This window comes from Vulpes lagopus, chromosome 17, assembly GCF_018345385.1.
Source record: "Vulpes lagopus strain Blue_001 chromosome 17, ASM1834538v1, whole genome shotgun sequence".
Taxonomy (NCBI): domain Eukaryota; kingdom Metazoa; phylum Chordata; class Mammalia; order Carnivora; family Canidae; genus Vulpes; species Vulpes lagopus.
Genome location: NC_054840.1, coordinates 6,958,458 through 7,246,815, shown reverse-complemented (window position 1 = coordinate 7,246,815; position 288,358 = coordinate 6,958,458). Strand labels below are relative to the sequence as shown.

At 42.4% G+C, this 288,358-nt stretch overlaps 3 protein-coding genes and 1 non-coding gene across 8 annotated transcripts; 2 read left to right on the top strand and 2 right to left on the bottom strand.

The window, feature by feature from the left end:
* Positions 1-7,611: 7,611 nt before the first annotated feature.
* SKIL (SKI like proto-oncogene) lies at positions 7,612-36,032 on the top strand. 5 transcript variants are annotated; one of them, XM_041731852.1, is made up of 7 exons: positions 7,612-7,875; positions 9,735-11,465; positions 25,004-25,101; positions 26,587-26,819; positions 30,210-30,451; positions 30,741-30,896; positions 31,626-36,032. In XM_041731852.1, the coding sequence occupies exons 2-7, from the start codon at positions 10,365-10,367 to the stop codon at positions 31,782-31,784; spliced, it is 1,989 nt and encodes a 662-aa protein (XP_041587786.1). In that variant the 5' UTR covers positions 7,612-7,875; positions 9,735-10,364; the 3' UTR covers positions 31,785-36,032. The 5 variants fall into 5 exon arrangements, with proteins under 5 accessions (XP_041587786.1, XP_041587781.1, XP_041587785.1 ...); XM_041731847.1 differs by having other exon boundaries at positions 7,614-7,875; positions 30,741-30,965; XM_041731851.1 differs by having other exon boundaries at positions 7,614-7,875; positions 9,662-11,465; positions 30,741-30,965.
* A 14,591-nt stretch (positions 36,033-50,623) lies between these two features.
* CLDN11 (claudin 11) lies at positions 50,624-68,357 on the top strand. The gene is made up of 3 exons (XM_041731471.1): positions 50,624-50,959; positions 55,355-55,519; positions 67,116-68,357. The coding sequence occupies exons 1-3, from the start codon at positions 50,734-50,736 to the stop codon at positions 67,346-67,348; spliced, it is 624 nt and encodes a 207-aa protein (XP_041587405.1). The 5' UTR covers positions 50,624-50,733; the 3' UTR covers positions 67,349-68,357.
* Positions 68,358-91,963: 23,606 nt separating this feature from the next.
* SLC7A14 (solute carrier family 7 member 14) lies at positions 91,964-203,899 on the bottom strand. Its single transcript, XM_041731440.1, has 8 exons — positions 203,725-203,899; positions 149,710-150,166; positions 129,135-129,371; positions 127,214-127,431; positions 118,609-118,755; positions 115,885-116,093; positions 112,871-113,748; positions 91,964-98,938 (listed from the first exon to the last, which is right to left on the bottom strand). The coding sequence occupies exons 2-8, from the start codon at positions 150,011-150,013 to the stop codon at positions 98,616-98,618; spliced, it is 2,316 nt and encodes a 771-aa protein (XP_041587374.1). The 5' UTR covers positions 150,014-150,166; positions 203,725-203,899; the 3' UTR covers positions 91,964-98,615.
* Positions 203,900-234,244: 30,345 nt separating this feature from the next.
* On the bottom strand, positions 234,245-234,349 carry LOC121477638. The gene has a single exon (XR_005984309.1). It is a non-coding gene; the product is annotated as a U6 spliceosomal RNA (small nuclear RNA).
* Positions 234,350-288,358: the final 54,009 nt, after the last annotated feature.

Genomic DNA, 288,358 nt, shown 5'->3' with positions numbered 1-288,358 from the left:
TGCTAGCCAGGCACCCCAAATCTGGATGCATCTTGAAGAAGAAATTGAACTCCTTTTCCCCAGCACTTCCCTAATAGGAATGCTGCTGGCCCTTGGTTTCTCTTGCTATCCATCCTTTTAAATTAACTCATGTGTCTCACCATCTTCTACTCCTAACCTCTCTAGTTCCCCTGTTCTTATTGGCCCAGGCCAGAATCCACTGAGGGGCTCCAGAGTTTCTCCTGATTCTGCATGAGAAATTAATATTTTGAGGACAAGTCTCTGGGACAGGTGAGGGATTGTGCAAGGAGGCCATCTGGGTGTCTGCCAGGGGGGATAGACCCAGTTGACATTATCTGGGTTAATTAGGACCTAGTTCTTTGCCTTGATGGTTCAGGCACTTGATTTTGTCAACAGACAAGATTGGATCTGGTTTGTGAGCAAGCTCTATTTATTTATTTATTTATTTATTTATTTATTTATTTATTTATTTATTTATTTATGCAAGTTCCCTTTAACCCAACTCACAGGATCTGCTGCACACAATCAGCCCGGCATGCATTTGTTTACAGCTAGAAAGGAACTGGACATTTGCATTGACACAGACCTCTCCACATTCCAGGGGTTTGGGAAGCTCCATTACAATCAGGAATTTGCTTCAGAATAAGGAAGGCGAAATACTCCATTTGCTTTCTGGATCCCTCAAGGCTGATGCATTCATACTCCATAATTGAGATAGCCTTGCTAATCTTGCTGGCCAGTTATGCCCTCTGAGGGAGAGGCTTATTTTGTAGGTTTGTTAATGCAATCAGGTAAAAAAATATTTTTGAAGATTTTAATTTTAAGTAACCCCTGCTCTTAAGGTGGGGCTCAAAGTCACAACCCCATATCAAGAATCACATGCTCTACCGACTGAGCCAGCCCAGTGCCCCTGCCATCGGGTAAATTTTATTCTGACCAGAGAACTATTTTATTTTATTTGTTATTTTGTGTTTATTTTTTATTTCTTTAAAGATTTTATTTATTTATTAGAGAGAGAGAGTGGAGAGGGGCAGAGGGGAAAGGAGAGGAAGAAGGAGAAAGAACCTAAAGCAGACTCTGCACTGAGCCCAGTGGAGGCTCGATCCCAGGACAGCAAGATCACCACCCGAGCCAAAACCAAGAGTCTGATGCTTAACCAACGGAGGCACCCAGGAGCCCCCAGAGAACCATTCTGTGTCTTCAAAGCATTTTTGCTTCTCTCGCTTTCCTCCTTCCTTTCTTCCCTTTTTTGGTTCCTTTCTTTCTTTTTGTCTGTTTCACAGGTTAATTCCTATTAGCCTTTTCCATCTTCTTATGGGTTGGGAGGTGGGGATGTGGTTTACAGTGACTGAGTCAGGCATTTCACAGTTGTTCCTGGGTGTTTCTGCACTATTTCTGCACTACTTCCAGTTTTCTTTTGATTCTCATCTGACCCTGCAAATCAACTGTACTATTTGTATTTTGTCACAGAAGAAAATCTATTTTTAATTACTGTGAGAGTCACTGGCCACATACGGTGGCTATTTAAACTTACACGTATTAAAGTGAAACTAAAAATTCTTTATCTTCCTCGATTAGCCCCATTTTCAGTATGCAACAGCCACATGTAGCTATGGGCTTCTGATTGGACAATGTAGATAAAGGATATATCCATCACTGCAGAAATTTCTCTCGGACAACACTGGCCTGGAGACCCCTATATGTAAAAGAAGCAAGAAGTTCTTTTAAATATTTTATATGCCAAAGGCAAAAAAGATGGGATGCTTTAATAGTTGTTTTTTCTTTTCTTTTTTTTTTTTTTTTTTGATTTTTGTTTTTGCTTGAGGAATCTAAATTTAGTGAGATTTGGTAGTTAAAACTAAGCCCAGTGATATGCAGAACTAGAGTGGGCTGGTGTTCCTGCCACTATCCCATCCTTCCACTTCTTTCTGACTCTTTTGGCTCAAGCAAAAAAGGGGATTCTGTTCAAGGTTGCAGGAGCATCCAAGGGCAGGAGTACAGCTCCGCATGGGAACACCCTGGAGCCTACGACTTGAGTCTTACCAGCACTCTATCAGCCCTTCTCTTTACACCTGCCTCATTTTGGTTTCTCCCGGCCTACCGGCTTACACCGCTTTTCCATGATACAGCAAGCATGACCCCCAAGAGTTCTGAAGGTTATTATTTTCTCCATTCAATACACCAGGCAGGCTAAGGCCAGACTCTTTTAGTGCCCATTCCAAACACCTCTGGGAAGTGCTCGTTGGCCCAGCTTGGCTCAGGTGCCTATTGCTGGTCCAGCTGGCTATGATTGCGTGGAAGGTCAACCGTAGCTTCAGAAGCCCTGCTGTTGTGGCCATGTGGTTCAGAGAGCGGGATAGGAGCCAGGAAAAGACACAATGCTGGGCAGCCAACTCTATGGGAAGCCACTATAATTCTCACTCTACCATTTGGTGGCCCAGAACTCCCTGCTTTGGTCCTTTACCAGAGTTTTCAAACCTCCCTGAGCTATATACACGAATGCATTCTATTTCTACATCCTCCTCTGATCAAAGTTTCCTTATCCATGTGCACCATTATAATAGGATTCCGCTAGGTGAACGATGAATCCGATATAGACAGCAAACCATAGTAAAGATTTCAGATAAAGCCAAAATACCAGTTTTCTCATCTGATAAGTGGGGGTAATGTTACCTAACTTGAGACATTGTTGTGAGATTAATAATTATATAATAATAGAGATTAATCATAATAATATGCAATACATTTTCAGTTAAACCTGGATATTAGTAAAATAAATATCATGGCAATCTCAAACACTATATCAGAGAGGCAGTGGGGGTGATACAATACTTTGTGACCCTCGAATCAGAGAACATAAACCTTAATCCTATTTTTTTACATACAGATTGATCTTACATACAATTCAGATTTGAAAATCATGTGTATAATATTTTTCACAATTTGAGGGGAAGGATCTACCTGGCTATATGATCTTGAGCACAACTCTGTGCCAGTTTCTTCATCTGTAATAGCTACTATTTTATCGGGTGTTTTTTTTTTTTTTTAAAGATTTTATTTATTCATGAGGGACAGAGAGAGAGAGAGAGGTGGGACTCGATCCCAGGACTCCAGGATCATGCCCTGGGCAGAAGGCAGGCACTAAACTGCTGAGCCACCCGGGCTGCCCTTATTGGGTGGTTTTGAGGGTTCAATGAGTTATACATAAAATGCTTAGAACAGAGCCTAGCAATAGTAAACATTACATAAATGTTAACATCGGTTATTATTCTTTAATGCATTGTTTCTTAAATTGTGGGTTGCATGCATTAGTGGTGACATGAAATATAAAGAAACAGAATAGAGAGTAGACTATCAGAGAGCAATGCTTCCTAGTACCGGTAAGTATTACTGTGGGTTCTGATAAATAGTCCCCGAGCATTGGTACAATGGTACCTACCTATAAGTTTTAATATTTGCTCTTTTTTGGCTAATTTGAATCAGTCCTTATAGCTTATGGGACTGAGCACCAAGAAGAGTGAGAAAATGAAGAATGGAAACTCCAGTGATATGGGTCAAATGCATGTCATACTGACCCCTGTTCCGCCGCTGATCAGCATAGTGGGTTTGGCCCGTAACCTAGACTGTGCCTCAACTTCTCTTTTATTAAAAAGGGAATTTCTTGTATATTTCTCATAGGAAAGTGTGAAGCATTTTGAACTACTTATAGTCAAGCACTACAATTAGACAACACCTCTTGCCTCGCAGGTTTTGAATCATAGCTTGGCAATATAGGGCTAATTATGACTTTTTTTTTTTTCCCTGAAAAAGAGAAAAGGCCTGATTCGCAGTAAGTCAAACTTTGCCACACTTTCTAACCACTCATGGAATTCCTAGAATTGACCATGAAATCCACTTTGTGGGTCTGTTACATTGATTTTAGAGTTTGTTCCAATTTAAGGACTGAAAATTCACACTTCGAATATGATTTTCTCTGTTTTACCCTCTCTGGTTATTATTCCTTTTTGCTTTCTTCCTCATACTTCCTTTCCGATTTCACAGAGCCTAAGTTAAAACCTGAAAAAAAAAAAAAAAAAAGTGCTGCGTGACACTATTCAGGAAGAGGAGGTTAATAGTTTTTAAGCATCTGGTTTTCATCTTATTTAAGGCATGAAAATGGGGATTAGGATCTTGTAGATATAGTATCGATTTGGCAGATAAGAGGAGGAAGCCTAGTCAATGAGGGGAAGACACTTTGCACCAGCAGGGACAGTAGCATTAAACTAATATGAGGCTTAATGTGCACTGGGAGGTGGGGGTAAGGGCGGGAGGGGTGGGGCGGGGGGGGGGGTAGGTAGGACAAAGATTAAAGTGCTGGGAGGAAGTTAAAGAGCATCAGCTGCGTCATAATTCAGACAAGTTGAAATAAATGAAACGCTACAGAAAAAAATGAAGTGGAAAAGGAAATAGTTGAGATTCTTTTGTGAAATTGAAGGACCTTGTAGCATCTGATTTGCTGATAGAAAATATGTCAAACAAGCTTTTTTGTTGTTGAAGATCAAGGAAGAGGGGAGAAGAGGCACTAGAATCATCAAGCTACAACTGGTTTTTCTTCCTTGGAAAAGAGCACAAGGGGGTGTAAACAAAAACACAAGCCTGTGTTTGTGTGCTCTCTTAACATTTATTTGACCTTTCTTCTTCCCCCTCCTTCATGAAAATAAAATTAATTTACCTTGAGTGTTTGCACTTTACCCCCCATCCTTCTCATTTTCATATTCTTCATAATTAATAGTGGTAGGTCATTACCAATAGATAGGGAAATGGAGACAAGAGGAGAGCATGGGCCCCAAACCACTTATCAGGTCACAGGTCAGGAGTCTTTGAATTCATAACCTCTAAATTCTTGGTTTCTCTTACTACCAGAGCGGCATAACTAACGAAGAAGAAATTCTAGACCCTCTAGTACCAGTTAGTTTGGACCTCGGAGCTGTACTGCTTAGTGGAAGACGAGACAATGGGGAGGCTCCTCCTCCCCTCCGATCATTTGGATTTCTTATTTGCACACAGGCACACACTTAGAGGGGTCTTGCTCAGCTCCTGCTGGCAGCCAACAAGATGAGGCAGGAGGCCACCCGAAACCTACCTAATAGCTATTTACTAACCAGTATTGAGTTGACTTTTCAACACTGGCGAAGGCTTGTCAGTATATGGGAATTAAAATATTCATTACCTTACAGTGCTTACTTTTTTCGAAGGATTGTATTCTGTGTCCATTTAATTCTGAGATAAAGAACCATTATCATCTGCTTCAGTGTTCTTTATTTCATAGTATACAATCGATTTTGCTGATAATCGCTGACAAGCTTTACGCAGGCCTGCAAAAAATCCGGCTTAGAATGAGCCTCCCCATCTGCCTCAGACCTATGTAAATGTACCCTGCTTAGTTTCACTTGTGTTCAAACCTGTACCTTTGAGGCTGAGACCTTGGGAATTCAAGGGCAAAGTGAATTTTAATTCGGTACGTTTTGTACTTTGATGAATAATGGGGGAAAAAAAAATGCCCTCCAAGCTTGATTGGTTCTAGCTACATTTGCCTGTCACTATTTCTCAAACCATTGTACATAAAATAACCGGCACAAAAGATCCTTCCCTCAAAAAAACAGATTCCTGGGGAAAGCAAATCAAAAGAACAGTAGAGGGGATAATGCGTTTGATTTCTCAGAAGTCTATTTACTGTCCAATTTATTTCGGTCCTTAGGCCTTTGGACATGCTAGCAAGTAGTCATTTTTGTGGCTGGTAGAATGAGCACTAAACATTTATCATTAATTGCAGTTTGGAATCACTTTAAAAAAAAAAAAAGAGATGTCATTTTGGTTCCCCCCAAATTGTTTCTTCTGGAGGGACACGAGCCAGGTGCCAAGAGCCGACAGGACGCCAGGCCTCGGGACTGTCCGGTCCTCCACTGGGGATGTGCAGCCGGGCCTTCTGGATGTATTCTCGCGGTTAGAAAAATCTATCCCCCAGACTCACAGATGCTGTTCTCCCCCCACTGGTTCTGCACAGAACATCATTATCTTTGCCGAGCTTCTGTCTCTATGGCAATAACAGATGGGAAGTGCTGCGGAATTATTCATGTTCTGCAAAGGAGGCAGTCAGCAGGGAGGGGAAGGTGGGGGGTGGGCGAGGGGGCACGACCCGGGAGCACGACGCTGGGGGCGGGAGGCAGGGGACGTGGGAGGTTTGCGAGCCTCGGGGGAGGAGAAAGGCCTCGGAGCCCAGGGCGCTCGCAGCCGGCTGGCTCCACCCGCGGACCCCGCAGAAGCGACCTCGAAGCGGTCAAACCAGGAGACATTGGACAAAAATGGGCGAAAAGGGGGGGGGGGAACAAGAAAAAAAGAAACAAGCCCCCGAGACGAAGCCCGAGTCCTCTGAATTCTGTGCAGTGCAACTCGGGGGCCTATTTCGGTTCCTGATCTTGCGGTGGGGGTGGAGGAAAGGGGATTTCTCGGTGTTTCGACACGGGACGGGGCCCGTCGGCAGGGCTCAGCGGGCGGCTCGGCCACCGGGGCGCACCCACCCGGCCCTCGGCTCGCCCGGGCGCCCCGCGCACTCGCCCCGGCCGCGCCTGCCCCGCGTTCCGTGTCCCCCTCGAAAGCCCTCCGCGGGCGGCGGGGAGCCTGGGGGGGGGCCCGGGGAGCAGGGGGGGGCCCGGGGAGCCCGGGGGGGGAGCCCGGGGGGGTTGGCCCGGGGAGCCCGGGGGGGGAGCCCGGGGGGTTGGCCCGGGGAGCCCGGGGGGGGGTCCCGGGGGGTGCCCCGGGGGGGTCCCGGGGGGCACCCCGGGGGCGCGGGGGGTCCCGGGGGGGCCGAGGGGGGCGCGGGGGGCAGACGCGCCCGCTCCGGGTCCCGCCGGAACCCCGGGCGGCGCAGGGCGCAGGGCGCAGGGCGGAGGGAGGTCAGGCCGGGGAAGGCGTCCGGGCGGGGGCCGCCGGGGCGGGGCGGGGCGGGGCGGGCAGCTGGCGGGAGGCCCCGCGGGGGGGGGGCGGGGCGCGGGGCCCCCGGCGGGGCGCTGCAGGGCGGCCGCCACCCGGCTGCCTCCGGGGCGGGGCGGCCCAGCTGCGGCCTCGCGGGGGGAGGGTCGCCCGTGCCTGACCTCGGGCGGCGGCGCCTCCGCCCCGCCGGCTGCTGGGGTCGCGCACAGTGCACGGCGCGGCCGCCCCGCCCCCCCGCCCCCCCCGCGCGCCCCCCTCCCCCCCCGCGTCCCCCTCCCCCCCCCCCCCCGCGGCAGCCGAGCGGCCGGGGCGCCCCCGGGTCTGGCCGTCAGCGCGGAGCAGCGGGCGGGGCGGCGGCGGCCCCAGACAGCCGGCTGGGCGACTCGAGGAAGGAAGGAGGGCGGGCGGCGGGCGAGGGCGGCGGGCGGCGGGCGAGGGCGCGGGCGGGGCGGGGCGGGGAGGGCACATCCTGTCTGCGCCGGGTGCACCGCAGACAGCGCCGCGCGCCAGCCGCCCAGACGGCGCGCGAGGCCGGGGCGCGGGGGCGCGCCTGGGGCGGGGGCGGGGGCGGGGCGGGCGGCGCGGGGGGCGGGGCGGGGCGGGCGGCGCGGGGGCCCCGGTAGCCAGACGGCGCGCGCCCGGGGTGGGGGCGGGGGGCGGGGCGGCGCGGCGCGGCGGGGGCGCGCGCGCGGGGCCGCCGCCGGCTCGGCTCGCGTCCCCTCCCCCCTGCCCGCCCCCGGGCGGCCGGAGACGGCGGCGGCGTCTGCGGGAAGCCGAGTGTCTCCGCAGTGACGTGGGCGGGCCGAGGGCTCGGTGACGTCAGAGGGCTGTGTGTAGCGATGTGTGGGGTTCGGAGCGGCGCCGGCACAGCCGAGGGGAGCGGGCGAGCGGCGGCGGCGGGCACAGGTGCGGCCCGGGTCGCGGGGGACGCGGCGGCGGGGGGCAGCGGGCGGGGGCGGGGGCCGGGGCAGGGCTCGGCGGGCGGCGCGGGGCAGGGGCGCGGGGCAGGGCGGGGGGCGCGGGTCCCGGTCCCGGGTGCGGTCGGGGCGGGGGTCCCGCGGCGGGTCGGGCTCGCGGACCCCGGGCGGACCCCGGGCGGACCCGGGGCGGCGGGCGGGGGCGCGGGGAGGGCGCGGGGAGGCCGCTGCACTTGACCCGGGCGGTCGGGACCCCGAGCCCCGGACGCGCGGCGCTCCCCCCCCGACCGTCTGCGCTCCTCGGGGATGCCCCGGGCGGCGGGCTCGGGCGGCGCGGGGATCCCGGCTCGCGCCCCGGCCGCCCGCAGACCCGCCGCCCCGTGGCCCCGGCGCCCGGCGGTGCAGCCCGAGGGTGCGGGGGAAGCGCCCGGCAACTTCCCGCGGCCGGGGCGCGCGGGGCTCTCCGCAGCGGGGCAGCGCCGGGAGGGCGCGCGGGGTCGCCCCGGGACTGGCCCCCCCCCCGGCGTGCACAGCCCGAGGCGTCCCGGCCCGCCCGGCTCCCGGCGCCCCGTCCGGCCCCGCGCAGGGTGGGCGGGCGCGGGCCGAGGATCTCGGGGCTCGGGCCCCCGCAGGTCGGGCCCCCCGCGCTCGGGCCCCCGCCCCGCCCCCGCCCCGCCCCCCTGCCCGCGGAGGGGATCCGCGCCCTGCCCTGTGGCCTTGCGCCGCCAGCCTCCGGGTCCCTCCTAAGGGGAACTGCCGCGACTTGGGGAGGCAGAAATTTCCATTGATTGGATTTCTCTCGGATTCTGCTCAAGAAGGAAGTGGAAGAAGCAGCTTTTCTCTTTCCCTCTTCCTCCATTTGCATTCTTTGTGAGGTCTGTGTGCCCGTGTGTGTCTGTGTGTGTGTGTGTCTGTGTGTGTGGTTTTTTTTTTTTTTTTTTTTTTGTCCGGGATTAGTCTGGCTAAGGATGGAGATTCCCAGGAGTGGAGTCCGGGAGCTTTTGGCTTCCATGAAGCACATTCACTAACCTTTTAAAGGGAAAGTTAATTTTTGCCTACAGTCATTTCAGAAAAAAAATAGCATATGTGGACGAGGTGAATCCATGCACTTAAGATCGTAACTTAGTTCCATGTGGTAGATATCTTAACTGCTATCTGATTTTTTTTTGGGGGGGGAGGGGTGATGAAATTGATATATATATATATGCATATATTTTTTTTTAATTAAGAGATGAAGTAATGGATTATTGTAAAGTGGCACACCTGAGAAAGCCTCTGGCACTGAGTTTTGGGTGAGATGATCTCTCTAAAGACTCTTCCTATTCTGGGTTGGAGTAGCCCTCCCTCTCCCTTTGGAGGAAGACTATTGCTCCCTTTACCCATTCTCCAGATTGCTTTCCTGTTTATTTTTTTTTCTTTTTTAATTTTTATTTATTTATGATAGTCACAGAGAGAGAGAGAGAGAGGCAGAGACACAGGCAGAGGGAGAAGCAGGCTCCATGCACCGGGAGCCCGATGTGGGATTCGATCCCGGGTCTCCAGGATCGCGCCCTGGGCCAAAGGCAGGCGCCAAACCGCTGCGCCACCCAGGGATCCCTGCTTTCCTGTTTAAATGAAGCTCTTCTACTTAACTGGTGTTAAATTTAAAGAAGTCGCTCACGTCACCTTTGGTAAAGTGAACTCAGTATAAGATTAAGAAACTAGTTTCACGCTGACCCTTTGGCCCCTGGAGCAAATTCAAATATATAACTCTCCCCCACCCCTTTCTCTTCCAGATTAATTAAAAGAAGAATGAACGGTAATCCATGAAGATAACTGGGCAATTCTTTCTTTTCTTTTTTTATTTAGGTATCATTTTTGACTGTAGGAGTTCAAGTGGAGTCAAAAGCTCTTCCCACTGATGTGAGGATTTATACAAACCTTCAGCTTATCAACACAGACCAACAGATCATCACTTTTAGAGAAGACACTTCTTTCCCCCCTTCTTCCTTTTTTGGTGTCCTCGGTGCCAAACACTAATTTCGGGAGCGACATTTTGATTTGTGTTTGTGTCCAGGTTTTGTGACACAAGTAATCGCACAAACTTTTCACATGTTTTGCCTGAAACCAAACCAAACCACTGCATTGATTCTGGACCTCTTGAATTGAGAGAATTGATGAGTGTACTTTAATGCATACATTGGAAGAATTAAGAAAAAAGGCTTCTTCATAGGTGTGCCTCTCAAAATTATATTCTCTATTAATAGCGACAAAAGACAAAAGTTTATAGCACTGGCAGTGAAATTATAGTAGAGTAGAAGCAGAACCAGATCAAGTTGCAAAATCTATTGAGTAAGGGGATTTCTCTGAACATTGAGATTTTCTGAGAGAGTAAGTTGCCCCAAGTATTGACACATACTGCTTTTCTCTCTTCCAATGAGTGACTAAAAGAACAATGCGCATTTCAGACTTACTTATTTAACACGACAGTTTTCAGCCATGGCAAGCCTGCAGACAAGTTTTTCCCTGGTTCAGGGCTCCAGTAAAAAACTGAATGGGATGGGAGACGATGGCGGCCCTCCAGTGAAAAAAATGATGACAGACATTCACGCAAACGGGAAAATGATGATCAACAGCAAGATGCCAACCGTGAAGAAGGAACACTTGGATGACTATGAAGTGCCAATGGAAACTGATGGGGAACATGTCAAGCGAACCTGTGCCTCTGTGCCTGAACCTTTACATTTAAACCCCAGTTTGAAACACACTTTGGCCCAGTTCCATTTGAGCAGTCAGAGCTCTCTGGGTGGCCCAGCAGCGTTTTCTGCTCGGTATTCCCAAGAAAGCATGTCCCCTACCGTGTTTCTGCCTCTTCCGTCTCCTCAGGTTCTTCCTGGCCCACTGCTCATCCCTTCGGATAGCTCCACGGAGCTCACCCAGACTGTGCTGGAAGGGGAGTCCATTTCTTGTTTTCAGGTTGGAGGAGAAAAGAGACTCTGTTTGCCCCAAGTCTTAAATTCGGTTCTCCGAGAATTTTCGCTCCAGCAGATAAATACCGTGTGTGACGAATTGTACATCTATTGTTCACGGTGTACTTCAGACCAGCTTCACATCCTAAAGGTCCTGGGAATACTGCCATTCAATGCCCCATCCTGCGGACTGATCACGTTAACTGACGCACAGAGACTATGTAATGCTTTATTGCGGCCACGCACTTTTCCCCAAAACGGTAGCGTACTTCCTGCGAAAAACTCGTTGGCCCAGTTAAAGGAAACTGGCAGTGCCTTTGAAGTGGAACATGAATGTTTGGGCAAGTGTCAGGGTCTCTTTGCACCCCAGTTTTACGTTCAGCCTGATGCTCCATGCATTCAGTGCCTGGAGTGCTGTGGAATGTTTGCACCCCAGACATTTGTGATGCATTCTCACAGATCACCTGACAAAAGGACTTGCCACTGGGGCTTCGAGTCCGCCAAATGGCATTGCTATCTCCATGTGAACCAGAAGTACTTGGGGACACCCGAAGAAAAGAAACTGAAGATAATTTTAGAAGAAATGAAGGAGAAATTTAGCCTGAGAAACGGAAAGAGAACCCAATCCAAGGCAAGTTTTGTTTTGTTCTGTTTAAATAGTAATTTTGAATAATGGCAGAGGTTCACTTTGAAATCAAGGCTATATTTAGACTATTGCTTAACCTGTGCATTAAGAAGCTGTTGCTGCTCACACAACACAACAAAAAATACTGGTCTCCGTAATGTGTTATGTTTGTGTTACACATTTTAGGCTATAAAGTGCTTTCCTGTGTGTGTGTGTGTGTGTGTGTGTGTGTGTATGTGCTCGTTTGATCTTCCAAACAACCTAGTGCAAGAAGTAGGATTATTCCCATTCTACAGATAAAGAGAATGAGGCTCAGAGAGATCAAGTGGCTTTCCTAAGATTATACAGCCAGGGAGTGGAGGATCTGGGGCTGCTTTCTCAAGTCATGTTCTCTTTCTTTTTCACACATCCTGCTTTTTGATGACTAGATCTGTTGTTGTCCTAGGACTTGAGATAATTTACACTTTGGTGTTATTTCCATTTGCAAATGGTATAATAGCTAGCCAAAACAATCCTGGTTGTAGGCTTCAAACAGCATTTTTCAAAGGTAGATCTTGGATTTCTAACACTGTTTCTGTACCTGGTATTTAGGCTTGATCGGTATTGGAAATAAATGGAAAAGGTAGATTTTATCTGAAGAATCTGTGATTCCAGTAAGCAAGTTTTTTTTTTTTTTTAAAGAAATAACTTTAAAAGAATATGATAGCTTTAGAATAAAAAGATTTTTTTTAGACTAAATATTATATAAAAGTCTGTCAGCATGGAGATCGTAAACATGTTTCCACCACATTATCTGGTATCTGAAGATCTTCATTCTAAGAGTTTGAATGCCCGGGTAAAACAAGATTTGGGTTATTAAATATCCAGTTTGTTGATCTGGTTTTTACGTATACTTTTCTACTTGATTAAAATCCATATACGAGCTAGCGCTATTTAATAACACTTACAATGTGGCAAATGTTCTTGAGCGGTTTTACGTGTATAATTTTATTTGATTCATACAACAAAAGATTGGCCATGTTTCATTTTAAGAATCTAATTTTTCCACTCTTAGTTTTTATTTCTCGAAAGAATCTCTGCCTTTTCTACTTCACGGAAGAAATGAATGAGGCGTATTAAATGACGGAGGCTTATTCACAGCAGCATTAGAACTTGGGCTAGAGCCTAAGATTTGGTGTCATGTGCTTTATTATGGTACCTTTAAGGTTTTGAGGGAAATTTAGTTACAGTTTAGTTTTAGAACTATGATTTGCTTTTGAAGCTCAAGAGGGTAATTTTAGACTCGAATTCAGGATAGTTTGCTACTTGCCATTTCCAAAGGGTCAGCACTTTGAGATTCCTTGCCTGTGGCTACTAGATAAGTGTATATTGTTCATGTGCAGTTATTGACTGATTTTAAAGCAGGATTGACTTCAGGCCAGTTCCCAAATTGCAGGACTTGCTTACAGCTGGATTGGTCCCACGCTGAAGTTTGTGCTTGGAAATTATCTACATTCTCAAAACGTGGCATGCTCCTTTTGATATTTATGGTATCTTGCCCTAAGTCAATTAGGGGCCCTACTCTTACATGCCCATAGGTGACCACATTACTTGCCAGATGTTCTTGCTCCAATAATCTTCATTGCTCTAACATAAGCATTTTGGGGATAAACTACTTTGCTTGATATTCCTGCTCTGCGTTTGTGAGAAAAAGCATCTGAGAGCCAATGATAAAGGTTAGAAAGAAAAAGATGATGAATTTACTTAACTGAAACTGAATGTGCCAGGATTTGGGTAAAATTGAAACCATTCTTCATCTGGATGTAGTCCTTTATTGTCTCAGAAATTACTTATTTGAATTCATTTTTTTATTTGGGAAGGTCCGAGATTTTTTTCCTTCACCTTTTGGCTATGTTATCTTTTTGCAGATTTATTTCAGTGTTTTGGCGTATTTTGTTAGTATTTCCAATTTTATGTGAGTTTTCAGCAATTTAAGGAAATTTAGGAAAATTTCTAGTAATCAAATCTTTAGGAAAGAAAACTTTTGACTTCATGTGTATGTGTATATATGTGTGTGTATATATATACGCACACACACATATATATACACACATACATATGTATATACTTGAGTGGTTTATTATGCTTGCCACTTCATAGTTTGAAAGTTTACTCCTTAAAACTTTGTGAGGTAGATCTTTCTTGAAGGTCTGTGAACAAGGCTTCTCAGATGAGATACCAGCCCCAGATGGGTCACATGTTCCAGGTTGTATAACTAGTGGGTGGTGGAGTCAGGAGTCGAATGCAGTTCTTCTGACTTGACGTCTAGTAATTTTCACAGCTTTTCCCTAAAGCAAACTTAGTAGTAGAAACTGAATTTTGAGAAACAGTAACTTTTCCTATCAATTTCCCTAAGTATACTGGTTCATAAACACTGTATTAACTTGAATTATAAACTAAGGTATATAACTGGGAGGGGGGCGGCTAGGAGATATCCTTGACTGGGGAACATGTTTTATTATCTTCTGTGAGTCAGTGAGTCGGTTGCCAAACAAACCAAGTACACCCAGAGGAAACTCATTTGAAAAAGTCAAGACAGGCTTTCTTTCTCTCTCTCTCTCTCTCTCTTTTTTTTTTTTTAAGTACAAGAGTATACTAAATATATTAATCTCTTATGTAAAGTACCTTATGCTTACTGTGAATGCTAATGTAATTCAATATATTTTGATAATTCAGTATGTTTATATAGTTAACATAGTCAAAGTATTGTCTTAGATTGAAAAAACAAAATTATGAAACTCAATAGGCAGTTGATTGAAATGTAGCAACTGTTAAACTATTTCCAAGGGTGGAAATTATATTAGTAATGATCACCAAACTATTTGCATGACTAATAGCTACATTTAATTTGCATAGTTAGTAGCTATATTTAGATGGGAGAAATAAGTGGTATAAGGTCAGTGTTCTAAGTGAGGAACTGGCTCTATGTAGAAACCAAAGGTATATTTTGAACTCTTTCTAACTCAGGTCACGACAAGAAACACATTTGATTTTAGATCTGCCTAGGTGGCTTTGCAAAATGGTGTTCTTAAACTATTTATTTCTTCATATCACCAGAGCTTTTTGTGCTTTTTGTTAGAAATATGGTTATTGTATTTTACCATGTGTGAATCTATGCAAGAATGCCCTATGTCTTTTCCAGTCTTCAGTGGGTATTATTTATTTGATTTAATTCTGATTTTGTTGATCTTACATTTTTGTCTATGGATAAAAGGTTGCTAAGCAAGTTGATCATTTTGAAAAAAATATTTTATTTATTTATTCATGAGAGACACACACAGAGAGAGGCAGAGACACAGGCAGAGAGTGAAGCAGGCTCCATCCAGGGAGCCCGATGTGGGACTCGATCCCGGGACCCCAGGATCACACCTTGGGGCTGAAGGCAGCCGCCCAACCGCTGAGCCACCCAGGCGTCCCAAGTTGATTTTTTTTTTTTTTTAATTTATTGAGAGAGAGAGAGAGAGTGACACGTGTGAGTGGGCAGAGGGGGAATCTTAAGAGGAATCCCAAGCAAACTCCATGCCAAGCCCGGAGCCTGGTGCTGGGCTTGATCCCATGACCCCGAGATCATGGCCTGAGCCGAAATCAGGAGTGAGATGCTTAGCCAACTGAGCCACCTAGGTACCCTGCAAACTGATCATTTGTAAATAAAATTTGGAGGGTAATATTTACTTAAGATTATTTCCAAGCAAGTTAGAAAAGCCCCCTTGTAGTCATAGGTGGTTCTTTACTATTACAGAATGTGTCTGACAATCTTTAAAGTAAAGATGGTGTATATGCTCTTATGTATTTTTTTAAAGATTTATTTATTTATTTTCAAGAGAGGAAGAAGTGCGAGTGCACGCATGAGCGCAAGTGCACCTGTGTTCAGAAGTGGGGGGAGAGGCAGAGGGAGTGTATCCCAGACCCCTTGCTGAGCGGGAAGTCCAATAGGGGCTCCGTCCCTACAACCCATGAGATCATCACGACCTGAGCCAAAACCATGAGTCAGTCACTTAACCTAGTTGGTTTGAACCACTCAAGTGCCCCATGCCTTGATATTTTTTTAAAAGAGTAAAATTTAGATTTCTAACATTCAGACTTGATTACTCTTATGTAAGTAAAATATTATGGTTTTTACTCAGGAGAAGAAAAAAAACCCTATAGATTATCTACAATGCAAACAAGATGATGTAAAGATATCAACTAAAACTTTTTTTTAAAGCCCATTATATGTTTTGCTGTTTTTAGTTTTGCATTTTCTTTTCAGTTCATCATTTTTGCAGAGGTCACTGGAATAATAGTACTAAAAAATTTTCCCATCTTGTAAATGGTTTTCTTTTGTTTAGGAAGTGCATTTCTTAGTCCAAACCTAAATGAGGTAAGGAAATAAACTAGAGAAAATGGGCAACTACAAACAGTAGTGTTGAGACAAAATGTGTTCCAGTAACAGTTGGGGCACATTTGGTGGTAATGTGTTATATCAGAGATAATAGTTTGCATTTTGTTATTAGCATAAGTTTTGATCAAGTGGGGATAAAGTTAGAATCAGATTAAGTGTTTGTGCTCATATGGAGGACTAGTATGAATATTTTTGTCTAACTTTTAAAATTAATAATTAACTTCATGAGTTTAGAGACTTTTTCTTATTTTTCCAGAATGTAAGTTTAGTGCTTGGCACCTCAAAGGCACTCAGTGAAATCCTTTTTTTAGTTGCATAAATTTTTGAAAAGCAACACTGCATTATATTTTAGAATATTTGGAGTTTTTTAGAAAAATGATGGTTCTATCTGGAAATAAACACATATGTAATTTGCAGATAAACTGTTGAATGAGATAACTGACCCAAATAAGAGAATAGAAGTGAAGGCATTTTTGTAGGTTAAGAGTCTAGAAGTGTAGGGTGATGCTTCAAACTGTTATTGAAATATTGAATATATATTTGGGGACTTTTCCTTCCCCCAAACCATCTTCTTGACTTAATCTAGAATTATGTGAAGATATTTCTAATACAAATAAAGTAACTGAGTATTGGGTTAAAATGTACTCACTCTTAATTATTTGCACTCATTAATTATACTGGTTGGATATTTACTTACTGAAATGAAGTTATGCAAGAAGAAAAGTCTGAAACAGGTCTATTATAAGAATTATGTTTGTAAGGACAAATTATGTTTTAGAAGGATGGTCAATGAAGTCTTAGAACGGCTTTGGGAATAGTGCCCCCTTATGGTTTAAAAATTACAGAGCCTGTATTCGTTTTTTTACCATTAAAAAATGATAAAACATTTATAAATGTTAACACTTTTTTAAAAAGCTTATGATGAACTTAGAAATTTATTCTTTTTGGTCTGAGAAATGGGGAAAAATTAAACTTCAAGGAAGAAGATAAAGGGTAGACCTGAATCAATGTGTAGGCAGCCAATAGTGTTCTCATAGCTATATATGTATTAAAATTTATGCCACTGGGAGAACAAGGAAGTAATCAAGAATTGGGTTAACTTTAATCTCTTTAGAATTCTGGAGAGGAAAGTGTGGAGCTGGAACTCAATTTGTTTAAGAGGTAGAACTAGTTTGGGAATAGCTTTAGTAATGGCTAGAACCTTTATCTTGTCCACATGCAGAATTTTGTTCTAATGAAGGATCATAACATAAAATAACTTAAAAATCTTATTAGATTGCAAAAGCAAAAAAAAATATATCATTAAATTCTAAACCTTTTCTTAAGGTGTAGTTTGCCTCAATCACTAGATAAAGTATTACAGCACTATGCAAGGCAGAAAAAGGAATGAATAGGAAAAACAAAATTACTTTAACTCATTTTGATTTCTAGACTTAAAAGTGGGTCACAGAAATATGTACATAAAAATGAAACCCAGGCCCCCTAGGGCAGGAATTTATCTTCTAGTTTCTGAATCTAGAATGTGGTAGATGTTTAATAAAGGTTTAAATAACTGAATGAAAATTCTTTCTAGCCCCATAAAGTTACCAGTGATTTTCGAGGATAAAAACAGTTTTAATTTTAAAGTGAAGTGGCATTTTTTAAAAAATTTATGGTATTGAATTTATTTTGAGATTTTAAATAGCACTATAAGTGCATATTTTGTTTATGTTATGGGGACAAGGAATACAAAAGTTTAGGAAACTCACTAAAGACCATTTTGGTAACAGTAGAACTTTTATTCCATGTCAAAAAGTTATTTTTGGTGCGATTATGAAAGCAATATAGGCATTGTAGTAAATCCTAAAGAAGCCCAAAGAAGAAAACAAAATTTCGTAATTTGTAATTGTAACATAGAGTGATAATTCCTTTACATATGTAATACTTTGTAAATCGGTGCAAAAACACTGGCACAGTACACAGGTGTTCTTAATACAGGACCAGCTGTTGAAATAATACTTTTGGACCAGTTTTAAGACAGTTCATTTGGAGCAACGTTTTTCTAATTGCAATTTGTCGTTCATGTAATAGGCTTTTTCATCTGGGCTTCCATGAAAGGAGAATTAAGCCCTACAGAAAATGACCTGAGTGATGGTTTCATCAGTTCTCCTAAAGATGGTATATAGTACCATTCTAAATGCTTTAGAGTGAAGTTAATTCGTTGCATAAAATGGATGCTTGGGGCATTTGGGCTTGTCTCTTGAGAACCCCCGTTGAGAAGGGCCAGGAGGGTTATGAAATCAATTTAGAGGGTCACCAGCATTCAAACAAAATGAAATAGAGTAAAGTAAAAAATAGACTACATTGCACATAATAAAATTAATCTACATTTTGATATTGTCAATATCCATTAATTGAAGGCGAAAATGATCTGAGATCATAATTTTTTTAAAAAAGCATATGTGCTGAAATGGGATAGAAAAGCAAAACGTTAGATTTATACAGATATTTTAGTGAAAAGACATATATGACAGGAAGGTTGCCAAGTTATTGTAATATTAAATGGATTGGACACTGTAGAATTCCAGTATAGAAAATTTTATTTTTAGGGGCATCTGGCTGGCTCAGTTGAAGGAGCATGTGACTCTTGATCTTGGTGTTGTTAGTTCTGGGCCCACCCACATTGGGTATAGAGATTAACTTCAATAAATAAATAAACCTAAAAAAATTATTTTTAAAAGTACCTGGAATTTATTAACAGGACTTATCAGTTTTGCTCCTTTTCCTTCACATTGTAAAGGGAGTGATAACATGCTACTGATTTCACATGGTTTTGTTTCCATAAAGGATTTCAAATAATAGTGTACCTTATAAAAATATGAGCCTTTGCTTTTCCTGTGAGCATAGTTAAGCACTTTAAACTTAAAATTGGTTTTGCGAGATAGGTGGTATCTTTCAGTGTGGGGGAGCAGCAGACGTTGCTGTAACTCCTGAAGATCTGTCTTTGGTAAGTTAGTGGAGGTGCTTACTTAGATCATATTGTTTCAGTTTTGCATTGTGTTGATTAATCTAATAATTACAATGAAGCAAGGCACAAGGCTAAGTCTTAAAGTCTCTTAAGTAGTTTTTTGCTACCTTGCAACACTATTCCTATTTCAGTTGAAACACTCATTCACAACATGTTGGAAGTATTGAGGAAACTTGATCCTTTAGTGAGAGATTCAGTTTCTTTCAGTAGGAGTTGTTGGCAGCTGTGTAGTTAGGGTGTCTTTGTGTCCTTCTAAAATCATTTATTGGCCACTTGAATGTCTTGGTATTATAATAACACAGTACAAAGATCCCGACAAGTCTATTCACTATATACCTAAGAAGCTATTGCTTAGCTATGTATTCAGTTATGTGTTTAGTAAGGTTGCTAATGATTTATGTTGGGCTTGTACAAAGTAATGTATACTTAATATTTAATATGTATTATATTTTGCTTCTTATGTAAGTACATCAGAGGGGTAGTCTGTTAAATTTACCAGTCTGCTAGTCCTTTGTACGCTTACTGTCTCATGAATACCACAATTTAAAGATTTATCTTTTATATAGCTCTTTCTAAATTCTGTTTTAGAAAATAATTTTTCCACATATTTAAAAAAATTTAATTTTGATTTTTGGTGAGATTTTGGCAGTCCCATCATTATGTTGAAGTATTACCTTGATTTCTTTAGTTCATTAATGTTTGTAATTCATTAAAGGTAATATTAGTCTCATAATTGCAATTAAAAACTAGAGTGCCGCCTAAAAGCAGTTTATTATTGGAGGTAAGTCTAAGAATTGTAAAGGATATTTATTTATTTATGTAAGTACAAATTGGAATGTTTATATATGAATAATGCTGAATAATGCTGAGTGAGTGGGATTGCTTTTGTATCTATAAAATGGCAACTAAAATTTTTTTTTTTCTAAATGAAATCAAGTTCTCTAAATTATTTGTCATTGTAAGACTAATAAGCATTGTGCCACCAAAATACAATAGTTCTTTATGAGGACATCTGATTATCAAAGGATCATGTGTATATAGTAAGTCGAAATTTAGAGGAACTTTCATAAAGCATTTCCTGATGTTTTCTTATTTAAGATGAACTTTTCTATACATTTTGGAATTGTTTAAATTTTGCTTTCATAGACATTATTTGTCGTTTAGTGACTTAGAGAAAGAACCTTTGGAATGAAATAATATGTCTGAAAATTTTCCTATGTGTTTCAGATGAGGATGCCATCTGTTCATTTTGTGGTAGATAATGGTGGGGGAAGTTGGGCATAAAAGAATTTTAAGATGTTTAAGGCTCTAACTTAAGATACTAAGTGATCTATTTCTCTCCTTTGCCAAGTAATGTATTCTATTTTAATTTTAACTACACAAAGTGAGTAAGTTATTCATTCCTACATTGAAAGGTAAGATAAGAGGTGATAGATGCTCATATCTTGGTATCTGATTTTTATTCCTGATCAGTAGTAGCATTACTGCTGTGCCATTTAATTATATTGTTCTTTTTTTTAAAGACCTAATTTGTATGTTGACTAAATGCAGAATAGATGAGAAAATCTGGCATGCCTGTGAATTTTCTGTTGTATAATATGTGCTTTTCTTAATTGTTTTTAACACACAGGGTAAGTTGTTATAAATGTGTTTATGGCTTACCACATGTTGGGTAAAATTAAATCCCAACATCTTATCATGGTTAGTGTTATATATTTCCCCATCATTTATATTATTTAATTTGTAGATCTGATTTCTAAAAATACGCCCCAGAGACTGTTGGGCTTCTTTGGTACTTCATGGAGTAGAAGGATATTGAATGTGAAAGAGCCTGTCTTCTCAGTTTCACGGTAGCAGAGTAACCTGATAAAAGGCCACTGTGGGAATTAATGAGCTAAGCCGTCATTCAGAATTTATTCAACAAATAGTTATTAGTTCCTGCTATATTCCAGGCATGGTGCTAGGTACTGGAAATACAAAAGTAAGGAAGATGGTCCTTGACCTCAGGCTACTGTTGAAGTGGGGGCTGGATAGCCACTTGTCAGGGATTTTGAATGAGGAATACAGACATTGGCTAGCGGACTGCACGAAGGATCTTTAAGGAAGGTTTCTTTAGAACCTGAAGACTGTGATTTTATTAGGTTGGTGTGAGATTAGAAAATAAAGGACAGAAATTAGGGATGGATGTTTAAAATGCTAGCAATTATTTATGGTGGCACCTGAAGTTTAGAGACCTAGAAATAAAGATGCACTGAGTTTGGATCGTGAATAAAAGTAAAACTTAACACAAATCAAGCTGTAGAGTTTTGGAATGAATGTGATCAAAATTGAGTCCGAGATTTTTTTTTTTAAACTGAGTCAGATTTCAGGTCAAGATCTTTGGGTGAGGAAGTTTAGAACTTGCTATTTTAAAGATTTGAGATTCCAGATATAATAGAAAAAAAACTTTTGAATATATAAGTCAATTTTAGTAAATTGAACTTTAAAAATCTGGGAACAGTTGATATCTTGGGCAGTACATCCAGAATTATTTTAGATATGAAACTGATTTAAAGTGGAACTTGCTTTATTTTTTAAATAATGAGCTTAACAAAGGATTTCTAGAAAAAAAATTCTCATTTAATTCAGGCTGATGTCCTATCTCATTGATTTGTTAGAGTGAGCTTATCCATGCTTATTAACACCTCTTGTCATACAGTGTTGGGGTGAAAAATGTTCTGCCTAAGTGAATTTTCTGGATGATGAAGCTACTCTTTTTAGCAGTGTGTTTTTTTTAAACTTAAACCTTTTTCATGAATTCTAAAATGTATTAGTTTTCAGTCTAAGTGGTAGGTATATAGTTAATGGTTTATATTGTTTATAATTATTTGTATACAGTATAGTATTTATATCTGGTATATATATTGAATATAACTATGTCACGTTAACTCAAGACTTCTTAAACATCAGTTACTGTACTGTGTTGTGATGAAGGGAGAGAACAATGGAGATATTTTAAATTATTTGCCCTTGGCTTATGATAAAGCTCTCCTATTGTCTTGCTTTTTGAATCAGTTTTTGTATCTGCACCTTGTAATTCTCCTCTCTTTAGGCTATCAGCTGTCACCTGTTATCTATCATTTAGTATCTATTGCTGGCATTACCTTTTCTAATTTACTGGTAGAACTGAGCTATAGGTCGAGAAACTGTGTCAGCAAGTGATTGGCTTATTTTATAAATAAGAGTTTGATTTTGCCTCAGATTCGGAACTTCTTTAGAATATTTGATCTGGACTGTGAGTTGTTTTTTTTTTTTTTTTAAGATGGTATTTGTTTATCAGAGAGCATGCACGCACAAGCGGAGGGTGGAGGGGTGGGCAGGGGGAGGGAGAAGCAGACTCCCCACTGACCAGAGCGCCCGATGTGGGGCTCAGTCCCAGGACCCCAGGATCTTGACCTGATTAAGCCACCTAGGTGGCCCAAGTTTGTTTTTGTTTTTGTTTTGTTTTTTTAATTGTATAGAGCCTAGAGGCCCTTATGGAATACTGAACTCTTAAATCCTTTGAAAATACCATTATGTTCCCTAATCTGATGGTCTTGTCAGTTTTTCAAATTCCTGTTCATTCTTTTTTTTTTTTTTTTTTTTTTAATTTTTTTTTTTTTTTTTATTTTATTTATGATAGTCACAGAGAGAGAGAGAGAGAGAGAGGCAGAGACACAGGCGGAGGGAGAAGCAGGCTCCATGCACCGGGAGCCCGATGTGGGATTCGATCCCGGGTCTCCAGGATCGCGCCCTGGGCCAAAGGCAGGCGCCAAACCACTGCGCCACCCAGGGATCCCAAATTCCTGTTCATTCTTAACCAAAATGTTGATCTTCCGCCAATAGAAGTTACCATATTTTTATTTTTTGCTTTTCATTGGTCTTAAATTGTCTCCTGATTGGTCACATTTTGTAATGTTTGCTCCAAAAGTGGTTTCCTTTTCATTTTCAACCCATTTTGTTTTGGCTGTGGGTTGTCCGATTTCTCTGGAGTTTCTTCATTCTAATTGTTTTCCTCCATTAGCAGGAACTCCCCCAATCAAACCATGGACAGTTTATGAATAGATTTTGCTTCAATCACAATTGCTTACATCCGTAGATCTGTTTCTGTTCCATTTTAGTAGTTTCTTGGTTCTAAACTGGAATGTTAGGACATCAGACAAAATAGTTTTCCTAATTTCTTAGTATTTGGTGGCTGTCCTCTAAGCACTGAATTATTGGGTGAGGATGTCATTTCCCACACACCTTACCTAGTTGAAGAAGGGAGTGGAGACTTTCGGAGGAATATCCAGCACTCCTTTTTGTCTCAGTTTTTCATTATCTCATTCTCCATTCTATCCTCTCTTATTCCATTGGGGTTGTCCATTAGCCTCCTGTCTTTATTGCTCTCCCCAAACCTTGTCTCCTTTCAGCTCCCTCCTCTACTACATGAGTCTTGTTCCCCCTTTAAGAAAACTATTTTCCCAAGAGGGCAGGGTAGTTGCTGTGATTTGAAATAGGATGGTGGTAGTGGGGAGGCCATATAGGACCAAAATAAAGGAGAAGTTCATTGTCATGGGTTGTTTTTTTTCTTAGTTTCTGAACTTCAGTTTTCTAATCTATAAAATGGAGGTCATGATACCTACTTAAGTACATGTTAGAAGTAAGTAGGATGTATAAAGTTATTAGGTAGATAGATGTTCATTAAGTAGCCAGTTACCTCCTCCTTTTCCTTTATTCACATATATGGTTTGAGGAAATATGGTTTACGATAAGTGTTAGCAAACACAATAGTTTTGAGTTTAGCCTGTTTTTTTTTTTTTTTTTTTTTCCCCCCCCCCCTGGTGTGTAAGATGTTTCTTAGGGATCAATTGCCTGGTAAAGGAAGGGAGTGGAGGCAGGATTGTGTGGAGGGAAGGTAAAAATGTGCGCTGCCGTCCGTCCCATCGGTGTTTTGGCCAAGCTGTAGAGTGAATAATGCCCATTTGAGTTGTACCATGTTAGGCTAAAATGGCTGTTCCTTTGGACCCCTCCCTCCCTCATATCAGGCACCATATCAGCTGCCTAGAGAAAGACACAAGCCAGCTTTGAGGAGTTTGCTCACAGGCTGTGCTGCTCAGGTCCAAGCCGACTTCTTGAGGCAGACCCTCTGTAGATCTGTAGAGTTCTCTCTGGGCAGCTTTCCCTTCCCGAAGGCTCTATCAGCCTTGGTCTTTCTGGACGTGCTGTCCCGTCTCCTCCACTCAAGGTTACTCTGTGAGGCTCTACCTGGGTTCCCTTGTCTTTTTAATTATTGTTTTTCCTTTTTTTTAACATTTCACTGTACTTTTTTTTTAAATTATACATCTACCTATTCATCCGTCTATCCACCTTTTTTTACTTCTAGTTTTATTGAGAAATAATCAACATACATTACTGTGTAAGTGTGAGGCATACAGCACGATAGTCTGATTTGCAGATATTGTGAAGTGATTACCACAGTAGGTTCAGCTAACATCTATGCTTGTAACACAGTCTGTCTTGGTCTCTGAGGTGCAGTGGGGTGTTTTAGCCTCACCGCTTCCATCCTCCCATTTTATAAGATGCTCTCAGTGTGTCTTGTTCTTGAATAGGGGTTCGTTTTTCTTGTGAGGGGGAACAAAGTCAAGAACAACCTATGTTGCCATCTTAGTGACATCACTCCCCTGGCAAAGTATTTATTGATAGAGACTGTTATCTAATCCACTAACATATACTGTAGGGAAGGGGTATATGCTCTCTGATTGTGGCAGCAAGAAGAATCTGAACTTACCAGAGCTGTTGTACATTTGCAAGGTGTACTATTTAAAATGGATTTTAAAAATAGATTCCTTAGTACGAAATTTTATGAAATTCTTTCTGGTTATCCATGTTTCCATGCATACTGAAATTGTTTCTGTGATGGGACAGTTCACGTGGTTTTGAGTGACAAGATTTGGTACTTTAAGGGAAAGCTGCCTTATTAGAAGAGGACTCTCAAGTAACGTGACTCTTATTAGTCAGGGTTCTCCAGACGTATCCAGTGGCCCTGTCAAGTTGACACATAAAATTAACCATCATGTATTTCTTCAATGAACTTTTCCTTTCTGCATTTTTCTACAGATAGATACACCATCAGGAATGGAATTACAGTCATGGTACCCTGTTATAAAGCAGGAAGGTGACCATGTTTCTCAGACACATTCATTTTTACACCCCAGGTGAGTGGGTATTGGCTCATTTGTTAATTCATTCATTTGTTCATTCATTCATTCATTCAACATCTGTGTGTCAGGTACTGTTCTAGTTCCTGGGAAGTCATTATTTAGTTTCAGGCTTGTTAATGAAATGAGTCATAAATTGTGTTGAATTTTTGAGATAACCGTTTTTTGGTGTTTTTATGTTCTTTCTAGGAATTTGTTATTTCCCTTTCACCCTAAAGTAAAAATTGGAAGTTTTTCTTTAATTTCCTTACTTCTCTTTAAGAGGTAAACCAACTCTACAAGGGTTTGGTATGCAACTTTGATATTTTACAAAGAAATGTTTTGAAACTCAGAAGCTTTCATAGTAACCACGTCCTTCAAAATCCAGCTCATGTTTTCAATAAAAATGCACCTTGGATTATAAACTTTTTATTTATTCCTAGATTTTTATTGCTGTAGACACATATTCTCCCCAAACATGGTAATGAAGCATCTCAGTCTTATTTACATTTGCAGAGTTCCTACCCTACCTATTGTGTTTGAAATAAGTCTTTGGGCAATATTAAATCTGTCAGTTTTCTTAGCAGAATACTGAGTTTTCATCCTCAGAATTCATGTAATTAGTAAAGAAGAACAGAGATTACTGTATAAAAAAATGAGATGTAATGACTTAGAGTTTAGGGAATGAAGTAGTACATCAGTAAGTGGTTGCATCTTTTGGCTAAAGGTTATACAGATTACAGTTAATATAGTACTTCAGTATCTAGCTCAAATTTGTTCTATGGGTCTCTCAAATAATCTGAACAATTTTATGTTTTATGTGAGCTTTGAGCAAAATTGGTAGTTCTCCCTTCAATCTTAGTTTTGTACAACTTATTGAGGTTTTATCAAATTAAGAAGTACTAAAGTATTTCAGAAAAATTGCTCTGTGGGGTTTGAAACAAGTAGGACTGCCCAGCCTCAGTAGCTTCGTGGTATTCAAAGTGCTATACAAGAAGGGCCCTGGGAGCTCCTCATCAGGCCTGTGGTGAATCATGAATCAGGCCATAGCCTTCTGGTGTGGGAATGAATCAGCCTGTATAAAAAAAAGGAGCAAGGATTCCTTTCTTTGGACCTGTAGCAGGCAAGAAAATGGTAGTGCCTGGTCTTTTTTTTTTGTAGCATAAGCCTTACCTATTCAGGGCTATTAAACAGCTCTAAAGTGCTTCATGCTTTTAGTTCTCAGGTGGTTTTAAGGGAAGGAGATGAGACTAATTTTCTTTCCCAGTGTCTCTCTAGTGTTTAGAAATTACTTTTTGCAAAATAACAAAAATTACTCATAATTTTGCACTTACTCTCTAAAGTACTGAAATTTTAAAGAATTCTTTTCTATGATCCTTATTTTCTGAGTTGTTATGTTGTCTGTGTTAGTATAAAGTTTTTTAACCATAGAAATAGATTTAACATATTTTGTTTTTTACCCAAACATAATATGTGTCTTATTTTGCCTTTCTGTGTTTTTAGCTACTACTTATACATGTGTGATAAAGTGGTTGCCCCAAATGTGTCGCTTACTTCTACTGTATCCCAGACTAAAGAGGTTACAAAGACAGAGGCAAGTAGGTCCATACCAAGACAGTCAGAGAAGCCTCATAGTAGTGGGAAACATCAAAAGATGGTGTCTTACCCAGATGTCTCACTGGAGGAACAGGAGAAAATGGATTTAAAAACAAGTAGAGAATTATGTAGCCGTTTAGGTAAGTATTCAGAAATTATTTTTTTAAAAATCATATATCTAATAACTATGTTTATTCATCATTTTTAAAGAGGATTTCTATTTAAGAGCATGTTCCAGATAATTGAAGCTTTTATCTTAAAAAAAAATGTACCTTTTAAAATTCTGAGTGACTACTTAGAACCTCAGTTCTTACCCCTTTTTTTAGAACAGTTATAGCTATAGAGGCTAACGATATGTGTATGTAGGCTACATAGTTTCATACTGCAAGTGATTTTTACGTGATTGTTTTTTCCTTTTCCTGCCCTTTTTTGCTGTCAGTTTTCTTCAGAAGGTCCTTTCTAATTTGCTGTGAACTGCGAAGCCATTTTATAATGCTAAGAAGTATATTGGAGCACCTGGCTGGGTCAGTTGGTAGAGCATTGGAACTCTTGGTCTCAGGGTTGTGAATTCAAGCCTCACGCTGAGTGTAGAGCTTAAAAAAAAAAAAAAAAAAGAATAAATATCTTAAAAAAAGAAATAATGCTAAGAAGTACATAAGAATAGTTAGGTATAGGACTCAGGGAAACTTAGCCATGTGATAAGCCAGAATTGAAGAATTGAAAACTCATAGCTCTAGGAGCCAGGCAGATGGCATAAAAGCAGAATGCTGGCTAGACATCTTTCAAAAAAAAAAAAAAAAAAAAAAAAGAAAAAGCTGCCTAGTTACAGTGTCTTTTAAAATACTGTGGACCAAATGAGACATGTCTGTTCAAAGGCTGCCTATTTTACTACCTATATAGCAGCAGAGCTTTGCTTACAGCTTAGACAAGTGTAACAGCTATTTCAGCTTTCTTAGAGTAGTTCAAGAGCCCGTTAATCATTAACTGTTTTAATAGGTAATTGAGATTCTTTGGGGGGTTTCTGTATTTTAATTATGAGATTTTTAAAATTCAACTTTCTTTGGATTTAAATATGGCAAACTATAATTAGAATGTACTATTATGTCATATTTGTGTTATATTTTATTTCCCAATCTAATTCTAGTGACTTTTAAAAAATTGTTGGTAGAGTTCATATACTATAAAATATACCCTTTTAATTAAGTGTGCAATTTAGTGACTTTCAGTAAGTTCACAAAGTTCAATAATCACAACTGTTTAATTTCAAGACATTTTCATCATCTCAGAAACCCTGTAATCCATTAGAAGTTATTCTCTATTTTTCTCTTTCCCCAGCCTCTATTTATTTTTTGTCTTTATAGATTTGTCTATTCTGGATATATATGAAAAATATTATGTAATATGTGACCTTTTATTGTCTGGCATTTCACTTGGCATAATATTTTTTTAGTCCATGATTTAGCTAGCATATTTTAGTACTTGTTTTCTTTATATAGTTTAATAACATTCTGTTATTGTATAGATAAATATACTACATTTTGTTTATCTACTCATCAGTTGATGGACATTAAATTGTGTCCACTTTAAGAACAAATAGGCTCCATGCCAAACATTGGGCTTGAACTCATGACCCCAGGATTAAGGAGTCCAATGCTCTACAAGTGAGTCAGCTGGGTCTTCCGAATTGTGTCTACTTTTTGGCTGTAATGAATACAGTTGCTGTGAACACTTATGCACATGTTTTAATGTAGACATGTTTTCATTACTTTTGGATATGCATTTAGGAGTGAAAGTCTGGGTCATGTTTAACATCCTGAGGGGCTGCCAAACTGTTTTTTAAAGCAGCTGTACCATTTTCCTTTCTACTAGCAGTTTATGAGGGTTCCAATTTCTTAGATCTTTGTCAACACTTGTTATTGTCTCTCTTTTGATTATAGCCATCCTAATGGTTGCAAAGTGGTATCCATGGTTTTGATTTGCAATTTTCCAATGACTAATGATATTTGGTGCCTTTCTATGTTTTATTGGATCTAGTCAGATCTTTTGCCAATTTTTAAATTGGGTTGTCTCTTTACTATTGAATTATAAGTTCTTTATATTTTCTGGATAGTAGACCCATATCAGATATATGATTGCCATTCTATCAGTTGTCTTTTCATTTTATTGTTGGTATTTTCTGAAGCACAAAAGTTTTATTTATTTTTTATTTATTTTAGAGAGAGTATGCATAAGTGGAGTGGGAAGAGGAGAAGGAGGGAGAGAGAGAATCTTAAGTAGGCTTCATGGTCAGTGCAGAGCTGGAGTTGGGGGGCTCAGTCTCACAGCCCTGAGATTGTGACCTGAGCTAAAATCAAGAGTCAGAGGCTTAACCAACTGAGCCATGTAGTTACCTCAAAACACAAAAATTTAAAAAAATTTATTTTTTCTTTGGTTGCTTATGTAGGTGTTGTTTAAGAAACCATTGCCTAATACAAGGTCACAGATTTACATATAAGGGTTGTAGCTCTTACATTTAGGTCTTTAATCCATTTTGAGTTAATTTTTATATACAGCGTGAGGTTCAGTCTCACTCTTTGTATGTGGATGCAGTTGTCCCAACATTATTTGTTGAAAAGACAATTTTCTCCTGATTGAGTTGTTTTGGTGCCCTTGTTGGATACCGTTTGCCCATAAAAGTGTGGATTTATTTCTGGACTTAGTATTTATGCTAATACTACACATAGCCTCGATTTCTGTAGCTTTGTAATAAGCTTTGAAATTGGACAGTGTCAGTCGTAATAGTTTATTACTCTTTTTCACGATTGTTTTGGCTATTTTGGATTCCTTGCTTTTTCATATGAATTTCGGCATCAGATTGTCAATTTCTGCCACAAAGTCAGCTGGGGTTTTGATAGGAATTGCATTGAAAAGGTAGATCAATTTGGGGAATATTACTGTCTATCTTAGTCTGTTCAGGCAGCTATAACAAAAATACCATAAACCGGGTGGCTTACACCACAAACATTTACTTTTTACAGTTCTGGAGGCTGGGAAGTCCAACATCAAGGCACCAGCAGGTTTGGTGTCTGGCAGAGGCCTGCTACCTGGTTCATAAATGTTTGTGTTCTCTTCAGACACATGATGGAAGTCCTCAGGGCAAAGATCCTATCATGAAGGCTCCACCCCCATAATCTAATTATCTCCCAAAGGCCCACCTCCTAATACCATTATTTGGGGCATTAGGATTTCAACAAATGAATTTTGGGGTCACTAACATTCAGTTAATGATACCATCTGAACAATATTAAATCTTCCAATCCTTGAACGTTGGATGCCTTTTCATTTATTTAGGTCTTTAATTTTTTAAACGATGTTTTATAGTTTTCATTGTATAGGTCTTGTACTACTTTTCTTAAATTTATTCTTAAGTATTTCATTATTTTTTATTTCATATGTAAATGGAGTTTTTTCCCCTTTTCATTTGTGAGTTGATTTAATGACTTTTTAACAGTGATATTCATCTTTTGTTACTTCATTTTTGCCTCTCAAAGATCCATCAATCTCAAGTAATTCTACAAGTAAAAAGAAACCTGAGTCTACCACTTGCAATTTCACCAGAGACACAAGCAAGGCAGGAATAGACCATGATACCGCGGCTTCATCTCCACTTCTTGTCAAAGATATCATTTGCGAGGATGACAAGGGAAAGATCATGGAAGAAGTAATGAGAACTTATGTAAAACAACAGGAAAAACTGAACTCAATTTTGCAAAAGAAGCAACAACTTCAGATGGTAAAATTGTTATCTAAAAGATAATCTATTATGAAAAGATACTTTTTGCATATTCTCAAGAAAAGTCAAGAGAGGTATTATAGATGTGTTTAAGATTTAGAGTTCTACACTCATAAGCAGGGTTTTTTTTTTTAATTTTAGAGAAAATAGTTTTCAAGATAATTACTTTTATATAAAACTGATATGACAGCTGAACTTTAGATGTTTTCTGTCCTGTTTTTTTCTGTATTGAAATTTTTAGCATGATGGAAGAAAAATAAAAGTTGTATTGTGATTCTTTATATTACAGGAAGTTGAAATGTTGAGCAGTTCAAAAGCCATGAAGGAACTCACTGACGAACAGCAGAATTTGCAAAAAGAGCTTGAATCTTTGCAGAATGAACATGCTCATAGAATGGAAGAATTTTATATTGAACAGAAAGACTTAGAGAAAAAATTAGAGCAGGTAATGAAGCAAAAATGTACGTGTGATTCAAATTTAGAAAAAGACAAAGAGGCTGAATATGCAGCACAGGTAAGAATTACTCAGTTTGTATAATGTTGCCCTTTCAGTGTGGAAATTGAAGGTGTTACCTTCTCTATTAAATTACTTTTTGTCAAGCTCATTTCATTGGGCAAGATTTCAAAATAGGTAATTCTGTTAAACACAAGTTTATGGCATATCATCCAAGATGATTTTTTTATTGTGATTGCTTTATTAAACTTTCCTTAGGTTTCTGTAGCTTAGTTGCCCAAATTGCTAATCTCTAGCTGTCTGAATATCAAATGTTGTATTATCTTAATGTAGTAAATGGGCTTTCAGATCAACAAATTAACAGACATAAACTGTTACCCACTATGTTCAAAAGCACTTGAGCAAAAAGGAATAACACCTCACAACTTGGGGAAGATGAACAAATCACCCTTAACTTGATCAGGCTGTGTGAGGGGTACACTAAAGTGTAGGACACGGTGACAGTGGTTTAGTGTTAGTTCTCTTGACCCTTTGTTTTTCCCTCAATACAATGTTATGTCAAAGTTGGATGAGTATTATTAGATATTTAAGAGATTGTAATATGCACGAAACAGTTCATTTTGTAAAAAGTAATTTGAAAGTGGGTCTTTGCCATGGTGTGAGGATTAAATGGAAAAACAAAACTGAATGAGAACTAACACAGTCTTTTAAACCCCTCAGTTGGCTGAACTGAGACAGAGATTGGACCATGCTGAGGCCGATAGGCAAGAACTCCAAGATGAACTCCGGCAGGAACGGGAGGCAAGACAGAAGTTAGAGATGATGATCAAAGAGCTGAAGCTGCAAATTTTGAAATCATCTAAGACTGCTAAGGAATAGAAACCTTTATAGAGATTCATCTGTGTATTCCCAACAGGGTTTATTTTTGTTTGTTTATTTGCTTTGGTTATTGAATTCTGAATAACTTGTCTGCATGAAGATAACTAGGCATCCTATCCATTTGTAGATCAGAGAAAGTGAAGAGATTATATATTAGTACATAAATTTTTACATTTTCCAAATGAATGAAAATGTATGTTTCTTTGTACTTTTTTTCAACAGTACTATATGGTTTCAACTATTAGATAATCTGCCTATATTTCTAATGCAAATTTAGCAGTTGTATACTTTTTAAAAGCTGCATTGTGTGATGGATAGTTGTGGTCAGTTTTGTTACCCATATTTCGGGCTCAATTTTACATATGATGGTGGCTTCATATTTCAAAAATACGGAGCTACTGAAGGAATTGAATCTATTTTTTTCATTAACACAGCCTCCTTTCTAAATTGATACAGTACGCTCATTATTACACGTAAAATTTGCTTTTATTTTGTTCATATTATAGAACGAATTTCCACCAGTTCTCTTTTTTTTTAATGTCTCCTAAGAGACATTCTGTCAAAAGAGGAATTTCATTGATGAGGTTATAGCACACCCCATAGGCATACTGAGGAAGTATAACATACTCTGTTATACACTGCTATTAAATACAAGAAGCAGTTGTAATCTGTTTTTTGCTTTAAATGTGGTTATATTTAGAATTTCTTTTTAATGCAGCAACTTCAGAAGAGGGAATAAAATGTAATTTTTGAACTTTTGTTTATGTTGTTAATAGAGGTGTGAAAATATTAATGTTGAGAAAAAACTGATAACCATTGATGTACATCAGTTTGTATACAATCCATAACCCTCCTGTACAGTTTTTATATGTAGTTATGGGTCTTACTGAAATTTATATAATGGATTTGTTTTCTGTAATGGGTTTGTTTTTCCTTAAAATGTAAAATATTAAACACCTTGAAGGTTATTTTGGATTTTTGTATGTTTAAATGTTAAGTCTTATCAATATTTGCACGAATGGACCATTGTCAATTACTACTTAATATCAAAATCAGGAATTTACAGTCAGCTGATAGTGTATGATAGGTTAATATAGGGAAGTTTAGTTACCTGCCACTAAAAGGTTTTTAGATAATTTTTAGAAGATAAAGGAATTCCATAGTTTGGGGGAGGGGCAAATCTTCTGCACTTTTTTTTTGCACAGAAAAGTCTGTCATTCTTTAATGGCAAATTTCATATTCGTTAATTCTTGGCTTAAAAAATACTAGGTAAAATTCTTAGTATGCATTTATTAAAGGAAGTTTCCTGAAGCTACCATTAATTGACATTATTATTCCAGGAATTTTCTGTTTGTGTTCTCATGTAGAGTACTGTATGAAATTACTTGAGAGCTAAATTTATTTTTTAAATAAATCAGCTAGAGTTAAGGTTATATACTATTCCTGGTATAGACGACAGATGCTCTACTGATACAGAACTTCAAAAATCAGTAGTAGGTTATCATTTAGTCAGTTATTTTCATATTTTGCTTAATGGTACTTACATATCCTAAAAGAATTTTTGTACTTTTCAAAGTATAGTTTCTTTACTAGAGTGTGATGTAAATGTGTATTTTCTATCTTCCATTTAAATTTTTACTATATTAACCCTGCAATTTAATTTGTTGTTTCTTGGACTCCTCAGGGAGGAACAAATGTTTAAAAATGATATACCCTCCTAATACCTTTTATTTAGATCTGGAGAAAGAAAAATCACAAAGACAGTTTATGATAGTGTTCATTTTAGTTGTGTCAGTTAAGCTTTTTGGGAGATAAACTCAAGCCCCTATAATTTCATTTTTCTAATTTACTAAAAAACTTTATGCTTTATATTACTTAATAAATGACAAGCTTACTTAAGTTTCAACCCAAAACCTCTACAATAAGTTGCTTAATCTTTGAAGTATTTTATTTTAAAATTCTAAACAGTGCTTAAACATCTTTAAAATACATAAACTCTTAATTTAGAATTGAGTAAAAAAATACTTTTTCTAATCCTTCGCATTAGAAAAACCTGCCACGTGAAATTGTATAGTCTTCATTTTCCAGAAGATACATTGATGTGCCATAGGTTTCTGTTTAACTTCCTTGAAAATAGAGCTTTTAGTCAATTGTAAATATTATACCTATTCTAGTTAAAAGTAATTTTAAGTTAAACTGCACCACATAGGTTGAAAATAGAGAGATTTTGTAATACTTTAAAAGTGGCCTCTGCTGAAATATCCATATAAACTTATTCTTCTATTCTTTGCATGCTCATTTTGTGTGTTGGTTGCTAGCTTAAAGTTTGTTTTGGTGTTAGTTTTTGTGTGCCAGTTTATTAGGCAAGCAGATTTTTCCTCAGACTTTGTAATATTATTCTTTTTAGGAAAAATATTAAAATATTTACTTTAAAAAGCTGCATTAAAGGAACGGCCTATCAAAAGTGCTAGAGCATCTTAAGGAAGAAAAGATAGAGTATTAGCTTACTGGGTGATGGGTGATGTTTAATTTGGGTGATGATAGTTTCTATACTTTAAACATTGTGAGTAAAGGGTACCAAATCTATAAAGGCAGTAAATGTAAAACCTGCTGTCATTGAGGAAGCTCTAAACCAGCCTGATTTCACAAATGCAACTTGTAACACTATGAAAGGATTTGACCAACAACATAAGTTTGGCTTGTGCTTTAGTTTTGTAAAGCATATTCTTTTGCTTGAATTTCTGTGTCCATGAGAGTCAGGATGTTTTATGCTTCTTGAACTAATTTTATAACATATTTAATATATTACCAGTTGAGATATAAAATCATTTGTACATATTGAATTAAAAACCAGTTACTAAAGTAGGTGAAATAGACTGAGTACAATGATATTTGCAGGTTATCCATAGGTTTTGGAAGTCATGACCAAACAACCAGTTTATTTGCACATCTGTGGCTTCTGTTTGAAGGAAAGTAGAATGATGAGGAAACTCGAGTAGTAAGAAGCATGTTCAAGGTATTTCCCTAAAATTAATTGTCAAGCTGGTGCTGAAAGTTTTTGATCAGCTTCTAAAATTTTCTTCTCAGTGAGTTACATTTTGATTGCTTAGGGGAAAAATCCTCATTTTCATTTGCTCTTATGCTTTTAATCCGCACGACAGGACATTAAAAATCAATATAATGAAAAGTTGTGCTCATACTGTACATCTGTTTCTGTGCTTAGAACTACTTGTTAATTTTTATCGAAGCTGTCAGCAATAAGGGACACATTACTGCTGTATTATACATTGTGGGATTGAATAAACAGCTTAAATTTTTTTCTAGTATAGGATACTGACGCATTTCTATTATTGGAAGAAATTTGTATGGGTATTCTATATTGCATCTTGTTTAAAAGGACAGGTTTTTTTTTGTTTGTTTTATTTTGTAAAATCTTTACATTTTAGATGGCTTCTAAAACTGTAATGCAATCTGGAGCCTGTTTCTTTAGTAATAGAATTAAATGTCTTACATAGTGCTACTGTTTTTGAATTAGCGATCAAATGTAAAAACTGAAATTTAAAAATTAAGCCCAGAAAACAAAATAGTGTATTAAGTTAGCTGAATGTAAAAGAAATTTATAAGACTTTTTTCCTTCAATATAGATACCTCACTTGAAAATAAAGCACAGCATACTTAAAGTAGTTCTAGTAAAAAGAAAAAAGTCCCACAAAAGAATTGCTTAATCTAGGACAACTTTGGGGGAATTATAGTTTGGGAGAAATAAAATATACTTGCTTTTAACCATCCTGTTAGAAGTATTTGCTTATCCTGATAATTTTAAGCCAACACAGTAGTCTTAAATTATTTCTGAATTTCTAACCTGTGAAGGCAGTAAGTGAAATATCTGTTCTGCAACTGTTGAAACAAGTTGTTGACTATATTGGTCATAAATCAATTTAAAATTTTGCCAATGATGTACAGTTTTATGGTTAAAATTGCTGTGGTTGGTTGCATCACATGACACACAAAACTGTCCTCTACCTCACGTGAAATAAATATTTTATATGGTTTTACTATAAAAACAAGACTCATCTATCTGGTCACTTAGTTTACAAATTTTGAATTATATTTATTGAAACATGACATACTGTGCTCTCAGCTTATACCTCAATCGTATTTTGTGCTGTTTTCCATTTTCATGCCTTGTAAATAACTTGTATAGATTGTGGATTAAATTCCGAATAAAAACTTTTAATGCCAATGAAACTGAAGTCATTTTAGTATCCTGTGTGAGCTCAACTTTCTCGTTCCTTAAGGTTGACATTTTCTCCTTTTGTTTCTTTGAAGCCTATTAGTCATTACACACTAAACGATTAAGTTGAGAAATCTTTTTTAAAATGATAAAATATGAAACTTCATGTGGTATTTCAGGTATAGAACATACCAGCATTTTGTGATAATTTCTTTCATGATGCATGATCTCTTGCTTTCACCTCTTTCCCTTACTCCTCTACTCTCACCTCTGGTATTATTACTTATTACAGCATAACAAAGTACTCCCAAATTTAGCTGCTTCAAATGGCCTATCTCACACAGTACCTGAGGGTCAGAAACCCAAAGGCAGATTAGCTGAGAGTGATGGTTCAGCAGCTCTTTCTTAGAAGTGTGCAATTACTATGTTACTTGGGGCTGAAACCATTTGGAAGCTTGACGGCTGGAGGATCTGCTTTCAAGTGCATTCACGGGACTGTTGACAGGTGCTCAGGTCCCTACTCTGCAGACCTGTCCATGGAGCTCTTCACAGTATGGTAGATGGCTTTCCCCAAATGAATGATCCAAAAGAGAGAAAGAATGATGGCAGTTTCCTTTGTTACTTAGACTCCCTAATTGAGTCACAAGTCTAGACCATATGCAGTTGGAAGCTATTACACAAGGGTATATAATACCCAGGAGGCAGGGATTATGGAGGACCATCCTAGAGTCTGGCTACCATATCCCAATTTTTTTATGGCAAAATATGCATAGCAAAAATTTATTTTATTTAAAAATTTTTAAGAGTAATTTTTAGAATATTTTGATTATTTTTATTTTTTATTTTTTTATTTTTTTTGATTATTTTTATTTTAAAGAATAATTCAGTGGCATTAGCTACATTCACAATGCTCAACCATCATCACTATATTCAGAACTTCTTCATTATCCCAGAGAGCAACTCTGTATCTATTAAACAATAACTCCTTTTCCCCACCACTCTGAGCTCTTGGTACTCTATTCCATGTTCTGTCTCTTGTTCTTAATTGCCCTGATGAGAAGGTTTTATTATTTTTTTATTTTTTTTTAAATTTTTATTTATTATAGTCACAGAGAGAGAGAGAGAGAGAGAGGCAGGCAGAGACAGGCAGAGGGAGAAGCAGGCTCCATGCACCAGGAGCCCGATGTGGGATTTGATCCCAGGTCTCCAGGATCGCGCCCTGGGCCAAAGGCAAGCGCCAAACCACTGCGCCACCCAGGGATCCCTGATGAGAAGGTTTTAAATTTGAATCTTGTCAAATGCTTTTTTGCAACACTTGAGATGATCATGTGATTTTTTTCTTTCCTTCTATTACTGTGATGTATTAACATTGCTTGGATTTTGTACGTTGAACTCTTGCATCCCAAGAATAAATCCCATTGTTCATGGTAAATAATCCTTTTAATATGTTGTTATTTATTTATTTAGTTATTTAAGTGAAATATACTTGACAAACAACATGTAAATTTGAGGCGTTCACCATGTTAGTTTGATACACTCGTATATTTTTCAGTTTGCTCAGATTCTGTTGAGGCTTTTTGCATCAATACTCATAAAGGATATTGGTCTGTAGTTTGGTTTTTTTCTTTTTCTTTTTCTTTTTTTTCTATTTCTGTAGTGTCTTTGGTCCTGGTATTAGGATAACCCTGGCCTCATAGAATGAGTTAGGAAGTGTTCTCTGTGTTTTGATTTTTGGAAGAGTTTGAGAAAAAGTGGTGTTAATTCTTCTTTCAGTGTTTGATAGAACTCACCAGTGAAGCCCTGGGCTTTTCTTTGTTGGGAGGTTTTGATTAGTGATTTAATCTTAGTTATAGGTTTATTCAAATTTTCTACTTTCTGAGTTGTTTTTGGTAGATTGTGTGTTTCTAGGAAAATGGCCTTTTCATGTAGGCTTTTTTGATGGTATATAATTGTTCATAGTATTCTTTAAAAACACTTTATAGTTTTGTAAAATAAATAGAAATGTTTCTATTTTCCTTTTTTTTTAATTTTTTTTTTTTATTTATGATAGTTACAGAGAGAGAGAGAGAGAGAGGCAGAGACACAGGCAGAGGGAGAAGCAGGCTCCATGCACTGGGAGCCCGACGTGGGATTCGATCCCGGGTCTCCAGGATCGCGCCCTGGGCCAAAGACAGGCGCCAAACCGCTGCGCCACCCAGGGATCCTGAAATGTTTCTATTTTCATTTCTCATCTTAGGAATTTGTGTTGTCTTTCTCCTTAGTCAATCTAGCTAAAGACTTGTCAATTTTGTTGATCTTTTCAAAGAACCAACTTTTGATTTTATTGATGTTCTCTTCCTTATTCCACTCTAATCTTTATTATTTCCTTCTAGCTTTGAGTTTAGTTTGCTCTTCTTTTTTTAGTTCCTCAGGACTTACAGTTTGGTTATTGATTTTAGATCTTCTGTTTTTTAAAAAAGATTTATTTATTTATTTATTTATTTATTTATTTATTTATTTATTTATTTATGAGAACGAATAGGAAGGGGGAGAAGCAGACTCACCACTGAGCAGGAAGCCCAATACCAGGCTCAATCCCAGGATCCTGGGATCATGACCTGAGCTGAAGGTACGTGCTTAACTGACTGAGCCACCCAGGCATCTGTCTTTCTTCTGTTTTAATGGATGATTTTACAGCTATAAATTTCTATTCCAAAATAGAAGATAGAAATTAGCATCTCATAAGTTCTGGTATGTTTTGTTTTTATTTTCATTTGTCTCAAGGTATTTTCTAACTTCCCTTGTGATTTCTTCTTTGACTCCTTTTTGTATATTTGCTTTTTTAGAGAGAGAGAGAGAACATGAACATGGTAAGAGGTGGAAGAAGGATAGATAGAAACTTAAACAGGCTGTACCCTCAGCACAGAGCCCATCATGGGATTCAATCTCACAACCCTGAGTTCATGACCTGAACCAAAATCAAAAGTTGGTCACTTAACCAACTGAGCCACCCAGCTACCCCTCCTTAGTTGTTTAAGATTGAGTTATTTAATTTCCAATTTGTGAATTTTCCTCTTTTTTCTTCTGTTATTGATTTGTAGTTTCATTCAGTTGTGATTAGAAAAGATACTTTGGGGGCACCTGGGTGGCTCAGTGGTTGAACGTCTGCCTTCGGCTCAGGTCGTGATCCCAGGGTCCTGGGATCGAGTCCAGTATTGGGCTCCCCACAGGGAGCCTGCTTCTCCCTCTGACTATGTCTCTGCCTCTCTGTGTTTCTCATGAATAAATAAAATCCTTAACAAAAAAGAAAGAAAAGATACTTTGTATGATTTAAATCTTTTTAAATTTATTAAGACTTGTTTTATGGCTTAACATGTGTTCTATCGTGGAGAATTCCATGTGTAATTGAAGAGAATTTGTACTCTGATGTTATTGAGTGGAATGTTCTGTATGTATCTATTAGGTCTAATGTGTTCAAATACTGTTTCCCTATTGATTTTCTGTCTGGTAATTTTATCCATTATTGAAAGCAGGGTATTAAAGTCTCCAACTATTATTGTAGAACTATTTCTCCCTTCAGTTCTGTCAATATTTGCTTCATATATTTTGGGCACTGTTTTTTGGTACATATGTGTTTGAATTGACCCTTTTATCAACATGTAATATCCTTTGTTTCTTGTAACAGCTTTTGATTTAAAGTCTGTTTCATCTGCTATCAGCACAGTTACCTCAGCTCTCTTTTGGTTACTATTTGCACAGAATACAGGCATACCTTGTTTTATTGCATCTTGCTTTATTGCATTTCACAAATATTACATTTTTTATGAGTTGAAGATTTGTGGCAACCCTGCATCAAACAAGTCTACTGGTGCCATTTTTTCTAACATTTGATCACTTCATGTCTCTGTGTCATATTTTGGTAATTCTTGCAATATTTCAAACTTTATTATTACATTTGTTGTAGTGATATGTGATCAGTGATTATGACTCACTGAAAGCTCAGATTATGATTTGCACTTTTTAGCAATGAAATTTTTTTTAAAGATTTTATTTATTTGAGACAGAGAGAGGGAGGGAGAGAATGAGCTGGGGAAAGGGAAGAGGGAGAGGGGGAAGCAGACTCCCCACTGAACAGGGAACCTGATGCATGGTTTGGTCCTAGGATCATGACCTGAGCTGAAGGAAGTTGCTTAACCAACTGAGCCACCCAGGCACCCCTGAAGTGGTTTGTGTGTGTGTGTGTGTGTGTGTGTGTGTGTGTGTGTTAAGGTATAGACATTGTTTCCTCCAGACATAATGGGATTGCACGCTTAATTAACTATAATATAGTGTAAACATAACTTTTACATGTATTAGGAAACCAAAAGATTCATTTGACTCACTTTATTGTGATATTTGCTTCATTTGAGTGATCTGGACCTAAACCCACATATCTCTGACGTATTCCTGTATCTTTTCCCATCCTTTCACTTTCAACCTGTTTATGTTTTTAGTTTTGAAGTGTCTTGTACACAGCATATAGTTGGGTCTTAAAAAAGAAAAAATCCATTGTGCCAATCTCAGTCTTTAGAGTTTAATCCATTTATATTCAAAGTAATTACAGATAAAAAAGGCCTTACTATGGCCATGTTACTATTTGTTTTCTTCTTCATTTTTTTCTTTTTGCTGTTTTTTGTAAGGTCTATTTTATTTTTCCCTTATTTCCTTCATTACTGCCTTGATTTGTGTTTAGTTGTATTTTGTAACGACATATTTTGATTCCCTTTTCATTTTCTTTTGTGCATATTCTATAGACATTTTCTTTATGGTTACCATGAGGCTTATGTTCAACATCCTAAACTTATAACAATCTAATTAATTTGAATTGATACCAACTTAACTTCACCTGCATTTAAAACCTCTGCTCCTATGCCACTACACTACCCCCGCTTTATTATTATTAATGTAACAAATTACATCTTTATACATTGTGTGCCTAATGACATAGATTTACTATTTTTTTTAAAAGATGTTATTTATTCATGAGACACATCGGGAGAGAGAGGCAGAGACACAGTAGAGGGAGAAGCAGGCTCCATGCAGGGAGCCTGAAGTGGGACTCGAACCTGGGACTCCAGGATCAGGCCCTGGACTGAAGGCGGCACTAAACCGCTGAGTCACCCGGTCTGCCCGATTTACTATTTTTTAATGCAATTGTTTTTTATAATCATGTAGAACTAAAAGTGTAAGCAATCACAAAACCAAAATTACAATAATCTTTGCTTTTATATTTGTCCAAGTATTCACCTTTATTGGAGATCTTTTTTTCCCCCAATTTTATTTATTTATTTATTTACTTATTTATTTATATTTATTTATTTTATTTTTTTTATTAGAGTTCAATTTGCCAACATATAGCATAACACCCAGTGCTCATCCCGCCACATCAGTGCCCCCCTCAGTGCCCATCACCCAGGAGATCTTTATTTCTTACAGCTTCAAGTTACCATAAAGTGTCCTTTGGTTTCAGTCTGAAGGATTCTCTTCAGTACTTCTTGTAGGATAGGTCTAGTGGCAATGAATTTCCACAGTTTTTGTTTATCTGGGAATATCTCAATTTCTCTCTCATTTTGGAAGGACAGTTTTGCCAAATACAAATTTCTTGGTTGATTTTCCACACTATTTTGCAAAGACTTTCTTATTTTGTGTGGTCATTGAAGTATCTGTTCCTTTAGTTCATGTTCAGCTAATGTTTTTGAATGAGTTCCTTGAATGCCAAGAGCTAAACAGACAAAAACAAAAACTCACAAAAAATATATAAAGAGAAGAAAAATAGACAAAAAAGTACAACTATTTCTCCTGATCTTTCCAATCTGACTCTGTTTTGGAGCACTCCTTCAACAGTTAGCCAGGGCTTCTCTCATCCTAAGAATCATCCCAAAGTTTAAGGCCTTCTTGGGTCTTTTCTAGGCCTGCATCTTTGCCTGGCATGTATTTGGCTTTCTAAATTCCCCCACATACAGAGCTGCTTTTGAAATTCCTAATTTCCCAAGGAATCTTATCCTGGCTTCGCCTTTAGTCCTCAGTCTGTCGATCATTTCTACCCTGTTATGTCTTGTCCCAGGCATCTGTGAATCTGTAGCTCACCTTGCATTGTTTATAAGCAGTCCCTGCTGCTTTTTCCACTTAAGTTCCAAGTTAGGCAAATTGAAGATGAGAATCTCTGTCAGTAGTTCAAGTATCCCCAGACAAGTCAGAACAGATGTACACGACGATTTTCATTTTTTAAAAAAGGTTTTTATTTATTTATTTGAGAGAGAGAAAGAAAGAGAGCACAAGTGGTGAAGAGGCAGAGGGAGCAAGGGAAACGGAGTGATGAGCAGGAAGTCCGATGTGGGGCTTGATCCCAGGACCCTCAGATCATGACCTGAACCAAAATCAAGAGTTGGATGCTTAACTGACTGAGCCACCCAGGCACCCCCTGAAAAAATTTTAATAACACCAAACTAATCTATATATATATTCTAACCCCAATCTGTTCAGTAGTGGTTACCTCTGCACTGGGGAGGGGAGGAAGGCCAGACAAAACATCCCCAAACACTCCTATCATTCTAGAAGATGGCTTTTTTGACTGGGTATTTGCTTGGTTGCTATAAGCCTTTGATTATTTTCCAGAGCACTGACAAAGTTAATCCTGCCAGTTACTTTTTTAAATGTTTCTGTGGAAGGACGAGAGCTTAGACGTTCTTTGTTGGGCTTACCATGTCCTGTGTAGCCACAGACCTTTGATAAGCTGATCTTGCAAGTGATAGAGCATGACTTCTGTCCTATGCCATTGTTCATGCAGACTCGCCCTGGAACAATGCGGAGGGCACTACACAAGAGCGACTACCAGGAGCAGGGATCACTGGGGGTTGTCTTAGAGGTTGCTTCCCACAGGATAGGACCAAAATTTTCCTCCAAAATAATCTTAGTTGAAACCACAGAGATGAATATACATCGTAGCTAGAATTTTGATTTGGAAAGCTTTAAGGGAAGGTGTTTAGCTCAAATAGCAAGGCTTACTGTTGGCCCTGGCCTGACGCAGATCCTGGACGTGTCAGCACGAGTCAGGTGTAGTTTCTGGCTTTGGGAAACTCTCCCAGACACCTGCACAGATCATTTCAAAGCCGCATGGCTAAGTTCCATACAGAGGGTTAGGGCAACGTGAGGAGTATACCTTACTTACCTTGAAAGGTGAGGAGTGTTCCTGTTCCAAACGATACCTGAACAGAACCGTGAGAGATGTGAGCTGGGGCAGGAGGAGCCGCAGCTGTGTTGGGAGGCCTTCTAGGCAGGAGGCTCGCCGTTCGGATGGCTGGAGGCTAGTAGTGAATACAGTGCTGTTACTTTACTAAAAAACAAGTCATACAGGTAATTCAAAACTTGACAGTATACTATTGGTAATTTCTGTTTTGATGTAAGCATGCACAAGGTGATACGGGAACACTTCAGAACTTCATAGGAAAAGGCAGGCAAGTCCTACCATAGGAAGTTCTTGGGCTAATTTTGGGTGACTGGGAAGTAGCTGGGTGGAGAAGGCCATTTCCTTCAGGATGAAGGGCAGGTGTAAAGCATAGGGGATGAGAAAGCGTGGCATTCTTCTATGAGGAACTTCCAGAAAGTTCATTATAACTGGTATGGATGCTGCTTGGGGTAGGGGGTTGTACAGAAGAGGGGAGAGGTTGCCGAAAGGGTTGTTCACAAAGGGCCTGTAGTGATCTCGCACTCTAAAGGGTTCGAACTGTGTTCTGAAGGTGAAAAGGACTGCCCGTGAGCTAGTGACATAGTCATTAGGATGGTCACATACTGTATAGGGACATGAGTGCTCTTTATAGACCCTTATAATCATGGACATTTGAACATATTGAAAACATTTTTAAAAACTGAAGATTTCTGATTTTAACATCGACTCATATTCATTATGGAAGATTGGAAAATGCCTCATAAAGAACAAGAGAAAAGGAAAGAATCCTCAGTCTCCCTGCCCGAAGGAACTGCTTGTTAACATTTCAGTGTTGATTTTCCAAATATATTTGTGTGCATTTGAAAACCGATTTCCAACTGTAGATATTTTGAAATGAAATTTAACAATTTGCATTTTGAAATTCATATTTTATATTTCTTTTTTTTTTTTTTAAACCTAGGCTCTACATTCAATACAGGGCTTGCACTCATGACCCCAAGATCAAAAATCATACGCTGTAGGGACACCTGGGTGGCTCAGTGGTTGAGTGTCTGCCTTCCACTCAGTCGTGATCCTGGAGACCCGGGATCGAGTCCCGCATTGGGCTTCTTGCAGGGAGCCTGCTTCTCTCTCTGCCTATGTCTCTGCCTCTCTCTTTGTCTCTCATGAATACATAAATAAAATCTTAAAAAAAAAAAAGAATCCTATGCTGTATTGACTGCACCACCCAGGCGCCCCAATATATTTGCTTCTTAACTGAATACTTAATTGAAATGTAAATTGAAAAATGCGGAGGAGGGAGCACCTGGATACCTCAGCTGGTTAAGTGTCTGCCTCCACTCAGGTCCTGATCCCAGAGTCCTGGGATAGGGCTCTCTGCTCAGTGGGGAGTCTGCTTCTCTCTCCCTCTGTCCCTCCTCCCTGTTCGTGCTCTCTCTACCTCAAATAAATAAATAAAATCTTTAAAAAAGAAAAGAAAAAACCGAATTGAATACTTTCATAATACTTAGGTAGACTTTTAGAAGCTGGATCAAAGAATATACATATTTAAATCCTTTGGCTATGTATTGCTGAATTTTGTTAAAGGGTATATTATTTGTTTTATTAGTATTTTCGTAATGTTCCTTCTTTCTGTTATTCTTACCAAATCACTTTATATAGCGTTCACGAGAGACTATGAGAGCCCTCCAGTGGCCAAGCTAATTTCTGCAAAAATATTACCAACAGTAGAATTAAAAAGGAATTGTATCTCGTTTAAATCTTAATGGCAATAAGAGCGAAGTGCTAGAAAGTGCTACAAACATCTTGGCTGTCGAAAAGGCCTTATCCTTTAGTTAGATAAGAGAGATAGAGATAGAGATAGATGGCTAGAGATGCCGTTAGATAAGTTAGAGAAGAGATGCCATTTGCTTTTCTTTCGAATTCTTATTCATCTGCTACCAGATTATGAAATGTTTTGAATTTCACTGCCATGTAATATGAAGATTATGTTGGTTTCAAACAGGTTTAAAACCAACTGGCTAACTACTTATAAAAGATAGTATTTATTGAATACTTACATGTGTCAGGCACTGCTCCAAGCATTTTACATATCATAGCGCAAATAATTCTCATGGCTATTGTAAAATAATTACTATTTTAAATACCGTTTTACTGGCAGGAAATAGAATGTTAGTTACTAAACAGAATAACTTAACAGATGGGTTCAATAACTTGCTCAACTAGTTAAATAACTAGTAAGTGATGGAGCTAGGATTCCAACACAGTGGAAGGAAGGGGAATTTGGGATAAAATGGCTTCTGCAGGAATGGTTTTTTCTTTTTCTTTTTTTTTATAAATTTATTTTTTATTGGTGTTCAATTTAACAACATATAGAATAACACCCAGTGCTCATCCCATCAAGTGTCCCCCTCAGTGCCCATCACCCAGTCACCCCCACCCCCTCCGCCCACCTCCCTTTCTACCACCCCTAGTTTGTTTCCCAGAGTTAGGAGTCTTAGGAGTCTCTCATGTCCTGTCTCCCTTTCTGATATTTCAGGAATGGTTTTTTCATTGCATCATGCAGGTCAAGAAATGGGACCCTGAAAAGGCAATGTTTTCCCCAGTAGTTGAGGTTGAAATTGTAGATGGGAGTAATTTGTGAAAGTGCTGCTCTGCTCTCAGTGGAGATACCCTGACTGAGCCAGGTATCTCTAGGTAATCAGAGACGTTCCTGCTTGCGACCCGAGCGGCACACATTCCTTACTGGAGAAGGCTCCTCTTTACCAAGGACAGCAGGTGGGTAGTGAGACCGAAAAGAGCCTTCATTCTGCCTCTTGCTGACTCTCAGACCAGTTCTAATTCCTACCTCCTGATTTCTCCTTCTTCAGATTCCAGCTGCTATGGGCTAAATATTTGTGTCCTCCCCCAATCACTGGTTAAACCTAATCCTTTGGGAGATGATTAGGTCATGAGAGTGTAGGCCTCATAAATGGGATTAGGGCCCCTGTAAGAGTGATCCCAGAGAACTCCCTTGACGCTTCTATCATGTAAGGACACAGCAAAAAGACTGCTGTCTAGGAACCAAGAGGAGGATTCTCACCAGACACGGAATCTGCTGGTTGCTCTTGTACTTCTAGCCTCCAGAACTGTGAGAAATGTTTCTGTTGTCTATAAATCACCCAGCATCCCAGTGAAACTTTGGGGGCTTGCAAATGCAGGCTCTCTTTATTTTTTCTGGGGGGGGGGCGACATTTCAATTCAGCCCCATTCGAAAGATATTTACAGAGTGCCTTTAGGCCTGCCAGACACTGTGCCACACTCAGACTTTAGAGGTCCACAAAATAGACAACCCCCCCCAACTCACAGGGCATTTCATTTAAAGCCTATGTTTGGATACATTTGTCTGCACTACGAATTTGTACCACAATGCTTCTAAGAATGTGTGTGTATTTGGAGCTTTGTATCACCAAATATTAAAAGCCACCAGAGGAATTTATACTTTAAAAGAGGGTCTTCCTAGAAATATTTTAAACAAATAATCTCACCTAAGTGGTATCACATATGACCTATGTTTTCACATTTGGTTTTCTAAAGAAATGCACATTTCTTAGTATATGAGAAAAACTTTTTTTAAAAAAAAGATTTTAGGGATCCCCGGGTGGCGCAGCGGTTTGGCGCCTGCCTTTGGCCCAGGGCGCGATCCTGGAGACCCGGGATCGAATCCCACGTCGGGCTCCCGGTGCATGGAGCCTGCTTCTCCCTCTGCCTGTGTCTCTGCTTCTCTCTCTCTCTCTCTGTGACTATCATAAATAAATTAAAAAAAAATAAAATAAAAAAAGATTTTATTTTTAGGTAATCTCTACATCCAACATGGGGCTTGAACTTACCACCCTGAGACCAAGGGTTGCATGCTCTACCAACTGAGCCAGCCAGGCCTCCCTAGGAGGGAAACTTTTTAGAGAGAAGTGTACATTCCATTTGGGGCTAATGATCACACATTTGGAATGTGGGAAGTTGGGTTTTTACCAACCATGCGATGATACAAGAGAACCACTAGTAGGCGCCGCGAGCCCACTCCTTTGGCCCAAGTTCTGCTTTCTCTGTGGGCTTTTGCTGCTCGTCAGCAGACACACTTGCCAGTGCCACGTGCATTAGTGCTCTAACGGAATCGCAGGCTTATGTGTCTGTGTTGAGGTGTAAATGGTAGAAGAACAGCGAACCAGGCCATCTTCCTTGTTCAGTACCCAGGTGGGGTTTAGGTCTGTGACTGTCCTTCTCATGCTCTTCTTTACCTATTTTTGAATAAGACAAAGGAAGGAAAGACCCTTCTTACACTTTCAATAATGGAAAGCACATTGGACTTAGGATCACAAGACCTGGAATCAGAGTTCAGCTTCATGTTACTAGGCCTGTTGTATACTGTAGAAATGCGAAGAGATGGTGAGGCAAGGTTTTCGGGGAGAAAATCAACTGGAAAGACCTTGTCTGGGAGTACTGGGGACCCACTGTTGCCAATTATCCGGGGTGACTGGACTCTGAGACACTGACTTTTGCAACTAGAAGGCTACCCGGGTCTGTGGTAGAGCAGGAATGCCAGCTTATTAAGTCATGCTACGTGGGGAGTCATGTTCTAACCACAGGGAAGGCTTGAGGCGTAGAGTCACCACAGCTAAGGCATGTGGACGATCTTAGGAAAAGGCCCTTCAGCCAAAGCAGCGTCAGGGACTTCCCTGCTTTACAGAGAGCCTTGCCAAAGGGACCAGGTCCTCGGACGCTGGAGAGCCGGGGACTCTTCCAGTACCCAACGTTTCCATGGCTGCCCGACTTCCTTTCCGAGGGACGTACTCTCTGTTTATGGCTCATCTCTTCACACAGGTCACATTTTGCTGGTCGTCCTTCAGTGGCCTTTGGCACATCTGTGTTGTGACTGTTTAGACATCCTCGGATTTCTCTTAATAGACAGTGGTAATTACAGTGTCGTTATGTCAGCTTCAGTCTCTATCAGAAGCAATTCGTGTTTTCAACTGATCCATTTTGCCTATGAATATACTAACAGTAGCTAACATTTATGAGTCCCCATTCATAATATATATGCGTATATACACATAATTAAAACATATATAGATTTTAATATATGTTAAAAGTACATATATGTTATATGTGTGTGTATATATATATATATATATATATAACTCTGTAAAGTCATCTCACTTAACCCTCAACAATAACCCTGTGGGGCATCTGCTATTCTCACTTAATAGATGAAGAACCTGAGAGTTATGTAAGTTAAGGAACAACCCATGTGATAAAGTTGGGATATAAACTCAGGAGGTTCCATTCCAAGCTCTTAGCCTGACAACTCTTTCTACCGTTTTGGGTCTGAGTTCTGAAATCTGGCGCTACAAATGCCTCTGTGTGTGTGACCTGAGCATTGGTGAATTCTGATTGCTGGATTCCTTATGGTTGGAATGTCAAATGCCAATGGAGTCACAAGAGGGAAGGTTTCACAGTTGCTTTCTCAAAGAATTGATGTTGCATGGATTTTATAGTTTATATTGTACTTAATACAAAAGCTCCCGCTTCTCTTTTTTATTTTATTTATTTATTTATTTATTTTATTTTATTTTTTAAAAAGATTTTATTTATTTATTCATGAGACACACAGAGAGGCAGAGACACAGGCAGAGGGAGAAGCAAGCTCCATGCGGGGAGCCTGACATGGGACTGGATCCGAGGTCTCCAGGATCACACCCCAGGCTGCAAGCAGCACTAAACTGCTGCGCCACTGGGGCTGCCCCCCCCTTTTAAATGTTATGAGGAGATATCTGAAAACATCCAGGTGATGAAATGCCCCCAAACACAACAGCTCCCTCAAAAACTGGACATAATCCTACACAGGAGTCTCTACAAATCAAACTTGTCTGAATGCAGGGAGAACATAAGAGTGCAAACGCAAGAGCTCTGAATCGTCATTCCGGCTTATCGAGCTTTGTACCAGACATTGTGTTAAGCTCTGAATGTGTATCAACTCACATAGTAATCAAGAAACCTATGGGGTAGGCACTATTTCCATCCTCATTTTACAAATAAAGAAACTGAGGCCCAGAGTGGCGTCACAGTTAGTAAGGTGTAGAGCCAAGATGTGAAGCCAGGGAGCCCAGGCTGCACTGTCAAGCACTGTGCTCTCCAGGGCCATTGTTGTGGGCTCTCCTGCTTGACACCCTGTCATCTGTAGAGCCTTTTCTGTCGGTGCCCTTGATGTCTTTGGGGTTTCCGCAAGCCTCGTGTTCCCTAGGAGATACGGTGATTTGCCCTGACACTCAGCATGGATACGGGGAGGCTTAGTCGCTGTGACATACAGATCCATATCTTAGAGTATTTCCAGGAGGAAGTTCTGTGTTTGCTAAAACCCCCTTCATCTTTAAATCTCATGAATGTCGAGAGAGGGATGTGCTAAGATAAGCCAAATGTATCAAAGGGGATTGACACGGCTTGGTGTGAACACAGCCCAAGGAGGACTCTCCACTCGATGAAAAAGTGCAGATAATGGGTCTTCTTTGAGTGCGCAGAGAGAAGGAGGCATAACGACGGTGGTGGGGCCGATAGGTACCCTCCGCGGAGCGCAGGTGCTAACTTACCGCCCCGCAGAGCAGTCAGCCTACCTGTCCCTGTGCCAAAACGGGGGAACTCGGGGAACTCGGGCGCTTTGGGAGTTCTCAGGAAGGGATTTCCAGGCCTGGCTAACGAGGCAAGGTGAGCCAAGGTGCGCCGGGCCCGCGGGCCCTCCCCCTTCCCAGCTGAGCGACGCCGGGCAGTTTAACCTCGCAGCTGTGTCTCCACGCGGACGACACCTGAGCAACTGTCCCTACCACGGAGGCTTAGAGAACCAGGTGGCAGGTGCACCGCAGAGCGCGCACAGGTGCGAGTCGCTACTGTTCCTGGCCCCGTCCCGGTGGCCGCGGCCGCGTCCGGTGGCTGTCACCCACAGGAAAGGGTCATTTGCTGTCCAGGAGTAAGGATGGGCAGCAGGATGCTCCGGGCGCTTCTCAGCTCCCCCGGGGTGCTGCCCGCGCGGTGCGGGCTCGGGAGGCCCGCGGCCCCTGCAGTCCCCGGGAGGGCGGGGGAGCGAGGGGCAGGGATGGAGCGGGGCGGGGACGCAGCCACAGGCCGCCGCGGGGCCGCCAGGGGACCGCGCGCCTGCGGGGGGGGGGGGGCTCACCGCTCTCCGCGTCGCGGGCCTGGAGCCAGGTATTTCCCTTTCCCACCTGGACGGTGCGACGCGGGGCTGGGCGCGGAGGCCGCATCGCCGCGCGTCCCTAACCCTGCCCCCCCGCCCCCCCGCCCCCCTGCACCCGGGCCCCGCCCCGCGGTTGGCCTGCGGGCCGGGGCCGTCGCCGATTGGCGCTCGCGGGCCGGGTCCCCGGGGTTTAAAGAGGGGGCGGGGGCGCCCTGCCCAGCCGTCGCGCCCTGAGCCGGCCGCAGCCTCCACGTCCGCCGTCGCGAGCGCAGCTGCTGGGGCGAGCCCCGGGGACGCCGGGGTGGCGGCCGCGATGGTGGCCACGTGCCTGCAGGTAGTGGGCTTCGTCACGAGCTTCGTGGGCTGGATCGGCATCATCGTCACCACGTCCACCAACGACTGGGTGGTCACCTGCGGCTACACCATCCCCACCTGCCGCAAGCTGGACGAACTGGGCTCCAAGGGGCTGTGGGCCGACTGCGTCATGGCCACGGGGCTGTACCACTGCAAGCCCCTGGTGGACATCCTCATCCTGCCGGGTAAGGGCCTCGCCTCGGGCCGCTGCCCTGCCCCAGGACCCTGCGCTCGGCGGGGGCCTCCGTCCGCCTCGCTGTGAAGGGGTCCGGCGGCCCCGCCCCCGACCTCGCCCCGCCGCAGTTTTCTGTCTGGACTTCGGGGCCGCAGCGGTGGGCGCGGCCGAGGCACCCCGAGAAGTCCGCGAGCCGAGCCGTGGGCCGGGCTGGGGACGCTGGGCGCGCGGGTGGCCGCCCCGCCGTGTGCCCCACCTTCCCGCCGTCCGTGGTCCCGAAGCCCCGGGGACGGGGGGGGCGGGCGTCCCGCCGGGGGAGGGTCCTCTGGGCCCCCAGGTCGTCCCGTTCCCGCACCCCCTGCCCCCGCCGCGGCCCGCGGTGACCCCTTCCCTGCCTCGGCACCTCTCGGTCCCATATAAACCCCCCCCGGCCCCCGCCGGTGCGATAGGGAAGACTTGACCCCCCGCCCCCCTTCTGGTCCGATAGGGAAGACTTGACCCCCCGCCCCCCTTCTGGTCCGATAGGGAAGACTTGACCCCCCTCCCCCCTTCTGGTCCGATAGGGAAGACTTGACCCCCCTCCCCCCCTTCTGGTCCGATAGGGAAGACTTGACCCCCCTCCCCCCCTTCTGGTCCGATAGGGAAGACTTGACCCCCTGTCCCCCCCTTCTGGTCCGATAGGGAAGACTTGACCCCCCGCCCCCCTTCTGGTCCGATAGGGAAGAGTTGACCCCCTTGTCCCCCCCTTCTGGTCCGATAGGGAAGACTTGACCCCCCGCCCCCCTTCTGGTCCGATAGGGAAGAGTTGACCCCCTTGTCCCCCCCTTCTGGTCCGATAGGGAAGACTTGACCCCCCTCCCCCCCTTCTGGTCCGATAGGGAAGAGTTGACCCCTTGTCCCCCCCTTCTGGTCCGATAGGGAAGACTTGACCCCCCGCCCCCCCTTCTGGTCCGATAGGGAAGACTTGACCCCCCTCCCCCCCTTCTGGTCCGATAGGGAAGACTTGACCCCCTGTCCCCCTTCTGGTCCGATAGGGAAGAGTTGACCCCTTGTCCCCCCCTTCTGGTCCGATAGGGAAGACTTGACCCCCCGCCCCCTGCCGGCTGGTCCGATAGGGAAGAGTTGACCCCCGCCCCCCTTCTGGTCCGATAGGGAAGACTTGACCCCCCTGCCCCCCTTCTGGTCCGATAGGGAAGACTTGAGCCCCCGCCCCCCTTCTGGTCCCATAGGGAAGACTTGAGCCCCCCCCCCCCCCCCGTGTGATGGGACGAGTGTCCCCCCAAGCGAGAAGGCGAGCCGCCCCCAGCTGTGTCCCGCACGCGAGGGGAGAGAACTGTCCCCGTCCGGCTCTTCCGACGCCAGCCCCCCCGCCCCCCATCCTCGCGGGCTCCCCCGTCGAAAGATTCTGGGCACCAGTTTCAATTGGGACGGGAACGTGGAGCCAGCTGGGTGAGAGGCCGGCCGCGGGCCCCGCCCCGGGGTGGGTGGGGGTGGGGTGGGGTGGGGGTGGGCCCTTCTCCGCCCCCTCCCCCCGCGGGGTGGCCGCCCCGGCCCCCGCCCCCATCTTCAGTCCCGCTGGGCTTGGGGTGGCGCCGCTGGAGGCCTGTCCTGGTTCCCTAACCAGCGCCCAGCTCGGCTTCAAGGCCAGTCCGGGAGCCCCTGGCTTGGGGCCATCTCCTGGGGGAGCCTTTAGCTCCCTGCGGACTCTGCTCCCCCCTCCCCACAAGCCCCCCCCCCCAAGTGTCCAGCCCTTGTACTTGGAGTCAATCCCCCCTTCCTCCTTGCTGCTCTGGTATTTCACTTTTATCACCATCAGGGCACATTTAGACTTTTTTTGTTCACTGTTCAAGTCTTTCTACCTTTTCATGTTAAATTCCTCCAAGATACAGGAGGCGTCCTCCTCTCTTTGCATCTCCTGCACCAGGAATTGCTGCCCGAGGCGGCTGGTGCGCCCCATGCGTGGCAGTCCTGCCAAGCGCTACCTTCTCCATTTAAAAAAAAAAAAAAAAAAAGTTACTTAATGAATCCTTACACCCAATGTAGAGCTTGAACTCTCCACCCCAAGATCGGGAGTAGCTCACTCTTCTGACTGAGCCAGCCAGGCACCCTCCTCTACTCCATCCATGTTGAACTTTCAGAATGACAGGGGTCCCGGGAACCCAGAAGATCTGCACTCACCTGCACTTAGTGGCAGCCTTGGTAGACCTGGGAGGGACTCTGGGCTCCAGTGCTCGTAATCTGGGTAATTTAGGACAATTTACTAGTCTTTGCGAACACCGGTCCTCTTCCTTTAAAAATCGAAATCAAACCAACCCACCTCCCTTTCAGTCTTGTTTTGGGGGATTAAATGAGACATGCAAACCTCCTTTGATGCAGTAGAGGTTTCAGAAATTGTTGCTATAATTTTTATTAAAAGCTGGGTATGATATTTGTAGGAATCTGAGTGAAGCATAAAATCTCTTTTCTCTTTCTTCTTTCTTTCTTTCTTTCTTTCTTTCTTTCTTTCTTTCTTTCTTTCTTTCTTTCTTTCTTTCTTTCTTTCTTTCTTTCTTTCTTTCTTTCTTTCTTTCTCTTTCTTTCTTTCCTTCCTTCCTTCCTTCCTTTCTTTCTTCTTTCCATTTCCTTCCTTCCTTCCTTCCTTCCTTCCTTCCTTCCTTCCTTCCTTCCTTCCTTCCCTCCCTCCCTCCTTCCCTCCTTTTTTCTTCCTTTCCCCTGAAATTAAGTTTACTGAGCATTTAGAGCCAAGTGGTTTATTTTCAGAGAACAGACCATCCTACAGATGGAGTTCACTTCAGGGAGGGCCTCATCCTTCCTGCGGTCTCCCTCCCTCACACTTGGATGGGCACAGGAACAGATCTCAGTCTCCATCTTTTGATTTTTCAGTCATGGCCTTGGCCTCAGGCGCATGGACAGCCTGCACCATGAATTTCAGACCCTCAGCTGCTAGTTGACTGTGCCTGTGGTGTCCAGCCTGGCTCTCCTACTAGCTGCGGGGACACAGGACTTTGCTCAGAGGTCCGGCCTCAGAATCCTGTGGCTCTTCTCGGGTGGGGGGGGGGGGCGGTTCTTCAGGTCAACAGATAGTTGATTGATTGTTTACCCTTCGTTTTGAAAAAGCTGATGTGGGCAGTGGCTGGAAGAGTGCCCATGGGGTCTGAGTTCTGGGGGAGCAGATCCTGCTTAGAGACAGTGCTGTAGTTGGCTCTTGGTGCACAGGCCAGACACAGGTTTGTGAGGCAGACACTGAGGCTCATTTTTGGCTTTGTCTTTAACTCTGCCTCTCCCCAAGCCACTAAGCAGACAAAGGAGAGTAATAAATACAACCCCCTCCTTTATTTTTGGAGGAAGGAGAGTGTATTAATGAGAAACAGTACATCTACGCCTGCCATATTCTGCTGGTATCTTGTCAGAGTTATTTTACATGAATATCGCACATATTGTAATCTTTTTTCCTAATGAAATTGTTACCTGGCATTTTGATTTGACAGCATGAAGTTCAGTTGGTTTTGCTCCACTCTTATTATTTAACTTCTTATTCCTTCATTCCTAATTGTACGTTTACATCAGCTGCCGTGGGCCCGGTATTAACTCCGTGAAGACAGGTGTCTGCCCTCTAGGAATCCTTGGGGCTGAAGAGATGCATTTAGAGCCACACCAGACCGTTGTGGAAGCATGCCCAGGAGCCTGGGTGAGGCGGGACATGGACCCTGAGCGTGGGTCACGTGCTGCACCATCGATAGGGGTCAGGAGTCACGAGCGCAGCATCCTCTGGGGAAATACCAAGCCGAAGCCTTAGATTGTCTAGTTAGGACCACAGACTATATACCACGGGAATAAAAGCATATGGTTGGGGACAAAATCACCTAGTGCACCTGGAGATAAAATGCACTGACACAGAGTAATAACACCAGTAATAACAGCTCATCTTTCTGGAGTATTCCGTATGTGCCAGGCGCCGTTCTCAGCACTGCATGAGTCCGCTAATTTAATCTCGGCTGAATTCTCTTAGAGAGCTCTAGGCACTATTATCATTTTCACCTTAGAGATGAGGCGAGTGGCATCTGAGATCACAGGAGGCATCTGAGAAGGTTTGAGTTTTAGTCTGACTCTTTCAGAAGGTGATGTCGTGGCGTAATTGGACTCAGGTCCCTGCATCCTGGAAGCTTCGACAAGTGGTCTAACCCGGGGATCTCCGTTCAGCCTCTCCAGCCTCCAACCTCCTTTTTTTTGGTCCTGGAGTCACTTTAAAAGTTGAACATGTGATCTTCGGCAGCATGTACCATGTTCCAAGTCCTGGGATGGGGCCGGAGGAAGGCAGGTGGTGCAGAGCTCCCTGGGGCCGGAGTTCAGGATCCTGGGGGTGGGAGCCCTGCTCTAACGCCGCTGCGTGTTCTCTTGTGTCCAGGCTATGTGCAGGCCTGCCGAGCCCTGATGATCGCAGCCTCGGTCCTGGGGCTGCCGGCCATTCTCCTGCTGCTGACGGTTCTCCCCTGCATTCGAATGGGCCATGAGCCCGGTGTGGCCAAGTACAGGCGGGCCCAGCTGGCTGGCGTCATGCTCATTCTGCTGGGTAAGACCGCTTTCTATCTAGCACCCCGACTTCGAGTGAACCTGATGAATCGCAGATCTTGCCTGCTTCATGGGGTTCAAGAGGCATGTGAAAGGAAGCCAAAGGTATCTCCCCGGGAAAAGCTCCCCATGATATGTATCCCTTTCTGTTTCATGGGTATTTGATGCAGAAGGACAGGTACTGTCTGTGGCTGGGTGGTGGGGGAGGTGTCACTGAACATGAAAACAAATTAAAAAGGAAAAGGCAGAAAGGATTATATGGGTATACTTAAGACAGAGACCCGGGGACAGGAGAGAGCGACACAGCAGCTCTCCACTCAGGCTTCCCAGTGGAATCCCTTTTGTGGGAATACCTATGCCCAGATCCCAGCATCTGGAATTCCTGGGCATCAGGCCAAGCAAAGATATTTTTTGAAAGCTTCTAAGTGATTCTTATGCATAGCCACAGTTGAGAGCTTCATTTAATATATAAAGAAAGAGTACAGAAAGAGGAGGGCAAGAGAAAAGCAAGATCTTGAGGCTGGTAGATCTCCAGGGATGATTCAGTATTTCATTTTAATTTTTCTTAAGATTTTATTTTATTTTATTATTTTTTTAAAAGATTCTGGGCAGCCCCGGTGGCTCAGCGGTTTAGCGCCGCCTTCAGCCCAGGGCATGATCCTGGAGACCCAGGATCAAGTCCCGTGTCGGGCTCCCTTCATGGAGCCTGCTTCTCCCTCTGCCTCTCTCTCTCTCTCTGTCTCTCATAAATAAATAAATAAAAATCTTTTAAAAAATTTTATTTGTTTGAGAGAGAGAGAGGGCACATGAGCTGGGGAAGGGGGGAGGGGAGGGGTAGAGGGGCAGACGGACTCCCTGCTGAGCAGGGAATCCAACTTGGGGCTCGATCCCAGGATCCTAAGATCTGACCTGAGCCAAAGTCAGATGCTCAACTGACTGAACCACCCAGGCACCCCTTAAGATTTTAAGTAATCTCTGTACCCATCACAGGGCTCAAACTCACAACCCCGAGGTTAAGAGTCGCATGCTCCACCGACTGAGCCAGCCAGGGGCCCCTTAATCTTGTATTCAGTAAGGATTCATTGAGCATCTGCTGAGTGCCAGGCACCGTGGTCGGCACACACACAGGAAGGGGCCCAAGCCAGACCGGAGGAGTTTCCCAGAGCAGAGGATCCCAGGGATGAGTTTTTGAGAATTGAAGAGAAGGTGTTGAGACCACGGATGGGGGAGGGGGGGTGGCCAGCCCAGGCCAAGGAAATGGCACATGCTCCTTCAGTTTTCCTGGTTACACCTGCACACAGAGGGTTTGATTTAACGACCTAGCGAGGATCCTTCTAGCTCTGCTCCCTTCAGTGATTTCATTTCTCTCTACTTTTTTTCCTGAATGCTAATTCCACCAGCACATTCTAAATCCTAATAGAAGACATGAATTTCAAGAACAGCGGCTCTTGCTGCAAAGTGCCCTGATGTATTGGTGAGCAGCAACTGGTCTGCATATGGGTTAGACATAAAGTCAGGTTCTCCTGAGACAAGGAATTCCCATCCCCAAACTGGTATCAGACTATATGCTTGAAGGGTAAGGGTCAGGGTTCTTTTTTTTTTTTATTTTAAAGATTTTATTCATTTATTCATGAGAGACACAGAGAGCGAGGCAGAGACACAGGCAGAGGGAGAAGCAGGCTCCCTGCAGGGAGCCCGATGTGGGACTTGATCCTGGGACCCTGTGATCACGACCGGAGCTGAAGGGAGATGCTCGACCCCTGAGCCATCTGGGTGCTCCAAGGGTCAGGGTTTATATGGGTCAGTGCGGGGAGTAAGTGGGCATGTGAGGTAGGTGTGCCATTCCATAAGATTGCAAAGGGCTGGAGGTTTCCAGAGACCTGTGAAGCCACAGAGAACGCAGAGGAGGGGCTTGTGTGGGTGTGTGTTGGGGGGGCAGGTGTTGGGTGACGGGACTGCAAAGACCGGAGGGCCACTGTCATTTCCAGAGAGCAATCTTGGCGTGGACATTTTGGTTCCAGCCACAAAGCATTTGTGTGGGGTGCCACGTGGAACGCACAGTGGCAGGCGATCCCTCTAACTGCCCGGGTCCTCTGTCGCAGTGCTTTTTGGAGGTCAGATCTTTACATTCAAATCCCCACAGTTAGACCAAAGCTCCGCAGGTAAATTGGTTTGTGGGATCCAGGTGGAAACGCTTCTCGTCCTGGGCAGTTGGCACTGTGACTTGCATCACATTCTTAGAGAAGCTCCAGAAGGCTCTCTCGGGCTCCGAGGATGCCAGAGCCAACGGGTGAGTCTGTTGTGTTAGGTGTTCATTTTTAGAAATTCTGGCCTTCCATGTGAGAATCACAGAGTACCCACTAAGAGAGTGCCTGAAGGAAAAAAAAAATCCAAACCCTGTGGAAAACAGAGACATAAAAGTACATATAGACCAATTGGTATTTCTTTAAAAAACAAACCCTAAAAACACCTGAATTGTCCAGGTGAGTAACAAGGTTATTAAAAAACAAACAAACCCAGCAACCATTATTTGAAATTTCCTAGCTGAATTAAAGCTTTCCTTTATCCTTTTCAAGTGGGTTGCTTGGTGGATGTGGACAGAATTGTAGAGAGGGACGTGGGGTGCGGCTGGTAGTGGTGTGGGGTCCTCAGTCCCTCATCACTGTGGGGTGAAAACACGGAAGCCCATTGAGTGAACTGACTCTCAGAGTGGCTGCACCTTCCCAGCCATTTGCTATCAGGTTGGGGTGAGGACGCCACCCCTTGCCCTCTTGTGGCTTTGAATTTCCAGGGTTACCTGTTGCCTCTTTGGGGTTCCATTGGATTTCTTTCTCAGTGGGTTGTCACTTGCCTTCAGGTTGGGTGTTGTTTGGACTGGAAAGAGCTAGCTCTGGACATGCAGTGCTCATTGTCTCAGCTGTGGCACCTGCTGGTCGCCTCTGGGTCTTCTCTGGAGCCCAGTGCCTCGGTTCCCCTGTTGGCATGGATGGGAGGAGCTCGAGGGAGTGAAGGCTCCCTTTGTGTTGCTCTGGATTGACTTCTGACGCTCTCCCCGGAGAAGCCAGTGCTGGGCTCCTGCAGGTCACCAGTGATGCTCCAGCCGAGGTGTGGTCGCTGACCAAAGGGCACCAGGCAGCTCTGGGGTCTGGGGGCCCAGGAACTGGAAACAATACTGAAGGTGATTTGGATATGGAGACTGTGAGCACGATTACTTAAAATCAGCTTTTCCTGACCCTGAACATTTCCATTTTTCCAAAGGCTTAAAAATACGTCTGTTGAACAATAGTGTTACCTTCTCTGTGGTCTCAAGTTTAATGGTGTGAGAATTCAGTCCAGCTTTGGGGGTAGGAATGGGGGCCTGATATAGCCGACTCCTCAGATCGAGGATGGATCCAGGTGCACCTCAGAGCCCTTACCCAGGCAGGAGGTGCCTATGCCCTGAGCTGCTTTGTCTTATCACTGGGGGGTCAGACCACCAGTCCGAGATCTGAGTCTCGGATCTCCCACTTTCCACCTGTGTGATCTGGGCCAGTTACTTAATGTCTCTGAGCCTTTATATGAAACGAGGCGATAATGCTTATGTCTGAGGTTGGTAAGAACAGTAAAAGGAGGTTCGCAAGTTGTTTAGCCTGGTGTCCGGCACATAGTAAGTGCTCAGCAAATGGTTGCTGTTCTCATTGCTGTTGTTGGTTGGAGGAAATAGAGAGCTAACCCAGAGGGCAGTCGGGTATTCTTTGGATCATGTCTCATTCCTGCGGGGCAATCTCCACACATGGCATTGGTCAAGAGAGACAGTGAGCTCTTCCTGGAAATGCCAGGTCACATCCTGGTCTAATGGAGACATTTCCATTGTTTACTTTGTAAAAACCAGAGTGTAGATCAATAAGTAGTTGGAGGTTGGTTTTTTGTTTTTTTGTTTTTTGTTTTTTTGTTTTTGCTTATTCCATTATAAGAAGCCACGTTAAACTACCCAACTAAAACTACTCAAGCTTAGTTCTGATTTGATCTCATTCTTACTTCACTGTAACTTAGGAAATACTTGATTTGGGTGTTTCTTAGGAAATACTTGATTTGGGTGGGGAGATGGGGTAGGGAATGGAAGGAGAAGTGCATATTCCTTCCTTAGTGGGATCCTCTCATTTTCTCTCCTCTTATTTAAAAATATGGCCCCAGGAATTGTATTTGTATTGGAAGGAAGTAGTTTCAATTTGGACCTTACCGGTAATAATGGAATTGCAGTAAAATAAAGGGTGTGTGCAACTGTGGGACAGATTGAGCTTGTCATGCACGCAGAATCAGATGTCCTAGGAAGGGTCACCCTTGGGTGTGGAGTCAACAGTGATGCCCTTAATCCTGGGGTCTCAAGAGAATAGATGGAAAATGTTTTCTTCTAAACTCATCAACTTTATACAAACGAGCTCATAATGTAAATCAACTTTCATATGGGTAGTGGAAAGGTTGTGGGATCTTTAGTATGGTCATTTCTTTCTTTTTTTTTTTTTTTTTTATTTATCTACGATAGTCACAGAGAGAGAGAGAGAGAAAGAGAGAGAGGCAGGGACACAGGCAGAGGGAGAAGCAGGCTCCATGCACCAGGAGCCCGATGTGGGATTCGATCCCGGGTCTCTAGGATCACGCCCCGGGCCAAAGGCAGGCACCAAACCGCTGCGCCACCCAGGGATCCCAGTGTGGTCGTCTCTTAAAATGACCTTATTGGTAAAATTGTAGGAATTAAATGCTTTGTGAAGTCTCTCCTATTTCTAAGCTCTGTGATTAAAAAAATAGATTAACAAATAACCATGAGGCTTTTAAAAAAAGTTATGGGGGAAAAAAAGGATAATGATGTGTGAAATAGATATAAAAGGGAAAAATGTTGAAAGCGAGCCAGGAAAAAAATGCAGTCAAATATTCCACTGACTTGATGATTATTTTACATATTAGGTCTTCATAAAAGTCATTGTAAGAGGAGTATGTCCTTTGGCAGCTATGTTTTCTTAAGTCAAAATTTAGAGAATCACAAATAAAAAAAAAGAGAAAAACTAAGATTTTTCTAGATTCAGATTATAAGGAAATAACATGTATGACTCCAACCAACAGCTTGTTAGAAATCTCATTACTTGTTGCCTTGAGTTAATTGGTACAAAGCTAAAGTTAGTTGCTATTTAGAACATATGTTATAGTAGCATCAATTGTAGAAGGCAGCACTCAGTGCACTCTAAAATGTTTAAATGGAAGGAGATTTAAGAAATAGTTTTTTTTTTAAGAAATAGTTTTTATTGTGGAAAATATCATACATACATAAAAGTAGAAAAAATAGTATAACTCAAACTCATTCTTAATAATGATAAATTCGAGGCCAGTCTGTTTCACCAATTTACTTCTTTTCTTCCAGTCCTCAGAATTTTTTTGAAGCAAATCTCAGATATAACATCAAGGAAAAATTTCCCCCCATATTACTTATATCACTCAGAGTAATTTATGTGATTTTAGCGGAAATATTGCTTTGTGCCAGAAATAATGCTTTTAAAGTCCTGTCAGTTCTTAGTTCTGAAAACGAGGAAGCCTGAAAACAGAGGTGTTCATTGGAGGAAGGAAGAAATGTCAGAGTCTGGTGCTTTTCTGCCTTTCTGGGCCTCTTTGTCAGTCTTTCCCTCTCTTTCTAAATTGGTACCTTCAAAGTCACACACACATGTGCTCATTTTATTTAACTTCATCACATTTATTTAACTCCATATATTACCATGTATCATCTAATCCCTAAAAAAATTAAAAGCTGTGTGTACATTGCTCTAGAATTGCCTTTCCTACTATTTTCTGTGTTTGGCTACATCAGGATCATTGTTAACTTTAAATAAGGCTAAAGAACACATTGTATTACATTATTTGAAACTTAGCAAGGGAGGCAAATTTTATTCCATGAAGAGCAGGGAGTTCTGTTTGCGAGAGCACCAAGTCCAGGTGAATCTGGATCTGTGCAGTGAAGCCATCTTGCCTGCCCTCCTCCTCTTCCTCTTCTTTCTCTTCTTTCTTTTCTTTTCTTTTCTTTTCTTTTCTTTCTTTTCTTTTCTTTTCTTTTCTTTTCTTTTCTTTTTTCTTTCTTTTCCTTTCCTTTTCTCTTTCTCTTTCTTTTCTTCTTTCTTTCTTTCTTTCTTTCTTTCTTTCTTTCTTTCTTTCTTTCTTTCTTTCTTTCTTTCTTTCTTTCTTTCTTTCTTTCTTTCTTTCTTTCTTCCAGCTAAGTATGTCCCCAGTTTTCACTTTCTGTTCCCTTCCAAATGACAGATTCCCCTCCCCCCGCCTTGTGCAGTTAACTATTGCATCTTTGGAAAGTAGAAGAGGAGAAATTGGAAGATCTGACCATTAGAATTTTTCTGTTAGAGACTTACTTTATTGTTTATTTATTTTTAAGATTTTATTTATTCATGAGACACACACAGAGAGGCAGAGCCACAGGCAGAGGGAGAAGCAGGCTCCATGCAGGGAGCCCAATATGGGACTCGATCCCAAGACCCTGGGATCATGCCCTGGGCCGAAGGCAGATGCTCAACCACTGAGCCACCCAGGCGTCCCAAGACTTCCTTTAAAAATGCATTCTGGTGACATGACAAACAAAGCAATGAAAATTCTCTTTATCTTTCTTCAATTTTTCTTTACCTTATGGGTAACCGTGACTTTTTTAGAGAAGTATTCTATTTTCTCTGAGTAACTGGGAGAACCATTATGAACTGTGTGTGTGTGTGTCTACAAATAGAAGTAAATCTAGCGGGCCTCCTCCGTCATTAAGAAAGCCAAAATTTTTTGCTAGTTTTATTAATATTTCACATCTTTTAGTTAAGTAATGATTTAACTCTTGGATTTCGACTTAACTGATTAAAACATCCCCCTTTCCCTTCAAACCATGTTGAAATTGAGTACGTTCTTCTTTTTTAGTTTCTAAACATTCTTCATTCTGAGTTCAATTGCAGGTCACTGTTTCCAGTGAACCTCTCATTTCCCTTCATGTTGTGTGGCGGCCTGTCATCTTTTAGTGGTTTTGATGTGGTTCATCTTTGAGAGCCACAGGAATTCCACCCAGAGTTCATTCATCTACTAGGAAATAAAGTAACCCCGCTGGCGCTTGTTCGCCTTGTTTTGTGGCGGTTATAAAAGAAGGAAATCTTTAACGAGGTAAATCATGAGCTTGTAAGTTCAAGTGTGTTAAAGTCACATTACAGTTTCAGGATTTTGGAAGTCAGTTTTGGTGGGTTTGAAGTGGAAAGGAGACTTGAAATGAGACTGTCTCTCACCCATCCATCCCTCGTTCATTCACCCGGTCTGGTATGTTCATTATTTAAATGTTTAGACACGTCCCTGATGTTTCCTTTTTCTAGTGAATTATGTTGGAATAAAATCTAGCAAAATCCCCAAAACAGTCAAAATCAAGGCTGATTATTTTTTTGGAAATATTGAGCCTGATTCTTTCCCCATGTGAAGATGCTCTTATTCTCTTGTTTAGGAAAAGGGGAAGAACTAGGCAATTTCTTATCTATCTATCTATCTATCTATCTATCTATCTATCTATCATCTATCTATCTATCTATCTATCTATCTATCTATCTATCTATCTATTATGTATATCTTTATTTTATAAAATCCACACCAAATCTGCATTCAAGTCAGGTTTACATGAAGTCTGGGGAATACTTGGGAGTGTGTGTGTGTCGTATGTATAAATATAAAATAACTGAAAAATATAAATTTGAACCGTATACTGTTTTGAAATCAGGCTAATTGTTTATGGAAACGATAGATTGAATTGAACCAAATCAGTTGTTTGGGAATCAAAATTGTTTTTCTCCCCGTGGAATTCAGCTATTTCCTCCCTACCTTTTCCTTCTAATCAAGCTTGGTTATTTGGAAGCCCTTGGTAGATTGCTGTTTGACTCAAGCAGAATGAGCGCTCCCTTTGGGGGGCTCGGGGTAAGCAGCTGGATTGTATGAAAAATCTAGAGCAGTTTTCTCTGCCTGAAACACTCTAGAAGAGTCTGTTTCTTGTCCTGACACCAAAAAAGACTCTTTTTCTTATTTCTCGGTGTCTTGCTGAGGGTATGACTCCGACAATAGCCACGCTGTACTTGGTGAGTGCTGCATTTGGAATGTGTGGCTGGCGGAAGAGAGAAAAAAGACTTTTTCCCCTGTATGTCAGGTGTTCGAGGCCCTGGGCTGGAAAGGGAAGAGTCAATTGACACTGGTTTTCTTGAAACACTATTCACAGAAGGAAAATACATCGTCTCATGGTATCGCATACAAACATATTACAGAAGCTGGCGTGATTGTTCTTACTCTAGGAAAAAAATGAAGACATGAGCATATGGACAGATTTTAGCTTCTTAGGTAATCTATACAAACTCCTGAAATATGTGAATGGTTCACATTAATGGAGAGAATTTAGGCTATTATAATGGCAATTTGAACAACTAAAACCCCCCAAATTAATTCTTCCCTCTGACTTCTACTAGAGATCTATGCTTTTTTATAATAGGAATCCCATTTACTCATGTGTATCTATACCCAGCTCGTGGGGCTGGGTTTAGTCTGTTGTTTAACAAGAACCCATTACAAGCTACACAAAATGCAGTGAGGTGGCTTAAGAGGTCTTTTTTTTTTTTTTTAAATATTTTTAAAAGATTTATTTATTCATGAGACACACACACACACACACACACACAGAGAGAGGCAGAGGGAGAAGCAGGCTCCCTGTGGGGAGCCCAATGTGGGACTCGATCCCCAGACTCCAGGATCACGCCCTGGGCCACAGGCAGTGCTAAACCGCTGAGCCACCCAGGGATCCCCCTTAAGAGGTCTTTCAAAGTGGGTAAGACTTAAATCTTTTCTTCAGTTTAGAACTAATGTATGAGACTGTTAGATTTGGGTGCTTCTGTTTAATGAAAAATTCTATATCTTCTCTGTGGGCATTGAGGTTAAGTCAGAAAATCACTCAGGGTGAGTAGAAATCAGAAATCCTGAGTTGAAAGTGACAAGGAGACTCCAGGTAGCAAACATCACAGTACCTTGAATTTATCGAAGGCTAATAAATGGCTAATGATTGAAAACCTCATTGTGATTATTTTCCTGATCTGTCAGCTTTAATGTGTGATCCCAATGTAAAGCTTCAACCAAAATTCTTTCCTGCTGTAGTTGTGAGAAATCAGGTGACACCAAGGGAAGTTATGGAGTTACTTTGTTGGGGGTTGTGTTCAGTGCATTAGCCACTAGCCACATGTGGTTATTTAAATTTTAATTAATTAAAATGCAAAACATAGTTTTTTGGTCTCACTAGCCTCTTGAGAAACCTTTAAAAGCCCCTGTAGATTGTGACCACCCTATTTGACAATGCCCGTGTAGAGGTTTACAGCATTTTTAAAAGTTTTCGTAGGCTCTTGCCTGCCGTGTTTTGCTACTTTGCTTAGGAGTAGAGGAAGAACTAAATGATACAGGAGCTGTTTCTTATCTTCCTCTTTAAAATCTAAACCACGTCTGAAAGTTAGACTGGTTGCTGGAAGACCATAAAATACTACCACTGTGACTCAGATATCATCACCGTGGAACCCTTGCATGGGTAGATTCTTTGACTCAGCATTGCTTATTGGTGTATTGAGATTTTGTGATCGTGAACAGCATACCACAGACTCAGGCTCTTAGCCAGCACTGCGCTGATGTCTAGCGACATCCACCACAGCAAGAGAATTCTCCGCGCTTCTTCAGTCTTCGTCATGTGAATTGGCCAAATTGTAATGGGAGTTTTCCAACTGACCATTGGAAAGATGAAGTGGGCATCATTTTCTTTCTTTCTTTCTTTCTTTCTTTCTTTCTTTCTTTCTTTCTTTCTTTCAGATTTTATCCATTTATTCATGAGAGACACACACGGGGGGAGAGAGAGAGAGAGAGAGAGAGAGAGAGAGAGAGAGAGGAGAGAGGAGAGAGAGAGAGAGGCAGCGACACAGGCAGAGGGAGAAGCAGGTTCCCTGCAGGGATCCCGATGTGGGACTCGATCCCAGGACCCTGGGATTACGCCCTGAGCTGAAGGCAGATGCTCAACCATTGAACCACCCAGCATCCCATCATTTTGTTTCTCATTTTCGAACATGTCAGATCATCTAATCATCCACTTGGTACACACTGAACACATACTATGTGCCCCAGAGTGAGTTAAACACTGACTTTACAAACATAAGTGGGACTTGGTCCCTGCCTTCCAGGAACTCAGAACTTGGGATGGGAAATAGACACGTAAAGAGATCATTATAATACATTTAGGTAAGTGTAATAGAATTCTAAGTATAGATATATGGGATTCTGGGTATGGATATATGGGATTCTAAGTATGGATGTATGGAATTCTAAGTATGGATATATGGGATTCTAAGTATGGATGTATGGGATTCTAAGTATGGATGTATAGGATTCTAAGTATGGATAGATGGGATTCTAAGTATGGGTATATGGGATTCTAAGTATGGATGTATAGGATTCTAAGTATGGATATACGGGATTCTAAGTATGGATGTATAGGATTCTAAGTATGGATAGATGGGTTTCTAAGTATGGATGTATAGGATTCTAAGTATGGATATACGGGATTCTAAGTATGGATGTATAGGATTCTAAGTATGGATAGATGGGATTCTAAGTATGGATGTATGGGATTCTAAGTATGGATATATGGGATTCTAAGTATGGATGTATGGGATTCTAAGTATGGATGTATAGGATTCTAAGTATGGATAGATGGGATTCTAAGTATGGATAGATGGGATTCTAAGTATGGGTATATGGGATTCTAAGTATGGATGTATAGGATTCTAAGTATGGATATATGGGATTCTAAGTATGGATGTATAGGATTCTAAGTATGGATAGATGGGATTCTAAGTATGGATGTATAGGATTCTAAGTATGGATAGATGGGATTCTAAGTATGGGTATATGGGATTCTAAGTATGGATGTATAGGATTCTAAGTATGGATATATGGGATTCTAAGTATGGATGTATAGGATTCTAAGTATGGATAGATGGGTTTCTAAGTATGGATGTATAGGATTCTAAGTATGGATAGATGGGATTCTAAGTATGGATGTATAGGATTCTAAGTATGGATAGATGGGTTTCTAAGTATGGATGTATAGGATTCTAAGTATGGATAGATGGGATTCTAAGTATGGATGTATAGGATTCTAAGTATGGATAGATGGGATTCTAAGTATGGATGTATAGGATTCTAAGTATGGGTATATGGGATTCTAAGTATGGATAGATGGGATTCTAAGTATGGATAGATGGGATTCTAAGTATGGATAGATGGGATTCTCAGTATAGATGTATGAAGATAGATAAGTGAACACAAATACCCATTTTGTGGCTCAAATGACTTATTCCTGGGCTTTTGCCTTGGCCTTCTTTGGTCCCTGGCACCTGTTGCAAAAACCAAGGCCCGGTGGTCTGACCCAGCTGGGCCGGGCGGGAGCCCCGGGGCGGGGGAGCCAGGGGAGTGAGGGCAGCGTACCCGCTGTGCAGGGGTGCGCTGGGCGTGCCGGTCACAGGTGTCTCTCGTCTCCGCAGCTCTCTGTGCCATCGTGGCGACCATCTGGTTCCCGGTGTGTGCCCACCGTGAGACCACCATCGTGAGCTTCGGCTACTCCCTGTACGCAGGCTGGATTGGGGCTGTGCTGTGCCTCGTGGGCGGCTGTGTCATCGTCTGCTGCGCCGGGGACGCCCAGGCCTTTGGTGAAAACCGTTTCTACTACTCCTCGGGCTCCAGCTCGCCCACTCATGCCAAGAGTGCCCACGTATAGAGGGCTCCGGCCTGACCGCGGAGCTGCTGCGGGTCCCGGGCCCGTGGCCCTAGAGCCGCTGCCCGGCCCGGGGAGGCCTCTGGGCTGCCAGGCTCCAAAGCCAAAGTTCTAGAAAAGCATCCGGTCTGGCATGTTTTAGTCTTGATACCCCTCTCTGCATTTGTTGCCTTAAAAGGAATCTTTAGCTCAGAAAATGCCCTTTTCTCATAGTTTTGCCCATTATTAGCTTTTTTCTTGGGCATTCCTTTGTTGTTCCCCAGGATATATATGTATAGATATATATATCCCCTACCCCCGTTTAAATTTTAAATATCTTGCAAACATTGCTGAGTTGGGTGTGCGGAGAGGAATAAAAGACCCTTTTCAAACTGTTACAGATGAAAATGGGAGCCTCATAAAGATGCCTCTCTGTTCGCTCCCTCCTCTTCGGCTCCAAGGTCACCTAGTGATAAGCCATAGAAAAAACTAGAACTGGGGACGTGGGGTGGGGAGGGAGGGGACTGGGGAACTTCCCCTTTTGTAAGCTGAGGGCAAGGGGTGGGGATATTTTTTAGTTTGTGATTTTACATTTATCTGTACATACTTTTTCGAGGTTGATCATTTTTGTAACCATGGTTTTCCTGAAATTCTCAACTCCTCTGTATGAAGGAAATGAACCAAATAGACTTCAATGATACGATAAGTAACAATACATGTGCATATAACTCTAATCGACACGCCGCCAAATATTTTTGATTTCCAGGTTTGTATGATATGGTTCTTAATCCTACACTCGCGTATGCTTCAACGTAACGCGTCTTTAAAGCTTTCCGCCCTCTCTCTGTTGTCATTTTGTTAAGCCATCTTGAAGCGATGTTGTTTAACATAAATCGTGCTGTTGAATTTGGCTTTACGGGTGTAAACACTGATGGTGTATCAGAATCTGAGGCCCCAAACTCTCCAAACATTGATGGTGCATTTTGTTCTTTAAGTGAAACCCATGCAATAAAATAACAGACTGTATGCAAAAGTGGCCTTCAATATTTTCTCGTGTCCAGAGGTGCCATCTATAGATTTTCAAGGATTTCATTCATCTCTACTAGTAATTTATAGAGAACCTGGTCGGGCACTCAAGAACAAGTCATTCTGCACTGCCCTGAAAAATGAAAACATTCTATTTTATTCACTGTATCACGGTGGTCATGTGTGGTCATAAGAGCGCAGCCTTGATGCTCTGCAGGTTTCTTGGGTGGAGTGATGTTCTAGCATCTTTAAGTCACGTCTAAGTGGGTGGCAATCAGAAACCAAGTCCCCAGCACAGATAAACTCCTTCATCTATTTTGGACACTTAGTAAAGAAATTGGCTGTAGGCAAAAGGGAAGTATAACACAAACACCCTATATTGGATATTTTGGTAATAATATCTAAATGCAGTTTCCTCAAACATGTGTGCATAGATACTTGGAAATTTTGGACAAAGATAGACACATTGAGTTGATTTTTGTTTGTTTTCTGTTCCAGAAGCTCTGTCAAGTAATGAGTCTGCTCGTAAAAACACAGATTACAATCTGTTTTGGCAGTATTTTTCCGAAAATACTAATTTCATTAGTTGATAATATAACAGGCAAACATTTCCTCTTTGGAAATATCCACTTGGGCTAGTCATTTTGGTAGATATTCGTGTACATGAGGAGATTATAGCTATTTCTAAATTCCTTATGTGGAAGAGACAGTCTTCATGTTGACCAAAATATTTGCTTAGTTATAATAAGGTTTTATACGGACACAAGTCAAGTAATTTTATTAGAGGACTCTCTCTAACTAATAAAAACCTGTTAGGGTGTAATGACTGTGAGCCTGGATGGAGCAAAAGACATCCATCCAGCAGGTGTGGACAAGTGAGGTCCCCACGTAGCCTCTCCTTAGCGCTGCTGGCTTGAGGCTGGCGTTTCACCTGGTTCTCTCCTCATCACGATGTATGTACTCACTCCGCAGCCTCCTTCCCTGGGGCTGCTGCTTGCTTGCTCACCCGAGAGGGCCTGCTACATGGGCCCACTTTTCCCAGTGGCAAGAGAAGAGACACCCCATATCTCTCCTAGCTAGCTCATTGCCTGCCTAGTTAGGAAATCCCACTTTTTTTTTCTTTAAAAGATTTTATGTATTTATCCATGAGAGACACACAGAGAGGCAGAGACACAGGCAGAGGGAGAAGCAGGCTCCATGCAGGGAGCCTGATGCGGGACTCGATCCCAGGATCCCGGGATCACGCCCTGGGCTGAAGGCAGATGCTCAACCGCTGAGCCACCCAGGCGTCCCAGGAAATCCCATTTTGTAGGCCATAACAATAGGACTGGGTTTTATTATCAGGGCTAGGGAGTGAGGGGGGTGGGGATAGCTGTTCCTCCAGAACAGTACTGTCTGGCTGAAATATAATAGAGCCACACATGACACTTAAAATTTTCTAGAAGCCACATTAAAAAGCTAAAAATGAGCAAGTGAAATTAATTTTGATATATTCGATTTAATCCAACATATCCAGAATATTCTCATTTCAATAGGCAATGAGTTACGAATGGGATGTTTTATGACCTGCTTTTTGGCATCCAGTTTTTTGGATCCCAGTGTGTATGTTACACTTCGAGCACATCCCCGTTTGTGCTAGTCACACCTTCAGTGCTCAGTGGCCCCCCGGGGTTGTGGCTATTGGATTGCTCATGACATCACAAGCTGGGAGCTATAGAGCAACAGCTTCTGCTTCAGTAATCATCAACAGGGACTCAGTCTTGATGATTTTGTCTGTTCTCAGTAGGGCTGCATTGGAACCTGGCGATACAGTGACTTTAATTGTCCCCCAGGGGGAAACAGGGGCCCCCCTCTCCCCCAATCACAGGTAAAATAGCAGACCCAAAGTGCTCGACCTGAATAACAGGGAAAAGGGAATTCACGCTCTCGGGACCTGTTTGTATCACACTTCACACTTTGAATCCTCCCCCAGGGCCCAGTGTGTAGAGTGAAACATGAGATGTAGAGTTCGGGTTATTCGTGAAGTTCAAACAGCCACTAGAGAGGAGTAGAATTGGATTTAGGTCTACCGAATTCTGAAGCCCTCCTAGCCTCGTATAAGTATCACTCCTAGGAAATCAGGTAAAAGGCAGATTTGTTCTTCTCACCCCCAAGGGCCCCTCGGAATTCACCCAGGAATCTGCAGTTCTATTGCACTCCCGTTGATTCTGATGAGATGGTCCTTATGCCACACTTTGAGCAACAGTGGAGGGAAGGGGCTCTTCACGCCTTTCGGGATGCAGCTAACTCCCAGCACCCATCTTGCTTGGATGGTCCTTGGAGGAGAGATGGCTTTGAGACTTACACCCAGCTTTCTCCCCTTTTTGGCCTTTTCCGAAGAGCCCACATGTGGGGGATCTTTGGGTTGAAATGAACCGGTTCTGTTCATGCTTTCCAAGAATTTGATAGCAACCGAATTACAGAAAGAACGTTTCAAGGAAATCTCTGCATCTGGGGATGCTCGTTACAACAGCAACAAAAAAGAAGATTGTGTACTTAAAGAATACAAGTTACATATTTGTGCTGAATTGGTGGTTTGGAATAACAATAGAACAAGGTTCGGTTGTATCCTGCCCTGTGTGTGTGTGTGTGTGTGTTTTTTTTTTTAATTTCCAATCTGCCTGTCAGTGTTTCTCTATACAATGTACACAATGTGAACTGCAACATCTTAAATGTTTGGCAGGACATTCATGCTCATGACATCACATGCTGGGAGGACAGGGAGGCCACTGTAGGGCTGGCCTTGGGGAGAGGCAGCATCAGTGCTGCCATTGAGATCTCCCCACAAAAGAGTGTGTGACAGCCAGATGTGCAGCTTAATGGAGACTGAACCAGAATTGTGGGGGGGACATTGGCACATGCTGCTTAATGGCTTGAATAGCAGCTCTTGAGGAATCTATGTTTCTCTCCCTCATGCAGAATCTCAGAGCTCAGGCTTTGTGGCCCTGTGGCCGGGGGAGGGAATGGAGATGGAGGGACTTGTCACTGCTCCATGCCCCATTGTTGAAATGAAAAAAATGTGGAAATGTTAAGCCATTTCTAGAAAATTTTGCATTTTGCAAGATAAGAATTGCTTATGCTCTGCCTCAGAATTAGCTTCCGAATAAATAGCAAAGGGCACCCAGGTGTCACAGCCCAGGGCTTTCTTTATTTAAAACAGTTCTTTCTCTCATGTTGAGTTCGGTAGGCCTTTGCTTTTCTGACTATAATGTGAATACAGATCATGGGGGAAAGGTGAGGGGGAGTCCTGTAAAAATGCAGATTCTGAGTCAGCAGGTGTGGGGTTGGGCCTGGGATCCTGCATTTCTAACAAGCTCTCAGGCAATGCCGATGCTGTGGGTATAGACTCTCGCCTGGAGCAATCTATACTCGTTAAAGAACGCTTACATGTTGTAGAAAAATGAAGTAAGAAAAAAAAATTTACCCATCGTTTCATCATTAGAGCAATTTCTTTTGTATGTATTCTTGGTCATTGTTTTATTGTAAAACAAAACCCTCTAATATCCTATACGTATAGTGTGTAATCTATTTTTTAAAAAAGTTAATATAGGGAGAACATTTTCTTGTATCAGTAAATGTTTTTCTAAGACAAAAATTGTGATATCTTCATAACCTTCCATTGTTTGGATGTACCATAACTTACTCAAGGAGTTCTCAAGAATATCTTGGTTATGTCGGTTCTTTTCTAATTCTTCAAAGCAATTTTGCCGTGAACATCCTTATAGGCCAAGAATTGCACATCCACATGATGATCCCTGTAAGATAAATCCCTAGAAAAAGGAGTTGCTGGATCACTACTCCAGACAGTGTTTTAGGAACAATTTATTTTCTTGACCAAGGGGGTGCTTCGCTTCCCCCAGCTTTTATGATAGGTTGCAGTGTATCAGTTTAATATGCTGTTTTAGATAAATTATTTGAAATATTTAACATTTCACCTATGATGATATGGAATTATATAAGATGTACTTGTAATAAATAGTCAACGGAAAAATTCCAGATCACGATAGGAGGAAAGGCATGAGAGGGGAGGCTGGGGGTCTGAAGTTCTGCTTGCTGTACATTACAATTCTGCTTCAGTTGACTCTGGTCTACAGGGGGTCCAAACGTGAGCATTTCTCTTCAGGAGCCCTTGTGTTGGGAACGCTCGATCCCAACAGCTCTGGTTAGGAGGGGGAAGCTCTGGGAGCATTGCTAGCTGAATCATTATTTTTTTATTTATTTGCCACCCCCGTCCCCCACCCCCATAACCTATTAAGCATGAGACAAAAAACAAAATGAATCACGTGCCCCACACCTTCTAAATGTTAATCCTGTGCATATGCTAGGGAGAGAATTTACTCGGGTTCTCTTGCCCACTGCGCTTGTTTATGTTTCAATATAGGGTCAGAAAAAATGCACATCAAGGGGAGCTTCTAGAGGCATGAAAAGGCCCAGGACTGTTGGGGATGAAGGCAGCCAGGGACCTTTGGGTGTTTCCCTTGGGAAACAGAACCTTCTATGAACAGAACAGAACCTTCTCCGCACACAGTTAGGAGGCCTTGCTTGCATATTCCGGCCCACAGCTGACCTGGGGATGCTGCTCTTTCCTTCAATTAATTCTGGGCTATGCCAAACCCTTCCCTTCTCACGTTGGTCTTTCCTGAACCAGAACATAGCTCGTATTTGCCTACATCACAAACTATCTAAGCAAGGATCTCAAACCATCCCATTCATTATTCCTTAAGGTATGGCATGGGCACCACCAGCGTAAGACTCATTCAGTAAATGCAGATTGGTGAGCCCTATCTCAGACCTACAGAGACAGTGGCTGGGGCTGGGCCTGGGAATATGCATTTTATTTTTTGAATGTTACTATTATGTGTTTAAGACTTTATTTTCAAGTAATCACTGTATGCGGGGCTTGAACTTACAACCCTGAGATCAAGAGTTGCATGCTCTACTCACTGAGCCAGCCAGGGGCCTCCTGGGAATCTGGATTTTAAATGACTCCTGAAGTGATTCTGGTGTACTCCGAAGTTTGAGAACCACTGAAATAGGTTCAATAAATGTAAGTTCTAGAAGAATACCTGGTTGGATGAAGAAAACAGAAGCCAGAAAGGTTGGTGATTTACCCAAGGCCATATTCTAGTGAGTCATTTCTCAATTCCTAGGACTGTAAAACAGTGGAGTTGTGGTTTGGGGGATCTGCTTTTTTTTTTTTTTTTTTTTTTTAGGACTTATTTATTTGAGAAAGAGTGTGTCAGGGGAGGGGCAGGGGGGAGATCTTCAAGCAGACCCTCCACTGAGGCAAGGCCCGATATGGGGCTTGATCTCCTGATGCTGAGATCATGACTTGAGCCAAAATTAAGAGTCAGACGCTTAACCCACTGAGCCATCCAGGGCCCCAGGACTATTCCTTCTTTGAATTATCCATCCCATCAGAATGAATTCTTCCCTTGTCTTACCTGACCCTTCTTCCCCGGCCTTGGAGCAGGCCCCTGACTTGGGGGTGGCCTGTCCAAAGCTGGGGTCCATCCTCCATTGGATCTGTGGGTCAGAGCACATTCCTCTCTGACAGCCAGACTGGGAAGACGTGAGGCTGGACGTTCTTAGAGCTGTGGTTCCAGCATGGCTGGAAAAGGGAACCTGGGAAAACGAGGCCAGTGGCAGAGGGGAGCAGAGGGAGAAGAACGGAGAGCATGAGGGAGCCTGGTTCCATCGTTTCCGAGGCCAGCTTTACCAATGCTCTCTGGTTACACCAATATTCACCCCTTTACTTTTCTTGATTGAAATCTGACAGTTGCAAGCAGAAGAATTCTGACCAGGCCGAGGCTGTAGTTCTAGGCCAGTTCCCACCACGTCCGTGCTCCTCTACCCCTGGGCGCTGGGCCCTTTCGTTCGCTAGCTGCGTGGTCTGAACGGGACTCCTCTGCCACAATGAAAGGTCCAGAAGATGGATGCGTGACCTAAGTCAGGCCAATCAAGTTCCCAATTCCCTCCAAGAATCTTTCAAAACGGAAACTAAAGGAGGAGATCTTTCTTCTCCACCTAGGAGAGTTTCCAGTCTCCACGGCGTCCGTCCACTTTGTGAAGCACCTTATCTGTGGGAGTGGAGAGAAGGAGCAGGAGTGGAAGATGGGGGCAGACCCAGCAACGTGCAGGTGTCTACTTCCAGGCGACCTGGGGGCCACCTCCATCAATTTGGTTAAAGCTAATCTGAGCTAGCGTGCTGTCACTTGTAATCCAAAAGTCCTCTCTAGTAGAGGGGCCCATGAGTGGTTTGACTAGGCCTGGAGCCCGAGGCAGTCTCACGTGTGGGCTGCTGTTTATGTAGGGTGAGGGCTGGGGTTTTGTCGCTAGTGTTTATCCTGAGACCCACAGACACCCTCCTCGCAGCCACCACCATTCTCTACCACCCCACACTAGCTGCTAAGTCCTAGTTTAGGAAAACAGAAATCACCTTAGGGTTACAAATGGATTGTAATACAGGGAATTGGTTGTGGATATGGAACAGCTGGGAAGCCCAAACAGACTTGGCGGTAGAAGGAAGCCACTGGCAGGGGATGGAGAAGCCATGGGAGGAGGCCATGTGACCAGAACCCAGACGCTGGGGCCATCTAGTTAGGGCTGGGACCATGATGGGTACCTGATGAGGGCTGAGACAGAGGGGGGGCTGTCCTGTGGGATCGGGGGCAATGGAGGAGACTCAGCCCTTGCCCAAGGAGCCACTGAAGCAAAGTGAAAGAAAATACTCTGATTTCCCCCCCACCCCCCGCTACCCTCCAGGCTTCCGACAGTGCCTCTTTTGGGCAGAACTACCAGAAGTCAGCAGAGGTCAAGGATCCTGGGAAATGTACAGAGAAGAGTGAGAGAAGGGCAGGAAATGGTCCTCAGAGCACATGGGCAGTGGGGTCTGAACTTGGCGGAGCAGGTCCGAGGGTTAAGGAACCTCAAACTGCTGAGGGCGAAGCAGGTGCAGGGGGTGGGTGGATAGGCACCCCCGGGAGGCCACCTGTAAGTACCTCACAAACAGGTACTTCTAGCTTTGTTTAAAATACCGATTCGAAACTGATTCCCAAATCTACCTTCCCCACTGGAAGCAGTTATGCTTTTGACAGCACTCAGATGTCCTACAGTTCTGCTCAGGGTCAGAGACAAAATTGCTGCTCTCACAGTGCTTCCTGGAACCAGAACCAGAACTGGGGTTCTTTCCCACTGATGCTAGATTGGCTGTACCTCCGGGGGGCCCTTCCACCTGTCCACTCTCAGCATCCGATCGGGGTACAGTCCCAGGTGTCAGGTACCTCACGGCTAGTGGCACAGTCTGGCTCATCGTGGATGAGGCCGCTGTTAGCTCCATAGCACTGGCATCTTTAGTCTTCTTTGGAAAGTTACGCCCTAAATGAAAAGGGGAAAATAAAATGCCAACGGAAGCACATTAGTGCAGATTATAGACACGAGTTAACCGGATATCTGATCTATAAAGGCGTACGAATGAGGTCTTCTCTCAACCTTGTACCTTTTTTTAATGGGGCCGAAAATCAGCCAATCCCTTAATTGCATCAAGTCCATTGATTTCATTATGAGCAGAACAGCGAGGCCTTCCCCAGGTCTCGGCACCAGGCCCCGCAGAGACCTTCTGCAGAGGAGAACACTGTTCCTTCTTAGGGTGAAAAATTAGTGGGAAGTGTCAATCTTTGCTTGTCTTACTGATTCTAAAACTGCCTCTTTAGGTGTCAGGACTCAGTTTGCCTTGTGATGGGTACAATAACGACAGCGGCGTCGGCTGGCGGGGACGCATACATGGGAGTGTGACCAGGGGCGGGTTCCAGAGTCGAGGAGGGACACTGACCTCCAGGCTGGAAGCTGTAGGTGGTGTGAGGGGGCTGAACTGTTCCTCCTCCAGAAATACACAGAATAAGGACTCTTTTCAGAGTTGATTAAAAAACAGAATAACAAAACCCAAAGCTAAGCACTACCGAGTGACAAATGCGGATAGATGCCACCACGAGTCATTTCGTGAACCGTGAGAGTCTGGCAAGACCCAGTCTTGGCCTGGGACACCAGGTCTTCCTCCCGGAGCCCCCAGGGGCCCTGGCTCCTTCCAACACCTGCTTCATCAGTCCTAGCGGTGGCCCTTGGACACCTGCTCCAGGACGTCAGCATCTACACTGCAGGTGGAAACAGGATCGGAGGAAATGAGTGGAGGCCCATGCCCACCACGTCCTAGGGCAGTTCCCCGAAGCTGCCACAGGGGTCTGGCTGGCTGTAGGAAGTCACACGGCCACATCCAGCTGCAGGAGATGCTGGGACATAGAATCTTCCTCAGGGCCCCCTACGTCCTTTGCAGTGCCCTGCATAAAATGACGATGTGGGACTCTTTTTAGAAAAAGCAGGAAAAAAAAAAAAAAAAAAAAAAAAGAAAAAAAAGAAAAAAAAAAAAAGAAAAAAAAAAGAAAAAGCAGGAAAAAAGTGTGAAAACAAAGCATGGAATTTTTTTCCTTTTCCTGTGGTCTCTCTTTTGACTTGTCATGAGGGTTTTTTGTTGTTGTTCTTATTTTTGCTATTTAATGCTGTTCTAGGTCAAGGAAAACTCAAATTTTAAATTACTCGTATGAATTTTACTTTTTTTTAAGAAAGATTATTTATTCATTTATTTGAGAGAGAGAGAGAGAGAGCACAAATGGTGGAGGGGCATAGGGAGAGGTTGAGCCTGATGCAGGGCTCCACCCCAGGACCCTGAGATCTTGATGTAGGTCAAAGACAGCCACCCAGGTCCCCCTTACTGTTCTTTGTATTGTGCAATGTCTGTTTTAAATGCAAATGTAAGAACGTTTCACTTTTATGCAGGAATCCCAAAGGTCCACAATTTGTATTTGATAGCTCATGCACTGTATTAGTATTTAATTCTTATGAGAACTGTGGAAACACTGCACAAAGCTAACTCAGTTGTCTTTTCTTTCACTTGTTGGTATGCACACAGTCGACCAACACTCTCTACCTCTAGCTGCTTGATGAGTAAGGAAGGGCTGAGATGAGAAGGAACAATAAGTTGCCCTATTTTTCCCCTTCCTTCTCTGGCATCATTTTCAGTGTAAAGCGGTTGGTGAATCCAGGGAACTAACACAAGGATATGATAGAGTTCCCTGGTCGTTTATGTTTCTTAGAACTCCATTGCCTGCTTGCTTGCTTTCTTTCTTTCTCAAATATTTTATTTATTTATTCATGAGAGACGTGCAGAGAGAGGCAGAGACACAGGCAGAGGGAGAAGCAGGCTCCTCCCAGGGAACCCGATGTGGGACTCGATCCCAGGACCCCGGGATCATGCTCCAAGCCGAAGGCAGACACTCAAATGCTGAGCCACCCAGACATCCCATCCATTGTCTTCTTTCTATTTGAAGTGAGTCATAGTTTGAATAGTAATTGTGGCCTCTGGAGACTGGCTGTGCACCTGCATCCTCAGTATCTTAGTCTATTCAGGCTGCTATAACAAAATACCACAGACTGGGTGGATTAGAAACAACAGAAATTTATTTCTCACCGTTTGGAAGGCTGGAAGCTCAAGATAAAGGCATTAACATGGGGTCCTTCTGGTAGGGACCCTCCTCCTGGTTCACAGTGGGTGCCCTCTTGCTGCATCTCATATGGTGGAAGGTGAGGAAGCTCCCTGAGTCCTCCTTTATAAAAGCTGTATTCCCGTGAAAACTCTAGCCCCAGGACTTAAGTACCTCCCAGAGACTCCACCTCCTAATACCATCATTTGTGGAGCTTAGGATTTCAACATATGAATTTTTGGGGCCCACAACCATTCAGATCATGGCACTCAATCATAGACATAGCACACTCTCACCTTTGAGCTTGCTTTGGATCTTGCTGAATTCCCACACACCATGGATCCACTTGAATGGTGTGCTCATGGGGTGTCATGATGCTATCTGAAAATATGGTGGCAAGAAATGATGGACACGTGTATTGCACATATTTTCTCTGCTCACTTGCATGCTCCATTGTCTTATTAGACTTCAGTTATGAAACACAAGTTCAATGGTAAAGTCATCAAGAATTTCAAGACGGTGGCAGCAGAGAATTGAACCAAGCATAGTATCCTCCTGCTTTCAGGGCCTGTGAGACTACACAGGTCATGTGTCCATGAAGCTGACCTTGCCCTTTATTCTAGCTGGCTATGTGCCCAGCTAATTTTTTTAATTAAGTTTGTAAGAAGAAAATGGATTTTGAGGGAAACCTATGTCATATCTTTTAACAATTCTATGAGAAGGGTATCTGGTATCTGTCTTAGTTGAGACTGCTATCATGAAAACACCATAGACTCAGTGGGTTAAATAATAAACACTAATTTCTTACAGCTCTGGAAGCTGAGAAGTCTAAGATCAAGGTGCCAGCAGATCTAGTGTCTGGTGAGGACTCTCTTCCTGGTTTGTGGACGGCTGCTTTCTTGCTGTTCCCTCATGGGGTAGGAAGAGAGAGTGAGCAAGCAAGGGAGCTCTAGACTTTCCCTCTTCTTTTTCTTTCTTTCTTTCTTTTTTTTAAAAGATTTGTTTATTTATTTATATTTATTTTATTTTTTTAGAGAGAGAGAGTGTGAGAAGAGGGGCAGAGGGAGAGAATCTTTAAGCAGACTCCCTGCTGAGTGGGGAGGCCAACCTAAAGGTCAATATCATGACCCATGAGATCATGACCTGAGCTTAAACCAAGAGTTGGTTGCTCAACTGATTGAGCCACCCAGGCATCCCTACACTTGCCTTCTTCTTATAGAAGCACAAATTCCATCATGGGGCTCCGCTGTCATAACCTCATCTAGGTTAATTACCTCTGAAAGGCACCCCATCCAAACATCGTCACATTGGGGGTTAGGGCTTCAACAAATGAAATTGTGGGGCACACAGATATTCAGTTTATTTAACAATCAGATGGGATGAGCACTGGGTGTTATACTATATGTTGGCAAATCGAACTCCAATAAAAAAAATATACAAAAAACCCCCCAACAGCAACCAATCAGTATCGTCCCCTTTCTCCCATGGAAAAAAACAGAGCACAGGGGGATGAAGTAATGAGCCAAGGCTACAGAGTGAGTAAGCATCAAGATTTTAACTCAGCTGTTCTAAAGCTAAAGCCAGTCCTCATATTGCTACAGCCTCCTTGGAGCTTATGAAATGAAGTTATTTAACAACATGAAGCAGGATCAAAATGCCCCAAACAGGACATTAAAGAGAAGTATACATTTTACTAAAGATAGTAACAGAGTGCACCATAGATGTTTTGTTCATTTATTTTATTTATTTTTTAAAAATATTTCACTTATTTATTCATGAGAGACACAGAGACAGAGAGAGAGGCAGAGACACAGGCAGAGGGAGAAGCAGGCTCCATGCAGGGAGCCCGACATGGGACTGGATCCCAGGTCTCCAGGATCATGCCCCGGGCCGAAGGCGGCACCAAACCTCTGAGCCACCAGGGCTGCCCTGTTTTGTTCATTTAATTCTTTGAATAATGCCATGAGTTGGGGGCTCTCATATACTCATTTTACAGATAAGAAAACAGAGGCACAGAGAGCTTAAGTAAATTGCCTCAGGTTGCACAGCCAAGATCATAACCTTTCAGTCTGACTGTAAAGCCTGAAGTGTTAGCCACTGGTCTAGCCCTCAAGAGGAATTTACCTCCTCCAAAGTGGGGTGAATTACTATGGAAAGCCACCGGTCAAAAGGACAGATTCAAAATTAGCATAAGGTTCTTTAACATAAATACTCTCCTTATTAAAGATGTTAGTCTTAGAATAGAGTTAAATTCTGGACCTGTTTTCAAAACACATATTTTAGAAAGGGATTGTGTTTCTGTAGCCAATTGGGAAATAAAGGGAACTCTGTGGTGTAAGGGCTGTTGAATATTTGTATCTCTGGAAAGAGGAAAGGTAGCCTCATATTCCCCACCGCACCACACATGGGTTTTCAGGAAATAAGGGGAATTAGCTACCGAGGGGAGTAAACTCTCTTGTTGGCTTTGAAGTCCTAATGAATGGCAGATCATAATCTATACGTGGAAGGTAAAGTCACACGGGAGCGCCTTTTGCTGGTGTGGGCCACTATGGTCACTTGTCAGCAGGGGGTGGGGCGGATGGGGGCATGGGGAGGTGGGGGAGGGGATATGGACAGCGTTCAGGCTATGGGTTTGGTTTGTGAACAAATACCAACATGAGGGTGTGCACTCTGTTTTTAGCAAAGAAATCATTGGGCTGGAAAGCCCTCAAAATACCCATCACTCAATAAGACCTCCTTAGGAAAACAATAAGATTTTTGTTCAGAAGTTAACAAGTTTGGGCTTAAAATTTGAAAATAAAAGAAGAGAGCACTGTAGGTCAGGAGGTCATTCTGAGCTACGTCCAATCCAGCAAGACCCCTAAAAGGGAAGTAGGGCCTTGCTTTTGGTAAAAAAAAAAAAAAAATTGGTTTTAGGATGGCAGAGAGGGCTGGGGCAATGATTCCTTAGTCCTGAACTTCTCCTCCTAGCCCCAGGAGGGTGGGCAATGCCAAGACCAGGAGACCATCAAAGACTCCCTCTGTGTGTTCGGATTTGGAATTTATCTCTGATGTCATGCTAAGAACAAAAGAATCCGGCTGAGTGTCAGGCTGGAGTGGCTGCAGTGCCCCTGAAGGAGAGGAGTGGGGTTTGTGTCCTCCTTGAGGTCCATCTCCAAGCCCTGGAGCTTTCCCTGAGCAAACCTAACTTTCCTTTAATTACCCCTTAGAGGGCTACTCTCCATGAATGTGTCTGAACCCTCCTTGAACCCGTTTCTGCCTCAGCTAGTGCTGTTACTTAGAGTTAATGTGTTCCATATGGTTGCCACCCATGGGGAGAGTAGTCAGTCCTCTTATCTGTCCTCAGATTGTCTCCTGGAAGAGGGGACCCCCCCCGCCACCATCGGACTGCCAAATTCTCCGGTTTGCCCTGGGATATTATAGCAAATTAGTTGTATGATTAATGAAAATAAAACACACCTTGTGGCAAAAAAAAGGGGGGGATCCCTGGGTGGCTCAGTGGTTTGGCCGCTGCCTTCGACCCAGGGCGTGATCCTGGAGTCCTGGGATCGAGTCCCACGCTGGGCTCCCTGCGTGGGGCCTGCCTTCTCCCTCTCCTCCTCTCTCTGTGTCTCTCATGAATAAATCAATAAAATCTAAAAAAACAAAAAACAAAAAACCAGCTTCTCCTGGAAGCTGGTTGCTTTGTCTCATCCATACAGGAGTTCAGTGGTTCCCGCCTGAGTTACTCACCCTGTCTCCTGGCTCAATAAACTGTTCTCAGTGCCTGAGAAGGAGCCGTTTTTGAGATGCACGTTTTGCACAAGAAGGTTGGTAAACAATCTGCAGCAGCTGAAAATGTGGGGAGAGCCACAGAGAATTAGCTTCTAATGCATCCAAGTTCTAATCTGTTAAATGGAAACAAAAGGTTCCCAGAATTTGGGAGAAGAAAACTAAATATGTTTCCATCTCATTTTCAAAAGCACCATATTGCTCTGTAACGAAAAGTGATAAAGATGCCTCTAATTTCCCTCTATGTTCTTTTCACTAACTGGCTGGGCATTTTCAGGAAACAGAGAATTTCATCATATTCATGAATTCAAATTAGCAGGGTTCTTAGGAAAGATACTGGAATGTGCCTTTGTTTGGTCAAGTGAATTTAATGATTGTATTTTGAGAGTTTGCCAGAAAATGCCACTACTTTTCAATATTTAATTGCTCTCTAAAACGTTTTCATAGCTGGATATATAATTCCACATTATTATCTTTTACTCAGTGGTATAGCTTAAATTCTAGGACAGCAGCAAAATTTTTAGAGACGATTTCTGTTCCTTTGATTACTACAAAATAAACAGACCCTGGCTTACCTAAAAGCCCCGCTCCTTTGTGTATTCCTTCACATTTTATGCACAGGATTCATGGGCGCTTTTCATGTCCTGCTATTAAGTCTTAAAAGAAGATTTTTATTCTGCAAAATTTGTTAACCATCTCCTCTGTTTCTAGATGTACATGGGTTTATTCATCTTTCTAGATGAATGATTGTATTAGGTATTATATGTAGTATAAAATGTACACAAAAATATTAAAAGAATGGGAAAAATTAAATAACATTTTAATTTTATCTCATATTACTCATTAATGATACAAACTCTTTTTCTTCTCTTCAAATTAGTAATAATAATAATATAGGGGAGCAATGAGTTTGAAGCTACTCCATTATTTAATACTGGGATAAAAATATTCAAAAGTCTGATTCTTAATGCAGTTGATTTTACTGTTTGATTTTAATAGCTGCTTTGGCTGGAAAATATACCTCGTATGAGGACACAGAATAATATAGGAAAAGCATATCATTGACTGTCTTCCTCATTCAATAATTATACTCTTGTGTCAACCTCCTGCATCAATTTTGCAAAGATTCGTATTAAAAGTTGGCAGTTTTCCATCTTCCTTGATGCATTTCAGTTGTTTTTTCGAACTAATGAGATAGGTTGCATTTCTGTATTTCTAAGAAATTGTTTGAAACCCATAGAGCTTCTTCATTTGTAAGATTTCCGAATTGGATTAAAAATTTTAAGTTGTCTATATGTACAGTAATACCATTTTAATAGTTGATAACGTATTATTTTCAGTAATAAAACCACATACATGTCCAAATAGCTCTTTTCAAAACAGTCTCTCCATTGCACTAATTTTCTTCAAAAGCAGTTGTTCTTCGTGAGTTGTTATGAAAGAGTAACAACGTTTATTTTGTTTTTATTTTTTATTTTTTAAAGATTTTACTTATTTATTTAAGAGAGAGAGAGAGAAAGAGAGAGAGAGAGAGAGAGGGCACGAGCACACACATAAGCAGGGGAGAGGGGCACAGGGAGAGGGGAAAGCAGGGAGCTGGAGGATGTGCTGCGGGGCTCTATCCCAGGACGCTGGGGTCATGACCTGAGCCAAAGGCAGCCGCTTAACTGGCTGAGCAACCGGGACACCCCTGTTTATTTTGTTTTTAAATTCTTGTTAGATAGCAAACTTTGGTACTTTTGGTTTCATTGCTTTTGCTGCAATTGGCTATTTTATGGTTTCTTTGTAGGAATCTTTTTAAATGACTAGCTCTTTTTGTGGGGTCAGTTTAATAAACACAGATAGTGCAGTCTATAAATCCACCTCAATGGGTATTTGCAATATATAAAATATCATAACCTGAATGAAATGGTGAAGATGGAGAGGGCGGTACTGTCTACCCCTCCTCAGTGCAGAGGATCCTCTGTCCTTAGGAGCTTCTTAGGGACCCAGATAATTATTAGACCCTCAGAGGGATGGTCTGATGAATATGTGGCCCAAAACAATCCGTAGTTAGCCACCTAATACAATATAACACAAATAAAATTAAACCTTATATTCCACACATTGCACATATTATTATTGTATGTCAGTATATTATGATCATATTATAATATACATTATTATATAATATTATCATATTGAATATAAAGCTGAATTTTGTTCTTATTTTTTAGATTAAAATTCTTGGAAAATAGTTCTAACATTTCTTTTTTTATATTTTTTGAATGCTTCCCATCTATAGCAGGAAAGACACATCAACAAGTAACTGTATTCAATGGGTAAAATGGTATACACACTAAGAAAAAAAGAACATGTGGTTAGGGGAGGTTAAGTTCCAGAAATTCAGAAAGGGGATACACTTGAGAGTAACTTGAAGGATGAATGGGAGTTTGCCGAGTGGACCAGGGGGCCAAGGACATTCAGGAAGACACAAGAGGGTGAGAGAATGTTCCCAGAACACGATCAGGAGTCTCTTGGGGTCAGAATGCAGGACCCTTGGGGGAGGGTTGGACAAGAGGCCGGAGATAGGGATGGGCTACAGCCTGGGAAGGGCTGCATTCTATCGGCAAATGGGAGCCGGTGGAGAGTTTAAGTAGAGGAATGACCTTATGGAAGGATACGTTTCATTCATAAGTCATGAACAATATGTACGTTTTGGAAACAATTCTATTTTCGGCAGGGTGTGGATGAAATTCTGTTCGATAGAGTTTAACAAATAATTATTGATCACTTTCTGTGCGGCGGGCAGTATCCCCAAGGCAACATAAAGTTATATTGGCACACATTTCACTTGGTAAAAGGATTAAACTGAATATTTACCACTTAAATTCACAAATTTATCCTGCATTTATCCTTCAAAATTGTGATGTCTTTTAATATTCTTGACATCTGGAACCAATTAGCCCTATTGCTTAATTCTTAACAATTTATATGTATCCAAGCTAATGAACTCTACTTGAGTATGACTCCCCTCTGCTGAAGACATACACGCTTTATTATTTATTTATTTATTTATTTATTTATTTATTTATTTATTTATAAAGATTTTATTTATTCATGAGAGACACAGAGAGAGAGGCAGAGACACAGGCAGAGGGAGAAGCAGGCTCCATGCAGAGAGCCCAATGTGGGACTCGATCCCAGGACCCGGGGATCACGCCCTGGGCCAAAGGTAGATGCTCAACCACTGAGCCACCCAGGGGTCCTGCATCCTCAATTTGTATGTAACAATGCAGAGAGAGAAATGCCTATGGCATGGCATTAAGAGGACAGCTTCTATTATTTGTGTCGTTGCTTGGGAGAGCTGTCAGGGTACTTTCTTGGTTTGTCATTTAGGACATGGCAAATATTTGGAAAAGCTCTCATAGGAAATAAAGTTTATTTCTGCAAATAAAAGTAAAATAGGTTTCAAAGAGCATTTGGAAAAAAGGCAGAGGAAGTGTAGGAAAGAAGATACAAAATTACCCCAAATCAGACTTCTCCGAGGGAACAATGGTTAGCATTTTATATAATCTCCTGCATCTTCTGCTATGCATGTATAAAATACATATATTTTTGAAACTGAAGACATACTACATATAACCTCTGCAGCCTCCTTTTAGAATTTAACAATTAACGAAGATTCTCATGTCATGAAGCATTCTGAAGACGTTTTTAGTTGGCTGTACAGTCCTAGGTTCTACAGTCACACCCTAATTTATTGAAACAACTTCCTGTTGGGGACATTAGGTTGACTTCAATTTTTTGATATCCTCCCCCCTGGAATTATAGATCTATTCTTTGGCGTAAACCTTTGACCATATCTCTGATTATTTATCTTCTTAGAATCCATTTCTTAAAAAGTTGAGTTAAAGGATCTGAAATCTGTCAGAGAGGTGAACTGTCAAATATTTAAATAGAGAGATTGGAATTGTTCTCCACTTTGGCAAAAGTGAAGGGAGGGCCTCTGGAGGCTGAAAGAAAACTCAACTTCTATTCATTCATTCCTTCAACAAATATTCTTTGAATGCCTCCTGCATCCCAGGCTCCACACCAGGTGCCAAGGTGCTGCAGGAAGCATGGGAGGTGTGTTCCCTGCCCTCGTGGCAGGATCTGGAAAGTAGAAATCACGGGTCAACTTCTTGTTTACAGATGAGGAAACAGAGTGCAGAGCCAGCTACAGAGGGCCAGGACTGGGGTACGGTCTGTGTCAGGCAGTCCAAGCCTCTTTGCACCCCACCTACCATCTGTCCCCCCAGAGTGATCTTGGGGGCATCCGTTCAGGGCAGGTTTATGATATCTTCTGCCCTGGATGTGTTCATTTTTTAATTTTTTAAAAAAGATTTTATTTATTTATTCATGAGAGACACAGAGAGAGGCAGAGACACAGGCAGAGGGAGAAGCAAAGCTCCCTGCAGGGGATGTGGGACTGGATCCCAGGACCCCAAGATCATGATCTAAGCCGAACACAGCCGCTCAGCCGCTGAGCCACCCAGGTGCCCCCCTTCATGTGTTTAGATCTAGCCTTCAGCAAGGCTGTGAGGTGAATGGGACCAATGGTGTCTTTGGGACCGTGGTCTCTTCCTTTTGGGCCATTTCACCTCTTGGCATCTCCCAACTCCCTGTCAGGCACCCAGTGGTCCCCTAATCTTTTCTCATGACTTAGTGAAAATCCACTCTCTGAGAAAGAACTGATATTAGCCATTCGTATCTCAAGGTGATTGAGTTAAGCCACTATGTCCCTTCTCCTAAGGGGGAGTTAACTGTGAATGCGTTTAAAGATCTCTTTCTTATTGAGGGACGTCACACTTTGTCTCCAGGGGAGGCATTTGGGCATCAGGGAGCAGCTAGGGCAGGGGTGCCCTCCCTCAAGACTCACATCCTCTTTCCCATGCCCTTCCCTGTGGGTTTGGTCAGCCCAATCTCCACCTCTTGCACGGGACTCACAAGGCTGGGGGAGAAGGATGAGGACATTGTGTCCATACCTTGAACCATTTCCAGTACATTCAAGGGGTTGCTTTGGACACAGAGCTTCATTGAACAGGGAAACCCCATTACTAGGAAACCCCCTTCCCCTGCCCCACCCTGCCCTGTGAGGAGTGTCTCTGCTAGGAAGGAAATTCAATTACAGTCTTCCAGCCACCAGAATTGAATTTAGATGGACTATTTCCTCTTTAGATTCTGTGCCAAATTGTATTCCTGCTGCTGGGTTTGAAGTTAATTAGAGTCACAAATCATTTGTATTTCCCTTCTCTGAAGGAAAGCCTGCCACTGTACTTATCTCAGCCAGTTAATGGACTTACGGGGAGGGCTCATCCCTTTCTGAAAACACTCCAGACGACTCTGATGGGTAAACATCAGTCTTGAAGAATTCAAATTTCTAGGTCATAGAAATGGTGTGTGTGTGTGTGTGTGTGTGTGTGTGTGTGTGTGTGGTTGTCTCTGGTTGTCTCTCTGAGCCTCATAACTTAGAGGTTTCCTTGATTTGATTGAAGCCAGTGTGAGAATGGAAAAAAACAAAAACAAAAACCTATCCTCAGGTAGGGGCAGGGGCACTTGTGGGCAAAGGAGAGGAAGGGAGCTTGACACAGAAAGGTCTCTCACTGAAGGGCACTGAACTGCTAATAGTTGGAAATAAAATGTAGAAGAGCTGTCAATTTGATGTTTGGGGTATGGGGATCCCTAACATTTCAAATGGGGATTTAGCTTTTAAAATGGTTTTGAGTTGTGGTCTAAGGAGAAAATGCCTATAAAATGGCTTTGCTATTCTGAGTAACCTTTGAATTTTTTTCAATTTTAAAAATTGTGGTAAAATACACATGACATCACATGTATCATCTTAACTGTTTTTAATTGTATAGGTCAGTAGTACTAATACATATTGTTGCACAGCCATCACTCCATCCTCTTGTGAACTCCTTTTCCTTAAAAAGAGAGAGGGAAAGAGCAGGAGGAGGGGCAGAGGCAGAGGGAGAGGGAAAGAATCTCAAGCAGGCTCCCTGATGACGGCAGAGAACGATGCTGGGCACAATCTCATGACCCAGGGATCACGACCTGAGCTGAAATCAGGAGTGCAACACTTAACCGACTGAGCCACCCAGCTGCCCCATTTTGTGAATGCTTATATCTTGCAAAACTGAAATTTTATACCCATTAAATAATAACCACCCACTCCCCCTGCCAGCCCCTGGCAACCACTGCTCTTTTTGTGTGTGTGTGTGTGTATTTTTTTTTATTGGAGTTTGATTTGCCAACATATAGCATAACACCCAGTGCTCATCCCATCAAGTGCCCCCCTCAGTGCCCGTCACCCTGTCACCTCATCCCCCGCCCACTTCCCCTTCTACCACCCCTTGTTCGTTTCCCAGAGTTAGGGGTCTCTCATGGTTTGTCTTCCTCTCTGATTTTTCCCACTCATTTTCTCTCCTTTCCCTTTATTCCCTTTCACTGTTTTTTATATTCCCTGAATGAATGAGACCATATAATGTTTGTCCTTCTCCGATTGACTTACTTCACTCAGCATCATACCCTCCAGTTCCATCCACGTCGAAGCAAATGGTGGGTATTCGTCATTTCTAATGGCTGAGTAACATTCCATTGTATACATAGACCACAGCTTCTTTATCCATCATCTGTCGATGGACACCGAGGCTCCTCCCACAGTCGGGCTATTGTGGACATTGCTGCTAGAAACATCGGGGTGCAGGTGTCCTGGCCTTTCACTGCATCTGTATCTTTGGGATAAATCCCCAGCAGGGCAATTGCTGGGTCATAGGGCAGATCTATTTTTAACTCTTTGAGGAACCTCCACACAGTTTCCAGAGTGGCTGCACCAGTTCACATTCCCACCAACAGGGCAGGAGGGTTCCCCTTTCTCCACATCCTCTCCAACATGTGTTGTTTCCTGTCTTGTTAATTTTCCCCATTCTCACTGGTGTGAGGTGGGATCTCATTGTGGTTTTGATTTGTATTTCCCTGATGGCAAGTGATGCGGAGCATTTTCTCATGTGCGTGTTGGCCATGTCTATGTCTTCCTCTGTGAGGTTTCTCTTCATGTCATCTGCCCATTTCATGATTGGATTGTTTGTTTTTTTGCTGTTGAGTTTAATAAGTTCTTTGTAGTTCTTGGATACTAGCCCTTTATCTGATATGTCATTTGCAGATATCTTCTCCCATTCTGTAGGCTATCTTTTAGTTTTGTTGACTGTTTTCTTAGCCGTGCAGAAGCTTTTTATCTTAGGTCCCAATAGTTCATTTTTGCTTTTGTTTCCCTTGCCTTCATGGATTTATCTTGCAAGAAGTTGCTGTGGCCAAGTTCAAAAAGGGTGTTGCCTGTGTTCTTTAGGATTTTGATGGAATCTTGTCTCACATTTAGATCTTTCATCCATTTTGAGTTTATCTTTGTGTCTGGTATAAGAGAATGGTCTAGTTTCATCCTTCTGCATGTGGATGTCCAATTTTCCCAGCATCATTTATTGAAGAGACGGTCCTTTTTCCAGTGGATAGTCTTTCCTGCTTTGTTGAATATTAGTTGACCATAGAGTTGAGGGCCCATTTCTGGGTTCTTTATTCTGTTCCATTGATTTATAACCACTGCTCTTCTTACAACTTTTGTGATTTTGTTACTCTAAGTACCCCATGTGAGTGGAGTCATAGAATCTTTTGTCTTTTTGTCATTGCCTTACTTAACATAATGTCCTCAAACTTCATCCATGATATAGCATTTGTTAGGATTTCCTTCCTTTCTTTTTAAATTAAAGATTTCTATTTGTGAGAGAGTGAAAGTGAGTGAGTATATGAGTCAGAGGAGGGACAGAGGGACAAGCAGACTCTACACTGAGCAGGGATCCCAATACAGTCCTTGAACCCAGAACCCTGAGACCATGACCTGAGCTGAAGTCAGATGCTTAACTGACTGAGCCACCCAGGTGTCCAGGATTTCCTTCCTTTTTACAATTAAAAAGAATCAAATAGACAATTAAGTAGAATCATATTCTATTGTATTTATACACCACGTTTTCTTTATCCATTCATTCACTGATGGACACTTTGGTTGCTTTCAAGTTTTAGACCCCATGAGTAATGCTGCTATGAGCAAATGCCTTTGAGACCCTGCTTTCAATTCTTTTGGATATATACCCACAAGTGGAATTGTTGGGTCATATGATAATTCTGTTTTTATCTATTTATTTATTTATTTATTTATTTGAGGAATAGCCACACTTTCCCACAGTGGCTGCACCATTTTACATTCCCACAAATAGCGTATAAGGGTTTCAATTTCTCCACATCTTCCCTAACTCCTGTTATTAAGTCACCTTTCAACATGAGGACCTATGTAATGAGATTATATTTTGGAATATGCATCCAATTACTTTCAATCCTGGTAATGTTCCAAGTTGTTCCATGACTCCTCTTGGGTACCATTTGTCAATAGGCAAATGGACAATTCTTCTACCAGTAAGAATGAATTACAAGGTGCATAGCCCTCGAGAAGTAGGTAATAGGGAGAATCTTTTTCAGACTGAAAGAAGAGTGGAAAGCCAGCCCCTGCTGGTCCTGCTGGATGGTGTGGAGAGGAAGAGAAATTGAGGTAGGATTCCTCATGGGAATACTTGTCCAGGCTTTCCCCCCCTCTGTAGGTGGGGGTGTGTTAGGAGTGAGGATGTCTGAAAACACTGGATGGATTAGTAGCTAGAAAGGACAGAAGCAGTGGTGTGCTTATAAATGTTTAACAGGCAGCTCTCTGGAAACAAACCAACCAATCCCAATTTTTGTAGCCTTTGCCAATTTGCATGGTGTGAACACTCCCACCATGGCTGATTTCAAGCTACCAGTGTGAACTCACTGAATATAAAGCTGGAAAGAGATGTGCAATGGCCCATGATTATGTAGTGTTCCCCATACAGATATAATGCTTGTAAATAATCTCAAGAACATAGATGACAGTGAAATGTAGTCATTAGTTTTGAGTATTTCTACCTTTGTTTTCAGTGTAATTCATTGTAAGTTTACAAAAGTTAAGTTTTAATAATGATGTCTTTAGCAACTAACTCACAACGATTATGAAAAGTCAACAGGGTTGTTCTTGGGACGAGCCTGCAGCCACCACAGGCTATAAGCTGCAACCGTGGGCTCTATGCATCAATGAGCAGGGTCCCGAAATGATGGTGTATCATTAGCGAAGGAAGTGGCTGGATTCTTGCCCGAGGTGATGCTCCTGGTTCCCCAGGTCTCGGTGGGGATGCAGTGGGTTCTCAAGTGGAAGTGCTGAGGGCTTGGTGGACCAGCAGAAGTCTGGAATCATACGAAGGAGTGTCTGTGGGCAAGGACCTTCACAACTGGGGTTACATGCCAGACTTGTGGGTTTTGGAAGTGAGTGTTATCATGAAACCCACATGGCTGAATGAGGCAGTTCTTTGTCAGTGGTCACCTGTGCAGGGAGCAGCCCATGTAGCCATTCTGCAGCAGCAAAGGGTCCGGAGCACCCTAGTTCTCGTCTGCTCCCCTAGCCTTTCCTGTCCCCCCAACTTCTTTGAGATCATATAGGATCTTTCCCAGATGCAATTTGGAGAGAAACAAGGGAGGGTGGGTGGGAATCCAAAAGACTGAGTGTTTATCCCACAGAGACTCAATCATCTAAAAAGAGACTAAACTGGATGTCATCTGTGATTCTGCAGATTAATACATTTAAAGTTTGTTTTTTCTCTCCCTGCTACTCAGGCAGGTAGACCTTTGCAAAGGAGAGCAATGCATTGTAGGAAATAAAGACATGGAGGGTCCTTTGTAGTTCATGCGGTGTGACACTATGTGACCCTGCTGTACCACTTTGCCTTTTCTCCAGATGTCACTACTCTAGTGTCAAAAAATAAATGCTATCTGTGGGCAGGTAATGTTCCTTCACCTTGTCCTTAAAACGAATGGGGGCAATGAACGGGAATGCTTGTTGGTGCTGAGCGGGGAGGGTGGAGTGTGGCTGCGGGTAGGAGTTGGGACTGGGACTGGGGTCATTTGGGAGGCAGCCGGGGTGGGGGGGTGTGGGGGTCCCAGATAGAGTCCAGCACCGTGTTAGAAGAAAATGGTCAAAGGGAGATTGGGTCACTTGCTGTTCTCCCAAGAATCCACTAAGGAAGAACTTCTGTTCTCTACATGGAAATAAAGAATTTAAAAAGGTAGGATGGCACTGACTTTCTTCAAACTTCAATTGTAATAGTCGATTAGCTGTAATTTTTAAAATATTTTTATTCCGAAAACGAATTTTCCACAATAATGCAATTAGTTCAAAAAAAAAAAAATGAGCTCATTTATCTGGCTTTTCTACAAAGGATAATTGAAACATTTAAGGCATGATTCACTTATTCATCTCCATTCTAGAGTGGAAAGAAAGTATCAGACTTCAGGTACTGGTTAAGGTTAACAAAATATGGGAAAGCTCCTTTTCCTTTTCTTTTTCTTTTTTTCTTTTGGTAGTCTTCCGTGTAACAGCTTTACATTACTATGGATATTTGACAGTAAGACACTTTGTTTCTGACTTTCTTTAGAACTCATTTTTAAATTTAAAGGCACACAATAAAGCTTTATGCATTTATTAAAATATACACATTTTGGTAAATTTAGAATTTTCCCTTAATATCTCGAGAAATCAATATATCGTCAACACCACAGTCGTTTGAAAATAAAACACACTCCAGAACATATCTACATATTATTTCGTTCTCGATGATACACTACAACACCCCATTGTACAGTGCACCAATGGGAATTAAGAACCACAAAACGAACAGACTTTTAACAAACACAGCAGTTTCATACCAAAGGAAAAAATAGCAGAGAAAGACACGATAAATTACCATCCGCAAAAAGCAAGTCGTACTTCTCAAGGACCAAACAAAAATGAAACAAGTTAGTAAAATTTACAAGCTGTATTTATAACTTTGGATACGGATTAAACAGTAACGTTTCTTTTCCACAGTGAGAAAAGCTAGAAAGTCCTGTTGTTAGATGGTGTAACTACATTGGATGAGGACAACACCTGCTCTCTTGAAACCCGCAGCCCCTCTATCAGTCCGGACAGTTGAGGTATTTGTGCGCTATCATAGCATTAACATAGCACGTCTTTGCTTTGGGGGAATTGATGATTTCTGCTGTAGATTCTCACCTTTTGGGAGCACAAGTGAGACCAGTGGACTGACGACTGCCAATACCAGTCACAAGGAGACGGGCAGGGAGCACTCTCCTCAGCTCACTACCCAAGTGAACACAATCCTTCAAAGTCTGCACCTTCCCGGGATGCTCACCTGACCCCCAATTCTCTGTAGCCAATGTCACCGATGTCAATGTTAAGAAAGCATCATAGAAAAAAAAAAAAAGAAAAAAGCTCAGAGGGGAATCCCTAATGAAAAAAAATCCAGGCTGCCTCTGGATTCTTCCTGATTCTCATACAAAGCCATTTTCTCTCCTTGTTTTGCCAAAATGTACTAAATGCTCTCCTAGGGTAAGCTGTTACAGCCCCCTGCTTTCAGAAGACTTCAAGCCCAAAGCTGACCTTGTGAAAGTTCTCTATGAAGGTCAGAAGTCCATGCATGTAGAACACTGTTTAGTGGTTTCTAACACTATTTTAGTTGATCCTGCAGAGTAAATGTTCACCTTTGATGGGCTTCAAAACTTCCACTAATCCCTTTTGGGCTTTAAGTCCTAAAAGAAAAAAAAACCACACACAACATCTTCTTAGAGAATTTTGACAAGAGCAACTGCTTAGGTGTTTTCAGAATGATGCACGGATCAGTCAAGCCGAGCAAGGAGAGGAAAACATTTTAGAAAGTGGTAGCTCCCAGAGAGGAAAAGAAATTACAATCGCTTCTCCTCTGAGGTCTTAGAGAAAAAATCGGACACAGGACTAACAGTTATGTACATGAAAGGGCCTTTCTGCTACCCATCACCATTCCAATTGAGAAACACAAAGTCCACTCTTTGATGAACAACACCCGGCCCCCTGCTTGCTGTGGGGCCTGTGGGTTGGGAGGCTGTTTCGGGGTTTGCCCGCTGTCTCATTACGCATATTGGCTCTTGCGTGGCCAGGCCGTCAGTGGTTATCAGCTGGTGCCTCTCTCTCTCTCTCTCAGGGACTTCAAAAGGCCCTTGTGGACAAATGGGTCCTCAGTGTCAGGGAGATACAAGCATGCAGAAGAAACCCAGGCTCCATGAAAATTTTGGTTAGAAACACCTTCTTTGACTAGTCTTGTTGCAAATGACGTAAGAACGGAGAGCTGTCTTGCAGCCTTAGTGGCAAACTCTGGAGAGTGTGTTCCCTTCGCCCCCTCTCCCTGCCAACATAAGAAATTAAGGCTGTCTCTGGATTGTTCCCTAACCTGAACGCTTGCAACCAAGAGGGGGCCATTAACTCTACCTGGATTCAGTGAGCTGCTCCCAGCCCTGGCTTTGGACACACTCCCTCCCTGACTTCTGACTTCTTCACTCCGAGATACAAAATTAGGTGAACCTGTGGCTGACCCTCCACGGGCTTCCACGGACATGTCACCAGCGGTAAAAGCTGGGGGAGAGGGGACAGCCATTTCTTTTAGTCTTGGAGGCCGATTCTGAAAGTCCTGTAGCTTCTATTTATTATATAGAGAAAAGGTAGCCCCTTGTAGACTTCCTACAAGTGCGATGTACAGGAGGTCACGTTTATCAATACTTTTCAGGAGAATAGGGGAAAGACATTGCTTGCAAGGAGCTCGTGTTTTGTGTCCCAGTAATTGCTGGGTTTATATCTACACAAATGCACTGTTAAATTCAACGACTTTCCCCCCTGTTTATCTGACAGGCTCATCACGACCATTATGTAGACAACTGATTAGCTGTCAGTTTGTTACTAAGAAGTAGAATCGGGTTCTTAACTTAATTCTATCGTCTGATTCCTTTCACCAGTTCAATGTGGCCCTGAGCTCAAGCTGAGTAAAATCTGGAATTGAGATTTTTGCTTTCTAGATTAGTTAGGTAGAAAAAAAGCTGTAAGGTTTTGTTGGTCAAGCTTACTGTTGAAAACTTTAAAGGGGCTGTGAAGAACTTGGTGGTGTCTGTCTACGTGTTAAATGACTATCCTTCTCCTAGGTTAATGATGAAGTCAGCCAGGATTCAAAAAGAAGAACCAATCATACGTTGCTTAAATTTGGGTATTTTTTCCCTTTAACATATTAAATCAATTTGAAATGTGTATGAGATCTGTTAGCTCCTTACACAGATGGATGAAGCCACTGCCCCAGCTTCTGAAAGTCAGGGACAGCTGTCAGCCGTCTCCACCTGACGCGTGCGGATTCTCCACTTGGCAAGCCTTCCCCCCATTCCTACCTGGCAAAGTTCTGCACGTTCCATAGGGCTCAACACAAGGACTGCATTCTCTATCATTTTCCCCAACAGAAGGAAGTCTTTTCCATACTGGAAGTCCCATTGGACGTGGTAACTACCTCATCTCTTACGTCCCCTCACTATGGTTTTTATTTATGTATCTTATATATCCTGTTTCCCCCATGTCTTATGCCATAGCACAGGTACAGCATAGCACACTCCATGAAAAAATGTTAAATAAATGATATTTCACTTCCCATTAATCCATCTATTCATCCATCCATCCGATCATCCGATATTTATTACGTGCCTGGCTACTATGTGCTGAGCACACGTAGCTGGCAAAGTAAGTCTGAAGCTTCTATGTGGCTTTCAGTGATCTATGCCATTCTCTGGCCTCATGGGGAAAGATTTGTTCTTATCATGTGGGGGTATTTCTTCTTGTCATTACCAACATTTCCATTATTTTCCATTATTATTATTTTTCAAGTTGCCCCTTCATTGAGAAATTTAGCAACACATCTCAAGATTGTGCATTTGTGCACTGAACACACTTCTAGCTTTGTCTTCTCCTATTTCTGTCTTTATTTACCCAAGCTCCTCACTTATTTTTACATTATATGGATTTTAATAGCCACTTTGAAATCCTTGTGAAAGGAAGCAAAGTACCGATAAATAGAATACAATTACAAAACAATCAAGTAATTGGCTCCACACCACTAATTCACACGATGAAACCTCCCTGGAGGAGCTCTTGCAGGAGAGAAGAATTCAATAAAATGTAGGTCTTCCTTGGACTCCATTCAAGAAGGCTACGTTTCTACGGTAATTATAGGTGATCTTACTTTTAATGTGATTCCACCAATGCGGTCTTGAGGAAATTGCTAGGAAACACTAATATGATCATTCTAGTCAATGATGGTATTTGAGACTGCATTGTGAAATCTGGGACCACTTCCCAGAGGCTGGGACACGTGAACAAGAACATGTCAATTTACCTTACAAGATCTTTTTCTATCATACTGATTTTTTTTTTTTAAACCAAGACTGCTACGGAGATGACTAACGACAGAGAAAGAAAGAGACCAAGATTATAAAAAGAAGGAGATAAGACTTGGGAGAAATGCCTCCAGTAAAAAAAGTGCCATTCATTGGGTCTTCACGAAACTAATACCAGCGGTGTTTACTATGTGTCCTCTCTCCCCATGCTCCAGAAATTTCATACATCTGCCACCAAACTATTGTTACCTTAATACTTAACCCTTGCTAATAAAAGGGGGTTCTTTCATCCACCTTAAGACTGTGTTAGTTTACATCCATATTTCTTTTTGACCATTTTTAATGCATATAGCCTCGCCCCATCTATCTGGATATCTCAGTCTTAACACCTCCTATTTAGTTTAGGCAGATTTGTTGAGTCTTGAAACTAGATCAAAACTTTGTATTCACAAAAACTACTGATAATTAGTCTACAGTTCATCCCCAGGGATATATTTCACAGGCCAGGCACTGTATCTTTAGGGCTAAGTTTAGAGAGGAGAAAACACGGCTTTGCCATGCATCACGTTAAAAATGACAAAATGGCCCCAGGAAACCAGAATTCTAAACAATTAATACAGAAGAATGAAAAAGAAGCTCTAGAAAATAGAAGTTCCTTGAATTTACTGGCTTTCATTGGCCATGGGTGTGATACACAATTTGCTTCAAAGCATGTTTAAAAAATATTAGCTTCAATTGACCTTTTATTTTACTCTATGTTAAAAGCCCAGTGCATCAACCAGGAGGATTTGTCAGTCTTGGTTGTTTTATCTGCATTTGTCAGGCTCTAGTGCTTCCCATTCCCTGAACTGGGAGACCCCGAGAACAGAACGTTACATTTTTTTTCTATTTCCAGTGCTTAGCATTTGGTTCAATCTCAATCAGTGTTCACGGAGTGAAAAAAGTGGACTTTTGTCTTTTCTCCATAATCCTAAAGCCTGCCAAGATGGCATGACCTCAACCTTTAAGAAAGAATATACTTCACAGTAGTTGATGTATTTTGGAAAACTTTTGGCATAATGCTAGGTCCGGGAGAGAGAGGGCAAGAAATTTGCTATTTTGCCCCCCTTTCAGGAAACTCCCACAAAGGATTGTAGCTTGATTGAAACTGTGCCTGCTGGTTCACAGGGCACATCTCAGCGCAGCCCAGGAATCCCTGGGACCCAAGAGTAGAATTTATGGGCCATGTGTTTTTTTCCTGCTGTGCCTTCTCTCATCTAGGTTATTTCTGAGAAAAGTCCTTTAAGAGCCCCTCTTCTGGCCCGATTGAGACCTTACCAGGTAGGTATTTCTTTGGGCTTCGGGAAATAACAGACAAAATGCAGGTAGAAGAGCAGAGCGAGCTACTCAAGGTTCAGAAGTGAAACGTGATCTCTTGGAATGCGGTTACCTAAGTAGTTGAGCTTCAGCATTTTTGTTTTCTGAGGAGCCCCCACCAATCAGGGGGCGGCAAATCTAAAAAAAAAACCTACACAATTTATAATTTTGGAAATTTAAAATAGAATTTGCAATGTGATCTCAGTGGCGGGGTCACTTCACCTTGTAAAGATTTTTATCCGATTATAAAACAAACGGCCTACTTCTTCAAGGCATATCAATGCCATGAAATCATGCTCCAACTTTGCCCCCTTTCATTATATCAGCAGGAGCTGAAAAGCTGGCAAAAGGAAAGGTGTGGCAGAGAGTTAAGTCCTGCCAATGCCCTTCTGGCCTTCACTGCAAGAGGTGAAGAATTAATTTTTTTTTCTGGGCATTTAAGGAGCGCTTTGATGGTGCTTCTTACCATATCGTTTGGGTCTGCAAGGCTGCTTTATGGTAAGTCCGAAACCTCTGGGGAAATGGTCTCAGCATCCCTAACTTTTGCTGGGTCCTAAAGCTAGAGTTTGGAGACTGTGACAGGCTTGGTGAATGGAAAGAAGCGTGTGTCTGCTCCATGAGTTCGTCTTTGTGAGGTTTCAGGACCAAGTGTTGCTTGCTGAGGAAGCGCCAAGGCCCACCTGCCCTCGACCTCTGGGAGCAGCTCTCAGCGGGGTGTGCCCGGAGGATCTTTGCCCTTGTCATCCTGGGGGCTGAGATGCGGCCTTGTGCCCACACCCACCTGCTTTGGCACATCTCCAGGAGGAGCTGTAGCCTCAGTGTGGCCCAAGAAGTTAGCCCCATGCTTCTGGGGTCTCAGTAAGAAGCAAAAAGGTTCAACCAGCAAAGCAAAGGCCTGGGAAACATTTGCCGCTATCAGCTCTGATGGTTGCACCTAAGAGAGAATTTCTTTGTAGCCTCTTGTTAATTTTTTTTTTTTTTTAATAAGGGGATCGATCAGTGATGGAACCCAGGTTAAACTCTTCGACAGAACTATCCAGAAGGGCAAAAGTAGCAAATGACAGGCTATGGCCGGGGACTGACTCTGGGGGAAGGCTGGACTTTTGAAATGAGAGCCAAGAATGTTTTCACCCTCTAGCCCACAGGTTAAGTTACTGAAAAGAAACCACCACCGTTTCTACACGTTTCTTGTGTGGTTACTCCTACTCTGGAGAGTAATCTAACTCGTCATTTGCAATCAGGGCCTCTGAGTTCTGTTTGTGTTTGCTTTTGCTCTTCGCTTTGCTACTCGTCCGGGTGTTTGCCTTAGCATCTGACATCTGTTGGTAATAGAAGCCTTTGTCTTCGGCCGGCCCGCCCCAGTTCTCCTGGCTCTCGCCTTCGGTGGCGTAGGAGAAACCCTCCTCCACCGAGAAGGGGTCATCCACGTCGTAGCGCTGGTACGTGCTCTGGTGCAGGGCCTCTTCGCGGGCACTGATTTCCAGGGTGCTGTTCCAGATGCCGTACCCAAAATAAATGAGCATACCTGCAGGGAGGGAAAGGCACGGGCGAGTGAGCTTTGGGATCCATGGGGCTAGTGGGGAGAGACTCAGTGGTGCAAGCAGAGCTGGCCGTGGATGTGTTTTCTTTGGTCTAAAGAGTGTCTTGAAGAGACTCGAATTAGATGTCATTTAAGAATTGGGACACCTTGCATTAAGCAACCCATATCTACAGCCTCCCCTCCAGAAGCCGGGGCGGTCTGACATCACTACTCCCACATTCCTACGTGACGGTTGTGGCTGGAGGTGAGCACTAGCTGCCTCCTTAGACAGATCGGGGGCTCTCTGGTCACCTCTGTCCTCACCCCATTGTTCACTACTGTCGTGTAGGTGCCAACTGGGAATTTGCATTTTCCACCCTGGCTTAAGTTTTTGTGAGTCACCCACAGTAGGTCCCTACCCTTCTTACAGTATTTTATTTTATTTTTATTTTTATTTTTTTTCTTACAGTATTTTATTATCTCTCACCTCCAGTTAGGGACTCCATCTTTCGTTTCACCCCTGAGCGGTGTGCGTATAATGCCCTGTGGTTTACTTTGCCTTTTTTCATTCACCAAAGGAGTATCGTATGGACTGCGGCCACTCAGAGCTGTTCACTTTCTTCTGTGGGCTCTTGGGGTGTCTGGTGCCTGCCACTAAGGCCCTAAGAACATCTACTGTGTGATTATCTGCACAAGGAGGTTCCATTTCATAGACTCTGCAGAAGACTGGCACTTAATGAATGCTTGTTGAGTGAATGAATGAGAACTCCTGAGGAGCATGACATTTCCAGTGCAACCTCCTTATTTGATGACATTGCAAGCAGGAGGAAGACATTGCTTGCCTAGTTAATGTGTAGCATTAAATAAGGGCTAATATTTCATTTCTATTATAATTTTTTTGAAATTACATATAAGAATAACTTGAGGGGTGCTTGGGTGGTGCAGTCGGTTAAGCATCTGACCCTTGGTTTTGGCTCAGGTGGTGATCTCAGGGTCCTGAGGTTGAGCCCTGCAATCAGGCATGCTCAATGAGGAGTCTGCTTGGGATTCTTTTTTTTTTTTTTTTTTTTAAGACTTTTAAAATTTTAATCATGAGATACACAGAGAGGGAGGCAGAGACACAGGCTGATGCGGGACTCGATTCCAGGACCCCAAGATCACGACCCGAGCTAAAGGCAAATGCTCAACTGCTGAGCAACCCAGGTGTTCCTGCTTGAATTCTCTCTGCCTCTGCCCCTCTTGCTCATGCTCCCTCTCTCTTAAAATAAATAAATACATAAATAAATAAGTAACTCTTAAAAAATAGTTTGAGAAATCCCATTTTCTTTATTTTTAAGGTTTTATTTATTCATGGGAGAGAGGCAGAGACACAGGCAGAGGGAGAAGCAGGCTCCCTATGGGGAGCCTGATGTAGGACTCGATCCCAGGACCCTGGGATCACAACCTGAGCCGAAGGCAGACTCTGAACCACTGAGCCACCCAGGTGGCCCAAGAAACCCCATTTTCTATCTTGAAAAGCTCATGAAAGCTCAGGGCTTGGAATAGCTGAGAACCATAGCCTTGGGGGGTAATAGGACATGGTGATGAAGAGTGTGAGCCCTGGGTTCAAATCCTGCCCCCATCACTGTTAGCTGGCTTACCCTGGACCAGTCACTTCACGTCTTTGTGTCTCCGTTTTCTCTTCATGATAGAAAGACCGTACCTATAACCTGGGATTGCCATGAGGCTGAAATGAGATCAGACCCCAGAGGGTCACCTGGGGAGGTTTTGAACTGCCCTCTCGCCCAAGCCCCAGCCCTAGAGATTCTGATTTAATCGGTCTGCAGTGTGATCAAAGCATAGGTATGTTTTAAAGCTTCACGGGTGAGTCCAATGGTCAGCCAAGACTGGGAACCCCTTAGATCAGGACCATAAAGCTCCTGAGGCCTGTACTCCGTTGTGAACACCGGCCATATTAGGGCTCGGCCACTGGATGCCACTCGATTATGCAACCCCCTTCCAGACCCCAGGCACCCTCTTTGGAGTGGCACTAGTCCGTTTCACTTTGCTAACCCTGCAGGCATCTACAGCTGTTTGCTTAGAACCGCAAGGTCAAGTTCTGCTTTCCTCTTTGGTGCTTGAGAAACCTTGCTCCTTTTGAATTTGAAGTGTGTCTTTTTAAGCTTGGATTTCTCCCTCCTTGTCTCAAATGACTTTCTCCTCACCCCCTACCCCAACCCCCAGTGAAATCAACTTTCCAGGAGCCAAAGTAAGCAGAGATTTATAGTCCTAATTGGTAATAAATCCCAGAGTTAATCATTTGCAGATGGAGCTACTCTCAAATAGTGACTTCATTTTTCTGAACATGGCTCTTTACTCCTTCTTGTTGGGGGGTGGGGAGTAGCCGTGGGGGATAGTTATTACCCTTGTGGAGGACAAGGCATCAAGTTAAGACCCCTTCTAAAAGGGCCAGTATGCTGCTTCTTGGAGAATGCCTCCAGTGGAAGCATGCTTGAGACTTGAGAATAAATTTCGGGAGACCGGGTGGAGTCAATAGGCACACACCTCTTTTTGCTCATTTTTGCCTTTTTGCTCTCTTTTTCTCTTAGACGTCAAAGCGGGTGTCAAATCTTGCCTCCTATTCCTGCTTGAAATCTATTATATCAATTCTTTCCATCTGATCCCCTTCTCCGACCCTCTCTAAGGAAGTCATTGCCCGACTGAACTTAATACCATTTCTTTTCCTTTTCCCTTTGCCCCTAAGTTCTCTGCTCTGACATCACACACAGGTCATCATTCAAGCACCGGTTTGACATGTGTTCTGACGGACCTTTCCCTGCCCCACCAGGTGGGGTGGGGTCAGCTAGACTGATTTATGGGAATTCTTGAAAAGCCTCATAGAATCCTAAATATTTAGAGCTGGAAAGAGTCTATAGATCTGTTTGGGCACCTTTATTTTACAGAAAAAGGAAACAGGCTGGGAGACAGGCCAAGACAGCATTCCACATGGATAGAGAGAAGGCTCTTGAATATTCGGACCTTCACACCTGCCCTCTGCAGGCTGGTTTATAGACCATTCTTATCACAGTATATACCGAGTAAGAGGTTATGTCTACATTTGTTCTTTGGGAATGGCTGTGTCTGAAGGAACCTGTGTGCACACAAATGCATCGACTATGATTACTTTGAGAAAGCAACTCATGGAAATCTGCCCTGTAAATGTTGATGGGCCTTTTGATGTTTGCTCTGAACCCCCTGTCATTTTGATGGTGTGTTATTTTGTCTTCAAAAATATATTTTGGGGTGCCTGGGTGGCACAGTCGGTTGAGTGTCTGACTCGTGGTTTCAGCTCAGGTTGTGATGTCAAGGTTGTGTGACGGGGCCCCATGCCAGGCTTGGGGCTCAGCAGAGTCTGCTTGAGACTCTCTCTCTCTTTCTCTTGATCTGCCCCTCCCTGCCATGCTCTTTCTCTTTCTCTCTCTCAAATAAATTAATAAAATATTTCAAATATGAGTGCTCTCAACCAACAAGTGACCATGGACATGCAGCCTGATAGAATGAATGGTCAGCCTGGACAAAGGTCTGGCCCTTGTTGCTGGCACTTGAGTAAGCTCAAGAAAAGTGGTCTAAGGCACCAGGGATTGGAGAAAAGGCAAAATAGAGGGGGACAAAGAAACAGAGGGGAACAAATGAAGTGAGGGAGGGAGGGTAGAAGGGAGGTAGAGAGAGAGAAGAGGAGCATGTACTACCATCTGTCACGCATAAACAAAGGCTTTGTGTCGGAGGAGTAAACAGAGCTGCTAAAAGCCTCCTGTGTAGAAGCAGGGTGTTTTGTTTCTGCTCCTTTTTTCAGTTGGCTTAGAAAACTAAGCATGAGGTAGTTTCTGAAAAGTCTGCTGGGATTCTGGGAATTCTGAATCATCTAAACTGAACTTCACACAACACTTCTGGGTGCTGAGGTCCTCATGATGCATTATTTATGTTGTACCTTTCTCCCAGGGGGTTCAAATGTTATACATATATTATCTTGTTTAGATTCCTTCTAGGCTGTTTGGGAATGTCTGTGAGTGTGAGTGTCAGTGTGAGTGTGAGTGAGAGAGTGTATGTGGCCGGGCGGGGGTGGGGGGGCGGGCGGCGGGTGGTAGGGAATGGGAAGGTTATGATTATGTGCATCTCACAGACAGGATACTGGGGCATAGGACAAAATAAGAGATTTTCCACAGGAACACTGTTAGTGGTCAGACTGTGAATCCTTCAGGGGCTCTCCATGTCCTGACCCAGAGTGCCTCTATCTGTTACTTCTCTCACCTACCAAGGGTTGGCCATGGGGTATAGACTGATTGAAACACTTTTTGCTTAGCTTTTTAGTTTGAAGAATTGCAAACATATACCAAAGCAGAGAGAATAGTATAAAGAACCTCATGTACTTGGCACTAGCTCCCTCCTGACACCCACCTCCTTGTGCCCTTGTCTTCAGATTATTTTGAAACAAATCCCTTCCTCCCTATGCTTCACCTGTAAATGATTAACTATGTATCTTTAAAACAGACTTCTTGAAAAAACCTGGTATCATAATCAATCACATCTGAAAACTAATAATAATTCCTTAATATCATCTGATATCCAGAAGTATTAAAATCTCCCTGAGTTACTAAGCTGGTTGGGAAAAACTCTTCACCTGATGAGGCTAAAGACTCCGATGGTGCTATTACTGCTTGATACAGTTTTTGGGCACTGTTACTTGTCATTGGGACTGCTGTCCTATTCTTTGTAAATCTTTACAGATGGCAAAGTTTTATCTTTTGAGAGAGGATTTGCTTTCGGCATAAGCTGGAAGTCATTTGGAACCAAGCCTCAAGAATAAGATCTCATCTCATCAAGAATGAGATGGCTAATGGATGCTTGCGATTTAATCCTGCTATTCTTTAAAAACTTAGATCCATTGCTTTGTAGTTACACATTTTCTATTTTTAATAAATGAAAGGCAGGTGTGATGTTAAAACTCAGAAGGGAATTATCTTCTTTTGTTGCATCAGGGTCTTGGAGACCCTCCTGCTGGGCTGGAGTTACTTCTTTTCCGTTGACAGATCTTTGAGAGGGGAGACACTTAGGGCAGCGGCTAGTGAGCAACAGGCACAGAAGTGTATCAGTGTTTTAAAAACAGGCATGGCTGTACCTGGGCACACGGGCTGGATGCCAGCCCTGCTCGTAGGTAATGGCAATGCGTCCCGCGAAAGGCCATTTACAGCCAAGGGAAATATTTGAAAGGAGACACTGGCTCTTCTTCCAGACAGAAATTCCCTGGTGGAGAATGTGCCCAAGAGAGGTTGAGGCTAGACAAGATGAAGAATTATGTCTTGGGCAATTTAATGGGCCTTCTCTTTGTGGTAGGACACTTTGTGATCGTAAAACCCTTGTAAAAAAGTCCTTTCTCGTCCATCATCCCAGAGAGGTTAGGAACTGTTTAATAAATCAGTGATTAAAATGGCCCTGGAAGAGTTCACAAAACTAAAAGACAACCTACAGAATGGGAGGAGATATTTGCAAATGACCTATCAGATAAAGGGCCAGTATCCAAGATCTATAAAGACCTTATTAAACTCAACACCCAAGAAACAAACAATCCAATCATGAAATGGGCAGAAGACATGAAGAGACATTTCTCCAACGAAGACCTACACATGGCCAACAAGCACATGAGAAAATGCTCCGCATCACTGGCCATCAGGGAAATACAAATCAAAACCACAATGAGATCCCACCTCACACCAGTGAGAATAGGGAAAATTGACAAGACAGGAAACCACAAATGTTGGAGAGGATGCGGAGAAAAGGGAACCCTCTTACACTGTTGGTGGGAATGTGAACTGGTGCAGCCACTCTGGAAAACTGTGTGGAGGTTCCTCAAAGAGGTAAAAATAGACCTGCCCTACAGCCCAGCAATTGCCCTGCTGGGGATTTACCCCAAAGATACAGATGCAGTGAAACGCTGGGACACCTGCACCCCGATGTTTATACCAGCAATTTCCACAATAGCCAGACTGTGGAAAGAGCCATGAGTCTTTCGACAGAGGAATGGATAAAGAAGCTGTGGTCTATGTATACAATGGAATATCATTCAGCCATCAGAAAAGACAAATACCCACCATTTGGTTCTATGTGGATGGAACTGGAGGGTATTATGCTGAGTGAAATAAGTTAATCGGAGGACAGTCATCAAGTGGTTTCACTCATATGCGGAATATAAGAAATAATGAAAGGGATTATAGGGTAAAGGAGGGGAAGTGAGTGGGGAAAAATTAGAGAGGCAGACAAATCATGAGAGACTCCTAACTCTGGGAAACACACAAAGGGTTGAGGAAGGGGAGGGGGGTTGGGGGATGGGGTAATTGGGTGACAGGCATCCAATGGGATGAGCACTGGTATTATACTATATGTTGGCAAATCGAACTTCAATAAAAATAAAACAAAACCAAAAAAGAAATGGCCCTGGAATTTATAAATATTGAGTCTAAACTGATGGCTGTTTCCATCTCACTCAGGCACCTGCAGGGGAGGTTGAGAAATGCCAGGCTTGCTTTCAGATGCTGGGACACCTGAGCATCAGTGGCCAAAACACCAATTTACTCTCCTTGTGTTGATCCATCTGTGCAAATTAAGTAAATGATCCCAAACCTACAGGTGAGAGAGGTGGCAGGAGGGGGCAGGGGTCTCTGGGGCATATTAGGGAAAAACCTCAAACAAAAACTCAACTCTGAGAAGAGCCTGGGTGACCTGGAGATGGTAACAGCAGATTTCTAACCCCACTAGCACGCCGAGGGGCTGCCGCTGGATCTCTAGAGTCCCCTGGGAGCCTCCTGTCCTCTGTCGGCAGTACCAGGCTCTGGGCCAGAGGAGGTGGGCCACCTGACCCCAGGCTGGGTGGAGCTACCTCTTCCTGGGGCTCACTTTCCAGCAGGAAGCCCTGCCTGCCGCAGATAACTGAGGCACTTTGTTATGCCCAGAGGCTTTTTTATTTTTACTACCCTAGGATCAACTTTCCAAAACAGACATTTGCCAACGCAGAGAGGAAGGCTGGATGGTAATGAGAAGGTGTCCTCCCCACCCACTTCAATCCCTACCAACTCCCACTTCACTGGTTAGTTTTTAAAATACCACCGCAAGCCCTGTTGATTATAACGACAATAAGGTTTGTTTAATATGGTGTGGCCAGGAAGAGCAGGGTCAGGTAGAGTGGGGCGGTTGGGGGGGCTGGTGGAGATTCTCTCCCTGGCTCTGCAACTAATCAAACATAAAGTCACATTACCCTATACCTCAGTTTCCCATCTGCAAAATGGAACCGGGAGCCCTTATTTTATTTGAGGAGTATAATGGCCATGAGCCAGAATGCAATCTTGTAAAGGAATATTTTTTTTAAAAATGCAATAATCCAAGCCAGGAGTTCTACTTCTAACTCAACAGAAACCCCAGGGAAATGTGTCCATGTGTCCACCAAACAACACGTGCAGGAATGTTCATAGCAGCTCTATTTGTAATGGCTCCAGATTGGAAGCCATCAAATAGTCTGTGGGCACTAGAATGGATACAGGCCCGTGGGCACCAGGATAGATACAGGCCCGTGGGCACCAGGATGGATACAGGCCCGTGGGCACCAGGATGGATACTGGTCCATGGGCACTAGAGTGGATGCAAGCCTGTGGGCACCAGGATGGATACAGGCCTGTGGGCACCAGGATGGATACTGATACATGGGCACTAGAGTGGATGAAGGCCCGTGGGCACCAGGATGGATACAGGCCTGTGGGCACCAGGATGGATACTGATCCATGGGCACTAGAGTGGATGCAGGCCCGTGGGCACTGGGATGGATACAGGCCCGTGGGCACTGGGATGGATGCAGGCCCGTGGGCACTGGGATGGATGCTGGCCCATGGGCACCAGAGCCGCATGTTATTATCACAGCGGAAGGCTGGCTGGCCAAGGAGAATGAACAAACTAAAACCACGAGCAACAACACGGATGAATCTTACAAATGCAGTGTTGAGGGAAGGCCGCTCAGGGCTCACTGTGTTTTGACCCTAAGTGGGTTCTAGGTTCTGTGGGCACCTACTCCAGGGCTTTTTGTCCCTGCCATGACCCCCCCCCGGCCCCCCCCCGTCCCTTTCTTCTGTGGTCTCAAAGGAGAGCCAACACTGCAGCTACTGCCCGCGTAGAGGCATAGACCGGGGGGTCAATCCCAGGCCCTCTTCCCCACACATACCCCATCCAGGACCGTCCCTCTGCCCACTGGCAGCCTCAACTGTCAGCGGGATCCTCTCCACACTCCCTCCTTGGAATCGCACTGGCCCTGCTGCCATCCTCATCCTGGCCTTCATGATTTTTTTTTCTTTTTTTTTTTGCCCTTTTTAGCATGATTTAGTTCATGAAGTTGCCAATTGTTTTCTCCTCTGTCTACAAGGAGAATTTCAAGCTTGTTTATGGGACGTATGCTCAGGAATTGATTTATCTTGATGCCCTCACTGCCTCCAGTTCATGGCCCCCTTCCTCCTCTCCTCTCCCCTTCATGACAAGAGCTGCTTTGAGTCCATTACCCAAAGGGTTTTCAAATAATGGCTCAGGTAAAGACCATAGGTGTGTCTTCTCTTTGTAAGTTATGTTTTAGTACAGGGTTTATGGAGTTTGTGGCCACATCACTGTCTGTTCTAAGTCTTTAGATAAGAATGTGTTTTCTCAGAGGGGCTGAAAAGATTCCAGGTGAGAACTTGGCAGCACTTGGGGGGCGGGGACCCACAGGCTGGTCGACCAGATGACTACTTTATAATGAAGTCCCACAACAGTCCTGAAGCTGGTCGACCAGATGACTACCTTATAATGAAGTCCCAAAACAGTCCTGAAGCTGGCCGACCAGATGACTACCTTATAATGAAGTCCCACAACAGTCCTGAAGTCCACAACAGTAGACCTGGAGAGTGCCACCGAATAGCGTCATCACTGGTCACTGCTAGTTTCAGGCTCCCTGAGACTCTGTCCACCCCCCTGATGTGTTCTTTTACAAACTCACCTCATCTAAGAGAAAAGGGAAAAACCAAGGCTGCTCTGTGCTCATTTTGTTCGGATTATCAAACGTTTGCTATGTGTGTTATTTCTCTGAAGGAAAAGAAACAGGCGCTGAGTAATCTTGTTGGGACTTGTGCCTTATTTTACTCCATGAGTCGTGCTCATCTGAAGGTCAAAAGCTTAGCAAAAACATTGTTAGAAAAATGCTGTAATTAAGATTCATTTCGAGAAGCCTGGGTAAAAAGAAGTGCCTAAGAAGATTATCGAGTTATGACTCAGCCTAACCACGTAATTCTTCTTTTTAAAAAGTAGCTGATGTTTCATAAGAAGCTCCATTTAAAAATATCTCTACTGCTCTCCCCAGGAAAGTTATATTATGAATAGAGAAATTAAGAAGAAAAATCTGACATTTTGGAGACTCAGAAGGTTAGAGGTAGGATACTAGATCTTTGAAAATTAGATCTCTATTAGATCTATTAGATCTTTGAAAATTTTATAGGCCAATTTGGGGTTGTGGGATAGATGTATTTTACACACGTAAAAATTTATTTTTGAAAAACAGGGAGTTTTTGTAATTAAATTATCTGCCCTGCTTACTAATGATCTTCTTATTTTTCTCTCTAGGTCCGTGGTTCTCACATTTAAGCATGCATCAGAATAATCTGTAGGGTTTGCTAAAACCCAAATTGCTCTCAGAGATTCTGACTTGCTAGGTCTGGGGTAGAAAATCACATTTCTAACTAGTTCCCATGTAATATTGATGCTGCCGGCCTGGGACCACTCTTTGAGAACCCCTGTTCTAGATCATTGTAAACCTGACCGCATGTTAAAATTACCTGGAGAGGTCTAAAAAGATACCCAGTTCTTGGCCACACCAGGCCAACTTAATAAAGAAATCTCTGAGGAGGGGATCCTGGGCCCAGGATAGTTCAGTGGCAGTCGGGTGATTCTGCTGTGTAGTCAAGGTTGAGAATCTTTGTTCTAGGCAAAGCTACTCAGGTGCCAGGCTTCAAAGACCATGATGCTAGAGCAGTTAGTGGCTAGCAGCTGGGTGCTTGCTGAGCTGCAAGCTCCTGTGCTCTCTGTCTGGCCAGCCCCAGGCTGCAGGGTGACATCCTCCCATGTCGGGGAGTATCCGTTTCTGGAACGAGTTTGAAGTTTATGCTATCAGCAAGATTACAAAAGGCTCTCTGGGAGTTTTCTTCTGCTTGATAACTGGGAGGGCAGCCTGAGTCAGAACAGGTTCATGCTGTGCTATGCTTTGGCATGTGATAGCTAGTCTCGGGGCCAATGAATCATTTTTGATTTGAAAAAGAAAGCCAGGAAAGAAATAATTCATATTACTTTTCCCAATATTTTCTTTTAAGATTCTTACAGATTTCCTTATATTTTAGAGAGAAAGAGAAAGGGGAGGGGCAGAGAGAGAAGGGGAGAAGGGGGATCCCAAGCAGGCTCCATGCTTAGCGCAGAGCCTGACGTGGGGCTCGACCTCACCACCCTGAGATCACGACCTGAGCCAAAATCGAGAGTCAGACGCTTAACAGGCTGAGCCACCCAGGTGCCCCTTTTCTTGTTTAAGCCCCAAACAGCACCAGATCAAGACTAGTAGAGTCATCTGCATTTTCACAGGTGAGTGCACAGAGACCCAAAGTTGCTAAGTGAACTGCCCAAGGTCCTAAGACACAGGAGTGACAGACCTGTGATTTGCACCTGGGCAGTTTGACCCCAAAGACAAGGGTCCCTGCCACCTTCCCACTCTCGCAAAAATGCCTCTGGTGCTCCAGAAATCATAGACAAGATGCAGGGTGCTGATGTAATTTGTGGGCCCCGGTACAAAATGAAACCATAGGGCCTCTTGTTAAAAAGTTGTTAAGAAAAAAAAAGTTGTTAAGAATTCAAGGAAGCAGCAGCCGAGCATTGGACCCCGGCGGGGCCCTGTGTGACTGCAGAGCTTGTGCCCTGTGAACCCAGCCCCGATGGTAGGCGTTAATCTGCACAAACCACAGATCCAACATTCGGATCCAGTAGGAAGGATGCTCAGGGGTGCCCTGGTGGGGAGATGCGGGCTGCGGATCCGCGTGTGGAGAACGCTGGATTTTAATAGTAGCTCTGTGAGGAGCTTCCAGTTATTCCTGTTGACCTTGAGCATGTTATTTGACCTTTCAGAGGTTCAGGTTCATCATCTGTGAAGTGCACAGAGGGAGAAGTGGGGAGGGGTACAAGATGTTGGGCTTTCTCCAGCTTAAGTTATTTCTATACCACATATTTACTGTGGTGGCTACACAGGGTCATGACCCCTGGGCCCACACTACCTAATTTTGGTTCTACCAAACTCTAGCTGTGTGACCTCGGTGAAGTGCCTCAGTTTCCTCATCTGTAAGATGAAGGTCGTCGTGAGGATTACGTACGTCAGCGTGAGGAAAGCCCTCGCATGATGGCTGGTATGTGGTAAGGGCAATATTAAGTGTTAATTATTACTATGAATCATGGCACCGGTCCTAGGACTCATGTTTTTTTCTTTAATTTGATTCACTTTTTAAATTTAAAAAATAACCATCAGATCCATGTGAGTCTATCTATCTATCATCTATCTATCTATCTATCTATCTATCTATCATCTATCTATCTTTTTTTCTGGTGTATGTGAAAAAAAATATATATAATAACAATGTAATATTTTAAATTTTTAAAAAAGATTTTATTTATTTACTGGAGAGAGAGAGCAAGCACAGAGGGAGAGGGAGAAGCAGCATCCTTGCTGAGCAGGGAGCCCAACACGGAGCTTGATCCCAGGACTCTGAGATCATGACTTGAGTCAAAGGCAGTTGTTTAACCAACTGAGCCACCCAGGCAGCCCACTATGTAAAATTTTTAAAAGCTCAAAAAATATTCATTCATATACTCTCTGAAATCAGCCCAAATATTACTGATGGAATGGTCACCACACTGTGGGTAACATTGTGCTAGATATTGAAGGTCACTTCCAGCTTTAAGACTCTAGGAATGGGGACGCCTGGGTGGCTCAGTGGTTGAGCGTCTGCCTTCAGCTCAGGGTGTGATCCCGGGGTCCTGGGATCGAGTCCCGCATCAGGCTCCCTGCATGGGGCCTGCTTCTCCCTCTACCTGTATCTCTGCCTCTCTCTCTGTGTCTCTCATGAATAAATAAAATATTAAAAAAAAAGATTCTAGGAATGAATGAATAATTGCCTGTCTTCATGTCTATGTCTTCAATTATTTAGCAAATACATGACTGAAATATTTCTACCTTCTTCAGTCGCTTCTACCCACAGTAGAACCTTTCCATCGGTTAGCTATATGTTCCAGTGGAAAAATACTTAAATGGAGGAGAGGTTCTGAATAAATCATGTAAGTAGTTAAAACCTTGACGAATTAGTGGGGTTCTCTCAAGAACTCCCCTGAACGTCTAACAATGGGTGAGACTTAGAATTGTGAAAAATTGGGACAGGATGTTTACAAGAAGACACAGGCTGGCCTTTCGTGGGGAAGAATCTGCTGGAAGACTTAGGCACTTTCTTTTGAGCACTGTTTTTACTCCACTTTCCCCTATGTAAGTCTTATCTGATAGGCTTACGGTTTTTTGTTTTTATTTTTTAAGGTTTCATTTATTTATTTGGGAGAGAGTAAGAACAAGAGCGATAACAGAGGGAGAGGGTGAAGCAGGCTCTGAGCAGCGAGCCCAACTCGGGGCTCGATCCCAGGACCCTGAGATCATGAACTTAGTCAAAGGCAGACGCTTAACTGACTAAGCCATCCAGGGGCCCCTAGGCTTACAGTTTAAATTCTACCTCCTGGAGTTCCTTTCCAGCTATTTCTTTTTTCTCATCTGAACATTAGTCATAGAGAAGTATTTATTAAGCACGCGCTGTGTTCCAGGCACCGAGGACACAGTGCTAAACACCCATATTCCTGACCTCAGGGCTACCGATTTGTCAAGATAGTGTCTAAGGAACTTTAAAATTCGTTTTCATTTAAACATCCCTCTCACGTTATCCTGAGCACTAATCCCTAGCCATCTCATGAACATCAGCGCTTATTGGGTATGAGAAACATGTAGTGTGAATATAATATAAATTGATCACAAAGGGAAATTAAAAATCTTGGGAAAGGTGCAGGACTCTTCAAAAGTGATAAAAGTGGATTTAGAAAGAGCATCTTCTGATTTACACCTGCAACTGTGAACAGTTGGGAAGCTGGCAGAGTCCTATCAGTTATCAATAGAGGAAGAGAAAATCGGTAAGATGGATGGCATGATGGGTGCTTCGCAAGAGAATGATTGGAGTATCGAAGGATGAAGAAAGAATCCTGGGAAAAAAGGAAAAGGTCTTGGAATATTTTATAAAAGTCAATATGAAATGGGGATGTTAAATGGTATAATTTATTTATTCAGAAAAATTATGCCAAAAAATCCACACTTAATTCACACTTTGCTCATTTAAAAAATTAGGGCATGATTGGTATTTTAATTTTATTTTGTCAAATGTAAGAAAAATTGTGTTTTTTTCCCCATAACTTTTAGTTTCTAAGCCAGAATTCCAGTCAAAGTTTTCTACTTTCACTTTTACTGTGCTATTTTCGTCCCTTTATTATGTGGATTCATTTTAAGTGGACTTTTTATGGAATTCATTATCCATAAAAAGAATGTCCAGTAATAATATTCAATGAAGTGATGGATTGATCGGCATCATTCTTCAGAACCAGTGACCAAGACTGTAACAGGCAGAAACTGGCTTTCTTGACTCTAATGCACAAAGCAAAGGTCCATAGACCCAGCCAGATTTCTCTTGCAATGGAGATGCCTAGTCCAGCTAGGAGGCAATTTTGGGATAAGCCGGTTCAAGGCCTTGAGAGGGAACTCTCAAGGCTCCAAAGGAAGTTGCTTACCCACAAAGCACCAGACTGCAAACCGGATCCATGTGATGGTGGAGAGCTTTAGCATGAGATAGATGTTCACCAGCATGGCAAAGGCAGGCACGAAGGGGAGGCAGGGGGCCATATAGGGCAGCTTTTTGGGGTTCTCTGGCTGCTGCAGGATCACAAACACCAGGGCGCTGATCAGCAGCACCATCAGAACAACCAGGAGGATGGCCCACCAGCTCTGCTCTGAGATGTAGTCGGAACCAAAGATGATGAAGGAGCAGAAGATGAACATGAGGATGAAGAGCAGGAGCACGCAGATGGTCACCGTGTGCCCCGTAGCTGCCGTGGGCCGGTCCATTTTGCCTGGAAGGCCCAGCCGGATCCTCATGGTATAGTAACGGGGCCCAATCAGCTTCTTTAACTTGATGAGATAAATGTTCTCAGATTCATCAGCTTCTATGCCTGTGGTCATGTCCACGGTGCCGTAGTTGGGATGGTTCACGTTGTAGGCTGACTTGTCAGATTTGCCTATGAGCATCTCGTTGTCCCCCAGAGATGGCAGGTTTTTGGCTCCACATGTGTTGGTGGCTGGGCCAGAAAACTCTTCCCCTTCACTCACAGGAGAACAAACTTCCTTCTCACAGTCAGCCAGGACACCCTCCTTCTTCTTTGTGTGCTCCTGGGACAAGAACTTGACAAAACCATCAATGTCACTCTCCGGTTGGTATCGAAGGAGCAAGACACAGACAGAAACCAAGGTGTAGGCAAGAAGTGTGCCGATGGACATCATCTCTATCAGGTCTCTCAGGCTGACTAGTAGAGAGAGCAGAGCTGCCAGGAACCCTGACACAATGCAGGCCACCACCGGCGTCTCCGTGTAGGAGCTCACGTGGGCCAGGAACCTGGAAGGAGGGGCAAGCAGAGGGTTAGCAGGGAGCTACAGATGGTGACAGACTCTCCCCTGGCTGAACTCCTCCTGGTCCTGCTCCTCCAATTTACTTCTGGGTTCCCTGCTTTCACTACTGTGGCTATTCCTACTGCAGGATTTGGTTCCTGGAATATAATTTTAAAAGAATTTACTTTAATGCCTTAGTTTTGAGGCAAACTTCTTTATTAAAGTTCCTACTTCATTATGTGATGTGAAGGGTTGATTGAATCTAGGAAGGATGTCAGAAACCTGAGTTGAAGTGCAAGCTTTGCGAGGAAGAAGTGATAGGTGGAGAATTCATATACCTGCTTGGGGTTCCCTAGACCCGTGTTACCCAAAGTGTGGTCAATCTATGGATCAGCAGCATCAGTATCACCTAGGAGCTTATTAGAAATATGTATTTTCAGGTTTCACCAGAGACCTATTATATCAGAATCTCTGGGCATGGGGCCTAGCTAATTATGCTTTAGAAAACCTCCTGTGGATTTTGATTTATGCCAAGCTTGAGGAACACTGCTCTACAACGAAAGTGCAGGGGTTTTGGTTGGCAAAATAGCACAATAATTCAGAACACATGCTCATAGATTCAGGCTAAATCCAGCCTGAATCCAATTACCCACTGGAGAAGACCAACAGAGGTGAATGAATGGCAGATGCTTCTTAGCAGTTCCTGTGGGCCTTAAGTCAGTTCCTGCTTTCCTCCTCACTCTCCTCCTATCCTCTCTTCCATTTCTCTCTTCTTTTCTTTTCTTTTCCTTTTTTTTTTTAAAGAGAGAGAAAGAGGGAGCATGTGTGGGGGTGGGAGGAGGGGCACAGGGAGAGAGAGAATCTTAAGCAGACTCCATTCTTAGTGTGGGGCCTAATGTGAGGCTTGATCCCACAACCCTGAGATCATGATCTGAGCTGGAATTGAGAGTCAGCCACTTAACCAACTGAGCCACCCAGGTCTCCTTTCCTTATTTTCATGTTTTACACATGCTTGGGACCCCAGCATCTTTCTTCTTAGTTTTGACAGTGGAAAAACCTGTTGGATGTGTGAAGTTGTTACATCTCCATGATAATCAGCTCTTCTTGATCTGTCCAGCTCCCCAAATATGGTAGCTCTGACCTGGTGATGACTTCGAGGGTATGCAGGGGAAATGAAGCAGAAGATGACAGCCGATGGCAGACAGTCCCTGACAGGATCCCCCCATACCCCTGAGAGCTTCTTGGCCTCTATGCTTTAGGACTAGTTTTGCGCACCTGAAGATGCCTTTGCTGCAGGGCCCTCATACGGTAAGCACTGGGAACCAAGAGGTGGGCCGCATTCCCTTTGTGTTCATGGGCAGATTGACCACTTCATGGCCAATGTAGGGGCTAGAAGCCCGTATATTGGTGTGGGTAAAAATCTGGTCTTTAGAGTCAGTCATGAGTTTAAATACTGCCCCCTACTCAGCAGCTGGGGGATTGGGGCAAGTTTTTTTTTTTTTTTTAATTTTTTTTACCTCTCTGAGTATTCTCATCTACTCTGTTCATCTGCAAAACAGAGTCATTGTGACAACTAACTAGGATGCTATATACAAAGCACCCAGGACAGTGCTCACTTCGGCAGAACATATACAAAGCGCCCAGGATCACAAATGTTCAATAAATGGCAGCCACTTTTGCTACGTTTTTAGGCTCTGTTCAGATGGTCTTATCCTCCCTGCGACAGTAGCTTTGAATGTTTTCAGCTTCAGAGGGGCAGTGGAGAGATGGGCGGTACCAGTCCTCAATGTGAGGGGCAGGCCTAAGATGTTCCTGGGATGGGTCCTTCCTTCTGGAAGCCAGCCGGTGTGACAGTTGGACACCCACAATCTTCACAAGGGAACACACAATGCCAAACAGGAGGGGAGGGGCCGTTAGGGGAACATTTCAGTTTGTGCTAGATTGAGGGACCCAGACTCAAACTGAGGGACTCTTTCAGGGCTTATATTCTCTTTACTCAAACTCTTTGTCAGGATATATGACAAATTCCATAGTCTCTGTGACATATACTCACATCAAGATTATAGTCAGGCTGACAGTGGGTGACATTCTCCCTGGACAGGCATGCCGGAATAGAATAAATTTCATGGAGCGTAGCCCTTACCTGAAGAGGAGCCCATCACCAGCCATGGCATAAATGACCCTTGGCATTGGGAAGAGGGAGCCCAGCAAGCTGACCGTCAGTCCTGCAACTGACCCAATGGCCACTACAAATTTTGCAGCATAGAACCCATGAGCCACAAACATCTCCATGAGGGGAGATTCCGTGTCGATGGCATTGTATGGCACCATCAAGGTTAAGATCATGCTCACCTGTTAAAACAAGAGAAAACATGGTTGGAGGTAGAGAGGACTATCAGCATGGACAGATGTCCCATAGGAGACAAAGAGACCAAGACTCTGGATTTTCCACTTGACGGCATGTGCCCTTATTTAGACCAGTCCTTTGGCCTCCAGAGCTCTTGGTCTCAGTATTTTCTCCTCACGTTAGAATGTAGTGGACTTGAGTAGATGACCCCCAACGCCTCCTCCTCTGGCCCTTTCACATCTGAGGAATAAGTATGTGGGTATTTAAGCTTCACAACAACAGAACTACATGGACAGTTCAATGAAGGGCAGATAGTACCAGGTGGAGGAAACTACAGCCACAGGCACTGGCGCCAGGGCCTAGCAGTGACCATGAGCACCCTACTCACATGGGCGAGACTCTCATTTCTTTTATACTTTCAGGATCCTATATAGTCTTAACTGTATGCTCCCTTTCACCTTGAAGCCCAGAGATAGAAGATAAGTGGTCAGAGGTCCATAGCCAGTTAACAGATGGGACCCAGATAAGACTCCTATTTCCATTTCCTCTCTGTAGCTCAGTGTCAGGAGCCAGGCAGACCAACAAACAAATTATGGCATTAGGATGGAACCCAGTTCTGCTCTGGGGTTGTAAGAGTGGCTCTGCTTAGCCAGGAATCACTTGCCTTCCAGGACTACCTTCCTTCATGTGTCATAAATCTGCCATAACATCCCTTCCTCTTGTCTCTGGGCAATGAAGCTACTGGTCAAAGGCCAGGCTTCCCCTGGCCAGCAGAGGCCAATGCTGGCATCCGGAAGGGAGTTCAGAGCCTGAGAAGGAGAAGGTGGTGCATTTCCAGACCACTTCTTTCCATATTCCTCAGGAGCTAAAATTCTCCGGCGAAGCCATGGGCTGCTAGCGAGGACAGCCAGAGGGACCACCATATGTCAGCAGTTTGGCTCTTCTCCTGGCGATGGAATGGCAGCCTGCTAACCAGTACAACACCAAACAGCCCCTGAGGCATGGGCAAGGGCCAGGTGTTCTCGAAGAGAATGTTTCCCGGCAACCTCATCACTTACAACATCCCCTTTGGGAGTGGGCTGGAGGAGAGTGGGATTGATTCCTACAGCAATTTGCTTTGAGCCTGCTGCTCACATTAGATCGGGATGGGCAAAACGTGGATAGATACATAGAAGTACTCGGTAGTCTACAAAGCACTATTCTAAGAAAGGAATTGTGTTTATTAACCTTATTTTCTGTGCCGCAGGGGTTGGCCCCTGGGAGAGGGGGGAGTATGTGAGGGAGCAATAAGAGGGGAAATGCAGAGCAGATGGTCTCTGCTGCTCCCCTCACACCACCCCCACTCCCCACTCCCTGAACACTCTCTGCAGGGATAACCAGGGTATGGATAAGATGAAGCCACTTGCCTATGTGTGCGTAGGGGGAGGTGATAATTGACCCACTCATGAAACAATGGTGAGAGGCAGCTGAATTCCTGTAAACGACATCCAAGGCTGCTCTTGTGTTTTCCTTTGCTGTCCAGGACAATCTTACTTTGCAGCTTGCCTCACTGATCAAGCCAGCCACTGCTCTGGCTTTCCTAGTTGCTAAAGACGTTTCTGTTTTGTTTTAGTTTTTGGGAAGGAGGTGCTTTTCCTATGCTATGCAGCAGGGGTAGCAGAGCTGATGGGGCACATCTCCAGCTGCTGGCTCTTTCCTATTTGTGGTAACTGAAGTGAGTGGGACCGTCAGGGATTGGGGCATTTGTGTAATCACATACCTATTGGCTTGTCAGCTGGTTCTCTCCATTGCCAAGGGCAGAGGGGGGGTATTGGCTGTGGTGAACTATTTCCGTGATAGAAATTCTGGGGTGGGAGCTGGGAAATGACACATCCTAAGTGTGAAGAGCATCTCAGGGAGGTGATCCTGAGAAGACAAGGCTGAAGGCTTCCTTGGCAGGAAAACCTTAAAGAGAAGCTTGGAGCGGTATAAAAAGAGGGAGCAGCAGTAGAGAGAAATTGCATTTCCCCTGAGATTTAAGGGGAAGAGTGTCTCTAGAGGATGATGTACTCTCTCTCCCCACTCTGGGAGAGCCTTGCCTCTCGCTGCCGGGAAGCTCCCAGAAGACAGAAGAGCATTGAGGAGGGTGCACAGAGGTCCACAATGCCTCTGCTTGCACACCCACCCGTTACTGCCAGCCTATGATCTGAGCTCCTTGGACAGCAGCCCACTCCCTGTACACCATCCCCTGGGCAGCAGCCGACACCCAGAGCCTGTGTGTGGGGAGGAGTGGGATGGAGACTTGGAGGCCAGGGCTGAAGTGAGGGCCTGGGGCTGCTGCTCTCCAGTTTGGAGACCTGATTTTCTTCTTGTCATTGGTGGGTGGGGGTAGAGGGTGTGTGGACACATGCGTACAGACACTACGATAGCACGACGAAGGGGTCGCTTCCTGACACTTCCTGTAACCCAGTCCTGGAGCTACATTTTAAGGCTGAACATGACAAGACCATCAGGATGGTCCCAAAAGGATGTAGTACTTACAGATACATATGCTGTCAGGCAGATGACCAGGGAGGCGGTGATAGCATACGGGATGGACGTGTTTGGATTCTTGGCTTCCTCTCCGGTGGTGGCGATGATGTCAAAGCCAATGAAAGCATAGAAACACGTGGCTGCTCCTTGCAGCACCTGGTGGGACAATGGCATTTCTCAGACTCAGAGTGTCAGGGCAGCACCAGGGCCTAGCATGTGGTATGACAACTGCCCAGTGTCTGGGGACGTTACTGAGCAGCGTGGGAGTAACGTGGCGGAGCTTGTGCTCACTGTTTGAGTTCTGATCTCCTGTACTTTCTAGCTGTGTGACCCTGGGCAGTTCCCTCATGTGTAAAACAGAGATGAGGAGAATTTTGGCCAAATAAGAACTGGGTTGTTCAATACATTCAAATCATCTTTGGAACTAAATGGGGTTGTAAGTGAAGTAATGAATTGGCTATCCTTGTGCCTTGGGGGAACTCATTGACCTCTCTGTGCTTTATTTTCATTCAATGGTGCTCATCCACAATCAGAGGGTGTGTGACTTCCTTTAGTAGATGTTTGGAAATGTGAGGAGCCACTTGTGCTGGTCATGGAGACATGGGGCATGTGCATTTAGTGTACAGGGTTCAAAAAACTGTCCCTGCCCAAATTACCACTAGTGCCCCTGATGGATCATCTCTGTGGTGACTTCTAGATCTGAAATGGTATAAAAGATGTTCAGATCTTCAGATATCCTATTGTCTTTCATGGGAAGACGGGTAGCGACAATTGGATTTTTCTACTCCTTTGGGTGCTTGAGTGACCCAGTTGGGCTCTAAGGCAGGAAAAGATATGTGGTAAGAGGCAGCGTAGGGCTGTGGAGGTGGTATCCAGTGACATCTGCTGGATGTCTGTTGGACGGGAGGCTGCGTGGCTCCAAGGGTTGTTGATAAGTCAAGACATCAGTGAGAGTCTTCCCGTGAGGGGTATGTTACTTTCTTCCAAAGAATCAACTAAAGTTTAAGCAAAGTTTCCTCACCTTAGCATTCTCAGTGTCAGCAGAAAGTAAAAAGTGTGCCTCTTCCAATGCTTGGGGAATGTCCCTTTAGGGGAGGGTGAGCAAGCTTTTTCTAGATCTGTATACATAGGGTGAGGGGCCTCGGCAGTATGTAAGCTCTAGCCAGGGGTTCAGGAGTGAGATTTGCTGTTGGATGGACCATTTTTTCCTGTTTTCTCCACATACAGCTTATAAATGATGAAATTCAAAACATGTGCCAAGAAGATTAAACTGTGCCCAAATGTTCACTCTTAACCTTTCCCACTGGTTTCGCCATAATTAACGATGAAATACTAAGTGCTGGAACCTACCAAGTACACTACAAGCTGAAGATCTTCTCAAACCTCAAAAGCAAGTTTTGCTCACTTGTAAAATGACTTGGTCATTTCTATGGTCTCTCTCATTAGGATTCTAAAGTTTTGATTCCCTAATTGGAGGCTCTTCTCCTGGGGTCCATTCAACTCAGGGGGCCTGTGAGTTTTGCTGGGAAGAGATTACATCTTTATCTTTACTAACCTCTGATTGAACATTAGCATTTATTTTAATTACAACTGTAGGTGACAAACAGTACCTGTGACTTTGTCACCAATAGCAATCAGATATATATTTCCATAATAGATTTTTGCAGAGATGTTGAAATATTTCTGGTGCTTTTTGCTACTTCCAAATTATGATATTTATTAGACGTAGATATCAATATTTAAAACACTATTAGAGCATAGCTCATTGTTATTATATTCCAGTTTAAAAATATTTAAAATTATGTTTTTATATTTGATTACTTTTGAATTCCTATGTAATTAGGTTATCCATTTATAAACATGATTCTTAGAAGGAATTCAGAGTCTTCACCAAACTGCTAAGGAGAACGTGGTACAAAACAGCCTAAGAACTCCTGGTCTATTGTAATAACTCAGGTAGAAAGAACTTCTCAAACAAGCAATTGTTCTCGGAGGGCTACTTTCTGGTAGGAGAGTTAAAACTTCTAATTTCACTTCAGTTAAGCCCTTCATTTCAGGGAACTGAAAGTGTTTGGGCCTCCAGACAAGGAGAACAAACAGACCTCACTTCATTGTGCATGGAGGTTCACAGGTTTGGAAATGTGCTTGTTTTCACTTGTCTAGAAAATGTTTTTGGTCTTTAGGGAAGAACAGATGCTGGGATTGCAGACTCCCTAAATCGCCCCCATCAAGGAAAACCTTGCTTTAAGATAGCTTCCAGAAAGTAGGTTCTCTTCCTTTAACATCCTTCATCCCTTATACATACATGCACATGCACACAACTGTAAATCATACAGATCTGTTATGACAATCGGTCTGATGATGTATCAGCTCCCAGTTAGGATGCCCCAGGGCTACAGGGCTACGCTATTTGATGTAGTCAGTGCTAGATCGAAAGTTCCTAGGGGTTGCCAGCCCTCACTACTACGGAAAGGGGGGTGGAAGTGTCTTAAATTAGAACTCTGGGGTAAATCTACCTAGAACAAGACGAGAGGTTTATAAGCCACACCATGTGAGGAATCACTGGGGACCTAGGGATGTCTAAGTGGAAGAAAAGAAGACTCAGTGGAAGATATGGAGGACACCTTCCAATTTTGAAGTACTGACCATGCAGCAGTTGGAGAAGTATACTACAGGCTTCAGAGGGAACCCCAAAGCCATATAGGGTTGGGGGTGAGGGGGCAGGCATTGGATTTGGTTAGGAGAGCCAATTTTGTAGACTGTCAGACGTAGGGTGCTTCTGTCACATATAAGCCTGGTTACCTGGAACAAGTTCCTAACCACTTGGAACCTCATTTTCTTAGATGGAGATGAAAATAGGATTTAGTTCGTAGGGTTGTTACAAGGATTCAATGAGATAATATAGTTCACTATACAGTCATAGTCTACAGTAGGTTCTTAATAAATATTAGCTCTTACCAGTGGTGTTTTTAAATTACTATCGTAAGTTTTTTAGTACAAATGGAGCCCCAAGGCATAAACAAATTTCTCCTCCTCCTTGTTTCTTTTTATTGCAACTAGACATATATTTTATTAACTGTTCCCAAGTGCCAGGAAGTGTGCTTTGTGATAGGGCTACAGTCATGAGCAAAAGTACTCTGAGCTTAACCCCCTGGGGCTTCACTGCCAGACCCAAAATGCAACCTTGACTGTGATAATAAACTGAACAAGATTAATAGGTGTCTATATTATCTGTTAAACATGAATGCTGCTATTTTGCAAACAACTGAAAGAATAGATGGTAATTACTGATAATTATGAGATACCGGAATATCGACTATGGTCAAGTTGGGAATAGAGAGAGAAAGTTTGCAAAGAGAATGTCTGTTAGCCTGAATTCCCTATCCAGACCTAGAAAGCCATATGGTTGAAGGCTGACTGGGCAGATCAAAGGTGGACATTTATACGTTCTACTGCATGAGGCAGGAAAGAGAATTTAACTCCGATGGTTTAAATGAAATGATTTCAGTGAAGGCCCTATTGGCTTAGTCGAACAGGGAGCAACCATCGAGGGGCTTTCTGAAGCATAGAGCAGAATAGAAGGATGGATAATGGATCTAGGGAGGGGCGGTGGGGGGAGGGATAGAAAAAACCCCAGCATACCTGCCAAGATCAAACAGACCCTGATCTAACAAGATATAGATTAAATAAACAGATTATTGAAGAGAAGATAATACAATTAGCAAATAAGATCACCTTTTGACTTAGTTTGAATGAGTTTTTCTTCCTGGCAAGCAAATGACCCCTAATTGGTGAACACAAAAGAGCCAGGAAGTGGAACTATGTATGAGTGTGTCTCTACCCTCCTGACCACTAAAACTACTTTCCACTTCGCTCTCTCCAGACCTTAGATCTGGCCACTGGGATTTTTGATTAGGATTTCCTTCCATGCATGGAAGAATGTGTGTGCGTGTGCTTAGGAGTGAGAATCTATGAACAAAACCGGTGGGTGAAATGTGTGTAAATGTGTGTTTCTCGGTCCATTGGTACTTTATCCTAACTTTTAGGAAACGTTTTACACAAATAACAAATAGTATTGACTTTTGAATTCGATGACATAAGCAGAGATAGTTTTCCAAAGTCAAGCTGGTGTAGCTGCTCAGCCGGCTGATCCAGATCAGCTCATCCCTCTACAGAGCTTTTGTGGGGAAGCAGCACGTGCCTCAGTCGCTGGAGCTTACTTAGTTGTCAAAAGCAATGTCACCAGTGGCGTGCTATTCAGCATGTGGAGTCCCTGAAAACTGGCCCCCTACGTCTCACTGAAATTCCAGAGGCATAGGAATGAGGCAGCTCTCCATATTCAGCGTTGGCCAATCTGCCAGATGCCTAGGAGCTAATTAGGCACCTTTATATAATTCACTCCCAAGGTAACAAGACAAAACTCGGACTTTAATAGCATCTTCTACCACCCTCATGCTCCAGATCTATTAGCAGCCTGTCCACAGTGACAGTGGAATGTGTTAATAGGTTCCAGCAAATGAATTAAAATGTGGAGAACATGAAAAACCAACTTTTCCTTTGTTTGGAGGCAGCCAGCATTCCCCACAAATACTTGCCAAGGACCATTTTCCTGGGAGCTGTTTGTGCGGTTAGAGTGTCTTGTTTGGTTAAAGGAAAGCCATAAGATAGCATCGAGAACAAATAACACACAGGGAATACACATCCAACAATGTTCAGGGGCTGAGGAACTGCAGATGGAAGCAGGGGTTCAGCCGAGGGCCAGCCGTTACTTGATCTAGAGAAAAATGTTTGTTGTTCTTTGGCTCTTCAAGACCAAAGAAGCATTTGACCCAGAACCTGTAAGTGAGTAAACGATTCCTTAAGCTATTTTCTTTGGAAGGATGTGGTTGGAGCAGGGAAACAGTAAGCTTATGAGGGGTCCATGGCCAGAGGACAGATTGTTCATTATTAACCCTTTCAAAGCACTTGAGAAGTGTGTTTCGAGTTCTGTAATGGTATCTTTATGAATAATCTCCTACACAATGATCTTCTCCATCCCATTCTACTTGAAGTGATTGAAGAATAAAGTGGATTAGAACTCTGAACTAGGCCCCTTGTCAGGGGTAGGGGTCAGGTTTTCCCTAAAGAGAAGTCCATGTAGCTGCCAAGTAGGCGACTCACTTCTGTTGACAATTGTTAGGTAACAGAATAGGGAGTGTGTTTATTGACTTGGTGGATGACATGTTCATGAGAGGGTGTCAGACCTTAAAAATTAGGATCCAAATTCAAAGTGACCTTGCTAGGGGTGCCTGGGTGGCTCAGTCGGTAGAGCATGAAACTCTTGATCTTGGGGTCATGAGTTCAAGCCCCATGTTGGGTGTAGAGCTTACTTAAAAAAACAAAAACAAAAATAAAAACAAAGCGGCCTTGCTGGACTGGAAAAGTAACCAGAAAACAAAGTTAAGAAAGAACAGGTCCAGGCTAGTTTGCTAGGGAGGAAATGTACTATGCAGAAATCCAAGGCCAGGCAGATAGGAAAGAGGATGAGTCAGCACCATCCTCACACTGGGCTGTCCTTTGTGCTCAGCTGATACTTTTAGTCACAGCCACTAGAACACATATTTGAATTTCCTGCAGGGTTAATATATTTGCAGTGAAAAATACAAAATCCCAGCCATACTTTTTTTGGTGAGCAGTGACAAACCTACTCAAAAAGGGTTGGAGTGAGGTTCGTGAGCCAAAGGTGCAAGAAAAGACAATTGTTCCCAGGTGTCCAAACCCAGGTTGAAGGGTAGTGGAGTAAATAAGGACTCAACCAGGACTGGGATTGAATTTCAGCTCTATTATGATGTAGATCTGTAACCTTCACTTTTCTCAACTTAAGGTATTTTGATGTAAAAGTAGAGATCAGGGCTGCTGTGAAGCTTACATGAAAAGTGTATACGAAAGTGTGTGTCACAAAGAAAATGGTAAGTTAAGGATGGCATCCTTTCATTTTTTAATGCTTGGCTTCTGATCCTTTCCTGCTATAAAAGCTAGTGAGAACCTGGGTGTATAAACAGGAGCCCCTAAGGCTGGTTTGATTAGTTCCTTCCTCCGTGAGGTGGATTGTTAACTATCCTGAAGAGGGATATGGGGTCCTGGAGTGGGAAGAGGAGACCCCCTAAGAGAATAAAGACCCCAGAACAAAGCCCAGAGGGACAGGTTAAAAGACTGGTTCATCCTCATCAGCCTGGGCCAAGGGCATTTGCACAGAAGAGATTACTGGCTTCCAGTCTTACATGGGGCCTAGAACTGCAATGTGTGCCATTCGGGTGACCTCTTAGGAGAATTTTAAAAATTAGACATGAACTAAGTAATTACAAAAATTTTTCAAATTGCTTTACTATTATGTCTTAGTAAACAATGCACTTTGGCCGGGGCTGGTTTATACTTCCACCTGAAAGTGAGAAAAGAGGCTAGACCATGTCCTAGTGCTCCTCCTCACTCTAAGACTCTACGACTTTGCAAATGCTTAAAGGAGATGAAAAACATAATGTGTTGGATTAATTATCATATTACATTTTTTTTTAGAAGGCTCAGAAACAAAGGGTGATCATGCACAAGGTAGACCATGCAGTAGAAAGTGCTTTGGAGTCACATAGACCTGATCAGGAATTTCAGTCCCGGCACTGATGGCTAAGTGACTTCGGGTAAGTTCCCCAGCCTCTCTGAGCCTTGGATTCTCCATCTATTAAGTTAGGCACAGCAGCACCTGCTTTAAAGTTTTGTTGTAAGAGAGCACAATGCCGGGCACCAAACAGGTAGTCGGCAAACCCTAAGTCCTCCCTCCTATGATTATCACTATTGCTAACCATACCATGTGTACCAAAAAAAAAAAAAAAAATCATCTAAGTTGTTATCCTTTTGGCAAACATTTGGTGCAATTCATCGCTCTCTGATGAGCGAGAAAACCTCAAAGCACAGAAGTTTGCTGTTGGCCAAAGTCTTAACAGTAAGTCCATGACCCCAAAATTTCTCAGACTGGGAAAAAAAATGGTGAGAACATTATCATGTGCAAGGATGAAAATGCAGTTGAGTTCCGGAAAAACACTTTTTTTTCTTTGCCATGCTTGTAATTTATTGTTTCTTTTATTTGATAGGAAAGGAACGGTTTGTATTGTAAGAAAATATAGACTTGGGGATCCAGAATGGGGTCAACAGTGTTTCTTTGTCTCTTCTGGTTTTAACCAGTTTCAGGATTTATTCATTTCAAGGAGGAGGAAGGATGAACTTTGTGGTACCGTGGAATTCTTACAGATAAGCAGAAGACTAGAAATCTTGGCTTAAATTGCTCTTTTGCTTATTTCTCTTCATTGAATAGTGTGGCATGGTTGAGAATAGAGAGGAGTTATTTGGAGTGTTTTCCAAGAGAGATTTCTGGTTGATGGACATCTTGGAGGAAAACCAGTCTAAGCAAAAGATTTTTACAAAAGCGAATCTGGTGGAGTCCCGGATGTGCTCTCTGCCAGTGGTGGGCAGGTGTTTCTCCCTTGGCCTCAGTTTCCTTACCTGCTAGGGTGAGGGGTAGAAGCAGGTGGTTTCTAAGATCTTCCCCAGCTCAAAATGTTCTACTATTTAAAAAATATTTTATTTAAATTCTGAGTTCTACTATTTTAAAAAAAGGAATAGGTAGTTGAATTTTACCAATGAATTCATAAAGTAAGCATTTTTAGTCATACTAGAAAAAGGATCCAGGCACAATTTAGAACTACTTGTCAGTATAAAGACTTTGCCACTCTGACCTTCCCATTTTTCTTTAATGTAAACCTCACCACCCAGATCATGAGGATGAGATCTGAGAATGCCCTTTTGGTCCAGCCCACTCTCTGGCCAGCTGCAAGACCACGCTAGGTGGACTGGGAGTGGACTTCTCTGCCATGAACCATGTCACTAGAGTGGGACTTATGACCAGCCCTCATTGTGCCCTCTCAGCAGCACCTAGACCTCAGTGGGGCTCTCTCTATATTGGGTCAAATATTGGGATTACATCTAAAAACTGTTCTTGACCTTGTTCTATACCTAGGCAACACTCACCCCTTTACTGCTCTTCTGGCTCCATTACTGCCTTGTCTATTTGGGGCTGTCTGTCTCTCCAAAAATACTCCAGAGGGATTCTTTAGACCAAGCTGTTCATATACAGGCTTTACAGTCAGAGAGTCCGGGCTTTGGATCTTGACTCTGTCACTTATATTGTGCACTTAATAGTGAGTCCCCTGACCTCTCTGAGTGTGAGTTTTTCATCTGTAAGGCCAGAAGGTAAATATCTTCCTTGCAAGATTATTAAGACACTTAAACATTACATGCAGAACACCTAGCGTAGGACTAGGCATATTTCATGTGGCCAAAACATCAAATCTGTTATGGTCATTTGCATAAAATAAGATCTCAATGAATGTTTGTGAAATAAGTTAAAAAAATGATATAGGAATCATTTTTTCAGAGCACGCCAATTAAGTTCAGATAAAAAGGGATGAAAACGGTGCTATGAAGATTATGGGACAGAGCAGCATTATTTGAAAATATGTCTCAGACTAGCTACAGGGTGGAAGGCTGAATGTGCAATAGCCATACGAGGCTTTAGAAGTGAACTCACCCCTGACCAGCCATGGGGCAAGAACTGGCCCTCAGCCCAGTATTTCCCATTGATGAAGAAGAGGCCTGTAATCATGATGAACACCCACACTGCCAGGTTCAGCACGTTGAGGACGTTGTTGAAGCCCACAGAATTCTTCACCCCCAGCGCAACAATAATGGTGACGATGACTGCAATCACTAGAGCCAGAAGGTCAGGGTATGATTCTTCACCTTTCCCTAGAGGCCAAAGACATGAGTTAATATTGTCCAGGGGAAAAAAGGGGCATGCAAACTCCCGGCACCCCCTCAGAGCACTTGCACTCAGCTCTGGCAGGGGTGATCAATGTATCACAGAGGGAGGAGAAGCGTGTGTGTACAAGCATGTGTGTCCACATATGTGCTTGTGTGCAAGTGTGTGTATGTGTCAGTCATGTTGCCTACACTGTGGTCCCTAAGTGTCTATTTACAAATGGGAAGGTCTTGGTATATAGGTCAGAGGACCCGACATCCCTGGACCCAAAGTTGGGACACACGAAATGACAATGACAACATAGCCCATGGAACCATGGCATAGAATATTTGAGGTTAGAACTGCCCTGAGACACTCATGGTGTATATATGGGTTTAACATGTTATTTGAAGACTGGCTTATCTTCACTGTTGTTCGCTCCATAGTCCATAAATTTTCCATTCCATTCCTGTAATCTTTCATTTGTAGAAAGTTTTAAAATGTGTATCTTTGAAAACTATTGGGAGAAGAATGTTCTTTGCATTTATGTGTATGCAGTTGCAGAGAAAATAAGCAGTGAATACACCCCCACCCGGTTGGTGCGGTCTGTTTGGCCAGTGGACTCCTGCCCTCTATAGAGTGGAGAAGGCACTGCCTCAGCCGTCAGGCTTCTGAATTCCAGCTGCACTTCTGCCCATGACCAGCTGTGTGGCCTTGGGCGGATGCCTCAGTTACCTGGACCTCATCTGTAAAAGTGAAGGGTTTGCACTACTTGGTCTAGGAGGGTGTTTTCAGACCTAAAATTTCTGTGAAATAAGTATATTGTGCAGATGTGGTCTTCATACTATTTATCTTCTCATAGTATCTGATGCTCAGCATGTTTATCAATTCTTCAGAGATAGGGACACCAGAGTCACATGACTAGCACACAGCCACAGAAGCTGTACTTGCAAGTTCTGGGGCAAGACCCCCAAGCTTCCTCAACTATTGTTTGGCTTCCCATGGATATGAGAGGGTAAAATATCTGGATGAAACGGGGCAAGTGATGGACGGAGCTCCTGGTATTTGTTATGTAAAGTTCTGATTATTTAGTATTCACCCAGTTATATTATCCCTCCTTGACCTCTGCTAGACTGGAATCCATTTTGTCCCTTTTAAAAGTATATTTTGTCATTTAAAAATTAATATACATGCTTCTTTATGAAAATTAAAAAAAAATCCGATGAAACCACTACAGTTCATTACAGTTATTTTTCCTGCTTTGGTTTTATTTTTATATAGTTATCAGCATGACGCATATACCATTTATTTCCTTTGTCACATGACATTACATCAAAGACATATTCCATGTCATTACAACAGTCTTCCCCATCATCCTTTTAATTGCTACATAATATGCTTCCACAATTTACTTAGTCATTTGCTCCATTATGGACTACTTAGGCTGTTCTTAATTTTTTAATTATAAATGAGGCTGTGATGAATATCTTTTCATATAAAGGTTTTATGGAAATTAGAATGATTTCCTTAGAATAGATTCACAGGAGAACTACTTTGCAAAAAAAAAAAAAAAAAAAAAAGAGAGAGAGAGAGAGAGAGAGACATATTTAAGGCTCTTCATATATTTTGCCACATTGAATCCTAAAAGGGGAACCCATTTGTTTGTTGGGGTAATTTTACGTGTTGGGGTAAGAGGATATGGCAGTCTCACCCAGGCCGTTGAGAGTTCCCACGCTGTCCACCATCCAGCGGCTAATGGTGTGGTTTGCTAAGGAGTCAAACATGCTACTCAGAGCACTGGCACCAGCTGCAGTGCCAATCAGGTACTCTAGGATCAGGTTCCAGCCAATGAAAAATGCCACAAATTCCCCGACAGTGACGTAGCTGTAGGTGTAGGCTGATCCTGTGGTCTTGGGGACTCGGACTCCAAACTCTGCGTAGCAGACACCTGCATGGGACAAGCACACATGGGTGGCAGACTTCAGGAGATGAGCTAACCTCTTGGTGGTTCATCTTTGGTGCAAAATACTGGGGACCTCTGGGATCTTAAACCAAATACATGAAATTTTATATATATGAATAAATTTAAGGCCAATTCTAATGTCTTTCAATGTTAGTTCTGAAAAACTTTTAACCTGAATACTTTGGAAGGCAATCAGAATTGATTCTAATGAGCTACTGGAGACCGATCTTTATTTAGAAAAATTCCTATTTGTTGTATGTGTTGCTGTCATATTCCTTAGGGGTCAGATATCCTGAGGGAACATGGGCCTAGTTCATTATGATCTCCGCACTTGATGGCACCAGGGTTACATTATGTTAACATTCTTCTCTTTCATTTTTTACATATTATGGAAGTGCTCCTCATTTGTGAATGATGGTTCAAGTGATCTGTGGAGATTTTGTACTATATATGGGAGTGAGGTTGATTTAAAAATGCAAATGTAAGTAAGTAACTAGTTTTTAACAAGGGAATTTAACACATGCAAAGGACAATTGAATGAACTTAAGGAGTGCCCACCATGTCTTTGGCAGGGTGCTAAGTGCTGAGACTAAAAAGGCAAGTGAGACATGGTCTTGACCTCAAGGGGAGATATATAAAAAAATCAGTGTCCATTACAAGCTGTATAAACTCAATAATGCAGAGATATACAGGAACAGAGAAAGAAGAGAGAAGAGACATGTGTATCAGGTGGTTTTGAAGCATATGGGGAAATTAATTGGGCAAAGAGGATGGAGCATGAAGCAAAGACATGGTGGATAGGCAGTCTGAAGTTTTTGGGTGAAGGGGAGTGTGCATGAAGGGACTGGGGGCAGACGAGCCTGGAGACGTAAGTAGAAGCCATGTGTTTTCCAAAGTGAGTCAAGACCCACTTCCACTAGAATCATCTCTGAAATCATAATTTCAGGAGTGGGGCCCAGGAATCTACATTTTCACAAGTTCTCCACTTAAAATTGAAAAACACTAGTATATTCCCTCCTTCTTTGATGGAATTATAGATCAAATTAGAAAGAGACTGGGAATATGCCAAACTTCTGCAAGTTGGGAGAGTTTCCTAAGACATGCTGGGAACTCTGGGTGTGAGGCCAGTGGGTGGGGTGCCATGTTGGATGACAAACATAGGACAGTTTGGAGGAAACACGCCAGGAATGGGATGTAGGAGGGATGTCAGAGTAAACTATACCTTCAATCTCAATTTTAAGGGCCAACCCTGAGGTTCTCTCATCACAAATCAGGGAGTAAAATCAGTGCAAGGAAGCAAAGCCAGAGGTGTCAGAAGCCATGACACAAATGCATGATTAAAGGTGATGCAATATCGCTTTTCCTACCCTTAGTGCTGTCAGCTCTCAGGGCATCTGTGTGGGAGAGCACTGAGCCAGAGGTTGTGCTCTTGTCTCAACCCTGCCTTGACCTTGTTCCTTCCTTTATACTCATTTTCTTCTTTGTAAAATAAAGGAATCAGACAGGGATACTCTCTTAAGGGTCTTCCTCTTCGGACACTCTAGTATTCTGTTTCATTGAATTTTATGGATTTTGCCGCTAAATATATTGAGCATAATTTACTTTTCTTTTACATCAATTACTCTATTGTTCTGTATCTGGAGACATGCTCGGGCTGGTGAAGCCATCCATCTCTGCCCTGAATAACCTAAACCGCCATTTATTTTGAGTTCCTCTGTTGGCCTCTCACCCCTTTGTTTTCCACCCCCTTCCTGGAGGTCAGACTGTCAGTTGTTTCATTCTGTGGCTGTCACAGGGATTACCTTGAGCATGAAGACCACATCCTTTTCTAAATTGCTGTTTCCAACACCTGATGTTTAAATTGTTAGAGTGAGTCTAAAATTAAGAGGAAGTGGTCTCTGAGGGGAGAGCTGGAGAACTTTTCCGTGAGGAAAGTATAGAGCGTATAAGCACTGAGTATGAGGCCCTGACATTGTTTTCTTGGGTGCGTGGAGGACTTTGTGCTCTCATCTCCTGAAGAGATTTGAGTTTGCAGACACACATTAGATTGCTCTTTCAGTGCAGTGTGAGGACAGGATTAGAGATAATCTAATTCTGTGCTTTGGTGTGTGATCTGCAGCTTTACTCAATAATTCTTTTATACTATGAGCTTTTTCTCTTTACCCTCCTTACCCCCTGATCATACACAAGGCTTATAAATCGAAATTTCTCAACCAATGCTTTTGAAACTGGCATTGATTTGATTGTTAATTTAATTCAGAGAGCCAGTATGGTGAAGTTTGGGCAATCAATGGTTCTCTTCTTAACATTTGGCCTGCCAAATTAGTCGTAAAAATACCCAATCCGTTATCAGAACCCCCTAGCCAAGGGTAACTGGCAAATAGCCAAGTCTTCCTTAGGGTTTGTGAAGGAACCAGTGCATTGCTTCCTGAGGCAGAGGCAGAGGCCCTGAGCTGTGCATGGTGCAGGAGCATATGAAGTCAGTCATTTAGTCCCCAAGGTCCTGCTTGGATTCTGATAGCTGGAGTTTGGGAAGAATAGTGGGAAAATCAATTAGACACTAACCAAGTAAGACAATTTATACTCCTAGAGACCGTTCTTTTGGACACTTTGTAAAGGATTTTATTTTTGCATCTTTCTGATTTGTTTGTATGCAAGAATCCAGGCTTTTAATGGGCACTAAAGCGTATCCAGCCTGGCACTGAAGCTCAGTGGTGAGGAGTAAGTGATTTCAATCCCAAATGTTCTGAAAAAAACCAGAAAATGTTGTCAATCACTCAACTTTTTTCAAATATCTGGTGTAGAAGAGAGACAAATTTAAAGATATCTTTTTAATTTCAATATGAAATAAAAATCAAAGAAAGGGAAACCAAAGAAAGTGAGGGGGCCAGATAGATAACCTGTAGGGTCCCTTCTAGTGCTATCATTCTTTGGTTTTACAATTAGAATCAACTTTCATTTGAGTCTGTGGAGGCAGCCCTAGAGAAAATACTGTAAACCAGTAGATCTCAGCAAAAGTGGACTGCTGCCTAGGGGGAATTTTGGAAATCCGTGGGGGTGTCCATCATTCTCATGATGGTTGTGGACACTTGAAGTATTAAATGGGTAGGAGCCTGTGCTGTTAGACATTCTGCAGTGTAGGGCTGTTCCACAGAATGAAGCATTGTCCTGTGTCTTACATAACTTCTGAGGGTCCCAATGGATCTGTTTATAAAAACAGGTTTATAAATTATAAAAACCTATTTATAACTTCTGAGCCTGAATCTGTCTCCATTTTACATATTAACGCAAAGCATTTTTTCATGATTTTATATGCATTGAGTTTCCCAGAGCTGCAACAGCTGGGTAAATTGAGGGACGGTTGTAATTTGTTTTGTCTGGAATTTACCAAGAATTGGCCATTATTTTGGAAAGCCACATCATCAAGAGCAACATGACTCATGGTCTCTGAGCATCAAATAGCACACCTGTGTGAGTTTGCATTTATAGTGGTTCTGTAAATGACAGCATATATCTGACAACTTCATTATGTCTCCTGTTGTATATGCCCCGGCTTCTACACACTGAAATATTACTTTTCCTAGAAGTGACTTTTCTTTTATTTACCTTCCATACTCAAGGCATATTGATTTTTTAAAAAATCAAGTTTGTAGCTCTGGAAGATAGTAGAGAGTTCCTTAAAAAGGTAAAAATAGAACGACCCGATGATCCAGCAATTGCACTACAAGCTATTTACCCAAAAAATACAAAAATATTAATTCAAAGGGATACATGCACCATGATATTTATAGCAGATTTACCTACAATAGCCACTTACAGAAACAGTCCAAGTGTCCATCGACTGATGAATGGGTAAAGAAGCATATTATTCAGTCATAAAAGAGAATGAAATCTTACTATTTGCAATGACACGGATGGAGCTAGCGAGTATGATGCTAAACAAACTAAGTCAGTCAGAGAAAGACAAATACCATATGATTTCACTCATACGTGGAATTCAAGAAACAAAACAAATGAGGAAAGAAAAGAAAAAAAAGACAGGCAAACCAAGAAACAGACTCTTACCTATGGAGAACAAACTGAGGGTTACTGGAGAGGAGGTGGGTGGGGTTCTTTTTCTTTTTTTTTTTTTTGCCTTAGTTTTCTCTTTAAATGCCCTATTTCCAAATGCAATCAGATCCTGAAGTACTGGGTATAAGAGTTCAACATATGAATTTTTTGGGACACAAATCAGCACTCGTAACAGGTCAAATAGGTGATGGGGATTAAGGAGGGCACTTGTTTTTTTTTTTTGGGGGGGGTGTGTGTTTTTTAAAGATTTATTTATTTAATCATGAGAGAGAGAGAGAGAGAGAGAGAGAGAGGCAGAGACACAGGCAGAGAGAGAAGCAGGCTCCATGCAGGGAGCCCGACGCGGGATTCAATCCTGGGTCTCCAGAATCACGCCCTGGGCTGAAGGCAGCACTAAACTGCTGAGCCACCCGGGCTGCCCAAGGAGGGCACTTGTGATGAGCGTAGGGTGTTGTGTAGGTGTTGAATTACTATATCGTACACCTGAAACTAATATTACACTGTATGTAAGCTAACTGGAATTTAAATAAAAACTTAGTAAAATGTAATTTTAATGACTATAAAAAATTAAGTATGTAGGAAGGTAGCATTATCTCTTGTTTGCATTTTAGGGTAGCAAAGGAAGAATTTCAAATTTATTACTTAAAGTTGATTTGGTGTACTAGGGTGGAGAATCAGTATTCTAAATGAGAGAAAAATTTATAAATATTCTCTACTAATTTAGTAATGCATTAAAAAAATTCTTGCCTTGGGCTATCTTCCCAGTCATATTTGCCTTGTGCTATTATCAAAAATGATTCTGCATTCCTTGGCTAACCATCAAGTGATTGACAGGGGGAGACATTGATTCCCAAAGTATAACTGCATAGCTGGAGAAAATCAATGTGAAGTACAACGTCAGGGTAGAGATGGCCATCACGAGCGTCTGCCTGGTGCAGACCATCGGGTGGAAATTTCCCAATGGAGTTGTTCAGAGATGGCACATCCAGATCCTTGAGAAGTACGAAGGACTCATCTGAGCAGAACAAGAGGGAACAGAGTGATTTCTCATAGTCTGCAACTCAGATATCCTTTTTAAATTACTCACTCTTCGAGTATATTGTAAAACACCCCCTTCTTTCCATTTTGTCATATCCCTAGTGTTTTGTTTTATTTCTATACCCAGAACTATTTTTTGTTAAATTGAAAAACTGCCAGCCTAAAGAGCAGTCAAACTTAGGACTTACAAGTTGAAAAGAGAGTTGGGGACAAGATACCAAGGGGATTCCATATTTGAGATATTCTCTATCGATCTCCTCTTGTGTACCCTGAATGCTGTATGATTTGGAGTTCAGAGAAATTTGGTCCTTTTCAGTGTGAATTTCTTTCCAACTCAGAGAGTCTATGGTTCTGTCACATATAGGTATACAGCCAGCCTGACATTAAATACTCCCAGGGAGCCCACATATGATGTTCACCTTTCCAAACTGTGCCTAATAAGCGCCTCTATAGTCAAGATAAATCACTGTATGTGCCTCCTACCACTCAGAGTCTGCTCTGGCTCTCTTGTACTCTCTTAGAATCACCTCCTCCATCCTAAAAGGGTGTAAAAGAGAAAGATCCACCTGGACTAGGTCAAAGATAGAGAAGGATTTCTCCACTCAAGAAACACATTTCCTTTGACATTCCACTAAAGAAAGCCATTAGATACATAAGTACTTTTTAAAAGTGTACTTTTACCTAGGAAGATTAAATCAAGAAGTCATGCACACTTGAATGTCAATTTCTCTAGTTAAAGAGAGTTTTTTCCATTAACATGCAGTTTAACTTATCGACTAATTCCTTAACCTATCTATCAACTAATTTACCAATTTCCTACAATAGCTTCTGACTTCCTAATTTATTTTAAGTGACACACATTGTTTTTTAAAAAAACATTTTATTTTATTATTATTATTTCTTAAACAATTTCTTCATTTAGAGAGAGAGAGAGCACAAGCAGAGGGAGTGACAGTCAGAGGGAGTTTTTTACTTTTTTACTTTCCTTTTCCTTTTTTCCCGTCCCTTCCCTTCCCTTCCCTTCCCTTCCCTTCCCTTCCCTTCCCTTCCCTTCCCTTCCCTTCCCTTCCCTTCCCTTCCCTTTTCATTTCTTTTCTCGAGAGAAAGAGAGAGCACACAAGCATGGTGAGGGGCAGAGGGAGAAGAGAGAGAATCTCAGGCAGATTTCACACTGAGCGCAGAGCCTGATGCAGGGCTCGATCTCACAACCCTGAGATCATCACCTGAGCCCAAATCAAGAGTCAGATGCTTAACCAACAGAGCCGCTCAGACACTCCTAAGTGACACACATTGTTAAGTGCCTACTATGTCAGGCACTGAAGTGAATAGCAGAGACACTGAACTCTTGATCTTGAAACATCTATATTCCAATCAGGAAAGAGTCAGGAAACAGATGATCCCACATAGCCAGTATTTAATAGTATAGAGTATTTATGAGGTGCTCTGAGAGCCTAGGAGTGAGTGGTGCTTAGAAAGCACACATTTAGTTTCTGGGGAAGTAGGGATGAAGGGGAAGGTTTCTGAGTTGCATCCTGAAGGGCGAGCTGGGCTTTTCCAGGCAAAACAAAATGGGAAAGGGTGATTTCAGACAGATAGAAGGGGGTAGCTGGAATGACATATGTGGGCTGCTTTGAGGATTGAGGAGGATGAGTCTGCAGAGGTGAACTGGGATCGAGTGATTGAGGGAGTGGGACCTTTTTTAATAGACTGGGGGAATCTAGCTGAAAAAACCATCCAGTTCATCTACTTCTACAGTTTTAAAGCTTTGTCTTGGTTGTCTTTGCACACATAGTGTTATTTGAGAGTCTCACATGTAAATAAGTAAAAGCAAGATGGCTCTGCTTGAGGAAGGGGTGTGAGGCCTGAGGCTGGTCTGCTCAGTATTCCCCTCACCCCATATCTCCCCAAAGCTCCAGCCCTCCTCTGTGGACTCATGGGGCTGCACTGAGCATGATGTGGGGATGGGTGTCAACTGCTCATTGGGGTTGTTCTCTTGATCCTTGATGCAGCTGAGCCCCAGACTTGAAGCTGCACCTTTGATTAATGGCAGAGATTAATGGCTAGAGTCAAAGCCCTCTGATATGCAGTTCTAGGAAAGTTCCTAGAAATGCATTCGTTCATCCAAAAACACTTATGAGGTTCCTTCTCTATGCGTCTCCGTTAGCTTTCAGAGATTTAAAGGTGAATAGGAAGAACATAGTTCATTTGTTGTGGGTCTTACAGTCTAGCGGAGAAGACAGACAAGAAAACCAACAACTATAATAAAATAAGAAAGGTGATATTAGCACGAGTTGCCTTAAAGAGCTGCAAAGTTGAGTTCTGAGTTGGGCAGCCAGAAGGACTGTCCCTAGGGCAAGCGGGCATCAGGAGATACGAGAAGGAGTGGAGAGGAGTCTCCAAGAAAACAATGTGCCAATGCTGCAGCTTCATTCAGGCCTCTGGGATCAGTAACATCGGGCGTGTTGCTCAGAGGGTCACTCGGGCTCACTTGGGTGACCAGCCATAGGCTACAGATAGCAGGCCTGGGCAGTTATTTTGAAAATATGGTTCTCTCAGTGACACTTAGTCATGAAATCAGTTACCTCTGAGTGCCAATTACCTGCCACCTCCCAGACATGGGATGGAATCAGCCATTGGCCCCAAATAGTACACCTCACCGGTTCAGGCCCAAACATGCCTTGAAGAAAGTCTTCACCAAACAGCATTTTGCTGAGATGGTTGTTACTCATTTCCTTCTCATTTTGTTAGTTTTTTTTTTTTTAAAACATCTTTGTTCTGTTTATAAAGTCACAGTGGGGCTAAGACATGTTGTCTGTACTGCTGTGGTTGATAGCATGGATTAAATGTGGATTGGGAGTGGGCTATTAGAAATCACAGGACTGGGGTGCCTGGGGGAGCTCAGTGGTTGAGCATCTGCCTTTGGCTCAGGTCATGGTCCTGGGGTCCTGGGATCGAATCCTGCATGAGGCTCCCCACAGGGAGCCTACTTCTCCCTCTCCTGTGTCTCTGCCTCTCTCTCTGTGTGTCTCATGAATAAATAAATAAAATTTCAAAAAAAAAAAAAAAGAAAAGAAAGAAATCACAGGACCTCAGGGAGAAACAGAGTGTGAATTCTCTTGGAAACATTGGTTTTGTGTGTGACACCGAATTCCAGATGGTGAGTAATGAAGTATCCCCATCACTGCTGTCCCCCTTGAGAAGCAGGTTGCTAGATTCTCAGAAACATCTATTCGGCCCCCTGGCATGTGAGAGCCCACGATCTTGCCCCCATGTCTTCTTCCCTCTTGATTAGCCAAGAAAATTGTGCATTTCTTCTCCCAAGAGGAATCCATCGGGCTCTCTGCCTCTCCCTTCCCTGCTCCTGTCTCATCTACCTGAGTGACCTTGGTCACTCTATCACCTGTCAGTGAAGCCCAGGCAATTTTAACAAATGTGTCTGGAAGAAAAGCAATTTGTCTGGCAACGCCTGTTTCTTTGCGTCTAAGAAGAGACTTGTAATTTTTCTGCCAAAACAGGCCTCAGGCGGACAGTAAGAGCCTGTGGTTAGGGGATGGGCAGCGTCTTCAATCAGGGTGTGTGTGATGCTACTCGTTACTGAACCTGACAGGGGCTCCCATTACAGTTGGGTAAGGAACAGAGGGCTCCCAAGGTCCCCAAACGAGAGCACCAGTGTATCAACACATACACGGGAAGCACAGAAGCTGCTCTCATAGTTGGAGGAGTGACCCCTGAGACGGGGCAAGGAAGTTTAATAATTTGCTGACTAAATGTGACCAGACGACCTATTTACTTTCTTCTCTAGATCTCCTTCTGTGAAAATATTTTAGAGGTATGGGAGGTGCGCTTTGCACAGCATGATGAATTAGAGTATTATGTTGTTCGGTCTTGCTATTGTTCATATCATCATTAGTGTATTTTATTGCTTTATCAAATGATGATGAAGATGGTGATAACATTAATGCTCATGAGGTTGCTTTCAACTAAATGACCCACAGGGTTAGCTGTTTCCGGAGCCCCTCCGACCCAGATTGGTTCCTCCTCATTGCTGTGGTGTCCGGTGGGCTGGGGCTGCCCTTTTCTCTGCTCCTCACATTTTTATGTAGGTGGCATCAGGTTAGCGTCAAAGGCAGTCTTGGAGGGAAAGAGATGTCACAAAAGAGAAAAGCACCTGTTTTTTGGCATCTTCCCTGGGCTAGGCCCATTGTACACAGTTTCTCATCTGCTGCTCAGGTCAGCTGTACTCGGATGCTGAGGCCACCGTCAGCAGCCCAGTCTCTGCTTTAGGAGAAGCAGGGAGTGTCATAGGAGCCACCCAGCCTCTGGAGAGAGGTCTAGAGAGGGGTCGTGACAACCACATGAGATTGCACACAGATCACATTCCCAGTGCCTGGCACACGGCAAGTGTTTAATAAATGACAACTATAATTATTACTAACTGTGGGCTCGAGTAAGGCACCCGATTCACTGAGCATTGGTTTCCCCATCTGGGAAGTGGCGATGGAGATCCCTCGTGGGGGGTGCTGTGGGTCCTTAAGGGAGCACATGCATGGTTCTGGCATGTGGCGGGCACTCTTCCAGTGGGAGCGATGGCAGTTGTTACAGAGGAAAGAGAATTGCACAGGCTTTCTCAGCAGTAGCCTCCCGAGGGTTTATGCAGGAGCCTTTGCCTTGGGGGGTGGGATCAAAGAGGTTGGAAGCAAGAATTGTTGGCTGATGGTTTTAGAGACTCAGCCCCCACAGGATATCAGAAATCATCTGGAGTCTAGACCAAGCCCTATGCGTGCCCAATTTCCTTCTAAATCAGAACCTTGAAAAGTTCCTTCTTGGGTTTTAAATCTTTAATCTGGAAACATATGTTCCCTCCTGCAAGTCCAGTTAGACATTCTGAGCGTAGAGAGAAATTTCCCATTTTCTTGTTCAACTTTTCTTCATGAGGCCCCTCACTTAGGTGACTCTGATAACTGGGGCTAGAAAGTCTTTGTGCGGAAGGGACAGCATGGGAGGAAAGTGACAGCCAGGAAAATTCTCGTGCACCCAGATGTTTTTCGGCTCGCCACTCTCCAGGAGTAGGTAGTGCCCCGATTTCTAAAGCAGATGGAAGTCATGCCAGCAAGGATGACAGATCCAAGAAGCTTTTGGGAGGGGGCCAAGCCATCACTCCCTGCCCTGAGGATTTAGTGGCTGGGGTTGAGGGTGAGTGCTAAGAGAGCATGCGCTGGCCCTTGTGTGGCTCCTCAGCCCATCTGATGACAAGTGGGTCTGGATTCCGCCGGGATGGGCTGCATTCCAGCACATTCTCGGGAGTATGAGACACAGCAAATCTCTCAGGGGCCTGGATCTGTTCTCTGTAGGACCTTCCCAGAGACATGAGACACCCCTCCTAGAAGAGAGATGCCATCTCCACTTTCCCCCAAAAGGGGCTAATGGAGGGCCGAGCAGGGCCAGAGAGCTAGGATTTAGGAGGCCTTGCAATGTGAGGAGGGGCACTGAGTGTTCAGAGCGGATGCCTGGGGTGTGTAAGGCCCCTGAGCTGTCGTGCACAAAGTCGGCTTCCTACCAGGCCTCTGAGGGTGAGGGCCGGTGCTTGGCGTAACTCCTCTTCATGGGCTTTTATCTCATGGAGGTTATGCCTTAGTCACTTTGAGCAACCTTTTCAGTGCCCAGAGTTGAGGCTGCTTACACGTCACTGGTTCGGAAAGAGGACTTGTCGTGGCCTCTTTTTAATTTCCTACAACACTTACCACCACTTGTAGTTACATGGTTTCATTTGTTTTCCGAGGCATAACTTCTTGGACGTTTTGAAGCACAGTCTTTTTGAAGGGGGCTATCCTGGTAGAGAGGAGACTTCCTTCTGGGAAAAATACCTTCAGATCCAAAAGAATGCTCTTTGTGCAAGGTTCATCTGGTGAAAGGGTGAACGGGAGGCAGGCCTGCTGGGTCTTTTGCTAGGGATGCACCGGGGGGTTTCAGAATCTGCCACATGGGTGCTTGTTGGCATTAAGGACAAATTCTAGCCTCTTCAGGTCGGAGACCTGGCCAATAGTATGGGCAGTGGTGATGATAACATGAGCAAACGGTACCGGGCATTTACCAGGTGCACGGCCATCCTGAGTACTTTACACACACCATCTTCATGAGGTGGTTATGAGGCAAAACAGTTATTGTTTCCATTGACAGATGATGAATCCAAGGTCGAGACAGGCCCTCCCAATCCTTCCCACCGGACAGGGCACACCTAGAGAACAGTAGCACTTGTGTGGCCAGGAGAAGGAGGTCAATATACACAGGGGTGACGCTGCTCACAGGTGGTGGTGGTATCCTGGGGCCTCTGCCACCGTCCAGCCCTGTTGAGGGCTGAGGGATCAACACACCCAAGCACCCAGCTTGGGAAGGTCTAGGTTAAGTACGTTTCCCAAGTCACATGAGTTGTAAACGGCAGAGCAGGGCTTGAAGTGAGGTGCATCAGTTCCGGGGGGCTGGCTGCATCTGGTGCCCGGATGCTACCTGGGGTTGGAAAGTGTGTGTGTGGAAGGTTGAGACATTGGACCTTTCTGTACAAATCTTTCCCCTCCCTGGGTTCTTTTTATTTATTTTCTTAACCCTTATACAGGCAATCGAATCTGAACTATTCGTTTTGCAGAGAAGGAAACTGAAGTCAAGAGGTGAGCGATTTGCCTAAGTGTCCTGAGCTGCGGAGGAACAGAGCTGGGACGAGGGTTTGGGTGTCCCGACTTCTGTCTCAGGCCCCTGTGGTCTCTTGCAGTGCTCAAGATTATTTCACGTGTGCCTGTCTAGTTTTTTTTTTTTTTTCTTTTGCATGGACATCTAGCTCTTTGTCTCAGAGTTCTTTCCTGTGTTCTGCAGCATTTCTGTGGCCAGTCCCCCCCACGCCTCGCTAGCTGCTCTCGGTATGCACTGTCCACTCTACCAGATGCTGCAGAGGCTGTGAAAGAAGCCCAGGTTGTCTTAGTTTGCTAGAGGAGGCTTATGTCAGAATCAGTAATTTGAGAGACTTGTAAATTTTTATAAAAATGGGCTCACCCTCTCTGAACTGGTAAGTGACATCCTTCCTACAGGGCTGTCAATCCAGCTCTATATACAAGAGTTCCATGAACTTCACAACACTCTTCTCACTGCTGACAGGTGACAGGAAGGCGCTGAGCTTAGAAAGTATTTTCGTGACCTGGGTTACAAAAGTTATGATCCAGAAAAGTGCTCAACTAATCAGTAGAGTAGGGTGAGCCACGGGTCCTTTTGAAACCCTAATAAGAGTGAAGGTTTTCTTGATTCACTTGGTTCTCTTGGTGAGTTCTTAGGGGCATGTGTGTGCATAAAGTAGCTGGGGGTTAATAGCCCCTGTTGCCAGGCAGATTCAAATGTAGGTTCAACCTTTGCCACTGACTGCCTTAAGGGCCTGGATAAGTCACCTCACCTCTCTGAGCCTCATATTTGTCATCTGCAAAATTCATATACAATGGTACTTATTTTGTAGGATTTGTTGGGAGGATTACGTAGCTGTGTGTAGCTAGTGCCAGATGATACGTCGGAAGTCCCCAGTGGTTTAGCTGTTGTGACTGATAAAATGTGGACACGAGTGGTCACCCAGGAGGGAAGTTGAGAGCATTAAATGCACAGTGCTTGGGGCACAGTATTGGATTAATAATAATAAAAACGACAACAGCAATAATAATAATGACTAACTTTAACCAAGTCTATGTCTTAGAGACTTTACAACATTGAGGGTAGCTGCTATCCTTATGAAGATGTCGACACAGAGCTGTGCGTTTGGACACTATCTTGGAGAACTAGTTTTCCAGAAGCTTGAAGACTGGCATGAATCTGTTTATCTTTCCATTTCCTTTCAGTGTTTCCAGTGTTCTGGGCAAACAAAGGGATGTGAGCTTGTAGAATGAATGAGTGATCCTAGATCACTGGGAGCCATCAGCGATGCAGAAGGGCCAGCCCTCCTGTGTTCACCTCTCTAGTCTGGCTTCAGTTGGAGGAGGGGAAAATGATCTGTTCTGAAAGACAAAACAAGGGAACTCAGCAGACTATCTAAATAGACTTGGAGTCTCTAGAAATCTTCCTCGGTCATGAAAATCCAACCTGAGATGAGCACCACAACTCAGAGATCCTGCTTAGGCTTTGTGGAGGTCCAGCCCTGGGAGGAGGTTGGGGAGCCTCGCCTGTGGGAAAGGCATCTGCTTGACAGGGCGCTACTGGCCTTGCCACTTCCCAGGGACTTGGTGGCCCTGGTCTTGCCTGATGATGGATCAGATGATGCCAAAAAGCAAATGAGGATGGCAGGAAATTCAAATTATAAGCCCTAGGGCTAAACCATAAACTAAGAATGCCAAGAAAAATGCTACTCAGCCCTATGGGCCTCATTGCCTTTTGGGTGCGTGGCTCCAAGGGTCTCAGCAGCACTTGCTGATGGAGGAGCAGGAGCTCTGGAGCCCTGCATTCTGGGGGTGGGCTTCTGGTCCTGCCACTAAGTATCTGCCAGCCTCTCTGGAAGTTACTTTAACCACTGACTGTCTGGCTCCTCAGCTGAGGGAAGAAATGAAGTCACCCTTCCCTCCTCTGTGTTGGTGAGGATGGGAAGGAGGTGCTAGGTGGGAGCCCCTCCTTGGTGTTCTGCACACATGGACTTGCTTATTGTCCTCGGTGGTGTTCAGTGGCGGTGGGTCCCTTTTCCTTGGGTTTTCTGCTTCTACTTTCACTTTCTGTCACCAGAACTGTGTTGTAAATCCGTTATTCTCATGACATTATTTCAAATACACTTTCATTTGCTACGCCTTTCCTTAGCGGAGAGAACGTGGGCCCCTCTGCCACACTCTTCCTCGCCCACCCACGCTCACACTGTCCACATCCCAAGCTTCCTTCCCATCTCCACTCTTAACCCCTTGCCTGTTCTGTACAATACGTGCATAACCAGTGTCGCCCCCTCCACTCTCTCCCCACCGTGTTACTACAATACGGATCTGCTCGTGTTGCTGAACTTCTTTACTGACCGAATGATCTCTTGGCCTGTCCCCTTGGGCAGACCTTCCCGCTTGGCCCCCAAGCCCCTCCTCTAAGAACCCACTTTGTTTCATGAATGATCCTGATGGACCATTTTAGTTAGGGGACAATATTCTTTGGAGAATGGCTGGGATTAGATTGTAGAGAGATAGAGACTCTGTGGGATCAAATTCAGGGTTGGGATAATTAGTCGTGAGACTTACCTCACAAGTTATTGAGGGGGGCTCTAGATTTTCCAATCGTACATTTACTGAGTTATTGAGGGGGACTCTAGATTTTCCAATCATACATTTACTGAGAATAAGAACCAATTTTACTTAAATATTTCAGAACAACTTGACCTCAGCAAGCTAGAGGGCCTGGGGGTTGTGCATCCACTATAGGTGTGGCAGTGACAGCCAGCTTTCCTCTTCTGTCTTGTCAACAGAGCTCCTGGAATACTGGGGTTGACAATACAGCCAGTCAGAGACTACCCTTCATAGCCTCACTTCTGGGACCAATTGTTTCAACCAATGTAAGTTATAGAGAAGGACTCATGAAAAAGTCTCTTAAAAAGGGGACAGAAATATGGGAAATGACCTGCCTCAACTTTCTGTTCTCCTTCCTGCCTTCTGGAACTTGGATGCACTGACTGCAGCTCCAGAAGCCATCTTGGATCCTGAAGTCACCCTAAGGATGGAAGCCAAGCACCCTCCGTGGTAGAGCACAAAGATGGGCCTGAGTCCCCACGACTGCAGAGCCACAATAGCAGCCGCCCTCCAGATTCTTTCTACACAAGAAAGAGGTGAGATTGTCTCTCATTTTTGGTTTTCTGTTGTGTGCGATTGAATCTGACCCTCATCTGCTAATATGGTAGCAGATGAGCAGTGATTACAATGTGGGCTTTGGAGTCAGACTGCTTTCACTCTATTCCCTGCTCTGTCACTTCTTAATCAGGTGCCTAAGGCGAGTTCCCAGACTTTTTACACGCCGCTGTTTTCTCATCTGTAATGTAAGGATAATGACACCATTTATCACATAGAGTCGATGTGAGGCTTAAGTAACATAACATGTTAAGCACTTAGAACTCTTTTGGTATGCAGGAAGTACTCAAGAAATGGTAGCTGCTGCTGCTATTACTACTATTATTACTACCATTATTGCCATACTTACCCATCCCATTGGGTGTTCGCCTCTACCAATAAGCAATGGGTCCTTTAGAGTAGAAACAATTTCTTACTTGTTTTTGGTACTGCCCTAGGACTGGTAGATGGTGGGTACGCAATACATCTTTACTGAATCACATCTTATTAGATTTTTGTCAAAAGTTTCTTATGAGTAGATGATAAAACTTACTGGTATTGTGCATCAGCCTGGGGACCGATGCCGTGTAAGCACACTGTCACTTAATCCCTATTTGAGATATGGGCCTAAAGGGTCATTGTAGGACGTGCATGAGCTCAGGAGTCATTCAGGCCTACATTCTGTTTGGGGTTCAAATGTAATAATATTAAAAGAGAACTGGAAATAAACTTAGGAGAAAAAGTCAAAGCAGGAGTCCTCACTCAAGTTCATAGGATGCTCTTAGGGCTTTGAGTTGGAGGCCAGATGTCAATGGCATGGTGGCTTTGCTTTGTGCTTCACCCTGAGTCAACTGAATTAGAGAACCTCTGGAAGCCATCCTGCTTCCGTCCCTCAATCTCTCAGTATGGTTGTAGGTGGGAACCAGGAAGAAAAACTATTTCCCCCTATCTCGTTTATTAATCTGGTGTATTCAAAGAGTTTTCTAGGTTTGGTATGGGCCTGGGTTCTGGTTGTGGCCTGTTGAACTATTAAAGGGTAGATAAGACCTTATGGACAGAGGGTAAAGGTTACAGCATAAGCTGCTTCCTCTGATAAGTTTCCCTCTACCTGTGATAAGGCTGTGGACATTACTGGGCTGGGGCATGACTGGTAGGAGGAGCTTGGGGTCACTGTAACTTTGGCTCTGGTCATATTGTAGAGGAAGTGGCTCTCTCTTAGTCAGATTTGCTTCATGTTATGAGCTGGTTTGCATGGCACAGAGGATGATGCCACAGAGCCGAGAAAATCTCTTAAGAATCTGCTGGCCAAATAATTTATATCCTAACCTAGGTTTTCTCTTTTTGCAGGTTATAGCTGAAGCAGGAGTTAAGTTTTGGTCCTTGTGAAAGAGTAGTTCTTAACCTTGGCTGCACATGTGACTTCTCTGAGGCTTTAAAAAAAAAATTCCCTGAGCTTTACTCCAGTCTGACTGAATTAGAATCTCTCGAGGTAGAGCCTGGGCATCAGCATTTTAAAAAGGAAATAAATAGGAATTCTAAGAAAACTAAAAGACAAGCCACAAACTGGGAGAAAATATTTGCAAAATCACATATCTAATAAAGGAATTGTATCCAGAATGTGTAAGAAAATCTTTGTGTGTGTGTGTGTGTGTGTGTGTGTGTGTAAGAAAATCTTAAAAGTTAATAATAAGGAAATGAAGAATCCAATTAAAGAAAGGGCAAAAGATTTGAACACTTCATCAAAGAAGATGAATGGCAAATAAACACATAAAAAGATGCTTTAAATATTAGCAATTAGGGAAATGCAAATGAAAACCACGTTGAAATATCTCTATATGCCTTTTAAAATGGCAAACAAACAAAGCAACAACAAAAAGCAGCAGCTGACAATTCTGAGAGCTGGCAAGGAACAGAGCAACTGGAATTCTCAGGTATGGCTGGTGGGAATGAAAAATAATACAGTCACTCTGGAAGAGAGTCTAGCAGTTTATTATAAAGTTAAACCTCCACTTACCACACAATCTGATAATTCCACTCCTAGGTATTTACTCAAGGGAGCTGACAACTTGTGTTCACACAGAAACCTGTACATAAATATTTGTAATGGCTTTATTTGTAATGATCCCAGACTGGAAGCAACTCAATTCAACATTCAACTAATAAATGGATAAATAAACTGTAGTATATCCATACAATAGGGTACTACTCAAGAAATGGAACTACCCACTGATACATACAATATGAATGAATATTAAATGCTTCATACCAAGTGAAAGTAACCAGACTCAAAAGGTTATGTACTGAATGATTCCACGTATATGACATTTTGGAAAAGGCAAAGGTATAGGGACAGAAAACAGATTAGTGGTTGCCAGGGGTTGAGGGTAGAGGAGAGGAGATTTGCAAAGAAGTAACATGAAGAATTATTTGGGGATGATAGAACTCTTCTGTATCTTGATTCTGGTGGAGGTTACATAATTATAGGTGTTAGCCAAGTTCATAGAGTTGTATATTTAAAGGGCTACATTTTACTGTATGTAATTATAACTCAATAAAATTGACTTCTCTCCCTCAAACCATTCTTTAGAAAAAAAAAGTTTTCCCAAGTAATTTAAATTTATAGTCAACGTTGAAAGATGTTGTTGGTATAACAAATTTGAATCTAAGTTCTGGTATTTAAATTTCAATTTTCTCACATGTAAAACTGGAGAGAATAAAACCTATCTTGAAGAGATATCATTAATTTTTTTTAAAGATTTGTTTCTTTACTTGAAAGAGAGAGAGAGGACCTGTGGGAAGGGGGAGAGGGAGAGGGAGAGAGAATCTCAAGCAGACTCCCTACTGAACGAGGAGCCCAGTGCCATGTGATGCGGGGCATGATCTCACGACCCTGAGATCATGACCTGAGCTGAAACAAGGAGTCTTATGCTCAACCAACTAAGCCACCTACACATGGCACCAAGATGTTACGAGTCTTAAATGTGATGCTGTATGGCAAGCTCTGAATACAGAGTTTGGCACACAATAATAATAACAACTGCTTATTTAGTGCTGTGTGCTAGACATTGCAGCAGGCACTTCCAGGCATCTCTAATCTTCACAGTGACTCTGAAGGAGCTATTGTTATGACCATTTTCAAAGTGGAGAAACTGAGGCTCAGAAAAGTTATGGAACTTGCTCAAGGTCTCACAGCCAGTCAGGGGCAGAGCCAGGTTCCAAAGTCCCTGATTGCAGGAGAGGCAGGGGTTTTCTTTAGGTGCTTGGTGCAGTGGTGAAGACACCAGTGATAGGGCAGTTCCAGGGCCTTCAGTAGAGCTGGGCCAGTGGTGTGTTGGTAAATGCTTAACAACTGACTCTCTGAAAATAACCAACCAACCAACTGACCAAGCAACCAATCAAACTCTATTTGGAGCATTCGCTGATTTTTATGGTATAAATGCGCCCACTATGGCTAATTTCAAGTTATCAACATGACCCTGCTGAATGCAAAGTTAGGGAGAGGTGTGTACAATTAGGACTCTTGCAGCAGGTGGAAGCTGGTCCCAACAGAGCACTGGCTGGATCAGCCTTGGGTCCTCCATATGAGAAGCAGAAAAGTCTGGGTTATATAATGCTATGGGCACCTTGACTGGGCGACAGCCTTCCAGAATACAACCGAGCCTGGATCTGGTTTCTAAATGTAATGTAGTGCTATGAAGGATGCGGTGTGGGTGATTTGTTTGCAGGATTCATTGTAGTTTGGAGGACGGGACCATAACAGAATGGACCTAGAGGAGAGTGGTCAGTCTGCATTAACTGGATAGGACTCTTAGTCCTCTGCTCTGTGCTTTTGGTGGGACCCCTGGTTATATGTCTGTCTCTTGTCCTACTATTGCTATTTTTGTCCTCTAGATCTATAAATTTATAGTGAATAGGAATCTGGCAACTTCCTCCAAATAGTTTCTTTGGCAATAAGCTTAGAAATGATTGCAATTGGGTTAAAGGCATTTGAAGTATCCACAGAATTCACCCATGTGAATAATTTATTTTCATTTATAAGAAAAGAGTCCTCTTTTCTGAAGGAACCTCAATTATTAGGCTATCGATACATCTTAGAGATGACTTCAGGAAAAGGGATCGTTCTATAACCAACAGAAGTAAGCCATGATGAGAGAGAAATAGAATCAGTCTAGAATTATTTCCCTCATTAAGTTAAAAAGATGTCAAATATAAACCGGTGCACTTTCTGGTTGTGTGTTCCTGGCCTGTGCATTCCCCACGGACGAAGGCTAGTCTGGACATACAGTATCTATGTAGAACTTTTCTTGTGATGATGGCATGCATTAGGATGCGGGAATCCGGAAGCACGTGAGCATTCTTGCTTCCGAAGCAGTGAAAGAGGCCATGAGGTTTCCTGCCAGGACATGACTTGACCCACATGATTTGCCACCAAAAACCCAGCAACACTTCATGCAATATAATGCTCAAGAAGCAGGATATGTTCTTTTTTCCTTCTTTTCCAAGTTAGTATCTATTGACCTATTCCTGGGAAGAAGATACTGTGGATCACAGCTCAAGAGAGAAGGAGGGAGAAGGAAAAGGAAAATAGGAGAGCCATTTCACAAATTATCAATATATAAGTCCTGGTACCTTATTGACAAAATGAGTTTTATGATTCTTTCTCAAGGGGAGCGATGGCACTGGTTGAACTACTTCTGTAGGATACAATCTGTTGAAGCGCTTGTGGCAGATGGTGCTTTGTGATTCTCATGATGGCTCTATATTTCCTAGCTTGGTTTCCTCCTGCTTGGGGGTCACAATGCCAGTTTTTGGCTCATCAAATCCCAATCATATCAGATTTAGTGACTTGTCATTTTGCTCCTCTGCCTACCCCTTTATGTATTATTTATAATCCTCGCTATATCCACTTCCCCACAAAGGGATTGACCTATCTTCCATTGAAAGGGAGAGTTACGATAAAAATGGAGCTATTAGGACATGACAGGGAATGAGAAGTTGGGAGGAAGCCGGGCACCAGATTAATTATTTGTATCAAAAAACAAGCAAAGGGGCGCCTGGGTGGCTCAGTAGTTGAGCATCTTCCTTCGGCTCAGGGGATGAGCCCGGGGTCCTGGGATCGAGTCCCACATTGGGCTCCCCACAGGGGGCCTGCTTCTCTCTCTGCCTGTGTCTCTGCCTCTCTCTGTGTATCTCATGAATAAATAAATAAAATTAAAAAAAAAAAGAAAAAGGAAGCTACTACAGTTGAGTCTCGAACTCCCTGGCAGTCAAGGCAAAAAAGGAGCCCAACGACCTCTTTGCTGACACTTCATACATCTCACTAATGAATATTCTAGAAGTGCAGGATGAGCAGTGACAGACTGGCAAGCACACTTTCCACAGGCCTTCCACTGTACTGAGACACTCACCTGATAATATGGATGCCACGGCTGCAATGATGAAGGACACAATGACACCAGGTCCTGCCATTTCCTTGGCCACCAGACCAGACACCACGTACATCCCAGTGCCCACACAGCTGCCAACGCCAAGTGAGATGAGGTCCATGGTGGTGAGCACCTGGGCTAGCTTGGTGCCATGGGCTGTGGTAGTCCCAGTTCCCTCAAGCATAGACTCCACTGGTTTGGTGCGCAGGATCCTGGAGTGCATGGCATGCCAGGCGGCCCCCCACTGAACCCGCCGGGGGTCCAGGGAGGCAAGGAAGCCACTCATCTTGGCTGATAGGGGTTACGGTGAAGGTCGACTGATGGAAGAGGGCTATGGGAGCCTTAGTGGATGCTTCTGGAACTCATCTAGTGAGCAAGGATCTCCTTTTTAGGAAAGGTCCGGAGGGACCCAAAGCAGCCTTCTTCTGGGCATGAATGCCTGCGGAAAAACACAAGAAGGGAGATGATGAGACCGAGCAGGAACAGGCTCTCACTTGGAGGTGTGGCTGGAGGTCAATATACTGAGTTGGTTGAGTGGGTCTGTCCTGTGTACTCATAATGCAGGAGGGTTGCCTTTCCCCTTTTGTGTGGCCTCCAGTCCAAAACAACAATCTGTCGTTTGCACTGTGTCCCCGAGTCGTTCTGAAGAAGAAGGTCTGAGTCAGAGCTCTGCTACTTACTGCTGTGGGACCTTGGGTAAGTTACTCCACTTCTCTGTGCTTCAGTTTCAACTGTATAATGGGGATAATGAAGCCTCCTGCCTAGTGTTGATGTGAAGATTAGATTAGTGTCTATAGAGAGCTTAAGACAATGCCTGGCACACGGGAAAAGCTCACCTGCTCTGGGTCTGCCAAGACTTGGTCTGTAATTTGGGGGCATATTCTCTGGGGACACAACATCCTCGTTTTTCCAAATACAACGATGTAAAATTAGACTTGTGACTTTCAAGAGGGACGATCCCACCCCATCGAGTTGTTTTGGAACTTTGCTCTCAAATAAACTGAAAAACCGTTTTGAGCATTGTTTGCTCTCCGAGATTGAGGAAGAGGAAATGTTCCTGGCATGTGGTGGGTGAGCCCCAGAGGTGCTAACCCGATTGGTGTCATCCAATTTTCAATAAGCTCACAGACATTTTTGTAGATGAAAATTCTGGTTATGATGATCCAAACGTAAAACCTAATTGTTTCATGTATAAACACATGGGGTTTTTCAGGAATGGTTTTAATACACAAGTGCTTTGACTTTTCCAGGAATGCAACTATAGAGTAAATGAAAGGATGATTGTAAATTCTTTGGTCTGGAACCGAAAAGAATTCTTCATCGCTTCAGAAACTCAAGGCCCCCCTTACAACGCCACCCATGGCACAGCACCTCCCATGCAGCACACCTGTGACAGCCTGCCGTTTGGAACTGGCACGCGGACGGTGATCCCTTACATAGTAAAAGCATCTGACAGCTCCCTGTGTGCTGGCCTGTGTTTACACACTGAGATATGTTATAATACACGTAGCTTATTCATGCATTTTGCTTCAGGATATTAAAGAGAAATATAACCAAACCTTTATTACAGAAAAGAGGTGCTGGGTCTGATAGAGCTGAGAACTATTATGTTAGATGATTTCCAAAGTTCTGACAAGTTAGAGAGTGCAAAGATGAGATGAAGCTACCTTCTTTGGAAGGCGGAAGCGTTACACAATTCTACAAAGAGCTCCTAAAGTACAGCTGAACATTGATGCCAACTACTGTGCTGACAAGCCTAGGACATTTACATTTACAAGCAGTACCAGCCCCTGTAATCTACCAATATTATTAATTAATACTACTTAGCACTTAATGTCACACTTGTCTGCTTGTAGAGGCTTTGCAAACACAACCTAATTAGAAGAATCAGGTGAAATGAGGTCCTTTGGTTCACAGGGGTTGGGTGATGGACCTACTGGCTTAATTTCCTCCTAGATTTGACAGTGTTGCTTCATACTGTGTTTTAATTCTTGACAACACCTTCAATATCACCACAGGTGCATAGTGCCACTGTATACAGCAGTCATTTCAAAGCCTAGCGTGTCAGCAGTCTTTTCCCTTTTCCTTTTTTTTTTTTTTTTAAGATTTCCAGATTTGTGAGAAAATGTGTCACATATATACCAGGGATGCTGCAAGAACAATTGCTTCGACTGAGCTCTTGTGAGAAATTAATGTATATATCTATTTAATTTCAAGTCAGCCAATATATACAGAGCATCTGTTATGTGCCAGGCACGGTGTTAGGCTTGGGGGGGTGCGGTGCAAAGACATGGTTTCTGCTCTCATGGAGCTGTACGTCTAGAATGGGAGGTGATGAGCACCTCAATCACAATGCAAGGAGTCAGGTTTGTTTTTGCTTTTTTCCTGGAAAGCTTGTCTTTCATTATTTTTCTTATTATACAGCATAGTCTGTCTATTGCAGAAAAATGAGACCACATAAACAGTGATGTTCAGTGAAGAAAGAATATAACACATTACACAGGATGACAGATAAAACCGGTTCATTCCAGGGAGGGAGGAGGGATGTGTTAGATGTTGAGTCCCAACCCCCTTGGATTCCTATGCTGAAGCCTTCTCAAACCCTAGCGGTCAGAATGCCCCCTTATTTGGAGATAGTGGTTACAGATGTAATTGGTTCAATGAAGTCATCTGGAATAGGGTGGGCACTAATCTCCTATGACTGATGTCCTTGTAAAAAGAGGACATTTGGGCACAGAGAGAATGAGGTGTGAAGATGAAAGCAGAGGCCAGGGGGATGCATCTAAAAGCGAAGGAAGACCGAGGATTGCCGGCAACCCACTAGAAGCTGGGAGGGAGCCATGGAGTGTGCATCTTCCTCACAGAAGGGGCCAGCCCTGCTGCACCCTCATTGAAGACTTTCAGCCTTCGGAATTGGGAGATGATACGTTTTTGTTTTTAAGACACGTAGTTTGTGGTGCTTTGTTAAAGGAGCCCTAGCAAACTAACACTGGTCGTGAAGGATACAAAACAGGGGGCTGAAGGGGTGAGCGAGGGTCTGTGCGGCCATGGCATTGGCATTGGCATTGGCATTGGCCCCCGAGTGATGGAGACACCCTCTGGGATACTTGTCTGATCAGCCTTCATCAGAAACTGTCACACGGACGCGGAGAAATGAAGCAAGCTTTGTTAGGGAGGTGACGGCTTTTATCTGATAGATAATCAGAAACGTGATGTAGACATAGAGAACCAACTGGAACGAAGGTTGAGGGTGGTGAGCGTTCCTAGCTCTGTTCCCTCTGTAATTCCTCTGAGTGTTTGCTTTATTGATGCAAACAGGGACTTGGGGCATTTTCTTTCTTGGTTGGAAATGTACTGGAGAGAACAAAATGTACGAGAAAACATGTTTCCAAGTGACTATTGACAATATCCATATTCATTACCCTCAGATTATGTTAATCGAAGATAGTTTTGGAAGCTCTTTGCTGTTGTCTTTCCAAGATGAGCAACAAATGTGTGTTGTGCTTTCTCTACCACTTTAATTCAAGTTTCTCAAAATACTTCGCAGCTATAACTAAGAACGGCTTACAGGGCCCCTGGGAGGAGAGAGGAATCATTGTGGTGGTTGCCGGCGTGCTTGAGGGTTCAGCAGACTCCATGTGTAATGATGGTAAAAGCAGGTTTGTGTCAGGATGAAAATAATCACGGCTTAGGAGTTCACTGAATAGGTAGGATTATCGAATTAGGTTGGAGCCTGCCTTTGGAGGTGAGGAGAGGAAGGAAATGAAGCCTAACAAAACAGTAAACAGCCCCACATCACTCCAGCGTGATTTTGCAAATACACCAGGGGATTACAAAAAAATCCGTCCTGTGACATCCCCTGGTTGTAGCTGCCCAGCCTTTGGCGGAACATCTGGAGCAGCGGGGAACATGGGCTGTTAGAAGCAGCCCCTTTGCGGAGTCGGTCGGTTAGGATTGCTGCGAGGTTCTTCTCATCGATGTCCCCTGGCAACACCAGGCCACAGTTGGCCCCGAAGGTGCCTGCTTTGATGAGGCACAGGCCTGAGCTCCCCCCGCCTACTCCCATATCCTGGAGTCTGGTGCTAACCCTCCTCCCCACTGACCTGCTACTTCTCTTCCTCTGGGGCTGAGCTTCCGGTTCCAGAACACAATTCAGGACTCGAGTTCTCTGGGTCCAAATTCTGGCTCTGCCCTTACTAGCTAAGTGACCTTGGCTGGATCTTTTCTGTGCTTCAGTTTTGCAATCCATAAAAAAATAATGGTACTAGCTCACGGGGCTGCAGTGAGGAGCACAGGGCTTAGCATGAGTGAAGCTTCTAGCATAGCACCCTGCACAGGGTGAGGGCCACGGGAGTGCTAGCCAGCATCTCCTTGCTCCTCAATCCCCGACTGCTGAGAGCCCCTTTCTACCGCGTCCAGCTCCCCAGGCAGTTTTCAGAGCACCCTTGGCCTGCTGCCCAGGCCTCACCCAGAGCTTTTCTCTGCTGGAGCTCCCTTGGGTGTCTTCTGGCTGCAGACTCTATGCCCTGGTTCCTTCCTTCCAAGGATGTGTGTTCCCCTTTCTGGTGCTGGTGGAGAGCGGCCTTCTCCTTTCCTGTGTCTCGTGATCTAAACGGGCTTCTTAGCAGATTTGCTTGGGCCCTTGGGTGTTAACACCTCTTCTCATTCTTTCATGCCCTTGACTTTTCTCGGCAAGAGGCGCACGCACGAGGAGGTGGCTAGGACAAGGGGGTTCACCTAGAGTCATCGCCCCATCCCTGAAAACATGCTCCCCTTTGGACCTTGATGCCTGCCACTTACTGCAGCTCGCTCAGCCGGAGTCCTTGATGTTGGGATTTCTGCTGACGTCCTTGCTTCTGTTGCTCTTCTAGTCCTTCCAGGCCTTCCAGATTCGGCTCTGTGTCTGCGCTCGGACTGGATGACACTTGCCTGTCAGCGGCTTTACCTGTTTGCTGGGTGGCCTGGGACGGGTGTGTCCCCATCCCAGAGTCTGCTCCACCCAACAGAACATCCCAGTACGGGGAATCGAGAGTTGCGTCCTGGTGGCTTTCCCCTGTGGTCCCCGGTTTTGCTCTCCGTTATCCGTACAGATTAGGAGGAAAGCGCTTCATGTTGTCGAAGGCAACGGACGTAACTCTTGGGAGTTTTATCTTCCCCAGACGAAACATCTTCAATTTCTTCAGTGATCAGCCGTGTCTCAAATGGTACAGCTTCCAGATCAATCCCGTTTTGACTTCTACTTCTCGGGTAGGCTGCAGTTTATCACTGTTGACATTTTGGGACCATGACAAAGCAGTTAAGGAAGATGTTTTTGATCAGTCTAGCCCTGTGTGTGTGTGTGTGTGTGTGTGTGTGCGTGTGTGCATTTGTGTCCTAAATCATACAACGCTGGTGCCTGACAAATTGACTCAGATATTGCTGACTTCAAAAGGAGGGTTCCTGACTTTCATAGTGCTAATAATCTTCCCAGGTGGTCTTTGTGAAACGTTTGATTCATCGAACCCACTTCAAGTATTCTGTGACCACCTTCCACATTCCTTAACCGTGCGCCACCCCATTTATACTGTACGCAGAATCTGAGGCCCAGCTGGCTTTGTTTTGCTTGGAAAGTTTCTAAAGGGGAGTTTGGATCTATGACCATTGAGGGGCTAAGAGCCAAAAAGGTTTCTCCCATTCAGCTTCCTTTTCAAACCTTGTTTCTTTTTTCTGTTTCTAAAATGCACCCAGTGCATGGATCAGCTTTGGCCGCAGTAACCAACGACATCAGATTTCAACGTTACAACAATGACAATTGTCTCTTTTCTCTTGCTAGACTCTACCCCAGGCTGTGGATTGGCTTCGAGGTTTCTCCTCACTGTGGACTGTGAGTCTCCACATGTCTTCTCAGACATGAGATTCAGGCTAAAGGAGCAATGCCTACCTGCCGCACGCTGTTCTCTTGTGGCACAGGCCAAGAACAAGGGACTGGCGGGAATGTAGGAGGCCTCTTCTGCTTCTGGTTGGAACTGGAATTCCATGGATTTTCTTCTGGTTAAGGTGAGGCAAATGACCACACTCAAAGTCAGTGGGGTGGGATGTATATTCCTTTCATTGGAGACAGCGAAGTTACATGGCAAGGGGTGAGGTTGCATAACTTTTCTTATAAAAGAGAATATGAAGCGCCGTGACGATAACATAACTTCTTTCACTATGTGCTGCTATGTACCAGGCAAAGTAATTCTATTGCAATTTTTTTGAGGCTGGTTTTTCTGCAATGGGCAGAAGTCTGTGCATCTGATATGTAAACTTAGAGACTCTGATATGCTCATTCCTGTACTTCCACAATAAATTCTGTAAAAGTGAATAGTGATTTCCTTTAACGACAGGTATTAAATCCAAAATTCATCTGCTTTTGACACCAAGCATAACAAAATGAGAAATCATTTTAACCTTACTTGCCAGAAATAAACAATGAAGATAATTGGTTTTTACCTGGTCTGGGACGAAATTTCTGTTTGGAAAAGTTTCCCATTCTGCTTCTCTGTTTGTCAACGCAGGTATTAGGATGTGGGCATCCTTGGAGGAGTTATTCTTCAGCCCACATACCTTTTTCATACTCCTTAGACCTATCTCTTCCTAGTTCTACGCTACGGCACACTTCTATCTCTCTCTTTTTTTTTTTCTGAAAATACGTGGCTCAGCCTTTCTCTATACTCTCCTCTCTCCAAAGTTCCATCCCTAATTACTAACAAAAACTTAACCCAAACTACATTTGCCCAGTGTTCCTCTAGAATACCCTTGGTAGAGTAATTCACTCAGTTACTTTGAGGTGAGCGGCTCTGCGGCCGGAGCACTGAAGTGACATATCGAAGGCCACACTCCAGGCAATGTGGTAATGTGGGTCTCCCTTACTCTCCTGCTGCTCCATATTTATGTAACTAAAAATATACTATATTTCAATTCACTGAATTGAAATAAAATAAAAAATTTTTTAAAAAGCCAACTGGAGCTATCTACATTTTCTTTGTATGTTCCAGGCTTAGGATGATCCCCAAAGGAAATTTAGGCATTTGCCCAATTTTCTATGTGGTAATGTTCCTTTAAAATATATTTTTCTTTCCTAGGAGCTAAGGGAATGGGCAGGGGTGTTTAATGTACCTCAGCACCCTTCCTGGTGGCTTGGCCTCAGTGGGCATTTCCTCATCCCAGTTTGGAGGAGCATGGCTCTTGTAGAAGTCTTCCAAATGCTCTTATGCACATGATTAACCATCTGGCTTCCCCAGCGTTGCTCTGGAAAATCCTTCAGTAGGTACAACCCTGCAGCTACTCTCCCCGGAGAGGCTAAACACAAAGCAATAACTGGGTAACTGACTTTGTGCCTTTGGGTGCGGAGCTCATATTTGAAACTGTTTTGTTTTCTCTATTCACTGTGTCTTTTGTACTGTGGATTCAGTTATTCTGGAGGCCCATCACCTGTGTCTTTGGGATTCTCTCCACTATGCCCAAAGGAAATTTCTACTCTTCTAAAGAGTCTGCATTTTGAGTCAGATAATTCTAAGTGGACACTTCAAGTTTTGATAATGACCATTTTTATGTGATATCGCAATAAACAGACAAGTGGACAAAATCTTAATTTTAATCGATGTCGGTCATCTTACAGGCTCCATGAGCTTCCAGCTCTTAACAAAGCCTGACTCCGCTCATCCAGCCCCACTCTACTCTTCGTTTGTACTGTTCTCAATACACACCATCTGCTTTAATGGGATTCGGAGCATGTAGTAAATGTCTGGCACCATGTGTGCAAGATGCAGGGACAGAAGGAGGAAGATGGCCCATTCCTCCAGGAGCTCCTGGATGGCCAGGAAGGTAGGCCTGCCAATCAAGTGACCGTTTAGTGTGACACAGTATGTCTCCCCACTGATTACAAGGATTTTACTTCTTAGTTTTTCTTTTTACTATTTTTCTCACCTTTCCCCCACAGCCATCCACATTTTCATGTTCTTTTGGAACCCAGCTCATATTCCATCTGCCATTAAATGTGTGTTAACTACTTGGGCCTCCTCTTCTCTGGATTTCCTATGGAGCCCCCAAGTCAGCATGTGTTTTTCAATTGCCTTGCACAGATTGTTATACACTTGAGGGCCAGGGTCTCTTTAAAACACTCCATTTTTTTTTTTTTTTTGGGAAAGAAAAAGAAATCCAAACTCCTTGCAATGGCCTAGAGGGCCCTACACAGTCTGGTGTCTACTTCACCCCTGAATTCATCTCGGCCAGCCTTCTCCTTGGTGCAGCTATGCTGTCCTCCTTTCCATTCTTGAAACACAGCAAACTGCCCATTATTTCAAGGGTTGCTCTTCTTCCTCTACCTGAGATCTCTTGCCCCAAGTCTTTGCCTGGCTTTGTCCTTCTCATGATTCCAGTCTCAGCTGGAATGTCGCCCTACAGGGAGAGGGCCTCCCAAACTACCTGAGCTAAATAAAAGTAGCCTTCTCCTTCGTACTCTTACCCTCCTGTTCTTTTTTCTATCTAGCCATTCATCTATCCATTTATCTACCTATTTAGTTTTGAGTAATTTATCCCCATTTGATATTTATTTGTTTTTATTTTCATCATCTGCATTCTCCCTCTAGGCTGTGAACTCCTTGAAAGTAGGGATTTTGTTCTCTTTGCAGAATCCCTAGTGACCACAGCAGGAACTGGCACATAGCAGGTAATTAATAAATATTTGTAGAATAAAGATTCCTCCGCAGTGCTTAAAAGACTGTTGGGCACAAAGTATTTCTTTATAAGAAACAAAATTTATAATAGCTATTTGTAATAATCCTTGTGATCTTGAGATACCGATTGCAGTGTAAGATGACTTTCTTTGTTAATTACTATTTGTATTTGTGCATAAAATCACAGAACAGAAAATCTGAGAAATCAACTGGCCCAAACTTTCAGATTTTATAAATGAGAAAATTCTCTTTTTGTTGAATGCCTTCACAAATTCCTTTGAAATTAAATTATCTGTAAGTATGTCTAATTATAAATAAATCATCTCTACATTTTTGATTATTTTTTTTTACATTTTTGATTCTTTTATATTTGTTAAGTTAAGAGAAGACTGAGTGAAAAATACACAATATTAAAATATTAAAATCCAGTTAAGGTTAGAATTGTACTTTTTGATATAGATGTCACATGCTGCAACTGGTAGACCTGTCTTTTACCCAACCAAAGGAGCAAAAACCTCCTAAATTATAGAATATATACCATAGAAGAGAAGGTACATTTTTAAATTTGCTTCATTGCTTTTTTTTTTTTTCTACCTGGGAGGAAAGTAGTTGAGACTTTTGATAGCCTGAGTATTTAACGTGTTTTTTAAAAAATGGAGATGTGCTTTGCCCTTTGGGTGCACTATTCATTTCTAATTTCTGAGCCTCTTTTGAGAATGGTGCCTGCACAGGGTTGGTTAGTCTGCAGGCCCCTCAGGGTATATTGTGGATCCACAGCCCAGAGAATTCTTCTTTGGGGGCAGATTCCTTTTCTGACTGTTATCAGACGTTTCCTTAGGAAATCTGAAAGTTGGGAGTGCGTCTTCCAATGCCAACAGCCCTAGTTCACCAAAAAATGCCAGGTTTCATTTAGGGACTTTGAAATGAATTTCTGACCTATAGGCTACTCAACTGAAAACTGGTTGCTTCCACGCTGTTGAGTTCAAATTTTTCCAGACTGCAAGTTCTTGAGTTTGAATGTGTTCCTCATAGAGTACAGTAAAGAGCAACTGTTAATGTAAATACAAATGTTCAATAATATGAGACAATATGTCCATTATCGTAAGTATTCAAAGAAATGCCAAAAAGGGAGACATTTTCACTTATTAGCCTGGCAAAGGTTAAAAAAAAGACACTCATTGCTGATGGTGGGGATATTTCCACACACTGATGATGGGAGTGTAAATTGTCATAAATGGTTCTAGAAAGTAAATTTATCATGTGGAAATAATCAGGTGCAAATTTTTTCTTCAAGGACATCTAATGCAATATTATTTATAGTAGTAAAAACTGTAGACAATCTAAATGCCCAAAACTAAGGATGGAGTTAAATCAATTATGGGCTATTCAAAGAATAAAATACTAAGCAAACACTAAAATATTATTCTAAAATAATATTTAATGACACAAAATTATTCCGGACATGTTAAATTAAACTACTATAAATAAAGGATATAGAACTGAGTATTGAGTGAGATCCAATTTCATTCTCTCCTTCTGAAGGCAGTGTGCCAAAAATGTTAAAAATATGGACTTCTGTGTGGTGGTAGAGATGTATTTCTATAGGAATGATTTCTATTTCTTTATTTTTTTTTTTGTGGGCAGCATGTATTCCTTTAAAATCAGAAAAGAAAATTTTAATTAAAACCCAAAACAGAACACAGAAGATCCCACAACAATGAGCATACTCCTATTTCTGGCCATGAAGAGATATCCTTGATTTTTGTAGTTATGTGTCTTTGCATCTTTGTTATGGAAAACTGTTTTAGGATCTGTTCCCCCATAAAATTAGATTAGCCATTATAATTGCCATTCTTTTCACTTTGGAGATAGAATTTTCAGAGCTTGGACTTGGTTACAGAATCAGCGTCATACAGTGGGTTTGAATCACCAGAAATTTGGAGGTGGTGATTCTTTCAGTTGCTACACAAAGCTCAGGCCAACCTCCCTGCTGGAAAAATAGAAAATCTGCCCCTAATGCAAATACCTTAGTCCTATGACTGCTTTCTAAGATCATCCCTCAAAGGCAACTAATTTTGACAATTTCATGGACTATTGTAAGAATTCAAATTATTTCCAGTACATTCATCTTACAAAACAAGCAAGTAAAAACACTTCTCTTCCCCCAAACACCATCCCCTCCTCAGCTATTGCCACACTTCAGCTACTGTCCTAGGGGCTATCTCTCCTTCTTTCTATTTTGCTAGTCATTGAGCCTCTGTATTCTGCTTTCCACATTTTGCTTGCCACCAAAACTGCATTTGCTGAGGTCATCAGTGGCTTCCATGGTGCTAAATACAATGAACATATTTTACTCCTCATCTTTCTTACCTGAGCTGTTAGAGGCATGCAACACAATTGTTTAAGTCCCCCTTCTCAAAACACTTTTATTTCAGCACTAATAGATTTGGATTTCATCTTATAGCCGTGAGAGCCATGAGTTGTGTGTGTATATGTGTGTATGTCACGTGCAAGCTGGACAGTGACCTACTATCATTATTTTGGGAGTAACTTCTTGTGATTTTTTTTTTCTTCTTCAGTGTAATGGGATTTTTTAAAAGGAAGGACACATCCCCCAGAAGACCCTTACTGCTGGTATGCTTTTAGTTCTCAAATACAGTGGCTACTATTACATGGAATCACAGAATGATATTCTGGTGTGACCATGTATTGGTCAGTGTGAGTCAATATCAAGAAACCATTGTGCCTTGATGCCTGGAATGTCTCTGCTGAAAGAGGGGTCCCAAAGGGGAAAGATATATGAAAAGGAAATATGAGAATTTGCTTGACAAATATGAACAAGAATACAAATACTCCTTGAGGTAGAGTAGCAGACGGTTTACAGACTTCCAGGTCCACCTGGACTGTTTGGCCCTCTCTGCACCTTGACCCATGCTTGGAGCTGACCTGCCTGAGGCTGTTGCTCTCTCTGAGACTGAAGTTCAGGTTGAAAGTGTAAAGTCTCCTTGCCATACTAGGCTGGTGGACCTGCTGCCCTGGTGGACCTGCTGGTGTCTTTGACCTCTTTCCTTCCCCCAGGAGACACCTGCTCAGATCTGACCTATTCTTTTATGCCTTCTCTACAAAAGAAGGCCATGATGCCTGCTGTTTAGAATCAGCCCAAGAAGAGCCCATTGCACTATGTTCTGCATCAATGAGGTCCACGAGCCCATGGTCCTCTATCCATAAGAAGCACAATCCCTCTAGAACTAAGAGGTGTGGGAAAAGAGATGTACTGAATTGTGTTTTATATTTTGACAACCGAAGAGTACCCCAACAAATGAGCCTCTGCATTCAGAGCCTGGTATCGAGAATCCTTAATTGGTTCCACCCACTATAGGCAAGGGCTGAGCACCTGCTGTAGGCAAGGGCTGAGCATGTAAGTCCTTCCTGCCTATGGTTTGGGTCTGGTCAAAACCCCCATTCCATTGAGTTAGTGAGGAATCTCCAAGTGGAAAGGGGTGACCTACTCTCGGGCATATCAAAGGCTTGAAGCAGCTCCCCTTACAATTTTGGATTCTGAGTCTCATTCTGTTTCTTTTTTTTTTTAATTTTTTAAACTTTTATTTATTTATGATAATCACACAGAGAGAGAGAGAGAGAGGCAGAAGCATAGGCAGAGGGAGAAGCAGGCTCCATGCACCGGGAGCCCGACGTGGGATTCGATTCCGGGTCTCCAGGATCGCGCCCTGGGCCAAAGGCAGGCGCTAAACCGCTGCGCCACCCAGGGTTCCCTCATTCTGTTACTAATAGATGAAGGGTAAAATAGACAAAAAAAGAGTTTCTTATTGTGATGCTAAAAACTGGGAGGTTAAATGATTATATATCTAAGATGCAAATCATAGTACTTAGATAAGAGTGTCTTCCCTCTCTGCCCTCTATATTTTATGCACATCTAAGGTAGAAATATTTGCTCATCCGCTCCTATGTATCCAATATTGCCCATGCCTTATCTTAGGTAACCCTCACCTAAATAATAGCATCACTTATAGATGTTTACTGTGTACCAGGCATGATTTTAACTGATACACACACACACACACACACACACACACACACACACACACACTTAAGATTTATTTATTTATTTTAGAAAGAGAGAGAGTGAGTGGGGTAAGGGCAGAGGGAGAAGGAGAGAATCTTGAGCAGGCTCCATCCCAGCATGGAGACCAACTTGAGGCTTGATCCCACAGACCCTAAGATCATGACCTGATCCTAAATCAAGAGTCAGACTCTTAACTGAGGTTCTATATTACTTTTATGACAACACTAATCTCACTAATATTTTTAGCCACCACCAAATTGAAGATGGGGAAACTGAGGCACAGAACCATGAATGCAGTCACTAAGTGGCAGAGCTGAGCTTTGAATACAGGCAGTGAAGCTCCAGAGCAGTGGACTACCTAGAGCAGCCCTGTTCAGTAGATAATGAAAATGCTCTTTGTGCTGTCTGCTATGCATGTTATCTGGTAGCCACTAACTATTGGGTCTATCAGGCACTTGAAATGTGGTTAGTGCAACTAAAGGAATACATTTTAAATTGTATTTAGTTTTAATTAATTCAAATTTAAATGGCCACATGTGGCTAGAGGCTATAGAGTCTGCACTTCATAACTTCCAAAATAAGGAGGGTGGTGGGGGATCCCTGGGTGGCGCAGCGGTTTGGCGCCTGCCTTTGGCCCGGGGCGCGATCCTGGAGACCCGGGATCGAGTCCCACATCGGGCTCCCGGTGCATGGAGCCTGCTTCTCCCTCTCCTTCTGCCTGTGTCTCTGCCTCTCTCTCTCTCTCTCTCTCTCTCTCTCTGTGACTATCATAAATAAATAAAGAAAGAAATTTAAAAAAAAATAAGAAGGGTGGTGGTGGTATCCTTTACAGAAGAGGACACTGAGTGTCAGAAAAGTTAGGGGATTTATCTAAGGTTTTGAAGCTAGAACGTGGAAAAGTCAGGATGCCAGCCTCTAATGCCACATGCTCTGGTCACCAGAGATGCACACCTTACCCTCTGGCTCTGCATCTCTTTCCAAATAGGATCTGAAAGCATATCTTTCTTCCTTCACCCTTATCAAAGTTTCTTTTTCCCTTCCTCTATTATGAATGCAGTAACAGTGGAACAGTAGCACGTGCCAGGAGGACACCAGGCAACACGTGTGGGGGAGGATGCATGGCCCCATGGAGTCTAACTGGCCAAACTAGAATAACTTAACTCCGTAGTAAGAAGAACTCATTCTTAACATTCTTGAAGGCTTATCCCAAACTACTCTTTTGTTGCCTCTTTCTGTTATTTTTCTCTCCACCCCCACCCCCAGCAATTCTTCCATCATTGGTAACAAAATATATGCTGCAGAATCAAACAGCCTTTGGTTAAAAGTACTAAAGTTTTATCTACTTCAAGCTTTGCTATTTACTCCCCTACTCCCCAAAGTTCTTCCAGTTAGGTTCATGTTGGCTAATGTTATCATTAAAGAAAAAAAAATACAATCATTTATGGCTTAGAAGACTGTCACTTTCTCTTAAGCGTGGTTTTGAATAAACCAACCTTATGCTAACCCATGGTGAGCCAAGCATAGTCTTATACCCGATAACATCGCAACAACTATTAGCATTTCATTGCTTTGCCTTTTTCTACTTTCCAATAGTGACTTAGGAATCATCTAATTAGGAAACGTCACTTTAACCATTGGGGATGGACAGAGGAAACAGAAAAAAACAAATTCAAATACTGGCGCACCGAAGCTTAAAGCACCCAGGCAATCCTTTTTGGCATCAGAAGACAAGAAATGCTGACACTTGTCAGATAGCAGCCTGCCCATCTGATCACAAGATGTGATCACTGTCTTATCTGGAGACAAAGACTCACCCAAGTCCCAGACAGAAGGACGCAGAATCTAATGTTTCCTAGTGGAGAGGAGAGCACCATTATTTCCAATGACCTGGAAAGTAGGAGTCCATTGGAAAGCAGCTTGAGAAGAGACAGAGGAGGATTCTTTTAGGACATTATAAAAATGGGGAGAAAGGACTTCTGTGCTTGGGTCCCCTTGATGCTTCTAATTCCCCTGTGACATACACTGGACTTGGTGGATCCCAAAGGAGGATTGAGCTATGCCAGGACAGCCAACCTGATGGTACTTAGAAAACCCGAACATTACCATAAATTAGTGTTCTCATTTCCACGGACTCATTTAGAGGGAACGAGTTCACATGATAGTATGACAGGAGAGAAAAATAAGAAGGCATTTTACAAATTCCCAGGGTATGACGCTCAGCACTGTAGCTTTACAGAGGCTCTTTCTACTCCCAGTCAGACCTGCAAGCCACTTCTTTGAGCAATCCCATAGTCAAACTGTGCTGTTGTTCCCTTGTGCATCCACCTAGAAAGCAAACAGAGGGGAGGCCCCTCACACAGATGGACAGCTGATTCTAGAAGGTGGTTTGGGTCAGTTTTTCACTAGTCCGATCATTATTTTTTTCACCCTAAAGGCTTGAATTGAAGTAATATTGTTGGCAAGAGCCACTGGCACCATGAGTAATATCACATGCAGGTGGATGATGCACCTGTCTCCTTGGTCTTTCAAGCTAGACTCACAAGGGATCTCAATTCTTTGGAATCATCTAGAAGCATTTGAGTCACCTGGGGAGCTTCTAAAAATAACAACATCCAGTCTCACTTCCAAGAGATTTACATTTAATTGGTCTGAGATGGGAACCTGGCATTGGGTGATGTTGGAGAGCTCCCCAGGTGATCCCAGGGCACAGCCAGAGCTGAGACCGCCAGATGGGGCAACCAGCAGCTTCAGGTTGTCAGGAGCCCCCTCCCTTCCACTCTCCCTCCTTGTTGCCTCCTGCAGTGACTCAATGAGCCAAATAGAGTAGTTTCTACTTTTTGAAATGAGGGTTTTGTTTTCTTTTATGAACATGAAAATATTTTCCATCCTTTATAAGCAAAACAATCTATACCTATTGTACATGATTTCAGGCCATCTGGAGAGGTCTAAAAAAGAAAGTCAAAACCACTCATTACATTCCACTAGGGATAAGACCTATATCATGGTATATGACTTTCTAAAATGTTTTCTAGATGTATTTTTCTTTTTAATCTACACACACATGTACAAAATTGAGACTATTTTGTGATCTTGAGTGTACCAGAGGTATCATTCTACAACAGTAAATGTGGATAAACTCAACTTTAAAGAGCTGTAAGGGATCCCTGGGTGGCGCAGCGGTTTGGCGCCTGCCTTTGGCCCAGGGCGCGATCCTGGAGACCCGGGATCGAATCCCACATCAGGCTCCCGGTGCATGGAGCCTGCTTCTCCCTCCGCCTGTGTCTCTGCCTCTCTCTCTCTCTCTCTGTGACTATCATAAATAAATAAAAAAAATTAAAAAAAAAATAAAAAAAAAATAAAGAGCTGTAAGAATTGCTCATTTTATATATATTCAATAATTAGTGTAGTCTTTTTAAAATGGAAATTGAAACTCTTCTCATTATGTTGTTCTTATAAACAATGCCTTGGTGGACATATATTTTGCAGATGTTTTTATATAATCTCTTACTCTAAGTTCCTGGAAATGGAGTTACCAAGTTAATAGGTATGCATTTTTGATGTCCTGGTGCCTTTGCCAAATTGTTCTCTCAAGAGATTGCTCCAGTTTACATGCTCCTGAGGATAATATGCCTGTGTCCATTTCTCATCAGTCTTAACAGTCTCTGAAATGGGTAGATCTCATAAAATAAAAATTCGCATCTGTAAGACTTGATTTAAGCTGCATTTACAGAGTGCCTATCATGTGCTGGGTGCTTAGAATACCAAGACATATAAGCCAGAGTTCTTGCCTTCTACTTTGTGCTTCTGGGTACTTTAATGTCTGTAAATATCACCCAAGCATCTTGTTAAAATGCAGTTTCTGCCTCTATAAGTCTGAGATGGGGCCTGTGATTCTGCATTTCTTTTCTTTTCTTTTCTTTCTTTCTCTCTCTCTCTCTCTTTTTTTTTTTAGGATTTATTTATTTGAGAGAGAGGTGAGGGAGGTGCAGAGGCATAGAATTCCCAAGCAGACTCTCCACTGAGCAAGAAGCCTGATGGAGGGCTCTGTCCCACAATCCATGGGATCATGACCTGAGCTAAAACTAAGGGTTGGATGCTTAACCGATTGAGCCACCCAGGAGCCCTGTGATTCTGCATTTCTAAGAAGATTTCAGAAGATGCCTGCACCTGTACAGTTGATCTGCATCTAGCAGCAAGCCTCCATTCTACCTCTGGGCCTTTGCAATAGATGTTCCTTTGCCTCTTTTGCTCTTCCCCTCCTTTGTCCTAGTTGTTCCCATGTCTGATTGCATGTGATAATCATGCGGGAAACTTAAAAAAGCAAAAACAGAAACACAGCTCCTCAACCTTTTCTATGGAACTACTGAATCCATATCTCTGGGAATAGAGGTCCAAGAATCAGTATTTTAAACTGGGTGGGTTGTTCCTACTGATCCCCAGTCTCATGTTGTGTGTCACTGTTGATCTATTAGTGAGTTTGTACTCTATCCCCTCACTATAAACGTTTGTGGCACTCTACAGTTTTCCTTTGGAGTGAGCACTCCATGTAACGCAAGAATTATGCCCTTATTCATTAGAATCTGTGTCCCTTTTAGTCTCTGAGTTAAGAGAGACTAAACTAAACACACATAAAGGCAGAGCTGTGTGTCTTGGGTGCTCAGGGTCTGCTGGCAAATAAGTGGCACTCAGGACACAGGTAAGAATAAAGAAGTAGATATACCCTATAAGACACTTTGTAAATATTTTCACATCCAAGTAAGGCAGGAAGTATAGGCCTGTCCCCATCTCACAAATGGAAAGACAAAAGTTTGGAGAGAGAAAGTGACTCATTCAGTGTTGACACAGCTTGAAGTAGACCTGGCCACTGGCCTTCTGAACACCAGGCCAGCCCCTCTCCACCTATCCAGGCTGCTCCTCTAACAGCTTTTATACTCAGCCCATGTGGAGGACATTTGTTTAAGTGTCCCCAGTGTGACACTTATTATGCTTTCAGAAATTAAAAATGCTAACGGTTATCCCCACCTGATATCCTAGGGAGAGGCACTTCGTCTAAACCGTGTGACATGAAGATCGCATCCTTTGAGAATAAACAGTGGTTACCCTGGGGCACTTCCACATTATACTTTTAAAAACATGAGCAGGGGCATAAAACATATGAAGACCAATCAGCAAAATTCAGCTTCCTCTCAAACCCATGGAGCTGCGGCCGGGGGCGGGGGGCAGGGGGCGCGGGTAGTCTGAATGAGAGTGAAGACAAGAAAGCAACTTAAGCTCTTTACAAGGAAATCTTTACAATTTGGGGGGCAGAGGCCCAACAGCTGAAAGCTTCAGTCTAGGGAAATGCTGTAGCTGGGCTTGTTGTGGTTTTACTTGTTAGCAATTTTATGTGCAGAACGGAAAAGAGGAAGACCTGGGGCCATAATTAAATAATACTTGCAACCGGCATGTTTAATGAGGGGTTGATCTGAAAACAAGTCAATAGGCCTCAATTTGTTTGGTTCACTGCCACCTTTTGCTATAGCACACTTTGCACCATGAATGTGATGGAGCGTTAGACCCATGCCTACCCTGACATGAGATTCATAGATAATATAATGAATCCACAGATATCACTTAAGACAAATCAATACAGTGTACTCAGAATATGAAGAAGATCTAGAAGGCAATTAATTTATAATAAAAATGCTCTTCAAACTGTAAATGCTCAAGCACCATATAATGAAGTACTCAAACTTGCATTCATGCATTGGACTCACTGTGATCTCAACAGCCACACGTGATCAAGTCGTAGAGCGGCGGTGATTCAAATGCTGGTGATGAGTGCTTATGCATGAAGTGATTTTGTGAAATGGTGAACAACTCTGGTAAAATTCCAAACTAAACCGAACACCATCTTTCCTTGATTTGTATGTTTAGTTGCCTTTCTGAAAAACTCCGCACGTATACATTTTTTTAAATTGAGGCATAATTCCCATGCCATAAAATCTATCCTTCTAAAGGATGGCTAAGTTCAGCAATTTTTAGCTTATTCACAGGGCTATACAACGATCACAATGACCTAATTTCAGAACATTTTTATCACCCCCTCCCCCAAGGGAAGTTGTCCCTTCCCCCAACTCCTGGAAAACATTAATTTACTTTCTGTCTCAATGGATTTGCCTATTTTGAACACTCCACATAGATGCGACATTATAATATGCGGCTTTTTGTGTCTGACTTCTTTCACTTACAACATTTTCAAAGTTCATCCGTATTGTATCATGTGTCAGGACTTCATTTCTTTTTAGGGCTGTATAAAATTCCATGGCATTGATGTACCACATTTGGTTTATCTAATCATTAGTTGATGCCATTCAGGTCATTTACACTTTTTGGCTATTATGAATAATGTTGCAATGAATATTCATGCACAGATTTTTGTATGGACATATGGTTTCAAGTCTGTTGGCTATATTCTAGGAGTGGGATTTGTGGGTCACACGACAACTCTATGTATAACATTTTGAGGAACTGCCTAGATTGTGTTCCAAGGCAGCAATGGTATTTAATATTCCCATCAGCAATATTTGAAGGTTTCAATTTCTCTTCATCTTCATCAACACTTGTTACTGTCCATCTTTTTTACTATAACCGTCATCGTGAGTGTGAAGTGGTATCTCATTGCAGTTTAGATTTTCATTTCCCTAATAATTAATGAGCATCTTTTCACATGCTTGTTGGTCATTTGTACATCTCTTTTAAAGAAATGTCTATTCCAATCCTTTGCTCATTTTTAAAATTAGGTCATTTATCTTTTTATTATTGAATCATAAGAGTTCTTAATTTTTTTTTAATTTTTTTTTAATTTATGATAGTCATACAGAGAGAGAGAGAGAGAGAGAGAGAGGCAGAGACACAGGCAGAGGGAGAAGCAGGCTCCATGCACCAGGAGCCCAGTGTGGGACTCGATCCTGGGTCTCCAGGATCACGCCCTGGGCCAAAGGCAGGCGCCAAACCGCTGCGCCACCCAGGGATCCCCATAAGAGTTCTTAATTTATTCTAGATACTAGACCCTTATCAGATATATGATTGGCAAATATTTTCTCCCATTCCATGGACTGTCTTTTCACTTTGTTGATGGTGTCATTTGCTTTGCAAAAATTTTTGATTTTAATGTAGTCTAATGTATTACATTTAATCTACCTAAATTAATTTAATTTAGGTAGTCTAACTTACCTCTTTTTTTTCTTTTATTGCTTATACTTTTGATGTCATATTTAAGAAACCATTGCCTAACCCAAGGTCACAAAGATTTATGCTTATGTTTTCTTCTGAGAGTTTTGTAGTTTCAACTCTTACAGTTAGATCTTTGATACGTCCTGCATTAATTACTGTATATGATCTGAGATGAGTCCAGCTACATTCTTTTGCATGTGACTATCCAGTTGCTCCAGCACCACTTATTGAAGAGACTATTTTTACCCCATTGAGTTGCCTTGGTGTCCTTGATAAAATCAATTGCCCATAAATGTGAGGCTTTATTTCTGAACTCTCATTTCTATTCCATTGATATATATGTCTATAGCATAAATAAAATTTGCACACAACATTTACATGTATAATAGAATTATGTTCTGGATTCAGACAATTATTAACACATTTTCACCTGTATGATTGTCTTGTGGAACATTTGAAAGTCATATGGGAAGCAAGGCAATTCTTCGTCTGGGACTATGCTGCCCATTGCAACACATCAAGCATCTAACAAAAATGCCAGTATGCCTCCAATCATTTTGACAATTAAAACATCTCGTAAATATTTAGAACAATCCTCAAAAGGTAATGCTACCTTTGAGAGCCACTTCTTTGAAGTTACCTTATGCTCTCTTCAGCATCTTTCTTTCTCTGCCTCGTCAGCTCATCTCCCACATGGCTAAAATATGAGTCTTTCCAGGTTATTCCTTGCTTGAAAAGTTTCAGTGACTCCTTATGCCATGAGATCATGTTCAAGCTTTTCAACCTGGCCCGTTGGCTCCATGACCTTTCAAATCTTTACGCTGTATGCCACCTGGCCTCTGGAATTGGCCTTGCCACTAGACACTGCCCCTCTGTTGGGCACACTGACAGCTCTTTGGAAGTCACAGTCATCCTTTGGGACCAACTTCATTAGCTCTTCCAGAAGACGTGTGGGTCTTCACTCCAACTGGTTCTTCCCTGCTTTGAGCCCCTAAAACATCTTTGGGAGACTTACATTCTGGCATTTATCATTCAGAAATACAAGAGCGAGATTCTCTTTCTGCAGCTGGCTGTAACTGCCCTGCTTTGTTCATCTCAGCAACCGTGGCTACCTCAATGCCAAGCACACTGCTGGCATACTGTTGGGGTCAGTGAATTTTGATGGAAAGAATGAATCCTTAGGACTACCACAAGTTCTTACTGCTTCAGTTTTCCTGAGACATTGAGTAGCCTCGCAGCTCATAAAGATTCATGACCATTTATGTATATAACGTACCTGCCTTTATTTGAGAAGATAGACAGGGGTCTTTATGTGTCACTGCATGGAGTAGAGAAGGAAGCTCCTGGTTCAAAACATCAACGTGCTCCTTCCTCCTCCCCCCTCCGTCATTATCATCCCCAACAACAGAAAGTCTTTTAAATTCTAGAAATTCTCTAACTAGGCAAAGCCTTTTTATTTTAGAAAGGAAAGAGGCAGTTTAAAACTCAAATGCCTCATGTAAGATATTCAAGGACAGTGGAAATATCTGATGGAAGATGAGCAGAGGCTACAGAGGGATGAGGATCCCCTGGGGATCTAAAAGGAGCCATAGTGCAGACGTCCCTACAAAGAAGCAGTTGGAAGAGTAAGTGTCTGAAGGAGCAGCTGCTGTGTTTAAGTGACTTGTTTGCAAACATTGGCACTAGGGTCAACCTTGGACACCAATCCTTTTGCACCAGCTCTGATGCCTAAGCCACTGCTAAACATTTTTTTGGGGGGGGGCATGACTTGTCACTTTAAAATTATTTTTTCTTTCCAAAATTAATACACATTAACCGGAAAAATCTTTTAAAAATACGGCTAAATAAAATGAAGCAACATCCATCATCATGAATCTCACTGCCTCCAGATGGCACTGTGAATATTCAGGTGCACATGCTTCAAGGAACTTTTTTTCTGTTTAGTTTTTTTTTTTTTTTTTTTAACCCCTCCTTGGTGTGACTCTGATAGTTAGTCATGGGGGGAAACTGTAAATTTCAAAGCTAAAAAAAAAAAAAGGCAAGATCAAGAAAAGTGTAAACAAAAAACGTTGCAGTCTTTGTCAGCTCTTCTCCATCTGGGGCTGTGCTGGGCATGGCTAGGAATGATTAGAACCTTGATTCTATTACATCTTGCATTACCCAGGCTTGACGTCAGTAATGCAATTCAGAATGACCAGAACAAAATTAGCCACGAGTCAGATGGCAGCTCCTGGCTTTTTAAACTGAAGAAGAATGATTTTTGGAAGGGTTATTAATTCAACATATTTTCCTCTGTGTCTATGTTCCATTTGTTCAGTATGAAATCCAAGGGGCCATGCTGAAAATACAGTCTAACTGATATTCAGCATTTCCTTTTCCTCTCTCTGGGGACTTTTCCTTCACTCCACGAGACCTGTACAGTGCACCTGGCACAGCCCCCTTCTCTCTAGCCACAGCCCTCAGTCATGTCAGCCCTCGTGAGCCATGGCTACTCTGACCACTTCTAACAGGAAGTTAGATCAGCTTCTACCTCAGTTCCCCCCTCCCCAACCTCTGCCCCAGCATAGAGACTGCTCCTGAAGCCCATTCCTGGTTATTGCCTTTTTGCTTAGAAACCTTCAACAGTTCCTTTAATGCAAAAAGAATGAACTTTATGCCCTTAGCAGCTTATTTGCCCCAGTGTGCTTTCCCAGTCTTAAATTCTGTTACTCTCAGGTGTCTCAGACTAGAAAGTAATGTCTGAAGAGGCTGCCAAATGCTTTGAAAAATATATTGATTGTTTAGCTAATTATGAAAGTTACGTCTTCATGATGTTCATTGTAGACAACCTGGAAAATGCAGAGAGTATAAAGAAGCAAACAATCACTCATATCCCACTGCTTAGAATTAGCCACTGTTAACATTTTGGTGCAAAATGGTCCAAAATTATGCTCACACTGTATATATAATATCATATTCTTGTGTTTTTAGTTATTATTATGTCCTGGACATTTGCTCAGATTATTCAAACACTCCTACAAAATGTGATTTGAATCATTGTTCAATGTTCCATTATGTAGCTGTGACATGATTTAATCATCCATCTATGGTTGGATATTGTTAGACATTTAGGTTTCTATTAATTTTTTATCATCATTATTATAAGTAACGCTACAATGAATTTGCTTGCAGATAAATCTTTGCATTTTTGATGTTTGCTTGGGAGAGATTCCTAAAAGATGACAACTTACATCTCTTTTATCTATTATTTTAATAATCAGCATATTTGTTTCATTTCTCCTACTAAATGGTGCCTATTCTGTGTAAAGTGGCACAAAGTTCTGTCCAGAGCAGGTGCACTACAAATGTTGGTTGATATAAAAGGCAGTTCACCTTCCTGGGTCTCAGTTTCCTTCGGTAGTTCCTTTGTTTGTAAAATGAAGTGTTGAGTAATGTTTCCTTGTAGCAATGACATTCTGTGTTTTTGTACCTTCAAACTTGAGCTAATAACATTTATCTAAGATACCATGCTCACAAATAGTTGTGATCACAGCTTTTCTTTTTTCTTTTTTTTTTTTTTGTATGGCTAGCTAATTACCCATGGGGCTCAGAATGGTCTTCAGCCTGTAGGAGGATTGGGTCTAGCTGTTGACAGGCAATACGACAAGTTGGAAGTCCATTGGGGCTTGTATTCCATCAAATCTAGCTTTTCTCCTCTGTGTGACCTTGGGCAAAGAACCTTAGCCTCTTTGGATTCCAGGTATTCTTCTGTAAACACTCTAAATCATGCCTACTTTGCAGATTGATGGGAAAACTAAATGGGATAATGTATATAGGGCTCCTTGTAATAGCGGGTTTTAATTGTCATGGCTATTATTGTAATATATGTTTCAATAAATCATGTAGGCCTCATGTGCTCTGGATGGTGACCCAAAAGTTTGATATACCAGGGTTATTCTTCAAGGAAGGCATTAAGCCTTTTTTTTTTTCAATAACAGCACACTACATGGTGAGTCACCATCTAAGGCTGTATTTTTAATAGCAGAATCCGGACACGGGGCCTATTTGGGCACTCCCCAGAAAATACAGAGGAAATTTTGCCCCAACATAGGCAGACACAGACACACCAGAGGAAGCCAACTCATTAACATTCCGGTAAATAATTTTAAGATCTACATTATTCTTGCTGCAACAGCTTACCAGGCTCCCCCCAACTCCAATCACAACCTTTGTAACAAAAGTAAAATTAAAATCCCTAAGGCACCAAGGAGAAAAACGAGAGGGCGGTCCTATAAGAGCCCAGAGGAATAAATGAATAAATGGAAGTCTCATTTAAAAATATAGTGTTTGGGGCACCTGGTGGGTCAGTGGTTGAGCATTTGCCTTTGGCTCAGGTTGTGATCCCAGGGTCCTAGGAGTGAGTCTTGTGTTAGGTTCCCCACAAGGAGCCTACTTCTCCCTCTGCCTGTATCTCTGCCTCTCTTTGTGTGTGTCTCTCATGAATAAATACATAAAATCTTAAAAACAAAACAAGACATTGTGTTCATAAAGCCCTTCTGGTCTCTCAGGGAATCCTGTCTTTTCACTTGTCTCTCAGTTCTAATCAGTTGGAGAGATGGGTTGGCTTCCTGTGAATTCTTCTCACTGCCTGTTCTTTCCAGGGTCTTCAAGGTAGCTTATGGAGCACAATTCTGTTTAAGTGTATTTTTGTGCTAGCTTTCTGCTTTTTCAGAAATGAATTGTTTTTTCCCCTTCCTGAGTGTAGGCTACACTGGACTTTCTAATGAGATATATTATGGAGGTTTACTGGTAAGTTTATCCTCTGGAACATGGAGCCCACTTTCCAGGAGCCATGCAATGATAGGTGGTTCTACTGCCCAGCTGAGCCCAAGTCCACAGGGAACATGGTGGGGAGATGTGGGCACCCTCTCAACAGGGGCAGAAAGGCTGAGCTGGGCTGCATAAAGGAGGAAAGCATGGCTAAGGAGGGCTGGGGCCAAGTAATTTCAATGCTTTCTGCCTGGGCATTGCCAACATCCTTACTGTTGACAATCTTTCCTCTGCTCCTCAGAGGAAAGGATGGCACCATGCTCTGTAGAGGGAGCTTGTCACTTTCCTGTGGCTTCCTCTTTCCAGTCACTGGGCCCCAACACCCACTCTAAACAGCTTGCGTGGGGATGGGAGTGCCCAACATGAATCTTTATATTCACAAACTGATAAAAAAATTTTGGGGGGGACGCCTGGGTGGCTCAGTGGTTGAGCACCTGCCTGTGGCCAAGGACATGATCCTGGAGACCTGGGATTGAGTCCTGCATTGGGCTCCCAGCAGGGAGCCTGCTTCTCCCTCTGCCTGTGTCTCTCCCTCTCTCTCTCTGTGTCTCTCATGAATAAAGAAAATCTTAAAAAAAAAAAAAAGAAATTTTTGGGAAAAGAGTCAAAATGGCTGGATTTACATGGATCTTCTATTTATAAAGTAATAAAGTGCATGCATTGGACTAAGACTTTCTTGGGTTAAAAGTCTGTCTTTGTCACTTACTGTGTGGCCTTGGGCAAGTTACTCTAGCTGCCCAAGTTTGAGTTTCTTCATGTGTAAATTGGGGGGATAATAGCACCCAACTTGCAGGGTTGTTGTGAGCAACGAATATGAAACAAGATAGGGCTCAGCACAATCCTGAGCACATTGAAAGTGCTAAAGAAACAAACCCAAACAAACCCACAAACCAACCTTTTTATTATTTAAAAATCTTATGGCATCAGGTCAGGAAGTTTGCACTCAGCCTTTATTTGTAACTCTCCCTGAGTTATGTCATTCCATATTGATTTTAAGAACAAGTGTCTGGAGTTGTCCAATTTTGTTTGTTACCTAGAGTTCAACCCCATTTACCAAACCCTTAACAAGCACTGATTCTGTGTCAGGCTCAATATTGGGTGCTGCGGCAGGAGATGAAGGGGATTAAGGCCCCTGTCCTCAGGCTTCTCATGCTCAGTTGCTCCTAGCCCATGTGGTGGAGATGTCACTATCCTGGGAGGTGTGGACTGAAAGAGAGTATATGACCTGTAGGTAAGAGCAGAGATCTAGCTCCAACTACCTTTGTTCAAATCCCAGCTGTCACTAGCCAGCTGTGTGACCTTGTAACTTGAACTCATCATGTCTCCGTTTGATTTCTTCTTTTTACAAAATGGGGATAATAGTAGTATCTTCCCTAAAAGTATTATTGTAATGATTAAATGAGATGCTCCATAGAACTTGCTTAGAAAATGCAGAGCTGGGGGCGCCTAGGTGGCTCAGTGGTTGAGCATCTACCTTTGGCTCAGAGCATGATCCTAGGGTCTTGGGATCAAGTCCCACATCGGGCTCCCTGCAAGGAGCCTGCTTCTCCCTCTGCTTGTGTCTCTGCCTCTCTCTGTGTGTTTCTCATAAATAAATAAATAAATAAATAAATAAATAAATAAATAAATAAATCTTAAAAAAAGAGAGAGAAAATGCAGAGCTGATTGTAAGCATCACTAGCTATTGAGAGGCAAGAGCCCTAAATTCTAGTTCTCTCTTTCCCACTGAATAGTTTCATGATCTTAGGCAAGACTCATGCCGCTGAATCAAAGGGGAAGGAAGAGGGTTACTATCTTGGCTGGGCTGATGGGTGTTGATTGTCAGAGAGAAATGGGGTAATACTACACACTGTGGGTAAGAAGGATATATTTGGAATCCAGGAGCTCCCGTGGGGCACTTCTGTGCCTTCTGTCCCGTAGTTAATGTCAATGGGAAACTGCAACAACCTCATTCAGGCAGGAGTTCTCTGAGCCTTGGTATTCTCAATTTAGGAAAAAGGCTGGTGGGAGGGAATTAACTACTTAAATTCCCTTTCAGGTTTACAATTCTCAAGTTCTAAATCCCCATTCGACTTCTAACTTGCTGTGCTTTTTGCACACAGAGTTATCTGGGCAAATAGCCAGTTTTATTTTCAGATCACCATGGTAGATGTGAGTAGCTCAGTAATAAGACGGCGTGGCTGCAGTTCAAATAGGAAACACACCCACTTCGTATGAAAAATGTCAAATGACAGAGTTAAACATGATGTTTTTCCTACAGTGTCATTCTGAATGGAGAATTACAAAGTTGGATTTCAACGACTGGGCTTTTTCGTTGGCTTTAAGTATAAGGTTATAGTGTAAGAATGGCTGGTTTCAGCTTCTCCTCACACCTTCAACAGAAAGGGTGGCAATTCCTTCCCGTTATAAATAGTTTTCCCTGTGTGTGGCCCTGCCGAGCTGAAGGATGTGAGCTGTTGATTTTCACGTTAGCAGCCACCAGGCCAAGGGACTGTCGTGCGAGGCTTATACAGGAGTTCAAGTGCAGTCAAAGTCCCCTCACAAACCCCACAAATGACACACGGGGCTTTCTAAACCTGGACCTCACAAAATTACTAATGTGTTAATATGTTCTTACCAATTGCCAGCATTAATACTGATAAAGGACCTAGTTAAATAGCACATTAGTAGTTTCAAAGGGTTGTTTTGAATTTTAAATTTGTTCAGAGGGAGGATATAGAATGCGATTCTTTTCTCTTTTGGAAAGGTAGATTGGTACTCAATTAAAACCAATTCCTTAAGCAATTGTAAAATTGTCTTCTGGATAGCAGAAAAGAGATATGCCTTCTAATCAGAGAACTAATTAGTGTCAGAAATGCACTGCTACCCCTTTTTTATTAAAAAATTTGTTACTATAAAAGTAATAATTAACTATCACTATAGCAAATTTAGAAAGTGGGAAAAAAACATGCCTATTGTTACCAGTTTTTATTTTTTTTTAAAGATTTTATTTACTTTTTCATGAGAGACACAGAGACACAGGCAGTGGGAGAAGCAGGCTCCTTGCGGGGAGCCCGATGTGGGACTCGATCCCAGGACTCCGGGATCAGGCCCTGAGCCAAAGGCAGATGCTTAACCACTGAGCCACCCAGGCGTCCCTGTTACCAGTTTTTAAATCATTTTTATGTAAGACATGCAGCATTCACACAGTAATTTTTTTGTTCCATCATTTTCTCTGGCAAATCATTTTTTTAATCCCTGAATACTCACTAGTTTGCATTATTCAAAAAAGGGATTAATCCATTGATTAATATTGATTAATCCCCATTCTAACTAAATGCCACCGATTTTGAAAAAAAAAAACATTACAAATTCTCACTTGAGTGAATTTACAAATTTAACCTGAGTTAAAAAACAAGCAAATGGATTAAACGGACATCACACATCTCTCTCTCTCTCTCTTTCTCTCTCTCTCTCCCTCTCCCTCTTTGGCTCTTTCTTGAATTTGGGAGGCTGCACTGTAGTTGATTTTATTATTAAGTGGGATTCCAGTCTCACACAACGTGGAACTGCATCCTTTGGGTCCACTGGCATTTCAGAGGTGACGGGGGCAGGCCCGTCTTTGCCACCCCTCTGGCCCGGGCTGAGTCATCCATCCAGATGGGTAGTAGTCGGGAGGAAGAACTTCCTTCCACTTTGAAGCACCTGTGGCTGATGCGGCCAGGGTCTTACGTCTCTGAAGAGACAAGCACGATTAGGGCTGGGCTGGTCAAAGTGTGCAAAAGCCCCACCTGGGGTGCATCTCTCTCCATGGGACTGTGCCTTCCCAAATTCCACTCTTCCATAAATTGTTAGGATGACTTTTCTGTAATCCCCCCAACCTCACGGACACCATCCTGCTCTGATGCGGGGCCAGGCATGGTGCCTCTCCTTGAGAAACGAAATTTTGCAAACAAATAAATGAAAATAAATTATTATAAGTTATGAAATATTTCACACTTATAGAAAAGTATAGATAGTAATATCATAGCCAGTCCTATTTGACATTCTTGCTATAGATCTCTCTGAAAAGAAATAAATGGTAGCAGTAAATAGTTAAGGACCACCGCCCCCCATTTCATCTTTTCCCTCCTAGAGACCATAGGCATCATTCCTATGGATATTTAACACTTTTTTTTAGATCACATTACTTGTATCCATATAGATTATTGTTTTATAAATGTCCAAAATATTTATACTAGCTAGTATATAGTAGCTTTTCCACTCAAATTTTTATTTTTGAGATTTATCTGTCTCTTGGTCTAGATAATCTAGTTGAATTCAGGTACGATATCTCACTGTGTGAATGGAATGCACTGGTTTACTGATTCATTCTCTTAGTGCTGGGAGCTTGGTTGCTTCTCTTTTTACCACGAGTACACACAAAGCTGGGGTGAATATCCTGGCAGTCCGTGCCTCCTGACATGAGTGTGGTTGGAGTTGCTGGGTTTAAGGTGGGGAGACCTTTACCTTGACTAGATTTTCCCAAACTGCTCTTTTAAATAGTAGCAGAAACTGTACTTCCACCAGCAATATGTAAGATTTCTTGCTTCTGCACATCCTCACCGACACCTAGTGTTATTGGACTTTTCAAACTTTTGCTTACATGGCAGGTTTGAAATGGCTTCAATGGTCATTTAGTCAAGTGGGTCTTTTCATGAGCCTCTCTCTCTCTCTCATTAATAAATAAATAAAATCTTTTTTAAAAACCGTGATTACTATAAATAAAAATGCCAGAGTTTCCTTTTCTGTGAACTGCTTGTCCACATCATTGCTCATTTTCTTTTACGTTGTTTCTTGTGTATCTGGTAGGAATTTAAAAGTGCATATGATTTCTACTAATCTTTTCTTCATTATAGGCATTGAATATATCTTCCCTAGCTCTGTGGCTTTTCTTTCTTCCTTTTCTTTTTAAGTGTATTTTTATTATGGTGTCAAGGAGACTTACAACTAATGGACTATTTGCTAACAGTATCTTAAAACTTAAAAAGATTTTTTTCTTTCTGATGAAACTTGGTTTTCAGACCCTAAAATGAAAGATGCTAAAATTATATAAGACCTGGAGACCTCCTGTGCTGTTTCCTACCACTTCTGATAGCTAACATAAAGTTTGCTTTAAAAGAATTTAGTTGGGATAATGCTTTACTCACCCACTTCTTCAAGTCACCCAGGAGAGAAATTTTACAAAAAAAAAAAAAAGAAAGAAAAAAGAAAGAAAGAAAGAAAGAAAGAAAGAAAGAAAGAAAGAAAAAGAAAGAAAGAAAGAAAGAAAGAAAGAAAGAAAGAAAGAAAGAAAGAGAAAGAAAGAAAAAAAAAGGCACTATGCAGATTGGAATTTCTTTCTCCCAAACAGCCTGAGTCATTCAAAAAAATTTTTTCGGTTAAAACACCTATGTTCCAAAGCCAAAAGAAATCATTTAACTGGGAGATGAACCTCATTGTGAGAGATGAAGCAAGCACTGCCTCTCTACAGAGCCCCTCATAATCTGCACATAATGGACCAAGGTTTTGGTTCATGGAAAACAACAGCAGGATCAGAAAGTGGCCTGGCATTTGTAGCTCTTCTCAATAACAGCAATTTTCCCCCCAAATAACGTTTTTTCAAGAAAATCCTGAGCACAGTTGGACATTATTTTTAATTTCCAATAAAAATTATATTCAATTAATCTGTTTGACTTATTTTATTTTAGTCTATACATTGAAATTGCCTCCATCACATATATAACCACCATCCTCATGTGTTGGGAACAATACATAGCAGAAAACACACACACATTTAACTGCAGTGTTGACCTGTAAAAAACAGTGCCATCTAGTTGTTCCTATTTTTTTCTTTTTTCTTTTTACATCTATAAGGAAGAAATGAGCTACGGGAGCTAGTCTTGTTTTCTATTTTAACATTTACTCTGCTTATCTCTTTTTAAAAGAATAGTGTCTTGTATAGGAGTCTTTGATTTTAATGTAGTCATTAAACATTTTACCTTATGATTTATTGTTTTGTGTCTGTGTCTATGATTTAAGAAATCCTTTTTATTCTGATGTCATAAAGATTTTATCTTATGTATCAATCTAAAAGTTTTTATTTTTTTATTTTTTTTTATTTATGATAGTCACAGAGAGAGAGAGAGAGGCAGAGACACAGGCTGAGGAAGAAGCAGGCTCCATGCACCGGGAGCCTGATGTGGGATTCGATCCCGGGTCTCCAGGATCGCGCCCTGGGCCAAAGGCAGGCGCCAAACCGTTGCGCCACCCAGGGATCCCTCAATCTAAAAGTTTTAAAACTTAGTTTTTCACACTTGGGAATTTTATCCTTTTGGCAATTTTGCTTTATATATTTTGAGGCTATGTCATTAGGGGTATAGAGGTTCAGAATTAGTATATATTCCTGGTAGGTTTTTCCTTTTGTTATTATCTTATTATCATTTTTATTTATAGTAATCATGGTTTTTAAAAAAGATTTTATTTATTTATTAATGAGAAACAGAGAGAGAGAGAGAGAGAGAGAGAGAGAGATCAGCAGAGAGAGAAGCAGGCTCCATGCAGGGAGCCTGACATGGGATTCGATCTCATGTCTCCAGGATCAGGCCCTGGGCTGAAGGTGGCACTAAACCGCTGAGCCACCCGGGCTGCCCAGTAATCATGTTTTTATCCTGTAATCATTTTGTCTGATGTTAATGGAGCTACAATTGTCTCTTTTAATCAGTATTTGTAAGAGGTTGATTATATTTTTCTATCCCTTTACGTTAAAACTTTGTGTCTTGATGTTTTTCAAGTATATCCCATAAATAAAATATTAAAAATCTATTTTTAGAACCTTAAAATTACTCATTTAATCTGTTTATATTTATTGGATTGCTAGAATATTTAATTTATGTGCATCATACTTGTGTATTTACTATGCCCTTTGCTGCATTCTCTGCCCCTTCCCTTTATTTTTCTGATAGGACTGAATATGTTTTCCCTTCTACTTATTTTATTGTTACAGAATATATTATTTTTGTAAGTTACCCTCAAATATTGACCAAAAATCTGCTGCCAGTCAATATCTTTGCCTACCTTCTGCATAAAACAAGTGCTTTAACTCCTCTCACTTTTATACATCCTATCATACACTTTGGAAAAGTGTATCATAAATACACTTTTTTCTCCTATCCTTCAGTGTTATTATTGTTCACTATTCTATTCCCACCTCGTTTTTAAGACTCCACTGCCTTGGAAATCATCCTTTATTTTTGATTCATTCATTTACTTATTTATCTATTTTAAAGATTATTTACTAGAGAGAGAGAGAGAGAGAGAGAGAGAGAGAGAGAAACAAGAGAGGGCATGAGTGTCCCACGTGGGGCTTGACCTCAGGACTCTGAGATCATGACCTGAGCTGAAATCAAGAGTCGGGATGTTTAACCGACTGTGCAGCCCAGGCACCCCTCATTTATATATTTTTAACTGGTAGATGATTCTTTAGGTTTATGCACAGGTTTCCCAATTTCTTTCTTTGCTCATTATTCCTTTTGGTTCAATCTCTTTCTTCTATAAGAATGGTCTTTAATTGTACTTTCATTAAGTGTCTTTGAGTGATTATCCTAGTTATTTGTTGGAAAATGTCTTCATTTCATTCTTACTATTAGTGTGTGTGGAATACTAATTGATAGTTATTTTCCCTCAACACTTTGAACATAATTTTCTAACCTCTGTTGTTGTTTTTGGGAAATGTGTTGAGATTCAACTGTTGTTCCTTTCTGGGCAATCTTTTTACCCACTTACTGTGTATATTTTTTCCCTCCTTTCTTTTTGGGATTCTGAGGTTTATTACATCTATCTATGTATGGATTTATTTTTTTTTACTTTGCTAAGAACTGGTGGTTATCCTTATACCTGAAAATTTACACCTTTATGAAATTCTGGAAAATTCTTGGCCATATGTTTTCAAACATTGCTGCCTATACATTTTCTCTGATCTCTCTTTCTGAAATGCCTATTTGATAAATGCTTGGCCTTATCATTTTATTCTTCTTGTCTTTTAATGGTATTCTTATATATTTAGCTTATTAATCTTTCTCTAATGCATCTTGTGCAATTCCCTTTAATCTATCAGTTCACTAAGTCTCTTTCTAATAATATGTAATCTGCTTAAGCTTTAAATTTCAAGACCTTATTTTATTTCTAAACATTCAATTGGTTCTTTTTCAAACCAGTTAACTTTTCTTCTCATGACATCTTGCTTTTTCTTTGTGGTTCCCTGTCCCCTTTCTTTTAACTCTTTAGTTATTTCAAACTCATTTATTTCAGAGTCTCCTTCAAATTTTCAGTTATATCAGGTTCTTGGAATGCTAACCTATAGTTCTTTGTTTTTACTCATTCTGATTCATGGGGGAGTATTTATTTATACGTTTTTTTTAATTTTTGTTTGTGAGCTAACTTAGGTGGTGTTTGTTTTCTCTGGGGTATCCTGTCTAGCCTGGGTTATGGAAATATATTCCTCCAGGGTTGTTCTGCTTTTATCCTCTGCCACATAAATGGGTATCCATACCCGATTTTTACATTAAGTTCTCAGCCTTGGGATTCTCATATCATGTAAGTAGTGTGAACCTGGACTTTAAACCCTTACATGGAAAGGTTTGAGGTTTTGATTTCTCATGCAAGACAGGTTTTGTCCTCTACTCAGAACACTAGGCAGAGACACATGTCCTTGATGACCACTGATGCAGTGGGCATTTCCTAGTCCTTCTTTTCACTGGGAATGAGGTCCTTTGAGGGTCCTAGCTGCATATAGGGTCTCAGTTCCAACTCCTCTCCTCCAGGAAGTATAAATCTGCTGTCTTTCCTGCATGAGCCTTCAAATCCAAGCCCTTAAGCATGACTACCCTTTCCTGGGTATAATAACTCTTCCTCCTCTCATCCTCACCTGCAAGAACATGCTCCCATTTCTCTTTTCTGACTCTTACGTCTCTTCATTCTCTGAGCCTTAATTTGTACTAATACTTCTTCTGATAATACATCTTGTGGCCTCAAGTCCCTTCATAGTTTAGGCTTCACAACTGTCAGCTTGCTGAAAACATCACCCCTATTTAATTTTTTTCAGGGTTAATAGAAAACCTCGCAACCTTCTTGCAAAAAATATTTATTGGCTGATCCACCAGTCTGGGCAGCTGCTGTGTGTGTGTGTGTGTATCTTCTTCTAAAATATATAAGCTGTTTTCTAATTAAACCAATAAAGCTGGGGGTGTCCATGGGTGTTGTTGATATTGTGGTACTGTTTGTGGGTCAGGGCATGGTAGACGGTAGAGGCAGTATTAAGATTTCCTGATTCCTCATGGGAAATCTTACTTATTCTGGCATTGTCTTATTTCTGGCTGTGTGGCAGAAATATTATTTTCACTTGTCAAACTTTCTATAATGGTTAATATACTGACCAAAGGAGTCTTATCATTATTCTAGATGGCTTAAAGAAAGCTTCATTTTTGGCTATTTAATGCAAAGAATTACATCGTGTCATCATCCCTTTTAACAACATCGTTCCAGTTTTTTTTTTAAGCCAATACAATATTTGCCACCATGATGCTTTTCTAAGCAGAAATGGGATTCACTTACATCTGGTGTCCATGTCCCTTTCTCCTCCCTTACCAATGCACACCCAGCTTCCCTGAGTAGATTTGCACCAATGGGCCTCCTGCTACACAAAAGATACATTCACATCAAATCGACAAAACACTTGCTCCCAAGGGTTGTGTGTTCCTAAGGATTTGTGGTTGCAAATAGAGTACCATTTTCTCACTTTAAATAACACATTTCCCCCCTTTGATTATGATCTTTCAGTCAGCATTGGATTTAATATCTCTTTCTCCATCAAATTCAGTCTCTAGTAGACTAAATACACACTATTTAGGAATCCTGGGGATTCTTTTATTAAATGAAGAACCTCTGCTGGTAAATAATTCTATCTACCTTCACCATGTTCTTATAATGGGTTTTCACATAAAAAGTATGAACAGGGGGCACCTGGGTGGCTCAGTTAGTCGGATGTCTGACTCTTGGTTTCAGGTAGGATCATGATCTTTGGGTCCTGAGATCAAGCCCTGGCTTGGGCTTCCCACTCAGTGGGGAATCTGCTTAAAATTCTCTCCCTTCTCCCTTGGCCCCCTGCCCTCATGCTTGCACTTGCATACTCTTTCTCTCTCTTGAATAAATAAATCTTAAAAAAAAAAAGAAGAATGAGTGGATGCGTAATATTTTTCTCTCCCTGTTTCACTTTTGAATCACTACCCCTTTAAACCAGAAATAGCAAATATCAAGCCCCGATCTCTCTCCAATATCAGCAGAGAATGCCATGGAGCACTCCTGCAGACAGAATAAACAGCTCTGAGTGTTACCTAAGCCAGCCCTGACCAGTGTGTAATCGAAGTCATATAAATTATTGGTTCTCTCTGGAGAACAGAATTATTATCTGAGTCATTTCCAGAGCCTCTGAAGTGGCACTTCCTGTTGTTAGAAGTATATTATGCTGGGGTAAGATTTTAGCTGCTGGCCTCAGTGAAAGAGACACAGGAACTAGAAAACACACTCCCAGGTGCTGGCACTAGAAGAAATAATTGGATCCAGCACTCTCATTTCATGGACAAAGAGAGTGAAACCCAAAAGATGTGCCCAGGGTCACTCTGCTAGTTAGAGGCAGTAGTTCTATGACCCCATAGGTCTGCCTTTGGTTCTCTGGATTTGATTTTATTTTATTAAGTTTTAGCAGTTTACCATTTTGCAGAATAGACTATAGCCTCTGAAGTCAGATGGATCTGTGTTAGAGTCCCTGCCCCACCTATTATACTTTTATAGTCTATCTGAGCCTTAGTTTCTTTACCTAATAAATGAAGATGATAACGCCCACCTGGTAGGGTTATTACCTCTTTTGGAAATCAAGTGTTTTATTTTTTAAAGGATCCTAGCAACCCAATAATCTGGTTCTTGTGTAATTAGGAGAAATTTCAAGACTCTTTGGGCTCTGAGGACCAGCAGAAAGAGATTCTGTGTTCTTCACCATATTACAGGGGCAACTTCAGTCCCCTCAAAGGAGAGAGAACCAGGCTAGTACTCAAGCAGTGGGTCAGAAGCTCTGGGTTGGAGATGGGGGTGAAGTAGGATAACAAGGTTGGGGAGACCCTACCTGAGCTCAGCCTCCACTGAGCAAGGCAAGGGGATGATGGTTCTTAAATGCATTTGTAGTTCATGGGACTAGGAGATGACTAATTCAAGGTTCTTTCTTGGGTTGTGTGACCTCCATGGCTCTGCTGACCTGCTGGATTTGAGCAGACCATATATATGTATATATATGCTCACATATGTATATATACGCTCATATATGTGTATATGCATATGCATATATATATACTTAATTCAAATTCAATTTGCCAATATATAGTATAACACCCAGTGTTCATCTCATAAAGTACCTCCTTAGTGCCCTGAGCAGACCAAGTTTAAATAGAGGCAGTTGCAGATGGGACACTGGCAGTGGGTGTGTATGTGTGTTCGGCATCTCACGTGGTTATCGTCAAACTTAAATTACACCAGGACTTGTGTGCATTGCCTCCCTCTGTAATACTTTTCCTAGGAGAAGAGGGTAACAACAATCACCTGGCTTGGCCTGCTGGCAGTGAGAGAGAGAGAGTTGTCTAGAACATCTGGGAGCCTGCAATTTGGCAGAGAAAGCAGTGATAAAAAAAAAAAGTCAGAAGGGAGGCCAAGTAAGACTTTCTCTTCTTGCTGGTAAGGAATGAAATTCAGCAGCAGAATAGTGTGGAGAAGAGCTGGCTGCCTAGGCCCTGGGTTCTCCTTATCCTATGGGTAAACAGATGACCTCAGCTTCTTGTCTTATTGAAACAGTCCCTTCCCTGCTGTCACTAGAAAATGCAGGGAAAAAATGGAAGAGGGGAAAAATACTGCCATAGAAAAGTAATGGAAAAAAACCAGAAATGGAGGGCAGAAAAATACAGTGAGAAAATCAAGCCCTTAGGAGCTTTGGCATTTTGTGCAGTGATCCACCCTGGAATCGAATTGAATTGAATATGATCCATGAAAAGCATCTTTAAATTAATCATATGCTGCTGATGTTATAAATTTTCCAGCTGGTAAGAACCATGGCAATCATCTGTAGCAGCCTTTCTTTCCTGTCAATGAGGCATCTCTGCCCCCCCCCCCCAAAGCAAAAGGACCTGTGTGAGCTGCAGCACACACAGCTGGGGAGGGTGTGAAACCACCACCCAGCTCCATTTCTTCACTTGGCTTTATTTTGGTTCTAGGCATGCAAAACTTATCTGGTTTCCCCTTCTCTGCACATCTGCACACCCCTACCAACTCTTTCACCACCAGTGGAGAGTGGCTCTTGTTCACTGAGGAAAAGGGGGGGACCGATGTCAGGTGTGAACCAGGAAGAGAGGGGCGCTCTCTTCCCAGTCCCCTCAAAGTTGTGCTCATCTCAAACAAGACTTGGGCAACATGGTCCAAAACCAGACAAGAAATAGCAACAATGGCCCCTGATTTTATAGCTATGAAAATTTTTTTTTCTCTTGCACATTTTTTCACAGTTTAATCTCCCAACTTACTTTTCTGTTTCCATCCTCTCTCTGTGTTTCCCTGATCTGTTCCATTCAGTATTGTCAGAACTTTCTGTCACTCCTCTGGTCACAACACCTCTGTACCAAAACCTTAGGTGGCTCCCAATGGTCGTGGTTTAAAGCCTAATTTCTTTAGCTCAGCATTCAAGATCTAGGACAGATGAGTTTTGCTAATCTTATAGCCATAGAATCTGTAATGAAATGCTTCTCTAAAAAACTCCAAGAAGCTGAACCCCATACCAATTTTGGTGAGGATCATTGTATAGTTTATTTTTAAAAATTCAAAAAAGCCAACCCTGTAACCTTTGCTTTAATATTAAAAGTAAAATTAAAATGGATCACCCTGAGTGATGTGATGCAGTTATACACTGAGTTACACCTTAACTATTCCATTTACAGTGGATATTATCCTACTTTTTCCACTAGAAAGTGGCTCTGGATACAAGCTGAGCTGTGAGATTAGGCTGGCAAACTTACTTCATTTTCTAATGACAGTGGTTTCCCCTTGACTTTTTTGTTTGTTTTTGCTTTTTTTTAATATATTTTTTTTTGTTTTGGTCTTACGCAAGAGAAGACTCAGTGTCCCATGTTTCAAGAGAATAAATCACCTTGAAAACCCAAATAGTTTCCTGTGTATCAATTAGGCCTCTCAACTTGTTACATTCGGGGTCATTAGATAATGGCTTTGTGATGACGCCTCTTGCAAGTTGGTTCTAAAAATTGGTGACAAATTGAATAATGCAGAACTGTGAAAGAGCCAATTGTCTATTTATGTGTGAGATGTACCTTTTAATTTTAAGTCCAGGATACTGGCAAAGGTTTTGATTAGGGGAAAGGAAATGCCTCTTCCCTTCTCACTGGCCAGCAAATGCCCCCACATGACTTTAAAAGAGAAAGTATTTAGAAAGAATATAATTTTAAGGAAAAGTGCCTTAGAATTAGTCTAATTTTTTCTCTCTCCTTTTTGTTTACTTAATTTTCTATTTTAATCTCTCATTCAGTATTTCCTTAATATGCTCTAGTTCATCAACAGTATTAAACTTCAGAATTCTCTTAAACTGAAAATTGCCTTTCACATTACTTCTTCTTTTCAAATCCACTGTTCTATTTTGCTTAATAAAATCCCTTCTGCTGTCAGTCTCCCATTATAGTTTATTAGTCTTCTGTACTATCTTCTTGCTTTGGGGCAATCAAATAATCTCAGCCTTTGCTGAAAGGAATGAGTTCCTGTAGGCAAATGAAAATGTACTTTGAATTTCTCGAATACAAATTTTTAAAAAATTTTTTAAAAAGATTTTATTTATTTATTCATGATAGACATAGAGAGAGAGAGAGAGAGAGAGAGAGAGAGGCAGACACAGGCAGAGGGAGAAGCAGGCTCCATGCGAGGAGCCCGATGCGGGACTCGATCCGGGGATCCCAGGATCACGCCTTGAGCCAAAGACAGGTGCCAAACTGCTGAGCCACCCAGGTATCCCCCGAATATGAATTTATTAAGTCTATAGATGCAATGTATATCACTGATAATTTAGGGCAAATCTATCTTCCAGAAGCCATCCATTAGGAACATTGAAGATCTGGGTTTCTGTTTTTACAGATAATAACTTGCATTACCTTGGTTAGTCAGGTCTGCAATTTTGTTTATTTGAGGGGATCCCTGGGTGGGTCAGCAGTTACTTGCCTGCCTTCAGCCCAGGGCGTGATCCTGGAGACCCGGAATCGAGTCCCACGCTGGGCTCCCTGCATGGAGCCTGCTCCTCCCTCTGCCTGTGTCTCTGCCTCTCTCTCTCTCCCCCCACCCCACCCCCGTGTCTCTCATGAATAAATAAATAAAATCTTAAAAAAAAATTTTGTTTATTTGACAATTACATGAGAAGGATTCAAATCACTTCACTAAGTATGAAAACTAAAGCAAAACAACGAATCCTTTTTCTTTTTTAAACAATCAATCTTGGATGCAATCCTAAGATCCCCATACTATGGGGACTTGGTATTGTTTTTATTTTAGTAACAATATTCTAAGCAATGGTTCACTTTTTTTTTTGGTTCTTATTTTTACTAACAACTTGTGGTCTGTGTTTTTTTCCCATTGTAGCTTCAGTGTTCAGCAGATTTGTTGAGTGAGTGAATAACTAACTAAAGAGCCACTATTCTTCTCTTTCTTAGATGGAATGATTGAAGCCTAGAAAAGGTATGAGTTGCCCAAAGTCTCATGCCAAATCTTTGGACCCCTGAATCTAATCCTCTGAAAGAACATGAAGGTGGACCTGCAAAATCATTATCCATCTGCTCATATGAAATACATTAAGATTGGTCTCTTTTGGAGAGAATTTTAAAATTGTGGTTGGACAGTATGAGTGCAGCATTTGAATCTCAACCCTAACCGTCTTTGGCTGTAAGGCCTTGGGAAAGTCATTTAAATTTGATAATCATTATATGGAGAATTGGGATAATCATACCTACTTCATAAGATTAAATGAGTAGATGTGAGATATCCTGTTCAGAAGTACTATGATGTAGCTTTCTTGTTATCCTTGACTTTAAGAAGAACACTCAATAATTTGCCATATTGGTATCACATATCTAGAGATAGCATCATAATGCTCAATGGACAAGTTCTCCTCAGATTCTTAATATACTGCAACAGCACCATAGTATTTGTTTGTAACCATAACTTGGAGGCAGAAAGGAAGAACACAGACTAGTCACTAAGATAGTATTGAAAACAGAGAAGTTTTGTTCCTATTTTGACAGCTAAGTTCTATAGAGGCATATTTTAGTTATCTATATTAGGAATTTATTTCTGGCACAACAGTCTATACTCATTCAGATATTTTTTTCCTCTGTATTCTGATGCTAGAATAGAAAGTGTGTCAAAAGTCTGTGTGACTAGGAACGAATTTAAAATGAATCCCAAACTGTCTGTGTAGTTTGTGCCTGTTTGGAAGCAGGGTAACCAGTCAGGTCAGGGGGAGAATAAAAATAGTTAAAATAGTTATTTGGCCTCTTTCAGAGGTAATTGTCTGTTGTTTTTTTTTTTAAACCTTTTAAGAGTTGATTCCTTCGGCATTTTGTGGATGAGTCATAGTCACCCATGAATGTTTTCTGTACTGAGAGTGACGAATGGATACGGTTTCAAATGTCAGGGTCCATACATGGAGATTACTGACAAGGATGAACCAGACCTCAGTGCTCTCAGAGCAAGGTCAGATCGTGGTACCCTCCGAAGCAGAATAAACAAAACCAGCACCAAATACAAGAGATTTGCCCCTTACAGAAATAACCTAACCTAACCTAACCTTACAGAAAAAACTTAGGGTGGTTTATTCGTGATTGGTGGTTAAATTGGGACATCTTTCAGAACTCCTTAAAGGAGACTAGCATGTAACTAATAGGAGATAGGCTATGAATTAAGAAGCTATAACACCTCTGAGGTAATATTCTAACAGAAGATGAGGACTGCATTGAGACTAGATAAAGTCTCTGTCTTCTACTGAAAGTATTCACCAAAGTTTCTCCAACACTAGGGAAAGTGGAAACAAGACCCTCTTGTGAGGGTCAACTAGAAGGGCACAACTGTTCCAGTAACCTGAAAGGTGTTCTTGGGCGGAATCTGAAAGAATTCTCTATCTCTGTTACAGCCCGGATGGCACATTTCACGAGACTGTCTGTCTAATGCCTTTGATCTTTATCTTGTGCGTACAGCTTCTCTTTGATCACTCATCTGGTTTTCTTGCTATCTTAATACCAGGAAGGGAATTACCTGGGCAACACTCTACAGTTTCCCCCCATTGCACATGACTATATTGCATCTAGCTCACAAATCAGCCTCTGGGGATTTTGGGGCGGGGTGGAGGGTGGATAGTTTGATTCTGCTGAGCTAGATGACTTTTGAGAGAACTGATAAAACTGAGTTTCTGTATCTAATATGCCTCGTCAGATTGTGAGCCAATCATGAGTCCATGAAGCCCTGCCTGAAAAGCCAGTTCTTCAATTTCTCTGCTCTCTCCCTTGCTCCTATTTTCAATATGCTCTTTACTCAAACACCACCTGTTTTTTTTTATTGTTGTTGTTTTAAGATGATTCATCAGAAAGAATTTGAACAGAAAGTGTGAATTCCATTGATTTTCTAAAAACAAAGAACCTATCATTGTAAACTTTATGTATACTAAACTATGCATACTATGCTGATCAATTCAGGTAAAACATCTCTCCCCTAAAGAAGAAATGGTGTGGGAGTTGTCTTTTTTTAACTTTCTTGGTTACAAGCAATATTGCTTAACTCCATCTAATTACCCAATTATCTGGTCTCTGGGATTATGAATCTAATAACCTGCCACTTACAATGAATTTTGGATGATGGGAGCCCTGGACTCTGTCTTCTTTCCTCTTGGGCACACTGTTCTCTGTGATAATCTCTACTTGAGCAATGGCAATCATTATATATATATACTCTAGACTAGAAAGTGTGTCAGGCTCCTCCATAACAAGCTTCTTAATATGATAGATGGACCAGCATAGCATGGGAAATGATAAGTTGTGGGTATTCTAAATAAAGTCTCAGAATGAGCTTCCTGGCAGTGCAATCAGTCATTTCCATCCATTCTTAGGTGGTTATGCAATGAATGGGGGCAGGGGTGGTGGAGAGTGGTGAAATGTTTGTTATCTACCCTTGGAAAGCAGTAGCTTGATGTGGAGGGGAGAGCATGAGACTGGGAGTCAGGGAATCTAGCCACAGTACTGCTTTTGATTGTGCAACTTTAAGCAAGTGGCTTCACCTTTTTGGCTCTCAGTTTCCACTCTATAAAATGAGTGGATTAATTTAGATGATTTCTATTGGATGAATATTGAGTAAGAAGTGGAGGAAAGGTGGCCAGAGAAAAAGAAGTAGGGAATAACCAATCTCGGAACCTAAATATGCACAGACTAAGTAGACTATGAAATAAAATTTAAGACCACAAGCCTGGATAAATTATTAGGAATGTGCAGATGGGTGAAAAATTCAAATCTGTTTAAAAGAGGGCTGGTGTTTTGGGGTCTGAAATCCTATCTAATATGCTATGCGTGTGAGCAACTTTATTCTTCTGAAGGATCCCTCATCTAGAAAATAGAGAGGCTGTGATCATTTATATGCAAGCATGAACAGCATATTATTTACAGAACCACCAGAGATTAAGATGCCTTCTGTTCAGGCTGTGCCTCTATAATCTCTGGCAGTTTGAAATGAGGAGGCAGGGGAGGGGTGTGAGGCGGGGGAAGAATGTCCTGCCAGTGTGTTTGGTATGATGTTTGTGTTTCTGAAGAGAATGCTCTCATGTAGAAGCAGCCCAGGATCTGATCTATCGTCTGGCTGTAATAAAGGAACTATATCTTAATAGTGAGCAATGGAAAACTTGGAGCTTCATAAATACTTAATAATCACATTGTGTGTTACATTGGATTATGTTCAGATGATGAATAAAATTCCTGAAGGCAGCACAGAGCAGGCAGGACAAAATGCTATGAGCTAAGAGGATGGACTAGGCTCTAGTCTTTGTCTTGCCACTAATTTGCTGCCGACCTTGGGCAAGTCACTTGACATCTCTGGGTTTTAATTACTTCAGCTGTAAAATACAGAGAAAGGGGGAGGCCGGGATGATTTCTGAGGTTCCTTCTAGCCATGAAATTCTGGTGTTGCCTATGAACCAATCCTGAATTCAGCAGTATTTCTAAAATATTCATAAAACCTCTGTTCAAAGGATAAACTTCCGGCTGAATAAATATATCCACCCAGCTGCACTCAAGTTTCTTTGGAGTCTTTCCGATACAGACCTTGCATCATTCCTAGCCAGGTCTCTAACTAACCACGTCAGCCCACAAATAAGTCATTTACATTCACACTTCCAGCATTGGTTTATGCTGTCCCCATTTCTATAATGGCCTTCCCTTTTATTTAGCCACATGAGAAAATGAGAAAATATTGCATATCATTCAAAGTACAATTCCATTGTTCTTTCTCTATGGATGTAAATCATTCCTGATCTTTCCTTGAGGATTCCTCAAAACATGTTATAGCATATATTGCTATGTTGCATACATGATTAGTGGAGTTTACATCTGTCTGACTGTCAGATTGTTGCTGAAGGGAGGGATTGTGTTCAATGCTCAGCTAGACCCACGCTTGTCACAAAGTCAGAGCATAACCCAGTGTTTCACCAATGGACTGCAAAGATTTTCAGAATCATGACTCACTCATTTTTGGGTCTCCATATGGTAACCTTTAGTCTGGGCCTTGCAATATGGGATATTAACCTATTGGGATACCTGTCCCTGCTGATGTGGGGAGGGGGGTGTCTTGTAGAAGCTTCTGAGGACCAGTTTGAAAACTATTGATCTCTGACCTCATATTTTCCTTCTCAGTAAAATTATGGGAGGCCCGGTACTGCTTCTGAGCTGCTGTAGACTTCACATGCATATGACTGGCTGGATTTCACCTGGAGAAGGATACCAAAAGTAAATTCTCTCTGTATCAATTAGGGATTTAGGGGCTATGAACAGCACGTTACTTTGAGCACTCTTCCTCAGTGCAGGAGGAGCTGTTGGCATTTTGAATATGGTACTAATTTTATTGTGTAAGATTGTCCTGCCTACTGTAGGGTATTTAGAATTCTTTATACCCCTGGTGTTTGGGACAATAGAAAATACCTCTTAATGAAGTGGGACTGCCCAGGTTGAGAACCATTGATTTAGAAGAAGAAGACCTCCCATATTATAAATATTATTTTCTAGACATGCATGTTTCAATCCAAGATCTTCTTAAGCCAAAACGCTGTCATTTAGCTGTCAACTTTGGTTGAGGACTTGGTATTAGCAACTTGAGAATTTTGTTTTGTTTTGTTTTGTTTGAGAGTTATTTTTGAATGAGTAGTCCTGAAAGGATGGAAAACCCATTTCTTTTCTTTGTATAGATTTTATAGTTTATAAGGAATTTTAACAAATGCTATCTCATTGGCCCTTCCTGTGATAGGAAGGGCATATTCTTTACCTCCAATTTTAAAAGTATGGAAACAGAGTCTTAAAGAAGTTGAATGGTTCTGGCTCAAGTCTCACATCACTTGTTGTGATGAACATTGGGTATTTTATGGAAGTGTTGAATCACTATACTGTATACCTGAAATTAATATTACACTGCATGTTAACTAATTGGAATGTAGATAAAAACTTTAAAAAATTAAAAAAGAATAAAACAATGTTTATTAAATACATAAAGTAATATTTATATATTTATTATATTATGTAAGTTATTATATCATCTTCTATTTATGTAATAAAATATACATGCTAGACTGCTGTCAGCATTTTTGGCTTATTAGACATGACATATTAAGTGCAGGATGTTCATGAGCAGATTTAGTGCATGTTGGAATGTACAGTGAAATAGATGGGCACTGTGGTGGTGTTGTATTCATGACTAATTTGGTAAGGTAGGTTTACTGAGAAGAAAATGAGTTTCACGCATGATTTTGAAAGTTCTAGTCTTTCTCTTGACTGAATCCCACCACCAGGAAGTGACACTCTGGAAACTCTCTCCCCCTCTACCTTAAAAGCTGTCTAGATTGTTACTCTGAGTCAAAAAGTTGGAGACAAAAGCCAGAGGGTGCCATTTAATAATGAAGACGTGGAAGGGTGACCTCTGTGGCCTTGGAAGGTACTAAATCCTATACCAGCATCCATCCATTTGTGAACAGCAGTGTGAGCTGTTCACATGCCCTGGGAAAAACACAGCAGAATGGTTCTCATTGCATGCAGCAGCTTACAAAGCACCAACATTCAGTACTAAATCATTGGAACAATTGATCAATGGCATCAATTGCAAAAGGGCAAGAGACATCTTGCAGAAAGACGATACAGATTACTATACAGTTTCATCAGATCCAGAGACCTGAAGTTCTATTTACTCTCTTGATTGCTCTTCTAGCCAGAAAATGTAGGTATAATGGCAAGTCCCCAGAGAAGGGACTTGTATGTTAAGTGACCTGTAAATGATGCCCATCAGTTATTTGAGAGACTAGTGCTTTTCGAAGAGGCAGTGTGCTGGGTGATTAAGAGCACACAGCTCTATCAATTTGGGCAGATTATTTAACTACTTTGAGGCCCAAGTTTCTCATCTGTAAAATGGGAATACTAGCATTGCCAACATTATAGGGTCATAGTAAATGTAAATAAGCCAATATTGTTAGCTATAGTCATTAGCGCTGTTATTATTATTATTGTTCCTGAGTGAAGTACTAGCATGAAATGTGAGCCTCCATTAGGTAATGGCGTAAAAATAAGAATCTTGATTTGTTTTTTACTATGTGGGCAGAATATGGAGGCCAAATCCTTGGCCTCATTTCATAGAACCATAGAATGTTGGAGCTTGCAAAATCTGAAAATGTTTAGTTCAAATTTCTTGTTTTAGAGGTGAAGACAATGAAGATGATGGACAATTTAAGGGCTAATGTGTCCCTCAAATCCTTGGCCACGTTCTTATAAGGATTCTGGGGTTTTGATACTTTTCTTCTGGCTCATAGTTCTACCCATGAAATTTCTACTAGTTGACTATCCTTGATCCTGCAGTTCTTTCACCTGGAGGTGCAAATGGAAATACTGTGAAATCCAAATACATATACTTTCCTACTTCTGGTAGCCCTGGTCAATTTTAGTGGCTAAACTCATTGAGTAAATTGGCTTTCTTGACTAATGAAAAGATGCAAAGGAAGTGGAAAGATGAAAGTGGATTGAAAGAGAGGAGGCTCAGAACTTACTTCTGCCTTTGCTATTAACTTGGGTGACTATTCTCAGCCTCACTTTCTCTGTCAAATGAGAGAGTTGGGTTATGTGATCATTACAAAACATCGGCACAATAATGTATTGTATAAATATAATCTCTAATGAACAATTAAGTCTATAAACATGAAGACCATTTTGTCATCAGAATGTTCAAACACCTGGATGCAATTTTTAAAAATTTGCTAATTGTTTAGAAAACAAAGAAAAAAACAACTTAATACATGAACAGGCCATGGAAGCCAGCTTGCTCATTTGTAGGACAGTTTGCTGGGTTGGAATATTTTGCCTTTGGCAAATGAGAATCAGTTAATTCTAGGCATTTGCTTATTGATTTGCTGGAATAAAATGATCTATTTTTCTTTCATTTTTGTCAGTAATGACCAGTTAAAACTCCTAAAGGAAGGCCCAATTATTCCTGGAAAAGGATAATGTTCTGTGATCTTCCAGACTGTGATGTCACCAGCTCTCTAATTAATGTATATGCTTTCTTTCTAAGCTAAGCTCTTTCTGAATTTAGGAACAATAGTAATTGCCTGCAACAATCATCAAAGCCAGTCAAATACTTTCTCAAGGAAATAATAAATATCTCTTTAAAGCAAAAGTGGAAAATATTATACAACTCTATTTAAGCTTTGATTTTATGGAGTTGCCTCATCACATTGAAATGCAAGACCCTTGGGCTAATGTGTCCCTTATTCCCTGGAGGAAGGCAGCAAGACCCAATTCTCAGGAGCAGTCTGTCTTGGCCCTCCACTACCTATGTTTCCAGAAGGGTGATACGTATGGTTATCAGGGTAAAATTTGATGTTCTGTGCTTGTCTCCTGTTTTATTCGCTAAAGGAAAATGCCCACAGGGTATACTCATTTCTTGGCTAGATGAGTGTATGGCACAAACTGACCTGGAACAATGGCCTGAATTCAACAAATATTTGTTGAGCACTCCTGTGCCAGCCTATAGGAGTTCCAAACACCCATGACTACCAATATATGGCGAGCCTCAGTTACTTTATTAAGTGAATGATTGTTTGCTACCAGCATAAGTTTCAAAGCTACATTGTTAATCCCCTTTCTTTCCTGGGATATAAAATTATTCAAATCCCTCAAGTCAAAGACAGTGAAAAGTAAACTCTTTTCAGCTCCAAGGTAAATGTATTTTCCTCCTTCCAAAATCCAAGCCCTTCCAAGAGACAAACAATTACAATGAAATGAATGAACCATGATTCCCAACAAAAGGTGTCTATTATTAAAGCCAGCATGAGCTACTAGAGAACAGTCAACAATCTCACTAATTTTCCCTTTAGTAATATAATTTCATATGCAACAAAGGCCTGAGAATGGCATGCTTGACGAGTATTTGGGGCTGAGAGTGTGTTTCAGCTATTTCTCTGGCAGAGCATCTTATAAATAACCATTCATGCCTTAACAAAGTCTGAACAAGGGCAAACTAGGTTCCAAAAAAAAAAAAAAAAGGAAATAACTTGCCAGAACTCCTGGAATGAGAGAGAGAGAGAGAGAGAGAGAGAGAGAGAGAGAGAGACTCTAGAGCCCTTATCTATCTATACTCAGCTTGATTTCTCAGGCACTTCTGCTCCCCTCTACCCCCCAAAAGAAAATATATTACTTCACTGGGTTTTCAGGATTAATAGCAAACATAATACAGTTAAGAATCATTTGATGGAATAGCTTCCTTTGCAGGCTTATTTTCTATAATGCCTGAGCATTGTGCTAACTTTTGTGTTGTAAGAGAAAAATATTTAGGTGTCAAAATCGTGATCTATTAAAGAAGGCATGAATGCACTTGTGTGATTTCCTGACCTAGTCAAGTATTCATATATATATAAAAGCACACCTACCTAAATTATAAACACTGTAGTTTGGGGTTCGGGTGGAGGCAGGGCTCAGGTGTAGATGCCAGGTTTGGGAGTAAATGTTAGCTAAGTTGTAGGAATGTTGACAACATTGACTCCATCTTTAGCCTTCTATCTTGTTCATGCCTTTGCAGTGAACTTCCTTGGGGCTCAGTGTTCCAGGCCCCTTGGAGGTTAATGTGTCTTGGTCAGAATATGGGAAGGCTTGTTCTGACCTTCCCTAAAGTGGCACAGATATCTCCACTTTAGATGACTAGTAGAGCTGACTGGCAAACAGGTGGTGCCCCTTCAGATAACTACCCTTTGACCTTAGAGAATGGATAGTGTAAAGGCCCTTTATTTAAGGTCAGAATCCCTAATGCAACTTCAAGAATTCAGTCAAATTGATAGTCTTTACTTTTATTTTGGGTTAATCAATGCATGAAATAGAATTATTTTTGTTTTCATTGATTCATGAGATAGGTAGAGGTTCATTTAAATGAGTAAATGGTAAAAATAGTCCTTTTAAATCATCTCCTTCACCCACCCAAGCTGAAGAACATCAATAATATTTTTTTCTGTTATATGAACCACTATTGTCATGACAGGATAATTTCTGATGATTGACTTAAAGCTATTAGTTAAAGAGGGGCACCTGGGTGGCTCAGTTGGTTGAGCGTGCAACTCCTGATTTTGGCTTAGGTCATGATCTCGGGGTCCTGGGATTGAGCCTGCATCAAGCTTCCTGCTCAGCAGAGAGTCTGGTTGTCTCCCTCTCCCTCTGCCCCTCCTCCTGCTCATACGCAAGCTCACACAAACACTCTCTCTCCTTCTCTCTCTCTAAAATAAATAAGTAAATCTTAAAAAAAAAAAACCTGTTAGATAAAGGGCAAAATCTGTTTCAGAACCACTGAGACTTCCTAGGTATTTTTTTTTCTGAAGGAAATGTTCAGGGCAAAATAAACCTTGAATAATAAGGGATTTCAATTCATAGAAATTAACCAACAAGATATATCAACAACCAAAAAGATTTTTTCTTCAGCATCCTACTGTTCAGTGAAAAATGATAACAAAAGTAGAATATATTTATCTGTGGTTAGAAATGTTCAGAAATGCATTCAGTTTAAACTACCCTATTTGTTTATATACTATACTCTGTCTACATGAGATTATCAGCCATTACATATCAATCATGCTCTCTGCAAAGAACTCTCATTTACTTATACTTTGAGTCTCACAATAACCCTTTGGGATGGGTGTTGCAATGCTCATCAGCATTTTATAAATGAAAGAATGGAGCTCTAGAGGGCCTTAGATGTCACCAAGTAGTAAGGGGCACACTTAGATGAGTGTATGGCACAAACTGACCTGGAACTACTAACTCCAAGTCCTGTATTTATCATACTCTACTAAGACAACATGCACATACAAATACACATAAACACACAGACATGTATAGATGTTGTTACATGTATATGTGATATACATATATATGTATAACTTGTATCATATGTATATATACACATATATGTATAAAACTTGTATCACATGTACATACACATATATATATATGTATAAAACTTGAATTTTGAATAAGAATTTCCAGGCTTTTTCTAAGCTGGAATCAGGAAACCAGCAAGATCCATCCATAGTTTTACTCCGTGGTAAAACGAATTCCATATGAAGCAAAACCTAGAGGTCACCAGCTCCTTTAGTGAGACATGTAGTCTCTTTGTTAGCCTTATTATCTTGAGCATATATGGGCTTTCAGAGGTGTCCTAGGCCACAAGTGGCTTTTCCTCCTTTCTTGGCAGAAGTTTTAAAGCAGAATCTCAAATTCTTCTTACAAATCCCAAGTTCTCAGTTGCCATGAGGATGTTTTTTAGCACTTTCTAAAGCAGCATTGTCCAATAGAACTTTCTGCAATGCAAGAAATGTTCTATGTCTGCACTGTTCAATTAAGTAGCCATTAGTCACATATGGTTATTGAGCACTTGAAATATGGCTAGTGTGATTAAAAATTTGAAAATTTTAACGTTCATTAAATGTTAATATTAATTAAAATTTAAATAGCACATATGGCTAGTGATACCATATTGGGCAGACAGTTCTAGACAGATTAAGATTATGGTTTAGAGCCCAGAGCATCCCACCAACAACATCCTGGCAGGATCACCCTGTGAGGGTACAATAGAAGTTCTATATTCAGTTATGAGTTGTGCCTTAACAGGTTCTAGATGGGGTTTGAAGCAGAATGTTAATATTAAAATTAAGAAGGTATATAGGGATCTATAAGTAAAGGATAATAAATGAAGGGAGAGTATGCTGTGGTAAGTTTTGAGATGAACAGAATATTACCATTTGAACTGAATTTGAATTTCTAAACATTACCTATTAGAGCAGTATAGGACAATTCAGTTAAATATAAAAATTTCCTCCTTGTCAATGCAATTATTAGGGTTACAAAATCCGATTAATAAAGTTGAGATTTCACTAGGGGCTGAAAGGCAAGCAAGCAGAAATACATAGAACATCAGATCTGCTGCATTTAGAGTAGACTCGAAATCCAGGACCACCTCTAATGAAATTATCTACTTGGCAGAATTGTGAAGATTCAATGAAATGATTTATGAAAGGACCTAGGATAGTGGCTCACAGCTTATTGATATAAGCACTTATAACAATCATTTATTTATTTCTGCCTAAATCTTTTTAAGACCTCTTCCAAGTATCTGTGAGATGATGGAAGATGCTTAGGGTAATTTATTTTGGAAAAATTGTTTTGTTGGGAATAAACCATAGAAGAGGAAATATAGGGAACACAAAGGCAAGTAGAGAAATGCCATACTGCCATCCCCATTTGCAAATTGCCACCATAGGGAGAACTGTTGCTGAGGAAAGTGGGTCAGGTATGTTGTGTCAGACAAGACTGAAACAGTGAGCCCAGAGGAAAAGAATAGGAAGAAAGTGTAGGTAAGATGAGTGTTTGTATTTTAGGCATTTGTATTCGTGATTTTTATTGAATGTAGTTTATTGATGCTGATGTTCTTGTCAAAGAAAACCAAAGAAAGAAACAGGGAAGAGTGTTTGAGTTACCATGAGGATAGTGGAAAGGGCACTGACCTTGGAATCGAGTTAATGGGGTTTAATCCTAACTTTTCAACCATGTGACTTAGACTACTAATCATTTTTTGGTCTCCAAATTCTCCTTCTTGTAAAAGAAGGACCTGAATGGTGCTGAATGACCCTTAAAGTTATTCCGGCCCTAAAACTCAAGAGTATAATTCTGAATATGAAAGCATGTGTGGGCTCTAAGTCCTCTAGATCCTATGAAGCCCCACTGCTCTTTCAGGAAAGCTGGCTGTTCTGTCATCCTAAGGCTCAAGTTATGTGAACAGTGGTATCTCAGTCAGCATGTACAAAAGCAGTTGGTATGGTGGGAGTCAGTAACAGTGAGTGGGTGAACAGATTAAAGAGGAAAGAGTTGGAAGCGAGAGTAGTGTATGTGAAAATGAAAGTAGACCTTCCTCTTTTGGCATTCTTTTGCTATATTCTCCAATAACAGCTATCCAAAGCCAAATGGCAAAATGAGGGCATGAAAATTGCTTGGAGTTTGGAGTTAAGAGAACTGAATTTGAATCCAAGCTCTGGATTCAAGATATCTAACTTCAGTTTTCAAGTATTTGTGACATTTCTATGTCTGCACAATAGTTAACAGCTATTATGAAGAGTACATGAGGGGATCCCTGGGTGGCTCAGCAGTTGAGCGTCTGCCTTTGGCTCAGGGCGTGATCCTGGAGTCCTGAGATCAAGTCCCACATCAGGCTCCCTGCATGGAGCCTGCTTCTCCCTCTGCCTGTGTCTCTGCCTCTCTCTCTCTGTCTCTCTCTCTCTCTGTCTCTCATGAATAAATAAATAAAAATCTTTAAAAAAAAGAGTATATGAGATAATATGGCCTGGTAGATAGTAGGTGTTCAGTAAATATTTTCAGAACTTGGCCTCCACAAATTGGCTCAATTCTCTCCCATTTTACCCATAATTTAAAAGACTAGTCAAAGAAATAACCATGCAGGGCCGCTTAAAGATTTATATCTAGAGGATATAAACAATCTGTGGTGGGGAGATAGGGGTGCCGAGGAGAGAAAAAGCCATAGCCAGGAATAGCCAGCCCATCCTCTCCATTAATGAAGCTTCATCTTTTGGTAGCCTCACAATTCTCTGGTTCCTGAAAGCCACAGGAGTGTTTCACAGAATAACAACCCTAACTGCGTTTCCAACACTTTACCAGCAGGAAGATTCGCCGCACAGAGGACACAGAAAGAAGGAGCCACACGTCTCAGTCCCACCTGAAGTTAGCAAAGCTGGATTCTGGAGTGACACCCACTCCTTGCTCTTCTCTACCCAGGAGTCCGGAAAGCCGCCTTCCAAGAAGAGTCTGGGGGAAGGCAGAGAGCCGGGGAGCGCAGAGCATCTCTATCTGTTTCTCCAGGTCGCTTGTTCCACCTGGATCCTCCTTACAGGGGTTCTAACGCAGTTTCTGCCGGCGGGGGAAGGCGGGGCAAGCCGCGAGCCGCCAGTCCCCCCGCGGACAGCGCCCGGCCCCGCCGAACTTTCAGCACCGCGGACAGCGCCCCAACTTTCAGCACCGCGGACAGCGGCCTCCCCGCGGCCGGCGCTGTGGTCCAGGCTCCTGCCCGACCCCGGGGGCGGGGGGAGGGAGGGTTGGGGGAGCGCAGGCGGGTTACCGCTCTGCGGCCCTTGGCCAACTCCCGCTAGTGACCGGCCCCGCCACTTCGACGACATCCCACCTGCTCCCCCACTCAAGTTTTCCCTCTGCACTGGAATCCAGTTGAAGACTCCCAGTCCAGGCGGGACTCTGAATGGAGCCTCACACGGGTAGTGGGGTGAGCAGCGTCGGGAGCAGGCGAGAGCTCTGCTGTTGTAGTTTTCCTTCCATCCTTCCTCTGCTTTCCCTTTGCCTCTAGTCATTTGGCGACTTCTATCTTAGTTTTCGACCACAATATAAAATACACGTGTGTGTGTGTGTGTGTGTGTGTGTGCGCGGGTGGGTGGGTGTGGGTGACTCTGGTGGGAGAAGGAGGTTTGGGGCTGCACCACGCGAGGCACATTGCCCTACTCTGGCCCTCTGGATTTGTAAAGAAACCGATGTATTTGGGATAGAGGAGGAGAAGAAGCTCCGACGGTGGGCGAGAATCCTCTCCCCTGGCCAGGGCGCTGCCCTGCACCTCTCTCCTCCAGGGCCTTCTGCTGCCCCGCCGCGTATCCCCAGGGTCGGGGACAGATGCCCCTCGCCGCGCACCGGCCAGGTCTGGGTGTCGGGCTCAGCGGGAGTCCCTCGGAAGAGTTTGCTCTCAGGTGGAAGGACAGACGCTGCCCCCGCCCTCCCCTCGGGCTACGGCCGCAGAAGCGTCCCTTCCTTTCCGTGGGCTCAGTCCGCGGCCGAGAAGCGAGCCGCGGGGGCCCGGTGTGTGACAAGGCGGGGACGGAAGGGCAGGCCCGGCACCAGCGCAGACCCGGGCGACCCGCGCACCGCTCGGGCTCCCTCCTGCCTCTCGCTCCGGCCGCGCCAGGGCTGCCTTTGCCCCGTCCCCCACCCCCCTGGCCGCTCGCGAGTCGGAGCCTGGCGCCCCCCGACCCCGACCCCGACACGGCCCAGGCCCCGTTCCGGGCCAGCCACGGGGAGACCCCAACCCAGCTGCTTCCTCCTTCGGGGGGCCCCTGCCGGAGGGCGCGCTCAGCCTCCGCGCCATGTTCCTGTCCCCCCCAGCGCCCCCCTTGTGGCTCCGGCTCCCCGGCTCATGCAACAAGAGGCGACCATCCTACTGGCGGGGGGTCCAGGTGGGGTGCAGGGGCGCAGGGGGGCAGTGCCGCGGCGGGGGACGCTCACTCACCGGAGGGCTGCAGGGGCCGGGGCTGCCCGCGCTCGCAGCGCCAGAGTCGTCTCTCCCGCTGCGATGCGGAGCGGTGGAGGCCAAGGGAGGCAGGAGGCGGCCGCCGCCGCGGAGCTGCTCCTCAATTATTCAGTTCGCCCCCCTCCTCCCCCTCCGGGCGGCCTGTCAATCCTCCCTGCAGCTCGCCCGTCTCCGCCCCCCGGGAGTCACGTGGCGGCCCAACCCCTCCCGTTACCGAGCAGAGGCCGCTCTCCAGACGCCCCCGCCTCCCGGGCGTGCACACGCGCTCACACTCACTCACTCGCACACTCAGCTGCATGCCACTCTCCCCTGAGCCTCCGGGTGCCAGTTTCCCGCATCTCAGGCTGTCCTAGGGCTTAGCGGGCCCCTGGCAGGCTCCCTGCCCTGGGAAAGCAGGCCCAGGCAGCTGTCTGCAGAGTCGCGCGCCAGGAAGGCGTCCTCCAGCAGCTCCCCCTTGGCTGGACTGGGCCTGAGCAACGCAGGCCCTCCAGACCCGCTTCCTACCCTCTGAAAGCTTCCCTCCTCCCTCGCTGAGGTTTGCTGCACCTAAAGGTCTGCCACTTCCCTCGGCGTTCCTGGAAAGAGAGGCTGGGAGAGACTGATTGCTTCTCTCTTCCTAAAACAAGACCCTCCTCCTTCTCCAAAGCTCAACTAGGTCAAATTTATCTCTAGGCTCTCAACATCTCAGGGGTGGAAAGACTGTGTGGGCTTGGGCTTTGAAGATCCACCAGGAATTCTAGTCCGTGTGACCTTGAGTTATTTAACTCCTTTCTTCTCTCATCTATGAAACGACCCCCTCACAGGACCATTACGAGAATTCTAAATGATAATGTTCTTAAAATTGCGTAGCCCAGTGCTGGAACATATTAGTAACTCAGTAAAATATGAGTCCTTTCCCTGCCTCTATTAAAATAAATTTCAGGGACCCCTGGGTGGCTCAGCGGTTTAGCGCCTGCCTTTGGCCCAGGGCATGATCCTGGAGTCCTAGGATCGAGTCCCACATCCAGCTCCCCGCATGGAGTCTGCTTCTCTCTCTGCCTGTGTCTCTGCCTCTCTCTCTCTCTCTCTCTGTGTCTTTCATGAATAAATAAATAAAATATTTTAAAATAAATAAATAAATAAATAAATTTCAGAAAATAAGAAGACAGTGATTGGTGCCAGCAGAACGGAAGTATCTTTTGTAAAATTGGGGGAGGCATCTGTGAGATTAAGCTAAAGAGATAACCAGTCTGAAAGGGGCCAGGAGAGCGACACAAGGCTCATATTTTTCATTGCTTTCATTATAGTAAGTATCCCAGAACTACGTTATGCCTCAGAAGGATGAGGACTAGATTGTACCAACCCAGGGATAAACATGGTCTTATCCGGGAAAGAATCATTTGACATGCATTGAGCAGACTGATTTTTCTTGCATCTTTGGTCCAAGCCCTCAAAATACATGGAAGCTAATGAAATGTAACTCCTTACCCTTGGAAACAAAATCACCAGGCTTGCGTTTGAGAAGAATACTGGCTGACTGATAGCCCTTCCCTACGATTGAGCAATTCAAATCTATCTTTAGCTTGTGGATTCTAGCTCAGAGGCTCTGGGTTCTCCCCAGAAAACTGACTGATTGGTGCCAGGAGAGTCTTTTTTTTTATATAAATTTATTTGTTATCGGTGTTCAATTTGTCAACATATAGAATAACACCCAGTACTCATCCCATCAAGTGCCCACTTCAGTGCCCATCACTCACTCACCCCCACCCCCCGCCCTCCTCCCCTTCCACCACCCCTAGTTCATTTCCCAGAGTTAGGAGTCTCTCATGTTCTGTCTCCCTTTCTGATATTTCCCACTCATTTTTCTCCTTTACCCTTTATTCCCTTTCACTATTTTTTATATTCCCTAAATGAATGAGACCATATAATGTTTGTCCTTCTCCAATTGACTTATTTCACTCAACATAATACCCTCCAGTTCCCTCCACGTCGGAGCAAATGGTGGGTATTTGTCGTTTCTAATGGCTGAGGAATATCCCATTGTATACATAGACCACAGCTTCCTTATCCACTTATCTTTCAAGTGCCATGAGAGTCTTGGTGAGTACACCTCGCTCAAGCTCACTACTGCCTTGGACCAGCATCCAGGCCTGAAATCTTGAGACATTCCCATAATCTAAGGTTATGTCAGACCTCCTGGGATCCCCAAGAAACTCTGAAACATGGCAGGAAAGGCATAGAGTAAAAGAATCAGAAGTTTGGAGTCTTAGTATAGGTTCTGTCCACTACTTTTGTGTGATCTTTGGCAAATCACTGAAGCTTTCAGAGTCTCACTTTTTAAACAGGAATAGAAGGTTTCTCTGCCTTCTCCAGGAGGTAGTTGTAATGTTAAAATGGGCTCATGTGTAAGAAGACACACTGTGAAAGGTAAAAAAAAAAAGTAAACAAATGCAAGCTGTTAATATTACAGACTGAAAAAAAAAAACCTTCTGAATTTGTTCTACATGCATTATGGGCATGAAGGGATGGGAAGATAGGATTTGTCATAAGATGAGCAACTACCAAAATGTCAGTGTATTTCTGTAAGTCTGTGTGTGTTCAATTCAAGGGGTGTGGTGTTTTGGGCATTGTATTATTTTTCATTTTCACTCTTCTGTGATGGATTAAATCTCATTCCCCCCCACCCCCAGTCTTCATTTTTAGAACAACACTGGCCACAATCACAGGGATATGAGTATTTAATATCTGAGATAAGTTGGTGCCTGTACATCAGGACGGCAGAGTTTAGATTTTTCTGCCTTTCCCAGGTAAAATAGATTTAGATTAGAAATTCAAATGGGTTTGAAATAAAATACGATCAAAACAAAAAAAAAAAAAGTATTCAGCATCCGGGAGCAATTTCTGGTTATTCATCAGCACCTTGAATGGTGATATGAATCTCCAATCCACCACCAATAAATCCAATAAAGTCCTCACAGAAATCAGAAACTTCCAAGGAAGCTCCCCTACCTACCCTTGAGAAGATGCCAGTCTGGTTTCCTGGTTTATTTCCTTTCAATATTCTTTAGAAACTATGAATCTAGACCTCTTTATATTTAGAGAGATGAAAAGACCAAGAATGTGCCAACTCATGTGCTCAATGTGCTTCTCAACATATCATTTAATATCAACTCAATGTGCTTCTAAACATATCATTTAAAAATATTGTCCAGGTTAGGTAAAATGCTGCCTCACCTCTGACTCCTGGCCACTTTTGTGTTGTTATGACAAGACGTGATAAATGGAAGAATAAACATGAAATAGTTTGTCTCAAAAATGGTACCTCTATAAGCGGTTACTTAAATGAGTATGAATTTTAGAGAATTTTGGACAATTTCACCAGAAATTGCTCTGGGACTCTGAATAATTTTTCTTGAACTAGTTTTGAATTACCAACTCAGCTTTACCCATCGAAAGGCAGAAAAGGAGCTTGGGGGCAGATCTTGGATTGATTGTAATAGAAAGTTCCACCTTAACAATGATTTCTTGATAAGGTTTCCCTTGGGTCCTACTCCTTTACTTATAAGCTGTTATCTTTTGCCTGTTGACTGTTGCCTTTATAAGCCAGTGCAGACACTTTTCAGTTCTTGGCAGAGCATCAATGAGCCAACAAGTAGAAAGGCAGTAGATAAAAATGTAGTTGAGCATTTAGAGCCACACAGAGCAGGAAAAATTGGTGCCTATATCAGTTCCGGGGTTAAGCAATGATACTACAGAATGACTGCTAAGTAGACCGCAAAAGTACACATCCTATTTTTTTTGTTGTTCCAGTTGGAATATGGGGAGGTTGAATCACTTCTTTGACATGTTTTAGACACTTGAGATATAGCCACAAACAATATAGAGATGATTCCTGCTCTTCTTTAGCTTACAATCTAATGGAGGGAGTCAGACTCTAAGCAAGCAAACAAAGAGTAGAGATAAGTACTGTGATGAAAACAAAATAGAGTGTTATGACAAGGAGAGAAGGGGCACCACCGTTTGGAATGGAGGAGAACTGACAAAGACAAATACAGGGGCCCAGACATAAAAGTGATTACTCTGTAAGAAAGGTGCAGTGCCCTCTTTCGTAAGGGCTTTTTGCCAAAATGCTGTGTCTTTAGCAAGGTAATGACTGAAATCTTTCATGATAGACCTGCTTGGGTGGGTTATGGTTAGGCTATGAGGGAATTGGCCAGATGCCTTAAGAACAATTACCTGTTTTTCTGCCTCATGACTTATGATGATGCATACCCGATGCTTTTTTCTAGAAGGCTTCCAAGCTCATCAATACTACATTGATGAGCTTGGACATTTCCCTCTGAGCGTATTTAGAAGCCAAGAAACCAAAAGCACCACAACAGCGTGGCCAGAAGCTGGTCCCAAACCCTCCAAAGCGGGAGGTGCTTCTGGGTAGCAGGAAGAGAAGAGAAGAGCCCAGTATGTCCTAGGCACACAATAAAGGTACATTGAATCAATAACCTGCTGCTAGGATTCGACCAACTGGCCTGGGAGCTTATAAGCCTATTATCTTTGAGTAATTATATTCTGGGTATCTAAATTTTAAGAAGAAGGGGGATTCTTTTCTAATCATGTTCGTTTCATTCTTCCCAAATTTACAACGACATATAGCACTTTTCCCACCTCCAACTGATGCAGAGTCCCTTAATGATGAAACTGCAGAGAAGAGTCAGGAGTGTCCAACCAATGGAGTTCCCTGACATGGGGGGGGAACCATTAGAGCAAACGGTTCTTCCCATTTATTATATTTTCTTTAAATACATTTACTTTTCTACTTAATTTATTTTAAAGAGGTTTCTATTACTACTTTAAATAGAAAATGTATCAGTTGCCATAAATGCAAGATAACCATTTAAATAAACGCAAAGAAAAAAAAAAAACAATGCTCTAATAGTCAAGCTAAATTCTGTTGCCTGTCTAGGAACCTGAGGCTTGTTTTCTCCTTATTAAAAAAGAAAATTAGCAACTGTAGAGAAGTAGTAAAGACGTACTGGCATCAAACTGAGTCTTTCCCCATGAAGTAATCAGAAAGATTGAAAGACAAGTGGAAAATGAACAACTTCTCACCCTGTGATTATATGCCATTTAGTTCTGAGTCCTAGTACCATCTAAATCAGCATTTCCCCTAACTTTATATATTATTTATGTATTTATTTATTTAGAGAGAGGAAGCACGCATGTGCTCAAAGTGGAGGGGCAAAGGGAAAGGGAGAGAATCTTAAGGCATGGCAAGGGGGTTGGTGATGCCTCAGCCCCTGACTGAGCCACCCAGGCACCCCTATATTTCTCCTAACTTTAATGTGTATAGGAGTCATCTGGGGATTTTGTTAAAAATTCAGAATTGGATTCAGTGGTCCTCGGGTGTGGGGCCCGATGGCTTGGATTTCTAATACAATTTAAGGAATACTGGTGCTGTTGGTTCTTGGACCACTCTGAGGAGAAAGGATCTAAAGTACCAGTGGTGTTATATGTCTCACATTTGGGGATATGCTAACTCTTATTTTATAGATGAGAAAAGGGAGGACTTCGAGGTTATGAATAACCAAAGGTCCTATAGTTGGTAGATGAGCCAGGTCTAAAATTAATTTCATGGGCTTCCTGTCTCTCAGTCTAGTGCTCTTTCCCAAAAGATCTGTAAAGTCACTGACCTGCTACTAGAGACAAAAATACCTTTTTCAAGAGGCAGTGACATGAAAGCCAAGGTTTGGATTGCTGTATTCTGTAGGTTATACTATGGTAACAAACATGCCCAAACTTGCAGTAGTCTAAAATTAGTTTACTTCTTATTGACATTATGTTTCCACTGTGGGTCATTATGGGCTCTGTTCCATGTAGTCACTCTAGGCCATTTTACGTTGCCCCATCCCAACATGATACTCCAGTGCTCACTTTGGCTGGCAGGACCAAGGCTGGAAGACCATATAGCAGCAGCTAAATGCTCTGGTTTAGAAGTGATGCACATTACTATTGCCCACAACCCATTGACTAGAACATGGCCCCATTCAACTGCAATTACAAGGAAGGGTGGAGAAGAATGATACTTCCATTTGCCTAGAATGAAAGTAGAATCAGATTCCATGAACAGTAAAAGTCTCTATCAAACAATACAGTTTTTCTATCACTAACCATCCATGATTCTGTTGTGTCAATCTTTTCCCCTCTTTTCATGATCTCTCGTATCCAAGTTTTCCAGGCTAACAGGCCTACCATTAGCCCATTTCTCTTCTGGGTCCTTCTGTATAATATAGAAAGAAAAGGAGGTTTAATTGCAAAGCACATAGAATGCCAGGAAACTTCAGTGATTGGGGCATCAAAGGAAAGAGGCCAATCAGGAAAAGAGTTCATGGTGACTGAGAGAGGGGGAGAAGCAGAGAAAAAGAGAAAGGAAAGGAAAGGAAAGGAAAGGAAAGGAAAGGAAAGGAAAGGAAAGGAAAGGAAAGGAGAGGAGAGGAGAGGAGAGGATAATTTCTTTAGGGTTTAGAAAATTTTAGATCCTTTATTAGGACCTTTATGGATTGTGTCCTCATAAAATTCTTGTCAGCCTGTTATTAGCCTGTTTTACACTCAAGGAAACAGTCTCAGAGGGCTTATATAACTTGTCAAGGTCAACACAGAATGTAAATCAGAATCAATGCCAGACTGTAAACCTAGAGTCTCTCCCAGGGAGTCTAAGAAAGTTACTGTTACAGAGCAAGGCAGGATTGGTCCTGGAGAATAGATTACTTGTTCACAGTGACATTCAAATTCCTGAGTCTTGGCACTGCTGTAGTAGGCATTTGCAGACACAGCTGAGACATCCTGATGCCATAGTGGATACTACATGGGATTATATGGTTCTCTCAGGAGGCCAAACTTCTTCTGAAGCCCCTGAGGGGAAGATGTAATAGTTAAGGCTAGAGTGGGTACTTGGGAGTCTTCCTCTGGAGCCTGAGAATGTTGGGGGCTAACACTGTCTCATGTGCTGCTGAAGTTATGAGAAGGAACAGGGACACCAGAATCCGAGCAAGGTTTGTATCCAAATTCAACTACTCGTTACTGATGTGGCATTTGGCTTGTAGCATTGGCATTTGGCATGTGGCAAATCATTCACGTTCTCTGAGGTTCAGTATTACAATCTGTGGAAAGAAGTAATAATGCCTAACTACAAAGTTATGATGAAGATTGAAAATGAGAGAAAGTGCCCGGCAGGGAGGGGGGTGGGGGTGACTGGGTGACGGGCACTGAGCGGGGCACTTGATGGGATGAGCACTGGGTGTTATTCTATATGTTGGCAAATTGAACACCAGTAAAAAATAAATTAAAAAAAAGAAAGTGCCCAGCACATAGAGTTGCTCAACATCAATGGCTATCGTTAATGTTATTAGTAAAAAGAAAATGGATGTGAAAGATACTAAAGAGGCTCAATTTCTACTTACTTGAGTAGGTTTAACTATGGCAGTCTTCTGTTCTGAGACTTCATTTGTTCTTTGGGAAAACGAGGGAATGGGAGCAAATTTCTTCTGCGAGTTCTTCCATAGACCCAACTCAATGAACCAGGAGTTCTACTGGGGAAAGCTAGGGAATAGCCCTGGTGAGCAGTCACACCCAGAGTAGCAATGAGAATTCACTCTGAATGAAGGAGTCTCTGGGCCCATCATCAGAGTTCCTGAGCCCCACACAGCAGCAAACTGCTGCAATTTTGCTATTACCATCAACCAATGGCCCATTACAATAGGCAATGTAGGGATGCTTATGGGTCAAGAGGTGGTCTTTTTAGCCACCTTTGCATCCAAGAAAGGTTACATTATTAACAGAGGCAGCAGCCTCAGCAGCAGATCTGAATACAAAACAATCAGTAAGCACTAGAGAGAAACTCAGGGAGAGGATTGTAAACTTGTTTCAGTCTCTGCCACCCCTGCAATTGCCACCAAGAAAAGAATGGATTTTATTGGTTGTGGGTCAAGTCTGTCCAAAGCATATTCCCTTCGTGAGCTGGGCAGGCAAATCACTACTCTCTGAATAAATATCCATTGTGCAAAACAGTGATTATTTTATTGTCAGCCTTTTAAAGATATGTATTCACCTGCTGTGTGTACGCTTTCTCCTGTTTAATTCAATGACTTTTAGAAAATGAGAATATTTTATTCCATTTACTCATTCCTCAAAGCTCTTAAGAAGACTAAAGACTCTGTAAAACATTCAAGCACATTAGATGAAAGCTATGAGATAATTTAGAAAAGGCAATGAAGTTCCAGTCTTCATCTCCTCCAGGTCCTAGTGGAGGAAGGCCTAAGTCAATGACCACAGATACCTATTTTCAGAATCCCCAGGGAGGGAGAGTTTATAGTCTGGCTGCCCCACTCCCACCTCCTTCAACAAAATGGCATAGTGTTTAGTTAAGTTTGCAATAAGTTTCCTATGTCCATCATATTCGGTACCAGGAGTGTCTATAAAAGATGATTCAAGCAAGAGTCAGTATGTTCAGGTGCTTGGAGGACTCAGTTACCCCACTAACTGCAGCCCTCTGTCTTCCGATTGGCTAATCAGCCCAGGCACTGGACCTTTATTCTGTGTTCAGATTGGTTTGGGATGCCTTCTCCATGTGGCTTGGGGCAACTACTAATGAACTTTCAGATCCTGAAACATGACTTAGCCTCTTCAACCAAGTCTTGAACCAGACAACAGTTCACTGCTTTCTAGGTTCTGACCCTAAAGGCCTCCCTTTTAATGATCAAGCCAAGCCCTGGATGATTGCATAGGAGATACACTGAATTGTTTCTTATTTTGATCTATGTTCATATATCCATGTTCCCTAGAGGTTTGAGTATTAAAATGGTGATCAAATAGGAGACACACGTAATCTAATGTATGTTATGAGAAATAAGGATTGCTCACTTTATTCCTACCCTGCCCTGATAAGTAATTGCAAAGGTTTGCTTCATTCATGAGGTTTGTTTCCAGTCGTGATGTTTCCCTCTTGTTCTCTGGAATCTTGACCTTCTGATTTGAAGATGATGATGACAGTGCAGTGATAGGGTTGATGCCTTTCCTCCTACTCCCCAGCACCCCAAGTCCCCTACTCCAGCTGAACCAGCTGCTGCTCTTTTCACTATGTTTAGTTTTGGAAACATTTGTGCCAATTAATGTATCACCAGAAGAAGTACTTTAAGCTATAGAGGGAAATGAGGCAAAATTAATCCCATCTCACAATAGCTTAAAGACTATAATTGTTTTGTCCAGAACAGATGCTGACAATGACTGATTTAACAAGCAAGTGCCCATCTCCTCTGAATTCTATAAGTAGCTTTAATATCTTAATTCTTCACTATGAACTCTGCATTTAATTTGGGCCAATTTCACACATGCTAGTGCTTAGTGCTTTTGGCCGGTTTAGAATCCTCATAAAATGAGAGAAAAAGGGTCAACATGAAAGAGAGTTCAAGAAGGGCATATGACCTCTGAATTTGAGAGGGGTATGTGTCTAGTTAAGGGAATAGCACGAAGTATTTTGAGAGTTAGATCTTTTCCCTGTGTTGGGTAAGAGAATTACAAATATGAGATATGGAAATGACTGCTATGCCCTGAGGCCTTCCCTGATGAGACTTGAGTTGGTTTAGTACAGTTGGAGGAGATGTTTATTTCAACAAAATGGGAAGATACAAGTAAAAAAGCATCTTTCTGGGTGATTTCAGCCTGGTTGAGAAAACCAGATTTTTAATAAAAGTTAGGGGCTCCTGGCTGGCTCAGTTGGTTAAGTGTCTGCCTTTGGCTCAGGTCATGATCCCAGGATCCTGGGATTGAGCCCCCAAGTGGGGTTCCCTGCTCCCTGTTCACAAGATGGAGTCTGCTTCTCCCTCTGCACCTCCCACCATTGCTCCCCACTTGTGCTCTTTGTCTCCCTCTCTCTCAAATAATTAAATAAAGATCTTTTAAAAAAAGTTATAATGGCTGACACATATTGGGTGCTGACTAGATGGGATTTGAGAAAGACAGATGTCATTTGGGACCAATATGGACCTTTGTGATTAAAGAAAAAAGGAAGAGGGCTACCTGGGTGGCTCAGTTGGTTAAGCATCTGCCTTAGGCTCAAGTCATGATCCCAGGGTTCAGGGATTGAACCCCACTTTGGGCTCCTTGCTTCGTGGGAAGTCTCCTTCTCCCTCTCCCTCTGCCCCTCCCCACTCTGCTTGTGCTCACACTCTCTCTAAAAAAAATAAATAAAATATTTCAAAAAAAAAGGGAAAGAAAAGAAAAAGAGGAAGAACAGAATGCCTAAAACTGAGTAGCTTAGTAGAACTGATGTTTGTTTGTTTGTTTGGATATAGACCCTAGAATGGCATATGTTAATGAAGAGTTGGTGGAAATAAGGGGCAGTTGGTATCCAGCAGTTTGGCGAGCCTTGCTGCGATCTGAAATAGAGTGAACAGTAAGGAGCATGTGGTTGTGGCTTGGCCTCTGCAGTCTTCCTTGTGAATGATTTCCTAAATGGAAGGCTTATGTAACTGAAAAGTTAGGGACTTAAGACACAGCTGGGATCAGGTGCTGAAAGACCATCACAAGGTATTTGTCATGATCTTTCAGTTCTGCTTGTTTTTGGGTTAGCTTCTTCCTCAGCCAAGTTCTCCTCAAAGGTGGCAAATGGCCACCACTGGCCCCAGGCTCATTTTTTTTTTAACAGGTTAACAACCTCAGTGGAAGGAGGGTACCTCTTTCTCAATAGTTCCAGCACAAGTCCCAGGGTTGATTCTCATTGGACTGACTGATGTCATTTGCCCACTCCTTTATTAATCACTGAATTGAAGGAAATAGATGTGCTAATTGGCTAGTTTGTGCCCGGTGTCCACTACAGTTCTGGGAGAAGAGGTTAGAACCGTATAAACCACATGGGCTTGTTGCGGGGATAAGACACTGTTATGAGGAGAAAGAAATAGATTATAGGTAGGCAAAAACGATGGAGCATTTTCCACACTTTACTGCCTATAGAATCCTTTTTCCTTGAGACTACTATTCAGTAGAAGACACTTGGGTAAATGCAGTCTTTAGTGATCTGATCCCTAAAAATTGTCTCATAATAATCATGGTATAAGCCTAGAAATTCTTATCTGACCCCATTAAAGTTGTTTGTAAATAAAGGTGACAAATGCATTGCCTGGTTTTTACACCCTTTGGAATTGTCATATTGACAATGATAATAGTGATTAAATTTCTTCTTAAAAGTACCACTCTGCATTTGTTCAGTCAGTACTGTACCCTTTGTCAAGTTTTCCCCCATATACCATCTCATTAGCTCTTAGATGCTATTAAATGTAGTTAATTACTCAATGGCCACAGCTACCAGACATCAGTCCTCTTGTCATTAGTTGTCAAAATATCATACTCAATTCCCAGCTCCCTGTAGCTCTACCTGTCACCTTGCTGGACTCAAAAACTCTTAATGAAGATATTAAATATGTTAATTAACTTTGCCTTAGTGAAAATATTTTTATTTTAGCGACATAAAAAAATTAGCAGGAGAAAGTGCTGCTTGAAGGGAGAAGATCGGCAAATTGCACCCAGCCATCAATCTGAAAAGTAACAGAAGGCAATGGTCCAGGACCCGAGTTATTTATGTTTAAGAGCAATGGCATTGAGATGGCTGAAAGTTGCCACTGAGCACTAGCCAATTCATTTTTATCCAAGAGTCTATAAATATATGTATGCATGAATCAGTGAGGATGTATTTGGTTGCAGGTAAAGAAAAGTCCAATTCAAACTTACTTAAAAATAAAGGGAATTTAGTGGCTTGTATAACTCTGTGTCTGCCTTGGGGATCCCTGGGTGGCTCAGTGGTTTAGTGCCTGCCTTCGGCCCAGGGCGTGATCCTGGAGTCCCGGGATCGAGTCCCACATCAGGCTCCCTGCATGGAGCCTGCTTCTCCCTCTGCCTGTGTCTCTGCCTCTCCCTCTCTGTGTCTCTCATGAATAAATAAATAAAATCTTAAAAAACTCTATGTCTGCCTTAGAGTCTTCTTAGGATAAGAATGGATAGATAGATAGATAGATAGATAGATAGATAGATAATAGGTAAATGATATATAGCATGGAGTTCAACATTTGTTTGATTCAGTGGCTTACCACAGTCATCAAAAAAGAGTTTAGCATGGCATCAAAAAAGCTTTATATATGCACCATATGCCACCCAGGAGGGGGGAGTATGCCTTTCCTCCCCATGAGACCCTGGCAAACATCCCCTCCAGTCTCATTGGCCTGGATTATGCCATATAATCCTTTCCTGATCAAAAGCTCTAACTAGATATTTGGATTATGCCTACTGATATTCCTGTCCCTGAGGTCAGATTTGGGGTTAATTTGCCTTGAATCACAAGTGGGCTGAGTGAACTGGGTTGTTATCAAAGAATGGGAGTCAGATATAAGTAATGAAACTTCACACAAAGCCCATTAGAGTAGGATCATATTATTGTATACTCTTCCTCCCCAGTCTCTCTTACCTTTGAGATATTTTGTATTTATCCTCATTCTAGAAAGCATTTCAGGCAGACATAGGCCATCTATAGGAGGGGGTTGAGGATAACAGAGAGAGTACTGGATATGGAATTCAGTGATGCCACATTCCATCTCTGTGACCTTGGGCAAGTCCCATATCTCATATCTGAAATTCAGTCTCATTGGATAAATGAGAAAAATATTTACCCTATTTACCTCACAAGGTTGTTGTGATCAAAGAAAAGATCACAAATTTAGTAGCGTTTTCTAGTTTACAATGCAAATGCAAGTTATTACTTTTTTTTTTTATGGCTGTCATCATTTAATGAGGAATAGAGATTTCAGAGCAATCACTCAGAGAAGCAGATTTGCTTTGGAAAATGTTCTATCCTAAACCTCCAGTTGCCGAAAAAAGAAGCAGCAGTGGCTTTTAGATATATGGTGCTGAGCACAGGAAACAATGACTTTGGAATAGCTGGAGAAAGACCAGATGGATGCCTCTATGATCAAATGAGTTATTTTTAGAAACATGTTCAGTATCCTAGGACAGTGTCATGTGGGGAGAAATTTGCTCTGCAGTATAAAGTACTGTACTAGTTATTCCTCTTGGAATATCCAGAGGTAAAAAACATGGGTTTTGGAACAGACACCAAATTGTGGTATAACTACGAGCAATCATTATCCTCTTCGATCATTAGGTTTCTCATATGACAAAAGGAGATAATGACACTGACCTCATAATACTTGCGAGATGTTATGTAAGTTGGTGACTATAAGGTGCCAAATGGTGCCTGGCACATAGTAGCTGCTTACTAAGTGATAACTCCTCTGGCTGCCTGTAATTGGTAAGCTTACAAATGGATAATGATGGGAAGACCTTATCTCTGAAGTTTTCTACTGTAAACCTCAGAAGGCCATAAACATTTTGAATTGAATTCCTTATATTCTTAATCCTAAAAAAAACACTTTGGAGATGACATTAAGATATTTAAAAATGGTGATTTCTGAACTTAAAGTGTCATAGCATGCTTGACTCAATGTTTCCAAGTTGATTTCTATTATCAGAGTGATTTGGCCATAAAATACAAACAGATAGCCATCCATTAATTACCAATATGTCAATTTATAGATCTACTTCTTACCTTTTGAAATTTGGAAAATCAATTTTTGTCTTTATATATTGGAAATTCCTACTGGTCAGTATACCTATGGTTCAGTGTTGGTTAATTTGTAATGATGACTTTCAAGATTTTGTTAGTACCTCAGAATCATCAAACATAGAGTAACATTCAAAATGGCCTTAAGGTTAAGTGTATTTTGATCTACTTAAACTCTTTGAAATCTGTATTTATGGCACAAATTCTATCTTATCACTAGACATATTTATAGGTTAAACTTAAGAACTTTGTTTCTTTTCTTTTAAAGATTTTATTTATTTATTCATGAGAGACAGAGAGAGAGAGAGAGAGAGGGAGAGAGAGAGAGAGGGAGAGGCAGAGACACAGGCAGAGGGAGAAGCAGGCTCCATGCAGGGAGCCCACCGTGGGACTCGATCCCAGGACCCCGGGATCACACCCTGGGCTGAAGGTGGCACTGAACCGTTGAGCCACCGGGACCCCAAGAACTTTGTTTCTGGACCTGGAAATAATACAGAAATATCAATTCAACTGGGAATTCTAAGTAGACTTTGAACACTAATAAAAGCTGTGGTTATTTTGCAAATGAATGGAAGTTTATGTTTAAGGATGACTAAACATTTATCAACAGTAATAATTACTGAATACTGTGGGCTAGTAGAAAGCTCACAGGCTAAGAATTAGAAGGTGTAGGTTTTAAACACTATGTATCTTCACAACTTTGGGGAAATCACTTAACCTCCCTGCCTCAACTTCATTATCTGTAAAAAAAAAAAAAAAAAAAAGGGAGGTGTACTAGATGATTGCCTTTACTTTTTAATATTTTATGTTTTTCTTTTAATATGTAATGTGTACTGTGGTTTTTTTTTTTTAAGATTTGTTTACTTTAGAGAGAGTAAGAGAGCATGAGCAGAGAATCGTCTAACCTACATGACCCTGAGATTATGACCTGAGCTGAAGCCAAGAGTCAGTTGCTTAACCAACTGCACCGCCCAGGCACCTGTACTGTGTGTTTTTAATAAAGAAATAAATTAGCCAACATATGGAAAACTGGGAGTAGCTTATAGCAAATTTATTTTTTATTTATTTTTTATTTATTTTAAATTTAATTTTATTTATTTATGATAGTCACACAGTGAGAGAGAGAGGCAGAGACACAGGCAGAGGGAGAAGCAGGCTCCATGCACCGGGAGCCCGACGTGGGATTTGATCCCGGGTCTCCAGGATTGCGCCCTGGGCCAAAGGCAGGCTCCAAACCGCTGCGCCACCCAGGGATCCCAAATTTATTTTTTATTAACATTATCTGCCCCAAAGTCATTTTTAATCTTAAGTAAGACACTGTAAAAGAATCACTGTTTAAAACATAAGGACCAGGGCACCTGGCTGGCTCAGTTGGTGGAGCATGTAACTCCTGATCTCAGGGTCATGAGTTCAAGCCCCATGTTGGGCATAGAGCTTACTTTAAAAAACAAATAAAATATAAAAATTTAAGAAAGCTTGATAAAGGACAAATCTCAGAGAGTAAACTCCAAGTATATAATTCATTATTATTATTATTTCCGAGATTGAAGTACACTATTGTGTATAGGCCATTATGACTATAACAAACTAATTTGACAATTGGCATGTAAACAGGCCAGTTTTGAGCTAATTTGCTAATAATCTTGCATCATTAATACATATTATGCCAAATGCTATTTTCAATCTTGATATAGGTTAAGAACTTCAGTTATAAACACAGTTATCTATTTATGTTATATGCTATTACAGCAAATGTCCATTAACTGGCTAAAATTCATTAATAATCCTTTAATCAGTGTTTGTGCATTTGTTGACAATCTGCTTAGATTCTCTAATGGCCTGTTCCTTATTTAACTATTAATCACAAAAATACTTAGCACCACAAAAAAATATTTAAAAATGTTCCAATTATGATAAGCACTGAGATCAACAAATATTGTTGGATGTGTAAACAGCCATCAGTAAAGACAGCTTGTGTACAATTCTAAAAAGGCAGTGTTTATAGACGTTAACCTGTTGGTGGACTTTGGTCATGGCATGTTCACTCAAGCTACAATAGTATCTGTGAGGGAAACTCCCCCAGGAGCAAATGTAGCAGCATCAATTTCAGCTGATTAGATTGCTGCCTTAAATATGCACCAGCAAGTAACAGCTTAAGAAGACAGCTGACATGCTACAGGATCTGGAGATCAGACACAATGAAGAATGTATTCAGACTTAAGCAATGGGAAGTCAAATGATGCTCAATCTCTGTCAAGCCACAAAACTGACATGATTGTTGAGGTAAAGAAGACATGCTGTGACCCATACTATGACATGAGGCTTTGTTGGAGAAAGAAAATGTGGCTTTCTATGAAAGTAGAAAAAAAGGAAACTTTAATTATACTTACTGTGATGAATAGCTAAATATAGAAATATCTTTAGGGTTAGTCTAAATTCAAGAAAGCACTTATTATTACTCACATGGCCTTTTGTATGTTATTTTCAAAGTGTTGTTAGGCACTAACATGTGAATACTATGGCTCTCATTACAGGAAGAAAAAGAGCCTCTCAGGATGGTGGAGGCACACAAGTAGGGACCGGTGTTAAACCAGATGTGTCTGACAACCTGACAATAACGACAGGAGCTACCAAACTCAATCATCATAAAGAATAAGGAAATTTACCGATAACTCAGAGGTAGGTATAATCTTTGCCAACATAATCCATTTTATGCCATTTTTGTTTTTCTGATGTTTTCTTGGTTCTTCTCTCCCCTCTGCATGGTAGCTTCATGCTGGTATTGAGGTGTTGCCCTAGAATTAAACATCCTATCTATCACTGAGACAATATAAAGGTAGATAAAGTATTACTTCCAGGACTTCCATCTAGATGATCAAGGAATAACTTGTTCAGAAGCCATTAGAAAACCCTTTTTTTCCCCCATCTAATTGATCTAATTGATATCCTGTGACTAGTCTGGAGCCAAGTATAGCAAGGAAGATGAAATGGCCTTAAATGAAGCAAGCCCTCCTTTGGGGCTAGAAGTGTGGACAGCTGCTGTCAGTACAAGGGCACCATGTGTGGGAACAGTGGATATCTGAACAAAATCAAGGTTCTATTAGGAGAGCAGAAGCAAGAGAAGAATGGGTGACCAGACACTAGTTTAGGGGCTGTCTTTACTAACTGTATGAGATCGGGCAAGCCGGATAGCCACTTTAAGCTTTATTTTCCTTATCTGAATAATAGAGGTTACTCACCTATCAGATAGCCATTTTCTCATTCCTTAGCAAAAATACTGCCTTTCTGTTCTGATAGGAAAATTGCCAGCTTAAGTCTATACTTTTGAGTCTACTCTATCTCTAAGGCTTTTGGGAAATCCCCTTAAAAGGTGAACTGACAAGTGATGTGTGACTTTCTTGACTTTCTCTGTTTTATCTTGCTCCCTACCTTGAATCAGGTTGTAATCATTAGAGCCCAAGCATCCATTTTGGGTCAGGAAGGGATTTGAGAATGGAGACCATGTGTTGGGGTGGTGGGACAGAAAGATAGGACACTGGGTCCTTCATGACCGTAGAATTGCCAGTTCAGCCCTGGACTTCCTACCTAGAGTCTTCTTTAAAGTGTAGGAAAAATTCACTTATAGATTTTTTAGGGGACTCTTATTTGAAATATTTGTTGCTAGTGATAGAACACATTACTCAAGTGATCATCTCCAATCATTAGCGTATAATAATTTTCGTAGACATCACTATGGCAAGTCATGGCCACTCAAATGGATGACCTGTCAAAGCTTCCATATGTCCATGCAAAAAAAAAAAGTGTTCTCTTCCAATGGAATAAAATTATAATCAAATTAAATTATCATGCTTTTTATTCATTTCACAGATGAGTAGTTGAAAAATCAGAGCATGCACAAAAGACTGTGACTACAGAAAAAAAATGAGTAGAATTTCTTTTTCATATTGCTTCACTCTGCAACAATCTGCATCAGAATTCATGATTCATTTAATACTTCAGCACTGGTTTTTCATGGAAAATTGCATCATTTTGCAGACGAGTACTTCTGTGCTATTGTAAAGCTAAGTGAACAATTCTTAAAATATCTTAAGTCATATTAAATTTGAACTCCTTTTAAAATATGTCTGGAACTACTCAGTGATGGCAGAAATGACTAAACACTTTGATTAGAAATGGTCTGTGTTTATGCCAGGGGTTATTTGTGAAACTTGTTTTTTCTGGAAAAAAATTACATTAAGAGATATTTGCATTTGGTTTCTTTTAAACATCTAAATAGATGGTATCACAAGGGAGTATGACTTATACTTTCCTTCGTGTCTCCCAGAGATAATGATATTCACTTTTGCTTGCTCTTTCTCCCAACTTTTAATCTGTACTCTGTACTATGATGTCACTACCTGCCTATAGTTCCTTTGGTTTTGGACAATCTCCTCTCATTTTTCAGTGAGCACGCTTGCATGCTTCTTTTTGTTTCTATAATTTCTCTTTTGATTTTGGAGTTCACATTACCTTAAATGAAATCATCATTCTTTAGCCCCTTTGAGGTTCCTTTTCACCATCCTTCCAGCCACGCTCAATTCCTAGCCCATATTTTTAAATGAATAAATTGTTTAACGATCCTTTTTTTTTTTTTTTTTTATTTAAGATGCTGGCCTGAGTAAATGGAGTGGGAGAGAGCTTGGGGCTGGTGAGGAAGCCAAAGAAGGGCTGAGGATTGTAGAATTTAGCCCTTGGTTTTAGTTTTAGAACATTGTATGCACTTTAGATTTTTATTTAGACACATCATCGGGCTCCAGATCTTATTTATTTAACCATTTATAAAACCTTTATGTACTCAATGGCCTGCTAGTTATTAGGAATAAACAGATAAAATCTCTGCCTTCCAGGAGCTTACTATCTAGTGGAGGAAGCAGAGAAGTACACTGAAAATTACAGTACACTCTGTTGGGTGCTATTGGAAAGCTCTAGGGGAATCAGGGACTGCCTAAAACAATCAGTAGTGTTAATGGCTTTCATTTCATGAGCTGGCCTGGAAATAAAGTAGGGATTGATCAGCTAGGCAGGAATGACCAGACAATACTTAGAAGTCCCTTTTATCTGCTGAAGACATTTGCCTTAAACTTGGTGTGATTCTTAGAATGGCCAGGTCAACCCCCACCCCCACCCCGTGCACCCCCCCCCCCCCCCAAAAGAAGCCAGGAGTCACTGTCCTTGGTGCTGGAGCAGATATTTCTGTATGGGTAGATTGTAAATACGGTGCTGGTTTCTAAAATTAGGGGGGTGGGGCAGAAATGAAGATATTTATCTAGAGGGCAGGCTGGACAAAGGGTAGGTGGGCTCCATTTTGACTGATAGAGAAGGAAGTGTTCATGAGCAGTCATCACTGAGAGACAACACAGGTCCTAGATTGTCTAATTCCTTCTGTGATTCATTGGCTCCAAGAAAGTCTCAGCACACTAGTGTGGGGGAAGCACAGTGAGAGTAGGTGCTCTCTGCCCCCATGTCCTGATGCAACAAATGCCATGGATATGTGTAGGCAGCCAGGGTGTGGGTGTCTAGAAACACAGCACAGCAGCTGTTCCTGGGTCACCTTTCCCAGCAGTTATTGTCAGGGTTGTGGCCAAGACTACATTTACAAATGCACCACTTCGGGGAACATACTTGAACATGAGGCTTTTTTTTTCTGTATCTTAGTCATATAAGGTCTAGATTTTTCTGTCCCAAAGGGCTTGTATCTGTTTCTTTTTTAAAGACCAGGGGGGAGACAGCACACTGTGGTAGAAAGCCAGACAGAACTGGCTTATATATTTATGTATTTATTTGGCCAGATACATGACTTTAGGGAAATTAATTCTCTATGCGTTGGCTCGTTAATCTATAAAATGGGGTAAGAAACTTAACTTACAGAACTATAGTGGGGTTTTACGGGCATAACACATGTAAAGTTCCAGCACAGTTTCTGACAAAGAGTAGGTGCCTCATAAATGGTAGTCATTAAAGTTAAATATTACTATTTGCAGTAAGATTTTTTTTTTCTCTTGGGGCTGAGTGTGTGGGCAGAGAAGGAGAAGATACTGTCTTTTGATAGGAGCCAATACAGTCTCACTATAGGAAGGCCCAGAGCACCCTCATTTCTCCTTTATTCCTGCTGAGAAAGGGGCTGTATGGTTAAGTGTATGGCAGTTAAGAATGAGGCTTTGACAACTATGAGGCTGAATTTCCTATCCAGGAGTACAGAATTAGTTCATCATGCCTACTCCTAAATTCATGCCTCACTATCTCCTAAATTCATGCTTCATTATCATTATTGGTTCACAGAAAATCCTTCCTTTATTTATGCTATATTTCAATATTTTCTCCTATCTCCCTCTAAGCCTGATCTATCTATCCTCCTTCAGTCAAAGGACCCATCCTTGTTTATTTTATGAATATCTATTTTGCTATTCACATGCTTACTTACAGGTATATATATAAATAAAAATATTGTGTGTTTTAAGGAACAGAAATGGCATTTTGTCAGAACTATCATTTTGTTTCTTAAAGTTCTGAACTATGTTTTGAACTTTGTTCTCATTTCAACATGCAGACCTAGTTCATTCTATCAGGTATCTGCCTAGGTTTCCTTCTTAGACATCCACTGTATTTTTACTTATGAAATCCCTTGGTGTTGAATCTTATTCTTTACTGTTTCAAACCATACTCCAATTCATATTAATTTATATGCTTCCCTGTGCATTTGTTCCTGTGGTTATACATCCAGGAGTAGAATTACGGAGTGTCAAGCACAAGCATGCTTTGTGGGCTTGATTGCTTTACGGAATGGCTACTATAATTTGCCTTTTCATCAGTAGCACAAAAGAGGTTCTGTTTTCACACATCCTCATCAGCACTTGATATTACCTGCTTTTCTGTTTTTGTTTTTTGGTTTTTTTTTTTTTTTTTGCCAATATAACACATGCAACATGGTATGTTTCTACTGTTTTATTTGAATGTCTCTGTTTACTGGTGAAGTTGAACATCTCTTTTCATGGTTATTAAGTAATTGTGTTTTCTATGAATTGCTTTTATTATTTGACCACCTTCCTATTTGCTTACCTTTCTTTGCATTGCAGAGTTCTTTGTATATTTTAGGTATTGTCAGTCATGGACATTATAAACATCTTCTCCCAAGTAGCTGCATATCTGTTAATTTTGTCTTTAGCATCTCTTTAAAAAACAAAAGCCTTTTGGATGATGTAGCTGACCTTGGCAAAATTTTCAGGTTGGGCTATAGCTGGAATATAACAGATATAAAATTTTGCACAAATCTAACTGTACAGCTTAATGGTTTATTACTAAGTGAACACTCTTTTGTGTTCACTTTCAAGACATGAACTAGAGCATTAAGAATATATGTCTCCCTTTTGCTTTCTTCTCTTAACTAACCTCTCTTTCTTTCCTAAACTTAACTGCCTTAGTCATCTATTTCTGCATAACGAATTATCCCAAACCTAGTGAGTTAAAACAATAAACATTTATTATCCCACAGTTCCTGAGTGTTAGAACCCTAGAAGCAGCTTAGCTTGGTGATTTGAGCTCAGACTCTCATTAGATTGCAGTCAAGATGTGGTCAAGGGCTATAGTCATCGGAAGGCTTTTTTAAGACTGGAGTATCTTCTTCGGAGAAGGCTCATTCATGTGACTTGATTGGAGTCCTTAGTCCTCTTGGCTGTTGTAAGAGGCCTCATGCTCTCACCATGTGGGCCTTTCCCTGGAACTCCTCAGAATGTGTTAGCTAGCTTCCCCAGAGTGGAGGTGGTGGAGGGAAGGAGACAGGGAGGGAGGAAGATTTATAACGCCTTTTTCTGACGTAGTTTCTAAAGTCACACATTGTCATTTTCACTATATCTTATTTGTTAGAAGCTGGCCTCTTAAGTCCAGCCCACACTTAAAGGAAAGATATTAGACTCCACTTTTTTTTTTTTAAAAAAAGATTTTATTTATTTATTTGACAGAGAGAGAGAGAGAAAGAGAGAGAGCGAGCACAAGCAAGGAAGAATGGCAGGCAGAGGGAGAGAGAGAGGCACTCTCCTAGCCCAGGACCCTGGGATCATGCCCGGAGCTGAAGGCAGACGCTTAACCAATTGCTCAATTGGTTAATCACCAAGATGCCCTTAGACTCCACTTCTTAAAGGGAGCAATATCAAAAAAAATTGTGGACATATTTTTTTAAACCATCACTTAAATTATCTTTACTTCTAACCTCTCTGAGTTTTTCTTCTTAGTGAACTTTAAAGAAATAGAATATATTCTTTTGTATCTGGCTTCTTTCACTCAGAATTACATTTGTGGGATTTCTTTTTGAGCTTAGCAGCATGCTATTCATTTTAATTTCTGGATAGCAGTCCAATATATCACAGTTGATATATTCATGGACAGGGGTTGATTTCAGTTTGGAGCTATTACAAATAATATTGCACAAATATTCTGGACATAACTTTTGGTACATATATGCCCACATTTCTGATGGATATGTATTTTGGAGTGAACTGCTGGGTCATAGAGCATGCATATATGCAATTTTGATAAATGATGCCAGAGAGTTTCTAGAGGTTGTATCAATTTACATTCCCAGCAGCAGTGTATGAGAGTTCCAGTTACTCTACATTTTTGTTAGCACTAGGTATTATCAGTCTTTTTTATTTTAGCTATTCTAGTAAATGCATAACAGCATCTCGTTTAGTTTTAATTTGTATTTTTCTGATTTCTAATGAGATTGAACTCCTTTACATTTCATTGACCATTTGGATAACTTTTCTTATAAATTTTCTCGAGTATTTTGCTTATTTTTCTATTGAGTTATCTTATTTCTTATTGATTTATGGGAATTCTATATAAATTTTCATTTCATGAGTTACAAATATCTTTCCCCATCTTTATACCCTGCTTTTTTCATTCTCTTAATGGTATCTTTTAATGAACAGAAATTTTTTATTTTTTATTTTTAAAATTTTATTTATTTATTCATGAGAGACAGAGAGAGAGGCAGAGAAATAGGCAGAGGGAGAAGGAGGCTCCCTGTGGGAACTCAATGTGGGACTCAATCCCAGGACTCTGGGATCATGACCTGAGCCAAAGGCAGATGCTCAACTACTGAGCCACCCAGGCGCCTGAGATTTTTGACTTTACTATAATTCAATTCATTAATCTTTTCCTTTGTTATTAGTGGTTTTTTAGAACTGTTTAATCTTTCTCTCTAATATGAAGACATGAGTCTATATTATCTTCATTAAGTTGTAATGTTTTATCTTCTACAGATAGATCCTCAATCCATTTGGCATTAATTATTGTGTAAGGTGAAGTATAAGTCATTTAATTTTTTAAAAACACTCAAATAACCAACTGAGTCAGCATTGAAAGACGGCCTTTCCCCACTACTCTGCAGTACCACCTGAAACACTTCACAAATCCATGTGATTGTCAGTCTGTTCCTAGACTCTGTTCATTTCATTCATTTGTCTATCCCCACATCAACACTGTTTTCTATTTTAAAAAATATCTTGATATGTCTTGAATTTATTCAAATTCTTCCATTTTCCTTATTATTTAAGATTTTTGCCTATTGACCCTTTGCATTTTCTTTATTGATTTTGGATTGGATTGGATTTTCATCTTGTCCATTTCCATAGAAAAATCTACTTGGATTTCAACTTGGATTGTATTGAATATTTAGGTCAATTTAGGGGAGGATCAATTTATTTGTACTGGAGATTTTCACTTACTTAGGTTTCTTTTATTTATCTCAACAATTTTTTAGAGTTTTCTGGTAGAGGTCTTGTGCATCTTTTGTTAAATGTATTCCCAGGCAATTGATATTTTTAATACTGTTATAAAAATACTATATTTAATTATTTGTTTATATATAAAATACTATTGATTTTTTAAATATTGACTTGGTATCCAGTAACTTTGCTAAATTAAATGAGTAATTCTAAAAGTTTATATTTATAGTCTGTGAATTGTCTACAACCACGTCATGTGCAAATAATGACAGTTTCATTTTTCTTTTCTAAGCTCATACTTTCTTGTCTTGCATTGCTATGACTTCCAGTACAATGTTCTATTGAAGGGATGGTAGCACATATCCTTGTTCTATTTCCAAACTCAGGATTTAAAATCTGTCCTTACTCGTTTATACTTACCTTCAAATTTAGATATTTAATCCTAAGAAGGGCTGTTTTTAAAAAAATATGTAAAGTAAGAGATGGGGATTCCTCTCAATTTTTTCGACATATTGATATTTTTTCCCAGTATCGTTTTCTAAATAATATACTCTTTTAATGTTCTTTTGGTTTGTAACTTTGATTATAGACTAGATTAAACAATGATGATCACTTATATTAGAGTGAGAGTGATGGATTTGGTGAGAAATGGCCAGGTTCTGAATGTTTTTTGAAAGGCCCTTTTCTAATTTAAATGTCAATACAACCTACAGATACAAAAAAGAGTGTGCGTACTCAGCGTGGCATAAAAGTGATAATGTTTTGTAATTGTTTTGCTTGGCCTGTGAGTACATCATTCTTATCATAGATAGTCTTTACAAGGAAGGGCAGCTGTTCACTATAAATCTTGACATCAAAGGTCAAGGCAATGATGGATCACCTTTTGACACTACTATATGAAGTTGCCCGTGTGGTATATGGCCTGTTGGAAAAGAATAGCAGAGGGAAGGGTAATCTCTCAATGCTGAGTCAATTGGTTGTCTGAATGCAGGAATGCAGATAACTGCACAGCCCACTTCCTCACTTAATTCATATATATTATATGATTACTGTTTATTGTCTCTCTCCCCAAACTGCAATCTGTGCCCGACAGGGGCAAGGATATTTTTGTGTGTTCACTGACATCCCAACAGGGAAGCAGATGAATGCCTGACTTATTGTGGTGCTCAGTATATATCTGCTGTATGAATGTATCAGCTTAATTAGTGAGGAAATGGCATTATCACTCTTGTTAAGATTCAGGGCCTACCCAGTCTCTCCAGGACAATCTCCGGTAGTGGGACATACAGTCCCTGCTTCCACAGTACACCTTCTGAGAACTACTCCCATGCTGTCCTTTCTCCTGACTGGAGGAAGCAGACCTAGTTTTCTTAGGAGATCACAGGCGGTTGGAACCACTCCATCCCTTCTTTGCCATCTGTAAGTGTGAAATCCTGCTTGGAATGAGAAAAAAAACTTCACTCTTTTCTGGTTGGTAGCCCCACTTCCTTTTGGGATCCCTTTGGGACAAGGCAAATTGGAAGGTAGAGTTAAAGCTTGGTAAGGTTTTACCTGTGCTAACCAGTCTATGTTCCCTGAATTAATGCCTACTATTTAAAGGAAGAAGAACCCACGTTTAACTCCACCCCTGAAATTAGAAAGTTAGTACTTAATTGGGGAAATACAATCAGGTAATGATTCAGAAATAGTTCTCACAATTTATTGAGAAGATTTAACTCAGTGGAGTATAACAGCTTTATTTTTTCCAATTACCATTTTAATCTATGCTCTGATAAGTCCTCCATTTCCTGTTTCTTAGCAGCACCTTCAGCTGATTCCATAACTTTCTTGTCACTTTTGCTAATTAAGAGTCCAGTTCAATTTCAAAGTCTATTAAAGCTCACCCGTTCTCCTCCCTGCAGCACGGGCCTGAGCATGACCTCTAGATGGGGAAGGCAGAGGAGATGAGAGGCACACATCCTGCTGTCTCCTTTTCTAGGGCTCCATCTTCTGGGGTAGTAGGAGGCTGGAAGAAGACACGGTGTAAGCAGGGGTCACATTATATATCTGGCCATATGTATGTGGCAGGAAGATATCCCTGGCCAAGCTTTGTTTTGATCTGGTTTTGTTTGGTGCTGGTTGCCCTTGCTGATGGGGTGTTGTTGTATAGAAAACACAAGATTTCTTTGAGGGTGGTGTCAAATTTTGTCTGATTCCCTCCCCACCTCGCCCTTGATACCGAGGATCCCTCAGGGAGAGATAGTTGTGTGTCTTTGGCCTGGCCTGTAGTCCCTATCTTCACCCTCCTCTCCCAGTGGCTGTATGACCTCAACTGGTCCAGTGGCTGCCCTGGCAACCCTATAACTCCTCCTTCTGCTACAATGTCTATACTTCTCTGCATGGTGGCATCAAAACTATCTTAACCTCTGAGAGTCCTGGGGGACTGAGCTGAGGCTGTCCCAAATATCATTTTCTTACATGGCATGATGCATTATAGTTCCTTCTCATTCTGATATGTGGCCCAAACTGGACAGTTTAGAGGGTCAGAGCTGCAGGGAAGCAAGTGGTCAAGCATATCAACACCTTCTGGTGTCTGAAATTCCCACTGTTAGAGTTAAGACTTTAGGTTAAAATAACATGTAAGGCCATTATTAAAATGCAAGTGTGTCCCAAGAGAAGTCACTACCATTGGCATACCTGCATAGAAGGGTATCAGAAAAGCTAATTCTGAAAGGATGAGAATTTCTTCAATAAGTCTTGTATATGAAATGTGAGAGGGAACTAGCTTGTCTATTTCCTACTATATTATACTCATTTTTAAAATCCGTATTTTATTTAACCATCCTGGCATCAACTTCAAGTTCACATCATTGTTCTCACCTCACAATAATCTGCAAAGGGCGCACAGTTAGTAGGTGGCTGGGGCAAGGTGGGAGTATTCTTGTTCAATATATTTGCTATCCTTTGTTGGGGATGGGTTAAATGCCCCTGCTCTGCTGGTGTTAGACTTGGCGGTATGACTAGTTTGGTCAGTACAATATGAATGGAGGGGATGAGAGCAGGAACTTAAAAAGCCAGCATATGATTTCATTGTATCTCCTCCTTCTTCCACAAGGTCAGTTTCCCAGAGAGAGGCTGCTTCTTCAGCCTAGGTCTTGAGATAAAGAACTCAGGAAATGCAACAGAACTGCAGCTGACCTACAAAAGATATGTAGACTGAGAGAAATAAACCTTTGTTATTGCAAGCCACCAACATTCTGGATTTGTTTGTTGCTTCGCCACAACTTAGCCTGAGCTGATTACTACAGTGACTAAAAGAGGACCTGACTTCAAAGCCCATGCTTTTTCTCTCATAGCACACCACCTCCCAGCAGGAAGGACACAGAGCCTTAGCCACCACAGATGTGCAACAGGCAGCACCTCCTCATCCCTCCTTCACCTCCTTCTGCAAATGCCCATCGGAAGCTTGGGAAAGTTCCAGGAAGGTGCAGCCCCATCCATCCCCAGAGGAGCCCTGCCTAGGCAGGAATGCAATGTAAGCACAGAGCAGATCTGATTCCCCAGTTTCATACTGGCCTCCCCCTTTCTTGGAGGCACTAAAGCGGGGGAGGAAAGGACAAGTGGTGACAGCGAGGAGTTCCATGCTGCCCTTCCAGATGCTCTCTGGCTCAGCGTAGCAGAAGCTGGTACAATCTGGTGGACAGACAAGCACTGATGGTGTGATGTACCAGCTTTCTGGTCCCAGCTTTCGCTTCACCCTGGGGGTAACTGGAAAGTCCTTCTTCCTATATTGGATGTGGACACTCTTCTGTAGGAAAAGGGAAGGTCCAAGGGCCTCTCATTCAAAACAAATAGGTAGTCTAATGAAAACCAGGCTGGGCAAAATGAGGCAAAATGAAATTTTGTTATTTAGATTGACTGATACATCAGGCTAGTGGGGAGAACCAAACAGATAAACAAACAAGCAAACCTGTGTATGGAGGTCGGCTCATCCAAAAAGTGGTCTGATGCTTTTGGTCCCCCCTTAAACAGCTGTGGTATTTTTCTTCCAGAAATTTAAACTGAGGAAATGATGTTAACAATTTTCTCAACAGACTGAGTCCACTGTTACACTGTGACCATGGTTTCCATTTTTGGGCAAAAGGAGATCTGTGTGGTCAATTTGCAGCCCACCAGCTTCATCGTTAGTTTTGCTTTTAAACGATCTTTGAGCTACTACGTAACCTCCTCCAAGTGACTAATCATACAGAGGAGCTGATTGGCACTTGAGTTTATTGGGTATCTTCCTTTTCCTGGAATTCCAAGCACCAAAAAAATACCATTTTTACAGTGTATTCCTTTGAGATACCCACAAGACAGGCATTTTGAAGGAAACTTAATAATGATTTATGAACAATTTTAAAAATGCAAGAAGATACCAAAAGTCCAGTTGTTCCACAATATGTATATTTGCTCCTGATATATTTACCAGTGGAGCTTTCCCTCTTTGCATGCTTCCTTGTCTCACATTTGAGGGAGCAAAAACATCTGCTTAGCTCTGGTGCTCTCAAGATCCCTGATGGCTATAGCAGACTCGGCCACTTGACCACTCCAATGGTCCGACTTTTGTTTCAGTTTTTCATCTTACTTCTCCACAGTAATACCAGCTTTTGAAAAAGCCTTCCCTGCTCCTACAGTGCTTTCATACGCGTTGCTTAATCCAGCCCTTCCAGTTCCTGAGTGGGTTGAACAGAATTTTATTAGGAGCTCCCGTACATAGCAGGTATTATACAACTTTCACCATCGTATTGTGTGGAAAAGGGAGGTTAGGGGGTACGTCACTTTGGTGTAATTTTGGGTCATGTGCTCTGAAAGAAAGAAAGAAAGAAAGAAAGAAAGAAAGAAAGACGAGAAGGAGAAATTGGATAAGAAGAAGCAAGGAAGGAAGATGTGTCAGGGTTTTAAAATAACAGGTAAATTGGGCAGCCCGGGTGGCTCAGCGGTTTAGCGCCGCCTTCAGCCCAGAGTGTGATCCTGGAGACCCGGGATCGAGTCCCCATCAGGCTCCCTGCATGAGGCTTGCTTCTCCCTCTGCCTCTCTCTGTCTCTCTGTGTCTCTCATGAATAAATAAATAAAATCTTTAAAAAAATAAAATAAAATAACAGGTAAAGCACCTAACCAACTGGAGACTCCAGTTGGCTGGATTAAGTGCCCAATTTACCTGTTATTTTAACACCCTGACACATCTTCCTTCCTTGCTTCTTCTTATCCAGTTTCTCCTTCTCGTCTTTCTTTTTTTTTGTCCATCAAGCAGATATAGTGGTTTTCTTTTCTGGTCCACAACAAGCCCTGAGAAGGCCTGGGCTCCTCGTAGCAGCACTCACTTCAATATTTGCTGCCTGAGGTGATTATGAAGGGTGATTTACAATGCCATCTCCTGGATGGAGGAGTTCTTGTATTTTTTTTTTTGTATGAGTCCCATTCACCCATTCTTGTCACAAAGTAACTGGCAACAAAACTTTCCAACAATCTATTTTCTCTTCCCTAGACAACTTCAAATAGCATTAGGGATTATATTTTTCCACTGAATTGATTGAATTCATGAGTTGCCTTGGGATGGCATGGAAACATGCATATTACATTATAATTTAGGGGACTAATAGTTTTCCCAAACCGAGTGCAGACAGACCCTTGCCCACTGCCTGGCACAGTAACGTATGGCCAAGTCTCACTGTTGTTTTCTTCCTTCCTCATAGATTCCTGATTCTCTTTACCTTTTTTTAGGTAGGAGACTGTGCTTGGGAATCTCTAGAAAGTCTCACCCATGCCCTTCTTTGACATCAGCTTTGACATTTAATTGTGTGCTGCCTTTCCTATTGTTTCTTGTCTTTTTCTCAAGCATATATGGTTTAGCTCATTGACTCAACTGAAAACTCCTCAAGGATAGCGTTGTGGACTGAATTGTGTCCCTCAAAACTCATATGCTTGAACCTTTAAAATGGGACTGTATTTGGAAAGAGGGCCTTTAAAAGAGGTAATGAAGTTAAAATGAAGCTGTTAGGCTGGGCTTTACTCCAATCTGTGTCCTTATGAGAAGAGGAGATTAGGACACATAAAAGACACCAGGGATGAACAACCTCGAAAAAGGGCCGCATGGGGACATGACAAAAAGGCCAAGGAGAGAGGCCTCAGAGGAAACCAAACCTGCCGACACCTTGGTCTTCCAGACTTCTAGAACTGTGGGGAAAATAGATTTCTATTGCTTAAGCCACCTAGCCGGTGGCATTTTGTTATGGAGTCCCCAGCAAACTATGGATAGTGACCTCTCGTCTGACCTACCTGTGTCATTGTGCCACACAAAATACTCCGCACACAATTTAGGCAGCATTTCAAAATGCTAGTTGTATTTATTTTGGTTTTTATTCTTTATGTATTTTTTTAAAATCCATCCATGAAACATATTTAATATAATTTGCTTCATAGGCAGTTATTTTGGCTTGTCGGCAAATGGCTCTCTATCTTTATTAACAAAGACTTAATCATCTGTTTGAAAAGATAATATAAGCCCAAGGTAAGTATTTAAACAGTATGAAAGATTATACGGTGAAAGGTAAATCTCCCTCACATCTCAGTCTCTCAATTCTCTTCCCTAGAGGCAGCCATTATTACCAGTGTGCTGTCTTTCAGAAAAATCTTTGCCTAAAAACTCATGTGCACATATGTGTGTATAAAATATACACATCTATATTATAGATATGTAGCATATGTACTTATGCAAAGACATGCTTTAAGAAAATCTCCCTATATACAGATATATGTGTAAATATATATCCTCCTCTTTCTTTTTTGTTTTGTTTTTATCAAGTGATGGTATAATGCACATGTTTCTACTGTTTCTTTACAATCAGATGTTTATTTAAAAATAAAAATATGGAATGTGGGAAGCTCAGGTGGCTCAGCAGTTTAGCACCGTCTTCAGCCCAGGGCGTGATCCTGGAGACCTGGGATCAAGTCCCACATTGGGCTCCCTGCATGGAGCCTGCTTCTCCCTCTGCCTATGTCTCTGCCTCTCTCTCTCCGTGTCTCTCATGAATAAATAAATAAGTAAATAAATAAATAAATAAATAAATAAATCTTAAGGGGAAAAAAATGGAATGTTTCACAAATTTGCATGTCATCCTTGCTCAGGAGCCTGCTAATCTTCTTTGTTCGCTCCAATTTTAGCATATGTGATGCTGAAATGAGCATGACATGGGTCTACTTTTGTTTTCCCCTTAAGATTTATTTATTTATTTATTTATTTATTTATTTATTTATTTATGAGAGATTGAGGACATGAGCTGGGAGAGGGAGGGTCAGAGGGAGAGCGAGAGAGCGAGAGAGTGAGAAAGAGAGGGTCTCTAGCTGGAGCCCAATGGGGGGCTCAATCTCACAACTTTGAGATCATAACCTAAGTCAAAACCTAGAGTCTGACTCAACTGACTGAACCCCACCCCAGGAACCCACACATATCTCTGTTTTTTTTTTTAATTTTTATTTTTTTATTTATTTATGATAGTCACAGAGAGAGAGAGAGAGGCAGAGACACAGGCGGAGGAAGAAGCAGGCTCCATGCACCGGGAACCTGATGTGGGATTCGATCCCGGGTCTTCAGGATCGCGCCCTGGGCCAAAGGCAGGCGCCAAACTGCTGCGCCACCCAGGGATCCCCATGTCTCTGTTTTTTAAAGAAAATTAACTTAGCAATAAATCTTGGGAATTGCTGCATATGGACATACAAATCCATCTCATTCCTTGTAACTTACTTTGTTGCATTTATTTTAAATACATTGTCCTCCCTTGTTTCTCCCACCCTAACCAACACACTTTCACACAGATATCCTCATGGAGCAGAAATAGGAAATATAATTGTAAAGAGACTCATCTTGCTGTCGTTTCCTGATAGTTATATTTGAGTGAAGGGTTTAAGCAGGCACTAAAGCCGTAGACATTAAACAGAAGGGTGGGCTTTAAACAGGTGACGAGGCTAGCCCCAGGTGTTTCTAGTCAGTACAATAATTTCAGATACCTACTAGCAACCATATTTATAGCCCAGGTTCCCTCTGACTATTGTGAAATTAATATTGCACCAAGAAATAATAATAATTTTTAAAAGAACATACATAAATCCAACACACTAGAAAACCAATGTGTTTTTTCCTGTTTCCCATTAGCACTTGTTCATCTGTATACATACTCTGATAGTTTTAATTACAAATCAGAGCAATTATGTATTCTGCTCCTGCCTCTTAAAATGAATCATAAACACTGCTGTTTGCTACTATGTTTACATGATAATAATAATTTTATATGGTTGCATAATAGTCCATCCAGTTGATGTATTGTTTCCTCTAATTTAAGAAAAGGGGAAACTGTATTATCTGGAACTATAATTAAATAAAACCTAAAAGAGCATCAATCTGACACATATTAATGGTAAACATAAGTGTTATTGAGCTACAAGGCAATTGACCATAAAATAGAGAATAGCTCACATAAATTAGAACTAATATTCTTTGAAATCAAAATTTCCTTGGGGAAAGGTATAAAGAAGGAAAGTGTTCAGGTGCCCTCCTAAAAAGGAATAGATCTTTCTACTTTTTTAAGGGTTGGTTTCAGGAAATGAGCCTGCAAATTCTTTTTTCCCTTAGTGCAGCAGGACCTTTACTTGCACAGAGGTGGAGGGAGTAACTTAGTATGCCTCAACCAGGTTAGGTTAAATCAGAATGATTTCCTAACAACTAGCCATAAAGTATGAGTAACCAACGACCTTCTTTAATTAATTAGCTTAATTAACAGGTATTTATCGAGTACCAGTTATATGCCGGATGTGAGATACGTAGGAAAGAAGAGAATCTCTACTCCTCTAATGTTAGTCTAGACAAGTTATAGAACAGCAATCAAAGATATTATGAAATAATTACAAGTTTTAGAAAGTGCTAAAAAAAGAACAAACAGGGCACTATCACAGAAAGGAAGGTGGAGCATCCTTTGGATAGGTGACGAGAGAGGGCCTCTCTGCAGAAGTCACATGGACACTGAAACTTGAAGGAGAGTCGGCCACACAAAGAGCAGGGGGAAAGAGGGAACAGAGAGGGCAAAGACTCTAAGGCGTGGTCGCACTTGGCATGCTAACTCAGCCAGTGGGACTGCGGTGCACCGTCACGAATCATGCCCAGGACCCCATGGCCTGAGCCTAGATTTCATTCTAAGAACAACTGGAAAATAGGTATGAACTTTAAGTGGGTGAATGGCATAATTCACACCATGTTTTGAAAAGAACTTTTGGCCGCTGTGTAGAAACTCGATTGCAAGGGGGCCAGAAATGGAAGGAGAGAGTAGAATTAGGAGATTATTGGTGTTCTCTCCACGAGAGGTGATGGTGGCTGGAACCTCAGCTAAAATGATGGAGAAGGATGAAGGAGAAGGAAGACGCCATTAATGACACCAGGGTTTGGGGGAAGCACCAAATTTAGAAGCGGAAAGCAGGAGTCAAGAGTCCTCTTTGGATATTTAAGTGGGAGATGCCTTATGAGGCATCCAAGTGGAGTTGTCAGCGAGGCATGAGTCTGAGGTCAATTTAGGAGTTGTCAGCAGCCTGATGATTGTTTAAAGTCGGAAGTCTAGAAGAGACTCTGAAGGAGGGTGTGCAGTTGGCAAAGAGAAGGGGCCCAGGACTGAACCTGTAACCTTCCTCCATGTCAAATAATGTTGGGAAGCGAATCCCCCACCTGGTGGAACGCCAAGCTCTCTGGAGACTCATAATGTGTTCATTATCAACGGACCCCTCACTGCTCAGGGAAATTTTCCAGGGAAATATTTTTCTTTCAGCTCTTTTAGTTTCCTTTCTGCAATCTCTTCTAGCTCCCCCCGGACCTTAGGAACTCTCCTACGAGGAAAAGGCAGGCAGGGCAAGTGAGGGTGAGGTTTCCCATGCTCGGTGACCAGGTAGACTGTCGCCTTGAAGGGTTGTACACTAGCACGTCTGCACAGCTGCCAGAGTATTTTGGCATTTGTTTCTCTGTTTTCATGGATGTAAGTAACTATTGTGGGTTTTTCCTGTGAGCCAGAACCCCGAAAGCTCTTACTAGGAGCTCTTGGGTTAGGATGCAGGCTCTATAATAAGCCTGTAACGTAAGGAGTGGGAAGGTGGCTTTGAAAGCATAAAGCCCAAGCCTCCCGATTTACAAATAAGGACTCGCCCACTAACCCTCAGGAAATGAAAAGTGTTTCAAGTTTCATTTACCAACCACTCAACTTCTTGGATCAAGGGGAGCCCATTAACCTTTATTTAGTCCAAGAGATGACTGACTCACTTTGGCTCCTAAGAAAAGACCAATCCAATGTTTGAAACCTCTATCACTGGGGAAAAATAATGGAGACTATTTCCAGACCCTGAAGCATGAGAAATCCCCTACTTGCCCCCGGCCTGAAGAATTGGTAGATTCTGTTATCCAGGGTCACCTTCAGTTTGAGACACTGATTCTGTAGAAGCTCTGAGTCTGCTGTGTTGTGAATGACCATAAAAAAGAGGCAAGGGGCCCTATAAATTAGAGACATGGGTTTTGTATTGGCATATGGAAACCCAAATCCTACATAAAAGACATCCTCCCCGTGGCTGAATAACAATAGATTGACGTGTGCCGAATAATTGATAAAGCTTGCTCTTCCATAAAGACTGGTTTTAAAAATGAGAACCAGAGGATGTGATGAATTCAGTGAGAAAGACACTGTTTAATCTTTTCTGAGAAACGTCTGATGAGACAAATACACATTGTTTTCTGATTCTATCCCTTCTCTGCCTGACATTTTACACCTGATTTATGGGAAGAGGTGTCTCAGGGCGTGTTTGTGATTTCAGTGAATTCAGGCACATACTCTTCCTCCTAGAATGTCAAGATTCATAGATCTTTGGGGCCAGAAGGAGCTTTAGAGATAATTCAGTGCATCTCTCTTAGTTTCTGAAAACAAAACTGGAATGATAAGGGGCTTGACCAAAATTACTCAGTGATTAGAGGTGGGCCCAGTCTCCAGGACTCATGACAGACAACATGCTTTTCTTGCTCTTTGAACTCAAGCTTGGGGAGAACTGCTCCTGATATGACATGGGTAGGATTTTATTTTCCTTGTTAATTATGCATTTTATACAAGTTTGAATATTACCCTTTTAAATTTTTTGGAACTTAAGAAAAAGAAAAAAAATCCTGCATATGATCACTCTTAGCATTTTAATGGGTGTCTTCCCAGGTTTTTTCCCCCTGTGTATCCTGGATTCTAAGAAACGTCAGGCAATCTGGTTATCACGTTTAAACAGATCTCATGGGTTGTTCAATGCGAAAAGCAGAAATGCGTTGACCACATTTCAGGCCCTGTGAAGCTGAAAAGGTCAAGCAGCCCCCTGGTACGCAATGAAAAACAAATTCTACTCATCCACCCAGAGAGGTAGGTTTCAATGAAAAGCCACACAGAGTGGCTGAGTAGTTTTTTTTTAATATATTCCACTTGTTAATGGGAAGTGAAAATACTCATTAGTGACCCTTAAATCCTTGGTGAATCAGCACTGTCCATAGAAAGCAAACATATACCACCCGGCTTACACTGAAAGGAGAAAAAAGACTCACATTATTCCCCTCCCCCCCCCTTTGTGGTCAGATATGCTTTTCATGTTTTGAAAAACATCAAAAAATGATATCATCCCTTTGTCCCTCTGGGTCTGTTGCCACATTTGTAAACTTTAATATTTTTCTGGTTAATATTTTATAAAGCAGACAGGCTCATAAAATGCAAGCTGTCAGGAGCCTTCAAGATAACATCAACCCTCCTCTAGTCACCTAAACTGGAAGCTTAAGCCACATGGCTGGAGATAAAAAGAATTCTAATTTCCCAAGATAGTTGGATCTATTCTGATTTATAAGCGAAAGAAAGAAAGAAAGAAAGAAAGAAAGAAAGAAAGAAAGAAAGAAAGAAGCATGCAAGCTATCTCCCCTACTGCAATAAAGCTGCTTGAGGTCAGGGACCCAGAATGGACATGTCAAAGTGTCCCCAGGGACCCAGGGCAGCACGAGGAGACAGCTCTGAACATGTTCCAACGGCAAATAAACGATTGGAGCAGCGCTGCCCTGGAGGGTGGATCCCTCCGGTGTGTGTTCCTGGTCCACTCTCTACCCTCTACTGGCTTCTCTACCCCATAGGCTGACCTGCACAGGCCACATCAATGAACTCCCTGCATCGCTGGCTTTCCAGGTGAGTCACCTGGTGAATCCCAGAAGCAATCTTGGGGGGGGGGGGAGCGGAGCAGAGTGAGGTCAGGGTATTTATTCTCTCCACTTCCTCCCTCTGAGAGTGCTTTCCATTGGGTACTTGTCTGAGGTCACAGCACCTGGCAGTTGACTTTCTCCACCCAACTCTTTCTTTCCAGGGTCCAGGGACACTATGACTCTCATCCCTTCAGCCTGGGAGTTCTGTGCTTTTCTTTGTGCTTCGTTCCGTATCTCCTGCTCACAGCTTCATAAACGTCCCATGATCAAGCTTTCCCTGAACTCGCCTCAATGAATGCACCATTTTTGCTGGAATATGACTGACACAGATGATCATGGAGTGAGTGCACGATGGTCGAGGGGCTGCTCCCTAAAATTCAGCCTGCAATCTGCTCACCACCCTGTGTGCCCTGGAAGAAGAGGTGCCTCTTTAAAAAAAACAAAAACAAAAACAAAAAAACTAATAATTAATTAATTAATTAAAAGTATTCCCTACACTCAACGTGGGTCTTGAACTCACAACCCCGAGGTCAAGAGTGGCATGCTCTTCCTACTGAGCCAGCCAGGCACCCAGAGGCGCCCCCTTTGAATGCTCGTACTGGAGAGTGTGGGCTGGTGCCACCTTGGGCTGAATGTATGGATGTGAGCTTCAACTTTCTAAAAAAGAAGCTCTGCTATAGATCCATTTTTTTCTGGTGCTCCCTCCCCCGCCCCCCTTCTTATCCTGTGAGTTGCAGCTTTGCCTGCAGCCCCTGAGTCATCTGCACCTACAGCTGCAGCCACAAAAGCAGGAACGAGGAGGCTCGGAGCGCTCCCCAAATGTTGACGACTTTGGCTGTTCCCAGGGCAGCAGACAGACCACAAACCAAGGATCACAGTTCCTCTGGTTGTTTGGTGTTTTGCGGCTGTTTTCACCTGTTCCTTCAGCTGTGTTTTGGTGCAGCTGCCCTCCCCCCAGCTCACTGGAGGCCTGCGTGAGGCAGGGCCCACAGTACAGCCGGCAGGGCCTGTGCCCAACATTCCCACCTGGACTGGGTGATGACATCAGATCTGAAGGAGACCTCAGTGCAAGGACATCACCCGCCCTATCTCATGCCCTCTCCTTCATGGGAAGAGAGCCCCAGCCCTTGGGGTGTGTGCAGACTCCCACCCCCTTTGTTGTTCAGGTTTCCTTGCCAATTGTTGCTGCTGATTTTTTTTAAAGATTTTATTTATTTGAGAAAGCACGAGAGAGAGAGCAAAGGAAGGGGGACAAGCAGACTCCCTGCTGAGCGGGGAGCCCGATGTGGGGCTCGATCCCAGGACCCCGAGATCATGACCTGAGCCAAAGGCAGATGCTTAACCGACTGAGCCACCCAGGCGCCCTGTTGCTCATGATTATAATTCACTCCACAACTTCTGCCTCTGTGCCCGGATCTCCCAAGTGAGGGTGCTGTGAATTGCACTTGGAAATGGGAGGTGTCACTGTTAGATTTTTATGTGCCCCACGACTCAGGGGGTGCTGGCTACGTTGAGTGAAGGAGACATTCAGCTCTCCTCTTCCGCACAAAGACTTGACAGTTACCCGGGTTCCTAGGCCAGGCTAAGGCCTCACAATCCGACTTGATCATTTAGTTCAGCTACTGCTTCCTCTCCTCTGCCCGCTGCATTTGAAGCTCCTCTGACCCTTTGGCTATGCAGCTCCTTGGACAGCATGGGCTACCCCCTCTCATGCTAGACTCAAGCTGATTTTAGATCGAGATCCAGAGGAAGCTTCCAGCAGCACTCAAAGAGATGAAATCTCTAGCTGCAGCCTGCCTTTGCCGCTGAAAGAGAAGGGCTAGATTGGAGCAGCAATAATTAATTTCAAAGAAATTTTCCATCTCCAAGGCTTTGCATCTCACTAATTATTTTCAAGGTAAATTGAACTTGCTTTGCAGTATCTTCCAGCCCCACCTTGCAATAAGCAATTTAGCGTGAAACGGCTGACTTCTACTTGCTCAGTGGAGCTGTGGGTTCCCAGCCCTTCCACAGTTCAGTTATGCTGTCTTTGAGCTGCGGCTGCTTTTCCACCGGTGCGGCGATCACTTCCTTTATTTTCACCTGTAATGAGCAGCAGTTGTGCACGGGAAAGCTTCAGCTGGTGGTTGAAAATTACAGAATGGGAATCTCTGGCTTCTGGGCTGGGAGGGGGGGGTGACGTATTAGGAAATGGAACCCTAGATCATTTGGGGAAAATATTTCAGTGGAATCCACCACTGAAATCCATCACCAGTGGGTGATGTGCTGAATCTGAAGCCAGGAGGAGAGAAGCCAAACCAAACAAAAAATAGGTTGTTTTTCTCTTTGAATGAGCAGAGAGCAACATCTTGAAATGCTCAGTGAGTCAGTGCTGAGCCCTCCCCGGTGCCCCCCAGGGACTGTCGTCTCAACTGCCAATCAAGCCACTGGGTTTTCTGCTCTCTGTGCTTCTTTCCCAGCTTTCATTCAAATGTTCTCAGTGACCAATAGAGACTTGTTGGTCTTTTATTTCACAAGCCTTCCCTGTGGCATCCGAGCCATAATAGCTATTTACAGACCAGTCTAGCAAAATGGCTTAGTATCATCACACCGACATGGCAGCGGCGATGGCTGGAATCTCCAGATTTTGGATTTATCTCTGTTTGGCCTGAAGTTAGGTCATTTTGTCTTTGAAGTTGCCAGAAGCTGTAGAAACCGACTCCCTTGGGTGCCTCTTGTTCCTCTTGTGAAGAAGCAGGCACAGGGCAGAGGCAAGGGTGTGGGCAGGGGAGTCAAGAAGGCGGTGAATGGAAAGCCCATGGTCCAGGGGTGCCAGTGGCTCAGTCGGTTAAGTGTCTGCCTTCAGCTCAGACCATGATCCCGGGGTCCTGGGGTGGAGCCCGGCCTTGGGCTCCCTGCTCAGTGGGGAGTCTGCTTGTCCCTCTCCCTCTGCCCCTCCCCCTGCTTGTGCTCTCTCTTTCTGTCTCTCAAATAAATAAAATCTTAAAAAAAAAAAAAATAGCAACCCCAAACCTCACAGTCTTAGCAGGAGAAAGATGCACCAGTCCAAGGAGTGCTCTTAACCCCAAAATGGACCCTAAGATCTTTAAGAAGGATTCCCACAAAGTGGGGGCGAAATTCCGAGGAAGGAGAGGGGAGATTTGCAGTGGTTCTCCATCATGACGATCCTGTCCTCCAGGGAAGAACAATTGCCAGTATCTGGAGACGTTTTTTTTTTGTTGTTGTTGTTGGCACAACAGGAGGTGAGGGTGGGCTCTAGTCTCAAAACAAGGGCGTGACTTACTGAGGTCACACCCTAGGCATTTAATTCCCTGCCTCACCAGCTCCTGCAGGTCTCCCTATCTGCCACCATGTCCAGTTCCAGCTCTAATGTCTCCTCCTCACTCCCAACCTCCCCACCTGACAGCTCGCCCAGCAAGCCTCAGCTGGGCCCTGCTGAAATGGCTTTGCTGTGGGGGGGTGCCCTGTGTGTTTGGGGATATTTAGCAGCTTCCCTGATGACCGTAAATCACTCCCTATTTCTGAGCCCCAGATTCCTCATCTGTTCAATCAGTTCATTATTCAGACAACAAATATCTATGGAAGCTCTGTTGTGTTCTAGAAGCTGTCGCAGGCTTTGGGGATACCCATGGTGAATGAGAAAATGCTCCTGCCCATAGTTAGCTTACATTCTGCTGGGCGATAGACAATAAAAACAGAATTAAATGGAAATTTAATATATTGGGACACTTGGGTGGCTCAGTTGGTTAAATGGCCATCTCCTGATTTCAGCTCAGGTCATGACCCCAGGGTTGTGGGATCGAGCCTCCCATTGGGCTCCATGCTGGGCTCAGAACCTGCTTGGGATTCTCTCTCTCACTCTTCCTCTGCTCGCCCCTCTGTATTTCTCTCTCTCTCAATAAATAAATAGATGCATAAACAAATAGAAATTTAATGTATTATCAGCACAGAGAAATGCTATGAATAAGCACCATAAAATGGATGGAGAGTCATAGGAACTGTTCTTTCAGGCAAGAGCATCAGGGAGGGCCACTCTGAGGAGGTGACACTTCAGCAGTCCTGAATGAAGTGAGGGAGTGAGCCATGGAGATGTGGTGGAAGGGGAGTCCAGCAGAGGGAACAGTGAGGGCAAAGGCCCTGTGGCAGGAGGGGTGCTTGATATCCTTCAAACAGCCAAGAGGGGGTGGCATGGGCTCTGCTTGTTCTCAGTGTGCAGGGAGTGTCTTCAATGGCTGAGATTCTCCTGGCTGAGGATGTCAATTATCCTGAGTCCTGGCTGTCCATCAGAGTTGCCTGGGCTGCCTCTTTCAGAAATGTACCCACGCAAGGTTTCACCCCCAGACCACATAAAATCAGAATCTTTGGGGGTGACATCATCAGTATTTTATAAAAGCTCACTGGGTAATGCTAATGTGTTGCCAGAGTTCACAGCCTCTGGTTAAGGTGAACTCAGTGGCAGAGACTGAAATCTTTCCAGAAATGAGGTTGGGAGGAATGCAGGTTTCTTCCCACACAGAGAAAGTAGGTGTATGTGAGCCAGGTGGGAGATTTGGAACACAGAGAACTGGGCATGGTGGAAGGAGATAGGTTGCCGCTGATGAGGGCCCCGGAGGCCCTCCCAGGCCAGCAAAGAGTGGGGACCAGACCGCGCACCACTGCAGAGCCTGGATGGGGCCGGGTTCACCCTGGCAAGCCCAGCCTCTGCAGCGGAGACTAAAAGAGGTTTCTGTTGGGCTTTCTTCAGTGTCAGAGTTCCCTCTGCTGCCTCTGTTCTTTTAATTGCTCACCTTGCACTTACCTCCTCCCTTGTCCCTGCTCTTTTCCTGACTTCAGCTTCCTGATAGGGGGCTGGCTTTGATTCTCTGCTCTTTCTTAACCTCAGGTCCTTTGAACTCTCCTGCCTGGAGTCCCCTCCCAGTAGGGAAGCACCCCCAGCCTATACTGAGACTTTCTGGTTCTAGCTTCTAGCCCTGAGTTCATAGGCCTCTTTTGTAATTAGGGGGCAATTAATACTTTTTTTTTTTTTTGGTGAGGGTGGGGAGTCCCCGATTAGTAGACTGCTAGTGATGAAGAGGTGTAGAGGGCTCTGTACAGTTTGTGATTATGTGTAACACATGCTCACACATCTCTTTCTCTTGGCTACAACCATGAATGGCAGGTGCTTGGAACAGGTACCATCAATCCGTGTCCTTTCTCACACTCATGTCAGATGAAATTTTCATAATGGACTGATCGTCCTAGCAACCAGGGTAACCCTGGCTTAAGGGTGCCATGTCCTGCCTTAAAAGCACCCTGTAGTGGGACACATGCTGGGAAAGTGGTCTGCCAGGAATGACGAAACAGCCCCGCTGCAGTCTGAGGGGTGGATCTCAGCTACAACCAACAGAAAATTGGAAATTTCTCTTACTACATGGAGTTTCAAGTAAGTTCATCACAAAGGAGTTTAGACATCATTTTGAACTTCAAACAGGAAGCCATCACTTTTTGGCAGGCAAGTGACATGATATGAGCTGTTCTTGAGGAAGACTGGTCTTGCAACGGTAGGTTGACTAGAGGTGGGATGGGAAAGGACTGGTTAGATAGGGTCGGAAGTGCACAGGCTTGAAGGGGCTCGAGGGTATAGGGTCCCAGACTGTCTCTCTGTTCTGGAGCAAGGCCACCTGTGCGACCGAATTAAAAAGTTGGGACTCCCAAAGGCAAGTCCAACACCCACAAACTTCAGGGGGAGGACTCAGGGCTTCCCTGGAGATCAAAGTGGTCACCACATAGCATATGCAGCTAACACAGCAGTTTAAATAGACATGTTCTTGCTCCCAGAAATTAATTACCATCTAATTTGCATGGCCTGTTGATTAACTGTGCACATGGCCAAAAGGCCAGGGTAAAGCTCCTTAACTGAGAGCTGGCAGTGCTTTCCCACTACTCTGGGAGAACACGAGTCCAAGGTCAGAGGTGCTTTACTAAACCATAACCACTCAAGCCAACAGGCTTAAGGGAGAAGCTGGGGCCTGACTTGCCCTCCCTCCAGCAGCGCCAGGCTCCCACTCTGAGAAGGTGTTTGGAACTCGGCGAGCCATCTGTGTGCAAATTGTATTTATTTGTTTATAAGGTTGACGGTACACTTTAACTGAACACTGATTTATCAAGTACCTTGGTAGGAAAAGGAAATATTTTTACTGCAGATGCATAAAGATTCTGAAACCCAATAGCACTCCATGGAGTGCACTAATTATAATCAAACCCATTCGTAATGAAGGGAAACGAAACGAATAAACACCAGTCTGTCCAATGTTGGAGTCCCAGGGGTAACTTCACTGCTGTCACTGACGGGCGCCATTATGATGTTGAAGCCAAAAGCAGCAGATGTCTGCGGAGGGAAATAAGGGACTTGGAGATGCAGTGTTGACGAGCTGGCATCTTATCTCCCTGCTAAATTAGATCTGGGCCTCCTCTTCCTAAAGAGCTTAAGTCTTGGCTTGGCTTCAGAAAAGATGACGATCAGCAAGCTGGCCACTGGCACAGGGAGGGGTCAGTCTGTCACCCCATCTAGTTTAGTGAATCTAGTTTCTTTATGTTTTCACAAAAAAGCCTTTAGTTGTGTTGAGTGAGGTGTGGAAATGCCTGGCTATGAGCTAGACACCGAAACCGATGGAAAATAAATAGCACTTGGAGTGCCATGATGGCCTGAGCCAGATACGCTGTGGGTCACATCCAAGCAGTGGGTCTGAATTGGACAGAGTTTTGAACATTTTCCTAGGGGAAGTGGCTGAGCCTAGAGTACACGGGTGGTTGATGGAGGCGGAGAAGCCCACCTTCAGAGAGTCTTCCTAGAACTAGTCCGGCCTTTGGGACTGAACTACAGCACCAAGAACCCAACAGTACCAGCCCACTCTCCCAGGGCCGGGATCAGACCAGATACTGACAAGTTAGTGCTCAATCAAGGCTCGAAACATGATGGAGCAAGAATGGACTTTGTTATAGGATGGGGTAAAATGCAGAACGGGGAGTTGTTGTGGGGGATGGGATTAGTTTTGCAGTGAAGACCATCCCGTGCCATGCTTGCAAAAGGCCGGATGTCATTTTCTCTATTTATTTCACAATTACTCTGCATCGAATCACCAGCCAACGATTCCTGCTCCTTTCCACGTTTATTCAGGAATAAAATTTTCACCATAGAAATTCCATTGACCATCCTTATTAGGAGGAAATGCTACATCAGAAGAAGATAGAATAGGTACAGGGATGAGACCTGGATATGCATTCCCTGCCCACAGCCCTGTGATGGGCCCTCTTCTCTCCTCACTGCCCTGCTGTGACTAGGGAATGCACCTTCCCAAGACCTGTGACACACCTTTGGGGATGGCTAGGTGAGCTCCCCATCTCAGACACAACTGGTCCACCTTCTAGAGGCCCGCACCTGTGCTGAGGCCACACCTCTCCCCCCTCCCAACAGCTGCACACTGATCTGGAGTGGAAGGATCCGGGACACCGCAGCTCCCTCTGCTCAGCTGATGCAGTAAAAGGCTCTTTGCTCCCTGGGACGTGTTCATTCATGGTTTGCTGTGGCATCTCCCTGCACACAGGGATTTCCTATGTCAGATCGACACCACTTTTGATGCTTTTCCCTCACCTACCTGACAATATATTGACTAAAGTGAACCATTTGAAACCTCTGGGATTTGTGTCCCTTCCAGGGTGAGGGACTTTGTTGCCAACAAGACCAATGCCTCAGAACCTGTGACTCAGTTTTGGCTGGAGGTAGGGGACCCAGGCCTGGAGGAGCCAAGCTGCAGTGAGACTTCAAGGCAGCCACACAGTCCACCACCAGGGTTCAGCTGCACCTCCTCAGCCTCAGCTGAGCACCAAGGTAGGACCTGGGCCATGGGGACCGCAGGGATCTTCTCTAAGTTTCTCTCTCTCTCTCTCTCTCTTTCTTTGTATACTTTTTTATTGGAGTTCAATTTGCCAACATATAACACCCACTGTTCATCCCATCAAGTGCCCCCCTCAGTGCCCATCACCCAGTCACCCCACCCCCCGCCCACCTCCCCTTCCACTACCCCTTGTTCGTTTCCCAGAGTTAGGAGTCTCTCATGTTCTGTCTCCCTCTCTAATTTTTCCCACTCATTTTCTCTCCTTTCCCCTTTAATCCCTTTCACTATTTTTTATATTCCCCGTATGAGTGAAACCATATAATGTTTATCCTTCTCCAACTGACTTACTTCACTCAGCAATACCCTCCAGTTCCATCCATGTCGAAGCAAATGGTGGGTATTCGTCGTTCCTGATGGCTGAGGAATATTCCATTGTATACATAGACCACAGCTTCTTTATCCATTCATCTGTCGATGGACACCGAGGCTCCTTCCACAGTCTGGCTATTGTGGACATTGCTGCGTGAACATCGGGGTGCAGGTGTCTCGGCGTTTCACTGCATCTGTATCTTTGGGGTAAATCCCCAACAGTGCAATTGCTGGGTCATAGGGCAGGTCCATGTTTAACTCTGAGGAACCTCCACACAGTTTCCAGAGTGGCTGCACCAGTTCACGTTCCCACCAACAGGGCAAGAGGGTTCCCCTTTCCCCACATCCTCTCCAACATTTGTTGTTTCCTGTCCTGTTAATTTTCCCCATTCTCACTGGTGTGAGGTGGGATCTCATTGTGGTTTTGATTTGTATTTCCCTGATGGCCAGTGATGCGGAGCATTTTCTCATGTGCTTGTTGGCCATGTCCATGTCTTCCTCTGTGAGATTTCTCTTCATGTCTTTTGCCCATTTTATGATTGGATTGTTTGTTTCTTGGGTGTTGAGTTTAATAAGTTCTTTTTTTTTAAGATTTTATTTATTTATTCATGAGAGACACAGAGAAAGAGAGAGGCAGAGACACAGGCAGAGGGAGAAGCAGGCTCCATGCAGGGAGCCCGATGTGGGACTTCATCCCGGGTCTCCAGGATCATGCCCTGGGCCAAAGGTGGTTTTAAACCACTGAGCTACCCGGGCTTCCTGAGTTTGATAAGTTCTTTATAGATCTTGGATACTAGCCCTTTATCTGATAGGTCATTTGCAGGTAGCTTCTCCCATTCTGTAGGCTTTTAGTTTTGTTGACTGTTTCCTTAGCTGTGCAGAAGCTTTTTATCTTAAATCCCAATAGTTCATTTTTGCTTTTGTTTCCCTTGCCTTCATACATGTATCTCGCAAAAAGTTGCAGTGGCCAAGTTCAAAAAGGGTGCTGCCTGTCTACTTCTCTAGGATTTTGACGGATTCTTGTCTCACATTTAGATCTTTCATCCATTTTTTTTTCTTTCATCCATTTTTTTTTCTTTCATCCATTTTGAGTTTATCTTTGTGTATGGTGCAAGAGAGTGGTCTAGTTTCATTCTTCTGCACGTGACTGTCCAGTTTTCCCAGCACCATTTATTGAAGAGACGGTCCTTTTTCCAGTGGATAGTCTTTCCTGCTTTGTCGAGTATTAGTTGACCATAGAGTTGAGGGTCCATTTCTGGGTTCTCTATTCTTTCCATTGATCTATCTGTCTGTTTTTGTGCCAGTACCACACTGTCTTCATGACCACAGCTTTGAAGTACAACTTGAAATTTGTCATTGTGATGCTCCCGGCTCTGGGTTTCTTTTTTAATATTCCTCTGGCTATTTGGGGTCTTTTATGATTCCATAGCAATCTTAAGATTATTTGTTCCAACTCTCTGAAGAAAGTCCATGGTAATTTTTTTAAAAGATTTTATTTATTTATTCATGAGACACACACACACACACACACACACACACACACACACACACACACAGAGTGGCAGAGATGCAGGCAGAGGGAGAAGCAGGTTCCATGCAGGGAGCCTCACATGGGACCTGATCCCGGGTCTCCAGGATCAGGACCTGGACTGAAGGTGGCACTAAACCACTGAGCCACCCGGGCTACCAAACTCCAAGGTATTTTGATACGGATTGCATTGAATGTGTGATACGGATTGCATTGAATGTGTAAATTGCCCTGGGTAGCATTGACATTTTCACAATTTTAATTCTTCCAATCCATGAGCATGGAGTATTTTCCCATCTCTTTGGGTCTTTCAGAACTGTTCTGTAATTTTTAGGGTATAGATCTTTTACCTCTTTGGTTAGGTTTATTCCTAGGTATCTTTTTTTTTAATAAATTAATTTTTTATTGGTGTTCAATTTACCAATATACAGAATAACACCCAGTGCTCATCCTGTCAAGTGTCCCCCTCAGTGCCCGTCACCCACTCACCCCCACCCCCCGCCCTCCTGCCCTTCCACCACCCCTAGTTCATTTCCCAGAGTTAGGAGTCTTTATGTTCTGTCTCCCTTTCTGATATTTCCCACACATTTCTTCTCCCTTCCCTTATATTCCCTTTCACTATTATTTATATTCCCCAAATGAATGAGAACATACACTGTTTGTCCTTCTCCGATTGACTTACTTCACTCAGCATAATACCCTCCAGTTCCATCCACGTTGAAGCAAATGGTGGGTATTTGTCATTTCTAACGGCTGAGGAACATTCCATTGTATACATAGACCACATCTTCTTTATCCATCATCTTTCGATGGACACCGAAGCTCCTTCCACAGTTTGGCTATTGTGGCCATTGCTGCTAGAAACATCGGGGTGCAGGTGTCCCGGCTTTTCATTGCATCTGAATCTTTGGGGTAAATCCCCAGCAGTGCAATTGCTGGGTGGTAGGGCAGATATTTTTAACTCTTTGAGGAACCTCCACACAGTTTTCCAGAGTGGCTGCACCAGTTCACATTCCCACCAACAGTGCAGGAGGGTTCCCCTTTCTCCGCATCCTCTCCAACATTTGTGGTTTCCTGCCTTGTTAATTTTCCCCATTCTCACTGGTGTGAGGTGGGATCTCATTGTGGTTTTGATTTGTATTTCCCTGATGCCACGTGACGCAGAGCATTTTCTCATGTGCATGTTGGCCATGTCCATGTCTTCCTCTGTGAGATTTCTCTTCATGTCTTTTGCCCATTTCATGATTGGATTGTTTGTTTCTTTGGTGTTGAGTTTAATAAGTTCTTTATAGATTTTGGAAACTAGCCCTTTATCTGATATGTCATTTGCAAATCTCTTCTCCCATTCTGTAGGTTGTCTTTGAGTTTTGTTGACTGTATCCTTTGCTGTGCAAAAGCTTCTTATCTTGATGAAGTCCCAATAGTTCATTTTTGTTTTTGTTTCTTTTGCCTTCGTGGATGTATCTTGCAAGAAGTTACTGTGGCCAAGTTCAAAAAAGGTGTTGCCTGTGTTCTCCTCTAGGATTTTGATGGAATCTTGTCTCACATTTAGATCTTTCATCCATTTTGAGTTTATCTTTGTGTATGGTGAAAGAGAGTGGTCTAGTTTCATTGGTATCTTATGCTTTTGGGAGCAATTGTAAATGGGATTGACTCCTTAATTTCTCTTTCTTCAGTCTCATTGTTAGTGTATAGAAATGCCATTGATTTTTGAGCATTGATTTTGTATACTGCCACAGTGCCGAATTGCTGTATGAGTTCTAGCAATCTTGGGGTGGAGGCTTTTGGGTTTTCTATGTAGAGTATCATGCCATCTACAAAGAGGAAGAGTTTGACTGCTTCTTTGCGAATTTGAATGCCTTTTATTTCTTTTTGTTGTCTGATTGCTGAAGCTAGGACTTCTAGTACTATGTTGAATAGCAGTGGTGAGAGTGGACATCCCTTTCTTGTTCCTGATCTTAGGTGAAAGGCTCCCAGTGCTTCCCCACTGAGAATCATATTTGCTGTGGGCTTTTTGTAGATGACTTTTAAGATGCTGAGGAATGTTCCCTCTATCCCTACACTCTGAAGAGTTTTGATCAGGAATGGATGCTGTATTTTGTCAAATGCTTTCTCTGAATCTATTTTTTAAGATTTTATTTATTTATTCATGAGAGACACACACAGAGAGAGAGAGAGGCACAGGCAGAGGGAGAAGCAGGCGCCACGCAGGAAGCCTGACGTGGGACTCGATCCCGACACTCCAGGATCACGCCCTGAGCCAAAGGCAGGCGCCCAATTTCTGAGCCACTCAGGTGTCCCTCTCTGAATCTATTGAGAGGATCATACAGTTCTTGTTTTTTCTCTTGCTGATATGATCTATCATGTTGATTGTTTTACGAGTGTTGAACTGACCTTGCATCCCAGGGATAAACCCCACTTGGTCATGGTGAATAATCTTAATGTATTGTTGGATCCTATTGGTTAGTATCTTGTTGAGAATTTTTGCATCTGTGTTCATCAGTGATATTGGTCTATAATTCTCTTTGGCTTTGGAATTAGGTGATGCTGGCCTCATAAAACGAGTTTGGAAGTATTCGTCCCTTTCTATCTTTCTCAAAAGCTTTAGTAGAATAGGTATTGTTTCTTCTTTAAACGTTTGATAGAATTTCCCTGGGAACCCATCTGGCCCTGGACTTTTGTGTCTTGGGAGGTTTTTGATGACTGCTTCAGTTTCCTCCCTGGTTATTGGCCTGTTCAGGTTTTCTATTTCTTCCTGTTGCAGTTTTGGTAGTTTGTGGTTTTCTAGAAATGCATCCATTTCTTCTAGATTGCCTAATTTATTGGGGTATAGCTGCTCATAATATGTTTTTAAAATCATTTGTATTTCCTTGGTATTGGTTGTGATCTCTCCTTCTTCATTCATGATTTTATTAATTTGAGATCTTTTTTCTTTTTAATAAGGCTGGCTAATGGTTTATTTATCTTCTTAATTTTTTCAAAGAACCAACTCCTGGTTTTGGTTATCTGTTCTACAGTTCTTCTGGTCCCTATTTCATTGAGTTCTGCTTGAATCTTTATTAACTCTCTTCTTCTGCTTGGTGTAGGTTTTATTTGCTGTTCTTTCTCCAGTTCCTTTAGGTGCAAGGTTAGCTTGTGTATTTGAATTTTTTCTAATTGTTTGAGGGATGCTTGTATTGTGATGTATTTCCCTCTTAGGACTGTTTTTGCTGTATCCCAAAGATTTTGAATGGTTGTATCTTCATTTTCATTAGTTTCCATGAATATTTTTAATTCTTCTCTAATTTCCTGGTTGACCCATTCATCCTTTAGCAGGATGCTCTTTAACCTCTACATGTTTGAGTTTCTTCCAAATTTCTTCTTGTGATTGAGTTCAAGTTTCAAAGCATTATGGTCTGAAAATATGCCAGGGACAATCCCAATCTTTTGATATCAGTTGAGACCTGATTTGTGACCCAGTGTGTGGTCTATTCTGGAGAAAGTTCCAAGTGCACTTGAGAAGAATGTGTATTCAGTTGCATTCAGATGCAAAGTTCTGTAAATATCTGTGAAATCCATCTGATCCAGTGTATCATTTAAAGCTCTTGTTTCTTTGGTGATGTTGTGCTTAGAATATCTGTCATTTGCAGAAAGTGCCATGTTGAAGTCTCCTACTATTAGTGTATTATTATCTAAGTATGTCTTTACTTTGGTTATTAATTGACTGATATACTTGGCAGCTCCCACATTAGGGGCATAAATATTCATGATTGTTAGGTCTTCTTGTTGCATAGATCCTTTAAGTATGATATAGTGTCCCTCTTCATCTCTTACTACAGTCTTTGGGATAAACTTTACTTTATCTGATGTGTGGACTGCTACCCCAGCTTTCTTTTGAGGACCATTTGAATGGTAAATAGTTCTCCAATTTTTCATTTTAAGGTTGTAGGTGTCCTTTGGTCTAAAAGGAGTCCCTTGTAGACAGCAAATAGATGGGTCTTGCTTTTTTATCCTGTCTGAAACCCTGCGTCTTTTGATGGGGTCATTAAGCCCATTCATGTTCGGAGTTACTATTGAAAGATATGAATTTAGTGTCATCGTAATACCTATTCAGTCCCTGTTTTTGTGGATTATTTCTTTGGGCTTCCTCTTTCTTTTACAGGGTCCCCTTTAATATTTCTTGTAGAGCCGGTTTGGTGGTCACATATCCTTTCAGTTTCTGCCTATCCTGGAAGCTCTTTATCTCTCCTTCTATTCGGAATGAGAGCCTTGCTGGATAGAGTATTCTTGGCTACATGTTCTTCTCATTTAGGACCCTGAATATATCCTGCCAGCCCTTTCTGGCCTGTCAGGTCTCTGTGGAGAGGTCTGCTGTAAATTTAATATTTCTCCCCATATAAGTTAGGGATCTCCTGTTTCTTGCTGCTTTAAGGATTTTCTCTTTATCTTTGGAATTTGCAAGTTTCACTATTAAATGTTAAGGTGTTGAAGGGATTTTATTGATTTTGGGGGGGACCTCTCTATCTCCTGGATCTGAATACCTATTTCCCTCTCCAAATTATGGAAGTTCTCAGCTATGATTTGTTCAAATATGCTTTCTGGCCCTCTACCCCTCTTGGCGCTCTCTTATACATACAATTATACATAGATTATGTACATAGATTATACAATTATACATAGATTATAGAATTATACATAGATTTTTCCTTCTGAGGCTGTCATTTATTTCCCTTAACATTTCCTCATGGTCTTTTAATTGTTTTTCTTTTTTTTCCTCAGCTTCCTTCTTTGCCATCAACTTGTCTTCTATGTCACTCACTCTTTATTCTACCTCATTAACCCTCATTGTTAGGACCTCCTGTTTGGATTGCATCTCATTTAATTGATTTTTAATTTCGACCTGATTAGATCTAAATTCTGCAGTCATTAAGTCTCTTGATTCCTTTATGCTTTTTTCTAGAGCCACCAGTAGTTTTATAATTGTGCTTCTGAATTGGCTTTCTGACATCGAATTGTAATCCATATTCTGTAGCTCTGTGGCAGAGAGTACCATTTCTGATTCTTTCTTTTGTGGTTCTTTTGTGGTGAGATCTTCCTTCTAGTCATTTTGCTCAGTGCAGAGTGAATGTATGATCAGGCTGAGTCAAGAATATCAGCCATGACCTAAGTAAATTTCACCCTAGATGATTCTGCTGAGGTCAGAGACCAGAAATTGAAAACAAAATCAGAATGATATAAAACAAAAGGACCATTAAAGTGAAAAACAAATTTTAAAATAAAGTAGTAAAAAATAAAAGGCCAAGAATCCCAAAGAAGAAGAGGGAAAAAAAGGAGAAGAAAAAAAGGGGGGAGGACTGGAGGACTGGGAGATAGTGGTGATGACAAAGTGGTAGTGGAGGGAGAATGTAGTCTACCTGAGGGGTTTTAGAGGGTGATCCTCTTGTTTCTGAATATGTTAAGTTCTGTATGTTAGAAGATGCTCAGTCCCAAATTTATATAAACCAGAAATACTTGCAGAGAGCCCCAACATTGACCACCAAAATATAAACGAGATAAAAGAAGTGAGCAGAATGGGAATTAAGAGAGAATATAATCTCACAGAATGAACTGGCACAGTATACCACATGGTTCTGGGTGCATGCTGGTCATGTTTGTTTTTTTTTTTAAATATTTTATTTATTTATTCACAAGAGACACACACAGAGAGAGAGAGAGAGAGAGAGAGAGAGAGAGAGGCAGAGACACAGGCAGAGGGAGAAGCAGGCTCCATGCAGGGAGCCCGATGTGGGACTCAATCCCAGGTCTCCAGGATCATGCCCTGGGCCAAAGGCAGTCTCTAAATCACTTAGCCACCTAGGGATCCCCTGGTCATGTTTTAGAAGGTATTAACTTCCACCATTGTAGAACAAAATGAGGCAGAGAAAACAAAAAACACAAAACAAAAAAACATATCTCATGTATCTCCCAAAATGAAGTTGAGCATGTTGAAGAGAATCTAGAAGTGGAAAATATATCTATGACCTGTAACTGTAGAAATAAGAAAGTCAAAAAGGAAGAATCTTAAAAATGAAGAGGTGGTAAAATATTGTAGTTAAGGTGGGAAAAGAGAAAGAAAATTGGAAATGTACATTCTGATATAGAAATGAGTTGTACTGGAAAAAGGAAGAAAAAAATAGGAGGGTACCCTCTGGTTCTATATACTGTAAATCCCTCAACTCTCCCTGGAGCTTCCCAGCGCTGCTTGGTCAAGACCTTGCTCCTCCCCTGTCCTTCCAGCTGGTCTCTGGGGGCGGGGCTGCTGTGCTGACTCTCAGGTGTGTGCACCTGCAGGGGATTCCCCACCCCCACCGGGTGCTGGGCTCAGGTGAGCTGTTGACCCTATGAGGCCCCTGTTCCCCTGGGGGCCCCACCCCTCCCAAGCACAGGGTGACACCAGGAGGGACAGCAACACTGGCGGCGGCCAGGTCTCCAGCCCTGGAGTCAGCTCCCCCAGTAAGAACCTGCAGCTCCCAGTCCACACTGGCCTAGGTGCTCCCAGGGTGCGGGGCACTGACCTGCACAGATTGGGGATGCCCGCAGGGTAGCATCCTCACTGTCCTGTGCCTTCCCTGCCTCCACCTGTCCCGGTTCTCTACATTTCTCATTGTGTTTGCATTCACTTGTCTAAATAGTATCAGAAAGTTGCTTTTGTGTTTTACATGTGGAAAAAGGAAGACTGGACAAAGGAGCCATGACCCCAAAGGTTGTGGGATGGAGTGAAGACATTGGGCCCATACTTTAGATTTTCCTGATCCATGGCTTTACTCCTTGTCCTGAGACAGTGAAAATGGCACAGAGCCTGACCACCTGCACTTCTTCTCCCCTGCCCCCTGGAAGGGCAGAGCTCAGAGCGGGAGGCTGCTTACAGGGCCTCTGACAGAGTTGTCCTCTTCCCTGGAGGAGGCACATTTAGGAACTGTGAGAGTGAATAGCTGAGTCAGCTGTGACCCTGGCCCGGGCCACGCTGGCTGCAGTCCCCAGGCTGGCCCCCGTCAGCACCTTCAGCAGGTTCTGCCCAAACTCTCTGGTGGAGGAGCAAGTGCCATGTGGAGGCTGGAGAGATGGGTGCCCAGCCATCTCGGGCAAGGCTGTGGTGCTGGAGGAGCTCACACAGCAAGGCAAGGTGCGGGCACCCTGGAAGGCTTGATGCTGTGGGGCTGGAGTTGAGGTGGGTCGATGCCCAGGGAACAGGGGTGGTGTGTGGAGATATTCTTTAGGCCCCGGCATGCTCTGGTGTGTTTGACAACCCTTCTGCAGAGGTCGTGGCTCCACTCTGGCAACCTCCTGTCCCTTTTTGACACACTGGGCTGCTGCCACTGAGAAAATGAGCCTTGGTTATGGTGGCTCTTGAACCCCAGTCATCTCCAGTCTAGGAGGGGCGCGGGTGCCAAGTCCACCCTCAGCTCTCAGGGGACTCCCACCACCCCAGCCTCTAGCTCTGCTCTCCTTCCTGCCTGCCTCCTTTGTCTTCTCCCTCCACCTAATCCCATTACAGCCCCCCTCCCACCATTACATTCTGCCCCCCCCTTCTGAATTGACCACTTTTCTCTTTCTAGACTTTAAGAAGTGTTTGGGGGAAAATTTGTGTGTACAGGTCAATAAGGAGGCCTGGCTCCCAGAAGCAGTGCTGCCGTGGAGCCGGTGCATCACCTTGGACAAGTTACTGGCCTCTGCTCTGCCATGGGGCCTATATGGTCATTTAAGTTTCTTAATATGTGATGGTTCAAAATTTTTAAATTTTTAATTTTAAACTCTTACAGTAAAGATTCTGTCTCCCATCCTCAACCAGACAGTTCCCCTCTTGATAGACAAACAAGGTCCTGGTGTTACCTCCCAGACAGATAAGCACACGCACATCTAGATGAATGCTCTTTTCCCTCATTTTCAGACAAAAAGTAACAAAACACACATGCAGTTCAGCACCTCGTTGTCTTCTCTGACATGTTTCAGGCCGCTTTCCACGCGAGCACATAGACAACTGCCTCCTTCCTCCTTGTAGGTGCTTAGTGTCCCACTGGACAGTTAGTCCTCTGTGATGGACACGGAGGCTGTCTCCCATCTTTGCTGCTGCAAAGAACCTTGCTTCTTCATCACCGTGCCTGTGTGCAAGCACATCTGTGGTAGGAGGTTCATAGAGTGGAATTTCTGGGTCAGACAGCCGACAAACACATGCTAATTAGATGTGTGACCTCAGGGAAGGCACTTGCTATTTCTGGGCCTCTTTTTTTTTTTTATTTGTAAAATAGGAGGGTTGGCCTGGATGACCTGCAGTTCCTTTCCACCTTGGGAGCTCCTGATATTCAGAACCTCCCACCTGGGAGGAGTTTGGCAAGGAAGACTATGGTGCCTCTTGTGATCTGCCCACAGACACAGTGTCCCTGGGTCTAGGCCACCACTGCCACCTGGGAGCCAAAATTCATTCTGCACACAGCCAGCAGAGCAGAACTTGAGGAGACAAGTCCAAGGGCCAGGACTGATGTCATTTGTCCTCAAGTCTCTCTTCTCCTCTTTTGGCCTCTTTAAAGGTGGCTGCTTTGGTAGACTCTCTTGAAATCAGAGGGGACATGGAGACATTTTGCCTTGATTTACAGGATTGAGGGAAATGAAAGGGATAAATATACTTAAGATGAACAGAGTGAACTATCACCAGAATACTGGGGGGTAGGAGGATATTCATGAGATACTTAGCAGAAGATTATTCAGCAATGCAATCAAACGAGCAATGCATATTTTGTTGGTATGTTGACTAAAAACAAGCCTGTCTGATGGCTTTGCCCTCACTGAATATTGAAATTATGTGGCTACGAGGCTACATCTGAAGATGGCCACAGCCAGGTATGGGCTTTCTGTGTGTATTCTGATGCTGTATCATCAATCAGGGTTGAGAATCAGACAAGATACTGACAAAACATTTGACCCTCAACATACCCTAGGATCACTCCTGGGGTATCACACCAAGAGGTCATGTGCAGATGAGGAAATGGAAAATAGAAATGGGTAATACACCAGGACTGTGGTAACTGAGAGAGAAAGGGCCTTGGAAGCAGACACAGACACTAGATGGGGTGGTGAGTACATGGGGAGGTGGAATGTCCATCATGATGGATACAGCAAAGTGTCTGAAAGGCATAGCAACAGTAGCACAGCTGACCTATATGAGGGGCCCAGCAGGGTGTGGAAAGTGCAGTGGTTAGTTGGGGAGCAGATGGAACTCAAAGATCCAGGCAAAAGGCTTTGAGAACCTCTGATAAGGGGAGGAGGACAGTGAGGGTGCTGCCTTGGAAGGCCTGGGCATTCCTGGGCAGGCTGTCGAGACACAGATGTAGGGCTGAGGGCAAGAACAAAGCAAGAACCCAAATTCCCAGATTGAGGCCTCTCATGGGGACAGGACAGAGTGCATCTGTCAGAATTAGGACCCTACCAAGAGTGATTTGACTTTCAGTAGAAGCTCCTCATAGCACCTAGAGACTTAGAGAAGTAGGCTTGCAGGTGGGAACACTCCAGCCCAGGGTGGGGAGAAGGGAACCAGGGACCAAGTGGTTCTGATTACCTCCCAAACAAATCTCCCTTGAATCTCCCCTCCTCCCTTTGCAGATCCACCACTGCCCTTGCTCAGACTCCCATGTCCCTCTCTAGATCTAATGCCATAGTTCAATTGCTGTCCCCTCCTGCATCATGACCTCCCTCAACTTCTTCATCTGGCAGCCAATCTGACCATATCCCTCCTCTGCCCCAAATGCTCAGGGGCTCCTCATGGCAGCTCAAAGCAGCATATGAGCCTTAGTGACTGGTCTCTACCTGCTTTTCAGCCTCACCACATGCACTTTTGCGTTCCAGGAATATTAAGACATGCCATGGTATTTCTCGCCTCTGGAATTGTGTTCACTTTATTGCCTTTGCTTAGAACTTCCCTCTCTGTATTTTTTACCTCGATGACTCTTACTTTCAAAACTCAGTTTGCCTCCTCTATAAACCTTTCTTTTTCCCAACAGTGGCCTGGTCCCCATAACCCCTGTATTTAATGACTTCTCTGCGAACTTTGGAACAGCTTGGGCTGTGTGTCCAAGGCCAGGGCCCCACTCCAGACCTATTAAATTACTATGTCTGTCCAACGCATGTTGATACTTTTAGCTGAGGCCATAATGTCTGCCTCTCATTTCCCAGTGGTTCAGAAATGGTGTGTGTGTATCTACCTATCTATCTATCTACTCGTCTATCTCTAAATATGTACAATTAAGTGTTTATTGTGCTGTTATTCTACCTTTTGAAGTTTTTCAAAATAAAAAATGGAGAAAAAATCTATTAGTTCCATCCAGATTGGCCAGGTCATCTGACCTTTTACAAAGCTCCTGAGCAGTGCTTCTGCCCAGAGCAGGAGAAAACTATGGCACTCATTGTTTTGCCACGTCATTGACAGGCTCCTCGTTGTGACTTTGACTCATGTAAGAGATGACCAGACCCTGAGGGCAGGTCCCTCTGTCTTTCAGATGTTTGCATCCCCTCGTTTTCCAGCTATAGTATGTGCTTGGTATGTCGTAGGTATTTAATACGTGTTTGTTGAATGTAACTAAAAAAACATTATATCCAAGGCATACACGTGATTATAATATTTGTTATTCCTTTACTCACTCAATCAATATTTCATCACTTATTGAGCACCTATAGTTTCATGCATGTCTGAGGCACAATGGATCATATAATGAGCTCAGCAATAGTGACATTTTGACTAGACAATCCTTTTACATGCGGCCTGTCCTGTTCATTGTAGGATATTTAACATCCTCCTTGACCTTTACCCACTAGAAGTTAGTGGTACTTCACCCTAACAAGTTGTGACAACCAAAAATGTCTCCAGGCATCGCCAAATGTCCCTGGAGGCAAAATCACCTCCAGTTGAGAAGGATTGGTCTTCAAGACAGTCTGCCTTTAAGATGCCTGAAGTGTAATGAAGGAACCAGTTGCATATACGCAATGAAAAGACAAGATGTGGAAGGACTGTGAGGTATCAGAGAATGCTGTGGAGCACAAGAAGAGGAAAACATTAATTCCATTTGGGGGCATTTGGGAAGACGCTGTATGAAAGAATGGGATCTGGATTTTAATGGCTTTACAGAGAGGAAGCTCTTTCAGTGTAATTTCCTTTCCAAAGCTTCTGGCATCTTACATGTGTACTGTCAGTCCATGGTCAGCCATGTCTTCTGGTCCTCCTCATGGTCCCCGAAGGTAGACAGAACAGAGTTATTAACCCTATCTTATAGATAACAAAATTGAATCCAGCCTTGTCTGGGTAAGTTGAGAGGCAACAAGGTGGTTAACAGCACAGACCCTGGAAACAACCTGCCTGGGTTTGAGTTCCAGCTCCACCACTTCTCATCTGTGAGCTCTGAACTTGTCTCTTTTTTACCAAAAAATTTTTCTTGAGGCACCTTGGTGATTTAGTCAGTTAAGTGACCGACTTTTGATTTTGGCGCAGGTCATGATCTCAGGGTCGTGAGATGGAACCCCACATCAGACTCTGTGCTGGGTGTGAAGCCTGCTTAGGAGTGTCTCTTCTCTCTCCCTCTCCCTCTGCCCCATCCTTGCTCACATGTGCTTAATTTCTCCAAAAAAAAAAAAAGAATAAAAAGAAAATTTTTGTCTTCATTAAAGTATAGCTTACGTGTAATATTAAATTAGTTTCAGAAGCACAACGTAATGATTGAATAATTATACACATTTTGAAATATTCATCACAATACATGTATTAAAATATTGATGATATTCCCTTTTTTATTTTTCATCCCTGTGACTTATTTAATTTCTTTTTAAAAATATTTTATTTATTTATTCATGAGAAACACACACACACACAGAGAGAGAGAGAGAGAGAGAGAGAGAGAGAGAGAGAGGCAGAGACACAGGCAGAGGGAGAAGCAGGCTCCATGCAGGGAGCCCAATGTGGGACTTGATCCCGGGACTCCAGGATCAGGCCCTGGGCCAAAGGCAGGCACCAAACTGCAGAGCCACCCAGTGATCCCCGACTTACTTAATTTCTAACTGGAAGTTCATATCTCTTAATCTTTACCTCTTCATCCAGTTTTCTAATTCTTTCAGCTCCCTTCCCTTTGGCAACCACCCAGTTTGTTTTCTGTACTTATGTATCTGTTTCTATCTTTATCATTTTATTGTTTGTTTGTTTGTTTTGTTTTTTAGATTCACATATAAAGGAAATCATATAGTATTTATCTTTCCCTGTCTGGCTTATTTCATTAGCATAGTACCACATTGTCACAAATGGCAAGATCTCATTCTTTTTTATGGCTAATAGCCCAGTGTGTGTGTGTGTGTGCGTGTGCGCGCGCGCGCGTGTATTACGTCTTCTTTACTCACTCATCTACTGGTAGACATTTGAGTTTCTTCCATATCTTGGATATTGTAGATACAGGCTTGCTTCTTAACCTCATCACAGCTTAGTGTCCTTATGTAGAAATCAGAGCAACTAATTGTTCCCACTTTATAAAATTGTTGTGACACATTGACACGTGTCAAATACTTAGAATGTTTCCTGAACTATAAAACCTATTGTAGAAGTATTTGCTACTATTATTGTCATTATCAAGGTCATGTAGCAAATTGATGATGATTCAAAATGATCATTTGGATCTGTAGTCTCCTTATCCAGTGTTTTCCCCATCTCAAAGTCTTCTTGCTATTTGAGCAAGAAAAATCAATTATGGATCAACCAGCGTTGCTGGGAAAAACAGAACCCTTGACCACTATCCTTTATCTATACTTCACCATCCAATAGAAATATCATGCAAGCCACAGAAGAGTAGATTTTCTAGTAGTCATATTTTTTAAAAGTAAAAAGAAACAGGTAGAACTAATTTTGATAATATATTTTATTTATTTCAATATACCCCAAATATTATCATTTCAATATGTAATCAATAAAGAGTTATTAATGATATATTTATACTTTTTTACATGCTAAGGCTTGGAAGTTGTACTCTTCCAACACATGGTGGAGTAGCCACATTTCAAGTGCTCCATATCTACACCTGACTTGTGTCTGAATTGGACAATATAGGTGTTCAAAACACAGCCAAGGGCATTTTTTTTTTTTGTGACTGGACACTCATATTGTTTCAGACCATGCCCTGGAGATGGCAAACCAGAGTAAACAGTGAAAGACTTCCTGAGTTCTACTTGCAGGACACTTCATCATCTTGCTTGCTCCTATCTTAACTTCATCAAAATAAGCCAATTATATATTTTTAAAACTGTGAGTTCAGTAATTAATCTTTTCACTCTTGAGTATGACTTTTAATACATCATGCCATAACATTCCAGACACTACCCTTTGGTCAGCCCGTAAGAGCACACACAACCTCTGGGAACCCCAAGCTCCCATATGAAGCTTGAGTGCCCCTCTTTGATCAGACTGCCTTCCATCTCTTTCCTTGGCAAACACAGAGATGCCTGCCCTGACTCTGCTGGAGACGACCTCATATTGTCTGCCAATGCCTCTTGAGCAAGCTGGCATCATCCTTCCTTTGCCATCCTTGGACTGGGGAGTGGAATGGAGGCCGAGAACAATGAGTGACCTGCTTGAAGCCAGGCAGCAATTTGTCACCACTGAAGGAACACAAGCTGTCAGACCCTATGGGTGGCCTCTTCAAAATGTTCTGCAGTGTAAGCATTGCCTATTCCCAGTGTTTTAATAAGATTAATGTCTAGGAGGATGATAACTAAATTCTCACCATGCTTAGTGCCTTTCTTAACTGAGTTCACTTTCACAGGGGCTCTCTCTCTCTGAGGCTATTCTTTTATTGCTTCCACTTGGCAGATGAGGAAACTGAGGCACAGAGACTGCATGGCTTGTCCAAGGTCACAGATGTAAGAGACAGAGAGGAGTCAAACTCAGCTTGAGCCTGAGCTCCTCCACTCATCACAGTGCACCTTTTGGGTTAACGCATCAGCATTTTCAGAGAATAGAGACTCCTTCTTGTCCTCAGTAGAAGGGTGCATGACACTTATTAGATGCTCAATAATTGTTGACTGACTGTCACCTACCTTACTTTCAACTACAAGATGAAGAAGTTCTTATATAAAACAAGGTGACTATAGTCGATAATGCTGTATTATATAATGGAAATCTGTTTAAAAAGTAGCACTTAAATGTTCTCAAAATAAATAAAGCAATGATGTACTAATTAACCAAATGATGGGAATCTTTTCACAATGTATTAAATCTCCGCAATATAGACTTTAAATATCTTACAATTTTATTTGTCAATTATGCCTCAATAAGCTGGAAAAAAAGGGGGGGCATGAGGGAAAACCTCTCAGAGGATTTAATATCACACTTCAAAACTTGATTAAACAAGGCCATCTGGAAACTCTATGTCTCTCAAAGGCTGTTATTCTTTAACTTCCTCAAAAGCAGGAGTTAATGGTGCTAAATGCAGAATGACATTTAGCTAACTGGGTAACAGCAGCCCTAGGGGAGGTCAAAGGCCTTGATGGAGCAACCAACTTTGACCCCAAACTTTAGCAGTTCTGTGGTCTGTGGAACATTTAGAGCTTTCGATTACCAGGTGCTACCATCCCTTCCAGGGACATCCTGGTCAATCAGTATACAGACTCCACACAATCCCTCTCTCCCCACAGCCTGACAGCTCAATCTTCCACAGGGCTTCAATACTTTCATTGTCCACCCATAGAGATAACTGAAATCAGGAGACTCACACACATCCCAGATGAGAGAGACAACATGCTAAGTCACTCTAACAGGTTGTGGAAGGATGGGCTGGAGGCGGAGGCAGGCCCGGCCTGCTGAGGGGGCTAGGGTGAGGACCACCTATCACAGGTGGGGAAGCAAGGGCTGGGCTCCTAGATAAGGTAACCCAGAGCTGAGTCTGGAAGGGTGAGTAGGAGTTAGCCAAGGCACCCAAAGCAGACAGCCAAGTGGGGAGGTGGTCAGTGTTGCTGGAGGGTCAAGAAGGACATATTGGGCAGGAGACAGCCTTCAGCCCTAGGAAGATGCTGGTCATGGAAAGCCTGTGTGCTGTGATTGGCAGCTTGAACTTCAGCCAGCCAGAAATGAAGCATCAGTAGAGAGTTTCAACTAAGGCAATGATATGGACAAATAAGAGAAATAGCTAACATTTACTGAATGAATACTTTTTTGTCTTATCAAATGTCCTGAGTACTTATCATGTATGTATTAACTCACTTAATCCCTACAGCAACCCGATAGGGCACACACTGAGGTTATTCCCTCTTCACACCAAGGAAGTTGAGGCATGGAATGCCCACACAGTCCTAAGTTATGGCTCCTAAGTTATGGAGCTGGGATTTGAACCTAGAAAGTTTGGTTCGTGAGCGCACTCTCTTAGCCATGCCACCATTACGTAGAATCTTACAGCCATCTCTTTTCAAAAGGCATTTTAGGAGATTTATAATAAAACTACACCTATATAGAATAAGCAAATTAAAAATGAGGTTGAAAATGAAAGAGAAAACAAGTATAAAAAAGCAAGAACCTATTGACAGCAAGAATCAAGCTCGGTAACCATGACGCTTGAGACCAAACGTCCATCTGAGCTCTCTGATAAGAGAAATGCAAAACTTGGCAGGACGCAACTCTCTTACTCCTTGCTGGCTAAGGGTGAGCATACACGTTCATCTGGAGAGATACACTGCTTCCTTGGATTGAAGTCTAATAGGAAATTTTCTGTCTAATCCCTGTCATAAAGTGTGATATAAGATACCAGGTGTATTCGTTTTCTGGGACTGCTGTAACAAACTCATGCAGATTTGTGACTTAAAACAACAGATATTTATTTTCTCACAATTTTGGAGACTAGAAGCCAAAAATCAGGATGTTGACAGGGTTGGTGCCTTCTGGAGAGTCTGAAGGAGGATCCTCTCTTCTAGCTAGTGGTGGCGGCCAGCAATCCTTAGTGTTCCTTGGACTGTGGATGCACCACTCTAATCTCTGCTTCTGTCTTCCCACGGCCTTCCCCCTATGTCTCCAGACTCTCTCTCTTTTCTTTTGTAAGGACACCACTCATCATCCAGGATGATCTCATCTTGAGATGCTTTAATATAATTACATCTGCAGAGACCCCATTTCTAAGGGCTCCAGGGATAGGACTTGCACATACCATTTTTTTGGGGGGGGGGCCGAATGCTTCAGTTCACTATACAGAGCACGCAACAGCAATTTTGCAAAATAATTAGAAGTCATTGCTGTTTTGTTTGTTTGTTTGTTTTTAATGGCTGTTTCTCACAGTGATAAAAGCCAAGGGTTGAGTTTTGATTGCAATTCAGTCCACTCAAAATAGGTAGCTCCGTTTAATTGGGCCACCAAGGGGCTTTATCTGTCTTTCTGAGAGTGTCCCTGAATAGAATGTCTTGTGAGCTACATGTTTTTGGTGCAGAGAACTTCACTGTGGGTGAACTTAGGTGATAAACAGGACTCTCCATGTGAAACAGAATTTGGGGCCAGGGCTTGTTGATGGGAAGCTGATCTCATAAAGAGGTTCCTAATCAGGAGCATACATGAAGAATCACCAGGGAGATTTTGCAAAATACGCATGTCCCAGTCCTGCCCAAAACAAATGAATCAGGATCTCTGATACCTTCTGTCCTTTCTCTTCAGCTGACTTTTTAATGGGAATCTCGGATTGTGATGGCGTGGTTGGGACAACATGTTCCAGGCTGCTGCTGGTTTACTTTCCGTCAAATGACATGGGCAGGGGTGGGGGGCACACAGGCTTTACATACTTTATTTTGTTATTGTGTTAAAATACACACAACATAAAATTTGCCATTTTATAGTGTATAATTCAGTGGCATTTACAACATCCAATGTCATGCAACCACTACAAATATCTAGTTCTAGACCGTTTTCATCATTCCAAAAGGAAACCCAGTACTCATTAAGAAGTAACTCCCCTGTTGGCAAATTGAATTTAAATTAAAAAAATGTAAAAAAATAAAAATAAATAAAATTTAAAAATTAAAAAAAAAAAGAAGTAACTCCCCATTCCTCTCTACTCCCAGGCCCTGACAACCATTGATCTGCTCTTGGTCCCTCGATTCACCGATCATGGTTACTTTGTGTAAGTGGAATCATACAATATGTGGCCTTTTGTGTCCGATATCTTTTGCTTAACATCAGGATTTCATTGTTCGTCCATGTTATAGCAAGCATCAGTACCTCATCCTTTTTTATGGCTGAATAATATTCCATTGAATGGAAATACTACATTTTGTCTGTCCGTTCAACAGTTGATAAGCCATCAGGTTGTTTCCACCTTTTGGCTACTGTAAATAGTATTGTTGCAAAGATTTGTTCACAAGTTTTTGTCTGAATGCCTTTTTCAACTCTTTTTTTTTTTTACATACTATTATAAGTAGATTTATTAATATCTTATTTTGCAGATGAAAAAATTAGGCTTGGGAGATCTTACCTTTTCCAGTCATATATCTAGTAAGCCACAGAGGTGGAATATAAATGCTGGTTTCTGTCCCCAGATTCTGGGCTCACCTTATTGCCCTGTGAGCTCCTCCTGAGAAGTCAGATCCGACTTGTCCTCTGTGGTCACCTTGGAGTTACACTTCCTTTCTCTCTGCCATCTACTTTGAAGAACTCCTTTTCAGGTACCTGAGACAGGCTATGTCTGATGTATGTACGCTTGTTCTCTCTTTGATGTCTCTGTCCTAGAAAAGCAGCCAAGCCTTGAATTTATCAAGGGAGGAGATTTATGTGAATAGCTCCCTGGACACTTCATTAGAAAGGATTACTGGAGGTATAGTTATTCTTTTAAAATGTGTAAACACACACCCTGAATTGCCATCGTGACAGATTTCCTCCCTTATCGTGATAAATGTACCTTATCTTCCTGGAATCAACTCTTCATTATGCCTGTCAGTGTGGATGTAGGATTTATAGGTATTCGCTTTCGTAATCAGTCAAACATTAATGACAAAAGAAGACACTGGAGTTACTGTCTTGTTGAGACTTGAGGAAAATGATGGCAAATGATTGAAAAAGGCAGGAAATGCGAAACCTCTCAAGAAAGAGCCAATGAGAAAGGATTTTTGAGGGGCCTAACATTTACTGGAAGCAAAGAGAGGAAACAAGGGTCCCTGCAGAAAAATGGGAGTTTCCTCGTAATCTGATAAGGGCCAGCAAGGTTGGGGACCCAGGCTGGAGTCATCTGTGATGCTTTGGTCTCAACTATAGGAGCTTGGGGTTTTGGTATACACCCAGGAGGAAAGTTCCCAGGTGAATTGAGGGAAGTTGTGTTTGAATCCCTGCCAGAAAAATTCCAACATTCTCAAGGACCAAGTAGCCATTTAAGCCTTGAGGGGGTGAACCGGAATAAGCCAGACTTAGTTCTTGTTGCCAAGGAGTTTGTTCAGTTGATCTATTGCTACAGGAAAAAAAAAAATCATCTTAAAAAAATGGCTTAAAACAAGAGCATTTATTATTTCTTAGTTTCTGTGGGTCAGGAACTGGGGGCACAATGCAGCTCAGTGCTTCTGGCTCAGGATCTGTCACGCAGGAATGGTCAGTTAGCTCCCACTGGAACTGGAGTGGGAGGTAGGGCCTGGCCAGTGTCGTTTTCTTCAGATGGTCTCAAGGCCTTTCTGTGGGGTCACTCCACATGGACTGGCTTGTGCTTCCCCAGAGCATGGCAGCCTTAGACTTCCTACATGGTGGCTCAGGATCCCAAATTGAGTATTTCAGGAGAGAGAGTGAGCCTGGTGTAGGCTGTATCACTTTTTATGACCTAGCCTTGGAAGATCACATAGCATCATACTCACCATGTTCCTGACCCCCTCCCAGCACACCCTCTAGATGCTTTCATTTTTTTGTGTCCTTCCCCCACTCCCAAATCGTATCTTGGTAAGAAAGAACTTAATTTTATTATGTTACAGATTGTTTAAGATGCTGCTTCTGGGACGCCCTGAGTTTTACGTTGTCACCAAATACTAAGCACTCACAAAGGAAAAACACTGGTTTTTTTGTACGTTTAGATATTACTATAGGTAGAAGATGAGTGTTGCAGAGGAAGTTCTGCTTAGCTAAATGGTATCTTTTTCCTTTAACTTAAATTAAGGATGGTAGGAAAGAAACAGAGTAACATGCTTTTCTTAATTAATTGCAGTGAATATTGCTTATCATTTTCAGGTTTGTTTTTTAAAATGATTAACTTGCCCCAAATTAGCCACTCTTGGCTAGACAGTATCAACTGCTATAGCTCATTTTTCCTGTATTCAGGTAATTTTTCATTAGAAGAACTTCATTATAAGTTCAGTAATAAGTTGAACATATATTATATTATATTTATTTTATTATATTATTATATTATATTATATTATATTATATTATATAAAATGTATATAATTTATTCCTTCTGACAGTTATGTGTTCCATTATATTCTTTTTTCATTATTTTTTTAAAAAAATAAATTTAATTTTTAGAGCGGTTTTAGATTCACAGCAAAACTGAGCAGGAAGGACAAAGTTCTCATATACCTCTTGCCCCCACACATGCATAGCTTCCCCCCATCAAGATCCCCCACCAAAGTGGTACATCTGTTACAATCAGTGAATCTACACTGACACGTCATTATTACCCAGAGTCCATAGTTTACAGTAGGGTTCACTCTTTTTTTTTTTTTTTTTTAAGATTTTATTTATTTAGAGAGACACAGAGAGACAGAGACACAGGCAGAGGGAGAAGCAGGCTCCATGCAGGGAGCCCGACGTGCGATTTGATCCTGGGTCTCCAGGATCACGCCTTGGGCCGAAGGCAGGCACCAAACCAGTGAACCACCCAGGGATCCCCAGTAGGGTTCACTCTTGATGTACATTCATTCTATGGCTTTAAACAAATGTATAATGATATGGATCCACCTTTATAGTATACAGAACAGTTTCACTGCCTTAAAATTTCTCTGTGCTCCATTAACTCATCCCTCTATCCTACCTGTCAACCACTGATTTTTTTACTGTCCTTGTAATTTTGCCTTTTTTCGGAATGTTGTATAGCTGGAATCATGCAGTATGTAGCTTCGTTCAGATTGGCTTTTGTTTTTCACCTAATAATATGCATTTAAGGCTACTCTATATCTTTTCATGGCTTGATAGTCCATTTTTTTTCTAGTGCTAAATAATATTCCATTGTTTGGATATGCCACGGTCTATTTATCCATTCACCCAGTGAAGGACATCTTGGATGCTTCCAAGTTTTGGCAATTATGAACAAAGCTGTTGTAAACATCGATGTGCAGGTTTTTGTGTGGACATAAGCTTTGAACACTTTTGGGTAAATGCCAAAAAGTGCAATTTATGAATCATACGGTAAAAGTAATTTCAGTGTTGCAAGAAACCACCCAAGCTGTCTTCCAACATGACTGTACCATTGTAGCATTCCCACCAGCAATGCATGAGAGTTTCTGTTGCTCTATATCTTCACTCATATTTGATGTTGTTAGTGATCTGGATTTTGGGTTTTTTAAATAGGCGTGCACTGGTTCATTCATTCTTTCAACAAATATTTACTGATGTGTGAGAGATAATATTATCAGTACTTACATCGCATCAGTGATCAAAACAGACATGGATCCTTGCTCTCATGTGAGTTCTTGGGCATCTGTTGTTTCCCAATAAGAATCCTTTTGGTCACCAGTGTGGCTTCTAAAGTTCAAGGAACCTTCTAGACAAAGAGAATGAGGTGTGTGCAAATGTCACATCATGGGGGTGCTGGAGAACGGATCTGCAGAATTTCAGTCTGGGAGTTAATGTTTGGCAGTCATCCTTCTTAGATTTTCCAGAACGGTTCCAATTTTATGCAACATAATTGTTTTTAATAAAGTTGACTCATTGAATAAGTAAGTAGATGTTATTTAATTTCTATGCCTTTTATAAGAATCTTCATTTAAATAAATACACTAATCAGCAAAACAAAAGCCTTTCTCAGTGCCAAGAATACATATTTAGGCTTTGGAAATATATTTCCTTTATTTATGGATCATCTTGATTAAAAAGGAGGCAAAGAGTCAGTTGATTGGGCTCAGATCAGAAACTTAAGGAGTCAGAATCAGACACCTTCCCTGATCAAATGATGATCATCATATGTGTTTGTATAGGTTGCACACTGTGCAAGGCTGCCATGTATAAGGATTCTCTATTCACATTGTAGATGTCTTGTCATTGATTTGTATATTTATGATAACATCTCACTTAACGACAGATGGACAGATTTTATTCTAGTCTAATCTAGTATTATGACAATTTTAAACAGGACGAAGCAATGTATTCTGAGGGAGAGGTACCTGTTGTAATTTGCACAATGATGTCTTATAGACTGCAGGTGGTTTAGACTGAATATCCAGTCTCTCACAAGTCATAGGCCTGGAACAGACAGGCCAGGATGCAGGGCAATGAGGGGAAAGTGGAGCAGCAGATTGTAGGACTTTGGTTAGGCTGATGGGTATGTAAATTAACACATCATTTCAGTGGTTCTTGAACATGGCTACACATTGCAGTTTGGGGGGCAGATTTTAAAAATACTCATGTCCAGGTCCTACCCTTTAGAAATCCTGATTTAGCTGGTCTGGGATGCAGCCTAAGCCCCAGGATATTAACAGTCCCTTCATGTAATTCTAATTAGCTGCCAAGGTTGAAACCACCACGTTATTTCTTGGATGGGAGACAGGTGTATAAATAAGTAGATCAATGGGTGGGTGACTGGGTGAATGAGATGTACAGATGGATGAATAAATGAATGAACCAAGGAACCAGTCATAGAAGTTCATGGCTTAATATGTTTGTGATGGTATGGCATAAAAATAACAGTCATTTCCTTTGTGTATTAAACTCGTCTATGCTTTTGCCAATGGTTTACATGCCCCAAATGATAAACTCACGTTTGCTGGCGAAATAACCTGTCTTTTATTTTTAAGGTTAACACTAACTGCTTAGGTCCACTACTTAAAAGTTATTTCATCCTGAAAGACTTTCTGGACTCCTCTTAACTCTGGGTTATAACCTGCCCTCTGTGCTCCCATGGCCTCTTGTCCTTCCACATCAGAGCATCTATCACCTGGGATTGCTAACTTGACTCACATGGAGAGAAAAGTAAATACCCAGACGTTCACATTTCTGGGTCCCATGCTGCCTGGCCTCACTCTGATTCAGGCATTTGAGGATAAGAACTTATTCTGACAAATATGTGCATTGTCCTCTGAAGAGCTGATAAAGAATATGATGCCTTTAGAAGATGCCACCCTGCTCTGTGGTTGTCATTTAAATCTGCCATGTGTCAATCCATAGCGTGCTCACCGAGAGTGGCCTTCTCTATGTCCATTCACATCAGGATAAGAGAATCTCAACAATAAGGGCCAGAAGGCCTGCCATTAGGAGTATTCTCATCGGATTCTGCATTGTCAAGATGAGCAAATGGGTATTTAACTGGCAATGACTTGCCCAGAGCCACACAATGAATAAGTGACAAAACGAGGACTCAAACTCAAGCTTCCTGGCTTCAAGCCCAGACTGCTCCCATTTTCAAGTATTCTCTGGAAAATTTCCCCAAACTCTAGAGCTTGATCCCTTCTCCCATATCTTTCCAGCCCTGAGGCAATCCTAAAGCCCTACATCAAAGCTCTTAGGGAGGATGAGGTGGGAGCAATCACAGGAGAGTGGTTCTGTTATTATGGGCACAGTTACTCTCTGTGCGGCTCTTGAAGATAAGATACATGTGTTCAGGCTGGGCTGCAGAAACCCTTTGGGAAAATTAGCCCTGGAGATTTAGAATTAAAAATGTGTCCTCGAGGCCAGTCTCAAAGTCATGATGGTGTAAGGGGCAGATGACTGGTAAATGTTCCAGTGGCTGAGAGGACAGGCTGCTGTACTGGAAGTTCCCTCTGAGAAAAGAAAGTCAAGGGCCTTTGTTTTTGAACCAGAGATTGAACTACTTATTTGTCCACGGGGGAATCTGCAGGAAGCATGTGAAAACACAAGAACAAGGTTTTCAAATCGGTGATCTGTGGGCAGAATTTGCCCACAGACACATTTTGTTTGAGAAGCTTGGTGGTTTTTTAAAAATATAAGCCACTATGTAAAAAATCAAGAGATTTCAAAAAAAAAAAAAAAAAAAAGAAAGAAAGAAAGATCTGGGAACACTGAGCCATCATTCCTGTGAGGCGTTGGTAGCAGGCAGGGAAGCAGTGTCTGCTCCTTGAGATAGGGCTGGAACTTCCCCATGCCCACAGGCTTCCTGCTCCTTCATGACTCCCCTTGAGTCCTGTGACCTGTGACCTGTGACCAGGACTATGAAGGAACAAGTCAGTAAGTGCCTCCTACCTCTCTGTTCCACACCCTTCCCCATATGGCTTCTAGTTGGCATCACATTCTCCTTCATATGGCAGATTCTAATGAGCCTGACTGCTTCCCAACAGGCTCCATCAGAGCTCTCTGAGGGCTAAGGCATATGGTGCTCATTTTCGTAATCTGAGAGCCTATAGGGTCTCTGGTACATAATAGGCCCTCAATAAATATTCTTGAAATAAATGAATGAGTATTCAAGGTTCTAACTTAAAGTCACAAAGTAGATTTGTAATATTTTTGCACATAAATTATTCAGGAGCTTGGTTTGCTACAAAAAATTTAAAAAGAAGCTTTGCTGAAAAAAAGTGTAAGATATTGGAACAAGAAAGCTGAGGTAATCTTTTTACTTTTCTTTTAGCATTTTATGATAGGCAGGTCTCTTCCAGGTGAGGTTAAAGACAGTCACGCTGAAGATAGGCTATGGGCCTGTTCAGATGGTGAGGGCTCTGTCTTAGCCCTAAGATTTCATTATCTGAAATGATGGACAGGAGAACAGACAAATGGACAGATGGACAGATGGACAAAGAACACTGATGGCAGGAAAACCAGTGGACTTGGAATGACACCAACTCCGGGTCACACCTGGCTTCATTGCTTTTGACCTTGTGTGACCTTGGGCTCATGGCTTTACCTCCTTGAGCCCTTACTGAGGAGTACAGGCTCCATTCAAATAATTAAAAACAATTGTTTTCATAAATAATTCGTGAACATGGTACAAAATTCAAAGGGTATAAAATGAAAATTAAGAGTTTCCTACCCTTCACTGAAGCCACTTAACTCCCCTCACAGAAACAGCCCTAGTACCAGGATTTTGTATTTCCTCCCAGAGATAGCCTCTAAATATATAACCCATGTGGCTATAAATAAATATGTGTATGCTTTTCGTGCCAACATTCACTGTTCTATACCTCCTTTTTTCACTTAATATACTTTGAACATCCCTCTGGATCAGAAAGAGGGGCCTTACTGTTAATGACCGTAAAGCTTTCTATTGATAGATGTGCCATAAATCGATTTAAGCAGTCTACTGTCAATGGGCATTTTGTTTACTTCCAAGCTTTTATTATTCCAACCAGGCTGAAATGAGGATGATGCATGTGCATATTCTGCAGGCGTTCATGCATCTGTAGGATCAATCCCAGGACGTGGTATTGTCGTGTCCTGGAATATGCACAGTTACATTTCGATAGATAATGCCAAACCACCCTACATAGAAGTAGATTTCAAACTAAGCCAGATTTATGAAAGCTCTACCAAATACCTAGCCCATCTCTTTTCCTATGGCAGGGATGTACTAAATCTTCACAGTCCCTCGTTTTTCTTTGTCTTTGTCCGTTGGCTTGCCATACAAATATGTGAAATGGAAATAGTTCCAGATTCCGGAGTTGTTCTGAGGATGTATGTAGAGGGTTTGGCATTGCTTCATCACTTCTCTCCTTCTGAATTTTTTTGAGAGAGTCCTCTTTGGTCATCTGCGGTAGGCAAATGCCAGGTTCTGGCTGCAGCAGCAAAGTGTCCACATCAGTGGAAAGACTTCCAGATTGAGCCAGCACATTCTTGAGAATAGATTGTTCTAAGCTAAATGAGAGATGTTCTTCTAAAACCACTGTCTGAATGTTTTACACTTTTAAATACTAATCTATTAAGAATTTCATTTAGGTGAAAGTAAAAGATGAAAGCAGTCATTCTTCAGAGTAAAAATATTGACTTATCACCAGTCAAGTGGAAAATGACTTGTTTCTCAGCCTCGAGTTAATCAAAGAGCAAATGCCATTGTAAATTGAAAAATAGCTCTTTGGATGGTCTTATATTATGACTGCAATGACTCCTGATCTCTTGCTTGTCAGCTACTATGCCACCCCTGTTTGAATCCTTCAGATTAACTTTCTTTGTTCCCCATGTAAAGGCAGAGACTATTATCAGTGACATTCCAATTCATTTTCTTTTTCAAATTCTTTTCTGGGTTAGTTTTCATCATTTTCCACAAATAGAAAAAGTATGGTCTGGTGAGGGAGGGCAGGGTACAGGAGACCAGCAGGCAGTCTGAGACATAAGACTGTCAGCATCAGGAAGGAAGTCCTCTGAGAGGTTTTAGTAGGCCCCCTGGGACTTGGCCTTCTCTGGCCTGAGGGCAAATGATCAGGATGAGGATTCTAAAGAGCTCAGTCCACACCTCCTTACATCCTTTCTGGATAAAAGGAGCTGAGTACCTTCAGATTCATATGCAGAAGTCCTCTAAGTAAATGAAAAGATGATTATTAAGAATAAGTATTATAATTTTACAATTCAAAATCTTTCTTAAATAATTTTCAGTCTTGATTCAAATTGTTGACAGGCGTTGTGTTGTTTTTGTTTTTAATAGTGATGGTTTAGGTATTTCAGTTCCAGCCCTCATAGTAAGCTATTTTTATATTGATTTTTATCTGTGCCAAAATGGTATTAATAGCAAGCAAGGGAAGAAAGAGCTTATTATGGTGAACTGTGTCCAAGTTCACCATTATTTTGTCTACAATAGCAGCATAGACTTGTCCAATGCTGCTAAAACAATGCCCAAGGATATCTTTCCCCTGAGTGAAGTTTCAGTGAGGGTGGGGAACAGTTTCGGGTAGATTAGCCAAAATTAAAGACCTCTTCTGGAGTGTGTGTGTTGGGGGGCGGTTGCTGCTGTTTAGAGCAGAGATTCTTGACCTTGGCTGCATATTGGAATCATGTGGGGACCTTTGAGACTCCTCATGCCTAGACTATCCCCTAACCTAGACCAAGTGAGTCAACACCCCTGCAGATGACGTCATAGTTGGGGAAGGTGGACGGTCAGTTCCACCCAGGAACTACTGTGTCAGAAAAGACAGCCATTTCTGCATGTCTCCGTATCCCCTTCCTCTGGGCTCAGTGGATAGGAGGAGAATGCGAGAAGTGAAAAAGGAGGTGAACTGGATTTTTAATCACTTTAGAGAACAAACACCCACTGCTACACAGGTGTCTGCTCTACCTAATGCAATGTGTGGAGGGAGCTGGTGCTGGTGGTGTGGTTCCAGGCTGGGCATCGTGGGAATTAGACCTGTCTTGTGTCTTCTCCTAGCTTCCTTCGTAGAAAATATGTATAAATGGATGAGGATATGTTTACATCGATTTTTCTATTTATATATTTATTTAAAATTATGCTATATTTATTATCTATTATAATATTTATAATATATAATAATATACTAATTTTATTATTATTTATTATAATAATATTAATCTATAAAAATGTGCCACAAAGAGCTCTGGCACATTCTGGGCTTCAAATAGGCAGGTGAAGGTGAAGCCAAACAATGACCCCAGATATTTCTCCCTGGGTCTCAGAGTGGTGCCCACAAAGAGGGGTAAGACCTGATGGCTTATTCTGAATGTGTGAAGCTAAGTGGTCTGGCTTAGAGTGTATGTCTGACCTCTGCATGGACTCACCCATTCCCCACGCCTTTCAACACACACACACACACATATGCACACTTCTTCAGCTGCGGCAGAGCAAAGATATGCCTGACCCTTTGTAAAATTTCAGCATTGACCTTGGTCATTTTCCCAATTCAGACTCCAACTCTATTTTGTGTCTTTCTCTTCATGTTTAAAGCCAACCACACACATTTTGACATGCAGACTTCCGTACAGAAAGCCACGAAATTCTTTATCCCCACTAAGAGAACATTTCCTACCCCAGAACATGGTGTGCGGATAGAGTGATAATGATTTTGAGCTTAGTCCATCTTCTTCTGATTAAATTGAGCTTCCACCCATTTACTAAAATATACATACTGCAGAGCAGAGGTGAGAGAGCAGCAAGCCATTAGCACCACCTCTCATGGGTGCAAGGAGACCATCACAGTGACAGGCCCATGTGCTTTCCCATGTGCTTTCCCACTCAGTTGCACTCAGGGCCGAAGGCAGGATACCTCTGGAGTCCCACACACCTTATGTCTAAATACATGGCAGTTTTACATGATAAGAGATTCATAAATTGAAAGAATTATCCTCATACTTTCACAAATATGTCTTAACAAAGATCTGGGAAGGGGGTAGGCTCAGTTTTAAAATCCTTGGGCTCCTCACAGTTCCTCCCTAAGAAGATGATGTCATGGGGCAAGTAGCCTTGGCTCCCAATCCCTGCTGACAGACGGCCCACTTTCCTTTCCCACCCCGTGGCTCCATTCCACTCTTCAGGGAGCCTCCTGCTTGGCGGCAGCCTTACTCAACCACCCAAGCTCTTTCCACATTACCTGCTGGGAGCTTCCCATGGCTACCACCATGGCCTGGGTGGGCTTAAATGCTAACATCATCCACTCTTTGGAAGATGGAGCCACAGAAAGGCCTGCTACAAGTTTAAAGACATGTGGGCAAGGAAACGCAGAGTCTTGGATATCTAGAATGTGGTAAAGAAGGGAAGACACGGGCTCTGTGTGAGCCATTCGCTAGGCTCATTGAGAAGAGACATGGCTGGAAAAGAGCCCAAGCTGGATCACCTACACCTGGGCCTAGGGCAGGGGCCCCTCTTCTCTTTGTGTCCCAGCACTACTAATCTCATGAAGGGAATGGAATACTTTCACTGTTTTGGGTACATCTTCTTCCACCATTCCCTAAACCCACAAACTCACAGTCATTCCTATATTTCTTCCAGTTATAAGATTCCTTCCCTAAAACTCCTCTAAGCTATGCCAAATTGAGGAATCCTTAAATCCTTTTGTGGTTATGTTTTTACATACTGAGTCATAGTGTCACCTGGTGAAAACTGAGGACAAAGACCTAGGAGGTCTCAGAGCATTGGAGGTCTATGGTTTGTTTCCTGAGCTAACGGACAATGTTCCTTCTTGATGTTATTGGAAAGACCGTTATTCTGGGGTGGTTCATTGGTGCCCAGGGTAGAAGCAGTTGGGCCCCTGAAGGCAGCACCAGGTGGGGGGAAACCTAAGGAAATGAACCTGTTATTTCCTGAAGACACCACCAGGTCCCAGTTTTCTGAGAGTTCCAGTAGCTCTAGTGTGAAGGTGGTGCCTTGCTTTTGGAAAGGTATTAAGAGCAAGATGTCTACCAGGCAAATAAGTGGAAATATCAGGCAGTTGATATTGGAGTCAGGACATCCTTCTCGAACACTTAAATCCCTGGAGATAGTATGGAGATGGTATTTGGTGCTAAGGTAACGGATGTGTTCACAAAACAATTCATGGCCAAAACAGAATTATTGATTACCACTTATCTCTTCTTACAACTTGCTCTTCCTCAAGACTCCCATCTCAGGTAATGGAACTTGATTCTATGGAGGCTAAAAGCCTAGAACTTTGAGTCCTGCCCTTTTTCCCACTTCCTATATCAGCTCCATTGGCAAGTTCTTATAGCTCCTCCTCCAAATTACATCCTGAATCTGTGCAGCTCTGACCATCACCCCTGCTTCCAATCTAGCTCAAGTCCCCATCCTCTCTCTTGGGCTCTAGCAGGAATCTCCAAAACTATTCTTACTTTTCTACCCTTCCCCTCTAAAATTCAGTCCCCATTTAGAAGTTAGAGTGATCATTTTATAGAATAAATGGGACCATATAATTTCTCAGTTTCAAAATCTCCATAGCTTCTCTTGGTGTTTAAAATATAATTTAAATTGCTTACCTTGACCTACAAGGTCATATGTGATGGGACTGACTCTTGGTATCTTTCTGACTTGATCTGTACCACTCTCCTCATTATTCACTCCAATTAAAAAAAATCACCAACAAGGGCATCTGGGTGGCTCAGTCAGTTAAACATCTGACTCTTGGTTTTGGCTCAGGTCATGATCTCAGGGTAATAAGATGGAGCCCCGTGTTGGGCCCTGTACTTAGTGGGGAGCCCACCTCCCCTCCCCCGGCTCGAGCGCGCACACACTCTCTCTCTCTCTAAAATAAGCAAATAAATCTTTAAAAAAAAAAACACCAATATTTTTCATGCTTCTCAGATAGGCCGAGTTCATTACTGCTGCATGCTCTTTGCATTTTCTGTTCTGCTGCCCGGAAAACACTTCCTTAAGGTCAACACACATTTCATTGTTCTGGACTAATCTTAAGTGCCACCTCCTTAGTCCTCACCTACCACCATCTGGTTTTATTATCTCCATAGCCACCATATGTCTCAGTTTGCCTACTATAGCCTAGTTTATACCTGTTGTCCTAGCATATCTCCTCTCATTTTTTTAAAAAAAAGTATCTTAGTATAGGCAATAAATGATATAGTCACCACTAAAATAGCACCTTCCTTGTCCAAAGTTATTTTTCTTATTTATTCATTTATTCATTACCTTTTTTCTTCTCATGCCCCATATTGGCCCCTCACTCCCCAATTCCTGACTAGAATTCTTGTCCATCACATAAACTGCTGTGTCTATAACAGAATCGGGCATGTAACAGGCACTCAATAAATGTTTGTTGAATCAATGAGTATGATAACTCAGGATGGTAACTCAAGTGTTACCCTGTCACCCAACAGAGGAAATAAAGGGTGAGGAACTGTGTATCAAATGGAGCCAGAAGGTCTGCAGTAAACCCTGGGACAGCAGCAAATGACCTTAGGCCTCCTAGAAGGGGGGCAGTGTTATGACCTCATGAAGTCAGCCAGACCTCATGTGGGGTTTCAAAAATAATTAAAAGGTGCCCTTGTGGCCGTCTTTGTGTTACTCCCTCTGCCTAGTATACTTAACTTGTCCTCAAAGATCCAAGTCAAGTACCACCTGTCCCACAAAAGCCTTTTCTGAGCCATTTTCTCTCTGCCTGCCACCCCTAACCCTGCCTCCTAAAGACCCTTCTTCTCTGTGACCATGATGCTCTGTTCCCACCACCATGAGGCCCTTTCCACATTGTCTTACTGGATTAGAAAGGTAAACAAGGTTACAAATATCCTAACATTGAACAGTTTGACACAATAGAAGCTTACTCCTTAGCTATGCAAGACTCAAGGTGGGGATTCTAGGTCAGAGATAGCTCTCCCTTACATCACCAATTTTGAACCCAGGCTGACGACAGCTTTGCTGTCTTTAGTTCTTCAGAAAGTGGCTTCCAAGGTTGATGTCATTGTCTCAGTTGTCATCAACCAAAATGGGGATGGAACACGAAGAAGCATAAGCAGGAGCCTAAAGTGGCTGCATAACCTTCACTCACATTTCATTGGTTAGGCCCAGTAACATGACCACACTTATCAGCAAAGGAAGCTGGCAGATGCGGTCTAGCTGTGTGCCAGGGAAGGAGAGGAATTTGGTGACTACCCAGCAGTTTTCACTACCATTATGGTTGGCTGTATCTCCCCTAGCCAAGGAACTCCTTGAAGGTACAGATGAGGTCTTTTTTCAACACTATATGAAACAGGATTCTTTAAAATGGAATTTTTATTTCGGAATTATTTTAGATTTATAGAAAAGTTGAAAAATAAGAAAGAGTTACAAATGTAAACAACAGGGAGTTCCTGTATAGCCATCACTCAATTTCTCCTGTGGTTAACAACTTACATTACCAGTGCATGTTTGTCATGAGTAAGAAACCATCATTGGTACATAACGATTAACTAAACTAAAGATATTATTCAGATTTCACCAGTTTTTCCATCTATCACCTTTTTCTGTATCTAATCCGAGGTACTATATTGCTTTTAATTATTGTGTCTTCTCATTTTCTTATGATCTCTAACAGTTTCTCAGTCTTTTTTTTTTTTTTTTTTTAATGACATTGACAGTCTTGAGGCAAACTAGCCAGGTACCCTGTATAATGTCTCCCCATCTGGTTCTGTCTATTTTTTTTCTCATGATTAGACTGGGGTTATGGATTTCTGGAAAGAATACTACAGAGGTAAAGTGCCCTTCTCATTATTTCATAGAGTATACGAGATCTGCATGGCATCACTCTTAATGCCAACTAAGATTTCATAACTTGTGTAAGGTAGTGTCTGTCAGATTTCTTCACAGTCAAGTTACCATTTTCCCCCTTCCATACTTTACCCTTGGCAGCATGTCACTAAATCCAGCCCACACTTAGGAGATTGTGGTATAGAGTTCCATTAAATATATATACATATATGTATATATTACATACGAGTATATATATATTTTTCCATTAAAATATATATAATATATTTTTTCCATTAAAAATATATATTATATATATATATTTATCTAATGGAATTCTTCTGAAAGAAAGATGTGTCTTTTCTTTCCCATTTATTTATTCAATCATTTATTTATGGCCAGTTTGGACTCATGTATATTTATTTTATACTTTGCTTATAATCCCAATACTATGTTATTCATTTTGTTGCTTAAATTATTCCAGCTTTGGCCATTGGGAGTTCTTTCAGTTGACTCTGAAGTATCTTTGACTTGCTCCCATTCATCATTTTCTGAGCACTCCCCTTCTGGTCCTACAAGATGCTCCAGGCTCATCTCATATTTTGTCAACCTTAGACCTAGAAAGAATCATTTCCCCAAGGAGCCCTTTTATTGGAGAATGGTATTAGAAACCAAGATCTGGATACTAGGAACACTCATTGCTACTAGAGTGTAACTGTGAAGTAGGATGTTTAAACACACTGCTTTGATTCTGGTAACCTCTAGAGCCCATGTCCCCTTTCCCATTCTCCTATATAACCACAACAGAAGAGATCAAATCAGTCTTTCATATGCTAGCAAGCGCGTAAAATGTTACTTGCTGTTCCCAAATGTGTGACTACACCCTCTTTTCCTACCCCACATCATATGCAAGAAATTCTTCATATGCGTTTGCTTGGGCTTATCTTGATTCTGGGTTTGGGCATCAAGTTGGCCCAGGGGAGGACAAAGAGACAGGCCATGCTGATGGTGGGTGTTGAAGAATGGTGAGAGATAATCTCAGTGAATTTGGTAACATGCATGTCTGCTTTTCTGTATGTTACACTGAGCACCCAAACATTGGCCTTATGTTTTCCTTCTTAGGCACCATGCCTCTTTGAAGAGTCCAAACTCAGTGCCTTCAGGGGCCAGGCAAGTAATATAATTGAAGTGAAGAAAGGGAAAAGAATAGGATATAATAATAGAAAAAAAAGAAGGCAATGGAAAATCTGAGAGTACTTGCTTAAACTAAAGGCATGAAAATTATTTTTTTCTTTATAATATTCTGCTGGCCAGATCAAACATTTTCTAGATGAATTGGCTCTCAGGTGCTTTCAGGTGCTCTGGGTGTGGGGAGGAGGGGGAGACATGGTGTCATACTTTTACACAGAGCCATATGGAATCATACAAACAAGACTGAGGCTTGACTTTTTGTGTAATACTCGATCTCTGCTAAATGTTAGTTGCTTTAGGCCTTAATACAGTTCCTCAGCAAGAATTTTCTTGTAATATCTAAAGATCTGGAAGGAGAGTGTTCACTTGGAAGCCAAGAGCTCTGGATCCCAGAAATTTAATCACTTTTCAGCACCAGTATAGTTAACCTCAGCTTACCAAACTTGCACAGTTAGAGTGAGGTTCACCTGTTGGCCTTCTTGAAATGGGATACTGCTCGTTGTTTACAGATGCCTTGACATATTCTGACAGAATAGGATACGTTTTTTTGGAGTAAAGACAGCCCCCCAAGTCAGTGACTTTATACAAGTTTAGATCATGCTAAAATGACCATGAATTTTCAAATTGTGTCCATTGTCCTCTTTACTCTGAAACCCTGGTTCTCAATCATGCTGCATGTCCAAAACAAGTCAGATGAAAGGCTTAGCCTGCTGTACACCCTCAGAAACTTAAGCTGGCAGAGACATCATCTAGATATCACCATTTCAGCAGGGGAAGGGAATGTGGTGAACTGCGCCTTGATTTGTAAGGCTTCTACTTGCAAATTATTGGCTGAAGGTAATCACATGACCACATCAAACTTCAAAGGGGAAGTAGAGTGCAATGCTTAGAAAATGAAAACTAGAAATAATTTATAAATAGCATTAATGACTACCCCACTTAGGCTTAAATGTGTTAGCATTTGGAAGGTGAAATTTAGAAATGCTTCATTTGGTTTTGTTCCACATTTTCAACTAAATAGATCCTGTCTATCCTAATCTAATAAATCGTGCTTCCTACTCCCAAAACACTCACAGGCCATGGTGAAAAAGGGGTGGTCTGGGAACTCCATCAGTTTGAGAGCCTTGAGTTTGGCTCTCCCCAAATCTGACTTGTGATTCTCACCTTGCTTTCAAATTCCTTTATCATAGTTCTTATTACTTCTTAACCTATTCTTGCCTTCCCCTAATCCTTAAAAGTAGTAGCTATCTTACCCAATTCCTCTCTGGCCATGGGTCCTCAGACAGACACATTTCTTCACAGTTATCTCAGCCCCCAAATTCCTGTTCTTCAATTTTCAGATTCGATACTACATTTAAAAGGGTCTCCTTGAATACGTCAGGAGGGGGATGTCTAACATAAAGAAGAGTATAGGAGATGTGGTTTGAATAGGAATGGGAATATGTAGAAGATGGTAGGGTATGTAAAGGTTAGTACAGTACAGACATAATAGAAGTTACCATGATCCCTGTCACTAAATATTTGAAGTCCCTGACTAAGCGTGGTGTTAGTATTGACAATCTGAATGTGGTCCTGGTATTGATAGTCCAGGATGGTGCTACCATCACTCAATTGCTACTTCCACTTATTTTAATTACTGTCTCTTTGGAAAGATCTTTTTGATATCATTCAGTTGGTTTGTTGTCCAAAGTACAAAAAGAAGAGAATCTTTAAAAGGCCCTAGAACATTTCCCTTATTGCTAATTTTGGAAGCTGAGGATAAATGGCTTTTGCAAAAAAAAAAAAATGGTATGAACTGTTCATTAAAAACACATCATCGAACATGCACCCTGCTTGGCAAAGAACCATAATCTGACCCATAGTATTTGATTTTCAAAACCTGAGGGAAGATTTTACATCATTAATGAGAGAGGAACTCCTTATCGAAATCATTGATGACCTCCAACAACCATGTTAACTTATGGTTATATTCTTTCATAGATGCTAGGTATGGCTGTCTTAGACATATACTCAGAAGCTTGGAAATTGGCCAAAGCAGTTAGGTGGTAAATGCTCTTGCAAACACAGACTTACATTTTTTCTCAGTAGATTGTTCATTTCCTGCTATGGCTTAAATACAAAATGTGTAAATAAAAGGACAATGGGGTGACATAAAAATGGAGATCTTATAGTGAAATATCTTTCTAGAAAATAGTAAGTAATCTTATACATCTTGGTTCTTAAACTTGGAAATCTGTTGCTTTGTTGCTTGGAATTATAGCAACTATGGCATTATATAAAATTTTAACACATTATTGGACGGATGAACAAATATCCATACATAAGAAAATAAAAAAATCTTTACTTTGCATTTTAGCCATTCCCTTATGTATAGTCAATCCCTTTTATCAGGCCTGGTGCTTGAAAGAAAAATGATATTGACCCATGTTTCCTCAGTCCTATTAATGCTATCAAGAAGTGAAATAGAGAAATGGAAACAGAAAAATCAGGAGAAATCATGGAATTGGAAAGTGTACCATGAGCTGACCATTGGATAGTTAAGAGTTGTCTGTTGCTCACAGGTTGGTCATCTAAGTCAGTCAAATCCCCATTCTTCTCTTCATCTTCTGTCTTTCTCTTATCTGAAGGTTTTTTATCCTTTGTCTATTCCTTATGTAAGATACTACAGGTTCTTTTTGATCCTCTTCTTTTCTCACACACTTTTTTCTTCAGTTATTACATATACTTTTACAATCTCAACTATCATTTCCAGACAGATAATTCCCCAAAGTCAATACCTTTAGTCCCAATGCTTCCTTGGGCTCCAAACCCACATTCTAATAGTCTTCTGATACTCCATGTGGTTATTCAATGGATAATCTCACTGTCTAGGCATGGGTGCCTGGCATCTGGGCTTCTGGGGTGGATAATACATTATGAACCTATGGCCCATGTTCATGGAGTAAGGTGGGAGATCCATGAGGCCATGGAGAAGCTGGTTCAAAACATACAGATCATTTTGGAAAGATCTTGGCAGAGATGGAGAATCTGAATGTGACTATGAGAAAAACAGAAAAACCAGATGAGTGTGAGAGGCAAAGCTTGGAAGCATTTACCCAGGTGAAGAGGGGAGTTGTGAGGTTTTCACTGGAGCTTCTGTGCTCTTATATGAGTCAGCTCTCTTGCCTCCATGGATTGGTCTAGAGTCAAGATGGATCAATGAGACCCTTCCCAGAACTTTCAGAGTTGGAATCAAGAAGAATGCAAATAACTGAATGTTACTAAATACTTAAAAGGAAAAGCAGAGGTAGTCTACGGAGAAAGAGGGAAAAAATGATACAGTTGCTTGAGATAGAAAAAAGAGTTCATAGCAACATTCAAGTTCCTGGTTCCAGTTGACCCAAACTCCACCATATCACTGCCCCTTTCAATGCTTGGTTTTCCATAACAGAGCACCAATAAAATCCACCTTCACTTGAAGCCTAGCTCAAGTTCATCCTTGCAGCCAAAAGAGTTTAATGAATGTAATTGCCCAGTCCTGTTGAAATACTTCAAAGACTGGGTCACATGTTCCTGCTTTTCCATTTCCTCTGCTGGATAATGTGCTCACAGAGCACAATGGTGTTTTGCTTATCTTTATGCATCTTCCAACTTAGCACAATACCTGGCACAGAGAAAGTACCAAGAAATCATGCCCTGCCATGATTCTCTGCAGCGTTCCCCAGTGACCCATCTGTGTTTCTTCAGTTCTCTGATTCAGAGATGACCCATATGTGGACTTATCACCAGTGATTTGTAGTGGGAGCTGACCAGGATACAGGAGCAAGTGCATGACCTTAGAGGCATTAGCTTGGGTTTGGCTCCACCATCAAACAGCTTTCCAGCATCACATTTGGTCACCATTTCTCACCGCTCTTTCCCCATGCTAAAATGATGAGGCTATTTCTTTTCAATCAGCTCTGTGTTTCTCTCTAGTAGATTATTTTCTTAGACAAAACCGTGAAAATAATTTAAGACTCTGAACGAGAGCTTAACGTGTCCTCGCAGCATGCACCTCCTGAAGAAGACAGGAAATGTGGGAAAAACAGGAAGAGCAGAGTGATCCTGGCAGGGTGGGCTCTTGGGAACATTCTCAGGAAGACACAATCTATAGCAAAGTCTTGGGTCAGCCCCCTGCCTTCTGTCAACCAGAGGGCTGAGTTCAGCCCCGTGTCTTCTATGACACTCCCTTCTCTTCTATTTCATTCCAGGGCATTCAAGCCCAATGATTTGTTTTGGAAATGCTATCATTTGTTAACTTAGCTTTTATCTCGGTTGGATGCCTTTCCTGTTTCATTGCTTTCCTTTCAGAGAGGCAGAGCCAACACTTGACTCTGGGAGTTTTATTCAACACACCCCTGTTGTTAGATGAAGCTAAAGAAATTTTGATTAACAAGCCTACCCGGTTCTATGATGGCCCAGGGTGTGTTTCTGCCTCCCTCCAGGGAGATGAAGTGAATAGAGCTTCTGTTTGGAAGACTGGTCTGGTAAATAAACCCCAGCAGGTTGGATTCAGAGGAGGATCTGCTTGTGTCAGTGTGGGGCAGCACCGCTGTTGCTCCAAAGGGTGACGCTGGAGTCAAGAGTAGAGTTCCAAGATCCTTGGGCTACCCAGGCCTTTTCCGAGGATAGTCTTCCCTGACAATGTAGAATTCCTTGCTGGGATTCTGGGGGCCTGAGAGATGAGGAGGGGAACAAAAGGCAAGTCAGGAATTCAGAGATGGGATGACTGGGAAGAAGTAGTTACAGGTTATTGGCAAGGAGTAGGGCTGTTGTAAATATTCATCATCAGCGTCATTATCCTAAAACTTTATATTTGAATAGTATTTTTTAAAATTTATTTTTACAGTTTGCTTTCATAATCTTCAACCCACTTGTTCTTTAAAAACCTTAAGGGTTGGGCAGCCCAGGTGGCTTAGCAGTTTAGCACCGCCTTCAGCCCAGGGCCTGATCCTGGAGACCCGGGATCGAGTTCCACGTAGGGTTCCCTGCATGAGCCTGCTTCTCCCTCTGCCTGTGTCTCTGGCCCACCCCCCCCTCTCTCTCCCTCTCTCTGTCTCTCATGAATAAATAAATAAAATTAAAAAAAAAAAAACCTTAAGGGCTAGAACTATTCAGGGAAGGGGAGACCATGATATAATGGCATTGATCATCTATGTCCTAGAAGGCTGAAACCATCAGCTCAGGCTCGCTATAGAAAGAAAGGAGAGAATTTTGTGAGTGAAAGCCTAAAAACTAAAATGTCATAAGAATTAGAAAAGAATATAGAAAACTAATTTTAGCATCTTGATGGGAAGGGGGGGGCAGGTTTTGCTATTCAATTCACAAAATTCAGAAGCCCTAAGAGAAGATTAACAGATTTGAAGATGTCAAGTTTTTTTTTTTTTTTTTTAATTTTGTTCTCTTATCTTTCATTATAATGCTTTCGTTAGAGGTTTGGAGATTCTTGTCTCTCTGTCCCGAATTTGAGTATGAGAAAGAGCTGATGGGAAGTCGAATATGTGTGTAAGGCTTGTGGACTCAACTTCTCCATTGGGGGAACTGGGTGGGCCATTTACTGAGGAATTCCCAATGTCTTTACATTAGTTTCCTATTGCTGCTGTAACAAAGTAGTACAGATTTAGTGGCTTAAAACAACACAAATTTATTATCTCATTGTCCTGGAGGCCAGAAGTCCTAAATAAGACTCATTGAATTAAAATGAAGATATTGGCAGGGTTGGGTTCTTTTCTGAAGGCTCCAGGAGAGAATTTGTTTCCCCATCATTTCCAGCTTCTAGAGGCTGTTTGCATTTCTTGCTCCTGGCCCCTTTCCATCTGCAAAGCCAGCAATGGTAGGTCAAGTATTTTCTCACATCTCATTACTGGAGCTTTTCTGTCTCCCTTTTCCACATTTAAGGACCTTTGTGATTACATGGGTCCACCCAGATAAAGGAAAACATATTTTTAAAGTCAGATGATTAGCAACCTCAGGTTCCTTTTGCTATGTAACCTAATCTATTCACAGATTCCAGAGGTGAGGATGTGGACATCTTTGGTAGACCTTTATTCAGCTTACCACAAGTGTGTGTACACGCATATTGATGAGGGATAGAAGCAGAAAAACGCTCACCTTTAGCCTGGAAGGCTAACCTATAGCCTGCATAGTTCTAATAAGGATCAAATACGTGCTGCTGGTTGCCACAGTCTTAAAGGATCTCATGACTGCCTGTATATCTCACTGATAGTTAAAATATCGAGCTGAATGATAAGCACCAGAGAAATCTTGTTAAGTAGTTTTATGAATAGAAATTCTGAGACGTTTACAATCAAATACTCCCTGTACCTCCCCTTCCCCTTGAGCACTAAGCATGTAGCCATCAGCTTCATACAGCAAAAATGCAGCCCTTTCTCCTGTGGGTACTGTCCCCATGCTGCTTAAATAAATTTACTAAGCTGAACCCTAAAACATCTCAAGAATTCTTTCTTGGCCATCATGCTCCGTGATCCCACAACATTTTGTCTGTAAATGCCCAGAAAGAAACTGGAAGGATATGTACCTAGCTATATACTGAATAAAATAATAGTGATTGCTCTGAACAGGGGAATGAAATAGAAAGAGGAATAAGGAAGAACTATGATATTTTACCTGAGGATTGTCACATTTACTTTGGAGTAGCAAACCTTACTTAAAAAACGTTAAGCATATTAATGAAATATTATTGAATTTATTTATATTTGTCTTTTGAACATAATATGT

Excerpts from the sequence above, each read along its gene's own strand:
- SKIL (XM_041731847.1), top strand. The coding sequence starts at position 10,365 with ATGGCAAGCCTGCAGACAAGTTTTTCCCTGGTTCAGGGCTCCAGTAAA. Across the intron at positions 11,466-25,003 it reads GAAAGAGAACCCAATCCAAG|ATAGATACACCATCAGGAAT; the intron begins GCAAGTTTTGTT and ends ATTTTTCTACAG. Across the intron at positions 25,102-26,586 it reads CATTCATTTTTACACCCCAG|CTACTACTTATACATGTGTG; the intron begins GTGAGTGGGTAT and ends CTGTGTTTTTAG.
- SLC7A14 (XM_041731440.1), bottom strand. The coding sequence starts at position 150,013 with ATGAGTGGCTTCCTTGCCTCCCTGGACCCCCGGCGGGTTCAGTGGGGG. Across the intron at positions 118,756-127,213 it reads TGCCCCATGGCTGGTCAGGG|GTGCTGCAAGGAGCAGCCAC; the intron begins GTGAGTTCACTT and ends TTGTCCCACCAG. Across the intron at positions 113,749-115,884 it reads GGTGATGGGCTCCTCTTCAG|GTTCCTGGCCCACGTGAGCT; the intron begins GTAAGGGCTACG and ends CCCTCCTTCCAG.
- CLDN11 (XM_041731471.1), top strand. The coding sequence starts at position 50,734 with ATGGTGGCCACGTGCCTGCAGGTAGTGGGCTTCGTCACGAGCTTCGTG. Across the intron at positions 50,960-55,354 it reads GGACATCCTCATCCTGCCGG|GCTATGTGCAGGCCTGCCGA; the intron begins GTAAGGGCCTCG and ends TCTTGTGTCCAG. Across the intron at positions 55,520-67,115 it reads CGTCATGCTCATTCTGCTGG|CTCTCTGTGCCATCGTGGCG; the intron begins GTAAGACCGCTT and ends TCGTCTCCGCAG.